Raw genomic sequence first — 229,934 nt, 5'->3', positions numbered from 1 at the left:
CTATACATTGATACAGGGATACATAGTGCTATACAGGAATACATTGATACAGGGATAGACAGATCTATACAGGGATACAGGGATACATAGAGCTATACATTGATACAGGGAGACATAGAGCTATACATTGATACAGGGATACATAGAGCTATACATTGATACAGGGATACATAGAGCTATACATTGATACAGGGATACATAGTGCTATACAGGAATACATTGATACAGGGATAGACAGATCTATACAGGGATACAGGGATACATAGAGCTATACATTGATACAGGGATACATAGAGCTATACATTGATACAGGGATACACAGAACTATACATTGATACAGAGATAAAGAGATCTATACATTGATACAGGGATACACAGAGCTATACAGGGATACATTGATATAGGGATACACAGAGCTATACATTTATACAGAGATAAAGAGATCTATACATTGATACAGAGATACATATATATATATACATTGATACAGGGATACACAGTGCTAGTTACATAGAGATACACAGAGCTATACATTGATACAGGGATGCATAGAGCTATACATTGATACAGGGATACACAGTGCTATACATTGATGAAGGGATACATAGAGCTATACATTGATACAGGGATACATAGAGCTATACATTGATACAGGGATACACAGAGCTATACAGGAATACAGGGATACAGGGATACATAGGGCTATACATTGATACAGGGATACATAGAGCTATACAGGAATACAGGGATACAGGGATACATAGTGCTATACATTGATACAGGGATACAGGGATACATAGAGCTATACATTGATACAGGGATACATAGAGCTATACAGGAATACAGGGATACAGGGATACATAGAGCTATACAGGAATACAGGGATACAGGGATACATAGTGCTATACATTGATACAGGGATACACAGAGCTATACATTGATACAGGGATACAGGGATACATAGAGCTATACAGGGATACAGGGATACATAGAGCTATACAGGAATACAGGGATACAGGGATACATAGTGCTATACATTGATACAGGGATACACAGAGCTATACAGGAATACAGGGATACAGGGATACATAGGGCTATACAGGGATACATTGATACAGGGATACACAGATCTATACAGGGATACAGGGATACAGGGATAGACAGATCTATACAGGGATACATAGAGCTATACATTGATACAGGGATACATAGTGCTATACAGGGATACATAGAGCTATACAGGGATACATTGATACAGGGATACACAGATCTATACAGGGATACAGGGATACATAGAGCTATACATTGATACAGGGATACATAGTGCTATACAGGAATACATTGATACAGGGATAGACAGATCTATACAGGGATACAGGGATACATAGAGCTATACATTGATACAGGGAGACATAGAGCTATACATTGATACAGGGATACATAGAGCTATACATTGATACAGGGATACAAAGTGCTATACAGGAATACATTGATACAGGGATAGACAGATCTATACAGGGATACAGGGATACATAGAGCTATACATTGATACAGGGATACATAGAGCTATACATTGATACAGGGATACACAGAACTATACATTGATACAGAGATAAAGAGATCTATACATTGATACAGGGATACACAGAGCTATACAGGGATACATTGATATAGGGATACACAGAGCTATACATTTATACAGAGATAAAGAGATCTATACATTGATACAGAGATACATAGATATATACATTGATACAGGGATACACAGTGCTAGTTACATAGAGATACACAGAGCTATACATTGATACAGGGATGCATAGAGCTATACATTGATACAGGGATACACAGTGCTATACATTGATACAGGGATACACAGAGCTATACAGGAATACAGGGATACAGGGATACATAGGGCTATACATTGATACAGGGATACAGGGATACATAGAGCTCTACATTGATACAGGGATACATAGAGCTATACAGGAATACAGGGATACAGGGATACATAGGGCTATACATTGATACAGGGATACATAGAGCTATACATTGATACAGGGATACATAGAGCTATACATCGATACAGGGATACACAGAGCTATACAGGAATACAGGGATACAGGGATACATAGGGCTATACATTGATACAGGGATACATAGAGCTATACAGGAATACAGGGATACAGGGATACATAGTGCTATACATTGATACAGAGATACAGGGATACATAGAGCTATACATTGATACAGGGATACATAGAGCTATACAGGAATACAGGGATACAGGGATACATAGAGCTATACAGGAATACAGGGATACAGGGATACATAGTGCTATACATTGATACAGGGATACACAGAGCTATACATTGATACAGGGATACATAGTGCTATACAGGGATACAGGGATACATAGAGCTATACAGGAATACAGGGATACAGGGATACATAGTGCTATACATTGATACAGGGATACACAGAGCTATACAGGAATACAGGGATACAGGGATACATAGGGCTATACATTGATACAGGGATACATAGAGCTATACAGGAATACAGGGATAACGGATACACAGAGCTATACAGGAATACAGGGATACAGGGATACACAGAGCTATACATTGATAACATTGATACATAGTGCTATACATTGATACAGGGATACATAGAGCTATATAGGAATACAGGGATACAGGGATACATAGTGCTATACATTGATACAGAGATACAGGGATACATAGAGCTATACATTGATACAGGGATACATAGAGCTATACAGGAATACAGGGATACAGGGATACATAGAGCTATACAGGAATACAGGGATACAGGGATACATAGTGCTATACATTGACACAGAGCTATCATAGGCGTGCGCAGCCTATTGCATTAGGGTGTGCACCCTAAAGCACAAACACACGCCGCATGTGTAATATATATATATATATATATATATATATATATACATACACATATACATATATATATATATATATATATATACACACATACATATATATATATACACTGCTGTGTGAGGGTGGCGTGAGGGGGCTGTTAGTGTGTGTCTGAGGGTGCTGTTAGTGTGATGTGTGTGTGAGGGTGCTGGTAGTGTGCTATGTGGGTGCTGTTTGTGTGTGAGGGTGCTAGTAGTGTGCTGTGTGTGAGGGTGTTTGTGTGTTTGTTAGGCTCCTGTTACTGTGCTGTGTGAGGGTGCTGTTTGTGTGATGTGTGTGGGTGTCGTGTATTTGTGAGGGTGCTGTTTGTGGGTGTTTGTGAGGGTGCTGTTAGTGTGCTGTGTGTGAGTGTGTTGTGTGTTTGTAAAGGTGCTGTGTGTGTTTGTGAGGGTGCGGTTAGTGTACTGTGTGTGTGAGCATGCTGTATGTGTCTAGATGCTGTGTGTGTGTGGGCTGTATCTTTGGAGGGATTGTGGAGGTGGGGGCAGATTAGTAAATATCCCCCCTCCCTACCTTATGTAGGGAGGGGGGATCCTTGCTGCCATGCGCCATCCCTTGTGGTCCAGTGGAGAGTGAACTCTAGCCTGCGAGTTAACTCTCGCGAGATCTGAGTGTTGCCGTGGCAATGCTCAGATCTTGTAAGAGGAACCTGGCAGAGCTGCTGTCTAGAGCTCCCCGGGTCCTCTCCTGCCTCCCTCCATGTTGCTGTGGGTTGGTGAGGTAGATCTTTGATCTCCCCGCCAGCCCATGGAGGCTAAGAGCAGAGCCGGCACTCAGATAGTGCCGTCTCTGCGTGAGCCGACAGGGGAGATCCGGAGATCTCCAGAGAAGTCCTGGGGAATAATGTGTGGGAACTCTTTTCCCACCCCCAAAAAAATAATATACACGTGTGTGTGTGTGTATATATATATATATATACTGACACACATACACAGACACACACATATATATACACGCGTGCACACACATACTCCCACACACTCACAGACACACACATACAGACACACACACACTCAGACAGACAGACACACTTACACACACACACATACACTCACAGACACACACACACACTCAGACAGACACACTTACAGACACACACACATACATTCACAGACACTTACACACTCAGACACAGTGGCGTACACACAACCCATGGGGCCCCGGTGCGAAAACTGATCCGGGCCCCCCCCCTCCCCCCACGCGAGCGCTTACTCTGCGCAGGCTGGGGCCGCAACACATGACGGCGGGCACCTGGTCGCAGGGCTGCGACCCGTGCGACCGCGGTATGTATGCCAGTGCATGCATAAACACATACACTTAAAGGACCACTACAGACACCCAGATCACATCAGCTCAATGAAGTGGCTGGGTGCCAGTTCTCTCTAGTTTTAACCCTGCAGCTGAAAACATAGCAGTTTCAGAGAAACTGCTATGTTTCACTGAGGGTTAATCCAGCCTCTAGTGGCTGTCTCATTGACAGCCGCTAGAGGATTTTCTGCGATTCTCACTGTGAAAATCACAGTGAGAAGACGCTGAACGTCCATAGGAAAGCATTGAGTAATGCTTTCCTATGGGCGGTTTGAATGCGCGCGTGGCTCTTGCCACGCATGTGCATTCGGAGCTGAGAGGCGGATGGGGACGGAGAGATCCCCAGCGTTAAGGGAGTCCGGCGCTGGAGAAAGGTAAGTGCTTAAGACACACACACACACACACTCTCATGAACAGACGCGCACATTTACTGACAGACACACACTCAGTGACAGACGCACACAAACATACTCAGTAACAGACACACACACTAACACACACACTCTAACACACACACTCTAACACTAACACACACACTCACTAACACTAACACACTCACTAACACACACACTCTAACACTAACACACTCACTAACACTAACACACACACTAACACTAACACACACACTCACTAACACACTCACTAACACTAACACACTCACTAACACTAACACACTCACTAACACACTCACACACACACTCTAACACTAACACACACACACTCACTAACACTAACACACTCACTAACACACGCCCTCACTAACACTAACACACACACTCACTAACACTAACACACTCATTAACACACACACTCACTAACACTAACACACACACTCACTAACACTAACACACTCACTCTAACACTAACACACACTCACTAACACTAACACACACACTCTAACACTAACACACACACTCTAACACTAACACACACTCACTAACACTAACACACTCACTAACACTAACACACTCACTAACACTAACACACTCACTAACACACACACTCACTAACACTAACACACACACTCACTAACACACACACTCACTAACACTAACACACTCACTAACACACACACTCACTAACACTAACACACACACACTCACTAACACTAACACACTCACTAACACACACACTCACTAACACACACATTCACTAACACTAACACACACACACACACATTTACTAACACTAACACACTCACTAACACTAACACACTCAAAGTTTTTTTTTGTTTAATCCCCCCAGCCTCCTTACCTGTGGGAGAGCTGGGGGGATTCCCTGGGGTCCAGTGGTGTTGCTGGCCAGGCTGTCATCCGGCTGGCTGGCGGGCGCGCGAGGGAGCACTGTCCCCTGGGTGCTCCCTATTCAGCTCCCTCGCGCGCCGCGTACTGATGCCGGAGCCGGAAGATGACGTCATCTTCCGGCTCCGGTTTCAGTGCGGTGCGCGAGGGAGCTGAAGAGGGAGCACCCAGGGGACAGTGCTCCCTCGCGCGCCCGTCAGCCAGCCGGGTGACAGCAGGGCCAGCCTCGGGGGGCCCAGAGGTGGCCGGCTCCTGGGCCCCCCAGCAGAAGAGGCTGGCCCTGTGGGTACATACCTGGGTCGCAGGGTGGCCGGGCCCCCTGGTGGGCCGGGCCCGGTCGCAGCCGCGACCCCTGCGACCCTGGTATGTACGCCACTGCTCAGACAGACAGACACACTTACAGACACACACACACTCAGACAGACAGACACACACACATACATTCACAGACACACACACACTCAGACAGACACACTTACAGACACACACACATTCACAGACACATACACACACACACACACTCAGACAGACAGACACACTTACAGACACACACACATACACTCACAGACACACACATTCACAGACACACACACACTCAGACAGACAGACACACTTACAGACACACACACATACATTCACAGACACATACACACTCAGACAGACAGACACACTTACAGACACACACACTCAGACAGACACACTTACGGACACACACACATACATCATTCACAGGCACACTTACAGACACACACATACAAATTATTTTTCTTTTAATAAAAAAATGTCCACCCAGCCTCCCTACCTGGAGTGCTGGCGTGGACTTGTCCCTGGGGTCCAGTGGGTCAGGTGCCTGTCTTCATCTCAGCCGCGGCGAGGGAGCTGTGTGCTCTCTGCTCCCTCTCACCGCGCGGGCTGTCTGCTGTAGCTGGGTGCCGGAATATGACGTAGCCGCGGCTGAGATGAAGACAGGCCCCCGACCGGGGGGGGGGGGGTTGATCAGCTCTTGCCCCCCCCCCATGACAGGGGGAACATGGGGCCGGAAGGGGGCATTTGGGGGGCACTGAGTGCCTGCAGGAACAGTGTTCCTGCTCAAATAAAAGTGCAGGAACGCTGTTCCTGCAGGACTCAATACATAGTGCGTGCCATGGGGATTAGGGTGTGCCCAGGCACACCCGGCACACCCCGTGCGCACGCCTATGGTATGAACAGTGTCAAGGTTGGGCTGAGCCTCTGCCAGGTAAGCTCTGGTCATTGAGAGTGCTGTGGCAGGCTGCATCTTCCACCGGAACACCAGGGATTAGAATTGCCCCTCCCTGGCCAAAGGTAAGCCTCAAGGAGGGGAGAAGAAACTGCATTTTTTAATTTCATTTTATTAAAGTCCCTAATCTACACCACTACAGTTTTAAACCCCCCCCCCACTACTGCCCTTAACCCCCCACTACATCCCGTAAACTTACCTCTAATGCTTCTAAACCCCAACTACAGCCCCTATCGCCCACTACATTTTCTGACCCCACTTCAGCTCCTAACCCCAGTCTCTAATGCCCCACTATTGCCTTAAAAGCCCACTATTGCTATCACCTCTTACCCACCACTTCAGCCCCAATCTCCAACTACTAAACCATACCCCCCATACAGCTGATAATGGAGAGTTGTTGCCATATGTGACGAACGGAACTTCTTCACGGGCTCCTGGAAGAGCCTGCTAGCCAGTTTCCTGCCCCAGGATTATGAGCAGTGCAAAATACACTGTCAAAAAGGCTTGGTTTGTGTAATATGGCTTATATTGTTTGGGAACCGAACAGTTGCACGAACTAGAGACCACTCGGGGGCTTGTTAAGCCCAATCGATACTTTGTAGCAATTGCCATCGGAGTGTTCTAAGTGTTCATCTGGGTGGCTGCATTTCGTATGAACGACCACGAGGTGGCGGCCATCTTGTTCCCGTGAACGCAGGCACTGTTCAGTGGAAACGTTCCCACGAACAAGGAAAACAGGCTACACAAGTAACTTAAAGATTCTGTTTGGTGTTTTAGCCCTGATTTCCTGGAACTGTTTTGGGCATACGACCATGTGCACGGTCGGTCAAAAATGTGACTTCCTTGAAAAAAATCCCGAACCCTTGAACCGATCTGGGTGATTTTTGGATATGTTGGTCACCCAGATCGGGACTATCAGGAGATGTAAGTTTTGTGGGGTTTTCATGCGTTTTGGGGGTATTTGTGCTTTTTTTTTTGTTATATTGTATGTTTTTGTACCTGAGAGATAATTTAATTATATATTTGTGTGCTCAGGTAATTATCTCTCAGGCACAGGGGAGGAATGTGTGGAATGTTTGTAACTTGTAACTAGTTCCCTCTCAGGTCCAGAGGGAAATGCCCCTGAAATATGTTAAGGAAACCCCTTGCATGGGGAGTTACATAAAAGGTTGTGTGTGGGTCCCATTGAACACATTTGTTTTACTCCTTCATAAAGTCTAGGCTCATGTATAGGGGATTGGAGAGCTCTACTCACTACTCTGTTGGAAACAGGAGAGCTATAATCACTGCAGCACTTGGGATACGGGAGACTACTAACGGATATACTCAGCTGGATAGGGGATAAGTTACATTGGTGGCAAGAGGCAGGATTCTTCTCCCGAATGGATATCACAAACAAGGAAGTGCAGTGAAGGGTTCAGCAGTGCCCTTGGCGGAAAGGAACTCAGAAGTATGGAAACAGCTAGTCCCCGGACAGCGTTCACAGACGAGGAGGGAGTGACCTGGACTGGAGGGATGCAGCCCGGAAAGACATCTGGCACCAGGCCCTGGAGAGAGCTCATGTTCGACAGGGAAAGAGGCTTCCAAGCTCGGAGCAGAAAGTGCAGAGACAAGTGGCGCTGTGGATGCCTCTCCTTGGAGAGCGGCCCCTGGAGGAGTGAGTGGCAGAGCTTGAGAGGCTGGTCCAAAGGAACTGTGGCTAGATGACTTGTACCGGGCGTTGTGGTGGTCCACAGTCCATCCTTGCTCATGGATGGATAAGCATGATAGGCCTGAGGGTGAGGACTATGATGGCCCTGGCCTGTTGTGGGAGGCCTTTGCAGAACGGGATTTCGGGAGTTCTGGAGGAGCTCGATTTTGGGACATTTATGACTACAGAGAGGCCACACATGAGCTGTCTACCATCAACGAGGTGAGACAGGACATGACTTTTCTGGTTACATGGGAGTGGGAGCTTGAGCAGGATTATGCACATCTGTTTCAACGGATAATGACACAGGGGATGGAGCTGTTGGAAATTGTAACTTTGGGAGACTGGAAACCTGCCCCACTACCCACTCCAGAAAAAGGAGACCTCACTGGTCCTGGGAAGGTCTCCAGTTGGCTGGTGAAGGTGGGACCGAGGTCCCTACACCAGTCTTACCGGGAGAGGAGATTGTAGGTCCCTCGTCCCATCATCAGCGAGCAGCACTGGGAGTGGAGATGGTCGATCCCACTACCCAGCACCTGGCAGCATTACCAGGAGTCATGACAGGCGGTCCGACTCCCCAGCGGCAGTATGGTTCAAAGGGAGAGGAGTCAAATGGTCTCCCTCCCCAGCACCAGGCAGCATTACTGGGAGTCATGACAGGCGGTCGACTCCCCAGTGGCAGTATGGTTCAAAGGGAGAGGAGACCACTGGTTACTCTCCCCAGCAGCAGTGCCTGGTTATCAGGAGACAGGATGAGTAGAGCGGTGGGTACAGATGGGGCCGAGGTCTCTGCACCAACCCAACAGGGATGCTGGGCAGCCTTCCCAGATCCCCAACCGTAGCAGGAGTTTCAGGAGGTAGAGACAGTCGGTCTCTCTCCCCAGCAGCCGAAGGACCGACCCAGCGAAGAGCTGGCATCAGGGCAGAGCACCGCTGGTCTCTGCCCACAAGTCTGTGAAGCTTTTGGCATGGGAGGGGTGGATGTGACCGTGGTCTCCTCCCCTGGAGTACAGGGGAGCCCAGATTTCCAGCCCCCTAGCACCCAAGTCACCCTATTTTTGCACCTTCAGCAGAGCCAGTGCCTGGGATATGGTGCCCTCCATTTCCCTCCCCAATGGCGCTGTGTGTCCCAGAGAGTGGAGAGTTGTGCCCTTCCCCTCCAGCAACATCAGGATGCCTCTAGAGGGGATTATTGGCCTTGGCTAGCAAGACCCCAGAATTATACTTTGGAGCAGGTGGCAGGAGGCTCTCTGGATCAAGGCCCTTTTTGAGAAAAGACATCAGACTAACACAAACCCAGACCGATTAGAGATCTGGGGTCTAGTTAGTCTCCCCAGGGAGGGGAAGATATGTGACGAACTGAACCTTGTTGCGGGCTCCTGGAGGAGCCTGCTAACTAGCCTCCTGCCCCAGGATTATGGGCCATGCAAAATACACTGAAAAAAGACTTGGTTTGTGCAATATGGCTTATATTGTTTGGGAACCGAACAGTCGTACGAACCAAAGACCACCCGGATGCTTGTTAAACCCAATTGATACTTTGTAGCAATTTCCACCACAGTATTCTAAGTGTTCGTCTGGGTGACCGTATGAACGACCACTTGGTGGTGGCCATCTTGTTCCTGTGAATGCAGGCAACGGTGTTTAGGCATAAATCTCATGGAACTAAAATCGGACACAGAAACTCCCAAACACGGCTGGATTTCCATCATAGCCTGCGTTTGGTTCTACCCCACATAGAAAGGCACTGTTTGGTGGAAAAGTTCCCATGAACAAGGGAAACAGGCTACACAAGTAACTTAAAGATTCCGTTTGGTGTTTTATGTACTTTTGTGCTCCTGAAAGAGACCCACCGTTAGCCCTGATTTCCTGGAACTATTTTGGGCATAGGACCATGTGCACAGTCGGTCAAAAATGTGACTTCCATGAAAATCCCGAACCCATGAACCGATCTGGGTGATTTTTGGATATGTTGGTCATCCAGATCGGGGCTATCAGGAAATGGTACTTTTGTGGGGTTTTCATGTGTTTTGGGGTTTTGTTATATTGTATGTTTTTGTACCTGAGAGATAATTTAATTATATGTTTTTGTGGTCAGTTAATTATCTTTTAGGTACAGGGGAGGAGTTTGTGCAATGTTTACTTGTAACTAGTTCCCTCTCAGGTCCAGAGACATTCGTTTACCCCTTCATGAAGTCTAGGCTCATGTTTGGGGGATTGGAGAGCTCTAATCACTACTCTGCTGGAGACAGGAGAGCTATAATCACTGCAGCACTTGGGATTCGGGAGACTACTAACGGATATACTCGGCCGGAGTATACGGGATCCATTACACCATAAAAACATCATGTCTGGACATAACATTTGTAAGGGGAAGGAGTTAATAAAATGACCACCAGGGGCACCCAAAAAAAAAAACAAACACCACACATTTCTTCATCCAGGCATCTGTGACCCTAGGATCAGCCCTTACTGGCTGTTCACTAACTACCTAATATATCCCACACATCGGGGCACATAACGACTCAATCTCAATGGTCCTTGATGCCATCTTATCTTGAGGGGTCAACCTTACGAACCCCAAAGTTTTCTTGACTGTTCCCATTGAAGATGTTACAATTGATCATTTTAGAAGAACATTTTATTGAACTATAAATAAATACTTTGGTTTTCTGTATTATATATATACATATATATATATATATATATATATATATAAATATAAAATCCGTCTATCAGCTTGTATGCAATCTGACATTCCCTTTCTTCCTCTATAATTGAGGTCTAAGCAAGTTCCCTTTGTGATAATTGCCTTTTATATTTCATAGAAACCCTTTCAATTTCTGTGACTCTGGGGAATTATCTCCTTCTGTTGGTATAGCATAAAGAGAAAGTCTGTACAAAGTGTACAGTGTTTTGTTTTCCTTCATAATGGGGACTGATATGATTTAGAGAGGCTGATAGAAATGATGCAATGTCTTTTTATTAAAGCGTTGTTCTTAAAAAGAAAACTATTTCCACTCGTCTTATAAATCAGAGAGAATTCTGTATTCCCTCAACGACAATAACAGGTGTTATTTTGATTGATTTATCCTTACAGAATAAGAATGTTTTGCTTTGTTGTGATGTAGTTTTTTTGCTTATTTTATTATTTATAGGGTACCAACAAATTTAACTGAACGGTATGGCGCAGGAACAAATATAACATGTAAATAAGGGTAACATGTTAAAGTGAAGTGAACAATCAAGAGGTGATGAGGACCTTGCCCGTATGAGCCAACAGTCGAAAGGAATTGGGGTATAATTACACAAGGATTAAAGAGCAGCAAAATGCAAAAGGATTGTAAAAAGTCAAGTTTATCTCTAAATGAACAAATGTAATTTAAAAAAATTGTAAGTGTAAAAGAAGTAATAAATCGATGTAAGTATAAATTGCATGAGATGAAAAGGGAAAACACTGTTGAAAGGAGAAGAATTATGCAGGAAGACAATATACTTTTCTAAAGAACTAGGATTAGTATTTAGGGAGTTCTTAAAGGTAGACATTTACAATTCATTTCGTTCCTAATGTAAATTCGAATTGCCGAAGTCCCAAATAGCCGAAGTGCCGAATTTCAGAGGTGCCGAACCAAACCGAATTGCTGAATTTCTGAAAAGTGGCAAAACAAGAGAGGGAGGGAAAATAACGTCAATAATGACAGGAATCTAACCCTACCGCCAGTAACCTACTCCTAACCCCAACCCTACCACTAACCCTAACCCTAGATGTGTAAGTGGTTGTGGTGGTTAGGGGTAGGGTTGGGGGTAGGGTTAGAGTTAAGGGAACAGTTAGGGAATTGCTGAAGTCCCAAAGTGCCGAAGTGCCAAACCGAACCGAAGAGCCGAAGTTACGAATTTCGGAAGTGCAGAATTCCTGAATTTTGGAAGTGCAGAACCGAATCAAATTTTTTGCACATGCACATCCCTACTTAAAAGGTATGAAGACTTGCGGACAATCTATTCGGGTAAGGATGACACCTACATAAGTTTTACAGCCATCAATATCCTTTAAATTATGTTGGAGGTGCCAGTGAGAACTGAGAACAGTCGAAAAGGTAACTGGTGGACCAGAACAGACAATAAGGAAAATTTAGCTAGCCATACTTATCGTAATTTTCTTTTCCTGGATATATCGATGGCAGCATCCTACTCGGGTAATACCAATACTAAACATCGGACGGGAGGGAAATAAAACAAATATAAACAAATATAACAAATAAAAAAATAAAAAAAAAAATATTTGCAAAATCAGTAAAAGACAAACACTGTAGAGAATTTATGGAAACTTCCCTAGACAGATAATAAGGCACTTCTCATACAGTATACAGATCGTGAGATAGATGAATAGAGAACAAAATCTCTGTTACAACTATCCAGCACGCACAAAAAATGGCTAGACCAGGGTTGTGTAATTAGTAGGACTCTAGATGCTGCATAACCATAACCGCCAGTTAAGTCACCAGCTTTTAGAATGCCAAAGAATCTTCGAAGAAGCAACTCTACATCACCCAGGAATCCAACACTCGCCCACTCCTGGGCAAGGCCATAGCCCTCAATTATACAGACCTGAAAGATAAACCAAACAAAAGTGCAGGAGAAACAGATCCCGATAACCAGGTTAAGAAACTAATCTTAGACTATCACTTACTGAAGAAAAATGTTGATTTATTAAAAGGGGAAAACTCCACCCAGACAACTGCAGAATGTACCCAAAATTGTATCCAATAGAAGGAATGGGAGAAGTATTAGAAAAAAAAAAAAAAAAAAACAACAGACCTTGAATGGAAAAAAAAATAAAAGAAAGAAAGAAAATTATGATAACATAGTTTGTGGTTAACACGTTAAGTATTTTTTGGGTCTAAAAATAAATATATAAAAATTCAGGCAAGAACAACAGGAGAATTACTCCTCTAAACCAAAGACATATTAGAATCCTTGAAAATGCAACCTGTGTGTTAAGTTCACTAGAGGTAGCACATGTAAAATGGTAGTAGAGCAGTGACACAGACCAGCAGGGAGTGAAGAGACCAGGTGAAACAGGAATTCAAGCCTGATATCAACTACAACAGGCAATTGAACTGAACTCTCCATGTTCCTCCATGTGAACTCTCCATGTTCCTCATGTTTCTGACTTTAGAGACTGGAACATAACTTCCCTTAAAAAGTAGATCATTCTGGAATTAAAGATTAAATGATAGAATACTATATAGATAGTTACATTTTAAAACAAATGACACCTGCAGTGTATCTAGCTAATTAGATCTGCAAGCACCCAACTCTGCAGGACTTGCCCTAAGCAGAGCCTGGGCCCCATACAATATTGAAACAGCTACACCCAGGACTCAGATTATTTGTTAAACTAATTTTACGGTGTTGATTCCCTTTATGTATTTAAATGTTTCTAACATATCCCCCCGTCTCGTCTTTCCTCCAAGCAATACATGTTAAGATCCTTTAACCTTTCCTTGTAACCAACACTTTACAGTTATCACGAGCTACAACAGTGTCTAATAAAGTTCCTGTGGCAACACCAACTCATGTAATGATGAGTTGTGCTTTATATAGGAGATTATGCTGACATCTAAATAATAGAAGAGGCACCACCAGATTTAAATAAAAATCCATATATTTCCTAGCTATTATGCTGCTAGCACAATGCATAGATGATTTTCATTGTACTATTGTATTGTGTTAAGTTGTGTGTACCATAAGAGGTTTTCTTAAAAAAAAAAGTAAGATGATTTGAGTAAAATAGCCAACACCAATACAAATGATAAAACATATTTGTTTTATTTCACGAAAATGCTTAATCATAAAAGACTAAAACAGTGTTAAAATAAAACACTTAAACAGGTAGGTATAGTTAGAAAACTCTTCTAAAATTAATACAAAAGTTTACAAACAAGCATATAATCTAGCATATATAATAAAATACATCATAGATAGTTGGCTAGTGCAGTATTAAGAGTGATAGAGCCCATTTTATATTACTTAGAAGCAATGACATAGGACACAAACAAAATTTGGTGTGGACAGCTTTTCCTAATTGTAGTGGAATAGATGCTTGCCAGACACTTTTATTCCCCTTTATTGGCTGTTCGTACCCCCTTGTTATAAAACTTCCACCTTTCGTGTGTTTTCCCCCTGTGACTTCGTGTGGTTCCTCTTTGGCCGTTCAGGAGATTTCATAAGAAATGGAATCCCTTTGTCTCCTGAACGAGGGACACCCCTGTGCCCCATTAGAATGTTGACACCTACCTCTCAAGTGCGAAAACCGCAAGGGAAACAATTAATAAGTGCTTCCCCTGGGTGGCCATTTCGTATAACCAAACACATGACAGAGTGTATGGTGGACATCTTTTCTCCCAAATGTGGGCAGCGGTACTTGGTCGTTGAGTGCCTGGAACTCTTTTCGTCCAGGCATTCGCACGAACACCGGTAAAACTTAAACCGCTGCCCGTTCCAGTTCCCGACCACCTACACGAACAATGTTTGGGAGATATGAACTACCGAACAGGGGGAGCATTCGTATCCTGAAATAAAGAAATTCCCTTGTATGGTGTTCGCAAAAGAACCTCACGAACAAAGACCGGCACCAATTTCCCTGGAACTATTTTGGGGTAGCGCCTCGTGCCTGGCCGGTCAAAACTTTGACACAATGCCATTGCCATTCTGCCTAACCAATCTGAGTGATTTGTGAATATGTTGGACACTCAGATCAGGGCTGTCGGGTAATGTACTTTTCATGGGGGTTCTAGGGTATGGTTGAGGTACTTTTGGGGTACAGGCTATTTTGTTGGATATTCTGTCCTGAGAGATAATTAAATTAGATCAGTTTTCTCAGGCAATTATCCCTCAGGCACAGAGGATCCTGGGATTGAAAACCCTGCTTTCTTTTATGTGAAACACCTTGCATGGGACTGGGCATAAAAGCCATGTATGTGAAAATAAAGTTCAGTTGTGCCTCCAGAGCTGTGTGTCGTCCAGTTGCTGGGGAGGCGGTGGGAGATTCTTAGATTATTTTACTTGGTCCTGACTATTCAGCCACTACATTCTATTGCTTCCATCCCCACTTCCCCTTATCCCTACTACCCCATGGTTAAGGTCTTATGCTCGTAGCCACATATAATGGTGTTTCTTATTTTATTGCTCCTAATGTTCTAATGTTCTTACTGTGGCATCTGGGTTTGCAGCCTGCCATAGCCCCTCACTTTGCACATTTACGCTACATGTTCTATATTGGGATCAGCATTATGGTCTTTTATGATGCCTTCAACCTGTAAACAAAATGCTAAGAGAGAGCACCCACATTTTTTAACTATAATTTATAACTATAACAATTGTCCAGCTCTCCTTGTTGTAAAAAAAATATATCCTTTTATTGGCAGAGCAGCAACATTTTGACTGTTTGTCTTTAACAAGCGATCACAAAGAATTCTTGGTAAAGACACACAGTTGAAACGTTTCGGTGTTGCCAATAAAGAGAGATCATTTTTCACAATGTGCAGTGCTGGTCATGTTTTTCTACCTATGCTTTTAACTTTGTTGGATTTCTTTGTGTATATCAGGTATACATATTCTCACTTTTGCCTCTAGATGTATATCTCTTGCATGTAAATAAAAAATATAAAATTCCTAATTTCTGTGTGGTTTGCACATGCATTCAAAAAAATGTAGCTTCAATTGTGAAGGTCACAGGCATATAATTTAACATGAAGCATGGCAGGAAACCCTGGTATTTAGAAATTTTTTGTAAAATGCTTCCAGAGAACAAGCAGCTTCATATGCAAATTCTTCCTTTTCTAAATGTCATTTACTCCTGGCTTTTCACAGGGCACAATGTCCACTGGCGCTGTTATTTCTCCAATCTAGTTTTATAATCTGGCAGATATTTTGTATCTATTCCCTGATGTTATCTACGCATATGATATTATCACACAGTGCCTGGAACAGTCTCAAAGCTCAAAAACTGTTCAGAAAAATATAAAAAAAATGTAAATAAAATTCTACCAGTGATGATGTATAAATATGTATGTACAATGCTATATTCAAAGATTCCAGGGTCAGACATCAAATGAACACTACCTGCAACATGATCACTGTAGCGCACTGTAGTGGTTATGGTGCCAGGAATGTTCTTGCCACTCCCCCTTCCCCCATTTTGTAAGTTGTCAAACCATTTTGGAATGTTTAGTCAGATTATCCATACCAATGTGCCCCCATTAGGTGGATCTTGCACAATTGCTTGATTGTATGTTTTTCTTAAATATTCTTTTTACAGCCTCATTTAAATATATGATATATGTAACCAATATACTGAGTGTCAAGGTGACACAATCAGAACACCAGTATGCAAGTGTATGCAAAGCAATGGGTGTGTGTGTAAACATGCGATAAACACACTCACCCTATATATGGATAGGAGCACTTGAACACAATATATGCTAATGCAGAATGTATATGGAATATAAAAGAGAAAAAAATATATATGTGCAACACTGTGTAATTAATGTTCAAACTGTGTGTAAACGTCACAAAAAGCACACTCACATCGTATAGAGTTTGAAAAGATTGGCTCAAATCTGTAGCGCCTGTGTGACTTAAAGATAGTATACTCCCTTCTCTGGATACTTGGCTAATAGAGTCAGAAAAAAGCAAAAGAAATACACTAATGGTGCAGTGTAAATGACAGATGGTAGTGATAGGTAAGGATATATAGCAGAGCACATCTGATGTAGAGCCTATGCACCGGCTCTAGTATATAGTACAAAGTACCAAATATGGGGTGGTACTCCCCTAGATGACGGTTGGACCAGGCAGCAGAGAGAATATAGCTTGCAGACTAGATTATTCAATTTATTTAATAGTAAAATAAACGGTGTATATAAAAACAAAATAGCAATAAAATTGATAAAAACAATATCTGCAAGGAACGATCTACTTGGTCTGAGACGCGTTTCACCATGATCTGGCTCTTTCATTTGGAGTATGTGCATCTGCGCTGGGAATTCCCATCTTTGAGTCCACCAATCGGAGTAAGCGTTGGGCAAAGTTCAAGCAAGGGGTCCATATATGTTCCTGCCATGCTCCCTAAATAATAGAGGGATGTGCAGCAAAATTCTGTTCCATAGCACCCTCACTCAAAGGTTACCTAGGGGGCACTACGCCCTGCTTATTAGTAGCATAGCAGAGCACTATACTAGTGATCTCTCTTTTCGGACTGGGCGGCAACTTTGCGTTAAGCTGCCCATTACGAAAGCCTCCCAGCTAGCAACACCTATGGTTTATAGTGAAGGAGTTTACCAAATATCCATATCCTTCTGTCTGTACCTACAGGCACTGAAATATAGCTCTGAGTATTTTAGAGTCACATCTGCCTGCCACTCAAGAACATGCTCTTCAGGTCAATTTAATTTATTGTGATTTCTTATGTGTGGGATTTTCTATTCCACGCAGATACTTCATATAAACTGCATTACTGGCTGAGCATGGCTATTTGAATTAGTTCTTCATCAAATATCAGTGACTTCTGCTTATTACACATTCAGTTATAGAGAGTACAGCTCTTCCTCTCTGTTGGGAAGAAATGTACATAGCAAGATTGGATTTGAAAGTCACGAAAATGTTTAGACGCTCTGGTACACTACACGATGAGTGGTCATATCATACACTAAATATTATCTTACAAGTGGATTCGTAACTGAATTGAATGGAGCTTTTCTTCCATTGTTTGGGTATTTCTGATAAAATGTTTGTTTATATTTCAGATACGGGCGGTACTATTATTACTTGAAATATTGAGTAACTCGGCAGCATTTTATTCTGCATTGAAAGGACACTCCGAGCCGCATAACCGCCACAGCTTATTGTAATGTTTATAATGCAAGGACTCCTATAGGAGCAAAGACTCTATGCTTTCGTAAAACCCAACCACTACCGTTGTAAATTGGGATCTCCTCACAATGTGTGCAGAATATCTGGACACATTAGGGGGATTTTGCCACACAAAATCTCTATTAACCATTTCAGTGCCTCTGATTTGACAAGTTCCCCAAAACACGTCTATGTCAATAATGTGATGCTAAAGGGTTAACAACAATTTTACATAGCCGAATCAACCTTACCCATAGAAATATATTTGTAGTTTGAGAGCGTGGGCTTGATAAACAAAGTGTCAAATTTAACAGAGTTATTGCACCATAACCACTGTAATATGCTATGTTTATGGTGCATGTAGAGAATTCCACATCCTTATTGTTCTTACAGTAAAAAAAACCTTTCCTTTGCCTTAGACTAAATCTTCTTTCTTCCAGTCTAAACGCATGACCTCGTCGTGTCCTATGTAAAGTCCGGTTTGTGAACAGATTTCCACACAATGGTTTGTATTGGCCCCGAATATATTTGTATAATGTTATCATATCCCCTCTCAGGCGACGTTTTTCTAAACTAAATAGGTTTAAATTTGTTAACCTTTCTTCATAGCTGATATGTTCCATTCCTTTTATTAATTTTGTAGCCCGCCTCTGCACTTTTTCTAGTGCCATAATATCCTTCTTTAGAACAGGTGCCCAAAATTGCACAAGTGATGTGGGCAGCTGCCTACTCTACCTACTGAGAAGTCCAGCCCTGGAAAGGATGCATGTAGTGTGGAGGAAAGGCCCTCTGGTTTTGGTAGACCTACTCTTAAGGGGACACTACAGTCACCAGAACAACTACAGCTTATTGCATTTTTTCTGGTGAATAGAATCATTACATTCAGGCTTTTTGCTGTAAACACAGTCTTTTCATAGAAAATGCAGTGTTTACATTATAGCCTAGTGATAACTTCACTGGCCACTCCTCAGATGGCTGTTAGAGATCCTTCCTGGGTCATGGTTGCCTAAAGTGCATCCAACCATTCAGTGTCTTCACCCTCTGCATGCAGACACTGAACTTTCCTCATAGAGATTCATTGATTCAATTCAGGCTTGAATACAGTAAGATTTTGCTATTTTTATGGAGGCAGAAGGGGCCCAGGGGGCTAGATTGTGGTTTTAACACTATAGGGTCAGGAATACATGTTTGTGTTCCTGACCCTATAGTTATCCTTTAAGAAAGGCTATTGTCAATAAAGAGCAGATTATCTGGACCTGAACACTGTATAGAACCCCACAAGGGCCTCCCATTTGGCCATAACATCTCTTCTCCATACCTCCACAGATAATACTACAGCCAGGTCCACGTGAATTCAGCTATGTAGATAACAAGTACAGAAGATGAGCAGTATGATGAAATGTCATCACAAAACTACAAATATCCCTAAGATTTTAGATGATTTACTTTCTAAGTTCCTGCATTTTGAAATCTGCCAAAAAGTTCAAATATGCCAGAACAATTTCAAGTTGTTGGAAGGGATAGGGCACTAGAACCATACATAGAGGACTTCACTTACACTCCGTCCATGGTCAGATCATCAGTCATGATGATCTTTGTACAGTCCAGTTCTTCTCATAGAGAAGTATCACAAACCTACAGTGCATGCACAACAATCACCACAAACCTCCAAACCAATGCTTTTCATAGTAAAACATAGGCAGCGTTCAGTGCCACCATGCTGACTTGTCTTAGAGGAGACCTTTCGAAGTTGACTTCTACAATAAAGGAAGAAGTACGTCTAAAATCCTTTGACTATTCTGGATTTGCTCCTGGGTTTTTACAATGATACAACGAACATTAGGAGTATTGTGTTTTTAATATATTATATCATATATAAATAATTGGATCAGCACATTGTGCACGAGGACTTTATAACAGTAGCAATAGTCAATAAATCCTTACAGTGCAAATGTTTTCAGGAAAAGATCTCAGCAACATACAATCTACTAGCAAGCAAAGCATTAATTCCTCTGTACTCAGTGCTACAGAATTTGCAACACAAGCTAATTGGTGGAGTGGGAATGTTTATATGGAGCTTAATACAGGGCTCACAGACTTCTATTTATTGCAGAATTACTAAATCGTCTGACACTGCTGGAATTGTTAATATGTGTTAAAGGGCTTGTACATTTCTATATACGATTTATTGTAGGGAATCTTTTGCAGCATATGTTTTTTCCCAATTTTAATAAAAATAGTATAATCGTCTATATCTGTTATATAACAAGGCTGAATTATGAAGGCAAACCCAGTGCTATTCCAAGTCCAAGGTTCTAAATGTTGTGACACATTCTATAGATTTCCTCGGTGATTGTTCCTTATTTTGCACTTTGCCCTAGAATATTACCTGTTTGTGTGCTGAGAAATCTGCATCCTATAACATCTGTCATGTTTATATAAACGTCTTTAAAATGTAAAATTCTGAACTACAAACTCCCCGTTCCTTGTTTTCCCATGGCCCCTGTTTCCCATAGTGAGGTGTGTATGGATACATTGATCTCAATACCTGTGAGTATATGGTTTATCCAACCAGAAGAAGCAAACGTTTGAGGATACAGGTCCTGGTTATAACTCAATACATGAAACCTAGAGGGCCGCACTCACCTGAACATGCTTACATTATAGGGTGCTGCTGGGGCCAATTTACACATAGAAAATACACAATGCAGCGCACTCACTCATTCACTAAACAGTAATTTCAAGACTCACAGAATGTAAAAGATTTATTTAAAAATACCTTACATAGACAAAAATAATGGGGGTTTAGTTACATTATATGATCATACATTGCATAAGCCTGCCACAACGTCAATGTACCCCATTCTTGGCATGTCCTACTCTAGCAACCTAATGCCTGCTCTTATGAGATTAATCCACTTACTTCCTCCTGGGACTCTCTGCAGGTCAAGGCTAAATATGTGCAGAGAGGGGTGCAACATGTGCAGGTAGGGGTGCAAAACCAAGGAGTTGTATAACTCAATGCATGGCAGATGTATTCAGTTATGCAGGCCTGCCTGATGAGTTTAGAGTTTTGCCCAATTTGCTTTTAAGAAAAAAAAAAAATCCTTACTGTCAATTGCTGGAGGATTAAGTGACCATATGGCTAATTATTTTGTTAGTAAAACTGTGTTTAGGAAAGGGAAGAAAGAGGGGGAGAAGTAAAGTGAGAAAGAGACAGTGGAACCAGAGGAATATTCTCTGGGAAATTAAACACGGGAAACTTGTTTTGTTTATGTTAATGTTTTTTTTTTTTTAAATAATGTACTTGACAGTGAGTCTTCTCATTGCTTCGAAAGTCTAAATGTGCAAATTCTATATGTGGAAAGTCAACAATAACAAATGTAGCCAAGCATTATTGGCTGGAATGGGGTTTACTCCACTGTTTGCGTAATTATAGATTTTAAGGGGTTACTCCAAGCATCATAACAACTTCAGTGGTTTGTAGTGGTCATTGTACCTGGCGTCTATATGGGCCGTGTTTCACTATGAAAAGCAGCACATACCGAGTTTAACCCCTTTGCTGCCACCTCAGGCAGCATCATGGGGCATCAAGAATTCCAGGATGGCTAATGTCAATTCTGTGCATATTTCTATATAAAAAAACAGCATTCATTGACTTTGAGTGGTAAGCTGACACTTTCAGACAATGAATGGTGATGACATTGGTATCTGGCTTTTGCAGCTCCGCAGCTTCTAATGCACGTCACCAAACCTCCAAGGACCCTCGGTGCCCAACAAGGACCATTATTGGAGAAGGTGGCCAAGGTATTCCTCAGATCATAACCACTAAATGGGAGTGGTTAGAGCAACCCTTAGATCAGAGTTCAAGATGTATCTAACCCCAGGAACTAACTGGAAGCTATAGTCACCATGGTCCCTTGGCCGATGGGCAGTGCTAAAGCCAATGTTAATGCCTTGGACACTACGCCAGGTTAGTAAACTCAGAACATCAAATATAAACTCATTTGACAAGTCCACATTGAAGTCAGCAGAGTCTATAAAAAGTTGTTGTAGTTACGAGGCAAATAGTGATTAACCTGCCTGTCAAATGCACAATGTTCCCGGATTATCCTTTTTACAAAAGCACAATAACCCCTTCTGTTCTGCACGTTCATGATATAGTTTAACTGAACAAGTTCCACAGGTGGAACACTATACAGACACAAAAAAAGATTTAAGCAACCTGACCTTTTCCTGTTGGATAATACTGATAAACCTTGATTATACTTTGGGATCTTGTAACTAAAATAGCCGAGTGTCCAAGGATTATTCAGAATAATCTTCTGACTAAAACTGTCTCCAATCCTTGTGCAGTATTACCGTACTAATAAAAGGAATGCATAAAACCTACACCAGAATACAATACAATGGGACGGCTTTAAAGTTTTAGGGACATCAAGGAAAACTCTGTAAGAGAAGTGTTATAACTCAAACAAATGAAGATGTACAGGAAAATACGCAAGAGGCTGTTGGATATAAAAGGCTGTAGCATTTTAGTTAAAGCATTTAGGAGGCACAAAACCAATCATTATATAAACCATAAGCAAGATAAATAACTAAACCTTTCAACCAAACTTGAAAACAATTTAATTAATCAAAACACACTCCTCTCTGACAGCCAGTTTGTAATTATAATGTGTATGTCTGTGATTAAGGGTGTATGTTTGGGGTTATGTGTGTGTATGTCTGTGGTTAAATGTGTGTGTATGCCTTGTGATTATGTGTGTGTATTGTAGCGGAGCTCCAATACCCAGCATAGGTATCTCCGCTACTCCTTCCTCGTAGCTGAAAGAAGCAGTATAATAATCCATGACATGTTTCCCCCAGTAACAAGATGACACATAGTTCTGGGAGTCAACTGATTTTCTTTTGGCCACACACTGCTTTTATGCACATACCCCTACAGGAAGTCTCCCATACAATAATACAGGGCTTTTCTTCACAGGATAATCTGTGCCTGAAAGATAATTGCGTGAGAAAAAGCTATAACTTAATTATCTCTCAGGTACAGAAAAATCTTCAATATTTTAAAAGATCCCAAAAATACATTTTACGAACTTCAGAAACCCACGAAAGTCATTTCACCGAATAGCCGGGATCTGAGTGCACACTTTGCCAAAATATCACTCAGATCCCTTCAGTGGTTAGGGAACGCCATTCGAAGGACATTTTGACCAGTCGGCCAGGAGGTGATGCCCCAAAAAAGGGCATGATGAATCTATGCCCTGCCTGTTAGCATGGGAATGCTCCCCCTGTTCTGTAGTTTATGCCTCCCGAACGCCATTTTCCTAACTGTTCGGAAGTTGGATGAGCAGCAGTACCAGTTTACCGGTTGTTCGCGGGGTCATGTATCCGAACATAGTTCCATGCTGTCGACGACCATGTACCGCTGCCCGTGTTCGGGAGACAAAATGGCCACCAATTGTTTGAACATGTGCGTTTGGTTATACGAACGGCGGCCACACCGGGGGAACACTTGAACTAACAGCCAATTTGTAGTTAACAACCAGCGGCGGTCGGTAATTAAAAGGTGCAAACAAGGGGACCACACAAAGTTGATTCGGTAAACGAAAGGGGCCGTACGGAGAGCCAAACAAAAGGGAAAAAAAGTGTAGCTAGAGCATCCATTCTGCTACATTTATGTATGTGGCTATGTGTGTGTATGTCTGTGGTTAAGAGTGTGTGTGTGACTATGTGTATGTCTGTGGTTATGTGTGTTCATGTATGTTTGTGTGTGTATATGTGTATAAATGTGTGAGTGCCTTTATTTGGGATTTCCATATGCAAGGATACCAAATTAGGGCACGGTTTAGCGGATAGCTCCCTTATTTTGGTGTTCTCATATATGTCAGTCCCACATAAGAATAACACATATGGGAGTTATCTGCTACACAAAGATCAAGGTTAGGAGGTTTTATTTGCTAGTCCAGAACAAGAAATCCGGTTGGCTATTGTGAATTTTATGCAAATTTGTTGTCTGATGCCAGCATGCAAGTGCCAGACAGCCAATGGCAGCGCATTACCCCTGTGACACATGCTCCTTCCCACGAACATTTGCCACAAATTCCTGGAGGAGTGTGAAAGCTGGTCTCCTGCCCACCGACTATGGTCCAGGACTGAGACATTGTTCGGAAGTTACCCTGCCTAGCCACCATTAGCAGCTTTCCCTGGGTGCCCCTGGTTCGGCACTTTCCCTTCATTCAAATGGAACCGAACACAAGCTCCCTGGTGGCCGTTCGCATGAACCAAACCCACGAATGGTCCTCAGCGGTACTTAGCCGTGACTGCTATGGAACGAATATCGGCATGAGAACTTCGTGGGTCCCCGGTCACCTCAGCGGTACTTAGCGACAAATGTTATGGAACTGTTTTCAGCATGTGGTGATTGTGCGGCTCCCAGTCAGAACTTTAACACGGTGGAGTTTCCCCTTCACACAGCATGGATCTAAGTGCTATTTGGACAACTTGGGCGCTCAGATCAGGAATCAGAGCAGCACATTACCCCTGTGACACATGCTCCTTCCCACGAACATTTGCCACAAACTCCTGGAGGAGTGTGGAAGCTGGCCTCCTGCCCACCGACTATGGTCCAGGACTGAGACATTGTTCGGGAATTACCCTGCCTAGCCGCCATTAGTAGCTTTCCCTGGGGGCCCCTGGTTCGGCACTTTCCCTTCATTCAAATGGAACCGAACACAAGCTCCCTGGCGGCCGTTCGCATAAACCAAACCCACGAATGGTCCTCAGTGGTACTTAGCCGTGACTGCTATGGAACGAATATCGGCATGAGAACTTCGTGGGTCCCTGGTCACCTCAGCGGTACTTAGTGACGAATGTCCGAAGTGCCATGTCCGAAGTGCCCAACCGGTCAGTCTGCCCCTGGAAGCTGGTAACTTGTATCGTGGGTGCGTTTATAGCTCCACGGAGTGGCTCATAGTGTGGCCACTGGTTATCGTGACAATGCTCTGATTAATTTCCAATGTCTGCCCAGGGAGCACTCACCATGCTGGGTGTAAAGCACTTGGGGCTATTTCTAGCCCACCAGGGATTAACTTTACCCCCTCTCTCAAGGTAACCAAGAGACCAGCTCTCGATACCTGCTTTCAATCCATAATAATCTAGACCTGCCCCCTCTGACCTACTGACCCTAACCATGACCAACAATGGACAATTACAGAGCTGGCTATAATGCCAACAATTTCCTAGTTTGGGTAATTCAAAAAGTTTTTGTTTCTGCAGATGTGTTCGAAATGTCCAGTTATAAATTGATATTTTTTAATGAGAAAGTTGACTTATAAATCAAAATACACTTTCGGGTTTGTTCACTAAATGGAGAATGATGGTAAATTGAAAGCTGACTTGCAAAAAGCAAGACACAATAGTCAGTAATTTGGATATTTAAGCCTGAATTGTAAGATTTATTTTTCAATTTACCACCATTTGCTGTTCAGGGAATAAACCCATTTTTGTCTGTAGTTATCAGATAGGCAGATCACTTAGTGGTTATACGGTGTTAATGTACAATAGTTTTCTACTAGCATTAAACTGAATCTATTGCAATATTGCTCATGTGGTCCTAAAACTTGATATTGATGATAGGACAGATAAACAGGAGGTAAGTGTGCAATTTTCAAGAAACTAGATTTTCAGTGCCCTGCATAGATGTTCATTTCTAAAATGTTTTCTAATTTCGTAGTGTTCTGTGGAATTAAAATAGATTTTTAACCTTCTGAGTTACACAGTAAAGCTATCATAATGAAAGTGTGAAATATATTAAAGCGATACAAACGTTAACTACATTAAATAAATATATTGCTGCTGCAACTTGTATGTGCATTTCCAAACGTGTCCCACAAAATTATATCAAAGAATAAATAGGTGCTTCATTATACTATATAAAGCAGAGACCGGCTAATGAATCCACAAAAGCCAGGACAAACACCATTCAGGCACTACAGAGTCTGGGGTAGGCAACCTATGTCACTGCAGATGTTGCAGACTTCATCTCCACTGATACTTTGCCAACATTATGGCTGTAAGAGTATTGTGGGAGATGTAGTCAAATTGGACAAATTGTCAGTCAGCCATACTTCCAGTTCAGCTACTTTGGTATCAAGCATAGTGATGTCACGAACATAACATTTTCGGTTCGCGAACAGCGAACGCGAACTTCCGCAAATGTTCGCAAACTGGCGAACCGGGCGAACCGCCATAGACTTCAATGGGCAGGCACATTTTAAAACCCACAGGGACTCTTTCTGGCCACAATAGTGATGGAAAAGTTGTTTCCAGGGGACTAACACCTGGACTGTGGCATGCCGGAGGGGGATCCATGGCAAAACTCCCATGGAAAATTACATAGTTGATGCAGAGTCTGGTTTTAATCCATAAAGGGCATACATCACCTAACATTCCTAAATTGTTTGGAATAAGCTGCTTTAAAAACATCAGGTATGATGTTGTATCGATCAGGTAGTGTAAGGGTTACACCCGCTTCACAGTGACAGACCAAACTCCCCGTTTAAGGCACCGCAAACAACCGCAAACAGTCCATTTGCACAACCGCAAACTCCCCATTTGCACAAGGTTGGATACCAAGCTAGCCATGTCCCGTTCCTCACTGATGTCATTGAAGGTCTCTTCCTCCAGCCAGCCACGTACAACACCAAGGGTCCCCGAAAGGTGACAACAAGCCCCCTGGGACGCCTGCTGTGTTTGGTCTTCCACCTCCTCAAAGCCACCTTCCTCCTCTGACTCCTCTCTGTGTGTTGCCTATGAGGGGACATGTATATAAGGCATCGATTTTAGGAAGCGGGAGATGGAAAAACATGCTTGGTCGGTCCTCCTACTTCAAATTTGGGGCACTGCACGTGCAATCTAATGTGCCACCAGATAGGAGTGGTGTGTTAAGTAGTACTATTCTTATCAGTTTAATCCCTGTTACGTCCCCTATCAGGGGACATGTATATAAGGCATCGAATTTAGGAAGCGGGAGATGGAAAAAGATGCTTGGTCGGCCCTCCTACTTCAAATTTGAGGCACTGCGCGAGCAATCTAATGTGCCACCAGATAGGAGTGGTGTGTTAAGTAGTCCCCCTCATCAGGCCTTTTTCAGTCGAATGTATCGCCCACTGTAAGTCCCTTCGGGATCCATCCCTCATTCATCTTAATAAAGGTGAGGTAATCTAGACTTTTTTTACCTAGGCGACTTCTCTTCTCAGTGACAACACCACGGGTACCAGATAGGTGACAACGAGCACCCTGGGATGCCTGTTGTGGTTGGTCTTCCTCCTCCTCCTCAAAGCCACATTCCTCCTCTGACTCCTCTTCCTCACAATCCTCTTCCAGCGTTGCCGCAGGTCCAGCAAGCGATGCTGATAAGGCTGTTTCTGGTGGTGATGGTGACCACAACTCTTCCTCTTCACGCTCATCTACGGCCTGATCCAGCACTCTTCGCAGGGCACGCTCCAGGAAGAAAACAAATGGTATGATGTCGCTGATGGTGCCTTCGGTGCGACTGACTAGGTTTGTCACCTCCTCAAAAGGACGCATGAGCCTACAGGCATTGCGCATGAGCGTCCAGTAACGTAGCAAAAAAAATTCATAGCTCCGCAGAGGCTGTCCTGGCACCCCGGTCATACAAATACTCGTTAACGGCTTTTTCTTGTTGGAGCAGGCGGTCGAACATTAGGAGTGTTGAATTCCAACGTGTCGGGCTGTCGCAAATCAAGCGCCTCACTGGCATGTTGTTTCGCCGCTGGATATCGGAAAAGTGCGCCATGGCCGTGTAGGAACGCCTGAAATGGCCACACACCTTCCTGGCCTGCATAAGGACGTCCTGTAAGCCTGGGTACTTATGCACAAAGCGTTGTACGATCAGATTACACACATGTGCCATGCACGGCACATGTGTCAACTTGCCCAAATGCAATGCCGCCATCAAATTTCTTCCGTTGTCACAAACCACTTTGCCGATCTCCAGTTGGTGCGGAGTAAGCCACTGATCCACCTGTGCATTCAGGGCGGACAGGAATGCTGGTCCGGTGTGACTCTCTGCTTTCAGGCAAGTCAATCCCAAGACGGCGTGACACTGCCGTATCCGGGATGTGGAACAGTACCTGGGGAGCTGGGGGGGTGCCAATGATGTGGAGCAAGACACAGCAGCAGAAGAGGACTCAGCCAAGGAGGTTATGGAAGAGGATGGAGTAGGAGCAGTAGAGGAGGTGGCAGCAGGCCTGCCTGCAAGTCGTGGCGGTGTCACCAACTCCTCTGCAGAGCCACGCATTCCATGCTTGGCAGCCGTCAGCAAGTTTACCCAATGCGCAGTGTAGGTGATATACCTGCCCTGACCATGCTTTGCAGACCAGGTATCAGTGGTCAGATGGACCCTTGCCCCAACACTGTGTGTCAGACATGCCATTACTTCTTTTTGCACAATCGAGTACAGGTTGGGGATTGCCTTTTGTGCAAAGAAATTTCGGCTGGGTACCTTCCACTGCGGAATCCCAATAGCTACAAATTTTTTGAACACCTCAGACTCCACCAGCTTGTATGGTAAAAGCTGGCGGGCTAAGAGTTCAGTCAAGTCAGCTGTCAGACGCCGGCAAGGGGGTGACTTTGTGACATTGGCTTCTTACGGTCAAACATGTCCTTGACAGACACCTGACTCTGGGCAGATGAGCAGGAACTGGCTGAAGATGCTGGACCAGTAGGAGGATGGCGGCTTTGAGTTTGTGTGCTGCTTGTACTCATGTGTTGATCCCATAGGCGTTTGTGATGTGCGATCATGTGCCTTCGCAAAGCAGTTGTACCTAGGCGGGTGTTGGACTTCCCACGACTCAGTTTCTTTTGGCACAGGTTGCAAATGGCATCGCTGTTGTCAGAGGCAGACACACAAAAAAAAATGCCACACTGCTGAGCTCTGCAATGACGGCATTCTGGTGGTGGCAACAGCATGCGTTGATTGGCGTGCTGTTTGGCTGACCCCGGGTGCCGATGCATGCTGTCTGACTGTGCCACTAGCTCCTTGCGACGACCTCCCCCTGCTTCCAACTCGTCTCCTTCTCCTCCTCTCTGTCTCCCAATCTGAACTTTCTCCCTGTTCTTCTTCTCTTCTAGCGGGCACCCACGTGACATCCACGGAAGCATCGTCATCATCAACCGCTTCACTTGTATCTGACAACTCAGCAAAGGAAGCAGCAGTGGGTACAACATCATCATCATCACACCGTACATGTGTAATGCTGCCTGACTGAGACATGTCCCTGTTATCTACATCCTCTGGCAATAATGGTTGCACATCACTCATTTCTTTCAACTGATGTGTAAATAACTCCTCTGACATACCAAGTGAAGCGGCTGTGGTGCTAGTGTTGGTGGTGGCAGCAGGCGGGCGAGTGGTAACTTGAGAGGTGCCCGAAGCTAAGCTGGAGGAGGATGGTGCGTCGAGGTTCCGAGCCGAAGCTGTAGAAGATTGGGTGTCCTGTGTTAGCCAGTCAACTATGTCCTCAGAACTTTTCACGTTCAGGGTACGTGGCCTCTGAAAACTGGGCATTATTCTAGGGCCAAAGGGAATCACAGAACCATGACCACGACGGCCCCTGCGGGGTGGCCTGCCTCTGCCTGTCATATTTTTTTCGATTAGTGGTACTATGCGTGCAAGCTACTGTGACAACAGATATGAGTGGCACTGGTGTGACACTGTGCCTTGGCAGGCCCTGAAACGCACACTAGTGAAGGAAACTGACTGCTATTATATTACAGTCCAAAAAGGTTTTTTTTGTTAAATGCAAGCTATTGTGACACCAGATATGAGTGGTGGCACTGGGCAAGTGGGCACAGTATACGCTGCGAGCCTGACACACACACTGGCAGACAACTAACTGCTATTCAATATATTACAGTCAAAAAAAATGTTTTTAAATGTACACTACTGTTACAACAGATATGAGTTGCACTGGTGTGACACTGTGCCCTGGCAGGCCCTGAAACGCACACTCGTGAAGGAAACTGACTGCTATTATATTACAGTCCAAAAAGTTTTTTTTTTGTTAAATGCAAGCTATTGTGACACCAGTGAGTGAGTGGTGGCACTGGGCAGGCCCTGAAATGCACACTAGTGAAGGAAACTGACTTCTATTATATTACAGTCAAAAAAGTTTAGTTTTTTTTAAATGCAAGCTATTGGGACACCAGTGAGTGAGTGGTGGCACTGGGCAAGTGGGCACAGTATACGCTGCGAGCCTGACACACACGCTGGCAGACAACTAACTGCTATTCAATCTATTACAGTCAAAATTGGATTTTTTTTTAAAAAAATGTACTCTACTGTTACACCAGATATGAGTTGCACTGGTGTGACACTGTGCCCTGGCAGACCCTGAAACACACACTAGTGAAGGAAACTGACTGCTATTATATTACAGTCCCAAACATTTTTTTTGTTAAATGCAAGCTATTGTGACACCAGTGAGTGAGTGGTGGCACTGGGCAAGTGGGCACAGTATATGCTGTGAGCCTGACACACAGGCTGGCTGGCAGGCAGGCAACTGCAATTACATTACACAGAAAAAGAAAAAGAAAAAAGAAGCAGACTGATGTTCGAGCCCTAAAAAGGGCTTTTTGGGGTGCTGTCCTTACAGCAGAGATCAGATGAGTCCTTCAGGACTGTAGTGGACACTGAATACACTAGCCTAGCTATCAATTTCCCTATCAAATCAGCAACAGCTACACTGTCCCTACTCTCACTAAGAATGCAGCTTCACAATGAATGTAAAATGGATGCTGTCCAGGAGGTGGGAGGGTCTGGGAGGGAGGGTCTGCGGCTGAATGGCTGGAATGTGTCTGCTAACTGTGAGGTACAGGCCAGGGTCAAAGTTTACTCAATGATGACGAATAGGGGGCGGACTGAACAGCGCATGTGTTCGCCATCCGTTTCGAACGCCAACAAGTGATGTTCGCCAGGAACTATTCGCCAGCGAACAATTCGGGACATCTCTAATCAAGCATGATTTTCACTTTCCTGACAAGTCTCATGAGTAACCATGTGAGAGACCTCTATATTCTCTTTAATCAGTTGCACATTTCCAGGACAGAAGCCTTGTATACACCAGGCAGTCTGCATTAACAGGGGATAGCGGTCACCCAAACACACCTGAACATTTATTTCAGAATCAAAGAATTCTCCAACTCATACATTCCTTTTTCTCTCTTTCCTATTTGAAATCCAGACCTTACTGGTGGGAATGATGATGGAGGACGGAGATGAGTTGCGAGGAGTTGAAACTCATTAATATGTTCTTCACATGCATTGCACAGCTCCATTGAAATAATCACTACCCAAACTCACACATCTTCCTTTTTTTTGTCCAACAATTTTATTGATTGGATTGCATTATCATTCCGAGCGCAATTCAGGCTTAGATATCAACCATGAAGGATTGTTCCACAGAGACGCTTCTTTGCCATATTTTTTTCTTAGTTAATTAAAATGAGAGAATTTAAACCATTTTACTGTCAGCTTTGTAATGTTCTTTAGTACCGCCAATAAATGCTGTACATAAATATTCTAATTTAATTAAATAGCCAACGTTGCTAAACCCATTATTTGAATCTTTAGGATCACAATTTTTTTTTTTGTGACATGTCACAAAAGTAGGTGTGGGATTTACTTGCAGAGTTGGTCCTAAATTAATCCTATTTTTACAAGACCTAAAATGGCAAATCAACTTTAATAAATTGCGATGACAAAGCAGATTACATACATTTGCAATGATATGTTGAGTCTTTTGAACAAATGCTGCATTTGTGGTTGTACCCATTAGAAGAATCACAGTCCTAAAATCTACATTCAGTGGATATGGGGTCTTGAAATCTTGCATATTTTACAGTACTCAGCATGCAGGAATTCTAGATCCCATATTTAGAAAGAGCAAAGATTATATTCTCTGGAACTAAAATGAAATTGACTCATCCAGTATACAGTGAGTAAACACTGCCTTTGGTTAGGAGACCTTATGCCCATGTGCATATAATTTATTGAGTAAACAATCGCAACATTACATTCACTGATTAATCGTCAGCCCACACTTTGGGGCATAACAGATAACTTATAGGAACAGAGGGGAGCTCAGATCTAAATGGAGAACTGAACACTCCAGCATTAAATATGTATTTATTTTTATATAATTTAAGTAACAAATGGCCTACCATACCCATTATAAAATTTTTGACTGAATCTTAACTTTATGATAGCCACCACACACTATTAAATGCTCTTATTATGTTAAACCAGACTTCCCTCTAAGACGATTTCAATCTTCTAATGTTTTAGGATCTAGAACTTTTCTAGCTTTCATCCTATGACCTTGCATTATCTCTTCTTCCTTTCCTCCATTTTGTTAAAGCAATGCTTCTTCTCATTAAACTCTTAATACATTTACAAGTTGCTATCACATCTCCACTGTCCTTCTTATAGGTACATATTAACAGAAAAGCGCTCTGTAAATTCCTACCCTAGGATTTAACTCCACACCGCGATAGAATTAACCGCAATCTCCCCTTCAGTTGCACCCACTAGAGGTAATTAAGATGGGATATCGGAACTTAGATTTACCTTTCTTTATTTGACATGTAGAAGATAGGTTGTTTATAATGGAGAAAGTGTCCAAATATGTGGTGAATCTTGGTCACTGGGGGGATGTTAATTTACACTTCGAATACATCTTTAGATAGGGAACGGATTTGGAGGGTTCTTTGCCTAGTTATCTTTAAGGAAAGCGATGCAAAAATTCACATTAGTCTCCACAGAATATTCTGTGGTCACTGTTTACGTGGAAAATGTTTTGTTAGTTTATTAATTGCATGTCTTTTTTTTTTTATTATTCTTTATTTATGGTGTGCCTGTGGTAACAAACAGCTTGATATGCCACAACAGCATTTACAAGCATAAACAGAACAGGATTTTTAAATCAATGATGTGGCATTAAACTAGGCTGCGCATTTGTATATTGTAGTATGTAAGAGAAACATAAAGAACACACCTAAGATCTGAGTGGTATATATCACACTGATAAAACAGTAAGTGGACATGGGAGCGTACAGGGTTCATTGTCCAAGGCTCTAAGGTGGGAATAGGTGGTCAAATGGGTAAAAGTAGTATGTCTGGGGCCTGTGGGGCAGTGGTAGGTAGTAGTGAGTAGATTGGCACAAACCATATCACATGAGCAAGGTCCTAGGTATGTGAGAGAGACTGTAGGGTTTAAGAACTCCATAACCCCGGGGTTTAAAGGGAGGGGGGGGGGGGGTTATAATGTGTCAAGACCTGCCAGTGTGCCCAGTTCTTCCTTAAGCACCGCAAGCTCTGATGTGAAGAAGGCTTTGAGATCGGATATCATGCCCAAGAGGTCCACCTTGGTGGCCAATTGGGGTTCAGTCTTCCTGTGTGGCAAAGCTCGATTGCTTCGTTGTTGTGTTGGCATGGGCACATCGCTGAAATCTTCATCCTCCGAGGCGGAGAGTGAGTCCAGTGCTTTATTAGGTAAGAAGTTCGCCATCTTGGGCCTGCAGGGCTGGGAAAGTAGCTGGCCAATATCAAGGGTGAGTCCTGTGCTTTGCCCCCAAGCCTTTTTGGAGTGCTTTCCCACGATGTACTAAGGGTCGCAGCTGATTTAGGTACTGAAAGGTGAGGCAATAATCCGCTCTCCAGTGCTGTATTTGTGAGTTCCCCCTTCCCCCCCCCCCCCCCCCTTTTTTTTTTTAAATCAATCCCCGTCCATTGTGATGAGCCATTACAAGCTCAGTAATTTCCATGAAATCTAAATTCCTGGTAAATGACAACGCTTGAGGTCAATCTATCAACTGATGCGATTTTTACAGTTGAAGCTTTAAAATAACCACAAGGGTGGACTTCCAAATAGTACAGCTCAGGTAAAGGTGCAGTGAATCACTAGTGGGCACAGCAGTGGACATACTTGAAATAGAAGCCATTTTGCACATTCACACTTGTAAGATACTAAAAAAAACAAAATGTATAAAACAAACCTGTTTATAGCTTAAAGATTGATGATTGGTTATCTCTGTTCTAGATGGTCTGTGAGTTAACTGAAATTCACTTACCTCTGGTGTATGTTCTTTAAACCCCTTAAGGACCAAACTTCTGGAATAAAAGGGAATCATGACATGTCACACATGTCATGTGTCCTTAAGGGGTTAATTTAACTTGTGAGATTAAGGAGATGATCAGTGGGTGAATGTGCACTGGGCATAGCGTTGCAGCTTTACAATGATTAACGAGTACAGAGCACATGCAGCAAATTTTACTACTTTTAACAATTTTATTATATGCAGCAGCATTGCTTTACTTAAATATTATATATATTAAAAAAAATACCTTTTACATGATTGCGGTTAGTGGAGTAATTTTATGTTATTTATAACAAGGGACATTAAATCTTTACTTTGAACACCTCCATTCCCACAAGTACATGATAACATAATCCACTTATATATTGCTGGTTACTAAGGTTTAAATCTTTTAACATTTTCATTGTGGACTAACGTCATGAGAAAGCAGTTTGTGTAACTGGTAAGGTTAATGCTGTGGGAATGTTCACTTATAATCATCTGTTTATGCAACAACCCTAGCCCATTACAGGGAACACATGCTATACAACAAAATAGAATATAATAATCAATTTCGGAGTTTGGAATAGGTAGCTAGGTAATGATGGCAGAAGGCAGTATGTAAAATCAGAAGATCTGAGGGGTGGTAGTGAGATGCAGTTAACATACAATATAGTAGCACTCTATAAAACCAAGTGCCATAACACCAAAGTGCTCCCCCATAAGACCATAGCAAACCCAAGGATGTTTCAGCAGGTTGTTGAACAAATGCCAGGTGATATTTGTAACTATCAGCATTTAAGAAGAGACACTGTATGTCTCTGGCCTAAACAAGCTGATAGATGACGGTCTCCTAAACACGCATCAATTTTGTCTATTTGTACATAACAGACCAGAGTATATAGAAGAAACATACAATATATAACAAACAGCCAGCAAAAAAAGAATTGTAAAAAAAAAAAAAAAAGTCTTCATCATGAATAGCCAATGTGCAAAGTTCTCATGGGTTTAAATTAATTATTTTATTAGGAAACCACATAGCGCACTAGTCCTTTACTACGTATCTCTCGTATACGGTGACAATGCCGTAAAATGCTCAGCATACTATGGTAACGTTTGTCGACCTTCACTTGAGTAAACTCTCTTATATCTTGATCAACAACGAAAAACTGCCCTGTGGAGAGAAAGTTAAATATGAGTAAGGCAATTTCTCAGCGTTCATATTTTATATCAAACGAGAAATGTAAAACATTCTGTCCCTTACATCCTTAGTTCAATATAAATATCTTGAATTCCAGTGCCGGTTGATTCAGAGATGCAAGCACTTTTTTCTTTGGGTGTGTTTAGTAAAACAGTTTTCTGTGCTTTTTCTTCGAGATATTCCTAACAAATGTTTAATTTAGGAACTGTTCTATTGATAGTAAAGTTGCATTTAAAGGTTATAAGAAGACAACAAAGTGATAGAGTAATAAATGTATATATTTTTAGGAACTAGACGACCAGAAGTCAAGTGGTCACTTACATTAGTGCCCAAAGCTCAGAAATAGCACACATTTCCAAAAGATTGCACTATTGGTAAGAACTAGGGTTCTTTCACTAAAAATCATTAAAACATATCCCTCCAATTAGCTAGTGACCCCTCTATGAAGCTTTCTTTGAAGGATAGTAAAAGCCTCTTTCAACTAGACTGTATTGAAGCTACTGTAGTCATGTGATCACCATATAAATGCTGATCACCAGATGCTAAAGAAAATTGCTGCTAGACCATTTGATAACCACGTGCTTAAAGTGGCACTGACATGTGCGCTTACCTTTCCCCAATCACTTCCTCTTCTCTCCCTTTGTCAGGATCTGTTATTCTTTTCTTTCGATCTGATCTAGTTTTCTTTAAAACATAAGACAAAGTAGCGACTATTTTGTCTTACGTATTTTTCCTACGCCAGCTATGACCAGCGGAGGAACAAAGTGTGCTCCATTTCCTGTGGTCAGAGCAATTTCCCCACAATACTCACCTCTCCTTCGTGATCTTCTCCTCACCTCTCCTCCTCCTGATCTTCCTTTCAGTATTCCTGAACGCCAGGAAAACTACCGAATTGCGTCCTAACAGAATGACTATAGTGTGTCCATTCATGTTAGGACGCAATTCGGGGCTTTTTGTTCGGTTTGAAATTTAATTTGAATGAATGAAATTCCGATCCTATTTGTGCCAGGAATAGCTCTAGAGAAGCACCGAAATGAAAATTCTGGGCCCAAACCGAAAATCACTTTTCTCCCCCAAATGATTTTTAAAAAGTATTTTTTTTCTAACATTTTATTAATATTAGACTTTTTAATAAATCTAATATGGAAATCTTCCCTTCTCTTTTAGTGGTTCTGCCCGCGTAATTTTCCTTTCCCCTCCCTCTTTTTTTGTGTTCTTTCCCCCCTCCTCCCCAGTCCCATAGCGTCATCCCCCTCCTGTGTCCCATAATGTTCTCCCCCTCCCCCGTCCCATAATGTTAAAAAAAACTAATCTGGGTTTGGCCATGACAGTGCCGCTTTAAGCCATTTTTAGGAATCGGCACCGATTGCATGTAAACTCCAAATTATGCCAATATTAATGCTTTTTTTCCCCAGCAGACCTTTTTAAAATAATGGTTCAAATTTTACAAAAAGTGTACATGGTAAACAGCACAGGAGATACTTTATTTCATAAATATTTTAATAATGTACACATTATGGTTTGACATTTAACTTTGTTTCAAGTTCCCAAAAGAACAACATTTAGGATTATATATTTGATTTTCAGTTTAACCCCTTAAGGACCAAACTTCTGGAATAAAAGGGAATCATGGCATCTCACACATGTCATGTGTCCTTAAAGGGTTAAATAAAAAAATAGCACTTACACAATAAAGTGTATTACATTTTGGTTGCCTATCAAGGCATGCCTAGGTTACTTCACCCAGAGCAGAACTGTACACGTTGGTACACCCCTTCACCTATGTAGATTTCTTTACCCTACTTGTGTGCTCTTCTAAATCTTGTGATTTTGTTACCTGTACATAGGGGGTTATCAGGTCATCACAGATACCATCGTGGTGGCCTGATAATTATCTGGGCATAGGACCCAGAAACTGAAAGGAAAGGCTCTCCTCTTTCAAAAAAAGGACGACTACCTCCTTAAAAAAAAAAAAATTCCGAGCATGTACAAATATGTGCTCGGCAGTAAAAGGGCTAAAGAACACAAATTGTGGTTTTGAGTTTAATACATGAAACAGTTACCTTTAGTGTCTTTAGTCTCCTCCTCCTTAAACCTGCACAGCTGTTTTCGAGCCACATTGTTCAGAGATTTCAATGGTTGGTAAAGGATCTTATACTTTCCAACAACAGCTTTGTTTATGTCTTCGATAAGGCTGTTAATATGCTCATATGGTAGACGATTTTTCATGTATCTGGTGTCAAAAAGAGACATAAAATATATTTTCTCTTTGTCACTTTTTTCATAAAAGTAGGATCTCACACTGGGTTATTCAAGATTTTTTGTGAATCAACTGTGAATGGCAAAACTTGGGCAAAAATAGTCAATTTGTGATTACAGTTGAATTGGTGAATTTTTCAAGATCAGCTATTTTGACGTCAGTTTGAACATTCAGAATGAATTTGCGAAAATGCAGAGTTTAGTCAGTAACCTTTGGACAATAACCAAGACGGTAATATTCACTATAGCAATGTTTTCAGGAATTCAAAATGTTAAGCCACAAAAGACAAAAAGGAAGAATTCTCCCAACCAGCCAAGTTTTCACTTCTAAATTTGAACGTCACTTTGAATTTCTGACCACACATATTGAATCATAATAATCCTGACAAACTGTTGAAATTCCAACCCAATTACTGGCAGTGGCTCAGTATGTTCTTAACAAATTGTGTGAAAAGATGGGCATGGTTAAACTAACATTCCACGCACAAAGCACCACAGCTTGATTGCATTTTTATGTGAGTTTATAAAAGTGCCGGTTCAAATAAAAATAGCCAACTTTATAACTGGGAGCAATAACACTTCTGATTGTTCCACATAGCGATGAAAGTGGCAGGTTTGCTGCTCTACAGCGTGTCTGCCTTTCCGCCTTCTCAATGAGAAGCTTCTGTTTGGAGTTTGGGCTGGGGGAAAGAGGAGAACATGCAAAGGCTGCAGAAAGCATGTCTGCAGTGGCATATCTACGAAACTGTAAAAAAAAAAAAAAAAAACATTCAGAGAAGAGTTTTTTTCAAGTGTCTCTGCCAACCCAACACATACCTTTCAAATGAGTATTTGACGGCTAAGTCCATATGCCCAAGACGATGACAGAGCACCTTTTAAAATAGGACACTCCGGCACAAATACCACTAACGCATTTTATCGTTTTTCTACTTATGATGTATTTTTTTGCATGCTTAAATCTATAGTTTTTGCACAAACTTTATGTTTTGCAGACTTCTGCATCATAAGCCTTCCTCTTTATTTTTTCTTATACTCCAGAAAAACATTTCATTATTAAATGTATGCACACAGCTCAACCACTGACAGCACTGAGTGATCTGAACTACAAAGCTACCTGCATTAGAAAAGATGACATCCAGGAAGATATATAGTAAGGATTTCACTAAATGTTTTATTTTTCGTTTCTCTGACTGTCTGTAGCCATATTGTAAATTAAAATTAGCTTGCACAGTATTGCTAAGGAAGTCTTTCTGGCATGAGACAGCGTGGGTAGGAAGGCAGGCTTATGTTCGAGCATTCTGCAAAACATGCATCATTTTGGGAAAATACTATAAAAGTTTTGAGCATGCAATAAATAAAAAAATACACCATATTAAGGAGGCCAAAAGCTATCAAATGCACAAATGTTGTACTGGTGTCGCTTTAAGAGGGATTTATTCAAGTGCAGAAAGCAGCAAAGCTTTTTTTTTTTTTTTTAAGTTTAATAAACAGAATTGAGCAATGACAAACATACAGCATATCTGTAGGGCCAAAACATATCAAATGTGCTTGTCCGTTAGATTGTCAAACTCAATTAACTCATTTGTGTTCGAGTGATCTCAAATGTTTGCACAATTTGTGCAAATTTATTTGTACAGAAAAGTATGTTGTGAGATTCAACTAAATGCACATGGATTGTAAAATGCATATTCTTTCTCAAGCCAGTACTTACGCAGGGACATTTGCAAACTCTTGCACTGTGAGCAGTTCCATTTCCTTAATGGCCTTTTCTTTAGGAGGTTTCTTCGCGGGCTCAGGAGGCGCGACAACCTTAACGGCAGCCTCTGTCTCCTCACACCTATTAGCAGAATCACTAGAGAGAAATAAAAGAAAGTCAACCCATTTTGCAAACCTAAGTATAGCCATTCTGGGTTGTAAGAAACCACTGCTAATCGGTGCTTTTAATTAAAGTGCACAGGCAAGACCTACACATAAGAAACAACCTAAAAATATTAAAAACATAACAGCAAGATTTTTCATGACCAGAAGCAGGCAATTATATTTTCGGTACAAATCCCCACACATTTATTTATTGGGTCTGCCTGCTCCATCCGATTGCGTAACTGTGGCAAACCTAGCCACTTCAAACTATAAAACTGTGTCTTTAAAGGTTGTCCAGAACGTTGCTGCCCTATTCGGTTTAATGTACTGTGCTTGCTGCATGGAAATGTCTATTTGCTTGTAATCCCTATAGAATTCGTATGCTAGCAGCCGAAAGCCGCTAGCATTTACCTGGTTGTTTCACGAACAGCTGTTTTAGCGGCTGTTCGTGAAACGAATTATGTACCGAACCCAAGCCCACACACTGAGGGTCGTGTGGCACCAATTACCAGATTGCAACATTGTTGCAATCGGTAATTAAGTGCGTTCCTAGGTGGCCGTCGTTCGACTACCGACCACGCGGCGGTCGGCCATCTTGGATCCTTTGTCTCCCCAGCGGTGTTTGGTCGTCGAGCGCGTGGAACTGAAAACGGCTACTCGACGACACGAACACCGTTGTACTTCCAGGCCGTCCGGGAGCTCCGGTCTTCTCCTATTGTGGTTCCCAATCGGTGTTCGGTACTTTCAAACAAATTTAATAGGAAAATGTATTTCGTGCGGCGTTCGGGTGTTTTAGCTGGGATCTGAGCGGTATTCACACGAAATGTGCACTCAGACCCCAGCTATCTACCGAACTTCTGTTCGTGCAAATAATGTGAATATTGTTGGAGTTATAGATTGTTTTCCTGGCACTGGAGTTTTCCTTTAACCCTGCAAAGGGAATTATTGCAGTTTTTAATAACCTACAATAATTAATTTTGTTGGTTAACTCCACCTCGAGTGGCTGTCTACCAGACAGCCACTAGAGGGACTTCTGGGTCGTTAGGCGACTTGTTTTTTTTGGCAGTAAATTTCCCTTTACAAGCTCCCAGAAAGCTTTTCTGGTGGCATGTATAACTTATTAGGCAATGCCTGTAAGCAGGGAGGAGCATGAGAAAGAAAATTAAAAAAGTTTGACTTACATTTTTTCAGTGCAGAGGCTCCCTCAGCGTTGTTTTCCTCTCTGACTGCTGCAGATTCAATGTAGGAGGCATGGTCCTCGTTGAGAAGCATTGGGGACCTGATGGTCATGTAAATCAATGTTTTCCTATGGGGGCTACAGCATCACATGACCGAGATTTACTGTCAGTGCTGCAGAAGAGCTTCTAGTGGCTATCAGTAAAAAAACCTACGAAACTGCCATGTTTTATATTGCAGGGTAAAAAGTACACTGCACTGAGATGAAATGGCCTGTGTGACTTTAGTGTTTTTTGACACATCTGCACGTGTTTAATCATTGCTATTTGACGAATGTATTTTCACTGCCCTTCAAAATACAAGCAAATAAAATATTTTGATTAATTAGAGCACTTGACATGGATATCCTTATTTAAGTAATTATTGTGGTGGACCCTACAACCAATTTTGTCTGTTTTGCCTTTTACACTCAGATCAGGGCTATCCGGGGATATAACCTTTGTAGGGTTTCTAGTTATGGTGGGGGTACTTTTGAGGTACTGTATATCGTGTATAGATTTTCTGTACCTGAGAGATAATTGAATTATAGTTTTTTTACGCAATTATCTCTCAGGCACAAAGGGTCCTGGGAATGAAAACCCTGCATTATTGTATTGGAGACCCCATGTAGGGGGTCTGTGCATAAAAGCTGTGCGTGGTCTGAAATAAATCAGTTGACTCCCAGAACTATGTTTCGTCTGGTAACTGGGGGAATGGATGTCTGCTTATTTTAATGGTTCCAGTTGGGCTGAGAGAATGAATTAGCAGAGGTAACCAGTCGGGTTACCCGTGGTCCGCTACAATTATTAAAAGGAACACAAGTGTGTATTCCTGACCCTATAGTGTTAAAAACACGACTTAGATGGACACCTCCCCTTAAATGGGATAAAAACTCACCTTTATTCCAGCGCTGCGTGGGTCTGTCTCCTGATCCGCCTCCTTGGATGAGATCATCAGATTTGCCATGCTATTTCTCATAGGAAAGCATTGGATTGGCTATGGTCAATTCTGATTACCTCAGCCAAGGATGTGGGATGGGGGAGCGGAGTCAAACACATCGCTGGCCAATAATCATCTTTTCATAGGTATGCATTGAATCAATGCATCTTTATGAGGAAAGTTCAGCGTCTCCATGTACAGCAACTCTAATGGACATCTGAGTGACTGCCACTAAAGGTATCCCTAGGCAGCAATGTAGTCACAGCCTTTTCTCTGAAAAGGCAGTGTTTACATGAAAATACCTGCATGGACTGACTATACTTACCAGAACAACAACATTTAGCTCTGGTGACTATAGTGTCCCTTTAAATTAAATCGCACTGAATCAACAAGAACCACAATTGCCAGAGCTTACAATTAAAAGCATAAAGAATGGGTCCACAGAAAGGGTAATGGCATTGACAATGAACAAATTCATGTACAAGCAAATTATCAAGCTTTCAGACATGGCATAGTGAACCATACCAACCACAAAGAAAGTGGTAAGGATGCAAATAAACACCCATGGAAAGTAGCTTTTAGACTGCAATACAAGTACTTTCCTTAAGGGGCAAAGGGACCAAAGCACAGAAAATCTTGCCATTTTAGCGATTTATGCAAATCAGCAATTATATGAGATAAACTTCACTCTATAAATGCAGCTGGCAGAGAAATCATTTCAGGTAAGAAAAGTAGTGAATACCAAAGTATTGATAAGTAATGTGGTAAAAGGGACAACAGATAGCGCACCTTGCCTTGCACAGTAATGTCAGTGTGTAACCCTCACAAAGAACAATATGAGGGTTATTCACTAAAGTAAGGAATTTAAAGTGAATTTCAAACTGAAGGCCAAAATAGCCAGACTAAATATTCCCCAAGTCAACTAAGTGTCCAGGTTGGCTACTTTGGCCTTAAATTTGAAAATCCCTTTCAATTCCTGGCAATTCTCACTTGACTGAATAAACCTGTAAGTATACACAGAGAATGAGCTTTACCCTATTTAACATGTTGTGTGACCTATCAACAAGGGGTCCTTCAAAGTCAAACAGGAGCCCCTACAAGAGGCACAGAATCCAAGCTTTCTTCCACTGCAGGATATAGGAAAATAAAACAAGAAATCACATGTAGCTGCTCCTGTGTGTAGCTTTAGAGGTAAATTACCTGCTGGGAGCTTTCTTTGGGAGATGTGTCGGAATATTCTCCTTAAGGTGAGCGGCTTCAGCAAAGTCAATAGCAAGAGCAGAGTTCAGCTCCTACAACATAAGAATGCAATTGTAAAACAAATCTGGCATTGGGACTGTGTTACATGTAGAATATAATGCCTTGTACACAAACCACATATGTCTAAAACATTCAAACATTTTATTTGTAAGCACTCAATGCACGGTGAAGAATTTTGAACAATGCATTATGGGTGTGAAAGCATGCTTACTGTAAAACTGTACAGCAAACTACTTTTTGAACTCTACATTTGATATTAATTGACCGTCAGAGTATAGATCCAGTTTGGCTCTTGATTGTTGAATTGTATCATTTGATAAGTTAAAGTTACTGGTATTTAAAACATTCCCAAATAGTATGTATTTTTTTCCATATAATAATGCTTTTAATAGTTTAGATGATAGTCAGGGCTTGTCAGATTTCTCTAAGATTTAGGACACAGTAAGAGTTGTACCTACAACACACACACACACACACACACACACAGTCACCAAAACCACTTCATCTGATTGAATTGGTAAAGATGCCCAAAGTCTCTTTGTGTCAGCTAACAATTCACTGTTAAACAATTTTTTAACGTGTTAACAGTGAATAATCGTCCCCAGGTGCCTCACAGCTCAGTCCGTCTCTGCTGCTCAGCGTAATGTTTCTGCATGAGCCCAAGTAGCAATGACTATCAGTGTTTGTCTAAAAGCATCGGATGACTGCTCTCAGCCCATCACAGTCAACCACTGCTAGCTATACCTCCAGTGGAGGGCCAGAGATACTCAGTCCAAATTAAAAAAAAAATGTGAATCATCACCAAGTAATTCCAGGCACCATAACCACTTCAATTAAAAGTTGGTTATGGTACCTATAGAACCAATTTAAGTGAATTTGATTCTTATAAGGAAGTGGCTTTATAAAAGGTAGAAGCATAGCTTAGGGGTTCAGTTCATATAATATATATATTATTATTATTATTAATTTTAAGGGAAAAACTATGAGAAAAGAGCGCAAAAATAAAAGGGAAAACCCCATCAGATCTACTTTTGAATGGAAAATCCTTTTAAGTTGTAACATTGTATCAGGAATTTTCATAATGTATCAAAATTTTCTATTACAATATAATGTCATTTTTTCATTCTCTGTATTATCATAATTACTTATGCATATCTTCTAACTTCATTTGAGAGGACAAGATTAATATTATTGCCTTACGTGTAGGTAATCACTGTATACTCTCTAGCACAGTGATTTTTTTTTTTTTTGAAGAAATTGTCTTTTTAAAGAAGAGATTAGGACTATTTTTCAAAAACAACCATCTAATTTCAAACCAACGGTGCCACCTTGTGGTGAAAGTGCTTATTACCAATGTACTAAGAACTTACCGTATGTACCTAAAAGAAAAAAATAAATCAAAATAAATCTGTTTTAAATTTCTACCCGAAAAATGTGCCCTCTTTCAAAATTAGCTTTTCAGCACCAGTTTTCAAATGTATACATTAGAACAGGGATCTCATTTAATTGCCAATCTTTGGCAAAATGTATTTCCACCTCAATGTCCCATACAATGTCAGAAGCCACAGCTAATGGGAACAGACATCATCTCACAATATGTGGAACCGTATTGCACATGTGAGATATCGATGGAAATTCTGTGGTCTTGCAGACCAAGTTTGCACTTTTGCACATGCATGTTGGCTCACAGCAGATGTATGGCTTCACAAAGAAGTATGGCAGCAAAAAGATTGCAGTGCCACGGACGTACAAAGGCAAGCAAATCTCCATATTTGCTCCCCCATCTGCCACCTCCCCACAAGTGAATATGTCACCAAAACTGTGAATCAGCAACAGGTGTCCCTTTAAGTAGAACTACTTTGTGAAACTCAAGTTTAGCAAAACGGATCTTGAATATGACAAATTGTCAAGCGACAGGCACATTTAATGAGAGGAGAATAGCAGCATCGAATAACTGATTCTAGATCTGGATGATACCATTAATATTGAGATCTTACCTTCAGGGAATTCGCAATGGTCTCCTGCCTCTGAACCTCTGTTTCTACTTTATTAAGAAGCTCGCACAACCCATGCATCTCATAAGCCACTTTATTAAGCACACATGTCATAGAGGGGTCCTGCCCTGGTACAAAAATGAAATCAATATTAAATAGCACACAGGACACACTAGCTGACTAGCATATCTTCTAAATATTAAACTTACAGAAAGCTACATAGAATCCATCATTAAAAATGTGTTAAAATGAGTGTAGTATTTTTCCCCATCAGCTGCCAGTATTCATGAAATTCTAATTGCCACTGCAGACCTACTTAAGAAAAACGGTGCATGTTGCCTATGCATATAAAGATATTAGTTAATATTCATAACATAATCCACTGGCACAGAGCAAAATGACTTTATAATGCACAAAAAAAGACTAAAAATAAATATTAAGTAAACCCATCATGGCAGGCTAATTGAAACAGTCACCAGCTTCTAAAGTAGTACATATATGTAATCATAAAAATGCTTTACAATCTTTTATATGACTGCTCACCTCCTCACCAGACCTTCCATCACAAATGGATCCTACCTCCTACCCGAATGGCCCTGCTTGGGAACGGTTCCCAAAAGGAGGGCAAACCTCACCCTACATCTGTCACTCTGTTCCTACTCTCATGTAGATAGTGAAAGACACGCTTGTTAGAAAGGTAACCATCACAAGTAATGCAGGAAATGTCAAAACAGTCATCTAGCTTTATAATTACCTATATTCCTTAACTGTAGGGTCTTCTTGATTAGAGAAATCTTTGAATTGACATGAAAACACAAACCGTCCAAATCAACAGAGTCCATCACTAGGAACAAATGGAAAGAATAATAATAAATTAGGACAAGAAGAAAAAAGCCATTTTGTCTTGTAAAGAATATTTCCGAACAGTGGGTCATCTAATCTTAAAGGAACTCTTCAAGCACCTAAAATACATTAGTTTCCTGAAGTGTTTTAGGCGTGAATAGTGTGTACCTGTATTTCCATTTAAAAAAAAAAAAAAAAAAGCAGATTTCAACAGAAATAGACACTTTTATTAACTTGGTTACACCCCCTGGATTTTAAGCACACAAGCTGTCCTGTTACTCCTGTCCTGGTATTCCCCCTGAGGAAGGCTGTGATGCCGAAACGTTGGGGTTTTTTTTTGTCTCCTGCTCTCTGGTCAGTATGCCTGTTTTATTATGGCTTTTTGGGTTTCTATTTTGAGCACTTACTATTGCATGTATGCATGGTATGCTATTTAATGTTTACATGCCTATACTATTATCTGCACTTTCTCTGTATTATCTATGCTGATCCACTTTACAAATACATTTTTAAAAATGTATGTGCACATTTATTCCGGTGTGTTTTGGCTTTTATTGTCTACTAGGTTTATGAATCCTGTGGGAGGAATCAAATTTTCCCTTATAGCACCTGGTAACTCTTAACTATACATTTACAGTTTGAGCGCTCACTATAATTTTATATGCAAAACCTGTCCTGTTACTTCCTGGTTTGGTTAGCTCAGTGGAGCTAAACTTAAGAGGCAGCAATTGCTTAGAGCATCTGCCTTGTAAATACTTCTCATTGTGCTGCATTGGGAAGTCTGTGATTGGGCAGGCACAGAAAGTCTGGGCGGGAGAAGAAGTCTTACATACAAGAGATCTCCAGCTTTTGCAAGTGGTTTTCAGATATATCCTCAAATGGAAAAAATCCCCGATTTTAGAGAATTTTGTATTTGGGAAGTGGAGTGTCTCCGTATCCCTGCCTCCTTTTTCCCCTTCCCCCATTTACATACTAAAATATAAATTTTTTCCTTGTTCCATACTCCCCTGCAGTGTTCAATACCAGATGTACATGTAATTAGGGAGCTCAGGAAAAAGCGAAAGCTGATATGAACGTAAAGACCCTGAACTGATGTTGTGAGTCGAACTGATGCTGTGTAAGAACAGATTTGGAATATTCAGCCATGCACTTTTAACTTTTGCAGGGACTTTGCATAATTTGAGTATCACCTTGAAACACATTTATCCTTTTTTCATGTGATGCTATTTTCTCTTGAAGGAACAATCTAAGCAATATAACCACTACAGCTTACTTACGTTGCTCCCTGCCACCTGGCTGAGAGTAGTTACTATCCTCAGTATATAGTATGTACCTGTAATCTCTCTGGCTGAGAGTAGTTACTATCCTCAGTATATAGTATGTACCTGTATCTCTCTGGCTGAGAGTGGTTACTATCCTCAGTATATAGTATGTACCTGTATCTCTCTGGCTGAGAGTAGTTACTATCCTCAGTATATAGTATGTACCTGTAATCTCTCTGGCTGAGAGTGGTTACTATCCTCAGTATATAGTATGTACCTGTAATCTCTCTGGCTGAGAGTGGTTACTATCCTCAGTATATAGTATGTACCTGTATCTCTCTGGCTGAGAGTAGTTACTATCCTCAGTATATAGTATGTACCTGTATCTCTCTGGCTGAGAGTGGTTACTATCCTCAGTATATAGTATGTACCTGTAATCTCTCTGGCTGAGAGTGGTTACTATCCTCAGTATATAGTATGTACCTGTAATCTCTCTGGCTGAGAGTGGTTACTATCCTCAGTATATAGTATGTACCTGTAATCTCTCTGGCTGAGAGTGGTTACTATCCTCAGTATATAGTATGTACCTGTAATCTCTCTGGCTGAGAGTGGTTACTATCCTCAGTATATAGTATGTACCTGTAATCTCTCTGGCTGAGAGTGGTTACTATCCTCAGTATATAGTATGTACCTGTAATCTCTCTGGCTGAGAGTGGTTACTATCCTCAGTATATAGTATGTACCTGTAATCTCTCTGGCTGAGAGTGGTTACTATCCTCAGTATATAGTATGTACCTGTAATCTCTCTGGCTGAGAGTGGTTACTATCCTCAGTATATAGTATGTACCTGTATCTCTCTGGCTGAGAGTAGTTAGTATCCTCAGTAAACTGCATGATCCTGTATCCCCCTGGCTGAGAGTGGTTACTATCCTCAATATATAGTATGGACCTGTATCCTTCTGGTTGAGAGCAGTTAGTATCCTCAGTAAACTGTATGGTCCTGTATCCCCCTAGCTAAGAGTAGTTACTATCCTTAATATATAGTATGGTCCTGTATCCCTTGGCTGAGAGTAGTTAATAGCCTCAGTAAATAGTATGGTACTGTACCTTCCATGGCTGAGAGTAGTTAGTGACCAGTATGGTCTGAATCTCCTGGCTGAGACTAGTTAGTACCTTCAGTAAATAGTATGGATACTTTACCTTCAATGGCTGAGAGTGGTTAGTAGCTTCAGTAAATAATATGGTCTTGTACCTACCCTGGCTGAGAGTAGTTAGTAACCCCAGTAACCAGTATGGTCTGAATCTCCTGGCTGAGAGTAGTTAGTACCTTCAGTAAATAATATGGTCCTGTCTGCCTGGCTGAGAGTAGTTAGTACCTTCAGTAAATAATATGGTCCTGTCTGCCTGGCTGAGAGTAGTTAGTACCTTCAGTAAATAATATGGTCCTGTCTGCCTGGCTGAGAGTAGTTAGTACCTTCAGTAAATAATATGGCCCTGTCTGCCTGGCTGAGAGTAGTTAGTACCTTCAGTAAATAATATGGCCCTGTCTGCCTGGCTGAGAGTAGTTAGTACCTTCAGTAAATAATATGGCCCTGTCTGCCTGGCTGAGAGTAGTTAGTACCTTCAGTAAATAATATGGCCCTGTCTGCCTGGCTGAGAGTAGTTAGTACCTTCAGTAAATAATATGGTCCTGTCTGCCTGGCTGAGAGTAGTTAGTACCTTCAGTAAATAATATGGTCCTGTCTGCCTGGCTGAGAGTAGTTAGTACCTTCAGTAAATAATATGGTCCTGTCTGCCTGGCTGAGAGTAGTTAGTACCTTCAGTAAATAATAAGGTCATGTACCTTGCCTGGCTGAGAGTAATTAGTATCCTCAGTAGCCAGTAAGCTCTGTATCTCCTGGCTGAGAGTAATTAGTATCCTCAGAAGCCAGTAAGCTCTGTGTCTCCTGGCTGAGAGTAGTTAGTATCCTCAGTAGCCAGTAAGCTCTGTATCTCCTGGCTGAGAGTAGTTAGTATCCTCAGTAGCCAGTATGGTAATGTATGATATTACAAGCACGGTCCTGTAACACAGATTTCCCCCAGTTGTGATGAGGTAATGTTCCCGGTAACCCCTGTCTGTGAGTGACCCCAGATCCCCAGTACCTGCAGCACCAGCTTCTACAGATTCAAACTGCACCGCCTGACGTCACCAGAGCGGCCACCAATAGCAGGCGTGCAGCCATTAGAGCTCTAGTCACCAAAGACTCAACCGCGAACTGCACCCTAACACACACAATCATTTTAAACTGTGCCTTCCTACAGTGTGAGTAAAGGAAAACTCTGAGCTAAACAACTGCAGGTTAGACTGTGCGGTCTGGAGACATGGGTTATCAATATAAATACAGTGTGGCAAATGGTGTTTAGAACTCTAATATCGACCTACCTGAGCTATACATTAAGTTAACCCCTTAAGGACACAGCTTCAGAAGCTTGTCTTACGCTTAATGACACAAGCATTTTTTGCATTTTCTTGTTGTATGCGTTCAACTGCAATTTGCATTTCTCTCGCGTATTGCACCTACACATATTATATACTGTTTTTTAAAGGACAGAAAGGGCTTTAATGTGATGCAACATATATATATATATATATATACATAAATGCTTATTTATTATAAAAAAAAATACAGAAAAATGCAAAAAAAGGAAAAATTTTGTGTTTTTGCAATAATAATGTGTGCCTAATTAGTGCAGGTTAAGGATAGTAATTAAACATAAATTAATTTAGTTTTTCTGATTTACAGAATATATAATGTGTCTGGGATTTTAAGTTTTTTTTTTGGTAGTTACAGGTCACAAAGCACAAGGAGTAAAATAAACTTTTAATGTGGAGCGATTTTAGAATTTGGTATGTTTGTCTTGTTGATACCGGAGAAACTGACGGAAGCCAAGCACAGAGAGATGGACACAGGTTTCTTCAGGAAGGAAGAGATTCTTTATTGGATCACCGATCGGGACTCAGAGGGACTAGCGTCACCAAAATACAGCAAAGTCTGAGCCCCGGACAATAGTGCAGGCTCCTTATATAGGCATATAACTCCTCCCATATTAAGCTCCACCCGCACATTCCCTTGACCAATCAACACAAATAAGAATTAACTTCCTGTTTGACCGCATGGCTTGTCCAGCACAATGGAGGAGGGGAATACTATATCCTGTATTCTTGCACATGCTCCGTACACTACTGATCGTATCTTGCCTCGTGCAACCAACTGATCGATACGTCAGCATATGCACGTACACATGCCACGTGGTAATCTCGGCCTACTAAATTTATTTTTACCGAGATTCCACCACATTCCCCCCTTTGATGCCTCTTGATATTTTACAATTACTTGAGGCATCACTTAACCTTGGTTTGCTTACACCGCAAGTTACCTTGAACCAGACCAGACTTATCTTATGATGTGAATCTTTTCAACACTCATCTTCCTGCATAAGTTCTCCCTGATCTAAAGCCTTATACTTATAAATCGCCATTATCTGTGCAGCAGCCTTCCTCTCTGCTATACTTCCTATCAGGCTTTGCACAGACCTAACTACTAAGGGTATAAGACACGGCAGGAGTAGACACAACATTAAAATTAGTAGGACTCCACCTACCACTGCCTTAAGCCCTCCAAACCACTCATACCAGCTACCAAACCAACTACTTGGATTATACCCTTTCCATACCTGAGTAGGCACATGCGCTAGTTTAACCATATGGCTAGTAAGCTCAGCTATTGCTTGCCCTTCGTCATCTATTTGAAGACAGCAATTGCTCAGGTTAAACTTCCCACATACACCTCCCTCTACTGCCAAAAGGTAATCCAAAGCTAATCTATTTTGGTAGACTGCGGTCCTCATCCTGGTGTTATGCTTCGCTAGAAGATTGAGCGCCTGTGATGTCTCATTAGTGATAATCTCAACCACCGCCTGTAACCTTATAATACGGTTGAGCATATAAATAGGGGTTCTGTAACCAAAGGTACCATCCTCAGCCCACGTGGCTGGCCCATAATAATCTATGATACGCTGGGGAGGCCATTCATTATCTTCCCAGGTACCTATCTCTATGGGTCCCCTTTTCTTCCTATGATTCACATCATACACTTTAACACCTAAAGTCTCACCTGTTTCAATCGGTAACAAGAAGAAGGATGGTTTGAGCATACCCAACACACATGCCCCTTCCCAGTCCTGTGGTAACTCCGAATAGGCTTTCTTACCACAGATCCAGTACAAATTTGCTGGGGCTCTCCAGGTTGATGTGAGGGATAGATCAAGCCACACATCCTTTAAATTGGCGTATCTAGCAAACGGGTTAGATGGTTCTGAGACATTTGAAGCCGACCACCAAGTTGTATTCTTTGTATCATCATCATAAGCTTTTTGCCCTAGACAAGTTAATTCTCCTACAGAAGTATTATACATTATTCCTTTCCTTGCTATGCAAACATAACCTATGATGGAGGTCTTTAATCTCCACTCAGATTTACCTCTAACACTCATATGATAATCGGCTTGTGTAGATATTAGTTGGTCAACTGCCTCAGAACCGGACATTACCTCCTTTGCTTCCCAAGGCCATTGGTCTCCCATGTTAGTACCTCCACACACATAGCAGTTGGTAACATTAAGACTACCGGCAATACTTTCAGCTAAATCGATGAACAGGTTTTTAGCATTATGGGGGATCTTATTATCTATACTCATCTCTTCATAAAAGGAATGGTATACTTGATGAGTTTGGGAGGATACCGTATCAGTCTCTATCCCTATAAACAATAATGTCCCAGGATCTAAACCCGTCCCGTATATCTGAAACCCAAATAAATTGCCAAATTTGTCTAAGAACTTGTCGGGGTTATTTATAAGTATATGGATGGGATTACATTCCATGGACCTACAATATGGGCTAGTCGGCAACTTCGTCACTATCATGTCTTTGTCTACTGTCTGTCCCCAAGTCGCCCACCCCACACAAGACCAATATGGACAAAAGTTATAATCTTTATTTGGGCATCTAGGACTCACATATTTATTTTTACTACTGGGACAAATATATTTATCATTAGACCCATACGTCCTCTCCCATCTAAGATCCCCACATACATTCCACGGCTTTCTACCACTCGATATCGCTTTACACGCATCAAATAGCAGAACACCCGAAGAATGTACGGATTCTAACACCGTCTTATTAATTAGGGTCCCCTGAGGATCTCCATTCCTGAGAGTCAACCAAATTGTACGAGGTTGATACTCCGGACTGAAGCACTTAGGTTCTCCTACTCCTAAATGGCACACACTATAGTCTATATTTAAGTATCTACATCTCGATACATCTCCTTTACACTCGTATTGTGAATGCCAGATTAGGGTTTGGGAAATATGGTTACCTGTTCTCGTAGTCTTAATGCATACCTCACAGCTAGGAGTGTCGGTACCTCTACCTTCCTGAATATAAAAACACATATAAATAAACACTATCAAAAGCACATCTTTCGCCGTCATCCTCAGTCTTCGTCCGTGCGATGGAACCTCAGCTTCCAGGATGTGAGGACTGCAGGGAATGGAGTTCTGCTCGTCTTCACAGGTGTCCCTTCGAGACTTTCCTGGCTTATACACTATGTGTTGGTAAGCGGACAGGCTTTATTATGGCCTTCTCACTCACACCTGTAACAATAAAATTTGTAATCCACACGATTCCTCGTCACTCCGACTGAGTAGTGCGTTTTAACCGGATCTTGCAGGGATTCTCTGGATCTGCTGTAACTTGCCAAGAATCGACTGCTGCTGGTTTAACCCTGGAGTGATGTATCCACGGAGTCACTTCTGCTACTTTTATCGCTGTAGGGGTAGACAAAAGAACAACATAAGGACCTCTCCACTTGGGCCCTAACGGCACATTATTCCACTCTTTAATCCACACTTGATCTCCTGGATGATAACTATGAACAGGGGGATAAATATTCACAGGTAATCTATCTTGTACCCATTTCTGTACCTCCTCCATAGTCTTACCCAACTCTACAACCTGCTGCCGGGTAATTCCTTCTCCCAACTGACTCAAGTCCCCCCTTAAGTTACCAAGTACGGGAGGTGGTCGCCCATACATGATTTCAAAAGGAGAGAGGCCCATCCTTCTGGTAGGGGTACTGCGGATTCGCAATAAAGCTATGGGTAAGAGAACGTTCCACTTAAGTTGGGTTTCCTGACACATTTTAGCCAACTGGTTCTTTATAGTTCTATTCATTCTCTCTACCTTACCAGAACTCTGGGGTCTATATGCCGTATGAAGCCTCCACTTTATACCAAGCATATGAGTCAGTTGTTGTAGGCACTGATGAACAAAAGCAGGACCATTGTCCGATCCTATAGAACAGGGTAGTCCATATCGGGGTATTATTTCTCGTAGCAGGAATCTCACAACTTCTCCTGCTTTCTCTGTACGAGTAGGACATGCTTCTACCCAGCCTGAATAGGTGCACACAATTACCAGCAGGTAACGATGTCCACCCGATTTAGGCATCACGGTAAAGTCTATTTGTAGATCGGACATGGGGAGTCCCCCCATAAACTGGACTCCTGGTGGCTTTACTGGTCCTTGTCTTGCATTATTTTTAGCACACGTTACACATCTACGTACAATGGCCTGAGTCAAGTTGGACAATCTTGGTATGTAGAAATGTTTTCTAAGAGATTCTTCAGTACTGTCTCTCCCAGAATGTGTCCCGTTATGATAATTTTGGACAATTTCTACTGCTAGTGATGCTGGTATGACTATTCTTCCATCTTCTAGCTGATACCACTTGTTCTCCAAATACTTTCCTGGTTCAGTCTTTAACCACTCCTCTTCTTGAGCTGTATAAACTGGAGTCCATTGGGACAGTGGAGTTGGTATAAGAGCAGCTATATGCCCCACATACTCCTGTCTTCCTGATTCAGCAGCACGCTTAGCTGCACTATCTGCCATCCGATTTCCCTTGGTTACATCACCATCTCCTCTTAGATGCGCTCGACAATGAATAATACCGACTTCTTTCGGCTCCCACACTGCTTCCAATAGTTGTAGGATTTCAGCTGCGTATTTGATTTCTTTGCCTTCTGAATTCAGTAGTCCTCTTTCTTTATACAAAGCTCCGTGGGCATGAGTGGTTAAAAACGCATACTTAGAGTCCGTATAGATATTTACTCTTAAACCTTCAGCCAATTGTAATGCTCGTGTCAGTGCTATCAATTCTGCCTTTTGTGCTGATGTTCCTTTCGCCAGTGGCCGAGCTTCTATCACCTTGTCTATTGTTGTCACTGCATATCCTGCATAGCGGATCCCTTCTTTCACATAACTACTGCCGTCTGTATAATATTGAACATCGGGGTTCTGGATGGGATAATCACGAAGATCTGGTCTACTTGAGAATACTTCATCCATTACTTCCAAACAATCATGTTGACTTTCAGTAGGTTGTGGCAAAAGGGTAGCTGGATTTAAGGTGTTTACAGTCTCTAAATGCACTCTTGGGTTTTCACACAACATTGCTTGATACTTGGTCATACGGCTATTACTAAACCAATGATTTCCTTTGTAATCCAACAACGTCTGTACTGCATGTGGGACTCGTACATAAAGTTCTTGACCCAGAGTGAGTTTATCGGCTTCAGCTACTAGCAGGGCGGCTGCAGCTACGGCTCTTAGACAAGGTGGAAGTCCGCTGGCCACTGCATCCAATTGCTTAGACATGTAGGCAACAGGTCTTTGCCATGATCCCAAGTACTGTGTCAATACTCCCACAGCCATTCTTCTTTGCTCGTGTACATATAAGTAGAATGGTCGTGTATGATCAGGTAGACCTAATGCTGGGGCACTCATCAAAGCCTTCTTCACATCTTCAAATGCCGTTTGCTGTTCTTGGGTCCATAGGAAGGGGTCGTGCTCTGTACCTTTGATAGCTGCGTACAGAGGTTTTGCCAGTATCGCATAGCTGGGAATCCATATCCTACAGAAGCCTGCTGCCCCCAAGAATTCTCGCACTTGTCTTCTATTCTTGGGTATTGGTATTTGGCAGACAGCTTCTTTTCTCTCTGGCCCCATAATTCTTTGACCTTCAGAGATATGGAATCCCAGATACTTGACAGTTGGCAAACACAACTGAGCCTTCTTTCTAGACACCTTGTATCCTGCCTTCCAAAGAATGTGTAGTAGATCGTGCGTTGCTTGCTGACAGATTTCTTTTGTAACTGCTGCTATCAACAAGTCATCTACATATTGTAACAATACACACTCTCCTGGGATGGACTCGAAATCCAGTAGATCTTGACTTAGGGCTGAACCAAATAGGGTAGGTGAATTTTTAAACCCTTGGGGCAGTCTTGTCCAAGTCATTTGGCGTTTTGAGCCTGTTACAGCGTTCTCCCATTGGAAAGCGAAAATACATTGACTTTCTGCGGCAATTCGGAGGCAAAAGAAGGCATCTTTGAGGTCTAAGACTGTAAAGTAAGTAGCCCCGCCCGGAATTAAAGCAAGCAGGTTATATGGATTGGGTACAACTGGATGTATGCTAACAACCGCATCATTGACTGCTCTTAAGTCCTGCACAGGTCGATACTCATCTGTACCGGGCTTTTGAACAGGCAGCAATGGGGTGTTCCAGGGGGAAGTACAGAATTTTAGGATACCATACCGTATGAACTTATCCAGATAGGATTGGATGTTCTTCTGTCAGGATCGGGACAGGGATCCAACACGCAAAGTACAAACAGGTACAGGGTACGTATACCGGTCCTTAGAATGGCCGGGCTAACGTACAGAGAGTATAGAGAAAGGTCAGAGACAAGCCGAGGTCGAGGGAACGAGAAGACAGGTAAGCGAGGAACAAGCCGGGTCAAGGATAACGGAGGTAAACAGAGAAAGGAAACAAGCCGGGTCGAAACCAAAAGGATAACTGAGAAACACCAGAGCACTGTGTGACTAGACAGGCTAGAACCACGACAGGGCAATGAGCAACAGGGCGAAGTATGTTTAAATACCCTGGCTAGAGAGGATAGACACGCCTCCGACGAAACCTGATTAGTCTGTCTCGGACTGAGTGACAGGTCGTTCCGGATTGGCGTGATGACGTCGGCCTCCGGGCACCATGCTACAAAAGGAAGAGACTCCCTCGCGGCCGGCGTTTGTGTGACCGGGTCGACTGCGAGGAACAGAGGAAACATGGCGTCCGGACGGATGAACGTCTAAGTCTCTACCTCTCTCGGAGGTAGAGACTTCAGGTACCCTGACAGTACCCCCCCCCTCAGATACGCCCACCGGGCGGAAAGAACCGGGACGAGATGGAAAGCGAGAGTGATACGCCCTGCGGAGACGAGGAGCATGAACATCCTCCTGAGGTACCCAACTCCTCTCCTCAGGACCGTATCCCTTCCAATCGACCAGATATTGTACTTTCCCCCGGGAGATACGAGAATCAATAATAGAGTTAACCTCATACTCCTCCTGACCCTCCACCTGAACAGGACAAGGAGGGGCTGTTGTGGAGGAGAACCTGTTACAAATAAGAGGTTTCAGCAACGACACATGAAACGAGTTAGGGATGCGTAAGGTATCAGGAAGAGCTAGACGATACGCAACTGGATTGATACGAGACAACACCCTGTAAGGTCCAATATAACGGGGAGCGAACTTCATGGAGGGCACCTTTAAACGGATGTTCCTCGTGCTCAACCATACCCTATCACCCGGAACAAAGAGCGGAGCCGCCCTTCTACGTTTATCAGCATGTTTCTTAACCAGCATAGAATTGTGCGTAAGGATTTGCCGAGTTTGATCCCACAACTTCCTCAAATTAGCAACATGAACATCAACCGACGGCACCCCCTGGGAAGGAGAAGCCGAAGGAAGAATAGACGGGTGAAAGCCATAATTCATGAAGAAGGGGCTTGAATGAGTAGAATCGCAAACGAGATTGTTGTGTGCAAACTCTGCCCAAGGAATCAAACCGACCCAATCATCCTGGTGTTCGGAAACAAAACATCGCAAATATTGTTCAATTTTCTGGTTGGTACGTTCAGCAGCTCCATTAGACTGAGGGTGATAGGCAGAAGAAAAGTTCAATTTGATACCAAGTTGCGAACAGAAGGACCTCCAAAAACGGGAAATAAATTGGGAACCTCTGTCAGACACAATTTGAGAGGGTATCCCATGTAGGCGAAAAATCTCCCTAGCGAATATCTCGGCCAATTCGGGAGAAGATGGAAGTTTAGGCAGAGGAATGAAGTGTGCCATCTTAGTGAATCTGTCAACCACGGTGAGGATAACAGTCTGTTTTTTAGAGATAGGTAGATCGACAATAAAGTCCATGGCCAAGCAGGACCACGGCTTCTCTGGAACTTCTAAGGGGTGCAGGAATCCACAAGGAAGCGTATGAGGTTGTTTGGTCTTAGTACAAACCTCACATGCAGCGATGAAATCTTTAGTATCCCTACGTAAAGCAGGCCACCAGAAATCCTTAGAGATCAACGCAAAAGTCTTGCGAATACCAGGATGTCCCGCCATCTTGCTGTTATGGAAACACTGCAACAGTTCCAGTTGAAGAGCAGGAGGAACGAAATGTCGACCCACAGGAGTCTGTCTAGGTGCTAAATGTTGTAGCTTAACGATCTCGGCCAGTAACGGAGAATGAATCCTGAGATTCGTATTAGCAACAATATTGCATTTCGGAACTATAGAGGAAAGAACCGGCTCAGGTACAGTAGAAGGTTCATACTGGCGAGATAAGGCATCGGCTTTAGAATTTTTTGAACCAGGTCTATAAGTCAGCACATAGTTGAAGTGAGTCAGGAATAAGGACCAACGAGCCTGCCTCGAGGACAGGCGCTTAGCCTCCCCAATGTAGGACAAGTTCTTGTGGTCCGTCAGGATAGTAATAGGGTGTAAGGTTCCCTCTAATAAATGTCTCCATTCCTTTAAGGCTTTAATGACTGCTAAGAGTTCTCTGTCGCCGATGTCATATCTGCTCTCAGGGCCCGAAAGTTTCCTAGAAAAAAAACCACATGGGTGCAATGGTTTATCTACCCCCAATCTTTGTGACAGAACCGCCCCAACTCCTGTCTCAGAGGCATCGACCTCGAGCAGGAACGGTAAGGTCGTATCCGGATGGACTAGTATTGGAGCAGAAGCAAAAAGTTCTTTGAGACTCTTGAAAGCAGCTAGAGCATCAGTAGACCATGTCTTAGTATCCGCCCCTTGTTTGGTCATATTGGTGATGGGCGCAATAATAGACGAGTAGCCCTTAATGAAGCGTCTATAATAATTAGAGAAGCCAATAAATCTCTGAATAGCTTTGAGTCCCTGAGGCAATGGCCAATCTAAAATAGACTGGAGTTTGTCAGGATCCATCTTAAAGCCCTCCCCAGAAATCACGTATCCAAGAAAGTCTATCTGGGTCTGGTCAAAACTGCATTTCTCAAGTTTACAGTACAAACCATGTTGTAAAAGTTTGTGTAATACCTGTCTGACTTGTCGATGGTGGGTCTCAATCTCTTTAGAGTGTATGAGTATGTCATCCAGGTAGACAATAACACAATCATGTTGAAATTCCCTAAGAACTTCGTTAATCAAATCTTGGAAAACTGCAGGTGCGTTACAGAGACCAAAAGGCATGACCGTATACTCATAATGACCATAGCGGGTATTAAACGCTGTCTTCCACTCATGGCCTTGCTGAATTCTCACCAAGTTGTACGCCCCTCTGAGGTCCAACTTGGTGAAAATCTTAGAGCCCTTTAACCGATCAAAGAGTTCTGTAATCAAGGGGATAGGATAGGCATTCCTGATGGTTATTTTATTCAACCCTCGATAATCGATACAAGGTCTGAGTGACCCATCCTTCTTCTTAACAAAAAAGAACCCAGCCCCGGCAGGAGATGAGGATCTCCTGATAAATCCCTTGTCTAAATTCTCCTGAATATACTCCTCTAAAACAGCATTCTCTTTAGTGGATAGAGGGTATACATTGCCCCTAGGAGGCATGGTACCAGGTAATAGGTTAATTTTACAATCAAAGGACCTGTGTGGAGGTAGAGTATCAGCGTTCTTTTTATCGAATACTGCCTTTAAGTCCATGTACAAAGGAGGTATCTGTCTCTCTTTAGGCTGGGTAGTAGTGTCAGGTGTGTAAATTACAGCCAAAGGGGATACCTTCTGTAAACACCTCTCCTGACAACCCTGACCCCACGAGAGTATCTCCCCTAACTCCCAATCGATAGTAGGGTTATGTCTCTTTAACCATGGATACCCCAGGACTATGGGAACGGAAGGGGACGAAATAAGCATAAGAGATATACTCTCCTCGTGTAAGATACCAACAGACAGGCTCATGGATATAGTCTCATGAGTAATAACAGGCTCGAGTAGTGGTCTACCATCAATGGCCTCAACGGCCAAGGGGGTCTCTCTTAACTGGGAAGGAATAGTGTGCTTAGTGGCAAAGGCTTGATCGATAAAATTCTCAGCAGCGCCGGAATCTATCAATGCCACGGTCTTAAGTACTTCCTTCTTCCATGTTAAAGAAACTGGTAGTAAAAGCCTGTGATTTTTGTAATTATGCGTAGAGGACAAAATAGAAACACCCAAGGCCTGTCCTCTAGAGAAACTTAGGTGCGGGCGTTTCCCGAGCGAACAGGACAATTCAGGCGTAAATGACCTCTGACTCCACAATACATACACAATCCCTCCCTTCTCCTGTACAGTCTCTCCTCTTCTGAGAGATGAGTATTGCCTATCTGCATAGGTTCAGGAATCAGTGAGGTATTGGACTCAGGACTTAGAAATGCGGGTGCTAATTTAAAGGCAGGTCTTAGGTTCCTCTCTCGAGTGTTCTGTCTTTCTCTTATACGTTCATCAATACGAGAAATGAACGAAATTAAGTCCTCTAAATTCTCTGGTAGCTCCCTAGTAGCAATTTCGTCAAGGATGACATCTGATAACCCGTTCAAGAATACATCCATATAAGCCTGTTCATTCCACTTAACTTCTGACGCCAGAGACCTGAACTCTAGTGCATAATCCACTAATGTTCGGTTCTCCTGTCTCAGGCGCAACAGTAATCTGGCTGCATTGACCCTTCTACCAGGGGGGTCAAAAGTTCTTCTAAAAGCAGCTACAAAGGCAGTATAATTGTATACCAACGGGTTATCGTTCTCCCATAATGGGTTAGCCCATCTCAGAGCTTTCTCAATGAGTAAGGTGATAATAAACCCAACCTTTGCCCTATCGGTAGGATAGGAGCGAGGTTGCAATTCAAAGTGAATGCTGATCTGGTTTAAAAAACCACGACACTTCTCAGGTGACCCACCATAACGTACAGGTGGAGTAACACGGGAAGAGGCACCTACAGTAGCTACCTCTAGGCCTGAACCTACAGAGGAAATAGGAGTAGGACGCGTCTCCTCTGGAGGATTATTAGCACGAGACAACAATGCCTGTAGTGCTAAGGCCATTTGGTCCATTCTGTGTTCCATGGCGTCAAACCTGGAATCAGAGGAACCAACCTGACTGTTTGTACCTGCAGGATCCATTGGCCCTGTCGTAATGTCAGGATCGGGACAGGGATCCAACACGCAAAGTACAAACAGGTACAGGGTACGTATACCGGTCCTTAGAATGGCCGGGCTAACGTACAGAGAGTATAGAGAAAGGTCAGAGACAAGCCGAGGTCGAGGGAACGAGAAGACAGGTAAGCGAGGAACAAGCCGGGTCAAGGATAACGGAGGTAAACAGAGAAAGGAAACAAGCCGGGTCGAAACCAAAAGGATAACTGAGAAACACCAGAGCACTGTGTGACTAGACAGGCTAGAACCACGACAGGGCAATGAGCAACAGGGCGAAGTATGTTTAAATACCCTGGCTAGAGAGGATAGACACGCCTCCGACGAAACCTGATTAGTCTGTCTCGGACTGAGTGACAGGTCGTTCCGGATTGGCGTGATGACGTCGGCCTCCGGGCACCATGCTACAAAAGGAAGAGACTCCCTCGCGGCCGGCGTTTGTGTGACCGGGTCGACTGCGAGGAACAGAGGAAACATGGCGTCCGGACGGATGAACGTCTAAGTCTCTACCTCTCTCGGAGGTAGAGACTTCAGGTACCCTGACATCTTCTTAGCCTTCTGCGGAATGTGATATTGTCTTAGGCTCACTGGATAAACCCCATGTTTCAGTTCAATTTTTATAGGTGGAATATTGCGGGCCAGTCCTGGTGGGTTGTTCTCTGCCCAAACTCCTGGTATGTTAAATAATGTCTCATCACTCCTAGGGTTTTGGCTAGTCAACACTGTATAAAGTCGCCACTCTTCTTCCTTTGGTACGGATAAAGTCATAATACCTGAAGGTCCATTAAACTTTAAGGATGTTGTTCCATTTGGTAGGAACGTAATCTGCGCTTGTAATTTGGATAGCATATCACGTCCCAGCAATTGGACTGGACATTCAGGCATATAAAGGAATTGATGTTTTACTACGTGGCCTCCCAATGTACAGAGTCGACTTTTAAGAACCGGTTTTTCGGCACTTCTTCCAGTTGCTCCTATCACAGTAATAGTCCTTCCAGATGGAGGAGCAACCAGATTAGTCACCACTGAATGTTCAGCACCAGTGTCGATCATGAACGCACTCCTTTTCCCCCCTATTGATACATCGACCATAGGCTCCGCTCGACCAAGGGGGATGGAGCCCGGTCGGTATCAATAGTCCTCCATGACCGTGTCAGCCAATCCTACGAAGTCCCTACCTTCTCTATCGCGGGGCCTTTGCGCTGCTGGAACATACCTGTCTTCTCTAACACTTCCTCTGTTCCCATTACTTCCTCTATAACCATTACTCCCTCCGGGGCCTCCTCTACCTCTCGCTCTGCCTCTAAAATTTCCATAACCTATCCTAGGTCTGTCTTTCTCAGACTGTTCCCTTCGCGGACACTCATTTCTCCAATGCCCTTCTTCCCTACAGTAAGCGCACTGATTTCTACTTAGAGGTTCCTCATTCCATCTATTATCGCCTCTATCTGGACCCCGTCTATCTACGCCTGCGATCGCTACCGCTAGCATATCAGCCTTTTTACGCATCTTGCGCTCCTCCTCTTTCTTGCTTTCTGTTTCCCTATTCATATAGACCTTATTAGCTACTTCCATTAGTTGGGTGATTGACATACCTGCAAACCCTTCTAACTTTTGTAGCTTGCGCTTAATATCTCCGTAAGCTTGGCTGACAAAGGCGGAGTTCACCATTCGGGAATTGTCTGCGTCTTCCGGATTAAAGGGGGTGTACAAGCGGTACGCCTCCAATAATCGGTCATAAAAGACACTGGGCGCTTCATCACTTTTCTGAATCACCTCAACTGTCTTCGACATGTTAATAGCTTTCTTTCCTCCGGCTTTCATGCCAGCAATTATAGCGTCTCTATAGGCTCTGAGTTGAACCATATCAGCACCATTTACGTTCCAATCGGGATCGGTGTTGGGGTAATGTGTTGCGGCCCATGCTGATGGATTAGCTTGGTTCAAAGTACGGGCTTTATCTTCTAATGCTTTAATGGCTGCTTGATTTATTCTTGTCCTTTCCTCATTGTTAAATAAAGTCATTAATAACTGCTGGCAATCAGCCCATGTCGGATTATGTGTCTGTACTATTGAGGTGAACAGATCAGTCATAGCTTGTGGTTTCTCAGTATACGAGGAATTGTGGGTCTTCCAGTTTAAAAGATCGGTTGTAGTGAAGGGGACATATACGAAGACAGGGTCAGCATGTGCCATCTGGCCTGCGGCATCGATATAAGCTGACCCGGGATTCAGACGAAGAGGCATCTGATAGTGTCTTAATTGTTGGGCACCGGTCAACTGTCGGGTCTGTATGGGGCTACGTGGAGGGGCGTCAGTCATAGGTTCCAGTCGGGGAGAAATAGGGTGTGGGGATGTGGGAGTTTGGTTTTGGGAAAAGGTGGTAAATAGAACACTTCGGGCCGAGCTAGATGAAGCTTGACCGGAAGTCTGAAGTGGCGCCAAATCAGGATATTCGTTTTTAATGGGGGTTGGTCTATCTGGTTCCGGAAGGGGAGATTTAGTACGAGGGGGGGTGGATCCTGTACTGGAGGAGGAAGCGGAAGTGGATGGGGGTAGTGAGGAGAGGGTTGCAGGACTTCCTGTATTTGCGTCACTTCCTCTTAACGGAAAGTAAGGGGGCGGCAAAGGGATCTCGGACTCAGGGGGCGTGTCCAAAATGGGCCTAACACCAGTCCTAGTGGACGAACAAGTCCTAGCTACCATGAGGCGACATTGCTCCTCGTGGCATGTCCGGAGCCATTTTGGCGAGTCATTTACGGCCTGTCTCCAACAGTCAATATAAGGAAACTGGCCGTAAAGTTCAGGCCTACCTGATACAGCCACGTGTAAGCGCTGTACCAGAGTTGGATCCAAACTGCCACGTGGCGGCCATGCCGCAACCAAAGTAGGCCACTCCCTAGTGCACAAAGTGACCAAACGTACAGGAGACATCTTAACCCCAAAATCACAAACCTTGAATCCCTTTTTAAAATTCTTAACCATACATCCTAAGGGATCCGGAATCGTTGACTGCGACGCACCCATATTTAACAATGGAACGTCGTCGACAACGATTACTATACACGCGTACTATTCAACAGTCACACCCGTTTCCTCTGGCAACAGCACCACGTGGTACGGTTACCAAGTGAAACGTACACAATAACAATAAACACTCAGGGAATTCCCGTACACACACAGCTGCTACACCAGTCACTAGATAATCAATATTATGCCCTTTGGCGTAACTATACAGTCACCCACGCTATAATTCTCTATATACGAATTACCCGTCTATAACACACCCCAGTAACATCGTCTTTTACAAATAGCGGTTACAGTACGGTTAGCATAGGTCAAAGCACAAGTTAAGGTCACAATACAATTATTAGTGGTTATGGTGTTAAACATGCAATGGACGACAATGATTAGTACTTATTATACAATGTCAGTAAATATACAAGGTTATGGTACCGTGCACTATAATACAGCAACACACTATTAACACTCTCGCTAGACGGCTGAGCTCGCGCTATCTAACAAGATATACACTTTACTAAACAATCGTTAACACATTTACAATTCCCAACTAAACTATTGGCCAGTACCTTGAATGGACTACCTAAAAACAATCTACATACGTTTTGGTTAGCCACACTGCCCAATCACCACATATATAGCGAGCTAGAGAACCGAATTTACACAGACGCCTCTTAGTCGCACTATCAAAAGTCTAGTGGGTTCCAAATTTACACGCCTTCCCACTTAGCCCAGATAGGATGAGAACTAGCGAACCGAATTTACACAGACGCCGCTTAGTCTCCCGGTCCCTCCGACCTAGCGAACAAAATATACACCCTAGAACGCTAGTCTAGACAAGACACCGGCTAGGGCTTATTTTACACCAGAGCGCCCCGCCTGACTAACCAAATCAAACGGTCTGACTAAAGAGCGTTCGATCGAGCGGTGCGCCTTCGCTCCTTCCCTCCGACAGAGGGGGCAGATACACAGATTCAAAACCCCTTTGGGCCTACCGCACAATCGGTATACCCCTAGTGGGTCCTGCCGTCTAAAACAGCAGTTGTCTTACCTCCTCGTTCCTGAACCTGAGTTCACACTCATCGACGGGGACACCCCAGCACTTCTCACGTAGAGGCCGATGATCTCCTGGACAACAGACCAGTGGCGCCGAGACGAAGGGAGGTCCACGCAGAAGTTCAGGGGTGCAGCCGTAGAGAACGTGGGCAAAGATAGACCGTCTCACGCCTCTGCCTCTCAGCTACCGTTGAACGATGAGCTTCCCGGCCAATGCACCAAATGATACCGGAGAAACTGACGGAAGCCAAGCACAGAGAGATGGACACAGGTTTCTTCAGGAAGGAAGAGATTCTTTATTGGATCACCGATCGGGACTCAGAGGGACTAGCGTCACCAAAATACAGCAAAGTCTGAGCCCCGGACAATAGTGCAGGCTCCTTATATAGGCATATAACTCCTCCCATATTAAGCTCCACCCGCACATTCCCTTGACCAATCAACACAAATAAGAATTAACTTCCTGTTTGACCGCATGGCTTGTCCAGCACAATGGAGGAGGGGAATACTATATCCTGTATTCTTGCACATGCTCCGTACACTACTGATCGTATCTTGCCTCGTGCAACCAACTGATCGATACGTCAGCATATGCACGTACACATGCCACGTGGTAATCTCGGCCTACTAAATTTATTTTTACCGAGATTCCACCACATTGTAAGCTTAATAGCCATAAAAGAAAACCAAATTACCACACAAAAGTATATATTTAAATAAAGTAGACATCACAGGCTATTTACCTAAGGTTGTTTTGATACTTTCTAAGTAGCCATTTCACCGCCAATCTCTGCTAAATATTGGAGTAAAATTAATTTTTTTGCGTTTTTTTGGCACACAAACTTATAACAAAGAACTTCTCATGTGTATTTTGTAAAGTTGGTGTGTGCTATTCCTGTACAAAGTTTTATTATGTGTTCAGTTACTTCTGCTGAGTATAACTGTACCCCCATTGTATGTCTTTGGCACTATTTCGTGAAGCTACAGTGCCATATAGGAGACCTGTCCTTTTCAGTATTCACAGTAGTATTTTGAGAGGCGGATTTAATGGACCTATGCTTCAATTTGGGGTATTATAGCAGTTTGACTGTTCAAAACCCCCCCACAAAGGACTACCATTTGTAAAAGTAGACACATCAGGGTATCTCATATGGTGCATATTGTGCTTTAACATGCCCCCATTTTTTCACCAATATATGCCAAAGTATGTGGTAAAAAATTATTTTGGGCATTTTTTACATACGGATTACATTTTTGCTGGGCATTTTGTACATTTCATATGTGCCACTAAGTTCAAACCCCCCAAATTATGCTCAGCTAAGTCTTCTGAGTAAAACAATATGCCCAATGTATGACCTAGACACTATTTTGTGAAGTTACACTGCTGTAAAAGAGACGTAACAAGTTAAGGTTTTTAAGTGTGAATTTTCATGGAGGGTTTTGATGCGTCCGTGTCCCACTTTGGAGCACTTGAGCAGGCTACATATTACAACTACACTATAAAGGCATACCATTTCTTAAAGATCACATCCCAGGGTATTTCAAAAGGCATATTTTGAACCTTAGCGTGGGATCATTTTTCCGCTAGCTTGTACCAAGTGTAGTGGTAATAAGCATTTTTTCTGCCTTTTTGACACACAAAGTGAGTTTGCGCAGTATATTTTTCAAACCTTATGTGTACTACGACTGTATAATACTTCCTATGTTGCTCAACTATGTCGGCTGAGTACAGCAATACCCCCGTATGTACCTTTGCCAGGTATATGTGGACATTGAAGGGGCACATTTGAGACACAGCCATTCCATTTTTTTTCAAACTTTGAATTTTTACGCTGTGTCCATGTCCCATTTTAGAGTATTTTACAAGGCTATATAATCCAATTACACCATAAAGGCATACCATTTCTTAAAGAAGACATCCCAGGGTAATTCAAAAGGCATATTTTGAACCTTAGCGTGGGATAATTTTTCCGCTAGCTTGTACGAAGTGTAGTGATAATGAGCATTTTTTTATGTATTTTTTTACTTTGCAAAACTTTTTTTACTTTTTAAAACCCGTTTTAAACCTTTTTTTTTACTTATTAAATATTTTACACTTTCTTAACTTTATTTACACTTTTACATTTTTTTCTAAACTTTTCTTTTACCGTTATCCCCTAACTAGCAGTAAGCAGCACTAACCGTAAATTTCCCATTTTCTCATAACTCCCACCCACCCCAGCTAGCAAAATATATATTTATAAAATATTTAAATTAATTAATTAAATAAATTGAACCCCTGAGGGTTAAAAAAATAAATAAAAGTTAATCCTCAGGGGTTAAAAAAAATTAGATCACAGTAAAATACTGTGATCTGTATTTTGATCACTGTAGGTAGTGATCAACTGGCAGGGAAGGGGTTCATTTTTATTTAGATTGGGTAAAGGGGGGTGGTATTTTTTTTTTTTACTTAAACGTTACTAACACATTTAAAAAAAACTTTTTTTGGACCTTTTTAAAAGCTTATTTTAAAACTTTTTTTTAACGTTAACCCCTAGTTAGCCTAACACCCAATTCCCCACTAACGTCCACCCATCCCAGCTAGCTAAATATATAATTTTAAAATATTTAAATTAATTAATAAAATCAATTTAACCCCTGAGGGTTAAAAAAAAAATAATAATTAACGCTCAGGGGTTAAAAAAAATAAAATCAGATGATATTAAAATGTATACCCTGCCAATTGATCACTGTAGTCAGTGATCAATTGGCAGGGAAGGGGTTAATTTTATTAAAGCAGGGGAAAGGGGGGTGGGATTTAACTTTATTTTTTTTTTTTTACACAGGGAGAAGACCAGCAGCACTGATCCGTCTCCCTGCACTTCACACTGAACCCGGAAGTGCAGGGAGGCGGAAGGTGAGTATATGGAGCACACGTGCTCGCTCTGACAGCCTGTCAGAGCGAGCACCGGTGCTGGGGCAGCCCGATCGGGTGCTCCGGTCTGCCTCTAATACAGAGGCAGACCGGTACATATCCTAGGTGGATCCACCACCTGTAAGATGATTGCTAGGCCTTAGGACAATGAAAAAAGGATAAAAACAAAATCATGAAAAAAAGAAAAATAAAAAAAAAACACAAAATGAACAGAAAAAAAGGGGGGGAGATAAGGCAAAAATGTCTTTAAGGCAGTCCAATCAGGAAGCATAGTGCACTGAAAATTGCTTTATATATGGGTGGATCTCACCAAAAGTAGTTATATATTCGCAGGGATGGGCTGTAGTAGTGTTGAAGGTTGTCCCAAATTGTGGAAGGGGTAAACCAATAGGAGGAGAGTTGTCCTAAACCTTAGAGAGTTATGTTGCAGTAAAGTCCTCATATCAGGTAACTGGTCGGCAGCGAACGATCCTGAGAGGAATCAGCTGATCGGCAACGGATGAGTGAGGAGAATTAGCTGATCGGCAGCAAGAACGGGTGGCGCGCTCGGGACATCCACGTCCCTTCGAAGGCCCCTGCACTGAACAAACGAAAGTGCTGCGTTTAAATATCCCAGATTGGCGGCTATTATGGATTGCTTCCACCTCCCTTACCACTTCCGCCTTGCCGTGGTGACGTCACCGTGCGTCACCATGCGTCACGTGTTATTGAACAAGCTTTATTGTCCCTTAAACCCTTAAGAATCGAATTGAAGAGAAATTGAAAGAATACTACAGGGAGACTGAAGAGTTCAAAAAGAAAAAATTCCAAAGAGATGAATTGGACTACCAGAGGGACCAGGTCTTTACCTGATACTCCAGGACAGACAACAGACAATACCAACCTAATAGAGACACACACACACACAGATGGCGTTTGGACCCGGAAGGAGTTAAATCCTCCTCCTCTGCATCCTCATTATCGGGGGCATCTTTTTTAGAGAGAGGCACGCGATACGAGGAAGCATCAGGAGGGGGGGTTACAACAAGAGGCACACTGGAGAGAAAGAGGGGCAAACCTCCCCGTCCAGACGCCGGGCTGGCTGGTGGGCACGCGAGGGAGCACTCTCCCCTGAGCGCTCTCTGCCCAGCTCCCTCGTGCACCGCAGTGATGCTGGAGCCGGAATATGACGTCATTCCGGCTCCGGCATCAGTACGCGGCGCGCGAGGGAGCTGGGCAGAGAGCGCTCAGGGGAGAGTGCTCCCTCGCGCGCCCGCCAGCCAGCCCGGTGACCTGCCGCCCAGCAGCACCATGAACCCCAGGGAATCCCTTCAGCTCTCCCAAAGGTAAGGAGGCTGGGGGATTAAATTTTAAAGAAACGTGTGTGTGTGTTAGTGTTAGTTTTTGTGTGTCAGTGTGTGTGTTACTGTGTGTATCTGCTAGTGAGTGTCAGTGAGTGTGTTAGTTTTTGTGTGTGTGTTACTGTATGTGTTAGTTTGTGTGTGTCTTTTATTGAGTGTGTGTCAGCTATTGAGTATGTGTTTGTCAGTGAGAGTGTATGTTTTGTAAGTGAGTGTGTGTGTCTGTCTGTAACTGAGTATGTCTCTGGCAGTAAATGTGTGTTAGCTAGTGTGTATGCGTCTGTTCGTGAGAGTGTGTGTGTGTGTTTAAAACCCCTATAGCACTTACCTTTCTCCAGCGCCGGACTTCCTTGGCGCTGGGGATCCTTCTTCCCCGATCCGCCTCTCAGCTCCGCATGCGCGGCAAGAGCCGCGCGTGCATTCAAACCGCGCATAGGAAAGCATTACTATAGTGGTCCTTTATGTGTATGTGTATCTGCATGCACTTGCGTACATACCGCGTTCGCAGGGGTCACAGCCCTGTGACCCCTGCGACCAGGTGCCCGGGGGGAGGGAAAACAGATCAGTTTTCGCACCCGGGCCCCATGGGTCGTGTGTACGCCACTGACTGCCTTACAGACATTTTTGCCTTATTTCCCCCCACCCCCTTTTTTCTGTTCATTTTGTGTTTTTTTCTTTTTTTAATTTTTAATTTTTTCATGATTTTGTTTTTTATCCTTTTTTCATTGTCCTAAGGCCTAGAAATCTGTGTTTGATGATTTCTCAGAGCGCGTAAAAACTATGCAATGCTAATTTGGAGCCTTGAAGGGGCACTATAGTCACCAGAACAACTACAGCTTCATGTAGTTGTTCTGGTTAGTATAATCGTTATATGCAAGCCTTTTCATGCAAACACTGCCTTTTCAGAGAAAAAAAAACTTACGGATAATCCGTTCTGTAAGAAAAAATGATTTAAAAAAAATCAGTCAGTCATGTCAATATACCCATTTACGTTGTATTATGCATTTGTAAACTCAAAGCATGGAAATCTTAAACTTTGAGAAGAGAGTCCCATGATAACCAATACCTGGTGACCTTGTTTGTTTCTGTCGTGGAGTGATGCAACCATTAAAGGAACACTGTACACACTGTAATTGCTTTATTTAATCTTGTAGTGGTTATAGTGTCTGGAGTCCACAGGTGCTGTCCTTTTTAATGCTAAATGTGTGTCCCTAAGTAACGTATCCACTCTGTGTTGTTTGGGCTAATGAAAGTGCATTAGCCTGAGCTACAATGGGCTTATGTGATTGGCTGAGAGTGCCAGGTGACAGCCTTTCATGGTGCCCATTGCAGCTATGAATTGGTATGTCTACAGAGATATGTGTAATCTCTGACAAAACTACACGTCTGTGGCTACAGCTAGAGCTCTCAGGCTAATAGCAGGCCCTAAACAATAAGGATGACCTCAGGAAAGCAAATGGAAGTTCTGTGATAGTAGGTTGTCAAGCCATTAGCTACTTACATTTAGGGCATCAGAGCACTCTTAGAACCATAACCACTACCAGCCTCACATTTCCATTCCATAGTCTGCCATCAAATGCTGTTTTTTATCTTAAAAACTTTGCATCCTCCCCTTCCTACCAAGGAGCTTTGCATGGATTACATAACTCTCTCCTACTTGACCTCTCCAGAAGCCATGATGTCCATAATGAATGCTGCTGGCAAACCTAATTATTTTGCCACTCAGTTTACCCTGTGCCATTCCATGTAGTGGCTTCCTCTACCCTTTAGGATTAAATGGACCCTATAGGATTAAAGAGGCTGATACCAACAATGTTTTACAACGATATGTCTTATTACATTTCATCACTAATTACAGTTGCAAGAAAAAGTATGTGAACCCTTTGGAATGATATGGATTTCTGCACAAATTGGTCATAGAATGTGATCTGATCATCATCTAAGTCACAACAATAGACAATCACAGTCTGTTTAAACTAATAATACACAAAGGATGAAATGTTGCCATGTTTTTATTGAACACACCATGTAAACATTCACAGTGCAGGTGGAAAAAGTATGTGAACCCCTAGACTAATGACATCTCCAAGAGCTAATTGGAGTGAGATGTCAGCCAACGGGAGTCCAATCAATGAGATGAGATTGGAGGTGTTGGTTACAGCTGCCCTGCCCTATAAAAACACACACCAGTTCTGGGTTTGCTTTTCACAGGATACATTGCCTGATGTGAATGATGCTGTTGACTTGCATAAAGCTGGAAAGGGTTATAAAAGTATCTCCAAAAGCCTTGCTGTTCATCAGTCCACGGTAAAACAAATTGTCTATAAATGGAGAAAGTTCAGCACTGCTGCTACTCTCCCTAGGAGTGTCCGTCCTGTAAAGATGACTGCAAGAGCACAGTGCAAACTGCTCAATGAGGTGAAGAAGAATCCTAGAGTGTCAGCTAAAGACCTACAAAAGTCATTGGCAAATGCTAACATCCCTGTTAGCGAATCTACAATACGTAAAACACTAAACAAGAATAGATTTCATGGGAGGATACCACAGAGGAAGCCACTGCTGTCCAAACAAAACATTGCTGCACATTTACAGTTTGCACAAGAGCACCTGGATGTTCCACAGCAGTACTGGCAAAATATTCTGTGGACAGGTGAAACCAAAGTTGAGTTGTTTGGAAGAAACACATAACACTATGTGTGGCGAAAAAGAGGCACAGCACACCAACATCAAAACCTCATCCCAACTGTGAAGTATGATGGTGGGGGCATCATGGTTTGGGGCTGATTTGCTGCGTCATGGCCTGGACGGATTGCTATCATCGAAGGAAAAATGAATTCCCAAGTTTATCAAGACATTTTGCAGGAGAACTTAAGGCCATCTGTCTACCAGCTGAAGCTCAACAGAAGATGGGTGTTGCAACAGGACAATGACCCAAAGCATAGAAGTAAATCAACAACAGAATGGCTTAAACAGAAGAAAATACGCCTTCTGAAGTGGCCCAGTCAGAGTCCTGACCTCAACCCAATTGAGATGCTGTGGCATGACCTCAAGAAAGCGATTCACACCAGACATCCCAAGAATATTGCTGAACTGAAACAGTTCTGTAAAGAGGAATGGTCAAGAATTACTCCTGACCGTCGTGTACGTCTGATCTGCAACTACAGGAAACGTTTGGTTGAAGTTATTGCTGCCAAAGGAGGTTCAACCAGTTATTAAATCCAAGGGTTCACCCACTTTTTCCACCTGCACTGTGAATGTTTACATGGTGTGTTCAATAAAAACATGGCAACATTTCATTCTGTGTGTGTTATTAGTTTAAGCACACTGTGATTGTCTATTGTTGTGACTTAGATGATGATCAGATCACATTTTATGACCAATTTGTGCAGAAAACCATATCATTCCAAAGGGTTCACATACTTTTTCTTGCAACTGTAATAGGTACACCGCTTCTAGGTCGCTGTGTCAGTGTCATTCCCCTTTGCTCTTTTCACACTCCTAACTAGTGCTTACAGGATTTTTCAAGGGGAGCTTCATATCTGTGGAACAGCCTCCCTCCCGCCCATTCATGCCTCCCAATATTCCTAATTTCGGTGGTACATTCTCAATTTCATGATTGTATCCCACTATCCTAATTATCTTCCTTGGTGTCCCACTCTCAGGTGCACCAGGAAAGTGTCTCCTAAAAGCATAGTATAAGAGCATCATTAGATGCTCTCGCACTATGCTCAGGGTACTAGGACTGGGGAAAAAAGCACTAAAGCAATACTCCCTGCATAGTTCTCCCTTGGTGGGCTGGCCTGTTTGATTAGACGGCAAGGTGACCTGCCTGTTCTCTGTGCGGTCCATCCCCCTATCTTGGCAATTCTGCCCCTTTAAAAGGTGCCAATGACATGATTCATGTCCCCCTTTTATCAGACCCAACTGCGGCCAGCTTCATAGTACAAAGGATGTTGGGGAAGTATGACCATCAGACTTTCTCTTAGTCGTCAGTCCTTTAAGAAGCCCTTTAAAACAAATTTTTTCATGCATGCCTAAAGCCTCCTTGAGTAATTCTCATTCGTAAAGCGGTTTGCCCCTTTCTATTAACATAGTTATGGGAAAGGATGAAAAAACTAAGGAAATTGCACCTAAACAATAAATGTAAATAACAATAATAAACAAATATTTGAGAGCTTCAAATAAGCGCCTTCTATGGGAGCTGCCATTTGTCCTATTTTTTTTTTTTTTTTAATTCTTTATTTTTCCATGCATATAAGTAGGAACATACATACTTGCGTTGCCACAACAGCAAAGACAAGTCATTCAATGACATACATGGTAATATAAAGCGTGGCATGTATAAACGTTGCACATTTTTATAAAACACATTTTTAAGGAGTAGGTCTTAGAAACAGGCGTTTTTGTCTATGTCAGTGGGTTATCAACGTTAGTACATAAAACTTAACAGGCAATAGCTGACATTTTGCTTAAATGCAGGTACATGGTTAAGAAACAAATAAAAAAAATCAACTAAATCTCAGCATGTGTGCCACAAGGATGAATGTAGGTTATCGGGAGTATACAGTAGCATGTCATATTACAGAAGGGCACACTACACTAGTGGCACGAGTTGGAGAAGCATGGCTAGGTGTAAGGGAAATCGGAGCTACCAGCTAAACGTACTGACCGCCATGCTTATGAGAGTACGCGAGTGGGTTATTACATGCCTACAATTATAGTGTAATCAGGCTGGGGCCTGGGGCCGACCTCTTGTAGAAGAGTAGATTTCACGCTAACACATTAAGGATCATGGTACAAAAAGCTATGCAAGAGAGTGCACATAGTTAAAACATTAGTTAACACGAAACTTGGTCTGCGATTTTCTGCGGTGGGGAGAACGGCAACCAGAGACTGCTAAGCAGCACCAGCGGTAGTAGGGCTGCGCAGTTGGGTAAGTCCAGAGTCACACTATGCCCAGACTTGGGAGGCATTTTATGGGAACAAGGTAGGCACTGCCCGTAGTGGCACAGTATGAGCAGGACATGATAATCCTCAGTCCAGCATGCAAACAGGTTTGGTCAGTTATTACATTAGAACATCATTAGAACATTAGCATTAACATTACTCAGAGACTACACTTTGCAATAATGTAATCGCTTTGTCCGTCAGGGCTAGCTAAGCGCCCAGTGGCAACAACTGCACCTTAGGGATATCCCGCCGGTGGGTGCCTTGTTCTTGCCTCTTTTTGTATGAAAGCAGCCGGTTGCAGGGTTTCACGACAGGAGCTGTGCAAGATGTAAGTCTCGTAATCCCTGGGTAGGTCAGAGTCTGTGGGACCTGGTGCCGGCTTTCAGAGGCTGTAAGAGCTGTACAGTCATCCCATGCCCGTGCGGGGCTGTTGCCTCAGGCTGGTGTGCAGGGCGGCATTGTGGAGCCTGGTGGATTGGCTTGCCCAAATACATGCCTGGAGTAGACTGTACTTCAATCTGTCGGAGACCGGTGGTCTGTAAAGGCTCTGGTTCGACCCCAATGTGTTAGGCTGAGAGGCCCTGCAGGTCCGTCGTGCGGATACTGTTTGGCACTTTTTGTTCTCTCCGCCTGTGCCTTGGGGGTCGTCTTTTTGAGGACTTGGGGGCCTTTGTCATGGTTTGGCGGCTCATGTTGGGGCCCGCAGCCTGTGACGGCCCTGATGTTGGGCACGTCGTGATGTGTGCCGGTTTCCTGCTTTGTGTCCATCTTCTGACCGGCCCTTTCACCGCTCGAGGTTGAGCCTTCCCGCCTCCCTGCTGTGGCCTGATCGAGGGCATGGTAAATCGCTGCTGTAGCTTCCACCAGAAGCGCTGGAAAATTTTGTCGAGCCTCGCCATGGTATCTGCATTGTGGTCATCCGACCACCCCGGCATTGGGCCTTCACCTCGTGGTCTCGAGTAGCCGACATCCGCCATTATTGGGCAGCGTTTCCCGGCAGTGTGGTGAGTGCGGGCATATGGTATAGTCTCTGAGTGGACCGGGATGACCCCCGCCGGTCGGGGGGGGGGAAGGTGATTCTGTGGTGCCTCCTTGTCAGCCAGAGAACCGGGAGAGCGGCCGTCTCTCCTCGGCTCCCACCCGCACAGGCCACAAGTCGCAGTGCGGTCCGCCTTCCCCCGGAGAACCAAGTATTGGGTATCTCCGGGTGCAGTTCAGTCTCCCAAACTCGAATGTTGCGGTTAGCAGTCGGTGTGCTCGGGTGGTCGGGCGTTATACCCTGAATCTTGGCTCCAGACTCGGGAGCTCTCGCTTTGCACGTCTAGTCTGCCTGAATGTCAGGCTCCGCCCCCCCCATTTGTCCTATTTTAACCACATATTATTCCTGGATACTACACTATAAGGCTATGTTTCTATTTTTTTTTTTTAATTTAACATTAACCCATTATATGCTTATACATGTGAAATGCTACTTCACCGCCATATATTGTCCTGTACGTCCTTTTTCAAATTCCCCTTCAAGACTCTATATACATGAGGGTGAAGAATTAAACTTAGAATCCCTTACTATAGACTACTTACCTCTTTGGTTAAAATAGAATAAAAGATGTAGGTGCGCAGATAAACCTTTTTAACCTTTACACAAGTGTCAGTGCAAAAGAAGTGCCAATGTATCTGGAATTTCCAGAGATATACACTTAAAGTCTATTAGTGAGGAAAAGGTTATGACAATGTCACACTGTGCAAGAGTGCAAAATCATATTCAATAAAACAAAATTGTATACTTGCACTCTCCTTATGAAGCAGGTCTCAAAATCTATAATACATAAACAGAGACACAGACCTAGAGCAATATAGCCATTAACAGAATATAAAAATGTGGTGCTCAAAAGAAATACACTCATAATTATGGAGTGGTTGTAGTACCACTCCAGACTATCAGGCACAGGGAGGATGAGACCCTAGAGATCGTTGGATCCTAATTCGGGTTGTGGTATGGACCCACTGCCAGCCGAAAACATCAGCTTAAGGACTTTATTATAATATTCACAAATTCAGTGCTATTAAAAAAACAATCTCCTTGTACATAGAGCAAACCAACGTCCTGGTTACAAAACGAGCGTCCTCTTGTGGTGGAATCTCAGTAAAAATAAATTTACTAGGACAAGATTGCCATGTGGCATATGTGTAAATGTTGGTGTATCAGTTAGTCAGTTACACGTAGCTAAGATACAATCAACACTGTATTGAGCAAGTGCAGGAATGCAGAAACTGAAAACACTTCCCCTCCTCCATTGTTCTGGGTGAGCCATGTGGTCTAACAGGTAAGGGAAGTTAGGCTTTGTTCAGCTGATTGGGTAAAGAGTATATGTGGGTAGAGTTAAGTATAGGAGGAGCTATATGTCTATATTATGCATTTGCACAGTCAGTTCTGGGCTCAGATCTTGCTGTATTTTGGTGACATTAGTCCCTCTGAGCCCCGGTCGGTGAATCGAATAAAGAATCTCTTCCTTCCTGAAGAAACCTGTGTCCACTTCTCTGTGCTTGGCTTCCGTCAGTTTCTCCGGTATCATTTGGTGCATTGGGCCGGGAAGCTCATCGTTCAACGGTAGCTGAGAAGCAGAGGCGTGAGACGGTCTATCTTTGCCCACGTTCTCTACGGCTGCACCCCTGAACTTCTGCGTGGACCTCCTTTCGTCTCGGTACCACTGGTCTGTTGTCCAGGAGATCATCGGCCTCTACGTAGTAAGTGCTGGGGTGCCCCCGTCGATGAATGTGAACCCAGGTTCAGGAACGAGGAGGTAAGACGACTACTGTTTTAGACGGTGGACCCACTAGGGGTATTGGATACCGATTGTGCGGTAGGCCCATAAGGGGTTATTTGTGTATGGAATCTGCCCCCTCCAGTGGAGGGAAGGAGCGAAGGCGCACCGCTCAATTAAACGCCCTTTAGTAAGCCCGTTTAATTTTGGTTTGGAGTCAGGCGGGGTTCTGGTGTAAATAGCCCTAGCCGGACACCGGTGTCTTGTCTAGACTAGCGTTCTAGGGTGTATATTACGTTCGCTAGGTCGGAGGGACCGGGAGACTAAGCGGCGTCTGTGTAAATTCGGTCCGCTAGATCTCAACCTATCTTGGCTAAGTGGGAAGGCGTGTAAATTTGGAACCCACTAGATTTTTGATAGAGTATATAGACTAAGAGGGTTCTGTGTAAATTACGCCCTCTAGTTCGCTATATGTGGTGTTTGGGCAGCGTGGCTAACCAAAACGGATGTAAATTGTTTTAGGTAGTCCATCAAGGTACTGGCCAATAGATTAGTTGGGAATTGTAAATGTGTTAAAGATTGTTGTAGTAGAGTGTATATCTTGCCAGATAGCGTGAGCTCTGCCGTCTAGCGAGAGTGTGAATAGTGTGTAACTGTATTATAGCGCACGGTACCATAACCATGTATAATAACTACTGATATTGTAAATAACTACTAATAACTGTTGTCTATGTTGTATGTTTAACACCATAACCACTACTAATTGAACTGTGACTTTAAATTGTACTCTAACCAATGCTAACCGTACTATAACTACTGTTTGTAAAGACGATGTTACTGGGGTATGTTATAGACGGGTAATTCAGATATAGGGAATTATAGCGTCGGTGACTGTATAGTTTCGCCAAAGGGCACAGTATTAGTTATTTACTGACTGGTGTAACAGCTGTGTGTGTACGGGAATTCCCTGTATGTTTTGTTGTATGAGTTTGACCTAGTAACTGTGCCACATGGTGCTGTTGCCAGGGAAACGAGTGTGACTGTTGGAGGTGTGTTTGTTGTGTTTCTTTGAATTAGACGCTCCGTTGCTAAGTATGGATGCGCCAGAATTCAAAGATTGTTGATCCCTTAGAATGTATGCTAAATAACTTTAAAAAGGGATATAATGTGTGTGATTTTGTGGTTAAATTGGCTACCTTATGTAGTAGAGAATGGCCTCTGTGGTAATCTGTCTTGATTTAAATCTAGTGCAGCGTGTACATGTGGCTGTATCTATTATGTTTGAATTCTATGACCAGTTTCCATATTTTGACTGTTTAAAACAGTTTGTGTTACTAGATGGTTACCAAAAACTGGTTTGTCCATCCCCAATGGAATCTGACCCATCTGACCATCCCTCAACTAAATTCTTTAGCAAGAACTGGTGCAGCTGGTATGTCCACCTGTGCTCTCTGTGCCTACCTACCCCCCCAACTGGTTCTTGTACCCTGAGGCAATTACACAATACCATAATCACTGAAAACACCATAACCACTGAAAACACCATAACCACTGAAAACACCATAACCACTGATAATACCATAACCACTGACAATACCATAACCACTGACAATACCATAATCACTGACAATACCATAATCACTGAAAACACCATAACCACTGACAATACCATAACCACTGACAATACCACAATCACTGAAAACACCATAACCACTGACAATACCATAATCACTGAAAACACCATAACCACTGACAATACCATAACCACTGATAATACCATAACCACTGACAATACCATAATCACTGAAAACACCATAACCACTGACAATACCATAATCACTGACAACACCATAACCACTGATAATACCATAACCACTGACAATACCATAATCACTGAAAACACCATAACCACTGATAACACCATAACCACTTAAAACACCATAACCACTGATAATACCATAACCACTGATAACACCATAACCACTGACAATACCATAATCACTGAAAACACCATAACCACTGATAACACCATAACCACTGACATAACACTATAATTACTGAGCCTTGTGTGCCTTTAGTAACAGTAAATTAGTTTTGAAATACAACTGGATGAAATGGTCAATGGTATAGGACGCTGGAATACACTTTTACCATTTTTGGTTACTGGTCAGGCTCCTCCTAGCCCTGTCCGAAACATTTTGTTAACCAAGTTACTGACCAGTAAAATTAATTTATCAATTTCCACCTACCTCACCACTCCCCGACCGGAACCTATGACTAAACAACCCTATCTAAGTCCCACCCTAACCTGACAAATGACCGGTGCCCTCCAACTTTGACATTTACAAATGCCACTGCAGCTTACCCCTGGTCCCCCACACATTGATATTAATGGGCAATTACAGTTGGCAGACCCTGTATTTGTTTATGTCCCGTTCACCATGACTGATCTGTTTAATTGGAAGACCCATAATTCCTTTATGAAAGCCGACGAGTCACCTAGTGCTTTCTATGAGAGATTGCTGGAGTCATATAGATTATATACTCCTTTTAATCCAGAGGCCCCTGAGAACTCTCGAATGAACAACTCAGCATTTGTCAGCCAGACCCAAGGTGATATCAAAAGAAAATTGCTAAAGTTAAAGGGATTTGTAGGAATGTCCATATGACAGTTAATGGAAATTGCAAGTCAGGTGTATATGAACAGGGAGATTGAAACAAAGCAGGAGGAAGAACGTAAAATGAGGATGAAGGCAGATATGCTAGCTGTAGCTATCATAAGTGTAGAGAGACAGGGAAGGGAGGTGAATAGAGGAGTTAAGAATAGGCTGAGTAAGGGAGTGTAACGGACCGTTTCACTTACAAGAGGATAAAACCCAGTTTAGGCGATAATCCCCTTTCCAGATGCACAGGCAGCTACTGCAAACACCATTCTCCCGACTGGAACCACACGAACACTGGAACAGCTGAACAAGAAAAGCAGACATCGGCTTACACTCTTGGCAGTCAGCATACAATCCCATTCCCCCAAAGACCGAGACGACACATCGCTTTGAGGGTTAAGCAAGAACTCCCCACTGGGACACCCAGTCTGGCTTTTATTACAACCAAGTACATACAGGACACTCCCAGGGGGAGGATGAATTTAACCAATCACATGGATGTACCTCCCACACATTTCCTCCCCTTAGATTAGCACTTAACATAATTATACCGTACACCTTTTTCCTGGATGTACCCCAAATACATATGCTACCCCTCCAAAACAGGTACCCCTGATAGCCCTTATTCAGGGGGACAACATATTCAAGAATCAGGTCGGATGAATGGTTCGGGAGATATGAGGTTCCAAAGATTTGACCGACCGCATGGGTAAAGTATCCGAAAACAGTTCCATGCATTTTGGCCCTGCGGTCGGTCACAAACAAGTGAATGAAACAGACGAATTACTTGGGGTATAGAGACTAAGGGGGATTCGCATGAATCCCCTAGTTCGTATGTTTCTTTCTACCGAACGGCGGGTCATTCGGTAGTTTCTATACGAATTTCTGGGAGTATGGAGGTCTCAGCGGTGTTTGCCTAGTCAAGTGTCCGATTTCAGTTCCAGACACTCGACGGCAAAACACCGCTGTTCGGTAGTTTAAGATGGCCGCCGCCACGTGTTTGTTTCCCGAATGGCGGCCACCCAGAGGACAAAGAATACATTACATGGATTGCCAATTACCTGTTTGCAACATTGTTGCAAACGGTAATTGGAGGCACACTTATTCCTGGGTGGTCTGGTTGTTCGGTAGTTTCACTCAATATAATGAATGGAGTGATTCTACCGAACAATCAGATGAATGCTGCATACATATCACCCAGGTTAAACTTAACACATGAATACATATACAATATTCAGGCAGTACAATAGAATATGCTTCACAGTCTTAAAGGGACAGTAGTCCCAAAATGTCCATCGCTGATTTTAAAGGGCCAGTAGCAGCAATATAAATTATTACATGCCCAAATATAGTTTTTAAAGTGCAATATGTCCAGGGGCCATAGTCAGCGGGCAGGAGGCTAGCAACCAGGCCTCTCCAGTTCACAGTGGCGAAGCTGGTTTCGCCACAGGGAGGAAGTAGGAATCACTGTGCGTATTGTAGAGAGGAAGGATATTGGAAAAGTGACTGCCCACAGAGGGAATATAAAGCAAGTTATAGATAAGACAAGAGAGAAGGTTACGAGATGGTTACAGATGTGGCTATAGAGAAAGTCTTGGAGGGAATGACAGTAGTAACAGAGGAGGTGTTCAGGGAAGTAGATACTATTCCCCTACCCAGAGATTAAGGGATAGAGAAGATAGAGATTTTGTCGGTCTGGCTGACACTGTCATGGAAGACTATTGATACCGACTGGGCTCCATCCCCCTTTAGCCGAGTGCAGCCTATGGTCGATGTATCAATAGAGGGAAAGAGGAGCTCTTTCATGATTGACACTGGTGCTGAGTACTCCGTGGTAACTAACCTAGTTGCTCCTCCTTCAGGAAGACTATAACTATGATAGGAGCTACTGGGAAAAGCGCTGCTAGACCAATTCTCAGGAGTCATACTTGTATTCTAGGAGGCCATTTTGTTAAGCACCAGTTCCTATATATGCTGGAGTGTCCAGTTCAGCTTCTAGGACGAGATCTATTATCAAAGCTTCAAGCCCAGATAACTTTTAAACTCAACGTCCCTATGTTGTTCTTTTATCTACCCCAACAGTTGTAAAGGTTGTAGAAGTGACTCCGTGGATTCATCACTCTAGGGTTAAAAAAAAAAAAAACCAGCGGCAGATTCCTGACAAGCTACCATAGATCCAGAGAATCCTTACAAGATCCGGTTAAAGCGCATGACTCAGTCGGAGTAACGAGGAGATATTGGGATTACAAGTGTGTTTAAAGAGATCAGTAAGTGAGTGTTTTGTCGGCCATAATAAAGCCAGACCACTCACCCACGTGACATAGCCAGGGTGTCTCAAAGGGACCTCTGTGAAGGGAAGAGAGGACCTGCAGAACTCCATTCCTTGCAGCCCTTACATCCTGGAAGCTGAGGTGCCATCGCACGGTCGAAGACTGAGGATGAAGACGTCGAAAGAAGTGCTCTTGATAATGTGTATTTTTATGTTTTTTATTATTCAGGAAGGTAGAGGTACTGACACACCTAGCTGTGAGGTTTGCATTAAGACTACTATAACAGGTAATCATATTTCCCAGACCCTAATTTGGCATTCACAATATGAATGTAAAGGATATGTATCAAGGTGTAGATACTTGGGTATAGAGTATAGTGTATGCCATTTAGGAGTAGGCGAACCTAAGTGCTTCAATCCAGAGTATCAACCCCATACAATTTTGTTGACCCTCCGGAATGGAGACTCACAGGGGACCCTAATAAATAAAACAGTATTAGAAACCGTACATTCTTCGGGTGTTCTATTTGATGCATGTAAGGCGATATCAAGTGGTAGAAAACCGTGGAATGTATGCGGGGATCTTAAGTGGGAGAGAACGTATGGGTCTAACGATAAGTATATTTGTCCCAGTAGTAAAAATAAGTACGTAAATCCAAAATGCCCAGATAGGGATTATAATTATTGCCCATATTGGTCTTGTGTGGGGTGGGCAACTTGGGGACAGACAGTAGATAAGGATATGATTGTTACTAAGTTGCCTACCAAGCCATATTGTAAGTCTAGGGAGTGTAACCCAGTCCATATACTTATCAATGACCCAGAACGATTCATAGATAGGTTTGGGAACTTATTTGGGTTCCAGATATATGGAACAGGTTTGGATCCTGGGACAATATTATTTATATGAATAGAGACCGATACTGTGGCAACCCAGACTCATCAGGTTTTTCATTCCTTCTATGAGGAGATGAGTGTGGAAAATAAGATCCCCCATAATGCTAAGAACTTGTTTATTGATTTAGCCGAGAGTATTGCTGGTAGTCTTGTAACCAACTGAGTGGCGATTAAAGACCTCCATTATAGGTTATGTTTGCATAGCAAGAAAAGGAATAATGTTTAACACATCTGTAGGAGAACTAACTTGTCTAGGGCCCATGGGTCAGTTTTGCACCGGGGCCCCATGTATTGTGTGTATGCCACTGGTGTCACATGATCTGTCATTAAATATACACACCTTTTTTGAAAGGCCCCCAGAGGCTGCAACACTTAAGCAGGAGGCACCACTAACCAAACACTGCCATGAAGGCCAAGGAACTCTCCAAACAAGTAAGGGACAATGTTGTTGAGAAGTACAAGTCAGGGTTAGGTTATAAAAAAATATCCAAATCTTTGATGATCCCCAGGAACACCATCAAATCTATCATAACCAAATGGAAAGAACATGGCACAACAGCAAACCTGCCAAGAGACGGACGCCCACCAAAACTCACGGACTGGGCAAGGAGGGCATTAATCAGAGAGGCAGCACAGAGACCAAAGGTAACCCTGGAGGAGCTGCAGAGTTTCACAGCAGAGACTGGAATATCTGGAGTATACATAGGACGACAATAAGCCTTACGCTCCATAGAGTTGGGCTTTATGGCAGAGTGGCCAGAAGAAAGCCACTTTTCAACAAAAAACAAAATGGCACATTTTGAGTTTGCGAAAAGGCATGTAGGTGACTCCCAAAATGTATGGAGGAAGGTGCTCTTGTCTGATGAGACTAAAATTGAACTTTTTGGCCATCAAAGAAAACGCTATGTCTGGCGCAAACCCAACACATCGTATCACCCAAAGAACATCCCCACAGTGAAACATTGTGGTGACAGCATCATGCTGTGGGGATGTTTTTCAGCAGCCGGGACTGGGAAACTGGTCAGAGTTGAGGAAAAGATGAATGGTGCTAAATACTGTGGTGCCTCCTTGTCAGCCAGAGAACGGGGAGAGCGGCCGTCTCTCCTCGGCTCCCACCCGCACAGGCCACAAGTCGCAGTGCGGTCCGCCTTGCACCGGAGAACCAAGTATTGGGTATCTCCGGGTGCAGTTCAGTCTCCCATTCTTGAGCAAAGCCTGTTCCACTCTGTGCGTGATTTGAGGCTAGGACGGAGGTTCACCTTCCTGCAGGACAATGACCCCAAACACACTGCTAAAGCAACACTTGAGTGGTTTAAGGGGAAACATGTAAATGTGTTGGAATGGCCTAGTCAAAGCCCAGACCTCAATCCAATAGAAAATCTGTGGTTAGACTTCAATATTGCTGTTCACAAGTGCGAACCATCCAACTTGAAGGAGCTGGAGCAGTTTTGCAAGGAGGAATGGGCAGAATCCCAGTGGTAAGATGTGGCAAGCTCCCAGAGACTTATCCAAAGCCGCAAAAGGTGGCTCTAGAAAGTATTGACTTTAGGGGGGTGAATAGTTATGCACATTGACTTTTTCTGTTATTTTGTTATTTTGTCCTATTTGTTGTTTGCTTCACAATAAAAAAAACATCTTCAAAGTTTTGGGCATGTTCTGTAAATTAAAGGATGCAAATCTTTAAAGGGGGGGGGGTGAATACGCTTGCAAGGCACTGTATTACAATACAGTTTCTATGGACAGAATAATAATTCAACTAAATTTGTGAATAATCACATTATCCTAATAAAAGCAGTCCCACTGTGACTGTGCAACTAATCAAATGTGTAATAAAAACACCCAGTAGAGTAGAACATAAAAATACAAATCACAAAAATCAAGTTAGAAAAACTCATTGAGTGTTAAAAATATTATAATAAAAAAATATTATAGTAAGAAATGGGGCATATCTCATAAGCCATTAATATTAGAAATGAAATAATCACATTATTACTTTTGTGCCCTTGCAATAGGGAATATGATATGATAAAAGTAAAAATCCTTACTACAGAAAATTAGAAAACATTAAACAAATCAAAATATATATGCTCCCCAGTGTTTAAAAACGCTTTTAATTCCTATAAACACTAAGCCCGTGGGGTCCTGATTGTGCATTTGCCTAAAATGATCAGAGACACTATGGCTGGTTACCCCTTTACATATATTATATACATGTTCCCACATCCTCTTATATAATGGGCGTGTAGTTCTTCCAATGTACTGCAATTTGCAAGGATATTGTAACAGGTAAATGACATTACTACTATGACATGTAATATGTTCTGTGTATTCAGTCTTTGTTACTTCTGATCTGAAATTGTGAGGTGTTCCATTTCCTATTTGATGTGTATTTTTACAACTCAAACACATCTAACATCTATAAAATCCAGTCACATCCCCCAAAGCAGTTGTTAATACCTCGTTTTGGTTTATCTCTTAAATAGCTATTGACTAAAGAACTTTTAAAATTGGGTGCCCCTCTAAACATTATAAGGGTAGTATTTCCCCTAGGTCTCTATCTCCTTTAGAGATTGGCCAAAATGTATTTATTATTCGTTTAATTGACTTATGTTCAGCCCTTCCCAAAATGTCTTCAGGATATTTTTTCTCTACAAATTTACCCAATATATTTTGGGCTTGTGTGTAAAACACACTCTCTTCTGTGCAATTGTGCTTTAATCTGAGGAGTTGTTCCTTAGGGATATCATTGAGCCATGGGGAAGTAGTGTCCCCTGCTGTATATGACATAACCGTTGGTGTCAACCTTCTTTAAAAAATCCTAGTTTTTAGGGATTCCCCTCTACATAAATCCTTAGATTTAAAAAATAAAAAAAAAAATAAAAAAACAATCTCCAAGGGACTTATATTGTATATTAAATCCTTAAAACTATCTTCAGTACCGTTACAAATAAAAAACATATTGTCAATATAACGGCGATAGGCTAGCACCTGTGCCCCCCAGTCATGGTCACAGTAAATAAAAGTCTCCTCCCAATACGCCATAAAAATATTAACATAGCTGGGGGGCATACGTACTGCCCATCGCCGTTCCTCTACGTTGTAAATAAAAAGTGCAAATATACAATTTTGTTTTATTGAATATGATTTTGCACTCTTGCACAGTGTGACATTGGCATAACCTTTTCCTCACTAACAGATGTTAAGTTTATATCTCTGGAAATTCCAGATACATTGTCACTTCTTTTGCACTGACCCTTGTGTAAAGGTTAAAAAGGTTTTATCTGCGCACCAACATCTTTTATTCTATTTTATTTATCAGAGATCCTTGTAGGTTGCTGCATTTATATATTATTTGTTCTGAGTTTGCCTTAGGTGGTGACACTTGTTTTTGGTGATTATTTTGTGCCATTGTAATTTTTTTGTTTTTTTTTACCTCTTTGTTTATCACTACGGTGATCATCATTTATTGTTTTAAGTGCAACTTCCTTTGTTTATTCATATGTTCTCGTTGGTGTTATTGGGTTTGAGGGATTCCGTAGAAATAGGTTGTGTGCTGCCTGCTCAACCATGGTATCTCTTTGAGTACTTCTCTTACTATTGTGGTTTAACATGGCTTCACAGTCAATTTCACTGTCATCTTACAACTTTTTCTCCCACACACGTTTACGTAATTTTTTTTTTTCTTTCTACACTACCCTTCCTCTTGTGTTATTATACCCCATCTCATCTAGATTTTAAGCATGTTTGTGCAGGGTCCTCATTTATTATTAATATTAGTTATTTTAATAAAGACAGTTGAGTTTTTGTTCATTTAAAAAATATATATATTAGATCTTTATTTTTACTTAAAACGTCTATATGCCTTTGTTTTGTCCAAAGCTCGAAAATCTAAAATAATTAAAATTAAAGGGTTTAGGTACTAAACAGTGAATGCTGATTAACAACCACAAACTATTGTCGTACTTTCACAGCTTACTCTGCCTAGGACAGCCTGCTATATTGATACGGAGGAAGTCCTGTGTCTCTCTCCAGCACGTTTCCTGTGCTTTACAATGTGCTATGAGATCTCCACCCCATGTTAGGGGAAGAGGAAAGAAAGTAGATTGTGACACTGGACAGAAAGGTGCTCCAGGTGGTTCCAGCAGATGACCAGCTCCTGGGAAAGAGTGGACATGCACATCCTTCTTGCCAAACTTCTCAGCCCTGGCTTTGGCTTCTTTAGAAAACGTCAAGCTATCATAATTTCGGTCCTTTTCTCCTACCAAGAAGAGGATGGGTCCCCTGGCCTTTTCCAAGGGAAGTATGCAGTCTTCATATTCTGGTTTCTTGGTATCTCCCAGTGTATAAGTCAACTCAAGAGATCCAAAATCTGTCACTAGAAGTCTGTCTACTTGATATGGAATCCCATCTATTTGTAAATCTCTGTAGCTCAGAGAATTGCCATTCACAGCATTGGTTCCATTGATACAGACTGTGGCCTTAACCTGCGGCAGATAAGAAGCCATAGCAAGTGCGATCTCTGCCCCTTTGCACACAGCTACCACTCCAACTTCATCTCCCAAAACCTGCAAGAGATACATTATTTGTTGCATAAGTCATTACAATATTCTATAATCATACATGAGGTTTCCCCAAAAGATCAGCTTTTAAATACTCTGCTATGATTCCATCATGTGCTTGAACAGTATGTTGTCCATCTTTATATAAAATGACTATCAAAATCAGATTTTATAATGTTATTTTATCCATTAAAACCCAATAAAAGAGTGAGTATATGTCATAAAATCTAGTCTTACCAAATCATGTGTGAAAATGGAAAGCACATTTCACAGTAGCAGGGATGGACAGAGCAGTAGATGGTAAATAAGCAGAACTTTCCACGTCGTTTAGGATCAAGTACAGGTGTAGGCAACCTTCTACCAGCACTGTGCTAAAAGAAGACTCACAGGACTCTTTGAAGTCCCTTGGAGTGTCTGTCAGTCCTATTTCATATGAAAATGACAAATGTATATGTTGTATTCTGCTTGTGTTATGTATGGGTAATATGAGTGTGTAAGTGAGTGGTATTGTGTCAGTTGATGTGTATGGGGAGCTGCATGTCATATTATGTGTATTGTTGGTGGAGGTGGAGTTTCTAAAATTTATGTGCAAGGGAAGATATCTGTAGTATTTGTGTGTTTCTTGTGTGATAGTATGTAGGTTTGCTCCAGACTGAGTCACTCATTCATGAGATACACACACTGCCCCAATACACTCCCACCTCAATGCCAGGCATACATACACTTACGCACCGCCACACACAATGCTTTGTACACACAATATTACACTGCAACGCACACAAGCATACTACTGGACACACATACTGCTATACACACACACATTCACAATAATGTTATTTTGGCCACCCTCATTTTTGCTTATTAGCAGCAGGATGGTGGCTTCCCTGGAGTCCATTGGGGGCTGGGCTAATGAAGCAAGGTGCTGCTGCAGGATGCGGATTCCACTTTAAAGGATCACAATAGGGTCAGGAACACAAACATGTATTCTATGAGGAACATTCAGCATCCCCATGCAGAGTGTGGGGACGCTGAACGGCACTGCTGCCTTCTGTGCAGCACTGAGCCAGGAAGCCCCTCCAGTGGCCGTCTGAGGAGTGGCCACTTGGAGGTGTCCCTAGGGGCAATGTAAACACTACCTTTTCTCTGAAAAGGCAGTGTTTATATGAAAATGCCTGAAGGGAGATTTTATACTCAACAGAACAACTACATTAAGCTGTAGTTGTTCTGGTGACTATAAAGTTCCTTTAAGAATGCTGGTGGCATCTCCTCTAACTTTTTTTTTTTTTTTTTTTAATATGGAGTCCCAGCCATGAATGGTTTTTGGTATTTATATTTGACCTTTTTCGTATTAATCATTCAAATTTTTTAACTTAATGAAAAGGATGACTAGAAGGTTTCTCGTTCTCTGTCACTACCCAATCAAGGAGCACAACCATAAATATATACAAAAATCTGTATTAAATAGGTGCACAGAAAATACATATCAATAAATCAATGTACCATCAATGTTACTATGGTATATGGCAATAAACATTTTCATTGTTGCACAATGTTGTAAAGTAATATCTTCTTGCATAAATACGCATTACATTCGCCAGCAAAAAACTTTTTTATCTCCTAAGTTTCAGAAATGGAGGTGTGCATTAGATTCAATGGCGCTTTAGATTTCAGTCAATACGGTATCCACTAGATAATAAGAGATATTAAACAGCTGGCATTCCAGGTGTTGTGGACTACAACCCTATTAACAATCTCTTTACAACTTACTTGTGGGTTTCTCAGTAGAACATTAGCAGCTTCTTCAAAGTATTCTAGATCCACGATCCCTAGGTAGCTTGGTAGATCATCGTAGGCAAAATAAGCCAGAGCGAGAGAAGCAAAGCCACGACTAGCTAAGAGACTACTTCGAAACTCCACCAGTCCACCAACGCCCCCAAACATATCAATAACCCCTGGAAAAGGACCATCACCTAAGGAATACAAATCAATAAATTAATAAATGACATTTCAGACATAAGGATGTATTAAAATATTACCCTTTGTAGGTTATGATAGTTTTGGTTAAACTCAAAAAAGTTTAGGCGATCAAACATCCTGCACAATGAATATAAAAGTGTGAAAGGAGTGGTAAAATAATCTACATATAAACTTTAATGTTGGCGTGATAGTGAAATAGCAGCAGTCCTAGGTAGGAATCTGTTCCAACCCAAATACCATTAGCATATACAGGGTGGACCAAAATTCAGAGTAGGTTTTGACAGATAAATTACTTTTTTGTTTGTTGTTCATTTTTTTTCCTAATTTATATATGTTCATATTCATTGATAAAAATGTTATTGACTCCTCAAACCCTACTCTGAATATTGGCCCCCCTTTCATATAGGTGTAAGAAGAGTGTCACGCTGTGTGCAGATGTGTTCCGTGACACCATAAGTATGTAACATCGGTGCTAGCCTCTGGATACACTCACAGGCTGTATGGTCCCAATCAGCCAGCTCCAATTGGACCTTTTTTAATGATGATGTTTCAGTGGTACTAATGAGTATCTACTGCTAACACAATGATACTCATAGCCCCCAGTCTGGGGCATTTTAGAATAACTTTTTTTGTCTGACTGGCCATTGAGATCACATAAAGCTATTTGTAATGTACTGTTAACCCCTTAAGGACCATGATGCTCTATACCCTTGTAAAAATCTTGTGTTAACAGATCTTATTACAAAATGTAATATTTTATGCATTAAAAAAGCAGTGCTGTTTAGCAATGCTGATGCTTACAAGGAAAGATATTTCATGTTGCCATATGGTCTTAAGGGACTGATACCGGAGAAACTGACGGAAGCCAAGCACAGAGAGATGGACACAGGTTTCTTCAGGAAGGAAGAGATTCTTTATTGGATCACCGATCGGGACTCAGAGGGACTAGCGTCACCAAAATACAGCAAATTCTGAGCCCCGGACAATAGTGCAGGCTCCTTATATAGGCACATAACTCCTCCCATATTAAGCTCCACCCGCACATTCTCTTGACCAATCAACACAAATAAGAATTAACTTCCTGCTTGACCGCATGGCTTGTCCAGCACAATGGAGGAGGGGGAATACTACATCCTGTATTCTTGCACATGCTCCGTACACTACTGATCGTATCTTGCCTCGTGCAACCAACTGATCGATACGTCAGCATATGCACGTACACATGCCACGTGGTAATCTCGGCCTACTAAATTTATTTTTACCGAGATTCCACCACATTCCCCCCCTTTGATGCCTCTTGATATTTCACAATTACTTGAGGCATCACTTAACCTTGGTTTGCATACACCGCAAGTTACCATGAACCAGACCAGACTTATCTTATGATGTGAATCTTTTAACACTCATCTTCCTGCATTGGTTCTCCCTGGTCTAGAGCCTTATACTTATAAATCGCCATTATCTGTGCAGCAGCCTTCCTCTCTGCTATATTTTCTATCAGGCTTTGCACAGACCTAACTACTAAGGGTATAAGACACGGCAGGAGTAGACACAACATTAAAATCAGTAGGACTCTACCTACCACTGCCTTAAGCCCTCCAAACCACTCATACCAGCTACCAAACCAACTACTTGGATTATACCCTTTCCATACCTGAGTAGGCACATGCGCTAGTTTAACCATATGGCTAGTAAGCTCAGCTATTGCTTGCCCTTCGTCATCTATTTGAAGACAGCAATTGCTCAGGTTAAACTTCCCACATACACCTCCCTCTACTGCCAAAAGGTAATCCAAGGCTAATCTATTTTGGTAGACTGCTGTCCTCATCCTGGTGTTATGCTTCGCTAGAAGATTGAGCGCTTGTGATGTTTCGTTGGTGATAATCTCAACCACCGCCTGTAATCTTATAATGCGGTTGAGCATATAAATAGGGGTTCTATAACCAAAGGTACCGTCTTCTGCCCACGTGGCTGGCCCATAATAATCTATGATACGCTGGGGAGGCCATTCATTATCTTCCCAGGTGCCTATCTCTATGGGTCCCCTTTTCTTCCTATGATTCACATCATACACTTTAACACCTAAAGTCTCACCTGTTTCAATCGGTAACAAGAAGAAGGATGGTTTGAGCATACCCAACACACATGCCCCTTCCCAGTCCTGTGGCAACTCCGAATAGGCCTTCTTACCACAGATCCAGTACAAATTTGCTGGGGCTCTCCAGGTAGATGTGATGGATAAATCAAACCACACATCCTTTAAATTGGCGTATCTAGCAAACGGGTTAGATGGTTCTGAGACATTTGAAGCCGACCACCAAGTTGTATTCTTTGTATCATCATCATAAGCTTTTTGCCCTAGACAAGTTAATTCTCCTACAGAAGTATTATACATTATTCCTTTCCTTGCTATGCAAACATAACCTATGATGGAGGTCTTTAATCTCCACTCAGATTTACCTCTAACACTCATATGATAATCGGCTTGTGTAGATATTAGTTGGTCAACTGCCTCAGAACCGGACATTACCTCCTTTGCTTCCCAAGGCCATTGGTCTCCCATGTTAGTACCTCCACACACATAGCAGTTGGTAACATTAAGACTACCGGCAATACTTTCAGCTAAATCGATGAACAGGTTTTTAGCATTATGGGGGATCTTATTATCTATACTCATCTCTTCATAAAAGGAATGGTATACTTGATGAGTTTGGGAGGATACCGTATCAGTCTCTATCCCTATAAACAATACTGTCCCAGGATCTAAACCCGTCCCGTATATCTGAAACCCAAATAAATTGCCATATTTGTCTAAGAACTTATCGGGGTTATTTATAAGTATATGGATGGGATTACATTCCATAGACTTACAATATGGGCTAGTCGGCAACTTAGTCACTATCATGTCTTTGTCTACTGTCTGTCCCCAAGTCGCCCACCCCACACAAGACCAATATGGGCAAAAGTTATAGTCTTTATTTGGGCATCTAGGACTCACATATTTATTTTTACTACTGGGACAAATATATTTATCATTAGACCCATACGTCCTCTCCCATCTAAGATCCCCACATACATTCCACGGCTTTCTACCACTCGATATCGCTTTACACGCATCAAATAGCAGAACACCCGAAGAATGTACGGATTCTAACACCGTCTTATTAATTAGGGTCCCCTGAGGATCTCCATTCCTGAGAGTCAACCAAATTGTACGAGGTTGATACTCCGGACTGAAGCACTTAGGTTCTCCTACTCCTAAATGGCACACACTATAGTCTATATTTAGGTATCTACATCTCGATACATCTCCTTTACACTCGTATTGTGAATGCCAAATTAGGGTTTGGGAAATATGGTTACCTGTTCTCGTAGTCTTAATGCATACCTCACAGCTAGGAGTGTCGGTACCTCTACCTTCCTGATTATAAAAACACATATAAATAAACACTATCAAAAACACATCTTTCGCCGTCATCCTCAGTCTTCGTCCGTGCGAAGGCACCTCAGCTTCCAGGATGTAAGGGCTGCAGGGAATGGAGTTCTGCTCGTCTTCACAGGAGTCCCTTCGAGACTTTCCCTGGCTTATAAATTATATGTCGGTGGGCGGACAGGCTTTATTATGGCCTTCTCACTCACACACCAAATCCCTGTAACAATAAAATTTGTAATCCACAATAGTTCCTCGTTACTCCGACTGAGTAGTGCGTTTTAACCGGATCTTGCAGGGATTCTCTGGATCTGCTGTAACTTGCCAAGAATCGACTGCTGCTGGTTTAACCCTGGAGTGATGTATCCACGGAGTCACTTCGGCTACTTTTATCGCTGTAGGGGTAGACAAAAGAACAACATAAGGACCTCTCCACTTGGGCCCTAACGGTACATTATTCCACTCTTTAATCCACACTTGATCTCCTGGATGATAACTATGAACAGGGGGATAAATATTCACAGGTAATCTATCTTGTACCCATTTCTGTACCTCCTCCATAGTCTTACCCAACTCTACAACCTGCTGCCGGGTAATTCCTTCTCCCAACTGACTCAAATCCCCCCGTAAGTTACCAAGTACGGGAGGTGGTCGCCCATACATGATTTCAAAAGGAGAGAGGCCCATCCTTCTGGTAGGGGTACTGCGGATTCGCAATAGAGCTATGGGTAAGAGAACGTTCCACTTAAGTTGGGTTTCCTGACACATTTTAGCCAACTGATTCTTAATAGTTCTATTCATTCTCTCTACCTTACCAGAACTCTGGGGTCTATATGCTGTATGAAGCCTCCACTTTATACCAAGCATATGAGTCAGTTGTTGTAGGCACTGATGAACAAAAGCTGGACCATTGTCCGATCCTATAGAACAGGGTAGTCCATATCGAGGTATTATTTCTCGTAGCAGGAATCTCACAACTTCTCCTGCTTTCTCTGTACGAGTAGGACATGCTTCTACCCAGCCTGAATAGGTGCACACAATTACCAGCAGGTAACGATGTCCACCCGATTTAGGCATCACTGTAAAGTCTATTTGTAGATCGGACATGGGGAGTCCCCCCATAAACTGGACTCCTGGTGGCTTTACTGGTCCTTGTCTTGCATTATTTTTAGCACACGTTACACATCTTCGTACAATGGCCTGAGTCAAGTTGGACAATCTTGGTATGTAGAAATGTTTTCTGAGAGATTCTTCAGTACTGTCTCTCCCAGAATGTGTCCCGTTATGATAATTTTGGACAATTTCTACCGCTAGCGATGCTGGTATGACTATTCTCCCATCTTCTAGCTGATACCACTTGTTCTCCAAATACTTTCCTGGTTCAGTCTTTAACCACTCCTCTTCTTGAGCTGTATAAACTGGAGTCCATTGGGACAGTGGAGTTGGTATAAGAGCAGCTATATGCCCCACATACTCCTGTCTTCCTGATTCAGCAGCACGCTTAGCTGCACTATCTGCCATCCGATTTCCCTTGGTTACATCACCATCTCCTCTCAGATGCGCTCGACAATGTATGATACCGACTTCTCTCGGCTCCCACACTGCTTCCAATAGTTGTAGGATTTCAGCTGCGTACTTGATTTCTTTGCCTTCTGAATTCAGTAGTCCTCTTTCTTTATACAAAGCTCCGTGGGCATGAGTGGTTAAAAACGCATATTTGGAGTCCGTGTAGATGTTTACTCTTAAACCTTCAGCCAATTGTAACGCTCGTGTCAGTGCTATCAATTCTGCCTTTTGTGCTGATGTTCCTTTCGCCAGTGGCCGAGCTTCTATCACCTTGTCTATTGTTGTCACTGCATATCCTGCATAGCGGATCCCTTCTTTCACATAACTACTGCCGTCGGTATAATATTGAACATCGGGGTTCTGGATGGGAAAATCACGAAGATCTGGTCTACTTGAGAATACTTCATCCATTACTTCCAAACAATCATGTTGACTTTCAGTAGGTTGTGGCAAAAGGGTAGCTGGATTTAAGGTGTTTACAGTCTCTAAATGCACTCTGGGATTTTCACACAACATTGCTTGATACTTGGTCATACGGCTGTTACTAAACCAATGATTTCCTTTGTAATCCAACAACGTCTGTACTGCATGTGGGACTCGTACATAAAGTTCTTGACCCAGAGTGAGTTTATCGGCTTCAGCTACTAGCAGGGCGGCTGCAGCTACGGCTCTTAGACAAGGTGGAAGTCCGCTGGCCACTGCATCCAATTGCTTAGACATGTAGGCAACAGGTCTTTGCCATGATCCCAAGTACTGTGTCAATACTCCCACAGCCATTCTTCTTTGCTCGTGTACATATAAGTAGAATGGTCGTGTGTGATCAGGTAGACCTAATGCTGGGGCACTCATCAAAGCCTTCTTCACATCTTCAAATGCCGTTTGCTGTTCTTGGGTCCATAAGAAGGGGTCGTGCTCTGTACCTTTTATAGCTGCGTACAGAGGTTTTGCCAGTATCGCGTAGCTGGGAATCCATATCCTACAGAAGCCTGCTGCCCCCAAGAATTCTCGCACTTGTCTTCTATTCTTGGGTATTGGTATTTGGCAGACAGCTTCTTTTCTCTCTGGCCCCATAATTCTTTGACCTTCAGAGATATGGAATCCCAGATATTTGACAGTTGGCAAACACAACTGAGCCTTCTTTCTAGACACCTTGTATCCTGCTTTCCAGAGAATGTGTAGTAGATCGTGCGTTGCTTGCTGACAGATTTCTTTTGTAACTGCTGCTATCAACAAGTCATCTACATATTGTAACAATACACACTCTCCTGGGATGGACTCGAAATCCAATAGATCTTGACTTAGGGCTGAACCAAATAGGGTAGGTGAATTTTTAAACCCTTGGGGCAGTCTTGTCCAGGTCATTTGGCGTTTTGAGCCCGTTACAGCGTTCTCCCATTGGAAAGCGAAAATACATTGACTTTCTGCGGCAATTCGGAGGCAAAAGAAGGCATCTTTGAGGTCTAAGACTGTAAAGTAAGTAGCCCCGCCCGGAATTAAAGCAAGCAGGTTATATGGATTGGGTACAACTGGATGTATACTAACAACCGCATCATTGACTGCTCTCAAGTCCTGCACAGGTCGATACTCATCTGTACCGGGCTTTTGAACAGGCAGCAATGGGGTGTTCCAGGGGGAAGTACAGAATTTTAGGATACCATACCGTATGAACTTATCCAGATAGGATTGGATGTTCTTCTTAGCCTTCTGCGGGATATGGTATTGTCTTAGGCTCACTGGATAAACCCCAAGTTTTAGTTCAATTTTTATAGGTGGAATATTGCGGGCCAGTCCTGGTGGGTTGTTCTCTGCCCAAACTCCTGGTATGTTAAATAATGTCTCATCACTCCTAGGGTTTTGGCTAGTCAATACTGTATAAAGTCGCCACTCTTCTTCCTTTGGTACGGATAATGTCATGATACCTGAAGGTCCATTAAACTTTAAGGATGTTGTTCCATTTGGCAGGAACGTAATCTGCGCTTGTAATTTTGATAGCATATCACGTCCCAACAATTGGACTGGACATTCAGGCATATAAAGGAATTGATGTTTTACTACGTGGCCTCCCAATGTACAGAGTCGACTTTTAAGAACCGGTTTTTCAGCACTTCTTCCAGTTGCTCCTATCACAGTAATAGTCCTTCCAGATGGAGGAGCAACTAGATTAGTCACCACTGAATGTTCAGCACCAGTGTCGATCATGAACGCACTCCTTTTCCCCCCTATTGATACATCGACCATAGGCTCCGCTCGACCAAGGGGGATGGAGCCCGGTCGGTATCAATAGTCCTCCATGACCGTGTCAGCCAATCCTACAAAGTCCCTACCTTCTCTATCGCGGGACCTTTGCGCTGCTGGAATATACCTGTCTTCCCTAACACTTCCTCTGTTCCCATTACTCCCTCTATTACCATTACTCCCTCCGGGGCCTCCTCTACCTCTCGCTCTGCCTCTAAAATTTCCGTAGCCTGCCCTGGGTAGGTCTCTCTCGTACTGCTCTCTTTGCGGACATTCATTCCTCCAATGCCCTTCTTCCTTGCAATACGCGCATTGATTCCTACTCAAAGGCTCCCTACTCCATCTACTATCGCCTCTATCTGGGCCCCGTCTATCTACGCCTGCGATCGCTACCGCTAGCATATCAGCCTTTTTACGCATCTTGCGCTGTTCCTCTTTCTTACTTTCTGTTTCCCTATTCATATAAACCTTATTCGCTACCTCCATTAGTTGGGTGATGGACATACCTGCAAACCCTTCTAACTTTTGTAGCTTGCGCTTAATATCTCCGTAAGCTTGGCTGACAAAGGCGGAGTTCACCATTCGGGAATTATCTGCGTCTTCCGGATTAAAGGGGGTATACAAGCGGTATGCCTCCAATAATCGGTCATAAAAGACACTGGGCGCTTCATCGCTTTTCTGAATCACCTCAACTGTCTTCGACATGTTTCTTTCCTCCGGCTTTCATGCCAGCAATTATAGCGTCTCTATAGGCTCTGAGTTGAACCATATCAGCACCATTTACATTCCAATCAGGATCGGTGTTGGGATAATGTGTTGCAGCCCATGCTGATGGATTGGCTTGGTTTAAAGTACGGGCTTTATCCTCTAGTGCTTTAATGGCCGCTTGGTTAATCCTTGTCCTTTCCTCATTGTTGAATAAAGTCATTAATAACTGCTGGCAATCAGCCCATGTCGGGTTATGTGTCTGTACTATTGAGGTGAACAGATCAGTCATAGCTTGTGGTTTCTCAGTATACGAGGAATTGTGGGTCTTCCAATTTAAAAGATCGGTTGTCGTGAATGGGACATATACAAAGACTGGGTCAGCATGTGCCATTTGGCCTGCGGCATCGATATAGGCTGACCCAGGATTCAGACGAAGAGGCATCTGATAGTGTTTTAATTGTTGGGCACCGGTCAACTGTCGGGTCTGTATGGGGCTACGTGGAGGGGCGTCAGTCATAGGTTCCAGTCGGGGAGAAATAGGGTATGGGGATGTGGGAGCTTGGTTTTGGGAAAAGGTTGTAAATAAAACACTTCGAGCCGAGCTAGATGAAGCTTGACCGGAAGTCTGAAGTGGCGCCAAATCAGGATATTCGTTTTTAATGGGGGTTGGTTCTGATTCCGGAAGGGGAGATTTAGTACGAGGGGGGGTGGATCCTGTACTGGAGGAGGAAGCGGAAGTGGATGAGGGTAATGAGGGGAGGGTTGCAGGACTTCCTGCATTTGCGTCACTTCCTCTTAACGGAAAGTAAGGGGGCGGCAAAGGGATCTCGGACTCAGGGGGCGTGTCCAAAATGGGCCTAACACCAGTCCTAGTGGACAAACAAGTCCTAGCTACCATGAGGCGACACTGCTCCTCGTGGCATGTCTGGAGCCATTTTGGCGAGTCATTTACGGCCTGTCTCCAACAATCAATATAAGGAAACTGGCCGTAAAGTTCAGGCCTACCCGATACAGCCACGTGTAAGCGCTGTACCAGAGTTGGATCCAAACTGCCACGTGGCGGCCATGCCGCAACCAAAGTAGGCCACTCCCTAGTACACAAAGTGACCAAACGTACAGGAGACATTTTAACCCCCAAATCACAAGTTTTGAATCCCTTTTTAAAAATTTTCACCATACAACCTAAGGGATCCGGAATCGTTGACTGCGACGCACCCATACTTAACAATGGAACGTCGTCGACAACGAATACTATACACGCGTACTATTCAACAGTCACACCCGTTTCCTCTGGCAACAGCACCACGTGGTACAGTTACCAAGTGAAACGTACACAATAACAATAAACACTCAGGGAATTCCCGTACACACACAGCTGTTACACCAGTCACTAGATAATCAATATTATGCCCTTTGGCGTAACTATACAGTCACCCACGCTATAATTCTCTATATACGAACTACCCGTCTATAACACACCCCAGTAACATCGTCTTTTACAAATAGCGGTTACAGTACGGTTAGCATAGGTCAAAGCACAAGTTAAGGTCACAATACAATTATTAGTGGTTATGGTGTTAAACATGCAATGGACGACAATGATTAGTACTTATATACAGTGTCAGTAAATATACAGGGTTATGGTACCGTGCACTATGATACAGCAACACACTATTAACACTCTCGCTAGACGGCTGAGCTCGCGCTATCTAACAAGATATACACTTTACTAAGCAATCTTTATCACATTTACAATTCCCAACTAAACTATTGGCCAGTACCTTGAATGGACTACCTAAAACTATATACACCCGTTTTGGTTAGCCACACTGCCCAATCACCACATATATAGCGAGCTAGAGAACCGAATTTACACAGGCGCCTCTTAGTCGCACTATCAAAAGTCTAGTGGGTTCCAAATTTACACGCCTTCCCACTTAGCCCAGATAGGTTGAGAGCTAGCGAACCGAATTTACACAGGCGCCGCTTAGTCTCCCGGTCCCTCCGACCTAGCGAACGTAATATACACCCTAGAACGCTAGTCTAGACAAGACACCGGTGTCCGGCTAGGGCTATTTACACCAGGACCCCGCCTGACTAACAAAATCAAACGGTCTGACTAAAGAGCGTTCGATCGAGCGGTGCGCCTTCGCTCCTTCCCTCCGACAGAGGGGGCAGATACACAGATTCAAAACCCCTTTGGGCCTACCGCACAATCGGTATACCCCTAGTGGGTCCTGCCGTCTAAAACAGCAGTTGTCTTACCTCCTCGTTCCTGAACCTGAGTTCACACTCATCGACGGGGACACCCCAGCACTTCTCACGTAGAGGCCGATGATCTCCTGGACAACAGACCAGTGGCGCCGAGACGAAGGGAGGTCCACGCAGAAGTTCAGGGGTGCAGCCGTAGAGAACGTGGGCAAAGATAGACCGTCTCACGCCTCTGCCTCTCAGCTACCGTTGAACGATGAGCTTCCCGGCCAATGCACCAAATGATACCGGAGAAACTGACGGAAGCCAAGCACAGAGAGATGGACACAGGTTTCTTCAGGAAGGAAGAGATTCTTTATTGGATCACCGATCGGGACTCAGAGGGACTAGCGTCACCAAAATACAGCAAATTCTGAGCCCCGGACAATAGTGCAGGCTCCTTATATAGGCACATAACTCCTCCCATATTAAGCTCCACCCGCACATTCTCTTGACCAATCAACACAAATAAGAATTAACTTCCTGCTTGACCGCATGGCTTGTCCAGCACAATGGAGGAGGGGGAATACTACATCCTGTATTCTTGCACATGCTCCGTACACTACTGATCGTATCTTGCCTCGTGCAACCAACTGATCGATACGTCAGCATATGCACGTACACATGCCACGTGGTAATCTCGGCCTACTAAATTTATTTTTACCGAGATTCCACCACAGGACAACGTTGTGATTCTAGGCAAACAATGCTTAGTCCTGAAAGGGTCAAATAAGGTGGAAGAATCTTGTAAGGTTTGATACAGTAGAAGAATTCTATTGATGATTTGGTTTCTGTCAGTTGATTCCATTTGGGTAAATATCTGATCTTTGTCAATACATACATAATCTGCATACCTTGAATGTGAATCACGTACCCAGAGTACACCCTCTTCCTTCATCACTCATGGGAGCAGGGGAATAAATCATAGAGTAGTTGAAATTGGTAGTGGACTAGCATGGAGAGAATAGACAATACAGACACCATGCGTGCTCTGTTGCAAAACCATTGTTTCCAAATAGCCAGTTTGGGTATTATAAATAGTCCATATCGTCTGTGGATCTGTTACCTAATCTGCAATTAAATCATTCTCTCTAGAGTAGACATTAAAGATCATCAACACTCAGGAGGCAGAGTGTACTGGAGTAAACCCTAGCTAGAGTCCTTTTTATGGGGCAATTATTACATAGTTGAGCAAAGCATCCTTGAACTATATCCTATCCATCTTCCTTCATTCAATCCAAGTTAAAGTTATTTCTGGTAACTTTTGGCATATTTTCTCATTAGATTTTTACCAGTATAAAAATCCACATCCACATTCCCCACATGATTCCCTTTGCTCACTTTATCTAATATTCATATTCCCCAAAATACCTGTACTAAATATCTTGCCATCTCCATTGTTTTCTTTTTTTATAACACCCACTGGTTTAATGAATTTTAATGGAGCGTATCTTTGCAGTTAAACAACTAAAAAACTAACACAATTTCTCACCTGGAGGGAGGAAGAGAGCACCCCGCACCCTTCCTTGTTGTATTTGTATTCTCTGAACACCAGGAGCCACGTACCATCTTTCCACGACTTTAGTGGCCACAGGAAGCTCTGCAAAGGGGTTAACAACCACGTTTAGATAAAGCTCCAGGTGAACATAAAACGGACTGCTCATCACATCTCGTTTCATCAGCCTTAGAAAGGGGGTGCTTGGTTTTAGTGACCAGAAGAGTCCCATGGGATGAACTCCTTTAAAATCTCCACCAGTGGCCGCAGCGTGATCCAGATCCACGTTCCCCTTGCTATCAGTTTGGTAAAAAGCTCGAGATTGGAAAATCTGCCCTTTTTCATCTTTCAGCCAGGCTATCAATGTAATTAGCTGGTGAGGAGGTAAACCCCAAGCATGGATTTTTACTGGCTCATCTGCTAAGGCAACCTCTGGTGAGACTACGAGACCAACCATCTTCGATAAAATAAACTAGTGCCTCCGATCTAGGAATGGAGAAATAAAACAATAAGAAAGCAAGAGATATCCAAATGCTGGTATCACCTATTTAGTGTCAGCAAGGAGGAACAGTTGATAGTGTTAAGAGACATATCTGAAAAAATAGAGAGCTAAAATTACTTTTGATTAAAAACCACCATTACAGATGTATTTATTAATATCATAATGGAATTAATCAAGGGTTGCATATCCCTTCTTTTCTCAAATCAAAATACGAAATATCCAATTAATGAATGCAAATATTTAAGGGAAATATATACAAATATAAATTCTTAAACAAATACCACTTATTAAATAGTTAAACAGCTGGGGGGCAGAGGCAGTAGCCTTCCGAGTCGGAAGCATGAAGCGGGAGCTCCACTCAGGTTACTCAAGAATCGCGGCACCAGGCCTTCTTACCTTGTCTCCCAGGTCTCTACGACAGGATAATCGTCTCTGGAACAGACAGGATCAAGGCCAGAAATGGTGCCTGAGACCGTCACATAATATGAGTTAGCACACTACATTAGACTACCACCAAAACAAGCCAAATTGGTGGCGATGGACCAATGTTTCTTTGAAGAAATTACAGTGGTATTTCGGTTATTTGACTTTATTTCATGACTTTTTTTGTGTATGGGAGTGTCCTAGTCCTGAGAGCCAATGTAATTGTGTATTTGTTTTTACTGTGGTTTACTCTCTGGTCCAGGGGGGAGTGCCCCTTGGGGACCTGCATATGACGCCAGTTGTGGCTGCCAATAAATGAGTTCCTGCCTACCCTCAATATACTTTTTTTGTCTGACTGGCCATTGAGATCACATAAAGTTATTTGTAATGTACTGTTAACCCCTTAAGGACCATGATGCTCTATACCCTTGTAAAAATATTGTGTTAACAGATCTTATTACAAAATTTAATATTTTATGCATTTAAAAGCAGTGCTGTTTAGCAATGCTGATGCTTACAAGGAAAGATATTTAATGTTGCCATATGGTCTTAAGGGACAAAATTATGATTCTAGGCAAACAATGCTTAGTCCTGAAAGGTTTAAATAAGGTGGAAGAAATCTTGTAATCTTGTAAGGTTTGATACATGTATGGGGGAAACGGCTGTATCTACCCTGGGGATTGCTATATCACTATACTCCTCTGGGTTATAATCGCTTGCTCTTGTAAGAGAAGCCTGCTACACTCTCTGGAGTAGGAGAGGTCTGCCCACTGGAAGTTGTATCCTGTTCTTGGATCCAGGGTGGGTGGAGGACGGCGAGACCCCTACCAAGCTGTAAAGCTGGAAGTGGGGACTACGGTGCTGATGATGTCTGGTGGAGTGCTTGGAGTCCTCGGTGAGCGCTAGGAGCATCGATTGGCGGAGGCACCCGGTCGGGGTGCCAGGCGGTCTGCCACACTGAACCTATAAAAAAGGGGCTTGAGGGGCACACCTAGAACATGCATTTGTCAGTAATGGTGCTGCTTTAAAATGAATACAAAATACATATTAAGGAACAGCACATATGGAAAAGAAGGCTACATAAAATCACCTAGCTTAGCAAACAAATAGAAGGATTATACTATATGGCCATATCATGTTAAGCCCACCACTATGTTGCAATACCCCTCAGTAACCTGTCCCATATCAGTGGGTTCTACAGTAATTTTATATGGGAATGAATATGCTAACACCAATATTACTGCTTAGACTGCTTCTAGAGACTCTATTCAAATTCATGCTTTTCAGTGGTCACGTCAAAAGAGGCACATAGAATAGAGGGGCAGATTGGTCAACCCAAAAGGAATCTGGTCCGGTTTCCAAATATACACAAAGAAATAAAAGCAAAAATGGGTTTTGGGGGCACACCCGGAACATGCATTTCTCAGCAATGGTACTGCTGTAAAGACCAAAATATATACCAAATACAGATTGAAGGGTTTCCCCAGACCGCCCCCTCCTTCTGCAAATAATGCTCTGTAGGGCATTATTAGATAGGGTGTCCCCCTATCAAAAACTTGAAAATAGTTTTAAAAGAAGTTTAATTACCTGTAATACAGTGCAGGGCAAAGTTCCCAGGGAGGAGAGTCTATGGAAGTAGTTTAAGACGTATTACAAATTATTGTAGGACCCAGCAATATTGGTCTAATGTGACGTAGCCGTGCGCTTTTACCACGATATGGACCAATGGTTACTTCAAGCCTTCTAACTTAAAAAAGAAAAAAAATGAATAATGTCCTTTGGTCATCATTCTTCAGATCCCCCCTCCCAAACACTAAGAATAAATAAAATCAGCACCTTAGTCACATCTGAGGTTAAATAGGGGTGAATGCGCGCTATGTTTTTGAGATGGTAGTGACAGGATTTGGCGATTGATTGGACATGAGGGGTGAAGGAGAGGTTGGAGTCAAAAAGAACACCCAGGCATCAAGCCTTTGCAGTAGAGGTGATGGTAGAGCCATTGACTTCGAGGGAGACAGACACGGGAGTAGTAACACTTGAGGGAGGAAAGACCAGAAGTCCTGTTTTGGAAAGGTTGAGTTTAAGGAAGTGAGCAGCCATCCAGTTGGAAATCGAAGAGAGGCAGTCAGAGATACGAGTCAAGATGGGCGGAGAGAGATCAGGAGAGGAAAGGTAGATTTGCATGTCATCCACGTAGAAATGATAACGGAAGCCAAAGGAGCTAATGAGTTTACCAAGGGAGGCAGTGTAGTTAGAGAACAGTAGGGGACCAAGGACAGAACCTTGGGGGTCGCCAACAGAGAGTGGTTGGTGGGAAGAGGCAGAGTCAGTGAAGGAAACACTGAAAGAGTGCTGGGAGAGGTAGGAGGAGCACCAGGAGAGAGCAGTATCTCGTAGACCAAAATTACGGAGAATGCATAGAAGCTGTTGATGATCAACAGTGTCAAAGGCAGCAGAAAGATCAAGGAGAATTAGGATAATTGATAATTTGATTATTATTTTAGAACTACAACACTTGATTATTTGCATATGGTTAATTTTTTTTTCACACCTGACAAATAGATATTTATTAAATTAATGGAAAAGTAATATTAAAAATCCTGAGTTTGGGTTATCAGATAAATTCCTTGTTAGGGTACAGGTTATGTATGTACACATCACCAACAGAGCAAGACAGGATGTGCTGGTATACGTGAAACATAAAAACATAGAATGTAATGGCAGATAAGAACCATTCGGCCCATCTTGGAGACATTGTGCAGCCCTATCCCACGATATATCATACTCCGTCATCAAAAAAACAGGTCACAATACCAATCCTCTCCGGCCCTTCCTTTCTCCCCCTTTAATGGTCACGAGATTTAGCAGCAATTAAATCGTTGGATACTTTGGTCACAGCTGTTTCGACAGAATGACCAGAGCGGAATTCAGACTGAAGGGGGTCAAACAGAGTGTTGGTTTCGAGAAAGTCAGTCAGTCTGGTGTACACAACTCTCTCGAGGATATTGGAGGCAAATGGCAGTAGCGAGATAGGGCGGTAGTTGGATGGGGAGTTGGGGTCAAGGCTGGGCTTTTTCAGAATCGGGGTTACAGTTGCATGTTTGAAGGGTGAGGGAAATGTGCCAGAGGAAAGGGAGAGATTGAAAATTTTATTGAGAGGAAGAGCAAGAGAGGGAGACCTGTAAATGATTGATAGCCACACTGATAAAATGTTCACCCTGTTACTGCAGTCCTGGAACTGTTGATCTGAACCCTTGTTACGCTTGATAGCTGGTTATTATACAACGCTTCTCCACAGCTAAGCTAAGCCTCCGTGTAGGCAAACTCATTTCAAATGTCATTAATATGCCTGACTTTATGCTATGCTCAGAAATAAAAAAAACATTTAAAACAAAATCCTACACTGCTCACTTTAGAAAAGTCACTTTACAAGATTGAATACAATATGTTTACTCATTACGTTTTTGTTTTTTTGAACAAACAAGTATTCTTGATATATTCAAATTAAAATGGAACTTATAAACTAACTCGTCTTTATTCTACAAATAAGAGGCTCTTACCTCCCTGTCAATCATTGATGTAAGCTTTGTCCGTTGCACCTTGCACTTAGCACAGAGAAGATAAATGAAACAATATATATTACTATTTTACCTCCTCATTTGCAATGTTTGCCCTGACTTTGCCTTAATTTAAAAGAAAACTGGGCATGTCATGTAAAAAAAAGTTAATACAAATTATAGGGGATTTTAAAAAGGTTTCATTGAATGGTGTAAATTCTAAAGAATTGACAGTTTCCATTTAGGAATCATATCCTAAGCAGTATATCAAAAGGAACATTGAGAATAAATATTAGTCAGTCATTCAGTGACTGCAATAGTCCACTCATGATTTGATTTTAGCATGTCCCTAAAGAAAATTCAAAGCAAAATAATTAGATTTTATTACCAATATGCTAACTGCCTTCTAAATAAATGTCACTGTATGAAAAATCTGTCTAGTAGTTGTTCTTGAGGAGAGAATTTGGTGACAGATAGGTTAATCCAATTGTACAGCGCTGCAGAATATGTTGGTGCTTTATAAATGCCAGAAATATTTTTTTTTTAAAATAATGCTCACAGTAAATATCTTATGTAGACTTACGATAACCTCAGGTAACCTAAATTGTAATTAACACTCATCTACTGGCATGCAGCATTTAGAGATCGTGTTACAATGAAATGTATTGCAGTGCAGATCACAATGTGTCCCTTAGAGAGCTCTCAGGAATGCTACATAGTTGTCAGAAGACAATAATGACAATGGTTTAATAACGCAGCATTCTGACTGTGATGTTGACACTATACTTACATTCTTGCACGAGCAGAGAGAGGGCTGGACAGTTTGAAAGGAAACAGGAAACAGATTTGGAAGATTCAACTTGGATAGGGAGGGAACTGGGCAGAATACATGGTAGGTGGAGGAAAAATTGTAGGACGTCCATGGGAGAGATAATAATAGGACAAATTATCATATATTTCTCAAGGCAAACCAGGTGGTAGTTCGAAGAAGAGTACTGAATGTTGAGATATTCTGTTGGTTTCCATGGTGACCACTTCTTATTTGGCAATTTTCCATTGAAATGTACATTATTATTATATTATTTGTAAAGTGCCAGCAAAGTCTGTAGCGCTGTACATCCCGCAGGCTCTTGTGGGTTCATTTAGTGAGGCCATTGAATATTTGGTAAAAAAAAAAAAAAAAAAGCCAGCAAAGCATATTGAGCAGTCCACAGCAACTTTCTGGCTTGCAAAGAATGATAGGAATTGCAGTCAAATGATACACAACAAGAAACAACAACCATTTTCATCACATAAACATAGTATATGTTATACACATTATCATTATTTTATTATTTATATATTTATATAGCGCCAACAGGTTCCGTAGCGCTGTACAATGGGTGGACTAACAGACATGTAATTGTAACAAGACAACTGAACGTACAGGAACAGAGAGAGGTGGAGGGCCCTGCTCAATGAGCTTACATTCTAGAGGAAAAACACATTATTATTTTATTATTTATATATCGCCAGCAAATTCTGTAGCGCTGTACAATGGGTGGACTAACAGACACGTAATTGTAACCAGACGAGTTGGACACACAGGAACAGAGGGGTGGAGGGCCCTGCTCAATGAGCTTTCATTCTAGAGGGAGTGGGGTATAGTGACACAAAGGGTATAAGTAGGGGTAATGAAATAGGTTGCTAGAAAAGTATTCACTGAGAACTTAGTAGGTTATTTTTGACAGTTGCAGGAGAGGAGTCATGGGGGACAGGGGGATGAAAACCCGCTAACAGTTTAAATGATATGCTTTCCTGAAGAAGGGTGTTTTCAAAGATTTTTTGAAGGAGTGGAGACTGGGGTAAAGTCTAACGGAGAAGGGAAAGGAGTTCCACAGAAAAGATGATTCAATGCATTTCTATGAGGAGATGCTGATTGGCCAGGGCTGTGTTGGCTTGTGCTGGCTCTGCTCAGGATCTGCCTCCTTGACAATCTTAGCCAATCCAATGCTCTCATATGGGAAAGCATTGTGATTGGCTGAAACCACCACTTCTGATGATGTCAGCTAAGCAGGACGATTAGTGGCAGAGCCAGCAGCAGCAGACTTTACTAAAGGTAAGATTCTACTATATTCAGGAGGGATAGATTGTAGTTTTAACACTATAGGGTCAGGAATACATGTTTGTGCTCCTGACCCTAAAGTGTTCCTTTAACATGTCACAACCCAGATGTACAATAACACAACACCAATAGTGATGTCACAAACATAAAATTTTCCGTTTGCGAACGGCGAACGCGAACTTCCGCAAATGTTCGCGAACCGGGCGAACCGCCATAGACTTCAATAGGCAGCCGAATTTTCAAACCCACAGGGACTCTTTCTGGCCACAATAGTGATGGAAAAGTTGTTTCAAGGGGACTAACACCTGGACTGTGGCATGCCACAGTCCATGGCAAAACTCCAATGGAAAATTACATAGTTGATGCAGAGTCTGGTTTTAATCCATAAAGGGCATAAATCACCTAACATTCCTAAATTGTTTGGAATAATGTGCTTTAAAACATCAGGTATGATATTGTATCGATCAGGTAGTGTAAGGGTTACGCCCGCTTCACAGTGACAGACCAAACTCCCCGTTTAACACACCGCAAACAACCGCAAACAGTCCATTTGCACAACCGCAAACTCCCCATTTGCACAAGATTGGATACCAAGCTAGCCATGTCCCGTTCCTTGTCCTCACTGATATCATTGAAGGTCTCTTCCTCCACCCAGCCACATACAACACCAAGGGTCCCCGAAAGGTGACAACAAGCCCCTTGTATTTTTTTTTTTTAAATGTACACTACTGTTACACCAGATATGAGTTGCACTGGTGTTACACTGTGCCCTGGCAGGCCCTGAAACGCACACGTGTGAAGGAAACTGACTGCTATTATTTTACAGTCAAATTTCTAGTTTTTTTTTTTAATGTACACTACTGTTACACCAGATATGAGTTGCACTGGTGTTACACTGTGCCCTGGCAGGCCCTGAAACGCACACGTGTGAAGGAAACTGACTGCTATTATATTACAGTTAAAAAAGTTTGTTTTTTTTAAATGCAAGCTATTGTGACACCAGATATGAGTGGTGGCACTGGGCAAGTGGGCACAGTATACGCTGTGAGCCTGACACACACGCTGGCAGGCAGGCAGGCAGGCAACTGCACTTAGATTACACAGGAAAAAAAATAAGCAGACTGATGTTCTAGCCCTAAAAAGGGCTTTTTGGGGTGCTGTCCTTACAGCAGAGATCAGATGAGTCCTTCAGGACTGTAGTGGACACTGAATACACTAGCCTAGCTATCAATTTCCCTATTAAATCAGCAGCAGCTACACTGTCCCTCCTTTCACTAAGAATGCAGCTTCCGGGGGGCGGGGCCTAGCTGTCATGGAGGAAAGACGCACTTCGTGTGAGCTCCCTCAATATCTCACTTTAAGCAGCTATCAACAAGCGAATTTCACCCCAGAAGGGGATGACCCAGCAATGTTGCTCCTACCTGACCGACCCGACATGCTTAATAGCGGTCAGCAACTCGACAGAGTCTTACTTACCTCCGCGTGGCAAGTGTGGCCTGGTGTTCACCGGGCGGGAGAGGCGGATGATCTCCCGATCCTGGGACGTCCAGGAGCAGCTACTTCCCGGCAGGAGCTCCATTACTCCCCCCCCCCCCCCCCACTCGGACCGGTGGGGGTTATCCCGGTCCACCCCTGAGAGGCTGTCTGGAGCTAATGGACGCACAGAGCACAGCCGCCCAGGCTGACATACTCATCTGCGACTCTCCCAATATGGCGGCAGCCGCATGTCCTCCTGGTACCAGCAAAGCATGGCAGGATATTGAGTGTAAGCTGGACAGACTCTTTAATCAATTTTGGAAGCAAATAACAAGCAGGAAGCCCCAACAAGCTCCACCACAGCCCCAACAAGCTCCACCACAGCTAAGCGAAGCAGTCCCCATTAAAATCCACCAACGCAAAAGGCGTCGAAGACGGGACCGGAGGCACAAACAGAAATGCAGAGCCTGCCGCACGTTAAGCACTCGCCTCCACCTTAAGCCACCACAATCACGCACCGGACGTGAAGCACCACCGGGACAGATCCGACCACCCTACAAAACAAGCTTCCACCACCTCAAGCCGCGAACCCGGCACTCAGCCAGAGACTTGCCTTTGTTGTTCCAGGTATCATGGACTCCCAGGGTCTGCACCTGGCGCCCAGAAGGGATCGGATGAGCATAAGCAGTAAACAGCAGCCTGCCAAGCATGTCCCACTATAGCCGATCCTCCACACCATGCCTTTGATCACATGAACTGCTCTCTGCACATTAATCGTAAAGTAGCAAGCGTTTAAACGTCATTATTTCACCTCCTAAAGAGTTTATTGTTGTAGTTCCTTACATGCCTTTACCTTAACCGTTCATGTATTATGTTATTCACTAGTCTCATCTCATGGGGCGACTCACACTTGATTTATAACTAGTGGTGGAGCTGCTGATATAAATATACAGTTGATAACGTGCAACAGAGGCGGCTCTAGACTTTATGAGGCCTTAGGCGAAACTCAAACATGAGGCCCCACTAACAAAAAAGTGTCACATATACACATTGATGCACAGTTTACCTGTGTATGTGCCTGAGAGTGTGTCTGACAGAGAGTATCCTTGTGTGTGAGAATGTATGTCTCTGTGAGCATGTTTGCGTTTTTGTCTGAGACTGAAGTGTGTTGTGTGTATGGCGGGTGATGGTGTGAGGGGGGTGATGGTGAGAGGGAAAGGGGGGTGATGGTGAGAGGGAGAGCGGGGTGATGGTGAGAGTGAGCGGGGGTGATGGAGAAGGAGGGGGGGTGATGTGAGAAGGAGGGGGTTTGATGTGAGAGTGAGGGGGGGTTGATGTGAGAGTGAGGGGGGGTGATGTGAGAGTGAGGGGGGTGATGTGAGAGTGAGGGGGGTGATGTGAGAGTGAGGGGGGGTGATGTGATGTGAGAAGGAGGGGGGTGATGTGAGAAGGAGGGGGTTGATGGTGAGGGGGTGAGGCTGAGGGTGGTGAGGGGGTGAGGCTGAGGGGAGTGGGGGGTGAGGCTGAGGGTGGTGAGGGGTGAGGCTGAGGGGGGTAGGGGTGATGCTGAGGATGGTGAGGGGGTGAGGCTGAGGGTGGTGGGGAGGGTGGGGAGGCTGAGGGTATTGGGGAGGGTGGGGAGGCTGAGGGTGGTGGGGGTGGTGAGGGTGGTGGGGGTGCTGAGGCTGAGGGTTGTGGGGTGCTGAGGGTGGTGGGGAGGGTGGTGAGGCTGAGGGTGGTGAGGCTGAAGGTGGTAGGGAGGCTGAGGGTGGTGAGGCTGAGGGTGGTGGGGAGGGTGGTGAGGCTGAGGGTGGTAGGGAGGGTGAGGAGGCTGAGGGTGGTAGGGAGGGTGATGAGGCTGAGGGTGGTGGGGAGGGTGGTGAGGCTGAGGGTGGTGGGGAGGGTGGTGAGGCTGGCTGAGGGTGGTAGGAAGGGTGATGAGGCTGAGGGTGGTGGGGAGGCTGAGTGTGGTGGGGGGTGAGAGAGCCTACCTTTAGTCCCTGGTGGTCCAGTGGGCTCTCTGGTGGTCCGGTGGCCACTGCTCACGGTCTTCAGCTCCGCAGAGCTGCAGAACATGTAATCTCGCGAGACCATCAGAGCGTTGCCCTGGTAACCCACGGCAACGCTCTGATTGGCCAGTTTTCGCAAGACACATGGTCTGCAGCTCTGCTCACTGCGGAGCTGCAGACCGGTGTCTGCGGTGGCTGGCCGGGCAGCCAGGAGGGGCCTCGCACCCGGCGGCATACCGGGCAAGCCGCCGGGCCCCCTCCTGGTGTCAGGTCCTCGGTCAGTGACCGAGGACCTGACACAGTCTGCCCACAGGGGGTTTAGGCCGCCGCGAGGCCCCAGCCAGCGCGAGGCCTTAGGCGGCCGCCTTAACCGCCTAATTAGAGAGCCGCCTCTGACGTGCAAGCTACACCCTAGACATGACAGCCATCTTTCACAACAATGTACTGCTATATACTCATACCCTCAGTACAACTAGCCATGATATACGCACGTTCAGCCTAGCATGCTCAAATATAACACACTTATGTCTAAAAAAAAAAATGAATGCAGCTTCAGAATTAATCTAAATTGTATGCTGTCTAGGAGGTGGGAGAGTCTGGGAGGGAGGGTCTGCTGCTGATTGGCTGGAATGTGTCTGCTGACTGTGAGGTACAGGGTCAAAGTTTACTCAATGATGACGAATAGGGGGTGGACCAAACATTGCATATGTTCGCCGTCCGTGGCGAATGCGAACAAGCTATGTTCGCCAGGAACTATTCGCCAGCGAACCGTTCGGGACATCACTAAACACCAACTATCTACTCTCTGAAGAGCTGTGTACTGGAGAAACACACACGTCAAGGGCAGCTGTCTACCCTCACCACTTGCCACGATGCTGATCAGAGAAGTTGATTTTGACAGCTGAGAGACACTATGGCTGTTTGGTTTATTTCAACATTTCTATTTTATTTCATTTAATTCTCTTGAACATTTTTGATTTACATTGTAGAGAGTCTTTAGTAATGCTTCAGTTATATGTATATTTTATTCATATGATAGGTGCCCTCAAAGTCACTGTACTTAGGATTTTAGTTTAGCATCATTTGGTAGATATGTGCCACAGTTTTTGGAGGCTCGACTAGGTGCACAGTGATCAGATCACCAGTGCAGCTTAATAGTGTACAGAAGGTAGCTTATTTCACTATCTTTGATATCACTTTAGGGTGGTTGTCGGTGATTGGTCTTGAATATATATCCTAGTGCAGGGCTGCCCAAAAGGTAGATCCCCAGATGTTTTAAAATGACAGCTTCCATAATGTTTTTCCATTCTAAAGGCATGCAAAATATCATGGAAGTTTTAGTTCTACAACATCTGGGGAGCTACCTTTTATGCACCCCTGTTGGGGTGGACAGGGGCTCTAGAGGGGGACACAGGGGCTGTGGTGGGGGCACAAGGGGCTATAGGGGGGGAGAAACAGGGGGGGGATCTGGGTTTAAAAAAATGTGTGTCCCCCTTCATGAGGCTTAAAGGGAAACTATAGTCACCTGAACAACTACAGCTTAATGTAGTTGTTCAGGTGAGATCTATAGCTCCCTGCAGGCAATCTAATGTAAACACTGTATTTTCAGAGAAAATACAGTGTTTACATTGATTGATAGGAATACCTCCAGTGGCCATCACTCAGACGGCCACCAGAGGGACTTCCTATCATGCAGGGCCCTAAAAAGGCCCTGTATACGTCAGACGTATTAAAATACGTCTGACGTGTGCAGGAGAGAGAAGACACTGTGTGCGCGCCTTCTCTCTCCTGCCTGTCAGTAGAGGAGGGGGGCGGGCAAAGACCGCGAGCTGAGCTGTCAGTCAGCTCCACTCTCGGCCACGCACCCCGTGCGCATGCACGGTAGTGCGCTCAGGACTTCAGAGGGCGGCATTAATGCCGCCCTCTGAAGTATGTGCGCATGTGCGGCGAAGCGCGCATGCGCACAAGGGAGCAATGAAGCTTCCAATTGGAAGCGTCTGATTGCTCCCTGCTCGCGCCCGCCTATTTCGTCATTTTGACGGGAGGGGTGAGACATGAGCTGGAGCCTGCATCCAGCACACAGCGCCAGTGAAGTCGGCGGAGGAGGAGGAGGCGTGACTTCCACTGCTCTTCTCCTATCTGCTGGGGAGTCTGGGAGAAGAGTGGTGGAAGTCACACCCCCTCCTCCTGACATCAGGTCGACTTCACTGGATGCAGGCTTCAGGGAGAGTGAGGTCATTTAAAAAAAATCAGAGTCACCAGCCAGATGCAGGGGATTTGAATTTGCATGCCCCCCTGCGTAAAGTGAGGGTAAAAGGAGCACATATGAACTGGATCACAGCTGACCTCATCCAAATGTACCAGTTTCGGGGTTCTTTGTGGTCAAAGTTCAAGCGTACTGGCTCTATGAATGATCACTGTGCATATAGACAATGGCGAAATATATGCACAAAACAAACAAAATTGGTCAAGGCCCAATATTTCTGTGAAAATCTGAACAATAACCTATCAAACCCTAGAAACTTTTGGAAAGTCATAAATAAATTACAAACTTTACATTATTTATAAATGATCTGCCTAATCTCTGCAAATCCTCAAATGTACACATGTACGCGGACGACACAGTAATCTATGCGAGCAAATCCAATCTACCGGGACTTGAGGCTGTGCTCCAAGACCAGTTAACAGAGGTAGAAAAGTGGATCGCAAAAAACAAACTCTTCCTAAACACTGACAAAACTGTCTCAATGATCTTTGGAACAGTACCTAAATTACACAAATTACAAAATTCCCACTTATCTATCAAAACAAACCGCAGTCCACTCTTTCAAATACTTGGGGATGATGTTAGACCCCAATCTATCTTTTGGCCTCCACATAGAAAAACTTGCATCTAAACTTTATCCAAAATAGGTGTCCTGTACAGAAACAAATCCTGCCTAAGCCCTACAGTAAAGGAAAAGATTGTTCAGCAAATGCTGATGCCAATCATTGATTATGGGGATGTAGTATTTGCATCTGCATGGCAATCCCACATTAATAAACTCAACACATTGTATAACTCGTTCTGCCGATTTGTGCTACAATGTAATTACAGGACCCACCCTTGTGACATGCTAAAAGAACTAAACTGGCTTTGCTGGAATCCAGACGCACCCTTTACCTCTCCAGCCTTGTGTTTAAGAGCTTTTCTGGGAAGCTCCCACCCTACCTGAACAAAATGCTCTCCTCAGCTGTTCCTACTTCCTATAACCTCCGATCCAGTACCAACACTTTACTTAGTCTTCCTCAATACAAAAAGAAAGCAGCCCGATCCTCCTTCTCCTACAGAGCACCGCAATTGTGGAACGACCTCCCGCACATTTTAAAATCTTCCCCAAGCCTAAAGTCATTTAAGAGATCGCTCTCTACATACCTCAAAACAGAATGCACCTGTCATGGTTGATTATATATTTCCTACCTGTTCTATGTTACATTTTGTATATATTGTGTATTAATATTGTTTTTGTATTTTATCGTACCCTATTGTATCAATGCAATGATTTGTGGACCCAGGACATACTTGAAACTGAGAGAAATCTCAATGTATCTTTCCTGGTAAAATATTTTATAAATAAATAAATAAATAATATTTTGATAGATAAGTCTGAGTATATTGACATTCTAAGATGTCTTTGTTGATACCTGTTATATGTGTTCTTGTACAATAAAGCTTTTTGCATTTTGTATTGGTTGTGCTCCTCTTTTCAGTATTGTATGATTATATTAGTAACCTTTTGGAAATGGGGCTCAGGACACTACCTACCTCGGCACCCTAAACTCTTACAGATGATACTTTGATGATACTTTGCCCACTGATCGGCTTTTTCAAGCTCCAGATCTATACGATATATTTTAGTGAAGCTGTCTGCATACTGAGCCATTACTTATTGAATACTAATCCAGATAGGAGCTGCCTCCACCTTAGGTACTTACCTTAATCAGCACGATAGGTGCCCTTAAAGGCACAGAATAGGTCATTACCTTTCAGCAGACAGCTAGAGATATTTGCTGCACAGCGAGTAGATTGTCTTGATAGAAGATTAGGTGCCCACGAAGGCACAGCTTAGAACTCCTGCTGAATCACTATCAGCTCCATTAGACAGCTCTCCATTATTTGGATTAAGACTATTTAATCAATCTTTTTTTTCTCTGTTGCTATAGTTTAACTAGCTATCTACATCTCTGGACATAACCTAAGACTGTCTATCTATTTAATAACAATTTGTTATTCCTCTACAGTAGCAATTTTAAGACATATATGTTGCCACCGCTACAAACAGTCTGGCTACTTGCCAGCACAAGGGAATTTTTAGTTAACTAGAGTACAGTTGTATATATACAGGGAGTGCAGAATTATTAGGCAAGTTGTATTTTTGAGGATTAATTTTATTATTGAACAACAACCATGTTCTCAATGAACCCAAAAAACTCTTTAATATCAAAGCTGAATATATTTGGAAGTAGTTTTTAGTTTGTTTTTAGTTATAGCTATTTTAGGGGGATATCTGTGTGTGCAGGTGACTATTACTGTGCATAATTATTAGGCAACTTAACAAAAAACAAATATATACCCATTTAAATTATTTATTTTTACCAGTGAAACCAATATAACATCTCAACATTCACAAATATACATTTCTGACATTCAAAAACATAACAAAAACAAATCAGTGACCAATATAGCCACCTTTCTTTGCAAGGACACTCAAAGGCCTGCCATCCATGGATTCTGTCAGTGTTTTGATCTGTTCACCATCAACATTGCGTGCAGCAGCAACCACAGCCTCCCAGACACTGTTCAGAGAGGTGTACTGTTTTCCCTCCTTGTAAATCTCACATTTGATGATGGACCACAGGTTCTCAATGGGGTTCAGATCAGGTGAACAAGGAGGCCATGTCATTAGATTTTCTTCTTTTATACCCTTTCTTGCCAGCCACGCTGTGGAGTACTTGGACGCGTGTGATGGAGCATTGTCCTGCATGAAAATCATGTTTTTCTTGAAGGATGCAGACTTCTTCCTGTACCACTGCTTGAAGAAGGTGTCTTCCAGAAACTGGCAGTAGGACTGGGAGTTGAGCTTGACTCCATCCTCAACCCGAAAAGGCCCCACAAGCTCATCTTTGATGATACCAGCCCAAACCAGTACTCCACCTCCACCTTGCTGGCGTCTGAGTCGGACTGGAGCTCTCTGCCCTTTACCAATCCATCCATCTGGCCCATCAAGACTCACTCTCATTTCATCAGTCCATAAAACCTTAGAAAAATCAGTCTTGAGATATTTCTTGGCCCAGTCTTGACGTTTCAGCTTGTGTGTCTTGTTCAGTGGTGGTCGTCTTTCAGCCTTTCTTACCTTGGCCATGTCTCTGAGTATTGCACACCTTGTGCTTTTGGGCACTCCAGTGATGTTGCAGCTCTGAAATATGGCCAAACTGGTGGCAAGTGGCATCTTGGCAGCTGCACGCTTGACTTTTCTCAGTTCATGGGCAGTTATTTTGCGCCTTGGTTTCTCCACACGCTTCTTGCGACCCTGTTGACTATTTTGAATGAAACACTTGATTGTTCGATGATCACGCTTCAGAAGCTTTGCAATTTTAAGAGTGCTGCATCCCTCTGCAAGATATCTCACTATTTTTGACTTTTCTGAGCCTGTCAAGTCCTTCTTTTGACTCATTTTGCCAAAAGAAAAGGAGGTTGCCTAATAATTATGCACACCTGATATAGGGTGTTGATGTCATTAGACCACACCCCTTCTCATTACAGAGATGCACATCACCTAATATGCTTAATTGGTAGTAGGCTTTCGAGCCTATACAGCTTGGAGTAAGACAACATGCATAAAGAGGATGATGTGGTCAAAATACTCATTTGCCTAATAATTCTGCACGCAGTGTACTTTCCCGCCCCTCCCCCTCCCTTTTTTTTCCTTTTTACTTTATGGTTTACAAAATCACTAGTTTTTCACGATAGCACTCTTCTTTCACTGTGTAACAAACTTTTTCCCTCTTTTAATGTATGAAACAAATGACAAATTTTAACCTCTACATTTACCTGTATATACATTCTTTATGGGCAAATGTCGAATCTAGCAAATTAATACAAAGCAATATGCAGATAAACCCCACATTGCAACAGTAACACTACAGCTAAATGAAAAACAGAGTTTTTAGAGTCAACTATACAAAAATAATCTGAAGTGGAAAACTTGCACAACTAGTCATGTTTTCCAAAAAGCTTAAAATGTAATAGCTTTATTAAATTAAAGAATTTCAAATTTAAGGGCAGAGTAGCCAAGCTGAAAGTTTTGCTACCTTTTTCCAGTTTGGCTATTCTGACCCTAAATTGGGAATTAATTTGGAATTCTTACTTTTGTAAATAACCGTGTAAGTGTTGGAAGCAATGATAGCACATAGAATGTATTGAAAGTCTAAACACACCAGTTAGTCTGCAAATATATTACATAAAATTTCAAATATTCTGCCAACCCGGAATAGACCCAGCCCCTGAACAGGTCGGGCCACGAGGTCGAACACCCGGGACGACTGTCCATTACCATGTAGAAAAACAGAGGCCATATAGGCGACATAAATAGACGCAGAACAATTACAGAATCTGACCGTACGCACGGCGATACAACACCACATACTCACATACTCCCCAACCACACCCCATAACAGACTCATCCACCCCTGTGGCCGTCCGGACGATGCCAGACTCGGGACCTGGCTGATTCGCCAGGGAAGACCTAACCATACTCTCATATAATGTACACAGTTTAAATGTCAGGGAGAAGCGCACAAGACTTCTGCGGGACCTGAAACACTACAGAGCTTCGATAGCGTTTCTTCAAGTTTCTTCTTCTACCACCTCTGCAAGGAAACACAGGAAGACCAGAGACTTCATAAAACAGCAGACATACGCAAGTACCTGGACTCAGCGGACATACCAGAAATAACGGAAGCAGACAGAGAAGCACTGGAAGCGCCTATAACACCCGAAGAGTTGACATGCACCATCAAGAAAGCTAAAACGGGCAAGGCACCGGGGCCAGACGGACTGCCCCTCCAATACTACAAGGTCTTCACGCAAGAGGTCTAACCGAAACTACTTAGAGCCCTGAATTCTGTCCAGGATGGAGGGGCACCGATGGCCCGGTTTACCTCAGGGAACATTACCCTGCTCCCAAAGGAGGGCAAAGACCCGAAATTGTGCCCAAACTATCGCCCGATTTCAGTGCTTAACACGGACATCAAACTACTGGCGAGCATTCTGGCAACGCGACTAGCGCCGCTGCTGCCGGACTCAATCCACCCGGACCAGATGGGGTTTATCCCGGGCAGGGAGGTGAGAGACAACACCATGAGAGCCCTGAACATCATTGCACATGCCAGAGCACACAAGACACGGACCCTCCTTCTGTCGACTGACGTAGAAAAGGCGTTCGACAGGGTAGACTGGGATATGATGTTCACGACCCTCCAAGCCTTCGGGAAAGGACCTAACTACCTTACGTGGATACAGGCTCTCTACACTTGCCCAACGGCACGAATCCGGATAAACGGAGCACTGACGAACCCGTTCCAGATATACAATGGAACCAGACAGGGGTGCCCACTCTCGCCCCTGATCTTCTCGTTGACGCTGGAGCCGTTCCTGCGGAGGATCAGACAGAACATAAACATACAGGGCCTCACAGTTGGAACGACACAACACAAAACGCTAGCATATGCGGACGACCTGCTGTTTGTGGTCACACATCCACCTTCCCAGCGATACAGGCAGAGTTCGAGGAATACGGACTGATCTCCAACCTTCAAATAAATTACACTAAGTTGGAGATCCTCAACCTCACCATTGACCACGCCCACAAACGAGCACTCCAAAGACAACACCCATACCGCTGGTGCGACCAACGCTTGCGATACCTAGGGGTATGGCTCACACCCAACTCAGCAGACCTATACACCCACAACTATCTCCCTATATTAAAAAAGCAATGGAGGAACTAAATAAATGGAGCTCTCTCTACGCGTTGTGGTTAGGAAGAGTAAATGTCGTCAAGATGACGCTACTACCGAAACTTCTCTTCATGTTCCAAACTGTGCCGATCCTAGCCCCACAAAACTTCTTCAAGACACTACGGGCAGAGGTCCGCAAGTTCATATGGAAAGGCAAATCTCCACGCATAGCGCACGCTCAACTAACCCTGCCTAAACTCCGAGGAGGCCAGGCGCTCCCCGATTTCGAAAAATACTATCAGGCGGCGCACCTGTAGCTAGCTGGTCGGTCGCCAGCGGAACGAAACCGTGGACCCAGCTAGAATCCGACATCACTAACTGCGACCTACGAACGCTACCATGGATACCCAGGGCCACATACAAGCATTAACATATCACCAACCCATTCGTGGCGGCGACCATGAAGATCTGGCACAGACAAGGCACAAAGCAATACCTCACGACGGATCCAGGCCCGCTACTGCCGTTAAGAGGCAACCCAGCCTTCCCAGCAGGAGACCACGGCCCCACGCTGGCCCGGCGCGGCGGGACGCACAACTATTCCCCGCATGATGGATGTCCTCCAACGACCATTTGATGTCCGAGGCATCGCTGACCTTTTTACAGACAGGACGCTTACCTTTTCACACACACTGGCGAGAGCACAAATAGTCGGATATGCTCGGTCCATCCCGCAAAAACCATCCTTGCTGAGAGAACCCACACAATTCAAACTACTCTGTACGCAAGATAAAGAAACACCGCAGGCCATTTCGCAGATATATGCAATGCTGGTTACGGGAAGGTACTTACTGGTTTCCCTGCATGAGAAACTGGGAGGAAGACCTTGAAGAACCCATGACGGAAGCGGACTGGGACAAAAGCATCACCCTAATACAAAAAACGCCTAGCTCGGCAAGATTGCAAGAAAACTCATACAAAATATACACCAGATGGTACTTGACACCGACGGCACTCCACACCAGGAATCCGGATATCCCAGATACGTGTTGGAGATGCGGAAACGAGAGAGGCACATTCATACACATCTGGTGGGCATGCCCACGCCTCCGACCGTTCTGGAACAAGATTAGAGAGGTCATACATGAAGTGACGGACGAAATGCTTCCGAGATCCCCAGCAACATTCCTCCTACACCTCACAGATAAACCGACATACAGTAAATCTGTCATCCCACGGCTCTTAAACGCGGCCAAAGCGACGGTCCCAATGTACTGGAAGCAGGCCGCCACACCCTCCATCGCAAGATGGGTGGAAGAGGTGGAAGCAACCAGGAAATTCGAGGACGTGAAGGCAACCACCCCGAAACTCAGATATCGCTACACCAAATGCTGGTTTCACTGGATTAGACTAACTGCCTCTGACGCTTTTCAGAACCAAATGGTGACACAGTAGATGGAGGAGGAGAGTATAGAACCAAAATAACTACAGCACCAACATAAAGAGATGGGGAACGGCAAACCGGGACGGCGACAGGGGAGGGAATCACCCACCAACACCCCCTCATACTTCCCACATCCACACAGACAGGACACGACCCACCACCACGTACATACACATGTGAACACACACCACATACAAGCAGCCGAGCATATGCGAAAAAAAACTAACTAAAAAAATGAAAAACACGTCCAACCGGAGGGCACACTCCCACGGACACACCGAAAGCGCTGCGACTTCAAAATGCACTACCTGAAATCAGACCCACTACAACCACACGGACAGTTACAACATGGAGCCGACGGCCACTGAAACCAGCCAGAAACCGACAGGAGATGCGATATCACGCAAAAAGGGCACCACACACACCCACAGTCCACACACAGACCTATATGATCCATCCCATACCCCACAGGACAGCTCCACAGCCATGTGCACAAGTGGATCCACCCAGACACGACAACAATACGACCACATGAACAGCATGCACAGAAAACAATTCAGGAACACCGGAACATGAACCACAAAGACGCAACATTAGAGGCAGACATAGAGCGCAGGAGTAAAGCAACACAACACAGGTACAACAATGGACACACGCAATAGTGGAGACACAGACCTACCGCAAACGGCCCCACCATTACTAGCAAAGGGGACGGCCACGTTTAGGTTTTCCCTAAAGCAAAAGCAAAGTCCATGTACACTTGAATGGTGGTCATACGCTAGCGTAATGAGCCACTGCGTAGGAAAATTTTCGAATACTTGCTCTTCCCAGCATTATGACTGCCTTGCATAATAATGTAATGATAACAAATTGTATAAGGCTTGCCTTTCACGCAGACCTGCTGAGACTGCTACTTAAGCTAAGCAAACGTAAAAGTGCTATGTTTACCGCCAGTACAGAAATTGTTATTAAGAGTTTAGATATGGTTTTTCGTGCAACGCGCCATTTATAGCCTTCCGTAAACGACGCTCTACAACTATCACTCGTACGCTTATTAATGCGTTAGATATATGTAATAGCACTAGCACAATCTCTGCAATTAATGCTGACATGTTTGTAAGTAAATCCCTGCAAAGTTCGAATACGCCTATATGTTTTGATCCAATACGCCTCTGCGCAGGCGATGGTCTGCATTTCCCCCTATATGCTGACAATTAAGCCTCTACGTAGGCGAAAGTTCACCTTCTTGAATGTTACTGCTTAAGCCCCTGCGTGGGCAACCACTTGCTTTCCGCAATCTACACTTATATTGTGAAACAATAAAAATATTCAAAACAAATATTCTGCCAGGACGTGCAGAGTTATTCACCAAATGAATTATAGAAATTATCAACATTTCTAATTAAATTTACATTGATATTTAAAGCCAAAATAGTCACTCTGAAAACAGAGATGACTTTTGAAATTCATTTTGAATTCAGTTTAAAAGAAACACCTTATATTTGGGGAATAACTTTTCAGTACACACAAAGTAAATAAGACAATATTAAAAGCTGCAGTAAAAGAGCTGATCAGCTTATAAGGTGTGTCATAAAACGATGCAGGCTTACACAAATCACACAAATAAAACTAACACAATATATAAAAGTCTCCGCACAAACCTCTATGCAGTTAAGTAAAATGACAGGAGGAAAATATATTTACTCTCATCTAAGGAGAAGGTAGAGCCAGTGAATTTTGTACTCTGCGACCTACCAGAGGCGGGCTAAAGTTCAGAGAGGGGCAAAGGCAGATTGTATTATGGTAGACAGAAAACAAAAATTATTTTAAAGGTACACTTCACTGCCTACATAAAAAAAAATAAAAAATGTTTAGTAGATATGCCTTAATTGAAAAAAATGCATCCTTTTAATTATGCACATTTTCATTTGGAGTATATGTAAAAACAGCTTGCAAAAGATGGAGCTTTATTGTTTGGTTTGCAGCCTTTAGAAGACCTCCCCTTTTTCTTCAGACCAGACTTTCTGTGACTGTCCAATCACAGACTTCCCAATGCAACTCAATAAGAAGACTTTGCAAGGTGCTCTGAGCAATTGCTGCCTCTTCAGTTTAGCTCCACTGAGTTAACCAAAGCAAAAAGTAACAGGACCTGCTGTCTAATTGACAGCCAGGGGGGTGTAACAAGGTTAATTATGAAAGTGACCATTTCTATTGAAATCTGCACTTTTTGTAAAATAAAAAGGTAGGCACACTCAGAATTGACAGAATTGGAGAGGTTATGTTATAGTGAGTGCAGCCGAGCGATGGGAGGTGATTGTGCTATGGGTGAGTGTGACAGGATTGGGAGAGTTAATGTGAGTGTGGTAGGATGAAGGGGGTGTGACAGTGTGTGTGGGGATGACAGTGTGTCACACATACAGGTACACAGACACACACTAACACACACATACCGATAAACAGACAAACACACACTGACATACATACAGATACACACAATAACACATATCCAGATCCATACACGGACAGATATGGAGATACATATAAGTACAAGCAGATAAATACAGAGACACAGATATACGTACAAACAGATAAATACACAAACACACATGTACACATACAAAAAGATACACACAAAAAGACACACATGCAAAATGTAAATTTTTAGCTACCCTCCCATTTCCTATCTTTTAGGTGTATAAACTTAGGTGTATAGACTTCCATGGGGTCCAGTACGCTGGCTGAAACTGTTGGGAGTCAGAGACATTTTCACTCTGCCCCTACTGCTTCCTTCTCTGTGGTCTGGCGTTTGCTGGAAGAAAGTGACCAGCTTGGGGCCAGTCTGTTATAGACCTGCGATGCTGACCAGGCCCCCCTGTATACACATTGCTATTCGGTGGCCCTAAGTGCATGGGCCACCCAATGGGCACCATCAATGCCCACAGGTGTGGGACTATATGCCCCCTGTTGTTTTAGAGATCCATCCTCATGGGATGGGTGTTTTTCTAGCTACTGGGCAGTAATGACTTGTGATGAAAGCAACTTTGCCACTGGGTCTTGGACGGGACTACTGGCAAACCTTTTACCCTGTAACTATGGCCCCTTTAATTTAGTTAATATATATATAATTTGCAGATAGTGATCAGCACTCTCGGACTTTAAAGTTTAAAAATTTAAGTTTATTGCTTGCCTGATCCTGATGAAAGTCCCAGAAAGAACTGAAACGGCGATCGTATTTTTAATGGATATTCAATAAACTTACATTTTTAAACTTTAAAGACCGAGAGTGCTGATCATTATCTGCAAACTACATTTTTCCCTGGATTTCTAGCACCCGGCAAATTCTTAACAAAAGTGTGAGTGCAAGAATCACCTATATATATATATAAAAATAACAAAAGCACCTTCGTCACTGGGATTTGGAGAGGCCTGCTTGCCAGCCTCTTAACCCAAAACTATGGGCCCTGCAAAAAGACAGGCTAAAAATGACTTCCATGGGAAAATGTGCCTCTTCCCCTCCCCCCTTTTGTTCCTGTCCTATTGTTCTCCAGCAGGGCGTTGTCCCAGGGACACTGCCAGACCAGTTGAAACTGGCTGCTTTGTCCCTCCTCATTCTCTCATCAGCCCTTGATAAACTTTAACCCCATGGCGATTTTATTCTGTTCGTGGGATCTGAACGCTGTTTGGATATATTGAGCGCTCAGATCCCAGCTATCTGGGGATAGGTTGAATGTGGGGGTTCTGTTCAGTATAATAGGAATTATGTATTTTGATGTATTTTTACTGTTGTTGTAAATGGAGATATTTTCTGTACCTGGAGATAATTAAGTTACCACACCCACTTAAGCCAATTATCCCCAGGATAGAGGAGAAGATAGACTGGCTGCACAGCCTAAATCTGTGGAACTGTTTTGGGCAGGAAAGCCATGCTTGCAGTCAGTCATAGAAACATAGAAACATAGAATGTGATGGCAGATAAGAACCATTCGGCCCATCTAGTCTGCCCAATTTTCTAAATACTTTCATTAGTCCCTGGCCCTATCTTACAGTTAGGATAGCCTTATGTCTATCCCACGCATGCTTAAACTCCTTTACTGTGTTAACCTCTACCACTTCAGCTGGAAGGCTATTCCATGCATCCACTACCCTCTCAGTAAAGTAATACTTCCTGATATTATTTTTAAACCTTTGTCAAATAGGACTTCCACCTAACTTTTGAACAACTGGACCAATTTGTATGATTTTGACATATGTTTGTATGCTGCTTATGCTGGTTCAGAATATGTATTTTATGTGAATTGCATGTATGCTTTGAAAGTTATGAATATTGGATAAAACTGTACATTTTCCTGCCTGTGATAATTGAATTAACCCATTGTGTTCAGTAATTATATCACAGGCAGAGGGGAGGGTTTGTGTGCCTGGGCTGGGAGTGTCTGACTGTACTGTAATGTGTTTGATTGGAGGTTCCACAAGGCCCATGTGGGTGGTAACCTTGTGGAAAAAACTTGTATAAAAGAAAGTCCTTTGGTGCTCATTAAACAGATCATCTTGTACCTTCATGAAGTTTTGGCTCATGTTTGGGGGATTGGAGAACTACACTCTGGGGATTGCTAAACACATCTTGCATCTATAAAATCCAGTCACTTCCCCAAAGCGGTTGTTAATACCTCGTTTCGGTTCATCTCTTAAATAGCCTTTGACTAAAGAACTTTTAAAATTGGGTGCCCCTCTAAATGTTATAAGTGGTTCTTTGGGTAGTATTACCCTTAGGTCTCTATCTCCTTTAGAAATTGGCCAAAATGTATTTATTATTCGTTTAATTGACTTATGTTCAGTGTTATAATCAAAGACTAAGAACATCATTGGGGGCTGTTCGGACCTCAGAGTTATCTTTACACCGCAGCTCTATTTGTGTTTTGTTCTTAACCTCATCCCAAGTCCTTCAGGATATTTTTTCTCTCTAAATCTATCCAATAATTATTGGGCTTGTGTGTGAAATACACTCTCTTCTGTGCAACTGTGCTTTAATCTGAGGAGTTGTCCCTTATGGATATTATTGAGCCATGGGGAGTAGTGTCCACTGCTGTACCTGACATAACCGTTGGTGTCAACCTTCTTTAAAAAAAGTCCTAGTTTTTAGGGATTCCCCCTCTACATAAATCCTTAGATTTAAAAAAAATATATATTGGTGGTCAGCTGTATGCCCCAATCATTGCTGTTGAGGAATTTTAAAAAATCCTTAAAACTATCTTTAGTACCGTTCTAAATAAAAAACACATTGTCAATATAACGGTGATAGGCTAGCACCTGTGCCCTCCAGTCATGGTCACCGTAAATAAAAGTCTCCTCCCAATACGCCATAAAAATATTAGCATAGCTGGGGGCAAACATACTCCCTGTCGTATACAATTTTGTTTTATTGAATATGATTTTGCACTCTTGCACAGTGTGACATTTACATGACGTGGATAAGGACTAGCGCTTATAAAATAGAGGTTTAGTATACACCCATATGTTAGATCTTCATATATAATGAGCAGCTAAGCATTCATGTGACTCCTTACCATATCACCAGCAAAGTTTACAGATAATAGAAAAGAATGTAGCGCTTATATAACAAATAAATGATCACCTTTTGGTTTAGTTAGGAGGAAGTTCCCACTTTTATCATCAATTTAGTGAATATCTATAAGAGACAACCAAATATAGTGTAGATAGTACAGGGTTAAATAATAAAGATAAAGTTCTCGTGTGGATCTAAACGAAAGAACATCTACTGTTGTAAAGAGAAGATCTAAAAGGAACTGAATACTGATTTGGTTAACAGGACTCCGTGTGAGAGCATCCGTCAACCACCTAGGAATAGAACATGGCAGCGAGGCATGGACCGCACACGTCTTACCTGTGTGTGGTAATGACGTGAGCGGCATACATGCACCGGTGTCTTAATTACAGATTCTGGCGGTATATATACAGAGACAATGAAGCAGGAATCATTCTATTTAATAATCCGGTTGAAGAAGCCACATTGCAGTGGCGAAATGCGTTCCGGTTTCTTATTGGACATTGAGCCATTTTTATTTTGTATTGTACTAATACATTTTATTTTATTTGAGACACTTTATCCTGGTTCCAGATCTCATCCATTTCAACAGGGGAATGCAGTCCCTAAACTGCACAGCGCCTATACATAGAGTCATTAGAGACTCTCTGTAAGTACCCACTTGGGAAATTTATGTACTTTCTCATATAACTTTAGACAATACTGCGCAATCGTTTGCCTATTTGTGTTTCTCCAGGACAAGATACTCGTCTGGAGTAGGAGTGGGTCGCCAATACGGACCCAGAGGCGATTTACACCAGAGCTGGGTCCCCAGCTCTCTGTTTGTGAGTGTGTATATAGCTTAGAATTCCATATTATTGAAAGGAACACTATAGTCACCTAAATTACTTTAGCTAAATAGAGCAGTTTTAGTGTATAGATCATTCCCCTGCAATTTCACTGCTCAATTCACTGTCATTGAGGAGTTAAATCACTTTGTTTCTGTTTATGCAGCCCTAGTCACACCTCCCTTGGCTATGATTGACAGAGCCTGCATGAAAAGAAAAACTGGTTTCCCTTTCAAACAGATGTAATTTACCTTAAATAATTGTATCTCAATCTCTAAATTGAACTTTAATCACATACAGGAGGCTCTTTCAGGGTCTAGCAAGCTATTAACATAGCAGGGGATAAGAAAATCTTAATTAAACCGAACTTGCAATAAAGAAAGCCTAAATAGGGCTCTCTTTACAGGAAGTGTTTATGGAAGGCTGTGCAAGTCACATGCAGGGAGGTGTGACTAGGGTTTATAAACAAAGGGATTTAACTCCTAAATGGCAGAGGATTGAGCAGTGAGGCTGCAAGGGCATGTTCTATACACCAAAACTGCTTCATTAAGCTAAAGTTGTTCAGGTGTCCCTTTAACCTGTACTATCTACACTATATTTGGTTGTCTCTTACAGTGTGACATTGGCATAACCTTTTCCTCACTAACAGATGTTAAGTGTATATCACTGGAAATTCCAGATACATTGTCACATCTTTTGCACTGACCCTTGTGTAAAGGTTAAAAAGGTTTTATCTGCGCACCAACATCTTTTATTCTATTTTATTTCTTGAGGCATTTTATTTATCAGAGATCCTTGTAGGTTGCTGCATTTATATATTATTTGTTCTGAGTTTGCCTTAGGTGGTGACACTTGTTTTTGTGATTATTTTGCGCCATTGTAATTTTTTGGGTTTTTACCCCTTTGTTTATCACTACGGTGATCATCATTTATTGTTTTAAGTGCAACTTCCTTTGTTTATTCATATGTTCTCGTTGGTGTTATTGGGTTTGAGGGATTCCGTAGAAATAGGTTGTGTGCTGCCTGCTCAACCATGGTATCTCTTTGAGTACTTCTCTTACTATTGTGGTTTAACGTGGCTTCACAGTCAAGTTCACTGTCATCTTACAACTTTTTTTCTCCCACACACGTTCACCTAATTTTTTTTTTTCCCCTACACTACCCTTCCTCTTGTGTTATTATACCTCATCTCATCTAGATTGTAAGCATGTTTGTGCAGGGTCCTCATTTATTATTAACATTAGTTATTTTAATAAAGACAGTTGAGTTTTTGTTAATTAAAAAAAAAAAAAAAAATCAGATCTTTATTTTTACTTAAAACGTCTATATGCCTTTGTTTTGTCCAGAGCTCGAAGAGCTAAAATAATTAAAATTAAAGGGTTTAGTAACAACCACAAACTATTGTCATACTTTCACAGCTTACTCTGCCTAGGACAGCCTGCTATATTGATACGAAGGAAGTCCTGTGTCTCTCTCCAGCACGTTTCCTGTGCTTTACAATGTGCTATGAGATCTCCACCCCATGTTAGGGGAAGAGGAAAGAAAGTAGATTGTGACACTGGACAGAAAGGTGCTCCAGGTGGTTCCAGCAGATGACCAGCTCCTGGGAAAGAGTGGACATGCACATCCTTCTTGCCAAACTTCTCAGCCCTGGCTTTGGCTTCTTTAGAAAACGTCAAGCTATCATAATTTCGGTCCTTTTCTCCTACCAAGAAGAGGATGGGTCCCCTGGCCTTTTCCAAGGGAAGTATGCAGTCTTCATATTCTGGTTTCTTGGTATCTCCCAGTGTATAAGTCCACTCAAGAGATCCAAAATCTGTCACTAGAAGTCTGTCTACTTGATATGGAATCCCATCAATTTGTAAATCTCTGTAGCTCAGAGAATTGCCATTCACAGCATTGGTTCCATTGATACAGACTGTGGCCTTAACCTGCGGCAGATAAGAAGCCATAGCAAGTGCGATCTCTGCCCCTTTGCACACACCTACCACTCCAACTCCATCCCCCAAAACCTGCAAGAGATAAATTATTTGTTTTCATAAGTCATTACAATACTCTATGATCATACACGAGGTTCCCCCAAAAGTTCAGCTTTTAAATACTCTGCTATGATTCCATCATGTGGTTGAACAGTATGTTGTCCATCTTTATATAAAATGACTATCAAAATCAGATTTCATAATGTTATTTTATCCATTAAAACTCAATAAAAGAGTGAGTATATGTCATAAAATCTAGTCTTACCAAATCATGGGTGAAAATGGAAAGCACATTTCACAGTAGCAGGGATGGACAGAGCAGTAGATGGTAAATAAGCAGAACTTTCCCCGTCGTTTAGGATCAAGTACAGTTGTAGGCAACCTTTTACCAGCACTGTGCTAAAAGAAGACTCACAGGACTCTTTGAAGTCCCGTGGAGGGTCTGTCAGTCCTATCTCATATGAAAATGACAAATGTATATGTTGTATTCTGCTTGTGTTATGTATGGGTATTATGGGTATGTAAGTGAGTGGTATTGTGTCAGTTGCTGTGTATGGGGAGCTGCATGTCCTATTATGTGTATTGTTGGTGGAGGTGGAGTTTCTACCTCTTTTTCTTAAAGGATCACAATAGGGTCAGGAACACAAACATGTATTCCTGACCGTATAGTGAAACCACCCCCCCCCCCCCCCCCCCACACCCTTTACCCCTTCAGAAAAATGACTGGGACATAGCAATACCAAGGTACTCTTCATATAGAAAAGACAGGGAAGGCAGGAAAGGGGGGAGGGGTGGCCCTGTATGTGAAGGATAGCATAAAATCTAGCCTAATAAAAGTTAGTGAGGCGAACATACTTGTCTTCAAGCGGTTGTGTCAGGCCTACAGTGTGTGCTCTGCAGAACTGTTCAAGTGCACATTGCCAATCATATCCGTCTGTTTGGGTTATGTTAGAATTTGGTAATCACACAGTAACTCGTGAAGGTGTGATTTATAGGCCCCCAGGACAAATTGAAGAGTTAGATAATCTACTAGTTGAGGAAATAGCTAAAATGGCAATGAAGGGGGAAGTTATCATCATGGGTGACTTTAATTTTCCCGATGTGAATTGGAAAACAAAAATAGCTGCTTGTGCCAGGAGCACACATATTCTAAACTCCCTACTGGGATTGTCTCTAAAACAAGTAGTTGAGGAGCCAACTCGTAAAGAGGCCATACTAGATTTAGTGTTAACTAGAGATGTCGCGAACATAAAATTTTCCGTTCGCAAATGGCGAACTTCCGCAAATGTTCGCGAACGGGCGAACCACCATAGACTTCAATAGGCAGGCAAATTTTAAAACCCACAGGGACTCTTTCTGGCCACAATAGTGATGGAAAAGTTGTTTCAAGGGGAATAACACCTGGACTGTGGCATGCCGGAGGGGGATGCATGGCAAAAATCCCATGGAAAATTACATAGTTGATGGAGAGTCTGGTTTTAATCCATAAAGGGCATAAATCACCTAACATTCCTAAATTGTTTGGAATAAGGTGCTTTAAAACATCAGGTATGATGTATCGATCAGGTAGTGTAAGGGTTACGCCCGCTTCACAGTGACAGACCAAACTCCCCGTTTAACGCACCGCAAACAACCGCAAACAGTCCATTTGCACAACCGCAAACTCCCCATTTGCACAAGGTTGGATACCAAGCTAGCCATGTCCCGTTCCTTGTCCTCACTGATGTCATTGAAGGTCTCTTCCTCCACCCAGCCACATACAACACAAAGGGTCCCCGAAAGGTGACAACAAGCCCCCTGTATTTTTTTTTTTTTTTTTTAATGTTCACTACTGTTACACCAGATATGAGTTGCACTGGTGTGACACTGTGCCCTGGCAGGCCCTGAAACGCACACGTGTGAAGGAAACTGACTGCTATTATTTCACAGTCCAAAATATTTTTTTTTTTTAAATGCAAGCTATTGTGACACCAGATATGAGTGGTGGCACTGGGCAAGTGGGCATAGTATACGCTGTGAGCCTGACACACACGCTGGCAGGCAGGCAGGCAACTGTAATTAGATTACACAGGAAAAAAAAAATAAGCAGACTGATGTTCTAGCCCTAAAAATGGCTTTTTGGGGTGCTGTCCTTACAGCAGAGATCAGATGAGTCTTTCAGGACTGTAGTGGACACTGAATACACTAGCCTAGCTATCGATTTCCCTATTAAATCAGCAGCAGCTACACTGTCCCTCCTCTCACTAAGAATGCAGCTTCCGGGGGGCGGGGCCTAGCTGTCATGGAGGAAAGATGCACTTCGTGTGAGCTCCCTCAATATCTCACTTTAAGCAGCTATCAACAAGCGAATTTCACCCCAGAAGGGGATAACTCAGCAATGTTGCTCCTACCTGACCGACCCGACATGCTTAATAGCGGTCATCAACTCGACAGAGTCTTACTTACCTCCGCGTGGCAAGTGTGGCCTGGTGCTCACCGGGCGGGAGAGGCGGCCGATCTCCCGATCCTGGGATGCCCAGGAGCAGCTACTTCCCGGCAGGAGCTCCGTTACCCCTCCCCCCTCGGACCGGTGGGGGTTATCCTGGTCCACCCCTGAGAGGCTGTCTGGAGCTAATGGACGCACAGAGCACAGCCGCCCAGGCTGACATACTTATCTGCGACTCTCCCAATATGACCTCCTGGTACCAGCAAAGCATGTCAGGATATTGAGTCTAAGCTGGACAGACTCTTTAATCAATTTTGGAAGCAAATAACAAGCAGGAAGCCCCAACAAGCTCCACCACAGCCCCAACAAGCTCCACCACAGCTAAGCAAAGCAGTCCCCATTAAAATCCACCAACGCAAAAGGCGTCAAAGACGGGACCGGAGGCACAAACAGAAATGCAGAGCCTGCCCCACGTCAAGTACTCGCCTCCACCTTAAGCCACCACAATCCCGCACCGGACGTGAAGCACCACCGGGACAGATCCTACCACCCGACAAAACAAGCTTCCACCACCTCAAGCCGCGAACCCGGCACTCAGCCAGAGACTTGCCTTTGTTCCAGGTATCAAGGACTCCCAGGGTCTGCACCTGGCGCCCAGAAGGGATCGGATGAGCACAAACAGTAGCCTGCCAAGCATGTCCCACTATAGCCGATCCTCCACACCATGCCTTTGATCACATGAACTGCTCTCTGCACATTAACTAATCGTAAAGTAGCAAGCGTTTAAACATGTCATTATTTCACCTCCTAAAGAGTTTATTGTCGTAGTTCCTTACATGCCTTTACCTTAACCGTTCATGTATTATGTTATTCACTAGTCTCATCTCATGGGGCGACTCACACATGATTTATAACTAGTGGTGGAGCTGCTGATATAAATACACAGTTGATAACGTGCAAGCTACACCCTAAACTTGACAGCCATCTTTCACAACAATGTACTGCTATATACTCATACCCTCAGTGCAACTAGCCATGATATATGCACGTTCAGCCTAGCATGCTCAAATATAACACACTTCTGTCTTAAAAAAAAAAAAAAAAAAGAATGCAGCTTCAGAATTAATCTAAATTGTATGCTGTCTAGGAGGTGGGAGGGAGGGTCTGCTGCTGATTGGCTGGAATGTGTCTGCTGACTGTGAGCTACAGGGTCAAAGTTTACTCAATGATGACGAATAGGGGTGGACCGAACATCGCATCTGTTCGCCATCCGTGACGAACGTGAACAATTCGCCAGCGAACCGTTCGGGACATCTCTAGTGTTAACAAATGGAGATTTGGTATCCGATATTACTGTAGGTGAAAGTTTAGGATCCAGTGATCATCAGTGTGGTGTGGTGAGTCACACCACACAAAAACAAGAGCTTTAGACATTAGAAAAACAGACTTTTCTAAAATTAGAATATGTGTAAAGGAGTCATTATCAGACTGGAGCAATTTAAATGGAGTCCAAGAGAAATGGGATTATTAAAAAGTTGCGCTACTGAAGGCAACAGACAATTGCATTAGGCTTGTCAGTAAAAGCAAAAAAATCAAGAAACCACTGTGGTACTCCGCAGATATGGCCAAAATAGTAAAAAACAAAAAGTTAGCATTTAGTAATTATAAAAAAAAAAAACAGAGTGAGGAAGACAGAATGATCTATAAGATTAGGCAGAAAGAGGCTAAGCAAGTTATAAGAGCTTCCAAATCACACACAGAAGAGAAAATAGCACAGTCAGTAAAAAGGGGGGACAAAACTTTTTTTTAGATACATAAATGAGAAAAGAAAAGTAAAACAAGGATTAGTTAGCTTAAAAACAAAAGAAGGAAGATATGTAGAAGAGGATAAAGGTCTAGCTGACTGCCTCAATGAATATTTTTGTTCGGTATTTACAGATGAAAATGAAGGAAAGGGACCTCAGTTAAGAAAAAGGATAAATTAGTCATTTATTACACATGAGTTTACAGAGGAAGAGGTTCTATTTCAACTCTCAAAAGTAAAGACAAATAAGTCAATGGGACCTGATGGAATACACCCAAAGCTATTAAAAGAGCTTAGTGGTGTACTAGCAAAACCATTAAAAGATTTATTTAACCAATCATTGATAACAGGAGTAGTCCCAGAAGATTGGAAGTTGTGCCCATTCACAAGAAAGGTAATAGGGAGGAGTCGGGCAACTATAGGCCAGTAAGCCTTACTTCAGTAGTGGGGAAAGTGATGGAAACCATGTTAAAGGATAGGATTGTTGAACATCTAAAAACACATGGATTTCAAGATCAGAGACAACATGGATTTACTTCAGGGAAATCATGCCAAACTAATCTTATTGATTTTTTTGATTGGGTAACTAAAATTATAGATCAGGGTGGTGCAGTAGACATTGCTTACCTAAATTTCAGTAAGGCATTTGATACTGTTGCACATAGAAGGCTTATCAATAAACTGCAATATTTAAGTTTGGATTCCAATATTGTTGAATGGGTAAGGCAGTGGCTGAGTGACAGGAAACCGAGGGTTGTAGTCAATGAAGTATATTCGAAGCTTGGGCTTGTCACCAGTGGGGTACCTCAGGGATCTGTACTTGGACCCATTCTCTTTAATATTTTTATTAGTGATATTGCAGAGGGTCTTGATGGTAAGGTATGTCTTTTTGCTGATAATACTAAGATATGTAACAGGGTTGATGTTCCAGGAGGGATAAGCCAAATGGCAACTGAAGTTTAATGTGGATAAGTGCAAGATAATGCATCTTGGACGTAAAAACCCAAGGGCAGAGTACAGAATATTTGATAGAGTCCTAACCTCAACATCTGAGGAAAGGGATTTAGGGGTGATTATTTCTGATGACTTAAAGGTAGGCAGACAATGAAATAGAGCAGCAGGAAATGCTAGCAGAATGCTTGGTTGTATAGGGAGAGGCATTAGCAGTAGAAAGAGGGAAGTGCTCATGCCATTGTACAGAACACTGGTGAGACCTCACTTGGAGTATTGTACGCAGTATTGGAGACCATATCTTCAGAAGGATATTGATACCTTAGAGAGTTCAGAGAAGGGCTACTAAACTGGTTCATGGATTGCAGGATAAAACTTACAAGGAAAGGTTAAAGGATCTTAACATGTATAGCTTGGAGGAAAGACGAGACAGGGGGGCAGGGCCGCCACCAGACCTTAAAAACCGCCCACAGAGACCGCCTCCAAATCCCGCCCACAGGAATACACACACAGACACAAACACATTCACTGATACAAAAGGACACAGATACATACACACACTGATACATACTAACAGACACATACTGATACGCATATAGGCATACATACTGACACACACACATACAGACACACAGGCGTACATAGTGACAGACACATACTAACATACAGACATACACACATTCATACACACATAATGACATGAATACATACATTCATAATGACATGCATACAGATAGACACACACACAGACACACACAGACACACACACACACACACAAACACACACACACACACACAGACATACACACACACAGACATACACACACACAGACATACACACACAGAGCTCATTTTCCAGCCACCCTCCTGTTTCTTACCTTGTCTTTGCAGGAGGGTGGCTGGCTGGGGCTGATGGGACTGGCAGTCGGCTGGCTCTCCCTCTTCATTGTCGGGCGGTCGCTCCTCCTGCGCGGAGTGAGCTGGGAGGAAGTGACCACTTCCTCCCAGCAGCACTTGTGCTGCGGCGGCATTTTTTTTAATTTTATTTTTTAAAGGGGCCCGGTCGCGCTATACCACGGCCGTTATGGTTGTCACCCCCTGATAGCGTCCCTGCAGGGGGGATATGATAGAAACATTTAAATACATAAAGGGAATCAACACAGTAAAGGAGGAGACTATATTTAAAACAAGAAAAACTACCACAACAAGAGGACAGTCTTAAATTAGAGGGACAAAGGTTTAAAAATAATATCAGGAAGTATTACTTTACTGAGAGGGTAGTGGATGCATGGAATAGCCTACCAGCTGAAGTGGTAGAGGTTAATACAGTGAGGGGGTTTAAGCATGCGTGGGATAGGCATAAGGCTCTCCTAACTATAACATAAGGCCAGGGACTAATGAAAGTATTTAGAAAATTGGGCAGACTAGATGGGCCGAATGGTTCTTATCTGCCGTCACAGTCTATGTTTCTATTTTTCTATGTTTCAGAATGGGTTAAAACTTACCTTATTTTTAGCTCTCCACGGGTCTGCCGGGTGCTGGCCCCACCCCCTTGGTGATATCAAAATTGCAGATTTTTAGCCAATCCCATAGGGAAAGCATTGGATTGACTAAAATTGGCAAGGGGCGGGGCCAAACACTGTTTTGGCCAATCAGCACCTCCTCAGAGATGCATTGAATCAATGCATCTCTATGAGGAAAATTCAGCGTCCCCATGCATAGTGTGGGGACGCTGAATGGCACTGCTGCCTTCTGTGCAGCACTGAGCCAGGAAGCCCCTCTGAGGAACGGCCACTTGGCAGTCCTTATGCCTGAAGGAAGCTATTATACTCACCAGAACAACTACATTAAGCTGTAGTTGTTCTGGTGACTATAATGTTCCTTTTAGAATGCTGGTGGCATCTCCTCTAACTTTTTTTTTTTTTAATATGGAGTTCCAGCCATGAATGGTTTTTGGTATTTATATTTGACCTTTTTCGTATTAATCATTCAAATTAATTAACTTAATGAAAAGGATGACTAGAAGGTTTCTCGTTCTCTGTCACTACCCAATCAAGGAGCACAACCATAAATATATACAAAAATCTGTATTAGATAGGTCCACGGAAATTGAATCTCATAATACATATCAATAAATCAAAACAAGAATTCCCATACAAATGGTACAGAGAAATTGCTAGAATTACATACAAGCAAAATATATTGTAAACGGATTGCTGAATACTAATGTAATAAATGAATAGTTGAGATACCAAATCATAACAACCCACCAATAAATCTGTACAGGAAAGACAAATGCATACCAGACCTAGTGAGAAGAAGGAAGACAATCAGTCAGCAAGCCCTCAACGTTTCGGCAAGAAAGATGCCTTGATAAAGATGCCTTGGTATTCAGCAATTTGTTTACAATATATTTTGCTTGCATGTAATTCTAGAATTTCTTGCAATTTCTCTGTACTATTTGTATGTGATTTTTTGTTTTGATTAATTGATATGTATCATGAGATATCCATTTTCCGTGGACCTATCTAATACAGATTTTTGTATAGATTTATGGTTGTGCTCCTTGATTGGGTAGTATCGGTCTTCCATGTGTACCTGGATTTTTAACCTCTCCTCTTTCTTATAGTTTATAGCCACATCTCATTTCTTAGTAATACTGTATTTTCTCGAATCTAAAGCGCACCTTTTTTGTAAAATAAAGTTTCCCAAATTTGAATGCTCTTTAGATTTGATGGCGCATTACATTTGGGGCGAATTAAAACAGGTGAATTCATACAGGCAAATTGCATTATGACGAATTTACACATGCACATTTGAAAGAGGGCGTAAGAAAGAATAGACTTGTGGTGGAATCTCGGTAAAAATAAATTTAGTAGGCCGAGATTACCACGTGGCATGTGTACGTGCATATGCTGACGTATCGATCAGTTGGTTGCACGTGGCAAGATACGATCAGTAGTGTACGGAGCATGTGCGAGAATACCGGATGAAGTATTCCCCTCCTCCATTGTGCTGGACAAGCCATGCGGTCAAGCAGGAAGTTAATTCTTATTTGTATTGATTGGTCAAGAGAATGTGCGGGTGGAGCTTAATATGGGAGGAGTTCTATGCCTATATAAGGAGCCTGCACTATTGTCCGGGGCTCAGAACTTGCTGTATTTTGGTGACATTAGTCCCTCTGAGTCCCGATCGGTGATCCGAATAAAGAATCTCTTCCTTCCTGAAGAAACCTGTGTCCATCTCTCTGTGCTTGGCTTCCGTCAGTTTCTCCGGTATCATTTGGTGCATTGGCCGGGAAGCTCATCGTTCAACGGTAGCTGAGAGGCAGAGGCGTGAGACGGTCTATCTTTGCCCACGTTCTCTACGGCTGCACCCCTGAACTTCTGCATGGACCTCCCTTCGTCTCGGCGCCACTGGTCTGTTGTCCAGGAGATCATCGGCCTCTACGTAAGAAGTGCTGGGGTGTCCCCGTCGATGAGTGTGAACTCAGGTTCAGGAACGAGGAGGTAAGACGACCGCTGTTTTAGACGGCGGACCCACTAGGGGTATACCGATTGTGCGGTAGGCCCATAAGGGGTTTAAATCTGTGTATGGAATCTGCCCCCTCTGTCGGAGGGAAGGAGCGAAGGCGCACCGCTCAATCGAACGCTCTTTAGTAAGACCGTTTGATTTGGTTTGGAGTCAGGCGGGGTTCTGTGTAAATAGCCCTAGCCGGACACCGGTGTCTTGTCTAGACTAGCGTTCTAGGGTGTATATTACGTTCGCTAGGTCGGAGGGACCGGGAGACTAAGCAGACTCTGATGTACATTATCGTTTGCTAGATCTCAACCTATCTTGGCTAAGTGGGAAGGCGTGTAAATTTGGAACCCACTAGACTATTGATAGAGTAGAAAGACTAAAAGGGTTCTGTTGTAAATTCCGCCCTCTAGTTCGCTATATGTGATGCTTGGGCAGTGTGGCTAACCAAAACGGATGTAGATAGTTTTAGGTAGTCCATCAAGGTACTGGCCAATAGTTTAGTTGGGAATTGTAAATGTGTTAAAGATTGTTAGTAAAGTGTATATCTTGTTAGATAGCGCAAGCTCAGCCGTCTAGCGAGAGTGTTAATAGTGTGTTGCTGTATTATAGTGCACGGTACCATAACCCTGTATATTTACTGACATTGTATATAAGTACTAATCATTGTCGTCTATTGCATGTTTAACACCATAACCACTAATAATTGTATTGTGACCTTAAATTGTACTTTGACCTATGCTAACCGTACTGTAACTACTATTTGTAAAAGACTATGTTACTGGGGTGTGTTATAGACGGGTAATTCATATATAGAGAATTATAGCATGGGTGACTGTATAGTTTCGCCAACGGGCAGAATATTGATTACTTAGTGACTGGTGTAACAGCTGTGTGTGTACGGGAATTCCCTGAGTGTTTATTGTGTTATTGTGTAAGTTTCACTTGGTAACTGTACCACGTGGTGCTGTTGCCGGAAGAAACGGGTGTGACTGTTGAATAGAACGTGTGTATAGTATTCGTTGTCAACGACGCTCCATTGATAAGTATGGGCAAGTCGGGGTTGACGATTTTGAATCCCTTAGGTTGTATGGTAAAGAATTTTAAAAAGGGATTTACAACATGTGATTTTGGGGTTAAAATGTCTCCTGTACGTTTGGTCACTTTGTGCACTAGGGAGTGGCCTACTTTGGTTGCGGCATGGCCGCCATGTGGCAGTTTGACACCAAATCTGGTACAGCGTGTACACGTGGCTGTATCAGGTAGGCCTGAACTTTACGGACAGTTTCCATATATTGATTGTTGGAGACCGGCCGTAAACGACTCGCCAAGATGGATTCGGATATGCCACGAGGAGCAATGTCGCCTCATGGTGGCCAGAACTTGTTTGTCCACTAGGACTATGGTTAGGCCCATTTTGGACACGCCCCCTGAGTCCGAGATCCCTATGCCGCCCCCTTACTTCCCTGTAGAGGGAAGTGATACAAGTACAGGAAGTTCCACCCCCACTCGCCCATTGTCCCCATCCGCTTCCGCTTCCTCCTCCAGTTCAGAATCCACCCCCCGTCGTACTAAACCTCCCCTTCCGGAACCAACCCCCGTTAGATCCAATTATCCTGATTTGGCGCCACTTCAAACTTCCGGTCAAGCTTCTTCTAGCTCGGCTCGGAATATTCTATTCACCGGCCTTCCCCACAATAGAGCCTCTACATCCCCACGCCTTACTACCCCCCGACCGGAACCCATAACCGACGCCCCTCCACGTAGCCCTATACTAACCCGACAACTAACCGGTACCCAACAACCTAAACATTATCAGATGCCTCTTCGTTTGAATCCTGGGTCAGCCTATCTTGATGCCACAGGTCAAATGGTGTATGCCGACCCAGTCTTCGTATATGTCCCGTTCACGACTACTGATCTCTTGAATTGGAAGACCCACAATTCCTCGTACACTGAGAAACCACAAGCTATGACCGATCTGTTCACCTCGATAGTTCAGACGCATAATCCGACATGGGCTGATTGCCAGCAGTTATTAATGACATTGTTCAATAATGAGGAGGGGACTAGGATTAACCAAGCGGCCATTAAAGCGCTAGAGGAAGAAGCCCGTACTTTAAATCAAGCCAATCCAGCAGCATGGGCCGCAACTCATTATCCTAACACCGATCCCGAATGGAACGTTAATGGCGCAGACATGCGTCAACTAAAAGCCTATAGAGACGCTATAATTGCTGGCATGAAAGCCGGAGGGAGGAAAGCCATTAATATGTCGAAGACAGTTGAGGTGATTCAGAAAAGTGATGAAGCGCCCAGTGTCTTTTATGACCGATTATTGGAGGCATACCGCTTGTATACCCCCTTTAATCCGGAAGACACCGAGAATTCCCGAATGGTAAACTCCGCCTTTGTCAGCCAAGCCTACGGGGATATTAAGCGCAAGCTACAAAAGCTAGAAGGGTTTGCAGGAATGTCCATCACCCAACTAATGGAGGTAGCAAATAAGGTGTACATGAATAGGGAATCAGAAAGTAAGAAAGAGGAAGAGCGCAAGATGCGTAAAAAGGCTGACATGCTAGCGGTAGCGATCGCAGGCATAGATAGACGGGGCCCAGATAGAGGCAATAGTAGGTGGAATAGGGAGCCCCTGAGTAGGAATCAGTGCGCGTATTGCAGAGAAGAAGGGCATTGGAGAAGCGAGTGTCCAAAAAGAGAGCAGTACGAGGGAGATCCACCCAGGGCAGGTTATGGAAACTTTAGAGGCAGAGCGAGAGGTAGAGGAGGCCCCGGAGGGAGCAATGGTAATAGAGGAAGTAATGGAAACAGAGGAAGTGTAAGAGAAGATAGGTACTATCCCGCAGCGCAAAGGTCCCGCGATAGAGAAGGTAGGGACTTTGTAGGATTGGCTGACACGGTCATGGAGGACTATTGATACCGACCGGGCTCCATCCCCCTTGGTCGAGCGGAGCCTATGGTCGATGTATCAATAGGGGGAAAAAGGAGTGCATTCATGATCGACACTGGTGCTGAACATTCGGTGGTGACTAATCTAGTTGCTCCTCCATCTGGAAGGACTATTACTGTAATAGGAGCAACTGGAAGAAGTGCTGCAAAACCGGTTCTTAAAAGTCGACTCTGTACATTGGGAGGCCACGTAGTAAAACATCAATTCCTTTACATGCCTGAATGTCCAGTCCAATTGCTGGGACGTGATATGCTATCCAAATTACAAGCACAGATTACGTTCCTACCAAACGGAACAACATCCTTAAAGTTTAATGGACCTTCAGGTATTATGACATTATCCGTACCAAAGGAAGAAGAGTGGCGACTTTATACAGCGTTGACTAGCCAAAACCCTAGGAGTGATGAGTCCTTATTCAACATACCAGGAGTTTGGGCAGAGAACAACCCACCAGGACTGGCCCGCAATATTCCACCTATTAAGATCGAACTAAAACTCGGGGTTTATCCAGTGAGCCTACGACAATATCACATTCCACAGAAGGCTAAGAAGAACATTCAATCTTATCTGGATAAGTTCATACGGTATGGTATCCTAAAATTCTGTACTTCCCCCTGGAACACCCCATTGCTGCCTGTTCAAAAGCCCGGTACAGATGAGTATCGCCCTGTGCAGGACTTGAGAGCAGTCAATGATGCGGTTGTTAGTATACATCCAGTTGTACCCAATCCATATAACCTGCTTGCTTTAATTCCGGGCGGGGCAACCTATTTTACAGTCTTAGACCTCAAAGATGCCTTCTTTTGCCTCCGAATTGCTGCAGAAAGCCAATGTATCTTCGCTTTCCAATGGGAAAACGCTGTAACGGGCTCAAAACGCCAAATGACCTGGACAAGACTGCCCCAAGGGTTTAAAAATTCACCTACCCTATTTGGTTCAGCTTTAAGTCAAGATCTACTGGATTTCGAGTCCATCCCAGGAGAGTGTGTATTGTTACAATATGTAGACGACTTGTTGATAGCAGCAGTTACAAAGGAAATATGTCAGCAAGCAACGCACAATTTACTACACATTCTCTGGAAGGCAGGATACAAGGTGTCTAGAAAGAAGGCTCAGTTGTGTCTGCCAACTGTCAAATATCTGGGATTCCATATCTCTGAAGGTCAAAGAATTATGGGGCCAGAGAGAAAAGAAGCTGTGTGCCAAATACCAACACCCAAGAATAGAAGACAAGTGCGAGAATTCTTGGGGGCAGCAGGCTTCTGTAGGATATGGATTCCCAGTTACGCGATACTGGCAAAACCTCTGTATGCAGCTATCAAAGGTACAGAGCACGACCCCTTCTTATGGACTCAAGAACAACAAACGGCATTTGAAGATGTGAAGAAGGCTTTGAGGAGTGCCCCAGCATTAGGTCTACCTGATCACACACGACCATTCTACCTGGATGTACACGAGCAAAGAAGAATGGCTGTGGGAGTATTGACACAGTACTTGGGATCATGGCAGAGACCTGTTGCCTATACAGGGAGTGCAGAATTATTAGGCAAGTTGTATTTTTGAGGATTAATTTTATTATTGAACAACAACCATGTTCTCAATGAACCCAAAAATATCAAAGCTGAATATTTTTGGAAGTAGTTTTTAGTTTGTTTTTAGTTATAGCTATTTTAGGGGGATATCTGTGTGTGCAGGTGACTATTACTGTGCATAATTATTAGGCAACTTAACCAAAAACTAATATATACCCATTTCAATTATTTATTTTTACCAGTGAAACCAATATAACATCTCAACATTCACAAATATACATTTCTGACATTCAAAAACATAACAAAAACAAATCAGTGACCAATATAGCCACCTTTCTTTGCAAGGACACTCAAAAGCCTGCCATCCATGGATTCTGTCAGTGTTTTGATCTGTTCACCATCAACATTGCGTGCAGCAGCAACCACAGCCTCCCAGACACTGTTCAGAGAGGTGTACTGTTTTCCCTCCTTGTAAATCTCACATTTGATGATGGACCACAGGTTCTCAATGGGGTTCAGATCAGGTGAACAAAGAGGCCATGTCATTAGATTTTCTTCTTTTATACCCTTTCTTGCCTGCCACACTGTGGAGTACTTGGACGCGTGTGATGGAGCATTGTCCTGCATGAAAATCATGTTTTTATTGAAGGATGCAGACTTCTTCCTGTACCACTGCTTGAAGAAGGTGTCTTCCAGAAACTGGGAGTTGAGCTTGACTCCATCCTCAACCCGAAAAGGCCCCACAAGCTCATCTTTGATGATACCAGCCCAAACCAGTACTCCACCTCCACCTTGCTGGCGTCTGAGTCGGACTGGAGCTCTCTGCCCTTTACCAATCCATCCATCTGGCCCATCAAGACTCACTCTCATTTCATCAGTCCATAAAACCTTAGAAAAATCAGTCTTGAGATATTTCTTGGCCCAGTCTTGACGTTTCAGCTTGGGTGTCTTGTTCAGTGGTGGTCGTCTTTCAGCCTTTCTTACCTTGGCCATGTCTCTGAGTATTGCACACCTTGTGCTTTCGGGCACTCCAGTGATGTTGCAGCTCTGAAATATGGCCAAACTGGTGGCAAGTGGCATCTTGGCAGCTGCACGCTTGACTTTTCTCAGTTCATGGGCAGTTATTTTGCGCCTTGGTTTCTCCACACGCTTCTTGCGACCCTGTTGACTATTTTGAATGAAACGCTTGATTGTTCGATGATCACGCTTCAGAAGCTTTGCAATTTTAAGAGTGCTGCATCCCTCTGCAAGATATCTCACTATTTTTGACTTTTCTGAGCCTGTCAAGTCCTTCTTTTGACCCATTTTGCCAAAGGAAAGGAAGTTGCCTAATAATTATGCACACCTGATATAGGGTGTTGATGTCATTAGACCACACCCCTTCTCATTACAGAGATGCACATCACCTAATATGCTTAATTGGTAGTAGGCTTTCGAGCCTATACAGCTTGGAGTAAGACAACATGCATAAAGAGGATGATGTGGTCAAAATACTCATTTGCCTAATAATTCTGCACACAGTGTATGTCTAAGCAACTGGATGCAGTGGCCAGCGGACTTCCACCTTGTCTAAGAGCCGTAGCTGCAGCCGCCCTGCTGGTAGCTGAAGCCGATAAACTCACTCTGGGTCAAGAACTTTATGTACGAGTCCCACATGCAGTACAGACGTTGTTGGATTACAAAGGAAATCATTGGTTTAGTAACAGCCGTATGACCAAGTATCAAGCAATTTTGTGTGAAAACCCAAGAGTGCATTTAGAGACTGTAAATACCTTAAATACAGCTACCCTTTTGCCACAACCTACTGAAAGTCAACATGATTGTTTGGAAGTGATGGATGAAGTATTTTCAAGTAGACCAGATCTTCGTGATTTTCCCATCCAGAACCCCGACGTTCAATATTACACAGACGGCAGTAGTTATGTGAAAGAAGGGATCCGCTATGCAGGATATGCAGTAACAACAATAGACAAGGTGATAGAAGCTCGGCCACTGGCAAAAGGAACATCAGCACAAAAGGCAGAATTGATAGCACTGACACGAGCGTTACATTTGGCTGAAGGTTTAAGAGTGAACATCTACACGGACTCCAAGTATGCGTTTTTAACCACTCATGCCCACGGAGCTTTGTATAAAGAAAGAGGACTACTGAATTCAGAAGGCAAAGAAATCAAGTACGCAGCTGAAATCCTACAACTATTGGAAGCAGTGTGGGAGCCGAAGGAAGTCGGTATTATACATTGTCGAGCGCATCTGAGAGGAGATGGTGATGTAACCAAAGGAAACCGGATGGCAGATAATGCAGCTAAGCGTGCCGCTGAATCAGGAAGACAGGAATATGTGGAGCATATAGCTGCTCTTATACCAACTCCACTGTCTCAATGGACTCCAGTTTATACAGCTCAGGAAGAGGAGTGGTTAAAGACTGAACCTGGAAAGTATTTGGAGAACAAATGGTATCAGTTAGAAGATGGGAGAATAGTTATTCCAGCATCACTAGCGGTAGAAATTGTCCAAAACTATCACAACGGGACACATTCTGGGAGAGACAGTACAGAAGAATCTCTCAGAAAACATTTCTACATACCAAGATTGTCCAACTTGACTCAAGCCATTGTACGAAGATGTGTAACATGTGCTAAAAATAATGCAAGACAAGGACCAGTAAAGCCACCAGGAGTCCAGTTTATGGGGGGACTCCCCATGTCCGATCTACAAATTGACTATACAGTAATGCCTAAATCTGGTGGACATCGCTACCTACTGGTAGTTGTGTGCACCTATTCAGGCTGGGTAGAAGCATGTCCTACTCGTACAGAGAAAGCAGGAGAAGTTGTGAGATTCCTGTTACGAGAAATAATACCCCGATATGGACTACCCTGCTCTATAGGATCGGACAATGGTCCAGCTTTTGTTCATCAGTGCCTACAACAACTGACTCATATGCTTGGTATAAAGTGGAGGCTTCATACGGCATATAGACCAAAGAGTTCTGGTAAAGTAGAAAGAATGAATAGAACTATTAAGAACCAGTTGGCAAAAATGTGTCAGGAAACCCAACTTAAGTGGAACGTTCTTTTGCCCATAGCTCTATTGCGAATCCGCAGTACCCCTACCAGAAGGATGGGCCGCTCTCCTTTTGAAATCATGTATGGGCGACCACCTCCCGTACTTGGTAACTTAAGGGGGGATTTGAGTCAGTTGGGAGAAGGAATTACCCGGCAGCAGGTTGTAGAGTTGGGTAAGACTATGGAGGAGGTACAGAAATGGGTACAAGATAGATTACCTGTGAATATTTATCCCCCAGTTCATAGTTACCACCCAGGAGACCAAGTGTGGATTAAAGAGTGGAATAATGTACCGTTAGGGCCCAAGTGGAGAGGTCCTTATGTTGTTCTTTTGTCTACCCCTACAGCGATAAAAGTGGCCGAAGTGACTCCGTGGATACATCACTCCAGGGTTAAACCAGCAGCGGTCGATTCTTGGCAAGCTACAGCAGATCCAGAGAATCCCTGCAAGATCCGGTTAAAGCGCACGATTCAGTAGGAGTGACGAGGAACCTTGTGGATTACAAATTTTATTGTTTCAGAGATTAGTAAGTGAGTGAGAAGGCCATAATAAAGCCTGTCCGCTCACCGACGTATAGTATATAAGCCAGGAAAAGTCTCGAAGGGACCCCTGTGAAGACGAGCAGAACTCCATTCCCTGCAGCCCTTACATCCTGGAAGCTGAGGTGCCATCGCACGGACGAAGACTGAGGATGCCGACGAAAGATGTGTTTCTGATAATGTTTTTATATATGTATTTTTATATTCAGGAAGGTAGAGGTACCGACACTCCTAGCTGTGAGGTATGCATTAAGACTACAAGAACAGGTAACCATATTTCCCAGACCCTAATTTGGCATTCGCAATACGAGTGTAAAGGAGATGTATCAAGATGTAGATACTTAAATATAGAATATAGTGTGTGCCATTTAGGGGTAGGAGAACCTAAGTGCTTCAGTCCAGAGTATCAACCCCGTACAATTTGGTTGACTCTCAGGAATGGAGATCCTCAGGGGACCCTAATTAACAAAACGGTATTAGAATCCGTACATTCTTCGGGTGTTCTGCTATTTGATGCATGTAAGGCGATATCAAGTGGTAGAAAGCCGTGGAATGTATGTGGGGATCTTAGATGGGAGAGAACGTATGGGTCTAATGATAAATATATTTGTCCCAGTAGTAAAAATAAGTATGCGAGTCCTAGATGCCCAAATAGAGATTATAACTTTTGCCCATATTGGTCTTGTGTGGGGTGGGCAACTTGGGGACAGACAGCAGACAAGGATATGATTGTGACTAAGTTGCCTACCAATCCATACTGTAAGTCTATGGAATGCAATCCAGTCCATATTCTTATAAATAATCCTGACCAATTCTTGGATAGATATGGTAATTTATTTGGGTTTCAAATATACGGGACGGGTTTAGACCCTGGGACAGTATTGTTTATAGGGATAGAGACTGATACGGTAACCTCCCAAACTCATCAGGTATACCATTCCTTTTATGAAGAAATGAGTATAGATAATAAGATCCCCCATAACGCTAAAAACCTGTTCATTGATTTAGCTGAAAGTATTGCCGGTAGTCTTAATGTTACCAACTGCTATGTGTGTGGAGGTACTAACATGGGAGACCAATGGCCTTGGGAAGCAAAGGTGGTAATGTCCGGTTCTGAGGCAGTTGAACAATTAATATCTTCACAAGCCGATTATCATATGAGTGTTAGAGGTAAATCTGAGTGGAGATTAAAGACCTCCATCATAGGTTATGTTTGCATAGCGAGGAAAGGAATGATGTATAATACTTCTGTAGGAGAATTAACTTGCCTAGGGCAAAAAGCTTATGATGATGATACAAAGAATACAACTTGGTGGTCGGCTTCAAAATGTCTCAGAACCATCTAACCCGTTTGCAAGATATGCCAATTTAAAGGACGTATGGTTTGATTTATCCATCACATCTAGTTGGAGAGCCCCAGCAAATTTGTACTGGATCTGTGGTAAGAAAGCCTATTCGGAGTTGCCACAGGACTGGGAAGGGGCATGTGTGTTGGGTATGCTCAAACCATCCTTCTTCTTGTTACCTATTGAAACAGGTGAGACTTTAGGTGTTAAAGTGTATGATGTGAATCATAGGAAGAAAAGGGGACCCATAGAGATAGGCGCTTGGGAAGATGATGAATGGCCTCCCCAGCGTATTATAGAGTATTATGGGCCAGCCACATGGGCAGAGGATGGTACCTTTGGTTATAGAACCCCAATTTATATGCTCAACCGTATTATAAGATTACAGGCAGTGGTTGAGATTATTACTAATGAGACCTCACAAGCGCTCAATCTTCTAGCGAAGCATAATACCAGGATGAGGACAGCAGTATACCAAAATAGATTAGCCTTGGATTACCTATTGGCAGTAGAGGGAGGTGTATGTGGGAAGTTTAACCTGAGCAATTGCTGTCTTCAAATAGATGACGAAGGGCAAGCAATAGCTGAGCTTACTAGCCATATGGTTAAACTAGCGCATGTGCCTACTCAGGTATGGAAAGGGTATAATCCAAGTAGTTGGTTTGGTAGCTGGTATGAGCAGTTTGGAGGGCTTAAGGCATTGGTAGGTGGAGTCCTACTGATTTTAATGTTGTGTCTACTCCAGCCATGTCTTATACCCTTAGTAGTTAGGTCTGTGCAAAGCCTGATAGAAAATATAGCAGAGAGGAAGGCTGCTGCACAGATAATGGCAATTTATAAATATAAGGCTCTAGATCAGGGAGAACCAATGCAGGAAGATGAGTGTTGAAAGATTCACATTATAGACAAGTCTGGTCTGGTTCATGGTAACTTGCGGTGTATGCAAACCAAGGTTAAGTGATGCCTCAAGTAATTGTGAAATATCAAGAGGCATCAAAGGGGGGAATGTGGTGGAATCTCGGTAAAAATAAATTTTAGTAGGCAGAGATTACCACGTGGCATGTGTACGTGCATATGCTGACGTATCGATCAGTTGGTTGCACGTGGCAAGATACGATCAGTAGTGTACGGAGCATGTGTGAGAATACCGGATGTAGTATTCCCCTCCTCCATTGTGCTGGACAAGCCATGCGGTCAAGCAGGAAGTTAATTCTTATTTGTATTGATTGGTCAAGAGAATGTGCGGGTGGAGCTTAATATGGGAGGAGTTCTATGCCTATATAAGGAGCCTGCACTATTGTCCGGGGCTCAGAACTTGCTGTATTTTGGTGACATTAGTCCCTCTGAGTCCCGATCGGTGATCCGAATAAAGAATCTCTTCCTTCCTGAAGAAACCTGTGTCCATCTCTCTGTGCTTGGCTTCCGTCAGTTTCTCCGGTATCAGACTTAACATGTAATGTGAAGGGATTCCAGCATGGTCAAAATTTAGTAGGCCAAAATCTCCACATGGCATATGCTAATTAGTATCTGGTTACAAATAGTTGGATGAGTCATCAGTGTACTGAGCATGTGAGGAAGTAGAAAGCAAATTCCTTTGTCTTTAACAAGCCCAAATAAGGTGATCCTGAATATCCTGTGTGCTGATTGGTCTGAGGAATATAGGAGGGGTTATACTGTATGGGAGGGGATATGCTGCTAACAAAAAGCCTCTGCACCATGCTTTCTGTCTCTCAGATATTTTTGGAACAGGAGTTCATCTGAGACCCGATCAGTGTGTAAATAAAAGACCTGTTACTTCCTGAATAGACTTGTGTCCATCTCTCTGTGTGTGGCTTCTGCGGTGTTTTCCGGTAACATTTCCACTACAATTGAAATACCATCAATTTTACTATGGTATATGGCAATAAACATTTGTATTGTAGCACAATGTTTTATAGTTTTATCTTCTTGCATAAATACGCATTGCATTCGCCGGCAAAAACTTCTCTTTTATCAACTAAGTTTCAAAAAGGGAGGTGTGCATTAGATACAATGGCGCTTTAGATTTCAGTCAATACAGTATCCACTGGATAATAAGAGATATTAAACAGCTGGCATTCCAGGTGTTGTGGACTACAACCATATTAACAATCTCTTTACAACTTACTTTTGGGTTTCTCAGTAGAATATTAGCAGCTTCTTCAAAGTATTCTAGATCCACGATCCCTAGGTAGCTTGGTAGATCATCATAGGCAATATAAGCCAGAGCGAGAGAAGCAAAGCCATGGCTAGCTAGGAGACTACTTCGAAACTCCACCAGTCCACCAACGCCCCCAAATATATCAATAACCCCTGGAAAAGGACCATCACCTAAGGAATACAAATCAATAAATTAATAAATGACATTTCAGACATAAGGATGTATTAAAATATTACCCTTTGTAGGTTATGATAGTTTTAGTTAAACTCAAGAAAGTTTAGGCGATCAAACATCCTGCACAATGAATATAAAAGTGTGAAAGGAGTAGTAAAATAATCTACATATAAACTTCAATGTTGGCGTGAAAGTGAAATAGCAGCAGTCCTAGGTAGGAATTAGTGATGTCGCAAACATAAAATTTTCGGTTCGCAAATTGCGAACGCTAACTTCCGCAAACGTTCGCGAACCGGGCGAACCGCCATAGACTTCAATGGGCAGGCGAATTTTACAACCCACAGGGACTCTTTCTGGCCACAATAGTGATGGAAAAGCTGTTTCAAGGGGTTTAACACCTGGACTGTAGCATGCCGGAGGGGGATCCATGGCAAAACTCCCATGGAAAATTACACAGTTGATGCAGAGTCTGGTTTTAATCCATAAAGGGCATAAATCACCTAACATTCCTAAATCACAATGGATATGGATTGACACCTGACATATGACATATTGACACCTTGACATATGGATTGACACCTGTCCTCAGAGACCCTGATACACACTGACACAGAGCAGAATAGGGACTGTTCCCCCTACATAGGGTCACTTGGCAATTATGGATTGACACCTGTCCTCAGGGACCCTGATACACACTGACACAGAGCAGAATAGGGACTGTTACCCCTACATAGGGTCACTTGGCAGATATGGATTGACACCTATCCTAATGATCCCTGATACACACTGACACAGAGCAGAATAGGGACTATTCCCCCTACATAGGGTCACTTGGCAGATATGGATTGACACCTGTCCTCAGGGACCCTGATACACACTGACACAGAGCAGAATAGGGACTGTTCCTCCTACATAGGGTCACCATTCTTAGCCTAAGGCAGCTCATCTCATCAGGCCTTTTTTAGTCGAATGTATCGCCCACTGTCAGTCCAGTCGTGATCCATCCCTCATTAATAAAGGTGGGGTAATCTAGACTTTTTTGACCTAGGCGACTTCTCTTCTCAGTGACAATACCTCCTGCTGCACTGAAGGTACTTTCTGACAGGACACTTGAAGCGGGGCAGGCCAGAAGTTCTATCGCAAATTGGGATAGCTCAGGCCACAGGTCAAGCCTGCACGTCCAGTAGTCAAGGGGTTCATCGCTCCTCAGAGTGTCGATATCTGCAGTTAAGGCGAAGTAGTCTGCTACCTGTCGGTCGAGTCGTTCGCTGAGGGTGGATCCCGAAGGGCTGTGGCGATGCATAGGACTTAAAAAGGTCCGCATGTCCTCCATCAACAACACTTCTTTAAAGCGTCCTGTCCTTGACGGCGTGGTCGTGGGAGGAGGAGGATTACTTTCACCTCTTCCCCTGTTAGATTCCCGTTGTGCTGTGACATCACCCTTATACGCTGTGTAAAGCATACTTTTTAATTTATTTTGCAAATGCTGCATTCTTTCCGACTTGTTGTAATTTGGTAAATTTTCAGCCACTTTCTGCTTATACCAGGGGTCTAGTAGCGTGGACACCCAGTACATGTCGTTCTCCTTCAGCCTTTTCATACGAGGATCCCTCAACAGGCACGACAGCATGAAAGACCCCATTTGCACAAGGTTGGATGCCGAGCTACTCATTTCCCGTTCCTCCTCCTCAGTAATCTCAATGAAGGTATGTTCTTCCCCCCAGCCACGTACAACACCACGGGTACCAGATAGGTGACAACGAGCACCCTGGGATGCCTGTTGTGGTTGGTCTTCCTCCTCCTCCTCAAAGCCACATTCCTCCTCCTCCTCACAATCCTCTTCCAGCGTTGCTGCAGGTCCAGGCTGTTTCTGGTGGTGATGGTGACCACAACTCTGACCTCTTCCTCTTCACGCTCATCTACGGCCTGATCCAGCACTCTTCGCAGGGCACGCTCCAGGAATAAAACAAATGGTATGATGTCGCTGATGGTGCCTTCGGTGCGACTGACTAGGTTTGTCACCTCCTCAAAAGGACGCATGAGCCTACAGGCATTGCGCATGAGCGTCCAGTAACGTGGCTAAAAAATTCCCAGCTCCCCAGAGGCTGTCCTAGCACCCCGGTCATACAAATATTCATTAACGGCTTTTTCTTGTTGGAGCAGGCGGTCGAACATTAGGAGTGTTGAATTCCAACGTGTCGGGCTGTCGCAAATCAAGCGCCTCACTGGCATGTTGTTTCGCCACAGGATATCTGCAAAGTGCGCCATGGCCGTGTAGGAATGCCTGAAATGGCCACACACCTTCCTGGCCTGCATCAGGACGTCCTGTAAGCCTGTGTACTTATGCACAAAGCATTGTACGATCAGATTACACACATGTGCCATGCACGGCACATGTGTCAACTTGCCCAACTTCAATGCTGCCAACAAATTTGTTCCGTTGTCACAAACCACTTTGCCGATATCCAGTTGCTGCGGAGTCAGCCACTTTTCCACCTGTGCGTTCAGGGCGGACAGAAGTGCTTGTCCGGTGTGACTCTCTGCTTTCAAGCAAGTCAAACCCAAGACGGCGTGACACTGCCGTATCCGGGATGTGGAATAGTACCTGGGGAGCGTGGGGGGTGCCGTTGATGTGGAGCAAGACGCAGCAGCAGAAGAGGACTCAGCCGAGGAGGTTATGGAAGAGGATGGAGTAGGAGGAGTAGAGGAGGTGGCAGCAGGCCTGCCTGCAAGTCGTGGCGGTGTCACCAACTCCTCTGCAGAGCCACGCATTCCATGCTTGGCAGCCGTCAGCAGGTTTACCCAATGCGCAGTGTAGGTGATATACCTGCCCTGACCATGCTTTGCAGACCAGGTATCAGTGGTCAGATGGACCCTTGCCCCAACACTGTGTGCCAGACATGCCATTACTTCCTTTTGCTGACCCCGGGTGCCGATGCATGCTGTCTGACTGTGCCACTAGCTCCTTGCGACGACCTCCCCCTGCTTCCAACTCGTCTCCTCCTCCTCCTCTCTGTCTCCCCATCTGAACTTTTGCCCTGTTCTTCTTGCCGAGCGGGCACCCACGTGACATCCATGGACGCATCGTCATCATTAACCGCTTCACTTGTATCAGCAAAGGAATCAGCAGCGGGTACAACATCATCATCATCATCATCATCACACCGTATGTCCATGTGTGTAATGCTGCCTGACTGAGACATATCCCTGTTATCTACATCCTCTGGCAATAATGGTTGCGCATCACTCATTTCTTCAAACGGATGTGTAAATAACTCTGACATACCAAGTGAAGCGGCTGTGGTGCTAGTGTTGGTGGTGGCGGCAGGCGGGTGAGTGGTATCTTGAGAGGTGCCCGAAGCTAAGCTGGAGGAGGATGGTGCGTCAAGTTTCCGAACGGAAGCTGTAGAAGATTGGGTGTCCTGTGTTAGCCAGTCAACTATGTCCTCAGAACTTTTCACGTTCAGGATACGTGGCCTCTGAACACTGGGCATTATTCTAGGGCAAAAGGGAATCACAGCACCACGACCACGATGGCCCTGCGGGGTGGCCTGCCTCTGTCTGTCATTTTTTTTTGGATTAGTGGTACTATGCGTGCAAGCTACTGTGAGACCATATATGAGTGGCACTGTGCAGTGGCAGAGCTTGGCAGAGTACACGCTGTAGGCCTGACACACCCGCTTGAAGACAACTAACTGCTATTCAATTACAGTGAAAAAAAGTTTTGGGGTTTTTAAATGCACGCTATTGTGCCACCAGATATGAGTGGCACGGTGCACTGGCAGAGTATACGCTGTTGGCCTGACACACAGACGCTTGCAGACAGGCAACTGCAATTCGATTACACAAAAAAAAAAAAAGCAGACTGATGTTCTAGCCCTAAAAAGGGCCTTTTGGGGGTACTGTCCTTACAGCAGAGATCAGATGAGTCCTTCAGGATTGTAGTGGACACTGAATACACTAGCCTAGCTATATATTTCCCTATCAAATGAGCAGCAGCTACACTTTCCCTCCTCTATCTAAGAATGCAGCTTCAGAATGAATCTAAAATGGATGCTGTACAGGAGGTGGGATGGTCTGGAAGGGAGGGTCTGCTGCTGATTGGCTGGAATGTGTCTGCTGACTGTGAGGCACAGGGTTAAAGTTTAGTCAATGATGACGAATAGGGGGCGGATCGAACCGCGCATGTGTTCGCCCGCCGTGGCGAACACGCTATGTTCGCCAGGAACTATTCGGCAAGCGAACAGTTCGGTACATCACTAGTAGGAATCTGTTCCAACCCAAATACCATTAGCATATACAGGGTGGACCAAAATTCAGAGTAGGTTTGACAGATAAATTACTTGTTTGTTGTTCATTTTTTTCCCTAATTTATATATGTTATAACTGAATCTTAGTAGATTCATCATGGGTAATTTCATGAAGGAACAACAAGTAAAAATAGCGGAATTTTATTTTCAAACAGCCACGGCCACAATGGACAACTGAGACAACTGTTTGGGGGGGGGGGGGGGCAGATAATTTCAAGAAATTCCCAGATTAATTGACTGCCACATTCCCTCGACCTTTTAGCTCCTGATTTCTTTCTGTGGGGATATCCGAATAAGCAGTGTGAACAAATTGTGTTCACTTGAGCAGCTCATTGAGAATATCCATACAGAAATTGAGTGCTAAAGCCTCAAACATTAACTAATGTTATGAACAGCGCCGGACTGGGAAAAAAATTAGGCCCGGGCATTTTTCAATCAGAGCGGCCCCCTAAGAAGGGGGCAGGGCCAGAGAGGGTGTGTTTTGTAATCACTAATTACAAGCACGCCCCCTCTCAAAGTGAGCATGTTGGTTCAATGAGCCGCGTTGAAGAGCTCTGGCATTAGAAAAAGGCCCTGAATTTGTTCTGCGCAGCGCAAGCAAATTTAATAACATGCTTGCGCTGTGTTTGCTTTTAAATTGTCTCTGGTGTCTCCACAAGTGGGATACCAGAGGACAAAAGGGCCAGGAAAGTGTATGGTGCATGTCTTTGGAGCCTGCTTGAGGGATTGCGTGTGTGTAGAGTGTGGTGTGGTATTGTGTAAATAGGTCAATTTAATTTGTGTTTGTGGTGTAATATTTGTGGCTAGGGGCTGTATAGTGTGTGTGTGTATAGGGGGCATAGTGTTATAGGGGATGTAGCGAGAGTGTATACGGGCTGTAGTGTGTGTGTGTGTGTGTGTGTGTAGGGGTTGTAGAGAGGGTGTGTTTAGAGAATGTTGTATGTGTGTGTAGGAGTTCTAGTGTGTAAAGGACCCAGAGTGTGTATAGGAGATTGTGTGTGTGTGTGTGTGTATAGAGGATTAAGAGTGCATATAGGGTAAGGGATCTAGTGTGTATCTGGAGCGTAATGTGTGTAGTGGTGCAGTGTGAGGGGTGCTGTAGTGTGTGTGTGTATATATATATATATATATATATATATATTTGGATGTATTGTATGTGTGAGGGGTGCTGTGTGTGAGGGTGTTTTTATCTGCTGTCACATTCTAGGTTTCTAATTTTCTTTGTTAACTCACTGAGGGTTATATATATATATATATATATATATATATATATATATATATATATATATATTGTGCTCGGAATTTAATATGAAATGGATATTGTTTGATATGAAAAGTTGGTTGTGGTGTGCCGAAACCAACGTCCGAGTGGGCCTGTAAATAAAAGAGGGCAAAGAGAAGTTCGAAAAAACACACTTTATTGCATTTGTTTACATGACTAAATTCTTGAAGGCCTAGCGAAGCTCTCGTTCTGGTCGTGGAATGTACGTATTGTATATAGAGGATTTCCAACGACCCAGTCTTTTAATGATGTGGACCGGAGTGTTAGAACTAGAAGCTGCTGAAGCGGCTCCTATGCAGAAGGAATGCCCGGAGGATGAAGCTGGGTTGTAACTCAATTACCCCAATAAAAAATTCTAACATGCGTGGTGAATTTTTCTGTAGTGAGTGGGTGCCCTTGTAGTTGCAAGAGTGGAGAGTTTGCAAATTGTGCGTTATTTGTAGACCGTAGGTGGTCTAGTGCCTTAACTGGGCACCAAGCATTGTCTGTTGGAAAGAGAGGGATGATAGTGGGGTGTGGTGAATGATTAGTTTTGGTAGATGGAATAGTGAGAATGTAGTAATCGTCTACTTTAGTGAGTTGTGAGTGGTATCTCCTTGACAAACAACCGTAAATTTCCTAGGTCTTAGGAACCCATAAAACTAGATCGATAGCTGATTTGATCACCAGGTTTGTGTTTCGAATCAAATGGGGATTCGTCAAGGAGATTGCTGAGTAGTCTGAAGATAGGCCCATTTATTGGAAGTCTGCTGGTGATAACTGGAACCGAAACTTTAAAGATGCCCTTTAAGATTTTCTTAATGGGGTAGGATGAAAAACAAAGGGGTGTTGTAGGGAAATTAGTGAGGGATGTTGTAAGGGGGTATTAGTGAAATACCCCCGTGAGGTATAATTTGATTGTATAGTGTGAAAGTTTTAAGTGTAAGTGGAAAAAAGAGGCAAAAGCCACCATGGTTTGGGTAGAAAAATCACCTTGTAATCCAAATTCCGCTGTGAATTTATTGAAGATGGTAAGTGCCCTATTGCAGGTGATAGTTGTGTTGGGTGATAGTGCTTGGTGTGTGAGAGCCCTAGTGTGGTGCATAAGTATGTTTAATCCAGGATTAACTCGTGAAACGTTGGTGTTCTGGATGGTTGATGGTGGGCTGACGGGAGGCCTGGAAAAATACCTGGAATTGAGATCGAGACAGAGCATCAGCGGCCGTGTTGTGAATACCTGGGATGTGAAGGAAATTAAGTGGAACTGGACGGTTGCTGCCAGCCAGGTCAGCTTGCGGGTCGGCCGCATAATGGTAAGGGAGGATGAGCGCCTGTTAATGATATCGCAAGCTGACGAATTGTCGGAATAGCATCTTACTGCCCTGCCGGACCAGAGGTGACCCCAGGTGTGTGCGGCCGCCACGATGGGATAAATTTTAAAAAGGGGAGATGTATCTATAAAAAGCCGGCAAGGCATCCGTCTCAGTGGGCCAGTGACCCCTAAACCAGTGATTCCCGAATATAGCTGTGAACCCCGTGTTGGCTGCAGCGTCAGTGTAAATGCAGGGTGAGGAGTCGGAGAGAGGGGGAATAAACATGGAGATACCGTTCCACACAGTCAAAAACTTTCCCCACATGAGTAGGTCAGCTTTGGCGTGTTGGTCCAACGTAATTGGGCATGCGTCCGGTACCCCGTGAAGCAGACAAAGAAGCCTGGACACGAAGGACCTTCCCTGCGGAATGATGCGCATCGCGAAATTCAGGGACCCTAGTAAGGACTGAAGTTCTTTCCTGGTGCATACATCATTCCGCAGGAACATTTATATTTCCCCTCTGAGGCGGGCCAATTTCCCGGGGGGGGAGACTGGCACGGAAGGTACCAGAGTCCAGCTCTATCCCTAGGAAAGTGAGTTTATTAGTGGGTCCGATAGTTTTAGAGGGAGACAAAGGTAAACCAAGGGTGGAAAAAGTGCAGAGGTGCTGAGAATGTCGGTGGGTGTGTGTGCGCGCTTGGTTCTATTATGAGAAAGTCATCTAAGTCATGAATGGCTGCGTGACACCTAATAATGTTCAGAAGCAGCCAGCATAGAGTTTCTGCGAAAATATTGAACAGTTTTGGGCTGCTTCTGGACCCGAAGTAAGTCGCGTGGAAAAAAAAATATAGTACCTGTTACGCCATTTAACACCGTGCAAGTGCCAAAGTGATGAGTGCAGGGGCAGTAATCTAAATGCGTTAGTTATGTCTGTTTTACTAAGCCAAGCGTTGTTACCGGTTGAGATGGTTTGTATGGCGTCGTTGATTTTACGTACTGTAGTGAGAATTTGTCTGCGGGAATGAGTGCGTTAATGCTGGGAACAAAAGAGGAGTGCGGTGCCGATAAATCAATAATCATACACTTTTAATTTGAATATTTGTGTACAGCTATGCCAATGGGTTTGGTGCGCTAGGAGAAAAACGGTGAGGAGGTGAAGGGGCCGATCATGAAACCTAGTGCAATTTCTGTGGAAAGGAGAGTGTCGGTGGCTTCTGGATCTAGGTAGGCTGACAGGAGGTTGGGGCATTTCAGCGTCCCTGGGGGAATGGCTATGAGACCCGTGAGAAAGCCCTGGGTGAACCTTGTTATCAGATATTCCACTAGATGTTTATATGGATGAGTTTTTTAAGTAAAACCAGGTTGTCGATGTTAATGTTGGTTAGTCATTTGCTAGGGGACAACCTGGCCGGGCATGGTCTTTGTGTGTATGTCTGAAGCAGATGTAGCAGATGTGCAACAATCTGCAGGCGCTGAAGCTGCATGAACCAGCATTGAAATTGCTGCACACCTGCGCCTTCCCTAAAAAGGAGATGGGCCTACCCAGTTTATCCCGCTGTCCACCTTCGTGTTTAAAGTGAGGAGTGGAAGTGGATTGAGGGGTGGGAGTGGGGTTAGATGGATCAGCCATAGAAGGGCAATCGCCAAAGTATAAGCCCTGTTCTCCAGCACGTCTTGGGATGTGATAAGCAGTGACACCAGACACACGCCCTTCCCATCTAGGATTTCTTTCCTAATCTGGGATTGAGTGAGCTGGTGACACGAAAGGAGACGCAACTGAGGCGGGAGCTGGAGGGGGAAGTATAGGGACGGGTGTTGGTGCCATAAGTACTGCCGAGGTGAGGGCTGAGAGGACAGGAGGGTTACCTGAGGGGGCTATGGCACTCTCCACCTTGCTTAACCTGCTGCTTAAGGTCTGCAGGTTGGCCAGGATTGCAGCAAGGGTGTCCTGGGTGGTTGTGCCAGCGCCAGATGGTTGACTTTGAGAGCTAGAGCCTGGCCTAGGCTCAGGGGCTTGGTGGGACAAAAGTCTGTATAGGTCCGCCTTTCGGGCCGTAGCCGGAAAGGGGATGCCTCTAAGCCTAAGTTCGGCCGTAAATTTTTGGTATAGTCCATGCTCTCAAAGACGTAGGGGTAGAAGGGGCGAGAGATATGCCTGGAGACTCTGGTCTGATGGGAGTGGATATTATGTCCTCGGCAGGCAAATTGTCAGTAGTAGATGTATCTTGTGACATTATAGAAGGGAATTAAATTAGTTGGATTTAGTAGGGGCTTCTGAGAGAATTATTACAAGGAGTGGGGGGGGGGAGAATTCCTCAGATGAACTGGACTGTAAGGTTATTGCCGAAGCGAAAAACTTAGCGTTTACTAGTGACGGATGAGGCCCTGCTAGTGCCAAGTGGCGGTGAGAGGCTCTATCTATGATTTGGGCGAGGTGACTATGTTGCCACAGATGTGGTGGCGGGATGTTGGCCTCTTGATGATATTTAAAAGGTTCAAAACGTGTGGCCGTGAAAGGTGAGGCCCTGACTACGGCCCTGTAGAAGAGCGAATGAGGCGTTTAACTATGATTTGGACGCGGGGCTGTACCTCTGTGTTGAGGTGGGAGATGGCTTTGCGGGGTCTGTAAATGCGTCGGTGAGCTAGGTCTGTAGCCCAGACCCTGTGTGTCAGTTCACGTACCATCTATGGGGTAGATTGGCGAATTGTGTGATGGTGAGATACTAACCTTGATAGTGGTTATACCCGGGGACTTGGACCTTCGAGTATTTGTGGAAGAGAGACCCGGCGGTTAGTGCCATCGTAGAAGAGGCCTAAGGGGTTATGATGTAGATCTGATTGAGCGTGGCGTATGAGCGCGTAACGCATTACTGGGGGGCATGGACGAGTGATATGAGAGAGTGGCGAGTGAACAGTGAAGGCTGTCTGAGTCCTTAAGAACAAAACTGAAGTAAAACAAATACTGAAGTTTGAAGAAAATACTATACCTGGGTATAAGGGGCAGGAACAATAATTTCAGATATTATTTGGAGAGGCAAAGCTGTTAATGCTATCGTAGAAGAACCTAAGGGTTTTTGGGCCAGATGTAAATCTGAGTGGGCGTATCGTATGAACGTAGTATGAGTAGAAAAGTAAAGTGATAACCGTCTGATTTTTTACCAAACCAGGAACTAAAGAATAAGTACTATACCTTGATTAAAGAACAAGAAACAGGGTTTTCAATATGGAAGGAGCAGATGGTTGGTGCCATTGTAGATTGGCGACCAGGATTTTTTAAGCCGAAGAACCCCTGTTTTGCAATTATTTGACGAAATATATGACAAAAGTATAATCTGTGGAGATCAAAGGAACATGTTTTAACAGGACTGAGATTGACTAGTACGTAAAGGCATGGTATAATATTGTGCTAGTAGCTGCTGCTGTAGTTTAATGCAGGGAAGCTACATTTTTTTACAGAATAGGCCAGAGAATACCATAAACAACCACTAGGTCGTGATAACAGGCCAAAACTAGGTATGTGAACTGATACAGGAAAATACAATGAAATGTATGAATGAAAGTTTTCCCAATCTATAAATGTCTTGCATTATTATAGTAAACTTTACTGGCATCATCCCTTTCCCACATATTTATACAATTTATAGCTTTATAACCGGAAGAGAAAATCCCCAAATGTATGTATGTATGTATTTATATTTAATTTGACACATTAAAGTTTGTACCGAAGTTTTTAAGTTTGTGAGGGGGTGAGGAAAGGGGGGGGGGGTTGGACACCCCGACATGAGGGGACCGTGGGTGGTCCCTGGTAAGATTTTCGACATGGGGGGGGGGGGGTGTAGGACCCCCCAGACGGGTGGCCGCATGGATGCTGACATGAGGGGACCGTGGGTGGTCCCTGATAAGATTTCCGACATGTGCGTTCTGGCCCCCCGTGAGACCACAGTGCGGTGTGGTTGGGACCGTAATGTAACTTGTTTAGACTAACGGTTAGCTAAAAAGCCGGACCGCCGAAACCGGAGGAGTTTAGCCGTGCAGCCAACACAGACGCCCGAACCGGAAGTGAGGCGAACCAGGAAACCCGCGAACCGGAAGTAGATCAAGGAACACTTGAACTCGAACGTCAGAGGTGAGTAGGGGCTAGTGGTTTAAGTAGGGGACTTACTCCTCCCACAAATTCAGGCCCAATGGCCTTTCTATATATATATATATATATATATATACACATACACACACACATACACATACACACACATATACATATACATATACATATACATATATATATATATATATATATATATATATGTGGGAGTGTGCTGTGTGTCTGAGGGTGCGCTGTGTGCGTCTGGGGGCGCTGTGTGTGTCTGGGAATGTATTTTTAATTTATATATTTTTTTATTAATAATTTAAAAAAAAAAAAAGTTAGATCCTCCCCCCCACTCCCTTCTTACCTTAGCCTGGGAGGGGGTGGGGAGCCGGTCTGCCTGGGAGGGAGGTGGGGATCCGTTCTGCCTGGGGGTGGGGAGCCATGCTTCCTTCCCTGGTGGTCCAGTGGGGAGACTGAACTCTAACCTGCAGGCTAGAGTTCACTCTTGCGAGATCTGAGCGTTGTAACCGCGGCAACGCTCAGACCTCGCGATAGGACCCGGCGGAGCTGCTGGCTAGAGCTCCGCCGGTACTCTCTCCTGCCTCCCTCCTTCCCTCCCTAGCCGGTGGCCGCATCTCAGTGTCTCTGGGCTGGTGAGGGAGATCTTTGATCTCCGCACCGGTCCATGGAGACACACAGCAGGGTTGGCGCTCGGATAGCGCTGGCCCTGCAAGGGTTGGCAAGGGAGATTTCCCCTGCCGGCCTCGGCCCCACGGCCATCGCGGCCCACCGGGCATTTGCCCGGTGTGCCCGATGGCCAGTCTGGGCCTGGTTATGAACAATGCAATAGAACAAGCCCGACTTTGCAAAGCAGCAAATAGAGCTCATTTAAAATAGGTCATCTTCTGTACCTAGTCAGACAAACTCATTCATTGTAAAAGCATTCATTGTATGTAATATCACTGACATTCATAAAAATGTTATTGACTCCTCAAACCCTACTCTGAATATTGCCCCCCCTTTCATATAGGTTTAAGAAGAGTGTCACGCTGTGTGCAGATGTGTTCCGTGACACCATAAGTATGTAACATCGGTGCTAGCCTCTGGATACACTCACAGGCTGTATGGTCCCAATCAGCCAGCTCCAACTGGACCTTTTTTAATTGTGATGTTTCAGTGGTACTAATGAGTATCTACTGCTAACACAATGATACTCATTTTAGAATAACTTTTTTTGTCTGACTGGCCATTGAGATCACATAAAGCTATTTGTAATGTACTGTTAACCCCTTAAGGACCATGATGCTCTATACCCTTGTAAAAATCTTGTGTTAACAGATCTTATTACAAAATGTAATATTTTATGCATTAAAAAAGCAGTGCTGTTTAGCAATGCTGATGCTTACAAGGAAAGATATTTCATGTTGCCATATGGTCTTAAGGAACAAAGTTGTGATTCTAGGCAAACAATGCCTAGTCCTGAAAGGGTAAAAAAAAAGTGGAAGAATCTTGTAATCTTGTAAGGTTTGATACAGTAGAAGAATTATATTGATGATTTGGTTTCTGTCAGTTGATTCCATTTGGGTGAATATCTGATCTTTGTCAATACATACGTAATCTGCATACCTTAGTGAATCACATACCCAGAGTACACCCTCTTCCTTCATCACTCATGGGAGCAGGGGAATGAATCATAGAATGGTGGAAATTGGTAGAGGACTAGCACGGAGAGACTAGACAATACAGACACCACGCGTGCTCTGTTGCAAAACCATTGTTTCCAAATAGCCAGTTTGGGTATTATAAATAGTCCATATCGTCTGTGGATCTGTTACCTAATCTGCAATTAAATCATTCTCTCTAGAGTAGACATTAAAGATCATCAACACTCAGGAGGCAGAGTGTACTGGACTGCACCTGAGGAAGACGTTTGTTGAAATGCGTTGTGCTTATTGGAAACATCATTACTGCATTTTGAATGTAAGATTTTATATATTTGTTAAATAAATGATACTTTTATTTCTAATTGGTATGCCTTTCCAGTGCCTCTTCTTTTGAGGATCAAGCTTCACCTACTGGAATTTATTCAAGTTTATACTCCTAAACGCTACTACCTGAGCCAGTTTTTCTTGTGAACAGGCTCTTGAAAATGTGAGTTGGACCATAAAGAAGTTGATTTTCCACTCCTTTTACAATACAGCATTACTCTATGTGTTTGTTTTTATTTTTATGTATAGGTACACAACTCCTTTTGATTGCTCCAATATTTGGGTATTTATTCTGTGTTTGCACCTATTCACTTGGTATACACTGATATGCAGAGTATGGTGTGAACTTTGTATATGCGCTACACACTTTTTGTGTTGTTTGTATATTCTGTTTTTGTGAGATTTTCTGTGATTGTTCCCACCAGTGTGTTTTAGCTGCATCATTTAGCGCCACAAATTGTATTCTCTTTTATTTGTTGTTTGTGTACTGGAGTAAACCCTAGCTAGAGTCCTTTTTAGGGGGCAATTATTACATAGTTGAGCAAAGCATCCTTGATCTATATCAGTGGTAGTCAACCTTTTTCTACCTACCGCCCACTAATGCATCGTTTTGGTTGAAAACATTTCCTTACCGCTCACCAGTTTTCGCGCAAATGCAGAATATTTTTTAGAAAGGAGGGTGTTTTAAAAAAAATAAATGTACGTACATTTATCTTTTTATTTCTACTTAATGCAGGTTTATAAGGTTTTTAACTTTATAAAGTTTAATGAGAAAACAATAAAGTAAATTGAAATTACCTTTACTAGTGATTAATGAGATCCTTGAGGTTGATGCTGCGAGACTAAATATTTGATATCTGGTTCGATTTTCGTAAGGAACAAACGAAGGTCTCTTTCAGTGATATTCAGACGACTTCTCTGTTTGCGCGTAATATGATTTCTCATTTGTGCGTCAGCTCATCTCCTCTCCCTCCTCAATTCCCCTCCCCACCTTTTTTTCCCTTTTTTCTATTTTTTAACCTTCCTTGTATCAATGCCCAGTAGGAAGGCTGAGCTAGGTAGCCCATTTACTATAGTCCACTATAACAGACAGGCACACATACAGACAGACACACACACACGACACACACACAAGACACACACACACAAATACACATACATACACACATACAGACACACATACAAAGACACATACAGACACACATACAAAGACACATACAGACACACACACACACACGACACACATACAAGACACATACAAAGACACGTACAGACACATATATACACACACAAGACACACAGACACAAGACACATACATACACACACGACACATACAGACACACACACACACACATACATACACACACACACACACACACACACGACACACAGACACACAGACATACACACACACACACACAAGACACACAGACACACATGACACTCACACACACACACACAACACATACACACACACACACGACACATACATACAGACACACACAAGACACACATACCAACAGACAGTCACACATACATACAGACACACACACACATAAGACATACATAGACACACACACACACACAAGACATACATACAAAGACACACACACACAAGACATACATACAAACACACACATTATATTTAAGTCACCCTCCTGTTTCCTACCTTTTAGATGCAGGAGGGTGATTTTCCCTGGGGTCCAGTGGTGGCTCAGGTGGATGGGAGTCAGAGTTTCCACTCTGACTCCCTGGGCTTCCTCCCGCGCGGCTCTCAGTGTTAGCTGGGAGGAGTAACGTGCAGTCACTTCCTCCCAGCTCTGTGATGTCATCACAGGGGGCCCGGTTGCGCTGTTAAAGTGCCCAGGGCTGATCGGGCCCCCTCACAATCCACATCCATCGGGTGGCCCTGACAGCATGGGCCACCCGATGGACCCCTCCATATGCGGCCCCGGCGGTTGCCGTGCGGGCCGGGGCCACAAATGGTCACGGCGGTACCCAGTCGCAGGGGTACCGCTGGCTCGCACCCGCTGGCCCGGTCGTCAAAACCTGGAAATCCCTACCGCCCACCTGGAATCCTAAAACGCCCACTAGTGGGCGGTAGGGACCAGGTTGACGACCCATGATCTATATCCTGTCCATCTTCCTTCATTCAATCCAAGTTAAAGTTATTCCTGGTAACTTTTGGCATATTTTCTCATTAGATTTTTACCAGTATAAAAATCCACATCCACATTCCCCACATGATTCCCTTTGCTCACTTTATCTAATATTCATATTCCCCAAAATACCTGTACTAAATATCTTGCCATCTCCATTGTTTTTTTGTTTTTTTTTATAACACCCACTGGTTTGATGAATTATAATGGAGCGTATCTTCGCAGTTAAACAACTGAAAAACTATCAATTTCTCACCTGGAGGGAGGAAGAGAGCACCCCGCACCTTTCCTTGTTGTATTTGTATTCTCTGAACACCAGGAGCCACGTACCATCTTTCCACTACTTTAGTGGCAACAGGAAACTCTTCAGAAGTACGGTTAAGGATCATGTTTAGATAAAGCTCCAGGTGGACATGAAACGGACTGCTCATCACATCTCGTTTCATCAGCCTTAGAAAGGGGGAGCATGGTTTTAGTGACCAGAAGAGTCCCATGGGATGAACTCCTTGAAAATCTCCACCAGTGGCCGCATCGTGATCCAGATCCACGTTCCCCTTGCTATCAGTTTGGTAAAATGCTCGAGACTGGAACATCTGCCCTTTTTCATCTTTCAGCCAGGCTATCAATGTAATTAGCTGGTGAGGAGGTAGGCCCCAAGCATGGATTTTTACTGGCTCATCTGCTAAGGCAACCTCTGGTGAGACTACGAGACCAACCATCTTCGATAAAATAAACTAGTGCCTCCGATCTAGGAATGGAGAAATAAAACAATAAAAAAGCAAGAGATATCCAGATGCTGGTATCACATATTTAGTGTCAACAAGGAGGAACAGTTGATAGTGTTATAGGACATATCTGAAAAAAATAGAGAGCTAAAATTACTTTTGATTAAAACCCATTATTACAGTAGTTGATTGTTTATTTCCTCTGTCTCCGTAAGCTCCATATGATGTGTATAGCGCACTTCCCTGTGTCCTAGCCCAATACACCTTTAACTGCTGATGATTAAGCACGATGCCATGGTGTATTTGACCAGCTCATCGTTTATACGGACATATTTACCTCTCATCGCAGCTGACAGATAAACAGCAGGCTGACAGTTTTATGACTCTTACCTATTCAAGCTTCACTTGTAACCCTACCCTGAACTATCTCAGGTGTTCCACTTGCTGCCTAGGCTGATTGAAATTCACCCATTCAGGACGGAGTCAATAGTACACGTTCTGATTTAACCCCTTAAGGACCAAACATCTGGAATAAAAGGGAATTATGACATGTCACACACGTCATGTGTCCTTAAGGGGTTAAACAAAATGTAAACAAAAAACTGGAATTTGCGCAATATATGTCAGTTTAACCGTAACTCACCTCTTTCATATTAAGTGCACCCACACTTATTATATATCATTTTGTTCAGGAGAAACAGGGCTTTAATTTCTCATGAACTATTCCTATATGAAACATAATTTATTATAAATAAAATGAAAAAAAACTGAGAAATTAAGTTTTTTTTTTAAAAATGTGTATTTCCGTCTGACATTTTAGCTGTGAATGTCATAATACCGTTTGCTTTTACTGCAATAAAATGCACATATTTGTATTCAGCGATGTCTCACGAGTACAGCAGTACCCCCTATTAACAGATTTTACGGTGTTTTGGGAAGTTACAGGGTCAAATATAGCACATTCCATTTTTTCAAATTGAAATTTGCCAGATTAGTAATGTTACCTCTGAGACCGTATGGTAGCCCAGGAATGAGAATTACCCCCATGATGGCATACCATTTGCAAAAGTACACAACCCAAGGTATTGCAAGTGGAGTATGTCCAGTCTTTTTTAGTAGCCACTTAGTCACATTTAAAAAAATATATTTTATTTATTTATTATAGTAATTATACATATATATGTATTATTTATATGTAATATATATCATATATATGTAACCTCATTCTAAGTGTATTTTAATACTAATATTGTTACCGGAAAACACAGCAGAAGCCACACAGAGAGATGGACACAAGTCTATTCAAGGAGTAACAGGTCTTTTATTTAAACACACCGATCGGGCCTCAGATGAACTCCTGTTCCAAAAATATCTGAGAAACAGAAAGTGGGTTGCAGAGGCCTTTTGTTAGCAGCATATCCCCTCCCATACAGTATATCCCCTCCTATATTCCTATAGACCAATCAGCACACAGGATCACCTTATATGGGCAGACCACATGGCACTTACAGACAAAGGAATGTACTATCAACTTCCGTACATGCTCAGTACACTGATGACTAATCCAACTGTTTGTAATCAGATACTAATTAGCATATGCCATGTGTAGATTTCGGCCTACTAAATTTTGACCATGCTGGAATCCCATCACATTCCCCCCTTTGATGCCTCTGATATAACACTATTCCAGATGCATCACTAATCATAATCTACCAACACCACTCAAGTAACCATGAACCAGTACAGACCTTGTAATCATTCTTAACGTGCTCTCTCAACATTCCTCATCCTGATTATTCTCTCTCTATGCTAGGGGTTCATACTTCCAGACATCCATTACATGGGCAGCTGTCTTTCTCTCTATAACACTGCGTATAGACCTGACCACTAGTGGGATTAGACAGGGCAGGAGGAGGCATAAGAATATAATAAACACTACTCCTCCTACCAATGCTTTAATCCCACCAAGCTGCTCATACCAACTCTCGAACCAACCACTAGGACTGTACCCGTTCCAGACCGGAGTTGGTACATGCGTCAGTTTAACCATGTGGCTTGCAAGATCAGCCACTGCCTGCCCCTCATCATCTATGTGCAGACAACAATTACTGAGATTAAACTTTCCGCATACACCTCCCTCTACTGCCAGTAAGTAATCAAGGGCTAGCCTACTCTGATAAATAGCTGATCTCATTTGGGTATTCTGCTTAGCTAAGAGGTTGAGTGCTTGTGCTGTCTCGTTGGTAATAATTTCAACCACCGCCTGTAATCTTATAATGCGGTTGAGCATATATATTGGGGTTCTATAACCATATGTACCATCTTCTGCCCAGGTAGCAGGTCCATAATAATTAATAATAATAATACGCTGGGGAGGCCACTCACCTTCCCAACTACCTATGTTCAATAATGCTCGTTTCTTTTCATGATTCACATCATAAACCTTAACTCCCAAGGTCTCTCCTGTTTCAATTGGCAACAACAAGAAGGATGGTTGGAGCATACCTAGCACACATGCCCCTTCCCAATCTTGTGGTAACTCTGGGTATGCTTTTTTACCACAGATCCAATACAAATTCACTGGGGCTCTCCAATTAGATGTAGCAGATAGATCAAACCATACTTCTTTCAAATTGGTGTAATTGGCAAACAGATTAGTAGGTTCCGAGACATTTGAAGCTCACCACCAAGTAGTATCTTTAGTATCGGCATTGTAGGCCTTCTGCCCCAAACATGTTATCTCTCCAACAGGGGTATTATACATTGGACCTTTTCATGTTCCGGTTGTGGCTCTGATCCTCTAGTGTTGCTATCCGCTGCTCATAGGAAAGGTGCTGTTGTGTGAGGGCTTGGACCGTTTGCTGCAAGCGTTGTGTATGTTGCTTGGTGCCCTGGGAGTCTGCTTCCAATGTGCCTAGGCGGCAGTCGGGCCATGTCGGCCTGTATCGTTAGCTGGAGCTCTGCCAGGAGGCCTTTCATGACCGAGACGGTCACCGGTGATGAGTCGGGTCTCGGAGGTGACTGGCAGGGTGGTATCCCCGTATGTGGAGTCGCCATCTCTGCCTCTGCGGTGAAATTGTCGGATACTTCCGAGCTGTAACCGTCGTACGCGGCCATGTTTGGGCCTTGGGCGCCGATCGCTTGTTTCCACATGTCACCTATACTTTGGTGTTGCCGCGGGTTGTCGGGCTTCGGTTTCTTGGTTTTACGACCCATGTCGTTAGCGGCAGTCTGTGGGTCAATTTAATGCCTTGTTTGTTCAGCTGGGTCCTCGTTATCGGGCCCAAAGTGCTGTTTTGCTGGAGAGCTTGCTTGGCGTGTGGCCATTCAGGTCGGTTGCTTGGCTCCGCCCCCTCCGTTTAGTATTTATTCATGATTAAGGTATCTGAAAGATATTTGTTCAGTACCTCTTTCTATTTTCATCAATAGATACAACTTACCATTGATTCTGCTTTATTAGGAAATTTGTTACGATATCTTTTTTCCTAGCCGCTGCAGTTACGCAACATTGTGTCCTTAGTATAGACTTGTTATTGTATTGAGCAACACTCTCTATCATCAGCACTAAGTGCTAAGCCCCTGTGGATTGCAAAACCATGTTTTGCACACAGTTATCAGGTGAAGGTTTCTGAAAACTTCTGAACAGAACTTTCCAACGACTATATACCCCAGATACTATTTATCTTTGCACTTATTTTTCTACTGTATATACTTTAGTTATAAACCAGTTTACTATTTGTATATACTTATGTTATTTATTATTTTTTGTAACCAGTGACAACTACCAGCCATTGTGGTCTGCAAAAATGACTCTACAGATACCACTTAACAAGGCTTTCTTTATAGCCAATGTTGACCACTAGCTATTGTGGTCTGCACAAACTATTCTGTGCAGATACCATTTGATAAGGCTTTTAAATACTTTGCCCTGTACTCTACTTATTTGATGCTTACAGGGCAACTTCACATATTTTCCTATTGAGAAGTTACCAACTAGAATATGTATATACCTCGGTTTATTATTATTATACTTGAATATTAGTATGTATATACATACCTTAGTTTTTCACTATATTATTCCTATTTAGGATATTTTGACTATATTTTAGAATTACTATTAAAAGTTATATTTTAAGGACACTCACTCTTTTTCTTGATATTTTATATAGTTTCACTGTTTTGTTTGACCACAACTGTCGCCCTAGCCGCTTTACAAACAGCCTCCAACGACTGGACTCCTACACCGCACGGACCTCACGGCTCCTGTGCACCTACCTACTACCTTGCCTGCTTCCCCGGCGCTGTACATCCTCCTTTTCTCCCCCACCCCTGCGTTGCTGAACCAGTGCTCATGGCGCCTCTGGTCCAACAACGTCCGAGGTCTGAACACTCCGGAACGGAGGTCGTACCTGCTAAGATCCCTCTGGGCAGCCAGGGCCTCAGTGGCCCTCCTCCAGGAGACCCACTTTCAAGGAATGACAGGCACTCTGAGATTTAAGGTACCCAGCGGGGTACTTTGTCAACCACAGATATTCCAAGAAAGCTGGAGTCGCCGTTATCTTTGCATGTACCCTTCATTTGCTCAGAAGAAAGGGCGGACCCATACGGTCGTTACCTATTCCTCAAGGGCACCATAACGGACAGGCGCTATACCTTCGCCACCATCTATGCTCCTAACACCAAACAACACTGTTTCATCACTAAAACCTTAAAGCTTCTAGAGCGCTTTCGGGAGGGACTCCTGATCCTGCCGGGGGACCTTAACATACCCATGGACCCCCGGATGGACACCTCAAGCGGTCGTAGTTCGCTGTCGGAGACATGCCTTAAAGCCACCCAAATGGCGCTCATAACAGTGGGACTAGCAGACAGCTGGTGGGTCCTACACCCAGAGGTTAAGGATTACTCATATTTCTCACCGGTTCACCGCGGATACAGTCGCCTCGACTACATCCTCATTTCGCAAGAGTACCTTTTCCTTCTGCAATCGTACGAGATGCTCACCGATACCTGGTCAGACCAGTCCCCAGTCCTAGCCATCCTGGCTTCACCACTACATAAACCCAAGGGCAGGCAATGGAAAATAAATGAGCAATTGCTCAATGACCAGACAGCCCTGGCGGAAGCCAGGACAGTACTCCGTCAATACTTCGAGAAAAATGCCCCCACCGAGACCACGCAACTGATCTGCTCGGAGGCACATATGTGTGTAATCAGGGGCCATTTCATAAAGGTCTGTACTCCAAGAAAGAAGGAACAGAGCAGGCAACTGGCGGAGCTTTACGGAAGGGTCGCCCAACTAGACTAGGATCATAAAACCACACAATCAGAAGAGATATACCAAGCCTTACTGGAGGCCCGCCTGGTCTTACAACACCTACTTTTGCAGAAACTGTCACATACGCTCCGAAAAGCCAACCACCACTTTTACGAATTCTCCAACAAATCCAGCTGCATGCTGGCCAGAATGCTGCGACAGAAACGCTGAATGCCAAATCACTAAAATCAAAACACGTGGTGGCCCCCTCACACAGGTACCCGACAAGATAGTCAGGGAATTCCGGGAGTATTACGCCATGCTCTATAATATACCAGCTGACAAGACTGACCTCGAGACACGGAGGAGACGACAGCTGACGCAAGAGTACTTGGACCAGCACGTATCCCGGACTCTCACGCAAGAGCACATGGAGGAGCTTGACTCCCCCATTATGATCGAGGAATTAGCGGTGGCCCTAAAGACCACCCAACTCAATAAAGCCCCAGGACCGGACGGCCTCCCAACACGCTACCTTAAGACCTTCGGGGAGATACTGTTGCCGTAACTACTGAACGGCTTTAACTCGCACCTGGAAGGCGGCCAGTTCACAGGAGACACCCTCCTGGCAACCATAGCAGTAATGCCTAAGGATGGCACGGACCCTACTGCATGCGCCAGCTACAGGCCCGTATCCTTGCTTGCTCAACGTGTTCACGAAAATCTTAGTGATCCATATAGGCAGACTGGTTCCGACCTTGGTCTACCCGGACCAAACTGGTTTCATCCCGGGACGGGAAGTGAAGGATAATACCGTCAAGGTGCTCAACATCATGCACATACAACAGAATTCTGAGCAGGGAGGCCTTCTCCTCTCCAATGCCAAGAAGGCATTCGATCGAGGGGATTGGAAGTTCCTAAAAGCTACGCTACAGGCGATGGGATTCGGACCCAACATACTTCAGTGGATCGCAGCTCTGTACACGGCCCCGAGAGCACAGCTCCATATCAATGGTGTCCTATCCCCAACGTTCGAGATACGGAATGGGACACGCCAGGGGTGCCCACTGTCCCCCCTCCTGTTTGCCCTCTCTCTGGAACCGTTTCTCGCGGCGGTCAGATTGGACGGGGGCATCACGGGGGTCACCCATGGCGGAGTGGTACATAAAGTGGCGGCATATGCGGAAGACCTCCTTTTCTTCGTGAGAAACCCACTTGTCTCGCTGCCCAACCTGCTATCCACCTTCAACAAGTACGGGAAGCTCTCTAATCTGAAACTCAACACAGACAAGTCAGAGGCAATCCCCCCTATCTCTATCACCCGAGATGGTAGAACAGTTGACAGCAAATTTCCCCTTCAGGTGGTGCTCGCAAAGTTTGAAGTACCTTGGGATCTGGCTAACTAAAGACCTGACACGGCTATACCATGAGAACTTCCTCCCCATTTTCCAAATGCTCCACGTGGATATGCTAAGATGGGGGCACCTATGTGTGTCGTGGTTTGGAAGAATAAACGCTGTGAAGATAAATCTGTTGCCGTGCCTGTTGTACTTGTTTCAAGCCATCCCGATTACGATCCCACAGACCTTCTTCGGCCCCCTGAGGTCAGCGATACTAAAGTTTCTGTGGTTGGCGGGCCCCATGAGAGTAAAAAAAAGACACCGCTCATCCTCCCGAAGCACCGGGGAGGGACGGGCCTGCCATCCATGCAGGGATACTACTGCGACACCCATCTCCTGCAGATCATAGACTGGCACGTGCCAGAAATGGAAAAACAGTGGGTGCACATGGAGCGGACGTATCCCGCTGGTGACATGGACACAGAACCCGATACAAGACCGGGAACTACAGGAACGCCCATTCATCGGGGCGACACAGAGTATGGACGATAATAAGATACAAACTAGGTCTCACAACCAGCCCGAAGCCCCTGACCCCAGTGGTACATAACCTTGAGCTAGCGTGCGGCCTAACGCTGCGAGACATTGAGAGTTTCGGCGGGAGAGAAGCTCAGCACCTCTACGCATGGTGCTCGAACAACGAGCTAAAATCATTTGAAGACATACTAACCCAGAACAGGGCAACTGGTATTCTAAGGTTCTGATATCACCATGTACAGCGCTATTATGCTACCCTACAGGGGAGACAGCTCATACACAGAGATCTCACTCAATACAAGACGCTCTGTTCCAGTGGACACCTGACCCGCGGATTCTCGATCCTATACGCCAGTGCTACCCAACCTTTTTATCGCCACGGACCGGTAAACGTTTGATAATTTTTCCGTGGCCCGCTTGTTTTGATTTAATAATTTAAATTTAGTGAAGAAGCTTGTCAGATATGAACACACATGATGTACACAGACACATCACAAAACGCAGTCACAGATATACACACATTAACACAGATACATTCAAAGACAAAAAAAAGTCACATATATTAAAAAAACACACAGACACATACATAGTCAGAAAATCACAAACACAGTCACATAAAGACAGACTCAAAATTGTTGGTTCAGGGTCCCACACATACGCAGACTGAATGTATATAGCATGTTCATGTGAGAGTTAATAAAAATGGGGTACAGATGAGGGTATGTGACAGACAGGATAGGTAGGTAGTGTTACACCAGCAGACTAATGCTGATGTAACACCACCTATACTCAGCAGCTTCTTTCCCAGTCACAGACTGGGGGAGTTTCTGTGGCTGGGAACTCAAGGCTGTATTTCAGTCTCCTACCTTGTCCTAAGCTGCCTCTGCTTCCATGCAGTGCCCCTTCTCTCTGGTGCCCGATTACACAAGGGGCTGTGTGTGTGTAAGGGGGGGGGACTGTGTGTGTGTGTGTGTAAGGGGGGGGGACTGTGTGTGTGTGTGTGTAAGGGGGGGGGACTGTGTGTGTGTGTGTGTAAGGGGGGGGACTGTGTGTGTGTGTGTAAGGGGGGGGGACTGTGTGTGTGTGTAAGGGGGGGACTGTGTGTGTGTGTGTGTAAGGGGGGGGGACTGTGTGTGTGTAAGGGGGGGGGACTGTGTGTGTGTGTAAGGGGGGGGGACTGTGTGTGTGTGTAAGGGGGGGGGACTGTGTGTGTGTGTGTGTAAGGGGGGGGGACTGTGTGTGTGTGTAAGGGGGGGGGACTGTGTGTGTGTGTAAGGGGGGGACTGTGTGTGTGTGTAAGGGGGGGGGACTGTGTGTGTGTGTAAGGGGGGGGGACTGTGTGTGTGTGTAAGGGGGGGGGACTGTGTGTGTGTGTAAGGGGGGGGGGACTGTGTGTGTGTGTAAGGGGGGGGGACTGTGTGTGTGTGTAAGGGGGGGGACTGTGTGTGTGTGTAAGGGGGGGGGGACTGTGTGTGTGTGTAAGGGGGGGACTGTGTGTGTGTGTAAGGGGGGGACTGTGTGTGTGTGTGTGTAAGGGGGGGACTGTGTGTGTGTGTAAGGGGGGGACTGTGTGTGTGTGTGTAAGGGGGGGACTGTGTGTGTGTGTGTAAGGGGGGGACTGTGTGTGTGTAAGGCATTGGCGGATCCAGGGGGGGGGCAACGGGGCAATTGCCCCCCCCGAGATTCTCCCCTGCCGGCTAGTGCAGGGCTGGCATTGCCCAAGCGCCAGCCCTGCAATGTGCCTGCGGACCGGGAGGGAGATCAGTGATCTCCCTCCCCGGTCCGCAGGCACATTACTGACAGCCGACCGGAAGGGGAGGGAGAGAGGACCCGGGAGCTGTTACCAGCAGCTCCTCCGGGTCCTCCTCTCGCGAGATTTGGAGCGTTGCCGCGGTTACCACGGCAACGCTCCAAATCTCGCGAGAGTGAACTCTAGCCCTGGAGCGCGGGCTAGAGTTCACTGGAACCACTGGACCACCAGGGATTCCCCACTGGGACCACCAGGGATCCAGAAATGTCCCCCCTCCTCCTCAATAAAGGTAAGAAGGGAGGGGGGACATAAATATATTTTATTAAATAAATTTTTTTTTTTTTAATTTTTTTTTTTTAATTAAAAAGCCTCCCTTCCCTCCTCCCCTCCCCCCATACACACTGACCCCATACACACACTACACACACTGACCCCATGCACACACTGACCCCATACACACACTACACACACTGACCCCATACACACACTGACCCCATACACACACTGACCCCATACACACACTGACCCCATACACACACTACACACACTGACCCCATACACACACTGACCCCATACACACACTACACACACTGACCCCATACACACACTGACCCCATACACACACTGACCCCATACACACACTACAAACACTGCCCCCATACACACAAACACTGCCCCCATACACACAAACACTGCCCCCATACACACAAACACTGCCCCCATACACACACTGTCCCCATTCACACACTGTCCCCATACACACACTGCCTCCATACACACACTGCCCCACCAACACTGTCCCCATACAACACTGTCCCCATACAACACTGTCCCCATACAACACTGTCCCCATACAACACTGTCCCCATACAACACTGTCCCACAAACACTGTCCCACAAACACTGTCCCCATACAACACTGTCCCACAAACACACTGCCCCACACACATACTGCCCCGCACACACTGCACACCTATACACACACAGTGCCCTACACACCCTGCTGCCCCCCCATACACACATTGCCCCAAACACACACACACGACCCCCCCATACACACAGTGCCCCCCATACACACACTGCCCCACACATACATACAGTGCCCCCCATACACACACTGCCCCACACATACATACAGTGCCCCCCATACACACACTGCCCCACACAGACATACAGTGCCCCCATACACACACTGCCCCCTAACACACACACTGCCACCCTTACGCACTCACACTCACTTCACCGCTCACACACACACTGCACCTTTCACACACACTTCACCCCTAACACACACCACTTCTCCTATGCCCTATATCCCAGCAGACCCCAGGTAAGTTGTCAAACTGTTCTTAAACGGTATGACTACTTACTCCGGGGTGGGATCCTGGCACTACTGGCACCATAACTACTACACTGAGCTGTAGTGGTTATTGTGCTAGGATTATTTTTTTTAAATAATCTACAAGTGCCCCTCCCGAGATCAGGCTCTGGATCCGCCACTGGTGTAAGGGGGGACTGTGTGTGTGTAAGGGGGGGGACTGTGTGTGTGTAAGGGGGGGGACTGTGTGTGTGTAAGGGGGGGGGACTGTGTGTGTGTAAGGGGGGGGGACTGTGTGTGTGAAAGGGGGGGGGACTGTGTGTGTAAGGGGGGGGACTGTGTGTGTAAGGGGGGGGGACTGTGTGTGTAAGGGGGGGGGGACTGTGTGTGTAAGGGGGGGGGGACTGTGTGTGTAAGGGGGGGGACTGTGTGTGTAAGGGGGGGGGACTGTGTGTGTAAGGGGGGGGACTGTGTGTGTAAGGGGGGGGAGTGTGTGTAGGGGGGGACGTTGTGTGTGTAAGGGGGGGGGACGTTGTGTGTGTAAGGGGGGGGGGACGTTGTGTGTGTAAGGGGGGGGGGACGTTGTGTGTGTAAGGGGGGGGGACGTTGTGTGTGTAAGGGGGGGGGACGTTGTGTGTGTAAGGGGGGGACGTTGTGTGTGTAAGGGGGGGGACGTTGTGTGTGTAAGGGGGGGACGTTGTGTGTGTAAGGGGGGGACGTTGTGTGTGTAAGGGGGGGACGTTGTGTGTGTAAGGGGGGGACGTTGTGTGTGTAAGGGGGGGACGTTGTGTGTGTAAGGGGGGGACGTTGTGTGTGTAAGGGGGGGACGTTGTGTGTGTAAGGGGGGGACGTTGTGTGTGTAAGGGGGGGACGTTGTGTGTGTAAGGGGGGGACATTGTGTGTGTAAGGGGGGGGACGTTGTGTGTGTAAGGGGGGGTTGTGTGTGTAAGGGGGGGTTGTGTGTGTAAGGGGGGGTTGTATATTTGTGTGTGGTGCAGTGTGTAGGGGGTTAACGTTTGTGTAAGGGGATAGGGGGGCAGATTATAGATATTTTTTTATTATTATTATAAAATAACTATATAAATATAGCTAATGTCCCCCCTACCTTCTTACCTGTGCTGAGGGAGGGGGAGACATTGCTTTCTCTTCCAGTCCCTGGTGGTTCTAGTGGGGGAGTGAACTCTAACCTGTAGCTCAGGCTAGAGTTCACTCTCGCGAGAGCAGAGCGTTGCCATGGTAACGCTCCGTGCTCCCGAGAGGAGAACCCAGCGGAGCTGCAGGTAAGAGCTCCCCCGGGTTCTCTCTCCCTTTCCCTCCCCTGCCGGCCACCCAGCAATGTGCCTGTGGGCCGGGGAGGGAGATCACTGATCTTCCCTCCGGTCCGTGATGGCAATCAGCAGTGCTGGTGCTTGGATGGCACCAGCCCTGCATGGGCCGGCAGGGGAGAGCCTCGGGCAGCACTATTTTCTCGGGGGGAGGGGGCAATTGCCCCGTTGCCCCCCCCCCCTGGATCCGCCAATGCGCACACCCCAAAAACCGGCCCTGGGCGGCCCGGTACCGTTTGATCCACGGACCGGTCCGCGGGCCGGGGGTTTGGGGAACACTGCTATACGCTATGTTGCTAGAGTCAGACCAGGGGGCCCCGGCACACTTCCACTCCAAGTGGGAACAGGCCGCAGAAGTCACACTTACGGACCAAAAATGGGAGAAGATACACGTTCTCACTCACCAAGGGATACTCCGCACCAAAATGCAAGAACTTAACTACAAAATCTTGACCTGCTGGTATAGGACCCCGGCCAGACTACACACCATGGGGCTGATACCCAATGGCACATGCTGGCGCTGTGAAGCCGCAGAAGGAACTGACCTACACATATGGTGGTCATGTACTCTGATAGCGAACTACTGGCAGCAGATCCACAATAAACTCACTGTGTCATGGCACAGCCCGAGCCCTGCAGACAGCAAGGCGTGGCCGCCCCATTGAGTTTGAACTCACAGCTCCAGCATCCCAGTCAGGTTCTCTACCATGATATCCACCAGGGGGCTTCAGTTTTTGTTTGCATTCTTCTGCTTTCTGACGCCTTGCCTTGATTAAGCAGTGCTGATCCAGCTGCAGCCCTTTTCCCAATTAGTGCTGATCCAGCTGCACCCAATTAGCAGGCTGTAAAAGCCAGCCCTGCCTGAGACCTAGCATCTGGTCATTTTTGCCTGTTTGGTGTTTGCTGTCGGATCTTTGCTTCGCTACTGACTGATTTCCTGGACTCTGACTTTTGCCTGCTTTCCGACTACTTTACTCCGCTGCCAACCCTGACTTCTGCTTCTCGTCTGACCCTGCCTTTGGATTTCCCCTTAATCTGTACTGCGCTTCTGGTTTTTGCCTCCTCCCTGTGCCATCTCCTGCAACTGGGCTCCAACTCCTGGTAAACTGTTCCATAAGTCCCCAGGTGACTGTTACACACTGGCATATTGGACGCGGACATTCCCTTGGAGCCCCTGCTCCTCAACCATAAACAGATGCCATTAGCGCGCTACAAGAAATCCCTCACTTGGTACTTCCTCAATGCCACCAAAAGCTTAATCCCCGCCATATGGAAATCGACGGATACCCACACTATATCACAATGGATGGACAAAGTGGAAGAGATATTTGCGATTGAGTCCCTCACGGCTGAACTCTGCGGAACGCAGGAATGCTGCACCCGCTTGTGGGCACCCTGGATCACATACGTGGCCAGTAGGGGGAGGGGACCGCCGGCGCGGGCCCAGGAGCAATGCCAAATAGAGGAGACACAGACCTCACTCCCCCATGTCACTCCAAATGTGTCCTCCCCCTCTATCTCCTTCCCTCTCCCACATCGCTACGCTTACAGATAAGCCATGGACTGACTGGTGATGGCAAACCCATTACTGCACTTACACCCATACAGACGTAGAATCTCAAATGCACTGGCGCTACGACAGCACCTTACTGGGATCCCCATTAACAGGGCCAGAAGCACTAGTACACTACCCTTCCCCAGACCAGGATCAGAAAGTCACATATATAAACAAGAGACGGGCTGGGAGGGGAGGCAAAACCTTGCTCTTTCTCTTTTGTCAGTAACTTCTAGGAGATCAATACCATCTAAGACTCCCACAAGAATTCTATATGGGGTAAATATATGTAAGGAATTTCTTGAGTTTTCTCCCATTTTATGTACTGTTTTGCAATTTGCCATCTGTATGTCATTTATTTCTGTATTTTGTACTCAGCACTGTGAATCTTTTTGTCAGATTAAATGTTTACTTAATCAGCTTGTGTCTCTGTTTTCTACGAGCTTCACTCTCCAGAGAGCTCAGGTAAACACGTTACCAAAAAGGGTTAATTATAAGTGTTTGATTAGTAAAAGTAGAACTGTGATTCTATAATTCTACGGTGTGTGGGGTAACCTAATACGCCCGGGTTTAAAAGTCTTGGTGGTGGCAGTAAAGTGTGTACTAGGGGGTTAGTGTAGAAGGGATTGCAGGGGTTAATTGAGTGGTTGCTGGGACTAGCAACAGGTAACTAGGGGTCTGGTGTCATTAACCCTGTCACTTCCACACTCTCCCCAATGTCTCGGCTGGGCCTATAGCCCACGCCCGTGACAAGTATCCAGCACAATCAGCAATAAAATCCAATAGTATCCCATCCCCTTTTCCAATCACTGGACGACACACAGTATCAGGAGTAGAACTGAAGTTTAATGGCAACATTCCTGCTTTTATGAGGGACTCACCATAATTAGTACAGTAACCAATCCCATAGACGTTACCTCCCACACATCTCCTCCCCTTAGATTAACAGTTAACAAATATACAGTGCATACTTTTCCCCAATTCTTGGATGTACCCCAAATATGTAGAATACACCTTAAAATATGGTACCCCCTGGTAGCCCTGATCTGGGTGAGAAACATATCCAAAAATCACCCAGATCAGACCAGAGGTTCGGGAGTTATGGGAAGGTAATGATTTGACTGACCGCATGGGTAGAGTAGCCGAAAATAGTTTCATGAAATCTGGCCCTGCAGTCGGTCTCTGTTCGTGCCTCAAAAGTCCCGAAAGGCTATGCCATCCATAGTTAGTGTTGTAATCAGATGAATCCCCTAGTTTGTGGGATTCATCCCGAACGACGGGCTGTTCGTGCGTTTCCATCAGTACTTTCTGCAGCCCTGGAGGTCTTAGCGGTGTTCGGTTAGTTGAGTGTCTGTTTTGAGTTCCAGACACTCGACGACCAAACACTGCTGTTCGCGGGTTTAAGATGGCTGCCGCCACGTGTTCGGCTGCCGAAATGGTGGCCACCCAGGAATACTGCAGAGTGTTCGTGCGTTCAAGTGAATGTAATAAGCAATCAGGGAGGTAAATTACAGCCACACTTCACACCAGGGTGGTCCGGTTGTTCTGTAGTTTAGTTCGTATGGTGAATATAGCCGTTCACATGCAAGCTGGTACATCTTTATACCGAACAAAGTATAGCCATCTATGGTGGTAGGTGATTCGGTGTAATACAAGAAAAACTTTTAAGTATCAACAATAAAAGGGAATAGTTTGGACAGCCAAAGGGGTTCTGCTACAGTCCCCAATAAAAAAAATAAAAAAAATAAAAAACACCTCACACCCACTGGGTTGTACAGGCCTCCCTACCACCTGATATTGTAAATGTTTGCCAAAGTTTGTTAAATGTCATTGTTCAAATGTATTAACACCAAGAAACCTTGAAAATAAAGAATGTCGAAAAAAAAAAAAAAAAAAAAACACAGCAATAGCCAATTGTCAGCTCTAAATTTTGAGACATATCAAACCTACGTGACACTGCACCTTTTGAACAACAAACAAACCTCATCATTTATAGGCTTGTCAAATGCTTCTTCAAACTCGAGTTACACGGTAAACCTCTAACAACGCGCAAGTTTGTCCTGTACCTGCGAACTCTGCTAGTTAGGTTTGGTTTAGTCCAAGCGATTACTCTGGTCATTCATTCCGCATAGGAACAGCTTCATCTGCAGCCATTCTTCTGGTTCCAACTCGCATAATAAAGAAATGGGCCGCTGGAAACCAGCCACTTATTGCAGTTGCATGCTACGTCCAGAAAGGAAATTTAAATGTTTTAATACCATGACTTTGTAAGTATCGTTTCTGATTTAATAAGTATTGCTTATCCTTGTGCCCTCTTTATTACAGGCCTAACCACTCGTCGCTTCCAGCACACCACTACCGACTTATAGTATAATAATATTTACTAGCGATCGGCTATGGTTTCCGACCACAAATGTAAAGGCGTTAGCCTTTAGTTGTGGGAGGAGTTGGCCGGCCTTTTTAAACCCATACCTCCTCCCCTTACCTGCACTCGAGTTCCAGCGTTGCCCTCCCACCTCACCCTTTTGGTTAATATTTAAATATCATCACTCTAATCAGGTGGGCCTAACCACTTGTCGGTTTCCGGCACACCACTACCGACTTAGCATAATAATACTTATTCACGATCAGATATGGTTTTCGACCACAAAATAAAAAAAATAAAAATAAATTATATATATATATATATATATATATTATAATAATAATGAACATCTAGGAATCGCCTCATAAATTGTATATATGTACGAGTTTTAAGGGACATCAAAAAGTTCCATTTCAGAAAGTTCAGGAATGTAAACATTTTCAGGCCCCTCAAAAACCTGACTAAGTCACTTCTAGAGAGCTTCCCATTCTGTTTAAAAATAAAGTTATTTTGATAAAATAAGATTTTTATTAATGTTAAAAACATATATATTTATTTTGCTTTACAAAAAGTGACTTTTTTCCTAAATAAGAAGTTTTTTTGGTTCTGTCCAGAGCTCACAAAGTTAAAGTTATATAGCTGCTACATAAAACCTCTCAAATTTAGGATGTACAATCCCTATTTAGTGCCCAAATCCATCTGTCCCTCTTTCTTATCTTAATATTTCCTGTCTTGGAGCTCTATACCTTTGGTTAGATATTAATGGACACTATAGGCACTTTATCTTATTGAAGTGGTATGGGTGTACTGTGTCAGGGTGGCGGTCCGGTGCCCGGGACCCATACACTGTCCAGGCGTCGGTGCAGGACCGGGACCCAGTATGCCTGATGTTCAGCGTAGGAGTCACAGTGTAGAGGTGGATTAGCAGGGTCTGATGCAGGGTAACCACACACCCTCTGGCGTTGAGCACCAGCATTTGCGCGGCCACATACCAGAACCCTGATGCAGCCACAGCGGATCTCAGAAACTAGGAAATATGCAGACCTCCCAAGAACTGGATAGGGAGGCTCTGCAGCAGTAACCAGGAGCTTAATAGGGAGGCTCCGCAGCAAGATTGTATCCAGTACTAGAAACAAGGCAAGACTAGAGATAGGCACCAAACATGAAAACAAGACAGAACTAGTAGAACCCAGAACCAGAGAAGGATAGTAAGCTAAACCCAGAACATATACACAAGACATGAGGAAAACATGAACATAACATGGGCATGACTGGACAGGACTGTACATGGGCTGGGTATACAAACTAAAACAAGACAAGATAACATAGGTAAAACAAGAGGAGAAATAACTAAGTACTACATATGGAAATCATGGGGATTTAGTCACACTATATGATCATACATTGCATAAGCCTGCCAACAACGCCAATGTACCCCATATCTGGCAGGTCCTACACTGCCTAATGTATGCTAAAACAACCACAGATTCTGAACACATATATAGCACTTACCTGAGAAAGGGCAGAAGCTTTGAGCAGCTGCCTGCAGGAACTCTGACACATAATGAATGACTGAAACATGCGGGTGTGTCACCATAAAACAAACATTTAAATGAATCCAAGAGACTGGGAAATCCAGGGGTGGATCATAGGAATGAACCCAGAAACCCAGCATAAAGAAAACCAGACACAGAATAGAAAACCAAAAACCAAGAAATACTAAACAAGAAATATAAAAAGAGTACTGGATACCAGAAGCCAAGGCCAGACATCTCCGCAGAACATGGCACGATGTGACACACTGTCCCTGTCCCTCTTAGCCCGTAATGTAAAACAGTGCAGTTTCAGAGAAACTGCCTCTAGTGGTTGTCTACCAGACAGCCACTAGAGGTGCTTCCTGCTGTTTCACTGCATTTGACTCAGTGAAACGATGCTGGATGTCATCACTCTTTGCTTGAGGATGTCCAGTGTCTTCAAAATTCATATGGAGTCAATGCTGTTCTGTGGGGAAGGCCTAATATGTGTGTGAAGCTTGCCTCACATGCGCATTAGGTTCCCCCATCGGCTGACGTAGGCAGAGAGAAAGAGCCCGACCCAGCGCCGAGGGACCTTGAAGCTGGAATCAGGTAGTTGTTAAAAGGATGTTTAACCCTTTATTTACTGTGGGGGAGAGAGGGTGTCAGAGGGACACTTTAGTGTTGGGTAGGTTTTGAACATTTGGAATGTTGGGAGGTGTGCTAAACCATGAATGCTGGCTCAAATACTCATGCTCAAAGATAGCAGAATTGGATATTTTTGTCAAACAATTTATAGTAAATGTTACAACTTGGCAATCCAATATGATTTCATTTATTTTTTTGTTAACCCCTGTTAAACAGGCTTTTAGATATGTCTAACATGTCCATAATGTGTTTTATTATAAAATAATTGACCAATTATTTTGGTGCTAAAGTTTCTGTGTCTCTGTCATACTTCTATAACTTACTCTGCCTAGGACAGCCTGCTATATTGATACGGAGGAAGTCCTGAATCTCTCTCCAGCATGTTTCCTGTGCTTTACAATGTGCTATGAGATCTCCACCCAACATTATGGGAAGAGGAAAGAAAGTAGATTGTGACACTGGACAGAACGGTGCTCCAGGTGGTTCCAGCAGATGTCCAGCTCCTGGGAAAGAGTGGACATGTACATCCTTCTTGCCAAACTTCTCAGCCCTTAATGTGGCTTCTTTAGCCAATGTCAAGCTGTCAATGTTACAGTCTTCTCCTACCAGGAAGAGGATGGGCCCTATGGCCTTTTCCAAGCGAACTATGCAGTCTTCATATTCTGGATTCTTGGTATCTCCCAGTGCATAAGTCAACTGAAGTGCTCCAAACTAATTCACTAGAATTCTGTCTGCTTGATATGGAATTCCATCTATTTCTAAATCTCTGTAGCTCAGAGAACTACCATTCACAGCATTGGTTCCATTGATACAGACTGTGGCCTTAACCTGCGGCAGATAAGAAGCCATAGCAAGTGCAATCTCTGCCCCTTTGCACACAACTACCTCCCCAATTCCATTCTCCAAAACCTGCAAGAGAAATTATAAGTCAAATAATTTATAACAGAGATACCCCGAACCCCTAAATCACTTGCTTGCTGTAATGTTTTATGTGTGAAGAGTGTGTCTTCTATTCTTTTTTTTTTAATTCTTTATTTTTAAGATTTTCGTGTTCGTTCGGGTTGGGGTACAGAAGACAACAAGGGAATAAGAGTATTGGTACATTTTGCATAGAGTACATTTTGCATTTGTGGGGAGCGGGGGCAGGGGAGAGGGGGGGAGGGGGTCGACAGGATCCTGCCCGCGCAGGCTGGTCGGGTTGCAAGGCCTACCTGCGAGGGCCGGTGTCTGGGGGCCTGGGCTTATCTAACTGGCCAGTCGTTGGTTAGGCGGGGGTCTCGAGTACCTGACCCAAGGTCTGTGTAGCGATCCTCGGGAGAGTCGAGGCCGGAGGGGTGGGGCGTACACAAGTGATGGCAAGGTCCGCCCATGACCTGCCCGTGGATGTCTTAAGTTGGCTGAGCCGGGTATTGGGATTTGGGATGGGGGGGTGGGTCGTGAGCGGGTGCTCTTGTGTTTGCGGTCCGTTATGTGGTGTGGGAGTGTCTCCGTGTGTGTGTAGTTAGTGTGTTGGAGAGCTCCCCGTGTGTGGGTCTGGGTGCTGTAGCGCAGGCTTGTCGATGTGGGCGTGTGGTCTGTGTCGCTAGGCATGTGGGTGCCGGGTGTGCGTGTTCAATTGTGGGGAGTGATTGTGCATGCCAATGGTACGGAGTCTGCTCCGGCGCCACCCACCCTTCTAGTGAGGTTTGCCGCATTGGGGCAGTGGCGGGGCAGCCCCGCGCCATTAGAGTTATGTAGGGTGATCCTGTCTATATTGTTTTGACCGCGCTATAGTATTTCTGAGAGTTATGTGTGGCGTATTGACCTCTTAAAGCGGGGTGTAGTGTGGGTGTGGCAGCCCCTGGCGTTATAGCTGTCACAGTTCCCCCAACCCTCTAGCGGGGGGGTTGCGGCCTGTTGGGGTGTGGGTTCACCTCTCAATGCAGGGTTCCGTGTGTGTGTTTCGGCCACTGGCCGAATGCGTGTACAATAACCTGTATATAACATGCTTACATTTACAGTTCAACACTATAACACATTAACATTTCGCTGGTAGCAACATGTGTAGCTCGTATGTGCGGTCCGTTATGTGGTGCGGGAATGTCTCCGTGTGTGTGTAGTTAGTGTGTTGGAGAGTTCCCCGTGTGTGGGTCTGGGTGCTGTAGCGCAGGCTTATCGATGTGGGCGTGTGTTCTGTGTCGCTAGGCATGTGGGTGCCGGGTGTGCGTGAGTGATTGTGCGTGCCAATGGTACAGAGTCTGCTCCGGCGCCGTCCACCCTTCTAGTAAGGTATGCCGCATTGGGACGGCGGCGGGGCAGCCCCGCGCCCTTAGAGTTATGTAGGGTGATCCTGTGTATATTGTTTTGACCGCGCTATAGTATTTCTGAGAGTTATGTGTGGCGTGTTGACCTCTTAAAGCGGGGTGTAGTGTGGGTGTGGCAGCCCCTGGCGTTAGGGCTGTCGCGGTTTTCCCTTCCTCTGGCGGGGGGATTGTGGCCTGTTTGGATGTGGGTACGCCTCTCTATGCAGGGTTCCGTGTGTGTGTTTCGGCCACCGGCCAAGTGCGTGTACAATAACCTGTATATAACATGCTTACATTTACATTTCAACAATATAACACATTAACATTTCGCTGGTAGCAACATATATAACATCGAGGCAGGTAAGGAGGAAAGAGAACAGCGGTTTCCGCAGGTACTTCTGGTCCCCCAGGGTGGCCAAACCATCTCGTCCATGTCTCATGGTCGGTCGGGTCAGCCTTTGAAGGGACAGTCGATGTTTGGGTGGTATACCGGGGAGGGAGACAGAGGGGGGGGGGCCTCTTCTGCCTTTCTGCAGCTGTGCTTTGCGGTGCCGTATGGCGATGTTGGCGTTCGCCATGTCTGGCAGGCAGGTTGTTGCGTGGCGTCTGTCGTGGTGGGAGATCTGCATTGGAGTGAGGTGTCTCAGGGAGCTGGGGTAAGCCTAGCTGCGTCAGAATGCAGGGATTTCATCAGGCCTTGTGAGGGAGTGGAATCTGCCATCTTTGCGGATGATTATTTTGAATGGGTGACCCCATGCATAGCAGTGGCGGATCCAGGGGGGGGGCAACAGGGCAATTGCCCCCCCCCGAGAATACCGACGGTCTCCCTCTCCCTCCCCCTCCCCTGCCAGCCCTGCAATGTGTGTGCGGACCGGAGGGGAGATCACAGATCTCCCTAACCGGTCCGCAGGCACTGTGCTGGCAGCCGGCGGGGGATGGAGGGAGTGAGAGGGAGGACCCGGAGGTCAGGCTGCAGCTCCTCCGGGTCCTCCTCTCGCAAGATTTGGAGCGTGGGCTAGAGTTCACTCTCCCCACTGGGACCACCAATGAATTGCCCACCGGACCACCAGGGAAATGTCCCCCCCTCCCCCCAGTAAAGGTAAGAAGGGAGGGGGGACATAGAATATTTATTTAAATAAAAAATATATATATATTAAAAAAAAAGCCCCCATACCCTTATATCACACACACACACACACACTGCCCCCATACACACACACTGCACCCCATACACCCATACTGCCCCCCATACACACACACACTGCCCCCATACACACACACACTGCCCCCCATACACCCATACTGCCCCCATACACCCATACTGCCCCCATACACCCATACTGCCCCCATACACCCATACTGCCCCCCATACACCCATACTGCCCCCCATACACCCATACTGCCCCCCATACACCCATACTGCCCCTCATACACACACACACTGCCCCCCATACACACACACTGCCCCCCATACACCCATACTGCCCCCCATACACACACACACTGCCCCCATACACACACACACTGCCCCCCATACACCCATACTGCCCCCATACACCCATACTGCCCCCATACACCCATACTGCCCCCCATACACCCATACTGCCCCCCATACACCCATACTGCCCCCCATACACCCATACTGCCCCTCATACACACACACACTGCCCCCATACACAAACACTGCCCCCCATACACACACACTGCCCCCATACACACACACTGCCCCCCATACACCCATACTGCCCCCCATACACACACACTGCCCCCCATACACACACACACTGCCCCCCATACACACACACTGCCCTTCATACGCCCATACTGCCCCCCATACACACACACTGCCCCCCCATACACCCATACTGCCCCCCATACACCCATACTGCCCCCCATACACACACACTCCCCCCATACACCCATACTGCCCCCCATACACACACACTTCCCCCATACACCCATACTGCCCCCCATACACCCATACTGCCCCTCATACACACACACACTGCCCCCATACACACACACTGCCCCCCATACACACACACTGCCCCCCATACACACACACTGACCCCCATACACCCATACTGCCCCCCCATACACCCATACTGCCCCTCATACACCCATACTGCCCCCCATACACCCATACTGCCCCCCATACACACACACTGCCCCCCATACACCCATACTGCCCCTCATACACCCATACTGCCCCCCATACACCCATACTGCCCCCCATACACACACACTTCCCCCCATACACCCATACTGCCCCCCATACACCCATACTGCCCTTCATACACACACACACTGCCCCCCATACACACACACTGCCCCCCATACACACACACTGCCCCCCATACACACACACTGCCCCCCATACACACACACTGCCCCCCATACACCCATACTGCCCCCCATACACCCACACTGCCCCCCATACACCCACACTGCTCCCCCATACACCCACACTGCCCCCATACACCCACACTGCTCCCCCATACACCCACACTGCTCCCCATACACCCATACTGCTCCCCCATACACCCATACTGCTCCCCCATACACCCATACTGCTCACCCATACTGCCCCCCATACACCCACACTGCCCCCCATACACCCACACTGCTCCCCCATACACCCACACTGCCCCCATACACCCACACTGCTCCCCCATACACCCACACTGCCCCCCATACACCCACACTGCCCCCCATACACCCACACTGCCCCCTATACACCCACACTGCCCCCTATACACCCACACTGCCCCCATATACCCATACTGCCCCCCATACACACACTGCCCCCATACACACACACACTGCCCCCCATACACCCACACTGCCCCCATACACACACACTGCCGCCCATACACCCATACTGCCCCCATACACACACACTGCCGCCCATACACGCACAGTGCCCCATACATGCACACTGCCCCCCATACTGCCCCCATACACACACACTGACCCCCATAGACCCGTACTGCCCCCATACTGCCCCCTCATACACACACACACACTGCCCCCCTACTGCCCCCATACACACATACTGCCCCCCATACACCCATACTGCCCCCCATACACACACACACACAGCCCCCATACACACACACTGCCCCCCATACACCCATACTGCCCCCCATACACCCATACTGCCCCCATACACCCATACTGCCCCCCATACACCCATACTGCCCCTCATACACACACACACTGCCCCCCATACACACACACACTGCCCCCCATACACACACACACTGCCCCCATACACCCATACTGCCCCCCATACAGCCCCCCATACACACACACTGCCCCCCATACACACACACTGCCCCCCATACACCCATACTGCCCCCCATACACACACACTTCCCCCCCATACACCCATACTGCCCCCCATACACCCATACTGGCCCCCATACACACACACACTTCCCCCCATACACCCATACTGCCCCCCATACACCCATACTGCCCCTCATACACACACACACTGCCCCCATACACACACACACTGCCCCCCATACACACACACTGCCCCCCCATACACACACACTGACCCCCATACAGCCATACTGCCCCCCATACACCCATAATGCCCCTCATACACCCATACTGCCCCCCATACACCCATACTGCCCTTCATACACACACACACTGCCCCCCATACACACACACTGCCCCCCATACACACACACTGCCCCCATACACACACACTGCCCCCCATACACACACACTGCCCCCCATACACCCATACTGCCCCCCATACACCCATACTGCCCCCCATACACACACTGCCCCCCATACACCCATACTGCCCCTCATACACACATACTGCCCCCCATACACACACTGCCCCCCATACACCCATACTGCCCCTCATACACACATACTGCCCCCCATACACACACACACACTGACCCCCATACACACACTGCCCCCCCATACACACACACTGCCCCCCATACACCCATACTGCCCCCCATACACCCATACTGCCCCCATACACACACACTGCCCCCATACACCCATACTGCCCCCCATACACACACACACACACTGACCCCCATACACACACTGCCCCCCATACACCCATACTGCCCCCCATACACCCATACTGCCCCCATACACACACACTGCCCCCATACACCCATACTGCCCCCCATACACACACACACACTGACCCCCATACACACACTGCCCCCATACACCCATACTGCCCCCATACACCCATACTGCCCCCCATACCCACACACTGCCCCCCCATACACCCATACTGCCCCCCATACACCCACACTGCCCCCATACACCCACACTGCCCCCATACACCCACACTGCCCCCATACACACACACTGCCCCCATACACCCATACTGCCCCCCATACACACACACTGCCCCCATACATCCACACTGCCCCCCATACACCCACACTGCTCCCCATACACCCATACTGCTCCCCCATACACCCATACTGCTCCCCCATACACCCATACTGCTCCCCCATACACCCATACTGCCCCCCATACACCCACACTGCCCCCCATACACCCACACTGCCCCCCATACACCCACACTGCTCCCCCATACACCCACACTGCTCCCCCATACACCCACACTGCCCCCCATACACCCACACTGCCCCCTATACACCCACACTGCCCCCATATACCCATACTGCCCCCCCATACACACACTGCCCCCATACACACACACACACTGCCCCCCATACACCCACACTGCCCCCATACACACACACTGCCGCCCATACACCCATACTGCCCCCATACACACACACTGCCGCCCATACACGCACAGTGCCCCATACATGCACACTGCCCCCCATACTGCCCCCATACACACACACTGACCCCCATAGACCCGTACTGCCCCCATACTGCCCCCTCATACACACACACACACACTGCCCCCCTACTGCCCCCATACACACATACTGCCCCCCATACACCCATACTGCCCCCCATACACCCATACTGCCCCCATACACACATACTGCCCCCCATACACCCATACTGCCCCCCATACACCCATACTGCCCCCATACACACACACACACTGCCCCCATACACCCATACTGCCCCCATACACACATACTGCCCCCCATACACCCATACTGCCCCCCATACACCCATACTGCCCCCATACACACACACACACTGCCCCCATACACACACACTGCCCCCCATACACCCATACTGCCCCCCATACACCCATACTGCCCCCATACACCCATACTGCCCCCCATACACCCATACTGCCCCTCATACACACACACACTGCCCCCCATACACACACACACTGGCCCCCATACACACACACACTGGCCCCCATACACACACACACTGGCCCCCATACACACACACTGCCCCCATACACACACACTGCCCCCATACACCCATACTGCCCCCCATACACCCATACTGCCCCCCATACACCCATACTGCCCCCCATACACACACACTGCCCCCCATACACACACACTGCCCCCCATACACCCATACTGCCCCCCATACACACACACTTCCCCCCCATACACCCATACTGCCCCCCATACACCCATACTGCCCCCCATACACACACACTGCCCCCCATACACACACACTGCCCCCCATACACCCATACTGCCCCCCATACACACACACTTCCCCCCCATACACCCATACTGCCCCCCATACACCCATACTGGCCCCCATACACACACACTTCCCCCCATACACCCATACTGCCCCCCATACACCCATACTGCCCCTCATACACACACACACTGCCCCCATACACACACACACTGCCCCCCATACACACACACTGCCCCCCCATACACACACACTGACCCCCATACACACACACTGACCCCCATACAGCCATACTGCCCCCCATACACCCATACTGCCCCTCATACACCCATACTGCCCCCCATACACACACACTGCCCCCCATACACCCATACTGCCCCCCATACACCCATACTGCCCCCCATACACCTATACTGCCCCCCATACACCTATACTGCCCCCCCATACACACACACTTCCCCCCATACACACACACTTCCCCCCATACACCCATACTGCCCCCCATACACCCATACTGCCCCTCATACACACACACACTGCCCCCCATACACACACACACACTGCCCCCCATACACCCATACTGCCCCCCATACACACACACTGCCCCCCATACACCCATACTGCCCCCCATACACCCATACTGCCCCCCATACACCCATACTGCCCCCCATACACACACACACTTCCCCCCATACACCCATACTGCCCCCCATACACCCATACTGCCCCCCATACACCCATACTGCCCCCCATACACCTATACTGCCCCCCATACACACACACTTCCCCCCATACACCCATACTGCCCCCCATACACCCATACTGCCCCTCATACACACACACACTGCCCCCCATACACACACACTGCCCCCCCATACACACACACTGCCCCCCATACACCCATACTGCCCCCCATACACCCATACTGCCCCCCATACACACACACTGCCCCCCATACACCCATACACCCATACTGCCCCTCATACACACATACTGCCCCCCATACACACACACACACTGACCCCCATACACACACTGCCCCCATACACCTATACTGCCCCCATACACCCATACTGCCCCCCATACCCACACACTGCCCCCCATACACCCATACTGCCCCCCATACCCACACACTGCCCCCCATACACCCATACTGCCCCCCATACACCCACACTGCCCCCATACACCCACACTGCCCCCATACACCCACACTGCCCCCATACACCCACACTGCCCCCATACACCCACACTGCCCCATACACCCACACTGCCCCCATACACACACACTGCCCCATACACCCACACTGCCCCCCATACACCCACACTGCTCCCCCATACACCCATACTGCTCCCCCATACACCCATACTGCTCCCCCATACACCCACACTGCCCCCCATACACCCACACTGCCCCCATACACCCACACTGCTCCCCCATACACCCACACTGCCCCCCCATACACCCACACTGCTCCCCCATACACCCACACTGCCCCCCATACACCCACACTGCCCCCTATACACCCACACTGCCCCCATATACCCATACTGCCCCCCCATACACACACTGCCCCCATACACACACACACTGCCCCCCATACACCCACACTGCCCCCCATACACACACACTGCCGCCCATACACCCATACTGCCCCCATACACACACACTGCCACCCATACACGCAGTGCCCCCATACATGCACACTGCCCCCCATACTGCCCCCATACACACACACTGACCCCCATAGACCCGTACTGCCCCCATACTGCCCCCTCATACACACACACACTGCCCCCCTACTGCCCCCATACACACATACTGCCCCCCATACACCCATACTGCCCCCCATACACCCACACTGCCCCATACACCCATACTGCCCCCCATACACCCACACTGCCCCCATAAACCCACACTGCCTCCCATACACCCATACTGCCCCCATACACACACACTGCCTCCATACACACACACTGCCCCCATACACACACTGACCCCCATACTGCCCCCATACACACACACTGACCCCCATAGACCCGTACTGCCCCCCATACTGCCCCCTCATACACACACCTTGCCCCCCATACTGCCCCCCATACACACACACTGCCCCCTTACACTGCTGCCCCATATACACACATTGCCCACACTCACACATACACTGCAATACTCACACACACACACACACTGCAACTGTTACACACACATACTGTCCCACACATACACTGCATCCCTGACATACACTGCCGCTCTCACACACGCACACACACTGCACCCCTTACACATTGCACCACTCACACACACTACTGCTCCTATGCACTACTACAGCCCCATTTCCCAGCAGACTTCAGGTAAGTTGTCAAACTGTTCTTAAACGGTTTGACTACTTACTCTAGGAGGGGGTCCCGACACTATTGACACCATAACCACTACACTGAGCTGTAGTGGTTATTGTGTCTGGATTATTTCTTTAAAAAATCTACAAGTGCCCCTCCCGAGATCAGGCTCTGGATCCGCCACTGATGCATAGCGGAGGCCGTGGTGACTAAGGTGTTGCGTAAGCGGTCGTAGATCTCTCCGCCATTTTAGGGTAGTTGGTGCCAGATCTTGAAATAGTTGGACTGGCACTCCTTCCAGTTCTATGGGGGTGTCCCTAGCAGCTCGCATAATTATCTCCTTTATATGGTAAAAGTGGAGCCTTACCACAATATCCCCAGGTGTAGCGGCATTGGCGCTTGGGGCTCGCAGTGTCCGGTGTGCCCGGTCCATCAATAGATCACCTGCTGTGGCCTCTGGCAGGAGGTTTTTGAATACCTCTGTGAGGGTGTCAGTAAGGAGGTCAGTGGATATTGTTTTTGGGATGCCCCTTACCCTGATGTTATTCCTGCGCGTTCTATTATTGAGGTCTTCGTTGGTTTCTTCGAGGGAGCGTAATTGATCACGTAGGTATTGAATTTCAGTGCCGTGGGCTTGAATCCTTTCATCTGTGTCCGCCATTTTGGCCTCTGTGGCCTGTGCACGGGCTGAGAGGTCTGCCATGCCTTCTAGTATGGGGCATAGCCTTTTGTCCAGTTCCTCTGCCACGGGAGGTGAGTGGGAGGCCCCTGTGCCACCAGAGCAGCGTCCCCTGTCGATTTCACGATTTTCCCCCACCTGGCATGGCCCTAAGTCATTCATGTGGTTGTGGTGTCTGTCCTCTGTCTACAGCTCTTCTATGTGGCCTGTCGGTGGCTCGGTGTTGCGTCAGGTGTGTGTAGGGCTGGGGTGAATAAGCTATCGGTCATACATCGTCCGTCAGTGGATCCGGGCGCAGGTTGGTCGTGGGTTGGGGATGTTTCTCCAACGTCCGTGGTGGTGAGTGTGGGGAGTCCTGATGGCCTGTGTTGCCCGCTCCCCTCGTAATGGTAAGGTGTTGGGACAGTCTGTTCGTTCCTCCGGGATCCCATCCCTCCCGACAGCCCTCCCCCCCTCTGTCTCCCTCCCCGGTATCCCCCCCTCTCCCTTCCCATCCCCCACCCCTCCCGTGCCTTGAGGGTTATCTGGTTTGGGGTTGGGTGGCTGCGAGAGAGAAACGCTTCGCTAGGTGTGTGTGTATGTACTGTCCCCTTTATGGTAGACTTGCTGTGTGCCGCCCAGTGTCCGAAACTCAAAGTCCCATTTCTGATCCCGACGTCAGGCTTCTGTGGTGGGCATCAACCGGGAGAGGAGTGTCTGAAACGGGATGTGGTGCATTCTGGGAGTAGTCCAGTGGATGCTGGGGGTTATTGCCGAGTGGGGTTGCTGTGCCGGTCATTATTGGTTGCTTTCCCGGGGTTGTAGCTGTCGGTGTAAGGAGGGGGTTGTTCCAAGGCGTAGCGCTTTGTGCAGGAAACTCTGCTGTAATTTGTTTTGGTTGGGGCTGGAGGGCATTGGTGTAGTGCCCGGTAAGAGTGGCTGAGCTTTGTTTTTCAGCGCTTCGTGGTTCCCGCCGGGATGTAGGCCCGTCTCTGGAGTTTTATGTTGTAGTCTGTTCATCAGTTCCTTCCGTGGGCAATAGTGCTTGATGGTGGTGCAATGGTTGTGCTGAGGAAAACTTCCCGGAGTGTGTGAGTCGTGTTGCGCTAGTAGTCGTTTTGTTCTAGGCCTCTGGCTTGGGATCGCTCAGGTGGTGCGGTAAAGGGTTGGTCCGTGCAGTGTCGATCGAGGACGTCTGTCAGGGGTGTCGGGGTGTAGAGGCGGGTAGCTATTCCTGCGTCACTGTCCCCCATCTCCTCACCTCTACTGCCTTGCTGCAGCTGTGCTTCGCGGTGCCGTATGGCGATGTTGGCGTTCGCCATGTCTGGCAGGCAGGTTGTTGCGTGGCGTCTGTCGTGGTGGGAGATCTGCGTTGGAGTGAGGTGTCTCAGGGAGCTGGGGTAAGCCTAGCTGCGTCAGAAGTGCAGGGATTTCATCAGGCCTTGTGAGGGAGTGGAATCTGCCATCTTTGCGGATGATTATTTTGAATGGGTGACCCCATGCATAGCGGAGGCCGTGGTGACTAAGGTGTTGCGTAAGCAGTCGTAGATCTCTCCGCCGTTTTAGAGTAGTTGGTGCCAGATCTTGAAATAGTTGGACTGGCACTCCTTCCAGTTCTATGGGGGTGTCCCTAGCAGCTCGCATAATTCTCTCCTTTATATGGTAAAAGTGCAGCCTTACCACAATATCCCCAGGTGTAGCGGCATTGGCGCTTGGGGCTCGCAGTGCCCGGTGTGCCCGGTCCATCAATAGATCAGCTGCTGTGGCCTCTGGCAGGAGGTTTTGGAATACCTCTGTGAGGGTGTCAGTAAGGAGGTCAGTGGATATTGTTTTTGGGATGCCCCTTACCCTGATGTTATTCCTGCGCGTTCTATTATTGAGGTCTTTGTTGGTTTCTTCGAGGGAGCGTAATTGATCACGTAGGTATTGAATTTCAGTGCCGTGGGCTTGAATCCTTTCATCTGTGTCCGCCATTTTGGCCTCTGTGGCCTGTGCACGGGCTGAAAGGTCGCCATGCCTTCTAGTATGGGCCATATAGCCTTTTGTCCAGTTCCTCTGCCACGGATTTTTTTAAATCTGCCAGGAATCCCCTCATGTCCCTCCTGGTCAGTGGTGCCTCTGATCTTTCAGAGTGTGCCTGGCTGCTCATCTCGGAGTCCGAATCCGTCTGCGGGGGTTCTAAAGATGGCGCCCGTTGTTGTTCAGGCTTCTGCCTGAAGATTGGCGCGACTGAAGAATTTCGGGCTTTCTTCCCGCCGCCCATGGGGAAGGTACGTGTGGGTGTCTGGGGGGGTAGCAAGGGGTATTTTCGGGGGGTTTGGCTCAGGTGCTGTGGATGGCGTTCTATTGGGCTAGGTCTCGGCGGAGCTCGGGGATTATGCGGCCATTCACGCGCGGGGTTAAGCTCCGCTTCCTTCTATTCTTCATTTTACAAAGTGCATATTTCAATAGAAATTTAATTTTTTTTTTGTTTTTTGCTTTTTAAATTAACCTTGTTACACCCCCTTGACAGCCAATTACACAACAGGTCATGTTATTTTTTGGTTTGATTTGCTCAGTGGAGCTAATCTCAAGAGGCAGCAATTGCTCAGAGCCAAGTCTGTGATTGGTCAGCATGGCCGGCCTTTGTGGTGGGTAAGCTGTGCGTTACAGGTTTAATGTTACAGGCTGGCTGAGTTAAGTGTTGAAAATGCAGAGCAAGTAAAGTGCGTCCTGCTGTGCACTTGACTTGCACATTATGAGGGGAGAGCCGCGGCCGGGAGTGTGGAGGAGGAGCGTGACGTTGACATGCTGTTCCTTCACAGGGAGCCAAGGAAAGGCATGTGTTTGTGTGTGAGGGCGGTGGCTAGTGCTCCTAAGACGTCGACTCGATGGAGTGGGAAACTGACAGCTGGATTCAGGGAGCAGCAGCCTTTAATGTAAGTGCTTGTTCTTATTGCTTTTTTTTTATTTTATTTTTTTAATAGATTGCGTTTTATTGTAGGGGGGGCAGGGGACAGATGGAAGGAGGGGATGGCAGGGGACTAATGAAGGGGATTGCAGGGGTTTGGTTAAGGGGGCAGGTGGCAGATTGTGAATGTGACTGAAATGGTCTAGACGGGGTCTAGGGCACCACAAGATTGGCTCGCACAGGGCGCCTGAACACCTAAGGCCGGCCCTGTTGGTCAGACACCAATTAATATATGCATAATTAAATGTTTTAAATTTTTTTTTTGGGGGGGGGGGGGCAATGGAGTGTCACTTTAAAACATTCTAAGGTAATATAGGAGGTTCCTTAAAAAGTTCAGCTTTTATATACTCTGCTTAAAGGGACACTCCAGGCACCCAGACCACTTCAGCTCATTGGAGTGGTCTGGGTGCCAACTCCCACTACCCTTAACCCTGCAAGTGTAATTATTGCAGTTTTTCATAAACTGCAATAATTACATTGCAGGGTTAACTCCACCTCTAGTGGCTGTCTACTAGACAGACACTAGAGGTCACTTCCTAGTTTCTAGCACAGGAAACCAGTGCTAGAGCGTCGCTGGACGTCCTCACGCTGTGTGAGGACCTCCAGCGTCGCTCAAATCCCCATAGGAAAGCATTGAAATGATTTTTCAATGCTTTCCTATGGGGAGACGTAATGCGCATGCGCGGCATTTCCACGCATGCGCATTAGGTCTCCTCGGCCAGTGGGCGAGATCAGTCTCGCCCACCGGCCGACGCAATCACAAGGAGGAGCGTCGCGGAGGCGGAGACAGCGGCGAGGGACATCGCCGCTGTCCCAGGTAAGTGACTGAAGGGGTTTTCACCCCTTCAGTAACCGGGGATTGGTGGGTGGGAGGGAGAAGGACCCTCCAGTGCCAGAAAAACGGATCGTTTTTCTGGCACTGGAGTTTCCCTTTAACTTCCATCATGTGATTAAATAATATCTGGTTATTGCTTATATAAAAATACCATTATTCATATTTTGGAATGTCATATAACCCCTTAAAGCCCAATGAAATAAAGTATGCTTCTTTTGCCGTGGTATTCCTAACTACTTTGTGTGTTGGGTTTACTATTTTGGAACATTTTACAATCCCCTGTAGTGGTCTTTAGCACAATAGAGACAGGCGGTGGCCATATGCATGGTTTTCAGCAGAGCCACTCACTGGACAAATTATGGTTCACTAAACTTAGAACCTGGCTGTTTACAATCTAACACTGCATGCCTGCTATTATTTTTTTAAGCAGTTCTAGTCATGATGAGTGGAACTGCCACTGCGGGATAAACTAGATATCCCTTAAATCTCTGGTGGATCATACAAGTTTGTGGGATAAGATAAGACCCAAACAATCAGAAATTGAGGCTCTTAACTGGTTAATATTCTTCCTGTTTTTTGTAATTACATGTCGACTGTTTTTGTTTTTTTATTATAAAAAAGTATTTATATATCTTAATGAAAATGTTGCCTAGAAGGATTATCTTTCTCTGGTTTACCCATGTGTACCTGGAAATTTAACCCATCATCTCTAGCTAATCTCTCATTTTATCGCTGTAGCCCAATTCCAAGATATAGATCCACTGACTTTCCAGGTGTTGTGGACTATAACCCTATAACAACTTCTTAACTTACTTTGGGGTTTTTCATAAGAATGTCAATAGCTTCTTCAAAGTATTCTAGATCCAATGTCAATAGATATCTTGGTAGATCATCACAAGCAAAATAAGCCAGGGCAAGAGACACAAAGCCTCGGCTTGCAAGGAGACTACTTAGAAACTCCACCAGTCCTCCAACCATCTCAAACATATTAATAAGCCCTGGAAATTGACCTTCACCTAAAGGAATACAATCAATATGTTAATAATCAACATTGCAATCAATGTTCCTTGATCTTTAATAGGTTATATTGATACCGGAGAAACTGACGGAAGCCAAGCACAGAGAGATGGACACAGGTTTCTTCAGGAAGGAAGAGATTCTTTATTGGATCACCGATCGGGACTCAGAGGGACTAGCGTCACCAAAATACAGCAAAGTCTGAGTACTGAATACATAGAGTACATTCCTTATATAGCACTGTAGCTCCTCCCACAATTAACTACACCCACACATACCCTTAACCTATTTAATAAATAGAGTCTAAACTCATCCATCCGGTCTAACCACGTGGCTCATCTGATACAAAGGAGAGGGACGCGTAATTCCAGTTCTTACATTCCTGCACCTGGTCAGTACAGTGATAACAGTATCTTAGCTACGTGTAATTAACTAACTGATACTACAAACACATATACATACATATGCCTTGTGGCAATCTTAGCCTGCTAAACTTGTATTTTACTGGAATTACATCACATTCCCCCCTTTGATGCCTCTGATATTTCACAATTACTTGAGGCATCACTTAACCTTGGTTTGCATATACCTCAGGTTACCATGAACCAGACCAGACTTATCTTATGATGTGAATCTTTTAACACTCATCTTCCTGCATTGGTTCTCCTTGATCTAGAGCCTTATACTTATATATCGCCATTATCTGTGCAGCAGCCTTCCTCTCTGCTATACTTCCTATCAGGCTTTGCACAGACCTAACTACTAAGGGTATAAGACACGGTAGGAGTAGACACAACAGTAAAATCAGTAGGACTCCACCTACCACTGCCTTAAGCCCTCCAAACCACTCATACCAGCTACCAAACCAACTACTTGGATTGTACCCTTTCCATACCTGAGTAGGCACATGCACTAGTTTAACCATATGGCTAGTAAGCTCAGCTATTGCTTGCCCTTCGTCATCTATTTGAAGACAGCAATTGCTCAGGTTAAACTTCCCACATACACCTCCCTCTACTGCCAAAAGGTAATCCAAGGCTAATCTATTTTGGTACACTGCTGTCCTCATCCTGGTATTATGCTTCGCTAGAAGATTGAGTGCTTGTGAGGTCTCATTAGTAATAATCTCAACCACCGCCTGTAATCTTATAATACGGTTGAGCATATAAATTGGGGTTCTATAACCAAAGGTACCATCTTCTGCCCACGTGGCTGGCCCATAATAATCTATGATACGCTGGGGAGGCCATTCATTATCTTCCCAGGTGCCTATCTCTAAGGGTCCCCTTTTCTTCCTATGATTCACATCATACACTTTAACACCTAAAGTCTCACCTGTTTCAATCGGTAACAAGAAGAAGGATGGTTTGAGCATACCCAACACACATGCCCCTTCCCAGTCCTGTGGCAACTCCGAATAGGCTTTCTTACCACAGATCCAGTACAAATTTGCTGGGGCTCTCCAGGTAGATGTGATGGATAAATCAAACCACACATCCTTTAAACTGGCATATCTAGCAAACGGGTTAGATGGTTCTGAGACATTTGAAGCCGACCACCAAGTTGTATTTTTAGTATCATCATCATAAGCTTTTTGCCCTAGACAAGTTAATTCTCCTACAGAAGTATTATACATTATTCCTTTCCTTGCTATGCAAACATAACCTATGATGGAGGTCTTTAATCTCCACTCAGATTTACCTCTAACACTCAAATGATAATCGGCTTGTGTAGATATTAGTTGGTCAACTGCCTCAGAACCGGACATTACCTCCTTTGCTTCCCAAGGCCATTGGTCTCCCATGTTAGTACCTCCACACACATAGCAGTTGGTAACATTAAGACTACCGGCAATACTTTCAGCTAGGTCAATGAACAGGTTTTTAGCGTTATGGGGGATCTTATTATCTATACTCATCTCTTCATAAAAGGAATGGTATACTTGATGAGTCTGGGAGGATACCGTATCAGTCTCTATTCCTATAAACAATAATGTCCCAGGATCTAAACCCGTCCCGTATATCTGAAACCCAAATAAATTTCCATACTTATCTAGGAACTTGTCGGGGTTATTAATAAGTATATGGACTGGGTTGCATTCCATAGACTTACAATAAGGGCTAGTCGGCAACTTAGTCACTATCATGTCTTTATCTACTGTCTGTCCCCAAGTCGCCCACCCCACACAAGACCAATATGGACAAAAGTTATAGTCTTTATTTGGGCATCTAGGACTCACATATTTATTTTTACTACTGGGACAAATATATTTATCATTAGACCCATACGTCCTCTCCCATCTAAGATCCCCACATACATTCCACGGTTTTCTACCACTTGATATCGCCTTACATGCATCAAATAGCAGAACACCCGAAGAATGTACGGATTCTAACACCGTCTTATTAATTAGGGTCCCCTGAGGATCTCCATTCCTGAGAGTCAACCAAATTGTACGAGGTTGATACTCTGGACTGAAGCACTTAGGTTCTCCTACTCCTAAATGGCACACACTATAGTCTATATTTAGGTATCTACATCTTGATACCTCTCCTTTACATTCGTATTGTGAATGCCAAATTAGGGTTTGGGAAATATGGTTACCTGTTCTCGTAGTCTTAATGCATACCTCACAGCTAGGAGTGTCGGTACCTCTACCTTCCTGAATATAAAAACACATATAAATAAACACAATCAAAAGCACATCTTTCGCCGTCATCCTCAGTCTTCGTCCGTGCGATGGAACCTCAGCTTCCAGGATGTGAGGGCTGCAGGGAATGGAGTTCTGCTCGTCTTCACAGGTGTCCCTTCGAGACTTTCCTGGCTTATACACTATGTGTTGGTAAGCGGACAGGCTTTATTATGGCCTTCTCACTCACACCTGTAACAATAAAATTTGTAATCCACAATAATTCCTCGTTACTCCGACTGAGTAGTGCGTTTCAACCGGATCTTGCAGGGATTCTCTGGATCTGCTGTAATTTGCCAAGAATCGACTGCTGCTGGTTTAACCCTGGAGTGATGTATCCACGGAGTTACTTCGGCTACTTTTATCGCTGTAGGGGTAGACAAAAGAACAACATAAGGACCTCTCCACTTGGGCCCTAACGGTACATTATTCCACTCTTTAATCCACACTTGGTCTCCTGGATGATAACTATGAACAGGGGGATAAATATTCACAGGTAATCTATCTTGTACCCATTTCTGTACCTCCTCCATAGTCTTACCCAACTCTACAACCTGCTGCCGGGTAATTCCTTCTCCCAACTGACTCAAGTCCCCCCTTAAGTTACCAAGTACGGGAGGTGGTCGCCCATACATGATTTCAAAAGGAGAGAGGCCCATCCTTCTGGTAGGGGTACTGCGGATTCGCAATAAAGCTATGGGTAAGAGAACGTTCCACTTAAGTTGGGTTTCCTGACACATTTTAGCCAACTGGTTCTTTATAGTTCTATTCATTCTCTCTACCTTACCAGAACTCTGGGGTCTATATGCAGTATGAAGCCTCCACTTTATACCAAGCATATGAGTCAGTTGTTGTAGGCACTGATGAACAAAAGCTGGACCATTGTCCGATCCTATAGAACAGGGTAGTCCATATCGGGGTATTATTTCTCGTAGCAGGAATCTTACAACTTCTCCTGCTTTCTCTGTACGAGTAGGACATGCTTCTACCCAGCCTGAATAGGTGCACACAATTACCAACAGGTAACGATGTCCACCCGATTTAGGCATTACTGTAAAGTCTATTTGTAGATCGGACATGGGGAGTCCCCCCATAAACTGGACTCCTGGTGGCTTTACTGGTCCTTGTCTTGCATTATTCTTAGCACACGTTACACATCTGCGTACAATGGCCTGAGTCAAGTTGGACAATCTTGGTATGTAGAAATGTTTCCTGAGAGATTCTTCAGTACTGTCTCTCCCAGAATGTGTCCCGTTGTGATAATTTTGGACAATTTCTAGCCGCTAGTGAAGCTGGTATGACTATTCTTCCATCTTCTAGCTGATACCACTTGTTCTCCAAATACTTTCCCGGTTCAGTCTTTAACCACTCCTCTTCTTGAGCTGTATAAACTGGAGTCCATTGGGACAGTGGAGTTGGTATAAGAGCAGCTATATGCCCCACATACTCCTGTCTTCCTGATTCAGCAGCACGCTTAGCTGCACTATCTGCCATCCGATTTCCCTTGGTTACATCACCATCTCCTCTCAGATGCGCTCGACAATGTATGATACCGACTTCTTTCGGCTCCCACACTGCTTCCAATAGTTGTAGGATTTCAGCTGCGTACTTGATTTCTTTGCCTTCTGAATTCAGTAGTCCTCTTTCTTTATACAAAGCTCCGTGGGCATGAGTGGTTAAAAACGCATACTTAGAGTCCGTATAGATATTTACTCTTAAACCTTCAGCCAATTGTAACGCTCGTGTTAGTGCTATTAATTCTGCCTTTTGTGCTGATGTTCCTTTCGCCAGTGGCCGAGCTTCTATCACCTTGTCTATTGTTGTCACTGCATATCCTGCATAGCGGATCCCTTCTTTCACATAACTACTGCCGTCGGTGTAATATTGAACATCGGGGTTCTGGATGGGAAAATCACGAAGATCTGGTCTACTTGAAAATACTTCATCCATTACTTCCAAACAATCATGTTGACTTTCAGTAGGTTGCGGCAAAAGGGTAGCTGGATTTAAGGTGTTTACAGTCTCTAAATGCACTCTTGGGTTTTCACACAACATTGCTTGATACTTGGTCATACGGCTGTTACTAAACCAATGATTTCCTTTGTAATCCAACAACGTCTGTACTGCATGTGGGACTCGTACATAAAGTTCTTGACCCAGAGTGAGTTTATCGGCTTCAGCTACTAGCAGGGCGGCTGCAGCTACGGCTCTTAGACAAGGTGGAAGTCCGCTGGCCACTGCATCCAGTTGCTTAGACATGTAGGCAACAGGTCTTTGCCATGATCCCAAGTACTGTGTCAATACTCCCACAGCCATTCTTCTTTGCTCGTGTACATATAAGTAGAATGGTCGTGTGTGATCAGGTAGACCTAATGCTGGGGCACTCATCAAAGCCTTCTTCACATCTTCAAATGCCGTTTGCTGTTCTTGGGTCCATAAGAAGGGGTCGTGCTCTGTACCTTTGATGGCTGCGTACAGAGGTTTTGCCAGTATCGCATAGCTGGGAATCCATATCCTACAGAAGCCTGCTGCCCCCAAGAATTCTCGCACTTGTCTTCTATTCTTGGGTATTGGTATTTGGCAGACAGCTTCTTTTCTCTCTGGCCCCATAATCCTTTGACCTTCAGAGATATGGAATCCCAGATACTTGACAGTTGGCAAACACAACTGAGCCTTCTTCCTGGACACCTTGTATCCTGCCTTCCAGAGAATATGTAGTAGATCGTGCGTTGCTTGCTGACATTTTTCTTTTGTAACTGCTGCTATCAACAAGTCATCTACATATTGTAACAATACACATTCTCCTGGGATAGACTCGAAATCCAGTAGATCTTGACTTAGAGCTGAACCAAATAGGGTAGGTGAATTTTTAAACCCTTGGGGCAGTCTTGTCCAAGTCATTTGGCGTTTTGAGCCCGTTACAGCGTTCTCCCATTGGAAAGCGAAAATACATTGGCTTTCTGCGGCAATTCGGAGGCAAAAGAAGGCATCTTTGAGATCTAAGACTGTGAAGTAAGTAGCCCCGCCCGGAATTAAAGCAAGCAGGTTATATGGATTGGGTACAACTGGATGTATGCTAACAACCGCATCATTGACTGCTCTTAAGTCCTGTACAGGTCGATACTCATCTGTACCGGGCTTTTGAACAGGCAGCAATGGGGTGTTCCAGGGGGAAGTACAGAATTTTAGGATACCATACCGTATGAACTTATCCAGATAGGATTGGATGTTCTTCTTAGCCTTCTGCGGAATGTGATATTGTCTTAGGCTCACTGGATAAACCCCATGTTTCAGTTCAATTTTTATTGGTGGAATATTGCGGGCCAGTCCTGGTGGGTTGTTCTCTGCCCAAACTCCTGGTATGTTAAACAATGTCTCATCACTCCTAGGGTTTTGGCTAGTCAACACTGTATAAAGTCGCCACTCTTCTTCCTTTGGTACGGATAAAGTCATAATACCTGAAGGTCCATTAAACTTTAAGGATGTTGTTCCATTTGGTAGGAACGTAATCTGCGCTTGTAATTTTGATAGCATATCACGTCCCAGCAATTGGACTGGACATTCAGGCATATAAAGGAATTGGTGTTTTACTACGTGGCCTCCCAATGTACAGAGTCGACTTTTAAGAACCGGTTTTTCAGCACTTCTTCCAGTTGCTCCTATCACAGTAATAGTCCTTCCAGATGGAGGAGCAACTAGATTAGTCACCACTGAATGTTCAGCACCAGTGTCGATCATGAACGCACTCCTTTTCCCCCCTATTGATACATCGACCATAGGCTCCGCTCGACCAAGGGGGATGGAGCCCGGTCGGTATCAATAGTCCTCCATGACAGTGTCAGCCAATCCTACAAAGTCCCTACCTTCTCTATCGCGGGACCTTTGCGCTGCTGGAATATACCTGTCTTCCCTAACACTTCCTCTGTTCCCATTACTCCCTCTATAACCATTACTCCCTCCGGGGCCTCCTCTACCTCTCGCTCTACCTCTAAAGTTTCCGTAGCCTGCCCTGGGTTGGTCTCTCTCGTACTGCTCTCTTTGCGGACATTCGTTCCTCCAATGCCCTTCTTCCTTGCAATACGCGCATTGATCCCTACTCAAAGGCTCCCTACTCCATCTATTATTGCCTCTATCTGGGCCCCGTTTATCTACGCCTGCGATCGCTACCGCTAGCATATCAGCCTTTTTACGCATCTTGCGCTCTTCCTCTTTCTTACTTTCTGTATCCCTGTTCATATAGACCTTATTTGCTACCTCCATTAGTTGGGTGATGGACATACCTGCAAACCCTTCTAACTTTTGTAGCTTGCGCTTAATATCTCCGTATGCTTGGCTGACAAAGGCGGAGTTAACCATTCGGGAATTGTCTGCGTCTTCCGGATTAAAGGGGGTATACAAGCGGTATGCCTCCAATAATCGGTCATAAAAGACACTGGGCGCTTCATCGCTTTTCTGGATCACCTCAACTGTCTTCGACATGTTAATGGCTTTCTTTCCTCCGGCTTTCATGCCAGCAATTATAGCGTCTCTATAGGCTCTGAGTTGAACCATATCAGCACCATTTACGTTCCAATCGGGATCGGTGTTGGGATAGTGTGTCGCGGCCCATGCTGCTGGATTGGCTTGGTTCAAAGCACGGGCTCTATCCTCTAATGCTTTAATGGCTGCTTGATTTATTCTTGTCCTTTCCTCATTGTTAAATAAAGTCATTAGTAACTGCTGGCAATCAGCCCATGTCGGATTATGCGTCTGTACTATTGAGGTGAACAGATCAGTCATAGCTTGTGGTTTCTCAGTATACGAGGAATTATGGGTCTTCCAGTTTAAAAGATCGGTTGTGGTAAATGGGACATATACGAAGACTGGGTCAGCGTGTGCCATTTGACCTGCGGCATCGATATAAGCTGACCCGGGATTCAGACGAAGAGGCATCTGATAGTGCTTTAATTGTTGGGCACCAGTCAACTGTCGGGTTTGGATGGGGCTACGTAGAGAGGCGTCAGTCATGGGTTCCGGTCGGGGAGAGATAGGGTATGGGGATGTGGGAGGTCGGTTTTGGGAAAAGGTCGTAAATAAAACACTTCGAGCCGAGCTAGATGAAGCTTGACCGGAAGTCTGAAGTGGCGCCAAATCAGGATATTCGTTTCTAATGGGGGTGGATTCTGGTTCCGGAAGGGGAGATTTAGTACGAGGGGGGGTGGATCCTGTACTGGAGGAGGAAGCGGAAGTGGATGAGGGTAATGAGGGGAGGGGTGCAGGACTTCCTGCGTTTGCGTCACTTCTTCTTAACGGAAAGTAAGGGGGCGGCAAAGGGATCTCGGACTCAGGGGGCGTGTCCAAAATGGGCCTAACACCAGTCCTAGTGGACGAGCAAGTCCTAGCTACCATGAGGCGACACTGCTCCTCGTGGCATGTCTGGAGCCATTTTGGCGAGTCATTTACGGCCTGTCTCCAACAGTCAATATAAGGAAACTGGCCGTAAAGTTCAGGCCTACCCGATACAGCCACGTGTAAGCGCTGTACCAGAGTTGGATCCAAACTGCCACGTGGCGGCCATGCCGCAACCAAAGTAGGCCACTCCCTAGTACACAAAGTGACCAAACGTACAGGAGACATCTTTACCCCAAAATCACAAACTTTGAATCCCTTTTTAAAATTCTTAACCATACATCCTAAGGGATCCGGAATCGTTGACTGCGACGCACCCATACTTAACAATGGAACGTCGTCGACAACGAATACTATACACGCGTACTATTCAACAGTCACACCCGTTTCCTCTGGCAACAGCACCACGTGGTACGGTTACCAAGTGAAACGTACACAATAACAATAAACACTCAGGGAATTCCCGTACACACACAGCTGTTACACCAGTCACTATATAATCAATATTATGCCCTTTGGCGTAACTATACAGTCACCCACGCTATAATTCTCTATATACGAATTACCCGTCTATAACACACCCCAGTAACATCGTCTTTTACAAATAGCGGTTACAGTACGGTTAGCATAGGTCAAAGCACAAGTTAAGGTCACAATACAATTATTAGTGGTTATGGTGTTAAACATGCAATGGACGACAATGATTAGTACTTATTATATAATGTCAGTAAATATACAGGGTTATGGTACCGTGCACTATAATACAGCAACACACTATTAACACTCTCGCTAGACGGCTGAGCTCGCGCTATCTAACAAGATATACACTTTACTAAAACAATCGTTAACACATTTACAATTCCCAACTAAACTATTGGCCAGTACCTTGAATGGACTACCTAAAACTATATACACCCGTTTTGGTTAGCCACACTGCCCAATCACCACATATATAGCGAGCTAGAGAACCGAATTTACACAGGCGCCTCTTAGTCGCACTATCAAAAGTCTAGTGGGTTCCAAATTTACACGCCTTCCCACTTAGCCCAGATAGGATGAGAACTAGCGAACCGAATTTACACAGGCGCCGCTTAGTCTCCCGGTCCCTCCGACCTAGCGAACGTAATATACACCCTAGAACGCTAGTCTAGACAAGACACCGGTGTCCGGCTAGGGCTATTTACACCAGGACCCCGCCTGACTAACCAAATCAAACGGTCTGACTAAAGAGCGTTCGATCGAGCGGTGCGCCTTCGCTCCTTCCCTCCGACAGAGGGGGCAGATACACAGATTCAAAACCCCTTTGGGCCTACCGCACAATCGGTATACCCCTAGTGGGTCCTGCCGTCTAAAACAGCAGTTGTCTTACCTCCTCGTTCCTGAACCTGAGTTCACACTCATCGACGGGGACACCCCAGCACTTCTCACGTAGAGGCCGATGATCTCCTGGACAACAGACCAGTGGCGCCGAGACGAAGGGAGGTCCACGCAGAAGTTCAGGGGTGCAGCCGTAGAGAACGTGGGCAAAGATAGACCGTCTCACGCCTCTGCCTCTCAGCTACCGTTGAACGATGAGCTTCCCGGCCAATGCACCAAATGATACCGGAGAAACTGACGGAAGCCAAGCACAGAGAGATGGACACAGGTTTCTTCAGGAAGGAAGAGATTCTTTATTGGATCACCGATCGGGACTCAGAGGGACTAGCGTCACCAAAATACAGCAAAGTCTGAGTACTGAATACATAGAGTACATTCCTTATATAGCACTGTAGCTCCTCCCACAATTAACTACACCCACACATACCCTTAACCTATTTAATAAATAGAGTCTAAACTCATCCATCCGGTCTAACCACGTGGCTCATCTGATACAAAGGAGAGGGACGCGTAATTCCAGTTCTTACATTCCTGCACCTGGTCAGTACAGTGATAACAGTATCTTAGCTACGTGTAATTAACTAACTGATACTACAAACACATATACATACATATGCCTTGTGGCAATCTTAGCCTGCTAAACTTGTATTTTACTGGAATTACATCACAATATATATTATATTAGTGGCAAGAATGAGATCACATTTAGTAAAGTCAGAAACACGGTGTAAAAGATGGGGGATGAGGTAACCTTGCACTAGATTATTTGTTTTGGTTTTTATGTGGAGTTGTAGTTTTTCGTAACACATTACTCTTCCCTGTATTTTTACGTTAATATTAAGATGGGTCTTGTTTGACCATTCCATGATTACCCTATATTGTGCTTTGTCCAACTTGTACCTTCTTAATGAAATATGTATGTTTTCCTTGGATGGTAGTTATATCTAAGAATTAAGGTTATCTTTATGAATTGTGTTTTTCAATATCATTTGGTTCTCTGAATGCATTCCAAGACAGTATTGTATTGGCATTCTACTGATGATTCTTTTTTGTCATTGGATTGTATCTAGGTAAATATCTGGTCTTCCTTGTCAAATTTTTACACAGGCCTTAATTTTGTAGTTTTGGATTAACGTTTCAATAATTCAATATTTTTGGATAAACTTAAAGGGACACTATAGTAACCAAAACAAGTTTGGCTTAATAAAGCAGTTTTTGAGTATAGATAATGCCTCTAAAATTTCACTGCTCAATTCTCTGCCATTTAGGAGTTTTACTACTTTTGTTTCATTTATGCAACCCACACCTCCCCTGGCTGTGACTGACACAGCCTGAATTAAAACAAAATGCTTTCATTTTCAGATATAAACGTTTTCAGCTCCTGCCCTGTAGATTGAACTTTAATTACATACAGGAGGCTCCTGCAGAGTCTAGCAAGCTATTAACAGATCAGGAGATAAGAAATCCTAAATCATACAGAATTTGCAATAGGAAGTATAGAAAGTATAAACATTAGATGACTTTTTACAGGAATGCTGTACAAGTCACAGGAAGGGAGGTGTGACTGGGGCTGCATAAAAATTGATTTAACTCCTAAATGGCAGATAATTGAGAAGTGAGACTGCAGGGGCGTGATTTATACCCCAAAACTGGTTTATTAAGCCAAAGTTATTTTTGCAACTATAGTGTCCCTTTTTAAAAATACCATTATAATATATACACACACACACACACACACACACACACACACACAGAGTTTTACATTAAAGGATCCCTATAGGGTCAGGAACACAAACATGTATTTCCTGACCCTATAGTGTTAACACCACCATCTAGCCCCCCTGGGCCCCTCATGCTTCCATAAATATAGCAAAATCTTACTGTATTCAAGCCTGAAGCTGTAGATCTGCATGCTGTTTGCCTCAGAAAAACAAGCAGTCTGCTGACATCATCAGAAGTGGTGGCCTGATCCAATCACAATGCTTCCCCGTAGGATTGGCTGAGAGACAAGGAGGCAGAGCCAGCACAAGTCAAACACAGCCCTGGCCAATCAGCATCTCCTCATAGAGATACATTGAATCAATGCATCTCTGAGGAAAGTTCAGTGTCTGCATGCAGAGGGAGGAGACACTGAATGTTTGGATGCATTTTAGACAGCCATGACCCAGGAAGGATCTCTAACACCTATCTGAGGAGTGGCCAGTGAAGTTATCACTAGGCTGTAATGTAAACACTGCATTTTCTCAGAAAAAACAGTTTACAGCAAAAAGACTGAAGGTAATGATTCTACTCGCCATAACAAATCCAATAAGCTGTAGTTGCTCTGGTGACTATATTGTCCCTTTAAAATATATAAAATGTATACAAAAATAACAAAATATCAAAATTGTGATGAAACTAGCATGCCATTCGGGACTTTTATGTTTTATTTGGCTCGATAGCTGTAACTACCAAACACCGACCACCCCCCTGGCTCATTATCTTCCAAGGAAACAGTCAATTAAGTGCTATCCCTGTGTGGCCGCCGTTCGTATCGTTAAACCCCACATGCGAGAAAAAACGGCGGCCATCTTGTTCGCACGAAAGGAGGCAGCGGGACTTGGTCGTTGAGTGTCTGGAACTAAAATCGGACACTCAACTTCCCGAACACCGGTCAAAGTATACGAACGCCTACTTCCTTTTCTCGAACAGCCAGGAGAGAGCTGTTCGGTAGTTTAATTCCAACAAACCAGGGGAACAATTGCTGCTATGAGCCAGGGGGTTCCATTTGTGGATTTATTAGTTTTTCTGACTTTTCTAAACAGACCGACCGCACAGTCTAAACTCATGAAACGGTTTCTGGGCAGGAGCCTCGTTTGCGGTCCGTCCAAATGGGACTTCCATAAAATTCCAAAACCCCTGAACTGACCTGGGTGATTTTTGGATGTGTTGGTCACCCAAATCAAGGCTATCAGGGGATGTAACATTTATGTGGATTTTATGTGTTTTGGGGTACTTTTCAAGTTTTATGAAAAATGTGTTTTTTCTTCCTGGAGATAATTGAGTTATTACATTACCTGACTCAATTATTTCACAGGCAGAGAGGAGGGAATTAGCTGTTTGTATTGGGAGTGTGGGAGTGTCACTGTATTATTATTGGTTGTAAACTTTGTGTCCCTGTCCCCCACAAGGTCCATGTGGGAGTGCACCTTGCATGGGGACTTGCATAAAAGCCACCCATTAAAATCATTCCTGTTGTACCCTTCATGAAGTCTAGGCTCATGTTTGGGTAACTGTCTACTTGCTGGGGAGAAACTACTTGGATGCTGCATTCGCCTGGACCCATTCGAATCTACACCCAAACTGCAAGCTGTAATCACTCAGGCTCAGCTGTTCGGGAGGAAATAGGCGAACAGGGTTTCTACTATACCAGTGTTTGTAACAAAAATATAATCATTTAAAAAAAAAATGTATACAAAAATATTCAATCTAGGGCATAATCTCCATAGCACAAGCACTGGTTTTGTAACAAGTCTAACCGAGTTTGCAGTTAAACAACTGAAAAACTAACACAATTTCTGACCTGCAGGGAGGAAGAGAGCACCCCGAACCCTTCCTTGTTTTATTTGTATTCTCTGAACACCAGGAGCCACGTACCATCTTTCCACAACTTTAGTGGCCACAGGAAGCTCTGCAAAGGGGTTAACAACTATGTTTAGATAAAGCTCCAGGTGAACATAAAACGGACTGTTCATCACATCTCGTTTTATCAGCCTTAGAAAGGGGGTGCTTGGTTTTAGTGACCAGAAGAGTCCCATGGGATGAACTCCTTGAAAATCTCCACCAGTTGCCGCAGCGTGATCCAAATCCCCGTTCCCCTTGCTATCAGTTTTGTAATAAGCTCGAGATTGGAACATCTACCCTTTCTCATCTTTCAGCCAGGCTCTCAGTGTAATTAGCTGTTGAGGAGGTAGGCCCCAAGCATGGATTTTCACTGGCTCATCTGCCAAGGCAACTTCGGGTGAGACTGCGAGACTAACCATCTCTGATAAAATAAACTAGTGCCTCCGATCTAGGAAGGAAGAAATAAAACAATGAGAAAGAAGTTCTAGGCTCCTGGGACCATTATTCAGTGCCATTACAGTAAGGAATGACCCCCCACCCTCCTTTTACAACTGGGTGCGCTGTCCATGACACTATTTGTATCATGGATACAAACACCCCTCTCTCTCCTGATCTCAGACATGGTAAACCTATACCACCTGTATTAACATATTAAGAGCTAGTAAACAAATACCACTAATTCTCCAACTTTTTTAACTCTACATTATACCTCACAACTCCGGTGTTCTAAGAATCAGCAAGCTGGTGGAAGGGAGGAAAGGGGCGGACCTGTGACAATTATGTCAGTAGCATCACCCCAAAAGGTGGGAGGGTCCATCTGAGTTAATGGCATGTCAGCCTGGTATGAATACGGCTGAAAATTATGACTGCCCTGTCAAAATCAGGTCAGTTGGGAGGCATGCTACATAAAACGACAAATCTACTGTCCAGACTTACAGAGTTAGTCACCAAAGTGTGAATTATCAACATTTCAAATTGAATTTATGCCGAAACGTAAGGCTACATAGAAATATATCCACATGGAAACATAATAGACATGCAGATTTTTTCCAATTTGCCTGAAATTTGAGGGAACCAAACAGTTTGACCTGGGATCTGCTCCCACCTCCACTACGTCTTATGGAAAGCTATATGAGCTAGCTAATTGACTGACAGTGATCAGCAGTGGAGATGGGGTAAGACGTTTTAGGCTAGAAATGAAGTCAAACTATTCTAAAAATGGTTTAACACCTTTGGGGGGATACCATTATTACTACAGTACACTGCAGAGGCGGCTCTAGACTTTATGAGGCCTTGGGCGAAACACAAACATGAGGCCCCACTAACAAAAAAGTGTCACATATACACATTGATGCACTGTCTACCTGTGTATGTGCCTGAGAGTGTGTCTGACAGAGAGTATCCTTGTGTGTGCGAATGTATGTCTCTGTGAGCATGTTTGCGTTTTTGTGTATGGGGTAGCTGATGGTGAGAGCAGTGGCGGATCCAGAGCCTGATCTCGGGAGGGGCACTTGTAGATTATTTAAAAAAAATAATCCTAGCACAATAACCACTACAGCTCAGTGTAGTAGTTATGGTGCCAGTAGTGCCAGGATCCCACCCCGGAGTAAGTAGTCATACCGTTTAAGAACAGTTTGACAACTTACCTGGGGTCTGCTGGGATATAGGGCATAGGAGAAGTGGTGTGTGTGAAAGGTGCAGTGTGTGTGTGAGCGGTGAAGTGAGTGTGAGTGCGTAAGGGTGGCAGTGTGTGTGTTAGGGGGCAGTGTGTGTATGGGGGCACTGTATGTCTGTGTGGGGCAGTGTGTGTATGGGGGGGCACTGTATGTCTGTGTGGGGCAGTGTGTGTATGGGGGGCACTGTGTGTATGGGGGGGTCGTGTGTGTGTGTTTGGGGCAATGTGTGTATGGGGGGGCAGCAGGGTGTGTAGGGCACTGTGTGTGTATAGGTGTGCAGTGTGTGCGGGCAGTATGTGTATGGGGCAGTGTTTGTGGGGCAGTGTGTATGGGGACAGTGTTTGTGGGACAGTGTTGTATGGGGACAGTGTTTGTGGGGCAGTGTGTGTATGGAGGCAGTGTTTGTGGGGGCAGTGTGTGTATGGGGTCAGTGTGTGTAGTGTTTGTATGTGGGGCAGTGTTTGTGGGTCAGTGTGTGTATGGGGTCAGTGTGTGTAAGGGGGAAGTGTGTGTGTGGGGCAGTGTGTGTGTGGGGCAGTGTGTGTATGGGGACAGTGTGTATATGGGGACAGTGTGTATATGGGGACAGTGTGTATATGGGGACAGTGTGTATATGGGGACAGTGTGTATATGGGGGCAGTGTGTGTATGGGGGCAGTGTTTGTGTGTATGGGGCAGTGTTTGTGTGTATGGGGGCAGTGTTTGTGTGTATGGGGGCAGTGTGTGTATGTATGGGGGCAGTGTGTGTAGTGTGTGTATGGGGTCAGTGTGTGTATGGGGTCAATGTGTGTAGTGTGTGTATGGGGTCAGTGTGTGTATGGGGACAGTGTGTGTATGGGGACAGTGTGTGTATGGGGGCAGTGTGTGTATGGGGGCAGTGTGTGTATGGGGACAGTGTGTGTATGGGGGCAGTGTGTGTATGGGGGCAGTGTTTGTGTGTATGGGGGCAGTGTTTGTGTGTATGGGGGCAGTGTTTGTGTGTATGGGGGCAGTGTTTGTGTGTATGGGGGCAGTGTTTGTAGTGTGTGTATGGGGTCAGTGTGTGTATGGGGTCAATGTGTGTAGTGTGTGTATGGGGTCAGTGTGTGTATGGGGTCAGTGTGTGTAGTGTGTATGGGGACAGTGTGTATATGGGGACAGTGTGTGTATGGGGACAGTGTGTGTATGGGGTCAGTGTGTGTATGTTGGGCAGTGTGTATGGGGGCAGTGTGTATGGGGGCAGTGTACGTGGGGCAGTGTGTATGGGGTCAGTGTGTGTATGGGGGCAGTGTATGTTGGGCAGTGTGTATGGGGGAGGGGAGGAGGGAAGGGAGGCTTTTTAATAAAAAAAAAAAAAAATGTATTTAATAAAATATATTATGTCCCCCCTCCCTTCTTACCTTTATTGAGGAGGAGGGGGGACATTTCTGGATCCCTGGTGGTCCCAGTGGGGAATCCCTGGTGGTCCAGTGGTTCCAGTGAACTCTAGCCCGCGCTCCAGGGCTAGAGTTCACTCTCGCGAGATTTGGAGCGTTGCCGTGGTAACCGCGGCAACGCTCCAAATCTCGCGAGAGGAGGACCCGGAGGAGCTGCTGGTAACAGCTCCCGGGTCCTCTCCCCCTCCCCTGCCGGTCGGCTGTCAGTAATGTGCCTGCGGACCGGGGAGGGAGATCACTGATCTCCCTCCCGGTCTGCAGGCACAATGCAGGGCTGGCACTTGGGCAATGTCAGCCCTGCACTAGCCGGCAGGGGAGAATCTCGGGGGGGGCAATTGCCCCGTTGCCCCCCCCCTGGATCCGCCAATGGGTGAGAGGGAGCGGGGGGTGTGATGGTGAGAGGGAGCGGGGGGTGTGATGGTGAGAGGGAGCGGGGGGTGTGATGGTGAGAGGGAGCGGGGGGGTGTGATGGTGAGAGGGAGCGGGGGGGTGTGATGGTGAGAGGGAGCGGGGGGGGTGTGATGGTGAGAGGGAGCGGGGGGGGTGTGATGGTGAGAGGGTGATACCGGAGAAACTGACGGAAGCCAAGCACAGAGAGATGGACACAGGTTTCTTCAGGAAGGAAGAGATTCTTTATTGGATCACCGATCGGGACTCAGAGGGACTAGCGTCACCAAAATACAGCAAATTCTGAGCCCCGGACAATAGTGCAGGCTCCTTATATAGGCATATAACTCCTCCCATATTAAGCTCCACCCGCACATTCTCTTAACCAATCAACACAAATAAGAATTAACTTCCTGTTTGACCGCATTGTGGTGGAATCTCGGTAAAAATAAATTTAGTAGGCCGAGATTACCACGTGGCATGTGTACGTGCATATGCTGACGTATCGATCAGTTGGTTGCACGAGGCAAGATACGATCAGTAGTGTACGGAGCATGTGCAAGAATACAGGATATAGTATTCCCCCTCCTCCATTGTGCTGGACAAGCCATGCGGTCAAACAGGAAGTTAATTCTTATTTGTATTGATTGGTTAAGAGAATGTGCGGGTGGAGCTTAATATGGGAGGAGTTATATGCCTATATAAGGAGCCTGCACTATTGTCCGGGGCTCAGAATTTGCTGTATTTTGGTGACGCTAGTCCCTCTGAGTCCCGATCGGTGATCCAATAAAGAATCTCTTCCTTCCTGAAGAAACCTGTGTCCATCTCTCTGTGCTTGGCTTCCGTCAGTTTCTCCGGTATCATTTGGTGCATTGGCCGGGAAGCTCATCGTTCAACGGTAGCTGAGAGGCAGAGGCGTGAGACGGTCTATCTTTGCCCACGTTCTCTACGGCTGCACCCCTGAACTTCTGCGTGGACCTCCCTTCGTCTCGGCGCCACTGGTCTGTTGTCCAGGAGATCATCGGCCTCTACGTGAGAAGTGCTGGGGTGTCCCCGTCGATGAGTGTGAACTCAGGTTCAGGAACGAGGAGGTAAGACAACTGCTGTTTTAGACGGCAGGACCCACTAGGGGTATACCGATTGTGCGGTAGGCCCAAAAGGGGTTTTTGAATCTGTATCTGCCCCCTCTGTCGGAGGGAAGGAGCGAAGGCGCACCGCTCGATCGAACGCTCTTTAGTCAGACCGTTTGATTCTGTTAGTCAGGCGGGGCTCTGGTGTAAATAGCCCTAGCCGGACACCGGTGTCTTGTCTAGACTAGCGTTCTAGGGTGTACATTTTGTTCGCTAGGTCGGAGGGACCGGGAGACTAAGCGGCGTCTGTGTAAATTCGGTTCGCTAGTTCTCATCCTATCTGGGCTAAGTGGGAAGGCGTGTAAATTTGGAACCCACTAGACTTTTGATAGTACGACTAAGAGGCGTCTGTGTAAATTCGGTCCTCTAGCTCGTTGTATAGTGCGACTAAGAGGCGTCTGTGTAAATTCGGTCCTCTAGCTCGCTATATATGTGGTGATTGGGCAGTGTGGCTAACCAAAACGTATGTAGATTGTTTTTAGGTAGTCCATTCAAGGTACTGGCCAATAGTTTAGTTGGGAATTGTAAATGTGTTAGCGATTGTTTTAGTAAAGTGTATATCTTGTTAGATAGCGCGAGCTCAGCCGTCTAGCGAGAGTGTTAATAGTGTGTTGCTGTATCATAGTGCACGGTACCATAACCCTGTATATTTACTGACATTGCATAATAAGTACTAATCATTGTCGTCCATTGCATGTTTAACACCATAACCACTAATAATTGTATTGTGACCTTAACTTGTGCTTTGACCTATGCTAACCGTACTGTAACCGCTATTTGTAAAAGACGATGTTACTGGGGTGTGTTGTAGACGGGTAATTCGTATATAGAGAATTATAGCGTGGGTGACTGTATAGTTACGCCAAAGGGCATAACACACAGTGACTGGTGTAACAGCTGTGTGTGTACGGGAATTCCCTGAGTGTTTATTGTGTTATTGTGTACGTTTCACTTGGTAACCGTACCACGTGGTGCTGTTGCCAGAGGAAACGGGTGTGACTGTTGAATAGTACGCGTGTATAGTAATAGTTGTCGACGACGTTCCATTGTTAAAAATGGGTGCGTCGCAGTCAACGATTCCGGATCCCTTAGGATGTATGGTTAAGAATTTTAAAAAGGGATTCAAAACCTGTGATTTTGGGGTTAAGATGTCTTCTGTGCGTTTAGTTACTTTGTGCACTAGGGAGTGGCCTACTTTGGTTGCGGCATGGCCGCCACGTGGCAGTTTGGATCTAACTCTGGTACAGCGCTTACACGTGGCTGTATCAGGTAGGCCTGAACTTTACGGCCAGTTTCCTTATATTGACTGTTGGAGACAGGCCGTAAATGACTCGCCAAAATGGCTCCAGACATGCCACGAGGAGCAGTGTCGCCTCATGGTAGCTAGGACTTGTTCGTCCACTAGGACTGGTGTTAGGCCCATTTTGGACACGCCCCCTGAGTCCGAGATCCCTTTGCCGCCCCCTTACTTTCCGTTAAGAGGAAGTGACGCAAACGCAGGAAGTCCTGCACCCCTCCCCTCATTACCCTCATCCACTTCCGCTTCCTCCTCCAGTACAGGATCCACCCCCCCTCGTACTAAATCTCCCCTTCCGGAACCAGAACCCACCCCCATTAGAAACGAATATCCTGATTTGGCGCCACTTCAGACTTCCGGTCAAGCTTCATCTAGCTCGGCTCGAAGTGTTCTATTTACGACCTTTTCCCAAAACCAACCTCCCACATCCCCATACCCTATCTCTCCCCGACCGGAACCCATGACTGACGCTTCCCTACGTAGCCCCATCCAAACCCGACAGTTGACTGGTGCCCAACAATTAAAGCATTATCAGATGCCTCTTCGCCTAAATCCCGGGTCAGCTTATATCGATGCCGCAGGTCAAATGGCACACGCTGACCCAGTCTTCGTATATGTCCCATTTACCACTACCGACCTTTTAAACTGGAAGACCCATAATTCCTCGTATACTGAGAAACCACAAGCCATGACTGATCTGTTCACCTCAATAGTACAGACGCATAATCCGACATGGGCTGATTGCCAGCAGTTACTAATGACTTTATTTAACAATGAGGAAAGGACAAGAATAAATCAAGCAGCCATTAAAGCATTAGAAGATAGAGCCCGTGCTTTGAACCAAGCTAATCCAGCAGCATGGGCCGCAACACACTATCCCAATACCGATCCCGATTGGAACGTAAATGGTGCTGATATGGTTCAACTCAGAGCCTATAGAGACGCTATAATTGCTGGCATGAAAGCAGGAGGAAAGAAAGCCATTAACATGTCGAAGACAGTTGAGGCGATTCAGAAAAGCGATGAAGCACCCAGTGTCTTTTATGACCGATTATTGGAGGCATACCGCTTGTATACCCCCTTTAATCCGGAAGACGCAGACAATTCCCGAATGGTTAACTCCGCCTTTGTCAGCCAAGCATACGGAGATATTAAGCGCAAGCTACAAAAGTTAGAAGGGTTTGCAGGTATGTCCATCACCCAACTAATGGAGGTAGCAAATAAGGTCTATATGAACAGGGATACAGAAAGTAAGAAAGAGGAGGAGCGCAAGATGCGTAAAAAGGCTGATATGCTAGCGGTAGCGATCACAGGCGTAGATAGACGGGGCCCAGATAGAGGCGATAGTAAGTGGAATGAGGAACCTCTAAGTAGAAATCAGTGCGCTTACTGTAGGGAAGAAGGGCATTGGAGAAATGAGTGTCCGCGAAGAGAACAGACGGAGAGAGACAGACCTAGGTCAGGTTATGGAAACTTTAGAGGCAGAGCGAGAGGTAGAGGAGGCCCCGGAGGGAATAATGGTTATAGAGGGAGTAATGGGAACAGAGGAAGTGTTAGGGAAGATAGAGAAGGTAGGGACTTCGTAGGATTGGCTGACACGGTCATGGAGGACTATTGATACCGACCGGGCTCCATCCCCCTTGGTCGAGCGGAGCCTATGGTCGATGTATCAATAGGGGGAAAAAGGAGTGCGTTCATGATCGACACTGGTGCTGAACATTCAGTGGTGACTAATCTGGTTGCTCCTCCATCTGGAAGGACTATTACTGTGATAGGAGCAACTGGAAGAAGTGCTGAAAAACCGGTTCTTAAAAGTCGACTCTGTACATTGGGAGGCCACGTAGTAAAACACCAATTCCTTTATATGCCTGAATGTCCAGTCCAATTGCTGGGACGTGATATGCTATCAAAATTACAAGCGCAGATTACGTTCCTACCAAATGGAACAACATCTTTAAAGTTTAATGGACCTTCAGGTATTATGACTTTATCCGTACCAAAGGAAGAAGAGTGGCGACTTTATACAGTGTTGACTAGCCAAAACCCTAGGAGTGATGAGACATTGTTCAACATACCAGGAGTTTGGGCAGAGAACAACCCACCAGGACTGGCCCGCAATATTCCACCTATAAAAATTGAACTGAAACTTGGGGTTTATCCAGTAAGCCTAAGACAATACCACATCCCACAGAAGGCTAAGAAGAACATCCAATCCTATCTGGATAAGTTCATACGGTATGGTATCCTAAAATTCTGTACTTCCCCCTGGAACACCCCATTGCTGCCTGTTCAAAAGCCCGGTACAGATGAGTATCGACCTGTACAGGACTTAAGAGCAGTCAATGATGCGGTTGTTAGTATACATCCAGTTGTACCCAATCCATATAACCTGCTTGCTTTAATTCCGGGCGGGGCTACTTACTTCACAGTCTTAGATCTCAAAGATGCCTTCTTTTGCCTCCGAATTGCCGCAGAAAGTCAATGTATTTTCGCTTTCCAATGGGAGAACGCTGTAACGGGCTCAAAACGCCAAATGACTTGGACAAGACTGCCCCAAGGGTTTAAAAATTCACCTACCCTATTTGGTTCAGCTCTAAGTCAAGATCTACTGGATTTCGAGTCTATCCCAGGAGAATGTGTATTGTTACAATATGTAGATGACTTGTTGATAGCAGCAGTTACAAAAGAAAAATGTCAGCAAGCAACGCACGATCTACTACATATTCTCTGGAAGGCAGGATACAAGGTGTCTAGAAAGAAGGCTCAGTTGTGTTTGCCAACTGTCAAGTATCTGGGATTCCATATCTCTGAAGGTCAAAGGATTATGGGGCCAGAGAGAAAAGAAGCTGTCTGCCAAATACCAATACCCAAGAATAGAAGACAAGTGCGAGAATTCTTGGGGGCAGCGGGCTTCTGTAGGATATGGATTCCCAGCTATGCGATACTAGCAAAACCTCTGTACGCAGCCATCAAAGGTACAGAGCACGACCCCTTCTTATGGACCCAAGAACAGCAAACGGCATTTGAAGATGTGAAGAAGGCTTTGATGAGTGCCCCAGCATTAGGTCTACCTGATCACACACGACCATTCTACTTATATGTACACGAGCAAAGAAGAATGGCTGTGGGAGTGTTGACACAGTACTTGGGATCATGGCAAAGACCTGTTGCCTACATGTCTAAGCAACTGGATGCAGTGGCCAGCGGACTTCCACCTTGTCTAAGAGCCGTAGCTGCAGCCGCCCTGCTAGTAGCTGAAGCCGATAAACTCACTCTGGGTCAAGAACTTTATGTACGAGTTCCACATGCAGTACAGACGTTGTTGGATTACAAAGGAAATCATTGGTTTAGTAACAGCCGTATGACCAAGTATCAAGCAATGTTGTGTGAAAACCCAAGAGTGCATTTAGAGACTGTAAACACCTTAAATCCAGCTACCCTTTTGCCACAACCTACTGAAAGTCAACATGATTGTTTGGAAGTAATGGATGAAGTATTCTCAAGTAGACCAGATCTTCGTGATTTTCCCATCCAGAACCCCGATGTTCAATATTATACCGACGGCAGTAGTTATGTGAAAGAAGGGATCCGCTATGCAGGATATGCAGTAACAACAATAGACAAGGTGATAGAAGCTCGGCCATTGGCAAAAGGAACATCAGCACAAAAGGCAGAATTAATAGCACTAACACGAGCGTTACAATTGGCTGAAGGTTTAAGAGTGAATATCTATACGGACTCTAAGTATGCGTTTTTAACCACTCATGCCCACGGAGCTTTGTATAAAGAAAGAGGACTACTGAATTCAGAAGGCAAAGAAATCAAGTACGCAGCTGAAATCCTACAACTATTGGAAGCAGTGTGGGAGCCGAAAGAAGTCGGTATTATACATTGTCGAGCGCATCTGAGAGGAGATGGTGATGTAACCAAGGGAAATCGGATGGCAGATAGTGCAGCTAAGCGTGCTGCTGAATCAGGAAGACAGGAGTATGTGGGGCATATAGCTGCTCTAATACCAACCCCACTGTCTCAATGGACTCCAGTTTATACAACTCAAGAAGAGGAGTGGTTAAAGACTGAACCGGGAAAGTATTTGGAGAACAAGTGGTATCAGCTAGAAGATGGGAGAATAGTTATACCAGCATCACTAGCAGTAGAAATTGTCCAGAACTATCATAACGGGACACATTCTGGGAGAGACAGTACTGAAGAATCTCTCAGGAAACATTTCTACATACCAAGATTGTCCAACTTGACTCAGGCCATTGTACGCAGATGTGTAACGTGTGCTAAGAATAATGCAAGACAAGGACCAGTAAAGCCACCAGGAGTCCAGTTTATGGGGGGACTCCCCATGTCCGATCTACAAATAGACTTTACAGTGATGCCTAAATCGGGTGGACATCGTTACCTGCTGGTAATTGTGTGCACCTATTCAGGCTGGGTAGAAGCATGTCCTACTCGTACAGAGAAAGCAGGAGAAGTTGTGAGATTCCTGCTACGAGAAATAATACCCCGATATGGACTACCCTGTTCTATAGGATCGGACAATGGTCCAGCTTTTGTTCACCAGTGCCTACAACAACTGACTCATATGCTTGGTATAAAGTGGAGGCTTCATACTGCATATAGACCCCAGAGTTCTGGTAAGGTAGAGAGAATGAATAGAACTATAAAGAACCAGTTGGCTAAAATGTGTCAGGAAACCCAACTTAAGTGGAACGTTCTCTTACCTATAGCTCTATTGCGAATCCGCAGTACCCCTACCAGAAGGATGGGCCTCTCTCCTTTTGAAATTATGTATGGGCGACCACCTCCCGTACTTGGTAACTTAAGGGGGGATTTGAGTCAGTTGGGAGAAGGAATTACCCGGCAGCAGGTTGTAGAGTTGGGTAAGACTATGGAGGAGGTACAGAAATGGGTACAAGATAGATTACCTGTGAATATTTATCCCCCTGTTCATAATTATCATCCAGGAGACCAAGTGTGGATTAAAGAGTGGAATAATGTACCGTTAGGGCCCAAGTGGAGAGGTCCTTATGTTGTTCTTTTGTCTACCCCTACAGCGATAAAAGTAGCAGAAGTGACTCCGTGGATACATCACTCCAGGGTTAAACCAGCAGCAGTCGATTCTTGGCAAGTTACAACAGATCCAGAGAATCCCTGCAAGATCCGGTTGAAACGCACTACTCAGTCGGAGTAACGAGGAATTATTGTGGATTACAAATTTTATTGTTACAGGTGTAAGTGAGAAGGCCATAATAAAGCCTGTCCTCTTACCATCACATAGTGTATAAGCCAGGAAAGTCCCGAAGGGACACCTGTGAAGACGAGCAGAACTCCATTCCCTGCAGCCCTCACATCCTGGAAGCTGAGGTTCCATCGCACGGACGAAGACTGAGGATGACGGCGAAAGATGTGCTTTTGATTGTGTTTATTTACATGTGTTTTTATATTCAGGAAGGTAGAGGTACCGACACTCCTAGCTGTGAGGTATGCATTAAGACTACGAGAACAGGTAACCATATTTCCCAAACCCTAATTTGGCATTCACAATACGAATGTAAAGGAGATGTATCAAGATGTAGATACTTAAATATAGACTATAGTGTGTGCCATTTAGGAGTAGGAGAACCTAAGTGCTTCAGTCCGGAGTATCAGCCTCGTACAATTTGGTTGACTCTCAGGAATGGAGATCCTCAGGGGACCCTAATTAATAAGACGGTGTTAGAATCCGTATATTCTTCGGGTGTTCTGCTATTTGATGCATGTAAGGCGATATCAAGTGGTAGAAAGCCGTGGAATGTATGTGGGGATCTTAGATGGGAGAGGACGTATGGATCTAACGATAAATATATTTGTCCCAGTAGTAAAAATAAATATGTGAGTCCTAGATGCCCAAATAAAGACTATAACTTTTGCCCATATTGGTCTTGTGTGGGGTGGGCGACTTGGGGACAGACAGTAGATAAAGACATGATAGTGACTAAGTTGCCGACTAGCCCTTATTGTAAATCTATGGAATGCAACCCAGTCCATATACTTATTAATAACCCCGACAAGTTCCTAGATAAGTATGGCAATTTATTTGGGTTTCAGATATACGGGACGGGTTTAGATCCTGGGACATTATTGTTTATAGGAATAGAGACTGATACGGTATCCTCCCAGACTCATCAAGTATACCACTCCTTTTATGAAGAGATGAGTATAGATAATAAGATCCCCCATAGCGCTAAGAACCTGTTCATTGACCTAGCTGAAAGTATTGCCGGTAGTCTTAATGTTACCAACTGCTATGTGTGTGGAGGTACTAACATGGGAGACCAATGGCCTTGGGAAGCAAAGGAGGTAATGTCCGGTTCTGAGGCAGTTGACCAACTAATATCTGCACCAGCCGATTATCATTTGAGTGTTAGAGGTAAATCTGAGTGGAGATTAAAGACCTCCATCATAGGTTATGTTTGCATAGCAAGGAAAGGAATAATGTATAATACTTCTGTAGGAGAATTAACTTGTCTAGGGCAAAAAGCTTATGATGATGATACAAAGAATACAACTTGGTGGTCGGCTTCAAATGTCTCAGAACCATCTAACCCGTTTGCTAGATACGCCAATTTAAAGGATGTGTGGTTTGATTTATCCATCACATCTACCTGGAGAGCCCCAGCAAATTTGTACTGGATCTGTGGTAAGAAAGCCTATTCGGAGCTGCCACAGGACTGGGAAGGGGCATGTGTGTTGGGTATGCTCAAACCATCCTTCTTCTTGTTACCGATTGAAACAGGTGAGACTTTAGGTGTTAAAGTGTATGATGTGAATCATAGGAAGAAAAGGGGACCCTTAGAGATAGGCACCTGGGAAGATAATGAATGGCCTCCCCAGCGTATCATAGATTATTATGGGCCAGCCACGTGGGCTGAGGATGGTACCTTTGGTTATAGAACCCCTATTTATATGCTCAACCGTATTATAAGATTACAGGCGGTGGTTGAGATTATCACAAATGAGACATCACAAGCGCTCAATCTTCTAGTGAAACATAATACCAGGATGAGGACAGCAGTATACCAGAATAGATTAGCCTTGGATTACCTTTTGGCAGTAGAGGGAGGTGTATGTGGGAAGTTTAACCTAAGCAATTGCGGTCTTCAAATAGATGATGAAGGGCAAGCAATAGCTGAGCTTACTAGCCATATGGTTAAACTAGCGCATGTGCCTACTCAGGTATGGAAAGGGTACAATCCAAGTAGTTGGTTTGGTAGCTGGTATGAGTGGTTTGGAGGGCTTAAGGCAGTGGTAGGTGGAGTCCTACTGATTTTACTGTTGTGTCTACTCCTGCCGTGTCTTATACCCTTAGTAGTTAGGTCTGTGCAAAGCCTGATAGGAAGTATAGCAGAGAGGAAGGCTGCTGCACAGATAATGGCGATATATAAATATAAGGCTCTAGATCAGGGAGAACCAATGCAAGAAGATGAATGTTGAAGATTCACATCATAAGATAAGTCTGGTCTGGTTCAAGGTAACTTGCGGTGTAAGCAAACTAAGGTTATGTGATGCCTCAAGTAATTGTAAAATATCAAGAGGCATCAAAGGGGGGAATGTGGTGGAATCTCGGTAAAAATAAATTTAGTAGGCCGAGATTACCACGTGGCATGTGTACGTGCATATGCTGACGTATCGATCAGTTGGTTGCACGAGGCAAGATACGATCAGTAGTGTACGGAGCATGTGCAAGAATACAGGATATAGTATTCCCCCTCCTCCATTGTGCTGGACAAGCCATGCGGTCAAACAGGAAGTTAATTCTTATTTGTATTGATTGGTTAAGAGAATGTGCGGGTGGAGCTTAATATGGGAGGAGTTATATGCCTATATAAGGAGCCTGCACTATTGTCCGGGGCTCAGAATTTGCTGTATTTTGGTGACGCTAGTCCCTCTGAGTCCCGATCGGTGATCCAATAAAGAATCTCTTCCTTCCTGAAGAAACCTGTGTCCATCTCTCTGTGCTTGGCTTCCGTCAGTTTCTCCGGTATCAGCATGGCTTGTCCAGCACAATGGAGGAGGGGAATACTATATCCTGTATTCTTGCACATGCTCCGTACACTACTGATCGTATCTTGCCTCGTGCAACCAACTGATCGATACGTCAGCATATGCACGTACACATGCCACGTGGTAATCTCGGCCTACTAAATTTATTTTTACCGAGATTCCACCACATTCCCCCCTTTGATGCCTCTTGATATTTTACAATTACTTGAGGCATCACATAACCTTAGTTTTGCTTACACCGCAAGTTACCTTGAACCAGACCAGACTTATCTTATGATGTGAATCTTTTAACACTCATCTTCCTGCATTGGTTCTCCTTGATCTAGAGCCTTATACTTATATATCGCCATTATCTGTGCAGCAGCCTTCCTCTCTGCTATACTTCCTATCAGGCTTTGCACAGACCTAACTACTAAGGGTATAAGACACGGTAGGAGTAGACACAACAGTAAAATCAGTAGGACTCCACCTACCACTGCCTTAAGCCCTCCAAACCACTCATACCAGCTACCAAACCAACTACTTGGATTGTACCCTTTCCATACCTGAGTAGGCACATGCGCTAGTTTAACCATATGGCTAGTAAGCTCAGCTATTGCTTGCCCTTCGTCATCTATTTGAAGACAGCAATTGCTTAGGTTAAACTTCCCACATACACCTCCCTCTACTGCCAAAAGGTAATCCAAGGCTAATCTATTCTGGTATACTGCTGTCCTCATCCTGGTGTTATGCTTCGCTAGAAGATTGAGCGCTTGTGACGTCTCGTTGGTGATAATCTCAACCACCGCCTGTAATCTTATAATGCGGTTGAGCATATAAATAGGGGTTCTATAACCAAAGGTACCATCTTCTGCCCACGTGGCTGGCCCATAATAATCTATGATACGCTGGGGAGGCCATTCATTATCTTCCCAGGTGCCTATCTCTAAGGGTCCCCTTTTCTTCCTATGATTCACATCATACACTTTAACACCTAAAGTCTCACCTGTTTCAATCGGTAACAAGAAGAAGGATGGTTTGAGCATACCCAACACACATGCCCCTTCCCAGTCCTGTGGCAACTCCGAATAGGCTTTCTTACCACAGATCCAGTACAAATTTGCTGGGGCTCTCCAGGTAGATGTGATGGATAAATCAAACCACACATCCTTTAAACTGGCATATCTAGCAAACGGGTTAGATGGTTCTGAGACATTTGAAGCCGACCACCAAGTTGTATTCTTTGTATCATCATCATAAGCTTTTTGCCCTAGACAAGTTAATTCTCCTACAGAAGTATTATACATTATTCCTTTCCTTGCTATGCAAACATAACCTATGATGGAGGTCTTTAATCTCCACTCAGATTTACCTCTAACACTCAAATGATAATCGGCTTGTGTAGATATTAGTTGGTCAACTGCCTCAGAACCGGACATTACCTCCTTTGCTTCCCAAGGCCATTGGTCTCCCATGTTAGTACCTCCACACACATAGCAGTTGGTAACATTAAGACTACCGGCAATACTTTCAGCTAGGTCAATGAACAGGTTTTTAGCGTTATGGGGGATCTTATTATCTATACTCATCTCTTCATAAAAGGAATGGTATACTTGATGAGTCTGGGAGGATACCGTATCAGTCTCTATTCCTATAAACAATAATGTCCCAGGATCTAAACCCGTCCCGTATATCTGAAACCCAAATAAATTTCCATACTTATCTAGGAACTTGTCGGGGTTATTAATAAGTATATGGACTGGGTTGCATTCCATAGACTTACAATAAGGGCTAGTCGGCAACTTAGTCACTATCATGTCTTTATCTACTGTCTGTCCCCAAGTCGCCCACCCCACACAAGACCAATATGGGCAAAAGTTATAGTCTTTATTTGGGCATCTAGGACTTACATACTTATTTTTACTACTGGGACAAATATATTTATCATTAGACCCATACGTCCTCTCCCATCTAAGATCCCCACATATATTCCACGGTTTTCTACCACTTGATATCGCCTTACATGCATCAAATAGCAGAACACCCGAAGAATATACGGATTCTAACACCGTCTTATTAATTAGGGTCCCCTGAGGATCTCCATTCCTGAGAGTCAACCAAATTGTACGAGGTTGATACTCTGGACTGAAGCACTTAGGTTCTCCTACTCCTAAATGGCACACACTATAGTCTATATTTAGGTATCTACATCTTGATACCTCTCCTTTACATTCGTATTGTGAATGCCAAATTAGGGTTTGGGAAATATGGTTACCTGTTCTCGTAGTCTTAATGCATACCTCACAGCTAGGAGTGTCGGTACCTCTACCTTCCTGAATATAAAAACACATATAAATATACACAATCAAAAGCACATCTTTCGCCGTCATCCTCAGTCTTCGTCCGTGCGATGGAACCTCAGCTTCCAGGATGTGAGGGCTGCAGGGAATGGAGTTCTGCTCGTCTTCACAGGTGTCCCTTCGAGACTTTCCTGGCTTATACACTATGTGTTGGTAAGCGGACAGGCTTTATTATGGCCTTCTCACTCACACCTGTAACAATAAAATTTATAATCCACAATAATTCCTCGTTACTCCGACTGAGTAGTGCGTTTCAACCGGATCTTGCAGGGATTCTCTGGATCTGCTGTAACTTGCCAAGAATCGACTGCTGCTGGTTTAACCCTGGAGTGATGTATCCACGGAGTTACTTCGGCTACTTTTATCGCTGTAGGGGTAGACAAAAGAATAACATAAGGACCTCTCCACTTGGGCCCTAACGGTACATTATTCCACTCTTTAATCCACACTTGGTCTCCTGGATGATAACTATGAACAGGGGGATAAATATTCACAGGTAATCTATCTTGTACCCATTTCTGTACCTCCTCCATAGTCTTACCCAACTCTACAACCTGCTGCCGGGTAATTCCTTCTCCCAACTGACTCAAATCCCCCCTTAAGTTACCAAGTACGGGAGGTGGTCGCCCATACATGATTTCAAAAGGAGAGAGGCCCATCCTTCTGGTAGGGGTACTGCGGATTCGCAATAGAGCTATGGGTAAGAGAACGTTCCACTTAAGTTGGGTTTCCTGACACATTTTAGCCAACTGGTTCTTAATAGTTCTATTCATTCTCTCTACCTTACCAGAACTCTGGGGTCTATATGCAGTATGAAGCCTCCACTTTATACCAAGCATATGAGTCAGTTGTTGTAGGCACTGGTGAACAAAAGCTGGACCATTGTCCGATCCTATAGAACAGGGTAGTCCATATCGGGGTATTATTTCTCGTAGCAGGAATCTTACAACTTCTCCTGCTTTCTCTGTGCGAGTAGGACATGCTTCTACCCAGCCTGAATAGGTGCACACAATTACCAACAGGTAACGATGTCCACCCGATTTAGGCATTACTGTAAAGTCTATTTGTAGATCGGACATGGGGAGTCCCCCCATAAACTGGACTCCTGGTGGCTTTACTGGTCCTTGTCTTGCATTATTCTTAGCACACGTTACACATCTGCGTACAATGGCCTGAGTCAAGTTGGACAATCTTGGTATGTAGAAATGTTTCCTGAGAGATTCTTCAGTACTCTCTCCCAGAATGTGTCCCGTTGTGATAATTTTGGACAATTTCTACCGCTAGTGATGCTGGTATGACTATTCTTCCATCTTCTAGCTGATACCACTTGTTCTCCAAATACTTTCCCGGTTCAGTCTTTAACCACTCCTCTTCTTGAGCTGTATAAACTGGAGTCCATTGGGACAGTGGAGTTGGTATAAGAGCAGCTATATGCCCCACATACTCCTGTCTTCCTGATTCAGCAGCACGCTTAGCTGCACTATCTGCCATCCGATTTCCCTTGGTTACATCACCATCTCCTCTCAGATGCGCTCGACAATGTATGATACCGACTTCTTTCGGCTCCCACACTGCTTCCAATAGTTGTAGGATTTCGGCTGCGTATTTGATTTCTTTGCCTTCTGAATTCAGTAGTCCTCTTTCTTTATACAAAGCTCCGTGGGCATGAGTGGTTAAGAACGCATACTTAGAGTCCGTATAGATATTCACTCTTAAACCTTCAGCCAATTGTAACGCTCGTGTTAGTGCTATTAATTCTGCCTTTTGTGCTGATGTTCCTTTCGCCAGTGGCCGAGCTTCTATCACCTTGTCTATTGTTGTTACTGCATATCCTGCATAGCGGATCCCTTCTTTCACATAACTACTGCCGTCGGTATAATATTGAACATCGGGGTTCTGGATGGGAAAATCACGAAG

At 44.6% G+C, this 229,934-nt stretch overlaps 3 protein-coding genes and 1 pseudogene across 9 annotated transcripts; all 4 read right to left on the bottom strand.

Annotated features, from left to right (window-relative positions):
* Positions 1–35,587: 35,587 nt before the first annotated feature.
* Positions 35,588–49,664, bottom strand: SKA1 (spindle and kinetochore associated complex subunit 1). Of its 3 annotated transcripts, none has more exons than XM_063456816.1 (7): positions 49,569–49,664; positions 46,076–46,165; positions 45,325–45,449; positions 43,268–43,359; positions 39,765–39,905; positions 37,858–38,027; positions 35,588–35,767 (listed from the first exon to the last, which is right to left on the bottom strand). In XM_063456816.1, exons 2-7 carry the CDS (start codon positions 46,161–46,163, stop codon positions 35,619–35,621), a joined length of 765 nt encoding a protein of 254 aa, XP_063312886.1. In that variant the 5' UTR covers positions 46,164–46,165; positions 49,569–49,664; the 3' UTR covers positions 35,588–35,618. The 3 variants fall into 3 exon arrangements, with proteins under 3 accessions (XP_063312886.1, XP_063312887.1, XP_063312888.1); XM_063456817.1 differs by lacking the exon at positions 49,569–49,664 and adding an exon at positions 49,270–49,460; XM_063456818.1 differs by lacking the exon at positions 49,569–49,664 and adding an exon at positions 48,274–48,295.
* Positions 49,665–86,760: 37,096 nt separating this feature from the next.
* Positions 86,761–122,414, bottom strand: LOC134612454 (acyl-coenzyme A amino acid N-acyltransferase 1-like). Of its 4 annotated transcripts, none has more exons than XM_063456813.1 (4): positions 122,362–122,414; positions 101,142–101,630; positions 89,251–89,453; positions 86,761–87,489 (listed from the first exon to the last, which is right to left on the bottom strand). In XM_063456813.1, the coding sequence occupies exons 2-4, from the start codon at positions 101,599–101,601 to the stop codon at positions 86,890–86,892; spliced, it is 1,263 nt and encodes a 420-aa protein (XP_063312883.1). In that variant the 5' UTR covers positions 101,602–101,630; positions 122,362–122,414; the 3' UTR covers positions 86,761–86,889. The 4 variants fall into 4 exon arrangements, with proteins under 4 accessions (XP_063312883.1, XP_063312885.1, XP_063312884.1 ...); XM_063456815.1 differs by lacking the exon at positions 122,362–122,414 and adding an exon at positions 106,417–106,432; XM_063456814.1 differs by lacking the exon at positions 122,362–122,414 and adding an exon at positions 102,043–102,310.
* A 6,024-nt stretch (positions 122,415–128,438) lies between these two features.
* On the bottom strand, positions 128,439–182,394 carry LOC134612453 (acyl-coenzyme A amino acid N-acyltransferase 1-like). Of its 2 annotated transcripts, XM_063456811.1 has the most exons (4): positions 182,336–182,394; positions 164,908–165,399; positions 149,326–149,528; positions 128,439–129,059 (listed from the first exon to the last, which is right to left on the bottom strand). In XM_063456811.1, the coding sequence occupies exons 2-4, from the start codon at positions 165,368–165,370 to the stop codon at positions 128,460–128,462; spliced, it is 1,266 nt and encodes a 421-aa protein (XP_063312881.1). In that variant the 5' UTR covers positions 165,371–165,399; positions 182,336–182,394; the 3' UTR covers positions 128,439–128,459. The 2 variants fall into 2 exon arrangements, with proteins under 2 accessions (XP_063312881.1, XP_063312880.1); XM_063456810.1 differs by lacking the exon at positions 182,336–182,394 and having other exon boundaries at positions 164,908–165,501.
* Positions 182,395–183,297: 903 nt separating this feature from the next.
* On the bottom strand, positions 183,298–212,163 carry LOC134612452 (acyl-coenzyme A amino acid N-acyltransferase 1-like; annotated as a pseudogene).
* Positions 212,164–229,934: the final 17,771 nt, after the last annotated feature.

Source organism: Pelobates fuscus, chromosome 5 (assembly GCF_036172605.1).
Source record: "Pelobates fuscus isolate aPelFus1 chromosome 5, aPelFus1.pri, whole genome shotgun sequence".
Lineage (NCBI taxonomy): Eukaryota > Metazoa > Chordata > Amphibia > Anura > Pelobatidae > Pelobates > Pelobates fuscus.
Note: the sequence above shows the minus strand (reverse complement) of the source record. Positions and strands in the feature narration are given on the sequence as shown.

Coding starts and splice junctions, on each gene's coding strand:
- LOC134612453 (XM_063456811.1), bottom strand. CDS start 165,370: ATGGTTGGTCTCGTAGTCTCACCAGAGGTTGCCTTAGCAGATGAGCCA. Junction 149,529..164,907: donor TGCTCTCTTCCTCCCTCCAG/GTGAGAAATTGA, acceptor TGTATTCCTTAG/GTGATGGTCCTTTTCCAGGG. Junction 129,060..149,325: donor TTCTACTGAGAAACCCAAAA/GTAAGTTGTAAA, acceptor TATCTCTTGCAG/GTTTTGGGGGATGGAGTTGG.
- LOC134612454 (XM_063456813.1), bottom strand. CDS start 101,601: ATGGTTGGTCTCGTAGTCTCACCAGAGGTTGCCTTAGCAGATGAGCCA. Junction 89,454..101,141: donor TGCTCTCTTCCTCCCTCCAG/GTGAGAAATTGT, acceptor TGTATTCCTTAG/GTGATGGTCCTTTTCCAGGG. Junction 87,490..89,250: donor TTCTACTGAGAAACCCACAA/GTAAGTTGTAAA, acceptor TATCTCTTGCAG/GTTTTGGGAGATGAAGTTGG.
- SKA1 (XM_063456816.1), bottom strand. CDS start 46,163: ATGGACTCTGTTGATTTGGACGGTTTGTGTTTTCATGTCAATTCAAAG. Junction 45,450..46,075: donor CCTACAGTTAAGGAATATAG/GTAATTATAAAG, acceptor TTTTTGTACCAG/GGCAGGACCCCTCTATGACA. Junction 35,768..37,857: donor GGAGACTAAAGACACTAAAG/GTAACTGTTTCA, acceptor TTCTCTCCACAG/GGCAGTTTTTCGTTGTTGAT.